This window comes from Bufo gargarizans, chromosome 6, assembly GCF_014858855.1.
Source record: "Bufo gargarizans isolate SCDJY-AF-19 chromosome 6, ASM1485885v1, whole genome shotgun sequence".
NCBI classification, from domain to species: domain Eukaryota; kingdom Metazoa; phylum Chordata; class Amphibia; order Anura; family Bufonidae; genus Bufo; species Bufo gargarizans.
In genome coordinates this window covers 266,774,943-267,035,942 of record NC_058085.1, presented here as the reverse complement: position 1 = coordinate 267,035,942, position 261,000 = coordinate 266,774,943, and the positions used below count along the sequence as shown (strand labels likewise).

General features: G+C 46.0%; 2 protein-coding genes and 1 long non-coding RNA gene across 13 annotated transcripts; all 3 read left to right on the top strand.

Annotated features, from left to right (window-relative positions):
- Positions 1–57,115: 57,115 nt before the first annotated feature.
- On the top strand, positions 57,116–114,874 carry ZNF512B (zinc finger protein 512B). Of its 4 annotated transcripts, none has more exons than XM_044296820.1 (18): positions 57,116–57,236; positions 59,469–59,570; positions 61,679–61,752; positions 65,863–65,991; positions 68,067–68,239; positions 68,570–68,721; positions 68,855–68,926; positions 70,984–71,112; positions 90,000–90,124; positions 92,697–92,789; positions 93,733–93,831; positions 93,914–94,060; positions 107,661–107,855; positions 108,070–108,171; positions 109,975–110,037; positions 110,116–110,214; positions 110,867–112,629; positions 114,029–114,874. In XM_044296820.1, the coding sequence occupies exons 1-17, from the start codon at positions 57,206–57,208 to the stop codon at positions 111,125–111,127; spliced, it is 2,046 nt and encodes a 681-aa protein (XP_044152755.1). In that variant the 5' UTR covers positions 57,116–57,205; the 3' UTR covers positions 111,128–112,629; positions 114,029–114,874. The 4 variants fall into 4 exon arrangements, with proteins under 4 accessions (XP_044152755.1, XP_044152756.1, XP_044152753.1 ...); XM_044296818.1 differs by having other exon boundaries at positions 57,124–57,236; positions 93,914–94,081; XM_044296819.1 differs by having other exon boundaries at positions 57,187–57,236; positions 59,472–59,570; positions 93,914–94,081.
- UCKL1 (uridine-cytidine kinase 1 like 1) lies at positions 112,990–182,238 on the top strand. Of its 8 annotated transcripts, none has more exons than XM_044296823.1 (15): positions 112,990–114,480; positions 155,152–155,336; positions 157,954–158,060; positions 158,435–158,605; positions 159,372–159,443; positions 159,592–159,781; positions 159,871–159,932; positions 173,917–173,936; positions 178,080–178,178; positions 178,391–178,484; positions 179,181–179,243; positions 179,522–179,644; positions 180,724–180,831; positions 180,912–181,068; positions 182,073–182,238. In XM_044296823.1, the coding sequence occupies exons 1-15, from the start codon at positions 114,227–114,229 to the stop codon at positions 182,141–182,143; spliced, it is 1,776 nt and encodes a 591-aa protein (XP_044152758.1). In that variant the 5' UTR covers positions 112,990–114,226; the 3' UTR covers positions 182,144–182,238. The 8 variants fall into 8 exon arrangements, with proteins under 8 accessions (XP_044152758.1, XP_044152757.1, XP_044152762.1 ...); XM_044296822.1 differs by having other exon boundaries at positions 155,149–155,336; XM_044296827.1 differs by lacking the exon at positions 112,990–114,480 and adding an exon at positions 146,836–147,005.
- Positions 182,239–211,200: 28,962 nt separating this feature from the next.
- On the top strand, positions 211,201–216,883 carry LOC122942412. The gene is made up of 3 exons (XR_006390548.1): positions 211,201–211,266; positions 211,517–211,618; positions 216,701–216,883. It is a non-coding gene; the product is annotated as an uncharacterized LOC122942412 (long non-coding RNA).
- The last annotated feature ends 44,117 nt before the right edge of the window (positions 216,884–261,000 follow it).

The window sequence follows — 261,000 nt, the reverse complement described above, 5'->3', positions numbered from 1 at the left end:
GGGCATCATGCTGGGGGCTATAGGATGATTAGGAGCCGCAAGCTCTCCCGGGTCCGGCCGCTCGGCAACTCCCGGATCTGACATGTTAACTTATTACGAGGTGGCCGCTGGTGACTAAAGGGGCCGGAACAATCCCCTTCCCTCCGGATACAAGTTCTTACCGGTATCGCCGGGTTCGCGCAGGCCAAATCTCGTGAGACTCCGGACGTCCTGTGTACGCGGTGACGTTGCTGACGCAGGAAAAGCAGGGCCGCGGCGGTGCGATGATGAAGAGGGGCGGGATTCTCTGTGTCTTTGAAGGGATCCGCCCACGGAGGTCCTCAGCAGCGCGGGAAACTTTACTCCAGGCGGCCGGTGGCCATCTTGATCACGATTCCCTGACAGCAAGCAGGGTGTTGCAAAGTCCAATAAATCACAGTCCACAAATACGATTTTCTCTCTGGGGGTAGCGCAACACAGTACAGCGCCTCCGATTCCTCCCAGGCACAATTGTAATCCACAGATTTGGGAATAAAGGTTACAGTCTTTGCAATACGGTGGTGGAATAGTTAAAGCACACAGTTCACACTTCTCTGCACTTCAGAAGTATGCGGATCCTGTTCGTGACGCCAAAAAGAGCGATGCAGTATCCCAGGGGTCAGTAGTGTATGCTGGGCTTTGTAGTGCAGTTTGACTCACTAACCTGGGATCCACTGTCGTCTTCAATTGGGGCAAATACTGGAACAGGCAGGTATTTAAAAGTTCGTGACGCCAGTGTCAATTAAACGGTGACACGCCGTGTATGGTATTGTAGAAGAATGAAGCAAGCATAGGATAGCCAACAAAAACTGGAACATTTACTGAATATCAGTGAATACAGCTGGTTCTTGGGAGTACAGAATGGCCGGTCTTAGCAATGTATTATACAGAGTGTTGATTACAGGAGATGCAGTACAGGCGGCTTTCACACTATTCCTGACTGGTCCTGAAACATGTGACTTTCTCTCCAAGGTCTAATGCCCTTTATCTGGCGTACCCTTGAAGCTGTCCTTATCTAGTACCTCCTCTGTTATCTTGAGTACCTCTTGCTTTATCTGATCGGCCTCTGTGGTATTCTGTGTCTTCAGGCTGATTAGCTATGCCCTTCTGACTTCTATGCATACGGACTCAGGAGGGAACCCTCTCTGCACTGAGTCTGGAAACTTCTCCCCTTCCTGAGCTAGGCCCTAGCCTATTTATACTGAACTGGGGGCTCCCTCTGCTGGCTGTGATAAGGATTGCCGGTAACCGGCCTGACTGGCTTAAAGGGAACTACACACTCAAATCTAGCAGTGTCGGGTAGCCTACCCGTATGCTGCACATTAAAATGAAGTTTTCAGCAAAGTGACTTCGGATCTAGGACCTGAAGCCCACTTTGTTCATCTCCAATAAGGGGTATTGTGAAGATTGATGGTTCACTTAGACAACGCCCTTAGGGTTTGGCCCCAAGTCAAACCGCTGCACTAGGTCCAGTGGTGATCCATCTGCCACTGTTTACCTTGCCTGTTAGTCCAGGATTATGTCTTTCGTGTTCGGTCATGTTTATTAAAGTCTCGTTTTGTCTTCTCTGATCTCTTTGCCTGTTTTTCGTAGCTGGTGATATCTCCAGGGGTTCTGTTGACCTCTAGAACATGACATAGGGGTTGTCAGCTTCTTTCTATTAGGCCACTTTAAAGGGGTTATCCAACCCCTAGAATGCCTCCGCAAGCTCCCGGGCCCCTCACACAGGTTCTACTTACCTGGCTCCCGTGTCACTTCTGACACCCGCACGGCCACTGCTGCATCGCCCCGGGTGATGCTAAGGAGGCTCGTTCCCGTTGCAGCCTGCTATTGCCTGCCCCCTTCCATAAAGCTATACATCAATCTGCTCAGCTCCTTCTGCTCTATAACATGCTTTAAGAGAAAGCAGCAGTGTCCAGCTCTCAGGTGGAGAGGTCAATTCAGCACAGATCTGGGTGGTATGCACACTCTGCAGTAATCCCAGAAACAGACATAGGATCCAGCAAATGAAATCAAAAAAATCTTTGTACATGCTTTTAATGGAAGAAAAAGATAATTTTTTTTATTTTATTTGCTGGATCCTACATCTGTTTCTATAACATGCTGCCTGCAGCTCAGACTCTATGTTCAACATGACAGGTTCCCTTTAAAGAGATTAAAGGACATAAAGCTAAATCTTTGTATAAGGCTAAATGCACACGACAGTTGTTTTTTGCATCTGCAAATTGTGCGTTCGCCAAAAAAAAAACTGATGCGGCATCCGTTTTTTTTGAGGATCCCTGTTTTTTATACAGATCCCTTGTAATTAATGCCTATCCTTGTCCGCAAATGTGAAAGAAGTAGGACATGCTCTATTTTTTTTGCTGAAGGGAAACACGGACAACGGATGCGGAACACAAACAGATAAACTATCAGCATTTTTTTGCTGACCCATTGAAATGAATGGGTCCCATCCTGTCCGCAAAAAAACAGCTTGCTGTGAAAAGTGGTGTACATGTAGATATGATATCTATGGGGTAGTGTTTATATATGGTATCTGTGGTGTGTGTGTAAATGTAGTATCATGTATGTAGGATATGTGTATATAGGGCCTATAGATATATGGGATGTGTATATATAGGAACAGTAGGTATCGAAGATATATATGTAGGATCAATAGGTACAGTATCAGTATATGTGATCAGTTGGTATATGGGGGGGGGGGGGCAGAGAACCAGTCAGTATCTGGTGGCCACCATATGTCTCACGCAGTGCAACACATCTCCGTCGCATAGAGTTGATCAGGTTGCTGATTGTGGCCTGTGGAATGTTGATCCACTCCTCTTCAATAGCTGTGCGAAGTTGCAGGAACTGGAACGCGCCGTCGTATACGCTGATCCAGAGCATCCCAAACATGCTCAATGGGTGACGTGTCTAGGTGAGTATGCTGGCCATGCAAGAACTGGGATGTTTTCAGCTTCCAGGAATTGTGTACAGATCCTTGCAATATGGGGCCGTGCATTATCATGATCATCTGCAACATGAGGTGATGGTTGTGGATGAATGGCACAACAATGGGCCTCAGGATCTCGTCACGGTATCTCTGTGCATTCAAAATGCCATTAATAAAATGCACCTGTGTTCGTTGTCAGTAACATACGCCTGCCCATACCATAACCCCACCGCCACCATGGGCCACTCGATCCACAACGTTGACATCAGCAAACCGCTCACACACACGACGTCTGCCATCTGCCCATAACAGTGAAAACCGGGACTCATCCGTGAACAGAACACCTCTCCAATGTGCCAGACGCCATTGAATGTGAGCATGTGTGCAGAAATTCTTTGGTTATGCAAACCGATTGTTGCTGCAGCTGTCCGGGTGGCTGGTCTCAGACGATCATGCAGATGAACATGCTGGATGTGGAGGTCCTGGGCTGGTGTGGTTACACGTGGTCTGTGGTTGTGAGGCCGGTTGGATGTATTGCCAAATTCTCTGAAATGCCTTTGATGACGGCTTATGGTAGAGAAATGAACATTCATTGCACGGGCAACAGCTCTGGTAGACATTCCTGCAGTCCCTCAAACGTTGTGGCATTGTGCTGTGTATTCAAACTGCACATTTCAGAGTGGCCTTTATTGTGGGAAGTCTAAGGCACACCTGTGCAATATTCATGCTGTCTAATCAGCACCTTGATATGCCACACCTGTGATGTGGGATGGATTATCTCGGCAAAGGAGAAGTTCTCACTAACACAGATTTAGACAGATTTGTGAACAATATTTGAGAGTAATGGGTCTTTTGTGTATGTAGAAAATGTTTCAGATCTTTGAGCTCAGCTCATGCAAAATGGGAGCAAAACCAAAAGTGTTGCGTTTATATATATATAATAGCAGAAGGACCTGGCTTCGCACAGGTATATTTCATCTATTTCATTTAATATTTGTTGTTGTTTGTGTGTCATTAAAAGGTATCGGCAGTATCCATTATATCAGTGATATCTACAGTACCCCGCGCCTTTAACATTGACCTCCACAGCAGCCCGCCGCTTTAACAGTGACCTCCACACCGGCTGCCCCTTTATTAGTGACCTCCACAGTACCCCGTCTCCTTAACAGTGATTTCCACAACACACTGTCCCCTTAACAGTGGCCTCTACAGCAATCTGCCCCTTAACACTGACCTCCATAGTGGACAGTCCAATTAACTGTGACCTCCACAGCAGTCTGCCCCTAGGGTGGCCAGAGGTCCAGTTTTAGGCCGGACAGTCCAGCTTTCAGACTCCCTGTCCTCCGCGCAGGGCCTGGACGGACACAGCGATGTCCTTTTGAACAGCCCACTCTCAGACAGCAGCACTGTGTGAGCTGCAGGGAGAAAGTCACCCTCCCTCCCACCCCTGCAGCTGACAGAAGTTGATTTTTACCTTCATTTTTTCAATCCCTGTTGACTGCAGAGTGGGAGGAGGCGTGGCCTAACCGGGCCTGGGGTGTGGCTTAGTGGGACCTGGGGGCAGGGTTTTTAAGTCCGTCTTTTGAGGGTGGCCTGAATGGCCACCCTACCTGCCCCCTGAACTGTGACCTCCACAGCACTCCGCTCCCTTAACAGTGTCATCCACAGTGCCCTGCCCCTTTAAAGCTGACCTGCAGCAGTGAAGAAAAATGGCTGGGTTGTTATGGAAACCTGGTGTTAAACTGTGCGTATGTGGAGACTAAGGACCTGCGAGATTCTATTGGCTGATAAGGGACATGTGACCGTGTGTATGGCAGTTGGGATATGAAGATAAAGACCTGCAGGCTTCTATTGGCTAATGTAGGTCATGTGTGCATTTTTCGGGAATATTTCCGGAACGGAACGTCCCAGAGAGCTGAGACCCGATCTAAAACCTTCCTAATGTACCTGTGTGCCAAATGTTGTTATTGTAAATACAACTGTGCGTATTCCTTTAGCGGACATGCATATACACACACACACACACACACACATACACTTACAACTACACACATATTTATATATTAGACTCATCATTTCCTTCCTGTCCAGAACAGGTTTCCTATATAGCTCTCAGCCAGGTGATGGAGCTCTGGTCATTTCTGGGCTGTAAAGCCTCATGCACACGTCCGTGTAATACCGGCCTGTATTTCTTCTGAGTGCAGGAGCGCACGGCATCATTGGTTGCTATGACGCCGTGCGCTTCCTGCTGCCGCCGCAGTACAGTAATAGGCTGGGCACTCAGAAGAAATCCGTGTTCCACAGACGTGTGCATGAGGCTTAAAGGTCTGCATGATGAGCATGTCTGGGTGGGGGACTGGTGGAACAGACTGGCTTTCACCATTACTGCTGAAGTCTGCTAAAACGTCAAAAAGGATGCTGTAAGTTTTCGTTGTGTTGTGTGGCTGGTAGTAGGCTGCCCATGTAGAAAGAGTGATCTTGTGTTTAGTTAGTGCTCAGCCGAGCAGGAATTTATTTTTGTGTTTTGCCTGAATGTAAAGGCCTTATATTTTTGTTTATGTATGAGAATAAACAGGCAAATCCCTGGATGAACTGTACCGTGGCGTCACGGACTCTGACTGCTGTGCCTACCACTACTGAGCTGACCCCCATTATATATATTACACACACATATGGGATCAGTAGGAGTATTTGTGTTTTGTATATTTAGGATCAGTAGGTACAGTACAGACCAAAAGTTTGGACACACCTTCTCATTCAAAGAGTTTTCTTTATTTTCATGACTATGAAAATTGTAGATTCACACTGAAGGCATCAAAACTATGAATTAACACATGTGGAATTATATACCTAACAAAAAAGTGTGAAACAACTGAAAATATGTCATATTCTAGGTTCTTCAAAGTAGCCACCTTTTGCTTTGATTACTGCTTTGCACACTTTGGCATTCTCTTGATGAGCTTCAAGAGGAAGTCACCTGAAATGGTCTTCCAATAGTCTTGAAGGAGTTCCCAGAGATGCTTAGCACTTGTTGGCCCTTTTGCCTTCACTCTGCGGTCCAGCTCACCCCAAACCATCTCGATTGGGTTCAGGTCCGGTGACTGTGGAGGCCAGGTCATCTGGCGCAGCACCCCATCACTCTCCCTCATGGTCAAATAGCCCTTACACAGCCTGGAGGTGTGTTTGGGGTCATTGTCCTGTTTAAAAATAAATGATGGTCCAACTAAACGCAAACCGGATGGAATAGCATGCTGCTGCAAGATGCTGTGGTAGCCATGCTGGTTCAGTATGCCTTCAATTTTGAATAAATCCCCAACAATGTCACCAGCAAAGCACCCCCACACCATCACACCTCCTCCTCCATGCTTCACGGTGGGAACCAGGCATGTAGAGTCCATCCGTTCACCTTTTCTGCGTCGCACAAAGACACGGTGGTTGGAACCAAAGATCTCAAATTTGGACTCATCAGACCAAAGCACAGATTTCCACTGGTCTAATGTCCATTCCTTGTGTTCTTTAGCCCAAACAAGTCTCTTCTGCTTGTTGCCTGTCCTTAGCAGTGGTTTCCTAGCAGATATTCTACCATGAAGGCCTGATTCACACAGTCTTCTCTTAACAGTTGTTCTAGAGATGTGTCTGCTGCTAGAATTCTGTGTGGCATTGACCTGGTCTCTAATCTGAGCTGCTGTTAACCTGCGATTTCTGAGGCTGGTGACTCGGATGAACTTATCCTCCGCAGCAGAGGTGACTCTTGGTCTTCCTTTCCTGGGGCAGTCCGCATGTGAGCCAGTTTCTTTGTAGCGCTTGATGGTTTTTGTGACTGCACTTGGGGACACTTTCAAAGTTTTCCCAATTTTTCGGACTAACTGACCTTCATTTCTTAAAGTAATGGCTGCTTTTTTCTTGCCATAATACAAATTCTAACAGTCTATTCAGTAGGACTATCAGCTGTGTATCCACCTGACTTCTCCACAAGGCAACTGATGGTCCCAACCCCATTTATAAGGCAAGAAATCCCACTTATTAAACCTGACAGGGCACACCTGTGAAGTGAAAACCATTTCAGGTGGCTACCTCTTGAAGCTCATCAAGAGAATGCCAAGAGTGTGCAAAGCAGTAATCAAAGCAAAAGGTGGCTACTTTGAAGAACCTAGAATATGACATATTTTCAGTTGTTTCACACTTTTTTGTTAGGTATATAATTCCACATGTGTTAATTCATAGTTTTGATGCCTTCAGTGTGAATCTACAATTTGCATAGTCATAAAAATAAAGAAAACTCTTTGAATGAGAAGGTGTGTCCAAACTTTTGGTCTGTACTGTATATGGGATGTATATATATGATCGGTAGGTATATGGTATGTGTATATTTAGGATCAGTAGGTATATGGGATGTGTATATAGGATCAGTAGGTATATGGGATGTGTATATAGGATCAGTAGGTATATGGGATGTGTATATATAGGATCAGTAGGTATATGGGATGTGTGTATATATATATATATATATATATATATATATGGGATCTATAGGTATATAGAATGTGTATATATAGGATCAGTAGGTATACAGGATGTGTACATATCGGATTGGTAGGTATATGGAATGTGTATATATAGGATCAGTAGGTATATAGAATGTGTATATATAGGATCAGTAGGTATTTGAGATGTGTGTGTGTGTATATATACACTCCATAACAAGTAGGTATATAAGATGTGGGTGTATAAGATCAGTAGGTATATGAGATGTGTGTGTGTGTGTATATATAGGATCAGTAGGTATATGGAATGTGTAGATATAGGATCATTTCTAGTTGTTTGGGATGTGTATATATAGGATCAGTAGGTATACGGGATGTGTATATGTTGGATCAGTAGGTATATGGAATATGTATATATAGGATAAGTAGGTATATGGACTGTGTATATATAGGATCATTAGGCATTTGGGATGTGTGTGTGTGTGTGTGTGTGTGTGTGTGTGTGTATATATATATACAGGTCCTTCTAAAAAAATTAGCATATTGTGATAAAGTTCATTATTTTCTGTAATGTACTGATAAACATTAGACTTTCATATATTTTAGATTCATTACACACCAACTGAAGTAGTTCGAGCCTTTTATTGTTTTAATATTGATGATTTTGGCATACAGCTCATGAAAACCCAAATTTCCTATCTCAAAAAATTAGCATATTTCATCCGACCAGTAAAAGACAAGTGTTTTTAATACAAAAAAGTCAACCTTCAAATAATTATGTTCAGTTATGCACTCAATACTTGGTCGGGAATCCTTTTGCAGAAATGACTGCTTCAATGCGGCGTGGCATGGAGGCAATCAGCCTGTGGCACTGCTGAGGTGTTATGGAGGCCCAGTATGCTTCGATAGCGGCCTTAAGCTCATCCAGAGTGTTGGGTCTTGCGTCTCTCAACTTTCTCTTCCCAACATCCCACAGATTCTCTATGGGGTTCAGGTCAGGAGAGTTGGCAGGCCAATTGAGCACAGTAATACCATGGTCAGTAAACCATTTACCAGTGGTTTTGGCACTGTGAGCAGGTGCCAGGTCGTTCTGAAAAATGAAATCTTCATCTCCATAAAGCTTTTCAGCAGATGGAAGCGTGAAGTGCTCCAAAATCTCCTGATAGCTAGCTGCATTGACCCTGCCCTTGATAAAACACAGTGGACCAACACCAGCAGCTGACATGGCACCCCAGGCCATCACTGACTGTGGGGACTTGACACTGGACTTCAGGCATTTTGGCATTTCCCTCTCCCCAGTCTTCCTCCAGACTCTGGCACCTTGATTTCCGAATGACATGCAACAGTCCAGTGCTGCTTCTCTGTAGCCCAGGTCAGGCGCTTCTGCCGCTGTTTCTGATTCAAAAGTGGCTTGACCTGGGGAATGCGGCACCTGTAGCCCATTTCCTGCACACGCCTGTACACGGTGGCTCTGGATGTTTCTACTCCAGACTCAGTCCACCGCTTCCGCAGGTCCCCCAAGGTCTGGAATCGGTCCTTCTCCACAATCTTCCTCAGGGTCCGGTCACCTCTTCTCGTTGTGCAGCGTTTTCTGCCACACTTTTTCCTTCCCACAGACTTCCCACTGAGGTGCCTTGATACAGCACTCTGGGAACAGCCTATTCGTTCAGAAATTTCTTTCTGTGTCTTACCCTCTTGCTTGAGGGTGTCAATGATGGCTTTCTGGACAGCAGTCAGGTCGGCAGTCTTACCCATGATTGCGGTTTTGAGTAATGAACCAGGCTGGGAGTTTTTAAAAGCCTCAGGAATCTTTTGCAGGTGTTTAGAGTTAATTAGTTGATTCAGATGATTAGGTTAATAGCTTGTTTAGAGAACCTTTTCATGATATGCTAATTTTTTGAGATAGGAATTTTGGGTTTTCATGAGCTGTATGCCAAAATCATCAATATTAAATCAATAAAAGGCTTGAATTACTTCAGTTGGTGTGTACTGAATCTAACATATATGAAAGTCTAATGTTTATCAGTACATTACAAAAAATAATGAACTTTATCACAATATGCTAATTTTTTTAGAATGACCTGTATATATATATATATATATATATATATATATATATTTGACTAAAGAATACTGGGCACTCTCAATATATAGGGACCATACAATTTATTAATACCTATAAAACACTAGTAAACAATAGATAAAAACTGAGAAGTTAATATCCTAAAATCAATGCATACATAATTCTAAACCTCATATAAAATCTACCTTGGTGCAGATTAGTAAATATAAGATACGTGATGTGGGATGGTACAATATTGTAATTCCGTTGTAGATTACACAGCAATAGTCTTGAAATATGAAACTGCGTTTCTGTTAATGTCTTATACGGGCTCTCTGTTCAGTAACAATGTTTACATATCCTCCCAATGCGGTAGTGACACAATAGCTGTGTTAAATATCAGTAATTGTTTAGCGGCGTCCATCTATACTCACTGATCAGCGGCGTCCCGCTATACTCACTGATCAGCGGCGTCCCGCTGAGATGTTTCAGTAGTTGGATTTACAATATTACTACTCAGGTTGGTATGCTGCTCGGAAACTTCTTATGTGCCTTCTCCGTATACCTCAATAGCTCTAGATGCCGCTCCAGTTTAACGAGGAGCCGGTGTCTTGCGAGCTCGAACCCTCCTTCTCCCGCGCTGGAATTTGTTTGCACGTGTTCGTTTGATTTGTGACCGTGCAGTGATTTCTATTAATAGCATGTCGGGTTTGATTCTCAGGAAGGGGTGACTTTAAACCCCGAAACGCGTTTGGTTCAAGACCCCGCCCCCCCGATGGATCGGAACATCATCTGCTGAATAACTCAATGCCAAACCAATCCTGAGAATCAAACCCGACGCGCTATTAATAGAAATCACTGCACGGTCACAAATCAAACAAACACGTGCAAACAAATACCAGCGCGGGAGAAGGAGGGTTCGAGCTCGCAAGACACCGGCTCCTCGTTAAACCGAAGCGGCATCTAGAGCTATTGAGGGAAACGGAGAAGGCACATAAGAAGTTTCCGAGCAGCATACCAACCGGAGTAGTAATATTGTAAATCCAACTACTGAAACAGCTCAGCGGGACGCCGCTGATCAGTGAGTATAGCGGGACGCCGCTAAACAATTACTGATATTTAACACATAGCTATTGTGTCACTACCGCATTGGGAGGATATGTAAACATTGTTACTGAACAGAGAGCCCGTATAAGACATTAACAGAAACGCAGTTTCATATTTTAAGACTATTGCTGTGTAATCTACAACGGAATTACAATATTGTACCATCCCACATCACGTATCTTATATTTACTAATCTGCACCAAGGTAGATTTTATATGAGGTTTAGAATTATGTATGCATTGATTTTAGGATATTAACTTCTCAGTTTTTATCTATTGTTTACTAGTGTTTTATAGGTATTAATAAATTGTATGGTCCCTATATATTGAGAGTGCCCAGTATTCTTCATTCAATTCTATTATCCGTCAAGAGGAAGGGTGATTCCTCTTTACTGTGAGCACCTCTACCTCGATTGTGTCATTCCTGTGCGCCAATTTTTTTCATTTATATATATATATATATATATATATATATACACACACACACACTCTATGACCAGTAGGTATATATGATGTGTGTGTATAAGATCAGTAGGTATATGGGATGTATACAAGATCAGTAGGTATATGAGATGTGTGTGTATATAGGATCAGTAGGTATATGGGATGTGTATATATAGGATTAGTAGGTAGACGGGATGTGTATATATAGGATCAGTAGGTATATGGAATATATATATATATATAGGATCAGTAGGTATATGGAATGTGTATATATAGGATCATTAGGTATTTGGGATGTGTGTTTGTGCATATATATATATATATATATATATATATTAGGGGTGGGCGATATGGCCTAAAATCTATATTGCGATATAATTTTAAGCATGTGCGATATGCGATATATATTGCGATATATTGTTTTCTATATTGGGGGGGGGTGTGTTTAAATTTTATTTATTTTTTACTTTTTATTTATTAACTATTGGCCTCCTTAAGGGCTAGAACCCTTGTCATATTCACCCTAATAGAGCTCTATTAGGGTGAATAGGACTTTACACTCTCCCTGCTGCCCTGTGCATAGTGCACACAACAGCAGGGAGCTGACCATGGCGGCAGCCTCTGATCTGCCCCCCGCAGCCTCTGATCTGCCCCCCGCAGCTTCTGATCTGCCCCCCCCAGCCTCTGATCTGCCCCCCCAGCCTCTGATCTGCCCCCCAGCCTCTGAACTGCCCCCCCAGCCTCTGATCTGCCCCCCCCAGCCTCTGATCTGCCCCCCCAGCCTCTGATCTGCCCCCCCCAGCCTCTGATCTGCCCCCCCCAGCCTCTGATCTGCCCCCCCAGCCTCTGATCTGCCCCCCCAGCCTCTGATCTGCCCCCCTTCCCCAGCCTCTGATCTGCCCCCCTTCCCCAGCCTCTGATCTTCTCCCCAGCCTCTGATCTTCTCCCCAGCCTCTGATCTGCCCCCCTTCCCCAGCCTCTGATCTGCCTCCCTTCCCCAACCTCTGATCTGCCCCCTCTGGTAACGCAAACCCCCCCCTCCCTCCCCAGTATTAATCATTGGTGGCAGTGGCCACAGGGTCCCCCTCCCCCCCCCATCATTGGTGGCAGTTTGCAGTTCCGATCGGAGCCCCAGCAGTGTAATGCTGGGGCTCCGATCGGTTACCATGGCAGCCAGGAGTCACGCTGCTGAAGTCCTGGCTGCCATGGTATGTTAGTGAGCAGAGAGCAGCGCATTATACTCACGTGCGCTGTGGCCGCCGGTCGCTCCTTCTTCTCATAGGTCTGTGCGGCGCATTGCTAATGCTGTAAGCATTAGCTATCCGCCGCACAGACAGAAGGAGCGACCGGCGGCCACAGCGCACGTGAGTATAATGCGCTGCTCTCTGCTCACTAGAATACCATGGCAGCCAGGACTTCAGCAGCGTGACTCCTGGCTGCCATGGTAACCGATCGGAGCCCCAGCATTACACTGCTGGGGCTCCGATCGGAACTGCAAACTGCCACCAATGATGGGGGGGGGAGGGGGACCCTGAGGGATATGGCCGGCACATTCATTGGTAGTGCAGTGGCCACAGTCCCTCCCCTCCTCCTCCTCGGTCCTCATTGGTGTTCAGCGGCAGCCGCGCACAGTGGGGAGGGAGGGACTCCCTCCTCCTCCTCCCTCCGCTGTGCCGGCCGGCTCAGAACATGGTGCGCGCGATCATATCGCGGTCCGGCGATATGGCGAAAATCCATATCGTGGCCCAAATTCATATCGCATATCGCCTATATCGCCTATACCGCCCACCCCTAATATATATATATATATATATATATATATACACACACACACTCTATGACCAGTAGGTATATAAGATGTGTGTGTATAAGATCAGTAGGTATATGGGATGTGTATATATAGGATCAGTAGATATATGGGATGTGTGTGTGTGTATATAGGATCAGTAGGTATATGGGATCAGTGTGTATATATATAGGATCAGTAGGTATATGGGATGTGTATGATCAGTGAATGCAGCTTAGCTGCATTGTGTATAGGAGGTCCTGTCTCCATATAAACTTGGTCTGCTGCTCTGTATCTCCCTCATGCTTTACACTGCAGCACTGCCTATTCAATTTTGCTGCTGTGTGTAGGAGGAAGGTCAGTACATGGAGAGGTGATTAGGTTACAGTAAGGATAGAAGATTATAAACTACAGGGAGTTAAACCCTCAGAGAGAAGAGGACTATTAGGAAGCTTCTGCATATATGGAGGGGAGGGGCATTAATAAGGGGGAATGGCCTGGGGAGGGGCTTTCATTAGCCATTGATTAGTAAACTTTTGACTCCTCCTCCTGAACAGTGCAGGACTCGCTGCGAGAGGAGAGGTTTTAGGGTAGTTGCTTTGGGTGCTTCTAAATTTTGCACCTAGTTACACCCATGGCTACAGTAAGGCCCCATAGACTACTTTGGGGGCTGTATTATGGCTGCGTACTATTTGCATATTACTCTGGTGTCAATGGGTGGCCAAAATTAAATGGACTTTACAATTTGGACAACCCCTTCATAATCACCAGTGTGGGCACAACACAAAAATACAGATCTCATATACTGCAGACCTTCTTATGAGAAGGACGAGGCCTTATCCAAGCAAGCAACGGTGGACAGGAATCTCTTCCTTACTTTTCAGAAAAGAGGTTCTGCAGCATCTGAATCTCAAATTATGTAATTTTATTTAAAGGATTAGAGTGTTTCATATAAAGATCTGACCCCCTAAATTTTGGAACTATACAGATAAAAAAATAACCAGCAACCAAATCAAACTAAAAATGTGAAGCAGAAATATACTGTAAAAGGTAAAAATCAATGTATCCTCGAAAACTGAAAATCTGCATCCATTAAAACAAACACCATCTATATATCTTAGTTCATTAACATATTAGGTGCTCTGGCTATTAAGTGGTTAAAATAATCTGGCCTTCATCCTGGCAGAGTATTGTGATGTCACCACATTTGCATAGAACTGGGCCTCACAATGATGAATTTGAGAAGGTGTGACTTCATGTTGGATGCACACAACTTCAGAAAGAAGATGAGGATTCGTAGGCGTCGGCGCCACGTTGATCGGCGGCTGCTGGTCGACTTTCTCTCATCCTGCATGTCGATTGGCTCATTCTTTCTGACCTGATTCAGGAATTAGAATAAAAAATGGAGAACTCTGATGAGGAACTCCATCTTCCTGGCCAGGAAATCAACCATCATGACACAGGCCCAGACATCCCAACCTGCAAAAACTCATTTCAGGGAGGTTTTCTTTTTTCTTTTTTTTCCCCACAAACTTTTTGTTACATTTTCCAAACATATGCAGTATCTGCACACTTTGCTCTATGGTGTGGAGGACTGGGCTCATTACCCTGCCCCAAATTCTCATATTTATGTATATGATTAAAGGGATTCTGTCACCACCTATAAGCCCTGTGAGCTAAACATATGCTCATGTCCAGGGTAGCATTCTGATTTCTAAGGTGGCCTCATAAAAGCTATTTGTGGCTTTATTCTGCGGAAAAACAGGTTTTACTAACCTGTCAATCATTAAGGTGCCCAAGCAGGGGAGGTCTGTGGATGCATGGTGCCCGGCCGCACGCATCGCCGTTCGTGCCCAGCGCCGCCTTCTACTCCTCAGTCCCCACTCTCCCTCTCCTTCCCTCCCCCTCCTCCCGCTTTGAGATCCCGCCGCGTGCGCACAGGCTCAGCCTGATGCGCTGTTGCGGACTGCTGGCATCGGTTTCTTCTTGCACTGTGCGCACGCGCTGAGAAGGGGACACTGCTACAGGTTGCCGGAAAGGTTTACTGCGAGTAAACCTTTCCGGGATATATTGTTTCACATGCGGGAGACTCCCTGAATGTCTGGGAGACTTGAGATCCCTGCAGGCCATGTGATGTTATCCCAGCATGGTTTGCCTTTTTATTCTGTGTGTCCCTCCTCTCTTCCCCTCCTGCTGTGCTCTCTGTATAGTCTCCTCCCCTCTCTCCCTTGCATTCTGGCTTCACCCCTCATCTCAGCCACATGGATCCTGTTAGCTGCTCACACCATGATTTTTTGACCTATCCATTTGTTCATCGGTGTATGATCTGCACAGTTTGGAATAAACTCCTTCATGATCTACAAGGTGTCGTTTGGGTCGAGTCACTGTCAGCCAATTCACCTAAGATTGGTGGTTACCGCTATCTCAGCACAACTGTAAGTTACAGAGATCACACTTTCAATGCTTAGACTGGAGAGGCAGAACAGTCAAAAAATCAGTGAAGGGATCTTAGAAGATCGGACGAATATCTTTCAAAGGATCCTTGCTAGCTATGCACGTGTAGTGAGATGTATATGGACACTAGACTATAGCAGCGAAGCACAGCGCAAGCCTCCATACTCCAGCCAGCAAGCAAATCTCAGCATATGATTCATCAGTTTTCAGCACAGATTGATTGCAACTGTTATGTAATCAGCTTCTTCACTGTCTGTATTGCCACATGAATTTCTACCTGCAAGTGAGTCTAAGCTCTGTATGCAAACAAAAGTAACTTTGCAGCAGCCATTACTATACTATTCCCTCTTGCTCCTCTCCCCACTGGTTGCCTAGAAAACACAATCCTCTAGCCAGAACATTGGTACATTTCTATGCAAACACATACCTTGTAATTTAACCCTCCGCTTATCATCACAATGTACCAGCAAGGCAATGTACAGTCTGAGGAACCTAATACACAGCAAGAACCTGAACTTCCTTCAGATCAGGAGTCAGATCCTATAAGCCACATAAAACAAAAACGTTTAGTAAAACCAACCTGGAAAGTTCGACAGAACTATGAGGCTGACAAAGAAGAACTGCTGCAGAACATCAGTCACTTCTGGTCTAACACTGTTGAATGCATGTCAGCTCTGTCTCAACCAACTCATTAGGTATTGCACCTAGAGGGCGCTGTTAAGCAACTGAATGCTGCTTATGAGAACTATGAAAGACTGTCTGCCAAATATGCTGATCTCTTAACCGTTTAAGGACCCATGACGTAGCTGTACGTCATGGGTCTTATCCCTAAACATGGCGCCCGCTCGCACGTGCAGCGGGCACCTTAGGCTACTTTCACACTCATGTTTTGTTCGGATCCGTCATGGACGGATCCGTTCAGATAATACAACCGTCTGCATCCATTCAGAAAGGATCCGTTTGTATTATCTTTAACATAGCCAAGACGGATCCGTCTTGAACACCATTGAAAGTCAATGGAGGACAGATCCATTTTCTATTGTGCCAGATTGTTAGTAAAAACCCATTCTGAATGGAAAAGAATCCGCTCAGCATGCATCAGTTCGGTCTCCATTCTGCTTTGTAGACGGACACCAATACGCTGCTTACAGCATTTTGGTGTCCGCCTGATTAACCGCTACAGGACCGCCGTACGCAGGATTGCGTCCTGCCGGCGGCCCTGCTCTTCTGGGTGGACGCATATACGCGTCCTCCCGCGAGAGCCGAGATTTCCTGTGAACGCGCGCACGCAGGCGCGCGCGCTCACAGGAACGGAAGGTAAGAGAGTGGATCTCCAGCCTGCCAGCGGCGATCGCTCGCTGGCAGGCTGGAGATGTGATTTCTTTTAACCCCTAACAAGTATATTAGACGCTGTTTTGATAACAGCGTCTAATATACCTGCTACCTGGTCCTCTGGTGGTCCCTTTTGTTTGGATCGACCACCAGAGGACACAGGCAGCTCAGTAAAGTAGCACCAAACACCACTACACTACACTACACTACACCCCCCCCTGTCACTTATTAACCCTTTATGAACCACTGATCACCCCATATAGACTCATTGATCACCCCCCTGTCATTGATCACCCCCCTGTAAGGATCCATTCAGAAGTCTGTATGATTTTTACGGATCCACAGATACATGGATCGAATCCGCAAAACGCATACGAACGTCGGAATGGAGCCTTACAGGGGGGTGATCAATGACAAGGGCGTGATCACCCATATAGACTTCCTGATCACTTCCCTGTCATTGATCACCTCCCTGTCATTGATCACCCGCCTGTAAGGCTCCATTCAGACGTCCGTATGATTTTTACGGATCCATGGATACATGGATCGGATCCGCAAAACACATGCGGACGTCTGAATGGAGCCTTACAGGGGGGTGATCAATGACAGAGGGGTGATCACCCATATACACTCCCTGATCACCCCCTGTCATTGATCACCCCCCTGTAAGGCTCCAGTCAGACGTCCGCATTATTTTTACGGATCCATGGATACATGGATCGGATCCGCAAAACACATGCGGACGTCTGAATGGAGCCTTACAGGGGGGTGATCAATGACAGAGGGGTGATCACCCATATACACTCCCTGATCACCCCCTGTCATTGATCACCCCCCTGTAAGGCTCCAGTCAGACGTCCGCATGATTTTTACGGATCCATGGATACATGGATCGGATCCGCAAAACACATGCGGACGTCTGAATGGAGCCTTACAGGGGGGTGATCAATGACAGAGGGGTGATCATCCATATACACTCCCTGATCACCCCCTGTCATTGATCACCCCCCTGTAAGGCTCCATTCAGGCATTTTTTTGGCCCAAGTTAGCGGAAATATATATTTATTTTTTTTGTTTGTTTTTTCTTACTTAGTCTCATATTCCACTAACTTGTGTCAAAAAATAAAATCTCACATGAACTCGCCATACCCCTCACGGAATCCAAATGCGTAAACATTTTTAGACATTTATATTCCAGACTTCTTCTCACGCTTTAGGGCCCCTAAAAAGCCAGGGCAGTATAAATACCCCACATGTGACCCCCATTTCGGAAAGAAGACACCCCAAGGTATTTGCTGAGGGGCATATTGAGTCCATGAAAGATTGACATTTTTGTCCTAAGTTAGCGGAAAGTGAGACTTTGTGAGAAAATACAAAAAAAAAAAAAAACAATTTCCGCTAAGGCTACTTTCACACTAGCGTTCGGGCGGATCCGTTCTGAACGGATCCGCTCATATTAATGCAGACGGAGGCTCCGTTCAGTACGGATCCGTCTGCATTAATAACTTTAAAAAAATTCGCAAGTGCGCAAGTAGCCTGCGCGGATCCGTTCAGACTTTCAATGTAAAGTCAATGGGGGACGGATCCGCTTGAAGATTGAGCCATATGGTGACATCTTCAAGCGGATCCGTTCCCATTGACTTACATTGTAAGTCTGAACGGATCCGCTCGCCTCCGCACGGCCAGGCGGACAGCTGAACGCTGCAAGCAGCGTTCAGCTGTCCGCCTGTCCGTGCGGAGGCGAGCGGAGCGGAGGCTGAACGCCGCCAGACTGATGCAGTCTGAGCGGATCCGCTCCATTCAGACTGCATCAGGGCTGGACGGCTGCGTTCGGGTCCGCTCGTGAGCTCCTTCAAACGGAGCTCACGAGCGGACCGACGAACGCTAGTGTGAAAGCAGCCTAACTTATGCAAAAAAAAAAATAAATTCTATGAACTCGCCAGGCCCCTCATTGAATACCTTGGGGTGTCTTCTTTCAAAAGTGGGGTCACATGTGGGGTATTTATACTGCCCTGGCTTTTTAGGGGCCCTAAAGCGTGAGAAGAAGTCTGGGATCCAAATGCCAAAAAATGCCCTCCTAAAAGGAATTTGGGCACCTTTGCGCATCTAGGCTGCAAAAAAGTGTCACACATCTGGTATCGCCGTACTCAGGAGAAGCTGGGGAATGTGTTTTGGGGTGTCATTTTACATATACCCATGCTGGGTGAGAAAAATATCTTGGTCAAATGCCAACTTTGTATAAAAAAAATGGGAAAAGTTGTCTTTTGCCAAGATATTTCTCTCACCCAGCATGGGTATATGTAAAATGACACCCCAAAACACATTCCCCAACTTCTCCTGAGTACGGCGATACCACATGTGTGACACTTTATTGCAGCCAAGGTGGGCAAAGGGGCACATATTCCAAAGAGCACCTTTCGGATTTCACAGGCCATTTTTTTTACACATTTTGATTGCAAGGTACTTCTCACACATTTGGGCCCCTAAATTGCCAGGGCAGTATAACTACGCCTCACGAGTGACCCCATTTTGGAAAGAAGACACCCCAAGGTATTCCGTGAGGGGCACGCCGAGTTCCTAGAATTTTTTATTTTTTGTCAAAAGTTAGCGGAAAATGATTTTTTATTTTTTTTATTTTTTCCTTACAAAGTCTCATATTCCACTAACTTGTGACAAAAAATAAAAAATTCTAGGAACTCGCCATGCCCCTCACGGAATACCTTGGGGTGTCTTCTTTCCAAAATGGGGTCACTTGTGGCGTAGATATACTGCCCTGGCAATTTAGGGGCCCAAATGTGTGAGAAGTAGTTTGCAATCAAAATGTGTAAAAAATGGCCTGCGAAATCCGAAAGGTGCACTTTGGAATATGTGCCCCTTTGCCCACCTTGGCTGAAAAAAAGTGTCACACATCTGGTATCGCCGTACTCAGGAGAAGTTGGGGAATGTGTTTTGGGGTGTCATTTTACATATACCCATGCTGGGTGAGAAAAATATCTTGGTCAAATGCCAACTTTGTATAAAAAAAAATTGGAAAAGTTGTCTTTTGCCAAGATATTTCTCTCACCCAGCATGGGTATATGTAAAATGACCCCCCAAAACACATTCCCCAACTTCTCCTGAGTACGGCGATAACAGATGTGTGACACTTTTTTGCAGCCAAGGTGGGCAAAGGGGCACATATTCCAAAGTGCACCTTTCGGATTTCGCAGGCCATGTTTTACACATTTTGATTGCAAACTACTTCTCACACATTTGGGCCCCTAAATTGCCAGGGCAGTATAACTACGCCACAAGTGACCCCATTTTGGAAAGAAGACACCGCAAGGTATTCCGTGAGGGGCATGGCGAGTTCCTAGAATTTTTTATTTTTTGTCGCAAGTTAGTGGAATATGAGACTTTGTAAGAAAAAAATAAAATAAAATAAAAATCATCATTTTCCGCTAACTTGTGACAAAAAAATAAAAAGTTCTATGAACTCACTATGCCCATCAGCGAATACCTTAGGGTGTCTACTTTCCAAAATGGGGTCATTTGTGGGGTTTTTCTACTGTCTGGGCATTGTAGAACCTCAGGAAACATGACAGGTGCTCAGAAAGTCAGAGCTGCTTCAAAAAGCGGAAATTCACATTTTTGTACCATAGTTTGTAAACGCTATAACTTTTACCCAAACCATTTTTTTTTTTTTTTGCCCAAAGATTTTTTATCAAAGACATGTAGAACAATAAATTTAGCAAAAAATTTATATATGGATGTCGTTTTTTTTGCAAAATTTTACAGCTAAAAGTGAAAAATGTCATTTTTTTTGCAAAAAAATCGTTAAATTTCGATTAATAACAAAAAAAGTAAAAATGTCAGCAGCAATGAAATACCACCAAATGAAAGCTCTATTAGTGAGAAGAAAAGGAGGTAAAATTCATTTGGGTGGTAAGTTGCATGACCGAGCGATAAACGATGAAAGTAGTGTAGTGCAGAAGTGTAAAAAGTGGCCTGGTCATGAAGGGGGTTTTAGCTAGCGGGGTTGAAGTGGTTAAACTGAGCCAAACGTATCAGTCCTGGCACACAATGTAAGTCAATGGGGACGGATCCGTTTGGCTCAGTTTAATCAGACGGACACCAAAACGCTGCAACTGAACTGATGCATGCTGAGCGGATTCTTTTCCATTCAGAATGCATTAGGGAAAAAACTGATCCGTTTTGTACCGCCTGTGAGATCCCTGAACGGAAACGGAAAGCCAAAACGCCATTGTGAAAGTAGACTTAGCCGCAGGGTTTTTGCTATTTTAAATAGCAGAGACCCGCGGCACATGTATGCGATCAGCCATAAGGCTGATCGCATATTTCTTACCCTTCAGATGCCGTGGTCAAATGTGACGACGGCATCTGCGCAGAACGGAACCGGAAGTCGCGCCCGTCCGGTAACAGCTTTCCCCGGCTGAGATCGGGGAATCTGTTACCTTGCGCTAATTGACCGAAGCCTCAAGCAGGCTTCAGAGTCAATTAGATGTATATATCAATACAGGCCACTAGGTGGCAGCCTTGTATTGATATAGTGCAAATGAAGTCTTCAATGATGGCTATTTAGCCATTACTAAATACTATGGGCAATCAATTGAAAAAAGTTTTTACAAATATAAAAAAAAAGTTCAAATCACCCCACTTTACTTAAAATAAAAATACTTAAGGCCTCTTTTACACGGGCGTTGCGGGAAAAAGTGCAGGTGCGCTGCGGGAACATGCGCGATTGCAAAACATTGTCATGCATTTTGTACTCGCATGAGAAAAATTGGCATGTTTGGTACCCGAACTTCTTCACAGAAGTTCGGGCTTGGGATCGGTGTTCTGTAGATTGTATTATTTTCCCTTATAACATGGTTATAAGGGAAAATAATAGCATTCTGAATACAGAATGCATAGTAAAATAGCGCTGGAGGGGTTAAAATAAATAAATAAATTGCAACTCTCCTTAATCCACTTGATCGCGCAGCCGGCATCTCTTCTGTCTTCTTTCTTTGCTGTGTGCAGGAACAGGACCTGTGGTGACGTCACTCCGGTCATCACATGGTCCATCACATGATCCATCACCATGGTAAAAGATCATGTGATGACCAGAGTGACGTCACCACAGGTCCTGTTCCTGCACACAGCAAAGAAAGAAGACAGAAGAGAAGCCGGGCTGCGCGAAGAAGTGGATTAAGGTGAGTTAAGTTATTTTTTAGTTTATTTTTAACCCCTCCAGCGCTGTTTTACTATGCATTCTGAATGCTATTCTTTTCCCTTATATCCATGTTATAAGGGAAAATAATAATGATCTGGTCTCCATCCCGATCGTCTCCTAGCAACCGTGCGTCAAAATCGCACCGCATCCGCCCTTGCTTGCGATTTTCACGCAACCCCATTCATTTCTATGGGCCTGTGCTATGTGAAAAACGCACAAAATAGAGCATGCTGCGATTTTCACGCAACGCACAAGTGAACAGCCCCATAGAAATGAATGGGTCGGGATTCAGTGCGGGTGCAATGCGTTCAACTCGCGCATCGCATCTGCGCGGAATACTCGCCCGTGTGAAAGGAGCCTTAAAAGGCTTGTACGGGTTTAGAGCTGAACCAGGATATACCCTGAGGCTAGCATCGGAGTATCTCATGCTCCGATACGCTCCCTTGCCCTGTGCTAAATCGCGCAGAGCAAGGGCTCTTTTGTTTTCAATAACACACGGCCGGGCAGAAACTTCCGCCTGGCAGTGTGTTCGGCGACGTCACCGGCTCTGATGGGCGGGCTTTAGCGCTGCCGTAGCCGTTTTACTGGCTAGGGCAGCGCTAAAGCCCGCTCATCAGTGCCGGTGATGTCACCGGGGTTCTTGGCAGCTACATGGAGAGCCCTGTTGCGTCACTGGATCTCCAACCCCCTTTAACCAATAAAAAATAATAAACATCATGGGCATTGCTGCGTGCGAAAATGCCCATACTATTAAAATATAACAATATTAATGTCATACGGCAAATGGCGTAGCCGGAAAAAAAATAAAAACAGCCAATTTGCCATTTTTTGTCACTTCAATTACCCAATAATGTTTTCTTTTATAAAAAGTGATCAAAAAGTCACACACACTTAAAATTGGTGAGCCCTCACACAGCCCTGTACACATAGCTACAAAAAAAAAGAATATGGTTATGAAAAACGATTTTTTTTTTCCCTCAAAGGTTTTAAATTAGATTTCAGTATTAAAACGCAAGAAAAATTATACAAGTGTGGTATCGTTGGAACCGTATGGAGAATGAAGATAACAAGTCAATTTTACCGCAAAGTGTACAGTGTAAAAAAAATAAAAACCTTTATCGGAATACTTTTTTTTTTTTCCCCAATTCTACCCCATTTGGAATTTTTTTCCCGCTCCCTACTACATGGTATGCAACCGTAAATGGTGCCATTAGAAAGTACAACTTGTCCCGCAAAAAATAAGCCCTCATAAATCTCTGTGAATGGAAAAATAAAAAAGTTAGGACTAGTTGTTGTTGCGATACCAAATTTTTGATTCGGTTTCGATACTATAAAAAAGTATTGCGATATTCGATACCACGTGAAAAAATAAACCAAAAAAGCCACCTGCATTCCGCATTTTAAAAAATGGAGAATCGCACAGTTTTTATTTATTTTTTCTGTTCCGGCGTTCACCACGTACATTTTTTTTATATTTTAATAGTTTGAACTTTTCTGACGTGGCGATATGTAATATGTTTATTTATTGTTTATACATTTTATATGTGAAATTGGGAAAGGGGGTGATTCATTTTTAATATTTTGGTGGGGGTTTTTAAACTTCTTTTTTTTATTACACTTTTTTTTATTTAACAACTATTTTCCCCCCTTAGGGGCCAGAACCTAGGATTTTTTTCATCTCTTGTCCTATTCACCCTGATAGAGCTCTTTTAGGGTGAATAGGATCTCACACACATCAAGGATGTTACCATGGCAGCCAGGGCTTTAGTAGCGTCCTGGCTGCCATGGTAACCGATCGGAGCCCCAGGCTTACACTGCTGGGGCTCCGATCAGAAGCTTCCACTGCCACCAATGAGGGGGAGGGGAGAGGACCCTGTGGCCACTGCCACCAATGATTTTAATGGGGTGGGGGGTTGAGCGCACTGCGCCACCAATGATAATTACCCCTTAATACAGGAGGCGGGTACTGGCAGATCAGCGGCAGTTAACCCCTCAGGTGCCGCACCTGAGGGGTTAACTACCGCTGATTGCAGCTCCCTGTAGGGGCAGGGTGCCGGCAATGCTATTCTGCTGCCGGCACCCCCCTCCTGTATTATGTGTTGTCCAGACTAAGTATTAGGCTACACAGAGTGGCGCCCAGAGATGTCCCAACACTTACCATTATTCCTGGGCGCCACTCCGTTCGCCCGCAGTGCCCCATTACTGTCTCCTCTCCTGCTTCATATGCCAATTACTATTGGAGCAATGGGGAGGAGACATTGGCTTCTCTAGTGGGCGTTCCTTCTCCCTGGCTGTAGCGCTGTCCAATCGCAGCGCAGGGAGAAGGAACTCCCACTAGAGAAGCTGATGTCTCCTCCCCATTGCTCCAATAGTAATTGGCATATGGAGCAGGAGAGGAGACAGTAATGGGGCACTGCGGGCGAACGGAGCGGCGCCCAGGAATAATAGTAAGTGCTGGGACATCTCTGGGCGCCGCTCTGTGTAAGAAAAGTCCTATCATTGGTGGCGCAGTACACCCGCCCCTCTCTCCGTTCATTGGTGGCAGCGGCAGCAACAGCACAGGGGGAGGGAGAGACTGCTTCTTTCTCCCCTGTGCTGATGAGGGAACATGAGCGCGCTGAGAGCAGCGCGCTCATGTTCTGTGATACTAGACTGCGCAGCCCAGTATCGAAAAAATGGAAATCCCGGTATCGTATTGATACCGGGACAAAAGTATCGATTGGGTTTTGAAATTTTCATACCCGCAACAACTCTAGTTAGGACTATGGGAAGGCGGGGAGTGAAAAATCTAAACGCAAAAATGGAAAATCTCAGGGTCCTTAAGGGGTTAAAGCGGTTTTCCTATCTCAGACAATGGGGGCATATCACTAGGATATGCCCCCATTGTCTGATAGGTGCGGCTCCCACCGCTGTGATGCACACCTACAATGAGAACTGAGGCGGGAAATGAACGGAGGGCCCATGCGCAGCCGCCCTTTATTAATTTCTATGGGGCCACCGAAAATAGCCGAGCACTGGCTCGGCTATTGCCGTCTGCCCCATAGAAATGAATGGGAGCATGGGCCACTCATTCACTTCTATGGGAGCAGCTTTCGGTGGTGGACGGACCCCTGGAAATCCGGGGTCCTCCAGCCACAGCGCTCCCGCTTCGTTTTCGTTGTAGGTGCTGGTCCCAGCGGTGGGACCCGCACCTATCAGACAATGGGGGCATATCCTAGAGATATGCCCCCATTGTCTGAGATGGGAATACCCCTTTTAAGCTGTATAACACAGAAGATTCCTTACAAGAATTGAATGAACTCAATCTTTCAAGAGACAATTTAGTAATACAAACAAAGACAAAAGTGGAAGTAAAAATCTCCATGAATCCAGATCCCATGTCTCCATAACGTCTAGGCGCTCCACAAGATCTTCCAAATCCTTACGATCAACATCTTCTACTCTCAGCCAACAACTCATCAAAGCCCGCGCTGATGCAGAAGCTTTTAAAATCCAGGCAGCCTTCGCCCAAAAGAAAGCAGAGATGGAAGCTGAAGCTGCACGGAAGAAAGCAGAGATGGAAGCTGCACGAATTGAAGCTGAAGCTGCACGGAAGAAAGCAGGTATGGAAACTGAAGCTGCAAGGTAGAAAGCACAGATGCAAGTTTTGGAAAAACAATGTGAGCATGCAAAAGACATGACAAGACTAAGAGTCTTAGAGCAGGCCGCAAGTGACAATGAAAGCAGTATTAGTAGCAGTCACTCTGTTGCATCTTATACAGTACAGACCAAAAGTTTGGACACACCTTCTCATTCAAAGAGTTTTCTTTATTTTCATGACTATGAAAATTGTAGATTCACACTGAAGGCATCAAAACTATGAATTAACACATGTGGAATTATATACATAAAAAAGTGTGAAACAACTGAAAATATGTCATATTCTAGGTTCTTCAAAGTAGCCACCTTTTGCTTTGATTACTGCTTTGCACACTCTTGGCATTCTCTTGATGAGCTTCAAGAGGTAGTCACCTGAAATGGTTTTCACTTCACAGGTGTGCCCTGTCAGGTTTAATAAGTGGGATTTCTTGCCTTATAAATGGGGTTGGGACCATCAGTTGCGTTGTGAAGTCAGGTGGATACACAGCTGATAGTCCTACTGAATAGACTGTTAGAATTTGTATTATAGCAAGAAAAAAGCAGCTAAGTAAAGAAAAACGAGTGGCCATCATTACTTTAAAAAATGAAGGTCAGTCAGTCCGAAAAATTCGGAAAACTTTGAAAGTGTCCCCAAGTGCAGTCACAAAATCCATCAAGCGCTACAAAGAAACTGGCTCACATGCGGACCTCCCCAGGAAAGGAAGACCAAGAGTCACCTCTGCTGCGGAGGATAAGTTCATCCGAGTCACCAGCCTCAGAAATCGCAGGTTAACAGCAGCTCAGATTAGAGACCAGGTCAATGCTACACAGAGTTCTAGCAGCAGACACATCTCTAGAACAACTGTTAAGAGGAGACTGTGTGAATCAGGCCTTCATGGTAGAATATCTGCTAGGAAACCACTGCTAAGGACAGGCAACAAGCAGAAGAGACTTGTTTGGGCTAAAGAATCGTTAATTTATAACGATAATTTGTTTTCCTTTAGTCCTAACAGTGGCACAGATGGGGTATTCTGCTCCTGTGGACTGGTTAGGACAGGTGGAAGTTTAATGAACAAATAAAAAACACTGGCATGTACACGCCCTCCCTGCCCCCAATAAAGAGGGGTGTAGCCCTCATGCAGTTGTGTAATAACAAGTAGACAAAAAATACTAATAATAATAATAATAATAATAATAAACAAGGGGGGGGAAATTTGTGTGCCACTGTTAGGACTAAGGGAAAACAAATTATCGTTAGAAATTAACGATTCCCTTACGTCCTAACCAGTGGCACAGATGGGGATTTAGCAAGTAGAAACCCCCATGGGAGGGTCCTCATGCCTGGCGGAAGATAACACTGTCCGGCCAAATGAGGAATAACCATGTATTCTAGTATCCACTCTATAGTGTGAGATAAAAGTGGAGTGAGAACTCCAAGAAGCTGACTTACAGATCACATCCAATGGGATCGAGCTTCTCTCTGCAAAAGAAGTGGCCACTGCTCGAGTAGAGTGGGCCCTTACAAATTCAGGGGGCTCCGAGCCCTGAGACATATAGGACTCCCGAATTGCCTCTTTAATCCAGCGACTGATGGAGGGCTTAGAGGCTTTCCTCCCCTTATGGGTACCGGAAAAAAGGATAAGGAGGTTTTCATCCTTCCTAAATACCTTGGAGCGTTCCAGGTAAATCCTAAGACATCTCGCAATGTCGAGGGTATGGAGCCCTCTTTCCTCAGAGGAGGGGGATGGAGCCAATGTTGGTAGGGAGATCACCTGGTTAATATTATCAAAGGAGGGAACCTTTGGGATGAAGGTAGGTAAAAATTTGAGGAGTACCCGATCCTGCAGGAACTTTGTATAAGGCTCAAAGGCAGAAAAAGCCTGGAGTTCCCCAACTCGCTTTGCAGAGGTAACAGCCAACAAGAAGGTGATCTTCCAGGTTAGAAACCTGAATCCCGCCTCCTCTAGGGGCTCAAAGGGGGGAGATGATAACCCCCTGAGCACGACCGATAAATCCCAAACCGGGATGGGTCTGATTACTGTAGGCTTTAATCTTGAGGCTCCCTTCAGGAATCTCTTGATAAGGGGGTCTTGAGAAACAGCTCTGTTGAGACAAGCAGAGATTGCTGAGATCTGCACTTTAAGGGTAGCGGGTGATAGCCCCCTGTCCAGACCGTCCTGTAGAAACTGTAGGATCATCGGGATGGAAGCTTCAGCGGATGTTTGCTGATGCCTAGCACACCAGGACGAAAAAATCTTCCAGATTCTGGAGTAGGCCTTGTTGGTCGCTTCTGATCTGGAGTGCTCCAGGGTTCTCAAGACAGACCCCGATAGCCCTTCTATCCTTGGAAGGGACTGATCAACCTCCAGGCTGTCAGGTTGAACATTTGAAGATTTGAGGAGACCTGGGTGCCCCCCGACACCAGTACTCTCTCTGGGGGAAGCCTCAGAAATTGACCCCGACTCATCTGTAGGAGTTGGGTAAACCAAGCTCTTTTCGGCCAGTATGGGATAATGGCGATAACTGACGCTTGGTCCTGCCTGATTTTCATCAAGACCCTTGGTATCAAGGAAATTGGAGGGAAGATGTAGGCCAGCCTGAACCTCCATGGGATTGACAGTGCATCTATTGCCACCGGGTTGTCCTCCCTGTAAAGGGAGCAATACCTCTCCACCTTGGTGTTGAACCTCGTTGCCATGAGATCGATCTCTGGCATGCCCCACCTGAGTGTTATCTCCTTGAAGACCTCTGGATGAAGTGACCATTCTCCGGTTGGAAGACCTCGGCTCAGGCAATCCGCAATCACATTGTGAACTCCGCGAATGTGAACGGCTGATAAGTGGGTGAGGTTCAGTTCTGCCCAATCCAAAATCACCCCTATCTCTCTCAGGAGACTTTGTGACCTCGTGCCTCCCTGCTTGTTGATATAAAACACAGCGGTCATGCTGTCTGACTGTACCTTCACTGCCTTCCCTCGGATGATGGGAGCAAAATGAAGAAGAGCTAGTCTGATTGCTCTGATCTCCAGGAGATTTGATGACAATAACCTCTCCTGAGGTGTCCAAGTTCCCTGGACTGTTTTGTCCTGAAGATGCGCACCCCAGCCTACTAGGGATGCGTCTGAAGTAAGTATGATCCAAGAGGGCTGGATCAGGGACTTGCCGTCCATGAGGTGGGACCACCACCTCAGAGAGGATCGGACTTTGTAAGGCAGGGAGAGCACGGAATTGAGTCCTACCGGACTGTGATTCCACTTGGCTAATACTTCCGACTGGAGCGGACGTAGATGCCATAATGCCCAAGGTACCGCCTCTGCGGTTGAAGACATTAGTCCCAACATCCTCATCCACGTTCGGATTGTTACCTGTTTTGGTACAGAGAGGGAACGGGCTGTCTGTTGTACGGTTTGCCTTCTTTCGGGAGTGAGATGAATCGTCATCCTGACTGAATCCACCATGAACCCCAGGAACCTTACTGAGGTGGCTGGTTGGAGTTGGGATTTGTCCCAATTGATTATCCATCCTAACAGATGTAGGAATGTAACAGCCTGTTGGATGTGTTGGGACAGGATCGCTTGGGAAGGAGCTCTGAGGAGCCAGTCGTCCAGGTATGGAACTATGCTCAAGCCTTGAAGTCTTAGTGCGGCCACCACAGAGACCACCACTTTGGTGAAAGTGTGTGGGGCTGAAGAAATCCCAAACGGGAGGGCCACAAACTGAAAATGCTTTAGGACCCCCCCGATGTTTACCGCGATCCTTAAGAATCTTCTGGACCCAGGATGGATGGGAATATGGAGATAAGCATCCTTGAGGTCCAAGGTTGCCAGGAAATCTCCCGGCATAAGAAGATTGGTCACTGACTGGATAGTTTCCATACGGAACTTCTTTTGTCTTATGAAACGGTTGAAAAACCTCAGATCTATAATCATTCTCCACCCTCCGGTACTCTTGGGTACCAGGAAAACTGGGGAGTAGATACCTGTTCCCCTCTCTTGGAGAGGAACCTCCTCTAAGGCCCCCTTCTGGAAGTATTCTAGTACGTAACTTTCTAGAATCTTCTGCTTGTTGCTGGGAAGAAGCCTTGTCTGGACAAATTTGTCCAGAGGCCGACTGCTCAAGTCTACCAGGTAGCCCTGAGAAATTACACGCAGGACCCAACTGTCCTGGATATGATCCTGCCAACAAGGTAGAAAATGTTGTAGGCGACCGCCTACGGGAATGTGGGGAGAAGGGGGCCCGAGATTTCCAGTCAGACCGGCTAAATACCAAGAGCCTCGAGGAGGCCCGCAATCAGAGCGCCGAGGACTTCTTGGGGGGTCTAGAACCCCGAGAGGATTTTCCTCCTCTACGGGAACCCCAATTCCTCTGGGGTCTGGGTTGCGGTTCCGCTCTGGAACCATACCCCCTGCCCCGACCACGAAAGGACTGCTGGGGAAGGGACTTGCCCTTCTTGTCCGACAGCCCCTCCATTATTTGGTCCAGCTCTGCACCAAAAAGCTTGCCGGGTTCGTACGCCATGGCACACAGATTGTGCTTTGAGGTCGTATCGGCCTTCCAGGGTTTCAACCACAGCGGACGCCTGCCCGCGGTTGAAAGGGCCATCGACTTAGATGCCAGCTTCAGTTGTTGTGGAGCTGCGTCGCACAAATAATCAATGGCAAGGCTGGCCGTCTTGCATGAGGCCAGAATGTCGTCCCTAGAGACCCCATGGTCCAGGTCAGACTCAATTTGGGAGAACCTTGTTTTCAGAAAATTCGCCACTTCGGACGACGCAATCGCGACTGAGGCAGAGGCGGAGGCCGAGGAATAGGCGCGCCTAAGGGCGCAGTCCGCCTTCCGGTCCATCGGATCCAACAAACTTGACCCGTCGTCTGAAGGGATCAGGGTCCTCCTGGATAATTTTGCAATTGCCATGTCCACCTTCGGGACAGGCCCCCAGGAGGATACCTGATCCTCCCTGACCGGGAACACGGCCTTGAACCTTTTGGTCAACACTGGACCCTTTTCTGGCTTTCTCCACTCTGTTTTCATCAGAGACAGGAGAGAATCATCCGCTTTAAAGGCCCTAGGCCCCCTAGAGGCAGAGGATGAGGCTTCCCCCGGGTCAACGTCCTGGTCCCCCGACCGGACGGACTTTAGTAGCCGCTGGGCCTTCTCCAGCGGGAAAAAATAGGAAAATCCATCCTCCTCGTCCGAGGAGGAGGCGGAACCTTCCCTCGCCTCCTGACCCCCCGAGACCTCCATCGCACGATGGGGGGAGGAGGGACGATGACGCTTGGCGACCAGGGTGTTCTTCAATTCCTGGATGGAGGCGTTGACCTGGGTCATGTTGGACTCCATGTATCCCTTCACCCAATCAACCATGTCGTGGACAGATGGCTCCAACTGGGGGATTGACTTGGCCCTACAGGGTGGGCAGCGGGAGAAGTCGTAAGAGTCCTCCAGGACAATCTGGCAGTCATGGCACTGCAGATGACGCCTCTTGCCCGCGGATTTCCTGCCGGGGTCTCGCTCTCCGTCACCGGTCGACGACATGGCTGAAAATTAAAGAAACATGAATTTAGCAAAATTCAAGGAAACAAAGCTTAATCGCAAGTTTCAGGATCTTTACCCAGAAGATCCTAACAAGCTTTTTTATAGAAATAACGATTTTCAGCACAGAGGTAGCAAGACTCTCTAGCACCAAACACCAAACCACACTCAAGGTTGACAGCAAGCTGCGCTCCAGGAGACTGAACTTGGAGCTTCACCAAGTTTAAATAGGTCGTTTGGCGCCAAAAAAGAAAGTCCCGCCCACAAAGGGGGCGGGGTAATCTTAAGGTTTATAACCTGGTCTACAATGACCAAAACATAACTATGAGCCCCAGAAAGGGAACCTAAACATTCAAAAGGGCCCCCCACGGCCCCTAAATAATCAAAAAGACCAATCCCGGCAGCGCAGCAGCGCTCCGGAGACAGACCCGGAAGTGACGTCACCCGACGTCACTTCCGCAAGATGGCGGCGCCCAGCAAAACATGCGGACGCCGCTACCGCCGCTCCAGCAGCTCCCGCTCCTGCCCCGGCCACACCACACGCAAAGAGGTAAGCCCAAGCGTGATAGGGCTCAGCAGGAGCGGAAACTTAGCCAAGGCCCGAGCCTCCGGCCGCATAGAAGGAGCGGCTTAGTTCCCCAAGGGAACAAAAATATCACAAAAAGGGGGAAAATAATACACTCTCCCCCCCGAGAAGGGGGGGGAGTGCACCACCCGTCCCGTCCTGTCCGCAGGACAGAAAAAAACACAACTGCATGAGGGCTACACCCCTCTTTATTGGGGGCAGGGGGGGCGTGTACATGCCAGTGTTTTTTATTTGTTCATTAAACTTCCACCTGTCCTAACCAGTCCACAGGGGCAGAATACCCCATCTGTGCCACTGGTTAGGACGTAAGGGAACACAAGGAATGGACATTAGACCAGTGGAAATCTGTGCTTTGGTCTGATGAGTCCAAATTTGAGATCTTTGGTTCCAACCACTGTGTCTTTGTGCGACGCAGAAAAGGTGAACGGATGGACTCTACATGCCTGGTTCCCACCGTGAAGCATGGAGGAGGAGGTGTTATGGTGTGGGGGTGCTTTGCTGGTGACACTGTTGGGGATTTATTCAAAATTGAAGGCATACTGAACCAGCATGGCTACCACAGCATCTTGCAGCGGCATGCTATTCCATCCGGTTTGCGTTTAGTTGGACTATCATTTATTTTCAACAGGACAATGACCCCAAACACACCTCCAGGCTGTGTAAGGGCTATTTGACCATGAAGGAGAGTGATGGGGTGCTGCGCCAGATGACTCTGGACCGCAGATGGAAGGCAAAAGGGCCAACAAGTGCTAAGCATCTCTGGGAACTCCTTCAAGACTGTTGGAAGACCATTTCAGGTGACTACCTCTTGAAGCTCATCAAAAGAATGCCAAGAGTGTGCAAAGCAGTAATCAAAGCAAAATGTGGCTACTTTGAAGAACCTACAATATGACATATTTTCAGTTGTTTCACACTTTTTTATGTATATAATTCCACATGTATTAATTCATAGTTTTGATGCCTTCAGTGTAAATCTACAATTTTCATAGTCATGAAAATAAAGAAAACTCTTTGAATGAGAAGGTGTGTCCAAACTTTTGGTCTGTACTGTACATCAGATTCATCACGGACCCCTTCAGAACTCCATCACTCTGTCATAGCAGCCAACACACCCTTGGACTGTACGCCAGATCCAGTGTTGAACGCCTTAGCACCATCCTATGTGCCCAAGTCACTCAACATCAGTGTACCAGCCACTGTAACTAACTGCCCCACCTGCAACTGTATACCCAAAGTCTGAAAACACATACATGTCACAGTTTGCTAAATACATGTATCGCAGAGAACTCGCTAGGACGGACCTCACCACATTTGATGACAAACCTGAAAATTATAGAGGCTGGAAATTCACCTTTAAGCCACAATCAGCGAGCTAGACATCACTGCTGCAGAAGCACTGGATCTACTCAAGTGGCTAGGTCCCCAGTCTACCGAACGTATCAAGTTTACACTTCCAATCCTGCTGCAGGTCTTGACACTGCTTGGGACAGACTTGAAGGTAGCTTTGGCAGCTCTCAGGCCATTGACGATGCCTTATTCAAAAGTTTGCAAGGCTTCCCAAGGATTATAGCTAAAGACAATCTAAAGCTTCAAGAACTCAGGGATCTTCTACTAGAGCTTCAACTAGCTAAGGCTGACACCCTCCTACCTGGACTTAGTTGCCTCGACACCCCTCGTGGCATCAACCCTATTTTCCCCTCACCCTGTGCGACTCGGGACCTCCCATCAGGACAGGAAACCTGAGAAGATAAAAAGGACACACCTCCACCTAACACCAGTTCAGGTTTCCTGTCCTCCGGATGGGAGATCCTGAGAAGCAGCGCAGCTCGCTGCAGAAGACATACCTCAAAATAAGCACCAGAGCTGGGGGAGGTCTGTGGCTAGAGCCGTGGGAAGACCTATCCCTGGGGAGCGGTAGTTCTGTGGCCGTGCCGGAAGCCGCTCCCCACAAGTCTGCCTGCGCCTGCACTCTCTCCGGTCCTGCGGGGAGCCGCTGTGGCCGTGTTCAGGCGGCTCCCCACGCTCTACCCAATTCCAAGATGGCGTCCATGCGCATGTGCGGGGCCGTCTTTCAGAGATGACGTCGGGGGGGCGGGGCTTCTCCCGACGCGCAGGATCTGGAAGTAGAGTGCCGGGGCGCGTCCTTTAAACTATAAATGCGGCGGCAGGTTCAGGCAGCCAACCGAGGCACATTTTTGGATGTGCTGGTGTAGTGATCCCGTTCACAAGCATGTCGGAGCCTACAGATGGACGCGCTGAACCCCAGGAACCCTTGAGGCCTGCAAGTCCGGTACTGGTCCTGAGGATGGGGAAAAAGGAAAAACTTTCATTATGGGTGAGAGCGTTCCTTTTATTTACTAATGTGGTGTTTCATATGATTGATTTTAGATCCCTAAGCCACCTAAAAAGTCGTCTTCCAAGACAAAACACAGAGTGTGTGCGGAATGTAAAACGTCCCTATCTGCATCTTTTCAGAAATCGTTATGCTCAGCGTGTATAGATAAACTGGTAGCGGAGCAATCCCAGACCCTTACTAGATCCATGAAGTCTATAATCAAGGCGTCCTTCAAGGCATTCAGTAAAAGCCGTGCCAGGTCCCCAGATAAACCAGGGAGAGACACAGAGTACGACAGTATAGAAATGGACTCATCCGACGATGACGGAGAATCCAGACAGTTATTTGCTAGTAATTCGGACTCCTCAGACGAAGATTATTCAGGGAGATCCTTCTTTTCCCCTGAGGATACGCAGCCGTTACTAAAAGCGGTCAGAGCAACTATGCAGTTGGAAGACATTAAGCAGACCAGATCAGTTGCGGACCAGGCCTTCCAGGCATTAGGCCCTAAAAAGCGTAGGGTTTTTCCTATTCATGAAAACATGCAGGCGATTATTAAAAGAGAGTAAAAAAATCCTGACAGGAAATTATTCTTACCCTCCTTGGTGAAAAGGAAATATCCTTATGAGGAAAAAGTCTCCTCCAGCTGGGATAGGGCCCCTGCGGTAGATGCTGCAGTCGCTAAGATGGCAAAGAGATCTGCCCTCCCCTTTGATGATCTGGGTTGTCTTTCGGACCCGTTAGATAAAAAAGCAGACATATATCTAAAACGGGCGTGGGAAACTTCTGCTACTTGTCTTAGACCCGCAGTTGCAGCCATTTGGGTATCCCGGTCCCTGAGACTATGGATTGAACAGCTAGAGGCACATCTTAAAGAGAAAAAGCCTAGAGAAGAAATCTTAGCTTCTCTTCCCACCTTCGCAAAAGCGGCTGATTTTTTTAACTGATGCATCTACGGATGTTATGCGCTTTGCCGCCAAATCCTCAGCCATGACAAATGCGGCAAGAAGAGACATTTGGCTTAGATCATGGAAGGGTGACCACGGGTCTAAGGCCAGACTCTGTGCCCTTCCGTGTGAGGGCGATAGGTTGTTTGGGTCCTCTCTAGATGACATCTTGGAGAAGGCATCCAACAAGAAAAGAGGATTTCCTGTCCCTCAGAAGAATCCCTTTTTTCGTAAACCCCAGCAGGGTTTTAGAAGACAGAGGGGCAGGCCATACGATAGGAAAGAGAGGGATAGGTTTCAAAGAAAAACTAGCGGCTTCCTTTTTAAATCCCAGGATAATAAACCAAAGGACAAGCAATGATGCCAATATCCAGGTTGGGGGAAGACTCTCTGCTTTTCTCCCGGCTTGGTCGAGCGTCACCCAAAACAAGTGGGTTTTGGGAGGGATAGCAGAGGGATTCAGGTTGGAGTTCCGCTCCTATCCCCAAGTTTTTTTCATCCGCACTCCAACTCCGAAAGATCCTCTAAAGTCCACAGTTTTAGAGGCAGAGGTTCAGTTATTATTGGACAAAGGAGTTGTTTGCCAAGTTCCAAAGAAGGAGGAGGGCAAGGGGTTTTACTCTCCACTCTTTTTAATAAAAAAAAAACTCAATGGGTCCTTTCGGATGATTCTGAACAAGTTCCTGAGATACAAGAAGTTCCGGATGGAAACTATAAAGACAACTATAGACCTGTTATACAAAGATTGCTGGATGGCAAGTATAGACCTAGAGGATGCCTATTATCACATCCCAATTCACTCTTCCTCCCAAAAGTATTTAAGAATGGCTGTTCAAGTAAGGGGCCAACTTCTGCACCTGCAATACAGGGCCCTCCCGTTTGGGGTCTCTCAAGCCCCGAGAATTTTCACCAAGGTTGTGGCGGAGATGGTGGCATTCCTTTGATTGTCTGGGGTAGTATTAGTACCCTATCTGGACGATTTTTTGTTCGTAGCCCAGACAAGAGAGCAGTTACAGACAGAGCTTGTCCTGGTGTGCTCTCTGTTGAAGGATCTGGGGTGGAAGATGAATCAGGAGAAGTCTTGTCTAACCCCTTCTCAAATTTGCACCTTTTTAGGAATGCAGCTAGATTCAACGGCTCAGAAGACATTCCTCCCTCAGAAGAAAGTGTTTTCAACAATAGAACATGTTTGGTTCCTTTTCCAGTCCTTCCGATGTTCCATCAGAGAGGCGATGGCAGTACTGGGGCACCTGAGGGCTACAATTCCCGCCGTACCATTTGCGCAGATCCACACAAGACCGTTACAGTCGGATATCTTAAAGAATTGGAATGGTCTCCCACAAACACTAGAGGAAAAATTTCATCTCTCCTCCAGAGCAAGGTATTCTCTCCTGTGGTGGACGTCCGAGAAGAACCTTTCGGCAGGAATGCCTTTGTCCTTCATAGAGCCCATTCTGATAACGACAGACGCCAGTCCGTGGGGTTGGGGAGCTCACTCAGATGGAAAATACTGGCAGGGAAGATGGGATTTAAGAACCCGGGCCTGCACGTCAAATTACAAGGAGTTCAAAGCAGTAGAAAGAGTCCTAAAGGTGGCAGTTCCAGATGTCTCAAACAGAAAGTTGGTCTTTTACTCGGACAATTCAACGACAGGTGGCCAATATAAATCATCAGGGCGGAACAAAGGTACCATCCCTAATCTTTCTCTGCCAGGAGATTTTCAAAATAGCAGAAAACAGAAACCTGGTCTTGTCCGCAATACATCTGAAGGGGAAAGAGAACACTGTGGCCGACTTTCTAAGCCGAGTAGAACTCAGTCAGGCAGAGTGGAGTCTGAACGAGGAGATTTTTTTTTTCCAGATTGTGACAAAGTTTGGGACCCCAACTATAGACCTCTTTGCCACTCGAAAAAACAGGAAGACAGAGAGATTCTTCTCCCTAAACTACACAGAGAATCCTACAGCGGTAGACAGTCTGGCTCAGGATTGGAGCCAGGAACTCGGCTATGCCTTCCCACCTATTTCCCTAATTCCACAGGTACTGAAGAAAGTACGGAGGGAAGGAGCCACCATAATCATGGTTGCCCCAAAGTGGCCCAAGAGAGTCTGGTACTCCACCCTCTTAAGTCTAGCCAGAAGCCCCCCCTGGGTGATCCCTCCAAGGGAGGATCTCCTTTCCCAGGGGCCCGTATGGCATCCCAATCCGGGGATTCTTCAATTGGCAGTATGGAGATTGACAGGGAGATCTGGTTGAGGAGAGGGCTTTCCAGCAAAGTTGTTTCCACCCTTCTAGGCAGTAAAAAAACTACAACAGCCAGGAAGTATAATAGGGTTTGGAATGTCTTTTCTTCCTTTCTAGGTTCTAGCCCTGATCCATTTAGTCCTCCAGAAATCCCTAAGATTTTAGACTTTTTACAAGCAGGTTTAGACAAGGGACTCAAGGCCTCCACCTTAAAAGTACAGGTGTCGGCTTTGAGCTACTTTTTTGACTTCCAATTAGCAATTCACCCGTGGGTCAAACGTTTCCTTTCTGCCGCTGCCAGAATCCGTCCTTCTGTAAGACCTCTTTCCCCCTCCTTGGGACCTGAACAAGGTATTGACGGCCCTAACCGATAAACCCTTTGAGCCCTTATTGGAGATCCCAATTGACATCTTGTCCATTAAAATGGCTTTCCTCCTGGCTATTACCTCTGCTAGGAGGATATCGGAGATCCAGGTCTTCTCTGCATATCCACCTTATACTGTCATCCAGGATAACCAAATAGTTATCAGGCCCCTGCCTTTTTTCCTTCCCAAGGTTGTCTCTGATTTTCACAGGAGCCAGGCCAGGAGAATTGTGTTACCTTCCTTTTTTCCTAACCCCCTCCAATAGGACGGAAGAAAGGTTTCATTGCCTGGATGTTGCTCATTGCCTGGAGATGCTTGTTGGTTTACCTAGATGTTACGGCTCCTTGGAGAAAAGACGAGAACCTCCTGGTCCAGTATTTAGGAGGGAATAGGGGGAAAAAAGCATCCTGCGGGGTTATTGCTAGATGGGTGAAGAAGGCCATAGCTAGGGCTTATATTTCCTTAGGTCTCCCCCCTCCTTCAGGTTTCGGGGCCCATTCTACTAGGGCAGTGTCTACTTCGTGGGCTGAAAGAGCTGATGTGTCTTTAGCTCAGATTTGCAGGGCGGCTACCTGGAGCTCCCCCCATACCTTTCTCAAACATTACAGATTGCAGCTCCATTCTGATGCCTTTTTTGGGGAAAAAGTCCTTCAGGCTGTGCCCCCCCCTAGGTTCTACTTATAGTTTAGCTCGCACAGGGTGCCGTCATGGGTGAGGGGAAAACAACATTGCCTACCGGTAATCGTTTTTCTCGATACCCATGACGGCACCCGATATTTCCCTCCCCATATAGATATATATGGCGTTTGCCAGGTCTATATGAAGTAAGGCAAGGGAGAGAGGAAAGAATACGGCGGCACTGCCTCCACTGGTATCGCCGCTCTCGGCAGGTTGCATGTGGTGTAGAAAGTCCGTATAGCGGTGCTCAGCAACAAAAAGGTAACATCAAGTTAAAGTGAATCTTTGAAGGAGAAGAAATAAGTAGCGTTGCGGCACTCACCAGGATGAAAAACGATTGCTTTTATTGTGGCTTCCTTAGCAGAAGATACATATGGGTCCAGGGGCGGATACACTGTTGCAGTTTAATCTATATTACTTCTATATGAAGTAATATAGATTAAAAAAAAAAAAAAAGAGAAGGGGGTCTTTAATCCTTTGTCACTTCTCCCCGGAGAACAATTTATTTCTTCCACTGGTGTTAGGTGGAGGTGTGTCCTTTTTATCTTCTCAGGTTTCCTGTCCTGATGGGAGGTCCTGAGTCGCACAGGGTGCCGTCATGGGTATCGAGAAAACGATTACCGGTAAGCAATGTTGTTATCCTTAAGCTTTATGGCATTCAAGAAAAATGGTTTAATCAGGGATCCACTTACAAGAAAAAATACGGCGTTGCCTTTCCTCTATGGTGACTGTAACCCTCTTAGTCCACCTCCTCCAGGACTTGCAAACACACGTATAATGCACAAAGACCACAGGGTCCAGTATCAATGAAGATAACTGATGTTTAACCTGCACCTGCTACGGTTCTTCAAAGCACTGGGCAAAACAAGAAACTTGAGAATCCAAATCGCCAATGTCCCATACATAACAAGCAACATCCACTTACGAAATGCATCGGCTTCAGAAAGAAACCTCTACAAGAATGTGAGGAACTTTTAAAGGGATTTGGAGTTTGTTTCAGATGCTGTGCCTCAACAGAACACCTTGCAAAAGACTGTAAGGCTGTAATTAAATGCATGGAATGCGGTAGTGACAACCACGTACAAGCCCTTCATCTGTACCGACACAGCTCTACTCCATCCACAGATATCCCTCCCGGGGCAAAGCATGGCAGGGAGCACACTGAACAAACAGCTGCCTCCACCCCAGTATTCTGTACATGCACTAAAGTCTGTGGGGAATGACTTTGTGAGAATTGCTGTGCAAAGATCTGCTTGGTTTGTGTATACACAAAGGGCCAGCCAGAAAGGGCCATAAGACTGTATACCATTCTTGACAATCAGAGTAACCAATCTCTTGCAAGTACAAGGTTCTTTGATCTGTTAGGCATAGCAGGAGATGCTCTACCTTATGTACTTGTGCAGGCATTACAGAAGTCTTGGGTAGAAGAGCCAGTGGCCTCGTAGTTGTGCCTCTCAATAGCAACATGGAAATACCCTTGCCTACTATCATTGAGTGTAATCCGATCCCAACTAACAAGGATGAGATCCCCACTCCTGAAGCTGTCTTGCACCATTCTCACTTGAAGGACATAGCTAACCAAATACCAGCCTTTGATGAAAATGCTGATATCCTGCTGTTACTCGGGGAGAGACATTTTAAGGGTGCACAAGGTTCGCCATCAAGTCAACTGCCCACATGATGCACCTTACTCCCAGCGTCTGGATCTAGGCTCGGTCATCATAGGCAATGTCTGGCTTAGGCTACTTTCACACTTGCGGCAGAGTGATCCGGCAAGCAGTTCCGTCGCTGGAACTGCCTGCCGGATCCGGCAAAACGCACAGTACCAGACATTTTTTCATACAACGGATCCGTTGTTCCATCGGCGGAAAATCAGGCCGGATCTGTCAAACCGTATGATAACGTAGATTGTTTTTGCCGGATCCGTCAAAATAGCGGATCCGTCTATTCCGAAAGACGGATCCGGTATTCAAATTTTCTGAGATGAAAGAGATTCAATCAGTTATGCAAATAGTACAGTGGCTATAAAAAAACAACTGAAGGACACTTCCCCCTCAGATGCTCCCTCTGAAGATTGCCAAGATGATGCCAGACCATATTCGTTTTGGATTTCAGGCTCTAATCCTGGTTTCACGCTGGGTGCATCCAATAACCTCTGCAAGAATAAGAAGGGGAGCTTTTGAAACTCCTGAATTGAGGGATTATCCAGATTTTTTTTTTAATTACTTACGGATGCCCGTAGAAAGTTTTGATGATCTCTTACAACGGGTGTCACCTCACATCCAAAGACAAGAGACCACTTTCCGCCGCTGTGTTTCCCCAGCAGAATGCCTATTGCTGACCATAAGGTAAAGAAAGTTTTTATAATTATTATATATTGCTAACTTTATTTTTAGTATAATGTTTTTATGGTTGATATTTGTGGTTTTATAGGGATTCTGTCATGACATTTGAGGCCTATGGCCAGGTCCCTACTAATAACCTGAATCCGAAACTGTCCTTATTAAATGTGCCTGTGGCTCTATTAGCACATAAAACAGGTTTTTATAACCTGTCATTCACCTACCTAAGGTGCCCAAGGGGATGTCGCTTCATACAGGGTGCCCGGCTGCAGCCATCTCCATATGGTGCCCAGTGCCGCCTTCCCACTGGAAATCGCCGCGCTCCCTTTCTATAGAGCTGCCTTCCTCACCTCAGCGCAGCCTCCCTCACCTCAGCACCGCCTTCGAAATCGTCCGCTCCCTCAGCCAGATCCTGTGCGGCTGTGAGAGGATGGCTGCAATAGGGCCGTCAAGGCAGGTTTGAGTGAAGTGCGCCGGCCGGCGCATGTGCACTTCGCTCAACGAGGCCACTGCCAGGAGTCCGCACGGGCGCATCAGGTTATACCTAGTGCGCACGCGCGGGATCTGGCTGAGGGAGCGGACGATTTCGGAGGCGGTGCTGAGGTGAGGAAGGTGGCTCTATAAAAAGGGAGGGCGGCGATTTTCTAGTGGGAAGGCGGCGCTGGGCACCAGACGGAGATGGCTGCAGCCGGGCACCCTGTATGAAGCGTCGTCCCCTTGGGCACCTTAGGTAGATGAATGACAGGTTATAAAAACCTGTTTTATGTGCTAATAGAGCCACAGGCACATTTAATAAGGACAGTTTCGGATTCAGGTTATTAGTAGGGACCTGGCCATATGTTTAGGTTATAGGCCTCAAATGTCATGACAGAATCCCTTTAAGGTGACATCATAAATCTTTGAGGACCGAAATTTCCTAATTTATTCGTGCATCACTGTACAAAGTGCAGACTTGCGCCTGCCAATGAGGCTCTGCATTATTATTGTGACTTCAACATCTTGTCTGGTAACGTTTTTACCCGTATATTGGGCATTACCGATGTTGAAAGCACTGTGAGCAATATTGTTCGCCATGGAGAGCCAGTTTTATCATTGCATTTTCAAAAAAAAAAATTGTTAGGCCGGAGAAAATTTCAACAGAACAAATGAATGGCCATAAGGTCCCAAAGAATTGCGTCCAATTGATGTACCTTGTATTGTATTGTATTTACTATAGATAGATATTTTTTTATTTTTTAGATTTCTGACAAGTGGAGAAAGTTTCATCTCACTCCATTTTCAATTTCGGCTTGGAAATTTTAACTGTCTCTATAATTGTGAAGGAGACATGCCGTGTTTTGTGGGAACAACTGCATGATGAATTTATCCCACATCCAACTTGACAACATTGGACAGAAATAGCAGAAAAATTTTGGGACGTTTGTCAGTTTCCAACTGCATCGGTGCTGTAGACGGGAAACATATTAGGATTATCAAGCCCCAAGGAACTGGATCTGAGTTTTTCAACTATAAGAAATATTTCTCTATCATCCTAATGGCCATCGCAGATGCCCTATATCGTTTTGTTGCCGTCAACGTAGGGGCCTATGGGCGCACCAACGATTCAATGGTTTTTAAAAATTCTTTTATATGGGCCATAGTCTATTTTGATTTTCCTCCGCCTCAACCACTGGCAGGCACAGATGCCCCACCCATGCCGTTTGTATTGGTTTGGTGATGAGGCCTTCCAAATGTGTGGAAATCTACTGAAACCATATTCCAGCCGCGGATTAGATTTTAAAAAAAACGCACATTCAACTACTGCTTAACCAGGGCTCGAAGGATGGTGGAATGCACATTCGGGCTTTTGGTTGCAAAATGGAGGATTTTCACTAAACCCATTCATATGAAAGTAGAAATAGTTGACGAGGTGGTAAAGTCTGCTGTTGTGTTACACAACTACCTCCTTAAAAAAGAACCACTAAATTTGGAACAGATACCGGAGGACAGCAAGATGGCCAGCATTCAAAGTTTTGGACCGCGGTCAAGTGTAGCGGTTGCAAGGATGAGAGACTCTTTTGCAGACTATTTCTGCTCTGATGCCAGAAGGGTGGACTGGCAGGACCGATTTGTATAAACAATTTGTGATTAATTTTCCACGAACCTTTAAGTTATTCTGTTTGGTTGCCTGTTTATGTTGGTGGTTACAGTGGGGTGTATTGTTGTATATTTTATTTTTTGTTTATCACCGTACATTGAATCTTGTTTCATATATTTATGTCCCCACGATTGAGGAGTGTCACATACTTGTGTCGCTCTACAGGCGCTAGGAGATTAGGTCAGGCCTGTTATAGACACTAATGTTCAATCTCCCCATGACACATACTAGCATGACCTATCTACTACAGCTCCTATGTATAAGTGCATAGGAGCTGTAGTACATAGGTCATGCTAGGAGTAGTAGTCCTGTTGCCTACTACTTCTAGCATCCACTATGTACTTGTACCACCTGTGGGCCCTAAGTACTTTTGCATAGGGACTGCAGGTGGTTCAAGTACATAGTGGATGCTAGGAGTGGTAGTCAAAAGGACTTTACGCCTTTTTGATCGCTTGGTGTTGCACTTTTTCTGCAGTAAGGGGACAAAATGGCTTTTTTTTTTTTTACAGTTTTTTTTTATTATTGTGTTTTTGTTTTTTCCTGTTTTTCATTGTAAAATAAGGGGAAAGGGGCTTTTTTTTTTTTTTTTCTTTTTTACTTTATTAATTTTGTTACTTTTTTTTAATTTTATTAACCTCCTTCCGACCGCCTAACGCAGGGATGCGTCCTGCGGGCGGTCGGTTTATTCCTCAGACGCATATACGAGTCATCTCGCAAGACGCGAGATTTCCTGTGAACCCGCGCTCACAGGAGCGCTCGTTCACAGGATCGGAAGGTAAACGAGGGGATCCTGAGACACCCCAAGGTAGTCCGTAAGGGGCATGGCAAGTTCCTAGAATATATATATATATTATTTTTTTTTACACAAGTTAGCGGAAAATGATTTTTTTTTTTTTCTCTCTTACAAAATCATTTTCCGTTAACTTGTGCCCCAAAAAAATATTCTAGGAACTCGCCATGCCGCTCGTGGAATACCTTGGGGTGTCTTCTTTCCAAAATGGGGTCACATGTGGGGTATTTATACTGCCCTGGCATTTTAGGGGCCCTAGAGCGTGAGAAGTCTAGAATCCAAATGCCTAAAAATGCCCTCCTAAAAGGTACTCATTGGAATTTGGGCCCCACAAGTGACCCCACAAATGACCCAATTTTGGAAAGAAGACACCCCAAGGTATTCTGTGAGGGGTATGGTGAGTTCATGTAAAATTTTATTTTTTGTCACAAGTAAGTGGAATATGAGACTTTGTAAGAAAAAAAAAATGAAAATCATTTTCCGCTAACTTGTGACAAAAAATTAAAACTTCCATGAACTCACTATGCCCATCAGCGAATACCTTAGGGTGTCAAATGTGGTCATTTGTGGGGTGTTTTTTACTGTCTGGGCATTGTAGAACCTCAGGAAACATGACAGGTGCTCAGAAAGTTAAAGTGCATAAATTCACATTTTTGTACCCTAGTTTGTAAACGCTATAACTTTTACCCAAACCAATAAATATACACTTATTGCATTTTTTTTTATCAAAGACATGTAGAACAATAAATTTAGAGAAAAATTTATATCGAAATGTAGTTTTATTTGAAAAAGAAAGTGAAAAATGTATTTATTTTTTTGGCCAAAATTTCGGTCAATTTTGATTAATATCAAAAAAAGTTAAAATGTCAGCAGCAATGAAGTACCACCAAATGAAAGCTCTATTATTGAGAAGAAAAGGAGGTAAAATTCATTTGGGTGGTAAGTTGTATGACCGAGCAATAAACCGTGAAAGTAGTGTAGTGCAGAATTGTAAAAAGTGGTCTGGTCATCAAGGGGGTTTAAGCTAGGGGGGCTGAGGTAGTTAAAAATTCTGTCACTGCGATGGGGCGGACTGAACGCAAGTGTGCGCACAAGATCAGGTCTGATCGGGCGAACACTGCGTTTTTTGTAGAGCCTATATAACATGTCCTATTCTTGTCCGCAATTGCGGACAAGAAAAGCCATTTTCTATATAGTTCTGGCAATGTGCGAATCCGCAAAATGCGGGAAGCACATTGCCGTTGTCCGTGTTTCGCGGATCCGCGGTGTCCGTGTTTTGCGGATCCGTAAAACCCATACGGACGTCTGAATGGAGCCTTACAGGGGGGTGATCAATGACAGGGCGGTGATCAGGGAGTCTATATGGGGTGATCACCCCCCTGTCATCGATCACCCCCCCCCCCCCCCCCGTAAGGCTCCATTCAGACGTCCGTATGTGTTTTGCGGCTCCGTGGATCCGCAAAACACATACGGACGTCTGAATGGAGCCTTACAGGGGGGTGATCAATGACAGGGGGTGATCAGGGATTCTATATGGGGTGATCAGGGGTTAATAAGTGACAAGGGGGGGGTGTAGTGTAGTGGTGTTTGGTGCTACTTTACAGGGCTGCCTGTGTTCGCTGGTGGTCGATCCAAGCAATAGGGACCACCAGAGGACCAGGTAGCCAGGTATATTAGACGCTGTTATCAAAACAGCGTCTAATATACCTTTATGGGGTTAAAAAAATCGCATCTACAGCCTGCCAGTGAATTATCGCCGCTGGCAGGCTGGAGATCCACTCGTTTACCTGCCGATCCTGTGTGCGCGCGTTCACAGGAAATCTCGCGTCTCGCGCAATGAAGCGCCGGCGCGTCCAGGAGGAATAACAGGTTGCCTAGGAGTAAAAACAGTAGGTACGGGAACCGCGCTATGTATTGGTGATTTATGTCAGTCATTCAAATGGAATCCTATAAAGATGGGGGACTGAATTCGCATCCAGCTTTCAGAAGCAAGAGTCACAGGTACGTATTTCACATACAGGGAAACAGTTATACACCTCCAGCTAGTCCTCAGATCCCGTCATGAACCACCGACCGCTGATTCCAACACCGGGTCAAAATACCTTCACAGAAGGACAGAAAAGATGGTGCAATACCCTCGATATCTAAAGGTAACAAGGTTTTATTGTACTCACAAATTCAAAGTTGTTAGCATGCACATAGAAATGCCCGACCCAGGTTTCGCAGTTAGCTTCTTCAGGGGCAGCGGTGCAAACACCGCCGTAGTCCACAAGTAAAAAAGAACTTCTACCCCGGAACCAAAACGGACTTCTGTTGTCCAGTGGCATGTCAATCAATCAGTATCAAATGCCATAAAACATATGTAAAATGTGCAATATAAACAGTTACATAAAATCTCAAGTAGCTTTTAAAAAGGCAGTTTCATATAAAAACACAATGTTATGAATTAAACTAAAATATATAGTAATATAATAATTAGCAGCATATTGCTTATATAAAAGACAATAATATCAGACAAATTACACCATACAGACTGCTTTTATATCCCATTCGATATTATGTCCTTGCGGCTGCAACATATCCATTTCAAAAATCCATTGCGCCTCTTTTTTATTAATTTGTGTAGCGGGGTTGCCTTTTCGCCAGTGACGTTTAACCAGTTCGACGCCACAGAATTTTAGGCCGGTGGGGTCCTTCTGGTGGAATCTCTTAAAATGTGCCGAGACACTGTGTGTCTCAAGCCCTTTTTTAATGTTCCTAATATGTTCCGCCACCCGAACTTTCAACTTCCTCAATGTTCTACCAATATACTGAAGCCCACAAGGGCACTCAAGCATATAGATGACTGCCATAGATTCACATGAAATATTTCCTTTTATTTTTAATGTGGAGGATTTAGAGGTGGACACAACTTCCTCTATTTTAGTTATTTTCTTATCATCCCTGGAGCGATTTTTACAACATAGACAAAAACCGCACCAAGTGAAGACATTGCGGGGTTTAGATATGGTCAGGTCATCTTTCACATAGCTGCGCACGATGCGGTTCCTAACAGTGGGGGCTCTTTTTAAAATAAATGGGGGTTTCTTAGGAATGAGATCTCCAATAACTCGATCATTTTTTTTTTAAAACATTCCAATTTTGCTGAATAATTTTCTAAATTTGGGGGCAGGTAGTGGAATAGGAAGTGGAGAAGGCAAATTGATATTTGTCCCTATTCTGTTTTATATGTTCACTGGAATCCTTCTTTTCAGTATTATAGTTTTCTCGCTTTACTTCCTCCCTCTGATTGTATAACGCTTCCTTTTCATATCCCTTTTCAATAAATCGATCTACAATAATATTGCTCTGCTTTTCATAGTCCTCCATATTGGTGCAATTCCTTTTGATGCGCTGCAACTGTCCTTTTGGTACATTACAAATCCAGGGCTCATAATGACAGCTGCTCCTCTCAATATAACCATTACGGTCAGTCGGCTTAAAATAGGTCATAGTTATAATTTTTCCCAGTTCTACCCTGATATCAAGATCTAAGAAGTGGATGGTATTTTTACTAACATCTTCAGTGAAGTTGATATTCCACGTGTTGGAATTAATGTGGGAGATAAATTCAATTAATCCTTTCTTGGTACCATACCAGACTCCAATGCAGTCGTCGATATATCGTTTGCAGAGTTGTAGACTGCCACCCTCGGTGTCTCTCTTTAGGACAGGATAGATGTTAAAATGCTCCCAATACGCCATAAAGAGATTGGCGAAACTGGGTGTGAATTTCGCACCCATCGCCACACCGGAGACTTGTAAAAAATAATAATCGTCATAACAAAAATAATTATGTCCTAAACAGTATTGTATACAGTCTAAGATGAAGGTTTTCCGTTCCTCACACATTTGTGTATCCCCATCCAAATAAAATTTAACTGCCTCCATACCGATGTTATTTGGTATCATTGTGTACAATGAAGTGTCATCAAGAAGGCATTCTCCGGGATGTTGCCGACTTCTTTTAAAACTTCTAAGATGTGCCCTGTATCCCTTAAATAGGAAGGTGTAGTGACCACATACCGCTGTAAAAAAATATCAATATACTCTGATACGCGGCTGGTAATTGAGTCAATCCCCGAGACTATCGGTCTCCCAGGGGGGCGCTCTGCATCTTTATGCACCTTAGGTAGGTAATATATAGTGGGAGTCTTCGGATGTATATTATATAAATACTGGTACTCCTTTTGATTTAGGACCTCATGAGCTAGCCCTCTATCCAGGAGGGCTTTAAGTTCTTTTTTTATATTTAATAACCGGATCGTTTTTCAATTTTCTATAAGTATTTTTATCACTAAGGATTCTCTGCATTTCCACGTTATAATCTGCGTTATTCAGAACAACTATCCCTCCCCCCTTGTCGGCCGGTTTGATCACTAATTGGTCATTCTGTTCAAGATTTTTTTAGGGCCTCTTTTTCTTTTTTACTCAAATTACTCTTTTTCATACCCCCTATATCTATGCGATCTAGTCCTTTCAAAACCCCACGCTTAAAAGCCTTGATACATTCATTTTCTTTATTATGTGGATAAAAGGTGGATTTGTTTTTAAGATTCGTATATATCTCCGTACCTTCTGTTTAGGCGGTTTTAATAGGATTTTTTATAAGGTATTTGCGGATATTTAGCTTTCTGATGAATCAATGCAAATCTAAATAAGTTTCAAATTTGTTGCCTCTGTGTGTGGGTGCAAATTTGAGACCTTTATTGAGGACCGACAGTTCTTCGGGTAATAAAACATGGGTACTTAAATTATAAAAAACCTATGGATTCCTTCTGCCCTTCTTTGTTTCGGGGCTTATTGTGTCTCTTTCCTCCCCTATTTCCCCTACCTCTCTTTTTTTCTTTCTAGGTGTCTCCTCCTTCTTTTGTGGTAGCTGGAGGTGTATAACGGTTTCCCTGTATGTGAAATACGTACCTGTGACTGTTGCTTCTGAAAGCTGGATGCGAATTCAGTCCCCCATCTTTATAGGATTCCATTTGAACGACTGACATAAATCACCAATACATAGTGCGGTTCCCGTACCTACTGTTTTTACTTTGTCATTGAGGAGACTGAACCTACTCCATTAAGGGCACTGCTGCTTTTGTCTAGGCCCCTCACACCAAAGATCATTTGTTTTTCAGGTTGCCTAGGAGACCCAGCCTGAGGCTGGATCTCCTCGGCACCCGTAGAAGGCAGGTCCCGATGCTGTGCAAGGCATTGGGCAGCCTCTGCACGGCATCGGACTGCCTTGTCACGCATCGGGTCCCCGCCACAGCAGCGCGGGGACTCGATGGGATCAATTACCCGACACAAACCACTTCTATGTTGCGGTCAACGCAGACCTCGGTAAAGAAGGGTTTAATCCGCCGGCATCGGCTTTTACAGCGATGTCGGCGTATACAGCAGGGGCCTGGCTACCACGGACTTCCGGGCCCCTGCAGTGATCGCACGCGCACCGCTCCGGTGCCCGCGCGATCACTATGACGTACTATTACGTCAAATTGCGGGAACGCAGTGGTTCCCATGACGTAGTAGTACACCATAGGTCGGGAAGAGGTTAAGAACCAAAAAGAGCCCTAAATAAGGTAAGATCCTTGTTACAGGGGTCATAAAATGTAATGTGATTTATGGCAGGAGCTTATAATAACAACAGACATGATGCCAAGTTTTGGAGACACCAGAGTGATGACACAGAATCATTTAGGATTTAGATTCTCCACGGAGATTAGCAGAGCAGTGGCCATTAGTGGTAAATCATCCAAATCACCTGATATATTGTATATAAGTATGATAAAATTCTAACTGCTTGCAGTCACCACTAGGGGGAGCTCGACTTGTATCAGGAAATCTGAGCTCCAAACCCTATAAAGATATATGGTGTATTCTGTTTATGTTAGATACAGCAGTGGGTCCCAAAACAAGAATAACAGCTATAACAGTCAATGACAATGATGAGCGTTGGTATCGCTGTTAGAAACATGGTGTCACCGCCAGACATCTGAGAAGCTCTGACAGACTTTCTTCAGAACCTCCTGCTTGAGGTTCTTTTGTTTGGTCATCTCGTTAGCCTCTCTCAGCTGTCATGTACTTGCACTGATTGCATCCCTTTAAATCCTCTCCCCATACTGCATCACTTTGCGGTTTATACAACTTCCTGGAGTGTGTGCATGCTGGATGCTACAACTGATGCTTCTACAGATAAGTCTGTTCATTTATTTGTGTTTTCCTGTTTGCTTGATCCTAGGTGACCCTGACTCCCTCCGTATTAAGAGTAGGGAGCCGGTGGTCGTGTCCCCTCACTATTATAGGGTGTTCAGGTGTCATACAGTCTAGGAACGAGGGTATGCAATTATCTACCATAGAGATTTTTGCATAGGCTGAGCAGTAAGGGAGAGAGCTAGGGCTGTTACAGGGCTTACCCTTTGGTTCCTTAGTTTTGGATCAAGTCAGTCGGATCTTCATTTGTGTCTTCTAGTTTTCTGTAACACCTTCCATGACATTATAAACCGCCAAAAACTGTCTCAAGCATGGATCCGGTTTCACTTTTGACTGAACACATGCAGGGTCTTTCATTGGAGGTAGCAGATCTCCGTAAAACTGTATCTCGGTTTCAGGTGACCAGTTCAGCTTGCGTTCATGGAGTTTGTTCTGAGCCTAAGATCTCGCTCCCGGATACGTTCTCCGGGGGTAGTGAGAATTTTGTTTGTTTTAGAGAGGGCTTGCAAACTCCATTTTCGCCTACTTTCCCATTCCTTTGGTGATGAGGAGCAGAGCGTGGGGATCATCATCTCGCTGCTCAGGGATAACGCTCAGTCTTGGGCCTTTTTGCTGCTGGTGGGGGCACGGCTCCTCCGTTCAGTGGATACATTTTTTTTAGCCCTGGGTCAGATATATGATGATCCGGATCGTATTGCTCTGGCTGAGTCTAGACTACGTCTCTTATGCCAGGGTAAACAGTCCGCAGAGATATACTGTTCAGAATTTCGGAGATGGGCAGCTGATACTGGTTGGAATGATGCTGCACTCCGAAGTCAATTTTGCCATGGTCTTTCAGAGGGATTGAAAGATGCATTTGCCTTTCATGAGAGACCTACCTCCTTGGACTCTGCCATGTCTCGGGCCGTTCGTATTGACAGGCGTCTTAGAGAGAAGGAGACGCATGGAAGACGGCCTTCAATACCCCTGAGGGCCATTTTGAGAATTTGGTTATGCCTTTTGGTTTGATGAATGCTCCAGCAGTCTTTGAGCATTTTGTGAACAGCATTTTTTATCATTTAATGGGGAAATTTGTACTAGTGTATCTAGATGACATTTTGATTTTTTTTTTTTTCCCCTGATTTCAAAACTCATAAGGACCACCTATGTCAGGTCTTGCTCATCCTTCAGGAGAATAAATTGTACGCTAAACTGGAAAAATGTGTCTTTGCGGTTCCAGAAATTCAATTTCTGGGGTTTCTTCTCTCCGCTTCTGGTTTTCGCATGGACCCCGAGAAGGTCCGCGCTGTGCTTGAGTGGGAGCTTCCTGAGAATCAGAAGGCGATGATGCGTTTTTGGGGTTTTGCCAATTATTATAGGAAGTTTATTTTGAATTATTCCTCTGTTGTTAAGCCACTCACTGATATGACTTTTCCTCCTGGTCGGTAGAGTCGCGTAAGGCATTTTCTAGTATCAAGGAGAGTTTTGCTTCCGCTCCCATCTTGGTACAACCTGATGTCTCTCTGCCCTTCATTGTTGAGGTGGACGCTTCTGAGGTGGGTGTGGGTGAGGTCTTGTCTCAGGGTCCCTCACCTGCCAAATGGCGTCCGTGTGCCTTTTTCTTGAAGAAAAACTCATCCGCAGAGAGAAATTACGATGTGGGAGATGGGGAGTTGTTGGCCATCAAGTTAGCTTTTGAGGAATGGCGCCATTGGCTAGAGGGAGCCAGACACCCTATTACCGTGTTTACCGACCATAAGAATCTGGCCTACTTGGAGTCAACCATGCGTCTGAACCCGAGACAGGCCAGATGGTCTTTGTTCTTTTCAAGGTTTAATTTTGTTGTCGCGTTCCGCCCTGGGGTTAAGAATGTGAAAGCGGATGCCCTGTCACGTTGTTTTTCGGGAGGTGGGAATTATGAAGACCCAGGTCCTATTTTGGCTGAAGGGGTGGTTGTCTCTGCTCTTTATCCTGAATTAGAGGCAGAGGTTCAGGCAGCCCAGGCAGAGGCTCCTGATCTTTGTCCTCCTGGGAGGTTGTTTGTGCCTCTCGCTTTAAGACACAAGGTTTTTAAGGAGCACCACAATACTGTCCTTGCTGGGCACCCGGGGGGTAGAGCCACAGTGGATCTCATCGCTCGGAGATTCTGGTGGCCGGCGCTTCGTAAGTCGGTTGAGGATTTTGTGGCAGCCTGCGAGACCTGCGCTCGTGCCAAAGTCCCTCATTTACGGCGATCAGGTCCTCTCCTTCCATTACCCATTCCTTCCCGTCCTTGGACACATCTGTCCATGGACTTTATTACGGACCTGCCTCGCTCCTCAGGGAAGACTGTGATTCTGGAGGTGGTGGACCGTTTTAGCAAAATGGCGCATTTCATTCCTTTTCCTGGGTTGCCCAATGCCAAGACACTGGCGCAGGCATTTATTGATCACATTGTCAAATTGCATGGTATTCCTTCAGACATAGTCTCTGATAGGGGCACGCAGTTTGTTTCCAGATTCTGAAAGGCTTTCTGTTCTCGCTTGGGGGTTCGGTTGTCATTCTCTTCTGCTTTCCACCCGCAGTCAAATGGCCAGACGGAGCGCGTCAATCAGAATCTGGAGACATATCTTCGCTGTTTTGTGGCGGAGAATCAGGAGGATTGGTGTTCTTTTTTGTCCCTTGCTGAGTTCGCTTTAAATAACCGTCGTCAGGAGTCCTCTGATAAGTCACCATTTTTTGGTGCATATGGGTTTCATCCGCAGTTTGGGACATTCTCTGGAGAGGGGTCTTCTGGTTTACCTGATGAGGAGAGATTCTCCTCGTCTTTGTCATCTATTTGGCAAAAGATTCAGGATAATCTAAAGAGCATGAGTGAGAGATATAAGCGTGTGGTGGATAAGAGACGTGTGCCTGGTCCGGATCTGAATGTTGGTGATCTGGTGTGGTTGTCTACTAAGAATATCAAATTGAAGGTTCCCTCCTGGAAGTTGGGTCCTAAGTTTATTGGGCCTTACAAAATCTTGTCCGTCATCAATCCTGTTGCCTACCGCCTTGATCTTCCTCAGACTTGGAAGATCCATAATGTTTTTCATAAGTCCCTATTAAAACCTTATGTCCAACCCATTGTACCCTCGTCTTTGCCTCCTTCTCCGATTGTGGTTGATGGTAATCTTGAATTTCAGGTCTCTAGGATTGTGGATTCTCGTGTTGTCCGCGGTTCTCTCCAGTACCTCGTTCATTGGGAGGGTTATCGTCCTGAGGAGAGGATGTGGGCCCCAGTGACGGACATTAAGGCCACTCGTCTCATTAGGGCTTTCCATAGGTCCCATCCTGAGAAGGTGGGCTCTAAGTGTCCGGAGTCCACTCGTAGAAGGGGGGGTACTGTCACCGCCAGACATCTGAGAAACTCTGACAGACGTTCTTCAGAACCTCCTGCTTGAGGTTCTTTTGTTTTGCTTTCGTTTTGTCATCTCGTTTCCCTCTCTCAGCTGTCATCTAGTTGCACTGATTGCATCCCTTTAAATCCCCTCCCATACTGCATCCCTTTGTGGTTTATACAACTTCCTGGAGTGTGTGCATGCTGAATGCTACAACTGATGCTTCTACAGATAAGTCTGTTCATTTATTTGTGTTTTCCTGTTTGCTTGATCCTAGGTGACCCTGACTCCCTCCGTATTAAGAGTAGGGAGCTGGTGGTCGTGTCCCCTCACTATTATAGGGTGTTCAGGTGTCATACAGTCTAGGAACGAGGGTATGCAATTATCTACCATAGAGATTTTTGCATAGGCTGAGCAGTAAGGGAGAGAGCTAGGGCTGTTACAGGGCTTACCCTTTGGTTCCTTAGTTTTGGATCAAGTCAGTCGGATCTTCATTTGTGTCTTCTAGTTTTCTGTAACACCTTCCGTGACACATGGGCCCAAGTTTAATACAGTTAAAGGGATTACAATGACCCACAGTGACCAAGAATAAATTGTGTGTCACATGTAATTTTTTGCAACTTCATGTTCAATCATAATTAGTTATATTTTTTGCATCTGCAGATCTCTATACCACAGCGGGGGTCTCACTGTGTCCCTGCAATGAATATGGGATACAGCTGGAGGTGATGACTCTTCCACAAGTCAAGGACATGTTGGCCACCATGTCGGATCAGAAGACCTGCGCTTCAGCAAGAGGCAGATTCCGGGCTCGGTTTCTGCACTCACCACTGGACTTTCTGCAGTCAGACGTATTCACTAAAGAAGTGAGTTTCCTGCTGCATCAAAGGGCAGATTCCAGGCTTGGTCTCTGCAATAACCACTGGACTTGACATTCACCGGACTTTCTGCAGACAGATGTGTTCACCAAAGAAGTGAGTTTCCTGCTGCATCAAAAGGCAGATTCCAGGCTTGGTATCTGCAGAAGTCGACAAACTTGATATTCACTATTGATTCAAGGGAAAATCTACTGTCCTTGTCACATGCCATCGTTTTCCTCCACTGCGTAGGGGAAGGGCAGTCCTTCAGCCATGGTTCCCTCCACTGGGGTTTTTTCCTCTCCTGGGTGCTGAAGGCCCGACTCTTCATGAGTCAAAGGCCCAACATCAACAGGGCCACAATTAAGACAAGTGCCCTGATTTCTAATAAGAACATCTACTGTGCATTTGATACCTTGCAGTTAATAAAGAAGTCAGTGTATATTAAGTAGTGGTGTGTCTGAGCCTCTTTGTTAAAGGGGTTCTGCACTTTGTTTTAACTGATCGGCGGGGGTCCGACACCCGGGACCCCCGGCGATCAGCTGTTTGAGAAGGCAGTGGCGCTCCAGTAGCGCCGTGGCCTTCTCCCTGTTTACCGCCGGCCCACTGATGTCACGACTAGTATCAACTAGTGTGGGCGGGGCTAAACTCTATTCAAGTGATCAGAGCTTAGCCCCGCCCACGCTAGTTGATCCAAGTCGTGACGTCACTGGGCCAGCGGTAAACAGTGAGAAGGCCGCGCCGCTGCCTTCGCAAACAGCTGATCGGCGGGGGTCCAGGGTGTCCTCTTGCAGAACCTCTTTAATCTTCATAGTACAGAGTGTCAGACCCCTGCTGATCAGATAGTGATGGTCTTTCTTGGGTTTACAGCTCAGCTTATTTTTTATCCCCTACCTACGGGATAGAAGATAAGTATCTGATCAGTGGGGGCTGCTGGGTCCCCCATGATCATGAGAATGGGGATCCTGTGTCCCCAAAGAAATGGAATGGTAGGTCAATTATGTTCCCTTCTGCCTCATTTGATGTCTATAGGACTTCTGGAAATAGCTGAGCATTGTGCTATCTCCAGCAGTCCCATAGAGGGTGAACAAAGTAGATATGTGCACGCTCAACCTGCCACTTCATTCATAAGGGGACACAGCATACAGTTCCTGTGATCAGTGGTGGTTCCAGATATTCTGCGTATAGGAGAAAGTTTTGTATTGACAGAAACTATCTCTAGACCACATACTCATTGAAGTCAACAGGTCCGCAAAAATGGGGATGGAACATGGACCACATGCATATTTTTGGCGGATCTGAGATTTGCAGACCGCAAAACGGATATGGTTGTGTGCATGGGGCCTTATAAAGATTCTACTAAAGGGAAAAAAAATTAAGAGGTACAGTCTATGCAGCCCCTGGAGGAAGGGAGCTCGGTCTTGGACAAAAAGCCCCGCCTCCTAATTACACTTAAAGGGGTTCTGCAGTCCTTTTAAACTGGATGATCTATCCTCAGGATAGATCATCAGCATCTAATCGGCAGGGATCCGACACCCAAGAACCCCGCCGATCAGCTGTTTGAGAAGGCAGCGGCGCAGGCAGTAGTGCCACGGCCTTCTCGCTGTTTACCGCAGGCCCAGTGACGTCACGACTAGTATCACTGGTCTGGGCGGCGCTATGCTCTGTTCACTTGAATGGAGCTTAGCCCTGCCCAGGCCAGTGATACTAATCGTGACGTCACTGGGCCTGCGGTAGACGCCGATTAGATGCTGATGTGTTTAAAAGGACTGCAGAACCCTTTTAATTCACGCTCCTGTCTTGAGTTACTGTCCGGGGCTCAGGCTCTGCTTTCCAGCTCCCTGCTTCCTCTGTCCTGTCCTCGGGGTCCCCCTTTACTCAGCACATCATCAGTGGCTAGCGTTGCACCCGCTGGAGTCCCGGCTAGCTCTCAATGTTGTCTCCCTGCTGGGCGCTGGGCTGCCCAATCAGCATTAGCAGTGCTTGCAGAGTGTGAAGCAAACCCCTTATTTCCAGTGCTGAACCCCCAGTTCTGATGTGGAGTTCTACTCTCTCAGCTCTGCAGATGAAACTGAATCTTCACCCTCTCAGTCACCGACACAGTGTAACGCTGCCATGCCCTGCTGTGTGCACTCGGGTACACTAAGTGTCTCTGTGTCAGCTTCATGCACTGATGTAGAGACACATTGTTTGTCCTGCTTTACACTGCAGCTTAGCTCCGTAAGGGCATTACTATATAGGATCGGTAGGTGTACGGAATGTGTATGTATGTGTGTGTATATAATATGATCGATAGGTATATGGGATGTATATATAGGATCAGTAAGTATATGGGATGTGTGTGTGTATATGTATGTATGTGTATGTGTGTGTGTGTGTGTATATATATATATATATATATATATATATATATATATATATAATGCTTGAGAAAGACCGCATTGAGACGGTTGAAACGTTGCACAGAGGGGAATAAAGGATCCACCTTTTACTTTCCATTGGAGTGCTGCCTCATCTTTGGTTACTCTCTCTCTATATATATATATATATATATATATATATATATATATATATATATATATATATGATCAGAAGGCGTATAGGATGTGTGGTGTATAGAATGTGTATATAGGATTAGTAAGTATATGGGCTGTATACATAGGATCGGCAGGTATATGGGATGTGTATATAGGATTAGTAAGTATATGGGATGTATACATAGGATCAGTAGGTATATGGGATGTGTATAAAGGATCGGTAGGTATATGGGATGTGTATATAGGATCGGTAGGTATATGGGATGTGTATATAAAATCGGTAGGTATATGAGATGTATACATAGGATCGGTAGGTATATGGGATGTGTATATAGGATCGGTAGGTATATGGGATGTGTATATAGGATCGGTAGGTATATGGGATGTGTATATAGGATCAGTAAGTATATGGGATGTATATATAAGAGCGGTAGGTATATAGGATGTGTATATATAGGATGTATATATAGGAGCGGTAGGTATATATGATGTGTATATATAGGATCTGTAGGTATATAGGATGTATATACAGGATCAGTAGGTATAAAGGATGTGTATATACAGGATCGGTAGGTATATAGGATGTGTATATACAGGATCGGTAGGTATATGGGATGTATACATAGGATCGGTATGTCTATAGTGTGAGGGACCCTATAGACATACATGTCAGCAGCTGAGGAGATGTCATGTGACCTGTCCCTACGCGGTCTCCTGATGCCCCGGTAACTGCAGATCTCGACGCTCCCTCCCCCGGTTCTCCCCACTGTATCCCCCATTTCAGTACCGCGAGAGTTCGGGCTCCGGGGGCGGAGTGAGCTCAGCGCATGACCGACAGCGAGCGGCGGGGCCCGGCAGGTAAGATCCCGGTACACCGGCCCCTGATCCTGTACCGGGGCTACACCCAGATAATGACCGAATCATCAGCCACCTGTTACCACCGGGCCAGACGTACCTCACTGCCTGACCCTGGTACCTCATACCTCACTGCCTGCCTGACCCTGGTACCTCATACCTCACTGCCTGCCTGACCCTGGTACCTCATACCTCACTGCCTGCCTGACCCTGGTACCTCATACCTCACTGTCTACCTGCCCCTAGTACTTCACGGCCTGTCTGGGTACCTCATACCTCACTGTCTGCCTGACCCTGGTACCTCATACCTCACTGCCTGCCTGACACTGGTACCTTATACCTCACTGCCTGCCTGCCTCGGGTACCTTATACCTCACTGCCTGCCTGACCCTAGTACCTCATACCTCAGTGTCTACCTGCCCCTATCACCTCACTGCCTGTCTGCTTGACCGGGTACCTCATACCTCACTGTCTGTCTGCCTGTCCCTAATATCTCATTGTCTGCCTGTCCATTCTGCCTCATAGCTGACAGCCTGTTCCCATACCTCACTGCCTGTTTGTCCCGGGTACCTCATAACTCATTGCCTGCCTGTCCCTAGTACCTTATACCTCACTTTCTGCCTGTCCATTCTGCCTCATAGCTGACAGCCTGTTCCTATACCTCACTGCCTGCTTGTCCAGGGTACCTCATAACTCATTGCCTGCCTGTCCCGGGAACCTCATACCTCACTGCCTGCCTGTCCCTAGTACTTTATACCTCACTGTCTGCCTGTCCCTAGTACCTTATACCTCACTGTCTGTCTGTCCCTAATACCTCATTGTCTGCCTGTCCATTCTGCCACATAGCTGACAGCCTGTTCCCATACCTCACTGCCTGCCTGACCCTGGTACCTCATACCTCACTGTCTGTCTGCCTGTCCCTCATATCTCATTGTCTGCCTGTCCATTCTGCCTCATAGCTGACAGACTGTTCCTATACCTCACTGCCTGCCTGTCCCGGGAACCTCATACCTCACTGCCTGCCTGTCCCTAGTACCTTATACATCACTGCCTGCCTGTCCCTAGTACCTTATACCTCACTGCCTGCCTGTCCCTAGTACCTTATACCTCACTGTCTGCCTGTCCCTAGTACCTTATACCTTACTGTCTGCCTGTCCATTCTGCCTCATAGCTGACAGCCTGTTCCTATACCTCACTGCCTGCTTGTCCAGGGTACCTCATAACTCATTGCCTGCCTGTCCCGGAAATCTCATACCTCACTGCCTGCCTGTCCCTAGTACTTTGTACCTCACTGTCTGCCTGTCCCTAGTACCTTATACCTCACTGTCTGTCTGTCCCTAATACCTCATTGTCTGCCTGTCCATTCTGCCTCATAGCTGACAGCCTGTTCCCATAACTCACAGCCTGCCTGTCCCTAGTACCTCATACCTTACTGTCTGCCTGTTTCGGGCACCTCATACCTCACTGCCTGCCTCACCCTGATACCTCATACCTCGCTGCTTGTCTGTTCCTGGTACCTCATACTTCACTGCCTGTCTGCACCTGGTACCTCATACCTCAGTGTCTACCTGTCCTTAGTACCTCATACCTTGGTGTCTGCTTGTCCCAGTACCTCATACCTCAGTGTCTGCTTGTCCCAGGTACCTCATACCTCACTGCCTGCCTGTCCCTAGTACCTTATACCTCAGTGTCTACCTGACCCTGGTACCTCAATGTCTGCCTGACCCTGGTACCTCATACCTCACTGTCTGCTTTTCCCTGTTACCGCATACCTCACTGCCTGTATGCACCTGGTACTTCATAATTCAGTGTCGGCCTGCCCCTAGTACCTCATACCTCACTGTCTGCTTTTCCCTGTTACCGCATACCTCACTGCCTGTATGCACCTGGTACTTCATAATTCAGTGTCGGCCTGTCCCTAGTACCTCATATGCTACTGGCTGACTTTACTTTGTGCCTCATAGCTGACCGCCTGTTTTTATACCTCACTCCCTGTCTCTAGTACCTCATACTTCTCTGCACCTGGTACATTATACCTTACTGCCTGCCTGTCTCTTGTGCCTCATACCTCACTGCCTGCTTGTGTACATAGGACATATTGCACGCCATGAAAATCCTCCAGTGAAAGAAGCTTCCACTCTAATTTCCCTGTCACCCACCCTATGGGGAGCCTTGTAGGTGGCCATTGTGATGCCCCGCCCCCTGTCTGACTCCGCCTTCTCATTCCTCCCTCAGCAGTCATGGCCGACTCTGTCACCACTCAACCCAGAAGGCAGTTTCCCAGGATCAGTAAATCCAGAGCTTCCACTCAGCTGCAGTTCCTTGCCTCAGACTCAGGTAAGTGTCTGCCTGCGCCTGCTCTGATTGGCTGAGCTGAGTGTTAGTGATACTACAACATTTACACTACTGACATTAGAGATATTGGCCATTGCCTCCTATGTCTGCCCATGGCGAGGGCTTTCTGTGCAGATGGGGGTCAGAGGTGGCTTTGACCCTGTGGTACATACGGTGCCCGGTGTGATTTACCTATTGGTTCCTAGAAACAGTATGAGATACACAGTGACCAATCCCGGTTCTCGCCAGTATACGTGATGCCAGTGATTACTGCTGTGCCCAGTGTCACCAGTGGAATGTATTGTGCCATTGCCCCATTCTTATGTGGGCGGTGGTATGTAGTACCTGATCCCTGTGATGCCGGTTTTGCAGACTGTGTTGCCACGTTTATTCCTATTCACCCTCCACTCTCCTGTAGTGTTGGCACTGTAGGCAGAGCACAGATCCCCTTGGTACATCTTCAAAGGGCTGTGACGTGAATGCCCAGGGCACAGCTCTCGCCTATGTTGTCTTGCATGCCGTCATGCTTTGAAATTGCACCCAGGAGATCCCCCTCTTCTGCCGATGGCTGCCCAGAAATAAACCCAGTGTTGGCGCACTGCAGATTTACAGACTGGTTCAGGCCAAAAACACGAGGGACTTGCAATACCAGACACCGCCGGGAGTGGCGCTGCTTCTGGGGAAAAAGCAGACCTTATTTTCTAATGTGATATATTGATGGTATATATGTAGGATATGCCGCCAGGGTCCCATCGATGGGGGGGTCCAATGACTGGCATATGAATCCAAGATGACCCTTTTCTGGCACCACAAACGGCAGGGGTCGCATTGAACAATCCTTCACTGTCATCTTGTGTTCAAGGAAGTTGTATCTTTTTGCACGTTGTGGCGTTAAGAAGTTGTCCGGCCTTAGCTGTGGCGCCCCCTGGACATAAACAGGCAGTCTCCCCTGCTCTGTCCCTGCGGTCCTGTGTCCGCTGCAGCCAGTCACAGTCTTCAGCAGCCACATTGGCTTTGAAGGTGTTTTACTGATGATCTATCCTTTGAAGAGGTCATCAGTATCTGATCGGTGGGTCCGACATCTGGGACCCCCGCCGATCAGCTGTTTGAGAAGGCAGCAGTGCTGCAGCCTTTTCGCGGCTTCCCCGCATGCCCAGTAACATGACAACTACTATCACTGGCCTTGGCACGGCTCGGCCCCATTGAAGTGATAGGAGTCATGACATCACTGGCTGCAGGAAACAGAGAGAAGGCCTCTGCGCTACTGCTAGTGCCGCTACCCTCTCAAACAGCTGATCAGCGGGGGTCCTAGGTGTCGGACCCACCCCACTAATCAGGTGCTGATGATCTACCCAAAGGATAGAACCCCTTTAACAATACGTCACAGCTGTGAGGTACCAGCCTAGCCGATGTGACCGCTGAGGCCTGTGATTGGCTGCAGCGGTCACGCAAACCAACCACTACCTGGTCTCTCAGGAACCAGACGCAGCAGCAGCAGGGTGGGCAGGTGAGTCTGCTATTTTATGTTCAGGGGCACAGCTCCCAGCAATTGGGGATGCACCCCTTTTAACCCAAAAGTACCCCATATGGAAATGGATTTGCCATCCAGCAACAAAGAGGTCTAAACACTTTGGAGATAGCCAGACCCACTTGCATTAGAAGAGTGTGGGGGGCCTGTAAAGGGACATGGATTACCATACCGGGATTACTAATCTTTATATATGAATACAAGATTCCCCTTTAAGACCCAATTTCTTGTATAAGCCAAGCAGCGGTATAGGTGTGATTGCCCTTTCCGAGTTATTTTTGGTGTGTTGCTTTGTCATTGGCACATTTGTAGCCTGCTAGGTGTGACAAGGAGTGTGATCGCTCTCTGGCAGCAAGTGATAATTCCTGGGGAGGAGGAGGAGGGGCGGTCTCTGAGCTGAGAAGTATAATCATCCCGGGAATAGACGGCGAGATGTTGGGAGTGCAGCTGCAGTCTGGTAAAGGAACTTCTGTAGGGAATAAACGTTCAGTTTTTCTTTGTTTGCTGCTGTTTCTAAAGATCTGATAGAAAATGGTGAAATGTGCGGTCTGGCTGTAAATCTGATCTCCTTGTGTGTTTCCAGGGAGCTATTACAACAGGAGAACAGTGCAGAAGAGGTATGCCAGACCCGAAAACCGTGAGCTGCGAGGAATACCGGTAAGACGCCATTTAAAGGGGATGGAAAGGTGGGAGTGCCAAAGCTGAATCCCCAACTAGGAGATTTCAGTCCTCTGAAACTGGCACACCTTGGACCGCAAAGGGGAAGATGGGGCGATTCAAAGACAACAGTCAAGCACAGCTGACTCTCCCCTGCTGGGGCCACGGGGTCCACAGGACCGCTGTTCTCCCTAAAGCTGGGGGATCCAGGATGCAGTTACTTCCTATCAGCCATATTGGCTCCCATCAGGCTACTGTCATACAGTCACTGACAGCACTTACAGGTTTGTGTCTGTGTAAGGCCTCTTTCACATGACCGTTTTTTTTCCATCCTGTATTTGCGGTCCGTATGCGGAAACCATTAATTTCAATGGCTCTGCAAAAAAAATACTTAATATACTCCGTATGCATTCTGTTTCCGTATATACGTTCCGCTAAGGCTCCATTCAGACGTCCGTAGTGCATTGCGGATCCGCAAAACACCCGGCCGGCACCCCCAAAGAAATGCCTATTCTTGTCCGCAATTGCAGATAAGAATAGGACATGTTCTATTTTCTTGCAGAGCTGCAGACCGGAAGATCGGGGCCGCACTCCTGAAATGCGGAGAGCATATAGTGTGCTCTCCGCATCTCTTCCGGGCCCATATAGAATGAATAGGTCTGCACCCGTTCCGGATAATTGCAGAACGGATGCGGACCCATTCTACAGACGTCTGAATGGAGCCTAAAAGATAGAACTTGTCCTATTATTGTCCGCAAACAACGTTCTGTCGCTCCATTCAAGTCAATGGGTCTGCAAAAAATACGGAATGCATACGGAACACATCCGTATGTCATCCATATTTTGCGGATCCATGCAGATGACCATGTGTTTACTGTTTACAAACATTACAGTAATGATTACAAATTTTATGTTTCCATTTGCGATCCACAAAAAAGTGATTGCATACGGAAACCATACAGATATGTCTTTGCGGAAATACAAAACGGAAACAAAAAAAGGAACAACTAATCCGTCAAAAACGGACCGCAAAATACAGAAAAATACATACAGTCGTGTGAAAGAGGCCTAAGTCTTCCACCCTTCCTGTGTCACTTCTCCCTGGCACCCAATCACTGTGAGGACCTTCCCAGAGATCTTCTGGACAAGTCCAAAGTCTGGGTTAGCAGAAGAAATTTTGTGCCTTGTTATGTTTACATTAGTGTTCTGCTATCAGTGGAACTACAAGTGCAAGCATGTCCAGATTGATGTGAAAGCAGAGCAGTGATGTAACTGTCCACCCATAAACACAAGGCATATAAATAATATATGTGAACATTGAGGGCACATGTTGAATCATATCTAGAAAAGCGTTGATGGCCCCCCGGTGGTCTAACTGGTGGCTGGGCAATGCGTCCGGTGATGACATCATCAGGGGGAGTGATGGCCTGCAGGGGATCTTGCCTTCTGCTATTATAGAGGGCAAGAAAGGGATTTTAAAAAAGTCACAAATTTTGGCGTCTGCATCATTTGCACAAAAGTATGTGACTCACCATTTTCTGCCACTAATGGCACTTTCCTGAAAAATGAACAGGGCTTAGGCTACTTTCACACTGGCGTTTCTGGGTCCGCTTGTGAGATCCGTTTCAGGGCTCTCACAAGCGGTTCAAAATGGATCAGTTTTGCCCTAATGCATTCTGAATAGATAAGGATCCGTTCAGAATGCATCAGTTTGCCTCCATTTTGCTCTGGAGGCAGACACCAAAGGCTACTTTCACACCTGCGTTCAGTGCGGATCCGTCTGGTATCTGCACGGACGGATCCGCACATATAATGCAAACGCTTGTATCCGTTCAGAACGGATCAGTTTGCATTATTCTTTAAAAAAAAACGGATCCGTCCTGACTTACATTGAAAGTCAATAGTGGACGGATCCCTTTTCAATTGCACCGTATTGTGTCAGTGAAAACGGATCCGTCCCCATTGACTTACATTGTAAGTCAGGACGGATCCGTTTGGCTCCGCATCGCCAGGCGTTTTGGTGTCCACATCCTGAGCGGAATGGAGGCGGAACAGAGCCAAACTGATGCATTCTGAACGGATCCTTATCCATTCAGAATGCATTGGGGCTAAACGAATCCGTTTTGAACAGTTTGTGAGATCCCTGAAACAGATCTCACAAACGGAATTCGAAACGCCAGTGTGAAAGTAGCCAAAACGATGCGGAGCCAAACTGATCCGTCCTGACTTACAATGTAAGTCCATGGGGACTGATCCGTATTCACTAACACAATATGGTGCAACTGAAAACGGATCCGTCCCCCATTGACTTTCAATGTAAGTCAAGACGGATCCATTTTGACTTAGACTTCTTTTTTGAAAGAATAATGCAAACGAATCCGTTCTGAACGGATACAAGTGTTTGCATTATCGGTGCGGATCCGTCTGTGCAGATACAAGACGGATCCGCACCGAATGCTGGTGTGAAAGTAGCCTTAGTGGGAGGGGCATGCCCCTACCATGGCCCAGTGAACTTACTATCATTTAGGCTAGACACAAGTCTGCAGTAGATTTGATTTTCTGGCTCACAAAGTGCCAGGCACTCTCTTAATAAATTAGGCACCTCTCAATCCAGTGCACAGGGGATCAAGACTTTTATTTCCTACTCCAGTCCAATCTCTTCTCTTGTTTATCTCTAGATCATTTGCTTTCTTATGTTAATGATTCCACAATGTTCTATTGGGAGTCTTAAAGAGGACCTGTAACATTGCTTGGCATGACTGGTTTAGTAACTACGTTCATTATGACTATGTTGTGCCATTCCTTTATTACTCCTGCTAGAAGTTATAAATGAATTACTAGCAGTTTGCAGTGAAGGTCCAGATGGGTGCTACCAGTTGGGGGGTGTCCCTACCCAGTGTGACACTATCCAGTCAGTCCTCCCAGTGTCAGACTGTTCAGAGACACACCCTCAACTGGTAACACCCATCTGGACCTTCACTGCAAACTGCTAGTAATTCATGTATAACTTCTAGCATGAATAATAAAGGAATGGCACAACATAGTCATAAGAATAGATGCTCCAGAATTATTGCATGAGAATGTAAGCCTGGGTTCACATCACATTTTTTTCCATCCGTTTAATGTATACAAAAAAAATTATACGGTAACGGATGCCTCAGACTGGTGCCATACAAAAAAACATATTACCCTATACATTTTTTTTACCAAACTATGCAGGATAGAAAAGCCTGGCGTGCTACGCTTTTGTATCCTTTGTTTCCCAACGTATAAGTTAGGGTGGGTTCACATTGCGTTTTATGCCTCCGTTTGATGTATACGTTAGAAAAAAAAGGATACAAAATGCAGCACGTGCGGTAAAATAAAAAGAATACTTTTTTTTCACACTGGAACTCTATGGCGAACGGATGCTACTGTATGGCATAATGTATACGTTTTTTGTATATGTTAGATGGATGGGAAAAATGTAATGTGAATCCAGTCTAAGGGTCCATTCACAGTTCCGCAATTCTGTTCCGCGTTTTGCGGAATGGAATTGCGAACCCATTTATTTCTGTGGGTCCGCACGATGTGCTGCCTGGATCCGGAAATGCGGACCCGCACTTCAGGTCCACAATTCCATTCCCGAAAAGAATTGAACATGTCCTATTCTTGTCCGCAATTGCGGACAAGATTAGGCATATTCTATTATAGTGCCGGCGATGTGCGGTCCGCAAAATGCCTTTTTTTTTTTTTTCAATGGATTCGCAAAAAAACGGAAGGTCCTCCGTATGCCTTCCATTTTTCTGTTCCGTTCAAAGATAGAACATGTCCGCATAACGGACAAGGATAGTACTGTTCTATCAGGGGCCAGCTGTTCCGCAAAAAACTGAATGCACACGGACGTCATCCGTATTTTTTGCGGATCTGTTTTTTTTTTCCAGACCACAAAATACTGAAAAAGTCATACTGTCGTGTGCAAGAGGCCTAAGGTGTAACTAAAACACGTGTTAGGAGAGGGGACAGAAACAAGTCTTGTAGAAATCTGGGGGAGAACGTGTTTATTTCCTCCCGAGCCCTTCCAGCGTCATCTTCACCTATAGAAGATTTTTTTGCCCCTTTCTGTTTCAGCCCTCCCTGATCAGCGAGTGGAAAGAAATGTTTAAGACATTGTCGCGGGTGAGATGTCCAAGCTCAGGCTGCTGGGTGGAGTTTCCCAGTGTGTACGGACTGAAACAACATTATCAGCGATGCCAAGGGGTAAGAACTCTGCGGTCGGGGGTGGGCAAAAAGCCTGAAGCGCCATTACAAGCACTAATTGCATATAGAGGGCCGAAACAGTGACATGTTTATTCAAAGGGAAAACCACATTTGTATATTAGGGAACTGCATATACAATGGTTCTCTACCATGTCGGAAGGGCTTATAGAGCAGAGAGTTTACATGAAATTCACAAAAAGGGGGGGTTTAAGTCAACATGTGACTGCTTAACCATAGACAGAGGCTAGAATAGAGGTAAATGATGTAATGGTGGTTTCCTGCAGGCGCCACTAGGAGTTCACCACATATAACAGTATACAGTTCCATTGGAACTAATAAATAAAGCAGTGTGCTGTAAGCCCCCCCTAGTGGTGGCTGGTGGCAGTAAGAATTTTATCTTTTGAAGGGAACTAAAGATGGTGTCTGATCTGTGGGCAGCATGTTATAGAGAAGGAGTAGCAGAGTAGATTAATAAATAAAAAATATATGTATATAATCTTTTTTTGTGGGGAAAGATTCAGATTTTTTTTTTCCCATTAAAATCTCAGCTCTTTTATTTATGTTTAGTGGTTCTATTCAGTGACCGACAGCGCTCACTGGACACCAAAGTATAGGAAGAGCATTTCAATTAATAAAATGCAAGTTATAATTCCTATAACTCTATACATCATTCTGCTCTATAATGTATGTACAAGATGACAGCTTCCCTTAAAGGGGTTGCCTGACCTCTAGATGTAGAACAGCCCTTTGAAACTCTATTGGGGTCATTTATTAATACCAGTAATTTAGACTCCAGTCTTAATACCCCTGTGCTGGCGGTGAATGCACCGAAGTTATGTAGAGGTATACTGATATTCTACTGAAGCATAACATCCCCTTTATTCAGCTGATCGGCAGGAGCGCTCCCACCTGCATGGACTTTGTATGTTCTCCCCGTGTTTGTGTGGGTTTCCTCCCACACTCCAAAGACATACTAATGCGGAATTTAGATTGTGAGCACTATTGGGGCAGCTTATGTCTGTAAAGCCCTGCGGAATATACACTGCCCATCCCCAAAAAATAGTCGCCACCAAAAATATTTGGTTGGACTGCCTTTAGCTTTGATCAGGCACGCAATCGCTGTGGCAGTTTCGATAAGCTTCTGTAATGTCACAAGATTTATTTCCATCCAGTGTTGCATTAATTTTTCACCAAGGTCAGGGTAAATCTGGACTCGTCAGACCACATGACCTTCTTCCATTGCTCCAGAGTCCAATCTTTATGCTCCCTAGAAAATTGAAGCCTTTTTTTCTGGTTTGCCTCACTGATTAGTGGTTTTCTTACGGCTACACAGCTGTTCAGTCCCAATCCCTTGAGTTCCCTTCGCATTGTGCGTCTGGAAATGCTCTTACTTTCACTATTAAACATAGCCCTGAGTTCTACTGTTGTTTTTCTTCAATTTGATTTCCCCAAACGTTTAAGTGATCGCCGATCACGATCATTCAGGATTTTTTCCCCTCCACATTTCTTCCTCGAATACGATGGGTCCCCACTATCCTTCCAGTTTTTAATAATGCGTTGGACAGTTTTTAACCCAATTTTAGTAGTTTCTGCAATCTCCTTAGATGTTTTCTCTGCTTGATGCATGCCAATGATTTGACTCTTCTCAAACAGACTTTTCCACGACCACGAGATGTCTTTCGACATGGTTGTTTAAGAAATGAGAAGCAACTCATTGCACCAGTTGGAGTTAAATAACTTGTTGCCAGCTGTAAGATAATCGCCCATGCAGTAATTATCCAATAGGAGGCTCAGAACTATTTGCTTAGTTAAATCCAGGTGGCGACTTTTTGGACAGGCAGTGTAGTAGCTCTATATAAGTGAGTATAATAAATATTGATAGGCTGTCCTATGAATACCCTATCAATATTGGAGTCAGTGAAAAGCCGTTTATTTTTTACTTAACGCACCAAGGTTTTGTAGGAGATGCTTCACTTTGCCAGGGATCAGAGGTGTTTTATATATGTGGCGAGAAACTGCTGATTGCTCCAGTTCATGCTTGTCTTACACCCCTCTTGCTTTCCCTTCCCATCTAGGCTCCCCTCTTATCCCGGATGGTGCTCTCCTGCCCGCACTGTGAAGCTGTCTTTGCCTCAAGGCCACAGTTGCAAAAACACCTAATGTGGAACCATTCAGAGAAGGAGGAGAGTGGTGAAAACAGGATAAGCCCACATGTGGTCTCTAATGGGGCAAAAGAGAAGTACAAGGGGTATCCCAAAATTACAGATACCTAGATATGGCAACACGTCACATTCTAGAAATTTACACCAGTGGTACTGCTATATTATTAGGGTGGGGTGGACTGAGTATGTGGGCAATTCGGGAGTGCATGGGGAATGGTATGGAAATGGCTCCTCTACACCCCAGCATGGCCAAAACTGAGGCCCATCAGTGTTGTTGGGACAATCATTGAATTGGTAGCATTCCAGCTAATGTCACTATTCTTTCTGAGATAGCCCACATGCTATGTTGACACCAGTCTTGAGCCACTCTTGGTAATAAAGTGATTGTACTTGTATTTTCTTTCTATTTCCCTCAGGGTGATGAAAAAAGGAACCACAGCAAACAAAGTTTCAAAGTCGGGTACAGTGCAGACCACAGGGGAGAGAGGAGGCCTCCCCCATGTAAAGGCCAATGGAAAAAAAGCGGATATATATCTGTCTAATGAGGACCCAGAGAGAATGAGGCACAGTAAGGGGAGGGCTGGTGGTTTATTAGTCATTGTATGGCCTTTGTATCTATATTAATTGTGTCCGGTTGCTCTTTTTCTCACACCGAAATGATTTTCATATATTTTATTTGTTTCTACTCTTTCATGAGTCAGGAAGGAAACAGAAGACTCCAAAGAAGTTCACAGGAGAGCAACCGTCTATCACCACCACCTTTGGCTTAAAAGGTAATTACAGCGGATTGTCTTAAAGGGGTAGTGCAGCGCTATGTATTGATAACCTCAGGATAGGTCATCAATATCAGATCAGCGGTGTCCGACACCTGGGACCCCCGCCGATCAGCTGTTTGAAAAGGAGGCGGCGCTCCATGCGAGAGACTTTTCCTGTTCATTACCTTGCACTTCTTCTTGGAACTGCAGTATAATGATGAGTATTTGCTCCATTGAAGTGAACTAATACTTGTAATTACACTACGCCGTCGCTCCACAGGAGATGACAGGTAGTGTAATGACCAGGAAGCGGCGCTCGCATAGAGCATCGCCTCCTCGTCAAACAGCTGAATGCCTCGGGTACCCGGTTTCAGACCCCGCCAATCAGATATTGATGACCTATCCTGAGGATAGGTCATCAGTATAAATCACTGCACAACCCCTCATATAAAGAATATTTGTGTTCTAGATTCCGTGGGATAGTCCTGTACTTCTAGTGATGTCTCTTGGAACATTGTTAGCTTTATTTGCTGCTGCCAGCAGAGGGCAGCATTACCCCTCAATAGTGGCTGCTCTTTGATCAAAGTATGGAATTCTCTAGACATTATATGGCACTATGAGTGCTGTTTGGTAATAGTTGTGCACCATATGGTACTATGTTGGTAACATCTGGGCACTATCTGACTTTATAAAGGCAATGAATAATGCTATTACATATAGTACTGTTTAATTCCATGCAGACAATGTATGACATTGTCATTACTGTCAGACCTCATGTAGGCACTATATGACATTACCCGGGCAGAGTATGGTTCTCTAGTTATTTTAGTATACACTATGGGGGGACCCGGCGGTCTGTGATATTCCCTGCACTGGGTCTAATTTATGACGAGGCACATCCTTCGGCAGTCCAGGCACCGAGATTTAAGTCTGTGCCAGCTCAGAGTTACAGTAGATTTCAGTCTTCTTTTACACCAGAAAAGTGGCTTAAAAAAAAAGGCATAAATTTGCTGTGCTTGTTGGCCCGCCTCCTTTATGCCCCTTTTTCAGAAAAGTGGCGTAGAAACACCATTTAGATTTAGAAGGAATGATAAATGTCCCCCTATGTATTTGGGTAATGTAAAATATTCCATGTACAATTTGTGCACTATATGCAGTAAGGGTACTAGCGTTATTTCTTCCGGTATTGAGTTCCGTCCTAGGGGCTCAATACCGAAAAAACGCTTCAGTTTTATCCTAAATCATTCTGAATGGAAAGCGTTCAGTTCAGTATGCATCAGGATGTTTTCAGTTCAGTCCCTCTTACTTATTCGGCCAAAGAAAATACTGCAGCATGCTGCAGTATTTTCTCCGGCCGCCAAAATTCCGGAACACTTGCCGGAATGCCGGATCTGGGATTAATTTCCATTGAAATGTATTAATGCTGGATCCGGTACCAAGTGTTCAATCAAAATGGATCGGGTATCCCAGTTTGCACATGCGCAGACCTTTAAAAATGCGGGAAAAATAAATACCGGATCCCTTTTTCCGGATGACACTGGAGAAACTGATCCGGTATTTCAAAGCATTTGTCAGACGGATCCGTCTACAAATGCTATCCGTTTGTACACGGATTTCCGGATCCGGCAGGCAGTTCCGGCAGCGGAACTGTCTGCCGGATCCTCACAACGCAAGTGTGAAAGTACCCTAAATTGGTCGAGTATGTTACCATCTGGGCACTGCATGACATTTCTGTGCTCTATATTTTTTTGGGGTCTGTGCAGCACCATTTATCCAGTGACTGTATGAGTGGCACACATTGGTGGTCCACATTCTGCAGAAACTTGAGGCTTATAAATATTGGCCTAATATTGGCGCATATGTGAGTCTGCAGTCTGCTTTTCATGGTTTTCTTCAAAAGTGATCCTCCTCTAATTTACTGTACATCTTAGTCCACTCGTGAACTTCCATTTTAATATTAGGCACCTGCATAAGTAACAACGCCGTTCCCTCTCTATATTAAAAGCAGGCAATAATGCTGCGATCACAGAGCATTGAAGTCATGAGGAAGTCCGATTCCAACTTTGTCTTTACAGGTTTAGGGAAAACAGAGGACAAGTCCAGAGGGAGACAGGGGCGGATTTTACAAGGGAGAGTTGAGGAACAAAAGAAGAAAGCTGAAAGTGTAAACCTAAGACTGGAGCACATCATGAAGCCCCCTTCAGGTAAGATGAAACATGCACCCGATCAATATTTGCACCTCTAACAGTCATTAACAATTTTTTTCTGTGAATTACTACTTATAATTAATTGAAACCAACTAAAATAAAAAAGGTGCATGAAGTATGTGTGTCCAGGGTTACGGAAAACAAACTTTTCTCGCTAGTATCATTGGGGGACACAGACCGTGGGTATAGCTGCTTGCTGCCACTAGGAGGCGACACTAGGCTAAGAAGTGATAACTCCTCCCCCGCAGGCTATACCCCCTCCAGCCTGGAGAGAGCATATCAGTTTTTAGCTTAGTGTCGTAGGAGGCAGACCTCCCTGCTTTTGCAGGGCGGCTTACTTTTATTATTTTATCTTTTTCCTCTTTTAGGTTGGGGAAACAGAGTCGCCTAGCCACTCTGTCTACCCCGGGAGCAAGGCCGGTGTCGGAATCCCTCACCGCTCGCCCTCCCCAAGAAACGAAAGTGGACCAGGGCAGCCCAGCTCCCCTGCTTCCCGCCAGCCAAGGGGGTCACCTGAATCCGGCGAGACCCTCCGCCATTCCAGTCTCCTGCCACTTCGTGTGCCAGCGGCTGAAGAGGTGACCCTGCTGGTACTCTGAGAAAGGGTGAAGAGAAGAGGATGAAGATGGGGTGAGTAGTCCGTATTGGGTAAGTACCTCGGCCCTTCCCCTCCCCCTTCTCCCTTCCCCCCCGGTCACCTCATCATAAGATGGAGGACCTTTTTCCTCAGGTGGGCCATTCATGGTGAGGGCCCCACATTACCTCAGGCCCAATGTAGGTTTGGGATTCTGTCCATACGGGGGGCCTGGGTTCTCCTCAGATTCTGGTCCAGTTGTACGGCCTGCGGGGTGAGCTCCCGCGGCCGATGTTCAGCCAGGGCACTTGCAGAGCGCCGCTCCGGTCACTCCACTCCCGGCCGGCTATTCGTTTGGCCGGCGCCAAAAATTTAGCCCCCGGCTCCTCTTCGGGCCTTCCGGGATTCAGCCCGTGCAGTTGTTTTAGCGGCACGGGATGGGTTCCCGCAGCGAGAGTGGACACTCCCCCTCCAAATCAGTGGGCAGACATCGGCGGTTGCTCTTCAGGCCCCGCTGTGGTAACCGGCCGGCAGTACCGCCCGGTCGGCTGTGCGCCGAACTTTATGTCCCGGCTTTTGCGGCCTACTAGGCCGCAACTTTCATTCCAGTTATGGAGGGGGCGGGTTCGTCCTTTTGGCGCGGATTCTCCCCGACTAGCTGTCGCTCCTCCCCCAGGTGCCCCGCTGAGCTCCGCATCTGGTCCTCTGAGCTGGGTTAACCCTTTGTGGCAAGTCGTTTGTTTGCAGCCGGCACTGCATTATCTGAGTGTCCCCTTTCTGCATGCCAATTACCTTAGATTAGGAAGTTAACCCTAACCCCTTCCTGCCGGCATGTCCACCCTGGTGGTGGGGTATGGGGCTGGGCCCATGTCCTATCTGGACAGGGCAGGATTGCTCACAGTTTCCCAATCCGCCCTCCGGGGCTGTTTAGTTGAGAATGCACACATGAAGAATTCCCAGACCACCTTCTGGGTCGTCTGGTGTATAGGCCACCACAGGTGAAATCCAGGGGAGCACATCTGAGGGATTCCCAATCCGCCATACGGGCCGTTTGGTTGATAATGCTCCACCTGCACAAATACAGGGGAGCACATCTGAAGGATTCCCAATCCGCCCGCTGAGGCCGTTTGGTTGATAATGCTCCACCTGCACAAATGCAGGGGAGCACATCTGCAGGATTCCCAATCCGCCCGTGGGCTGTTTGGTTGATATTACTCCACCTGCACACATACAGGGGAGCACATCTGGAGGATTCCCAATCCGCCCGCTGGGGCCGTTTGGTTGATAATACTCCACCTACAAAAATACAGGGGAGCGCATCTGAAGGATTCCCAATCCGCCCTACGGGGTCGTTTGGTTGATTAATGCTCCACCTGCACAAATCCAGGGGAGCACATCTGAGGATTCCCAATCCGCCCGCTGAGGCCGTTGGTTGATAATACTCCACCTGCACGGATCCGGGGGAGCACATCTGAAGGGTTCCCAATCCGCCCTACGGGGCCGTTTGGTTGATAATGCTCCACCTGCACGGATCCGGGGGGAACACAGATGCAGGATTCCCAATCCGCCCTACGGGGCCGTTTGGTTGATAATGCTCCACCTGCACAAGCCAGGGGAACACAGCTGCTGGATTCCCAATCCACCCTCTTGGGTCATTTGGTTGTTAATCCACATGCGCAATCCAATGGAGGACCTCTGGCAGTTCCCAATCCACCCTCCTGGATTGTGGGTCGATTGAGTACCGCCCACACAATCCTGTGAGCGGTCAGGTAGGGATGCCGATTCCACCTCCTGGGTGTTTTGATGGTTATATCACCGCTGTCACAGCCTGCAACTGCCATGGCTGGATGCTAAGAGGTAGAGCTGCGCACGAGCAGGACATTCCTCCTCGGTCTCCTCCGCACCTCCATCCTTCCTCATTAGGGTGATATTCAGAACCCTCCCTTCTGACAGGGGTTGGTTCTGAGGGAACAGTTCTGCGGACTCTGATATGAACCTTCTAGACTGCATCCATGCTACCGGCAGTACTGATTGTCTGCATTGCCCCTTCCTTAGGCGGCATTTGCTTTGCTACTGGATACAGTACTTACCCTTTGTATTCCCTCCTTCCACAGGTGGACTGACGGCACTTGCACTGGTCAGTGCCAGCCATTTGCGTCTCCCCTTTCGGTTGTTGATGGATTGCTGTTCCACTGGGTACAGTACTGGCGTTATGCATTAGCCTCTCTTATAGGAGGCGTTATGGCTTTATCGCGGGTGGCAATGTTTGCTGTAAGTATTACCACCTTGCTTAGGTGGAGGAATTCTCTACCCACCGGGAACGGGACTATTCGTATGCATTATCCTCTTCGATAGGGGTGTAATTCTCTGCCATAGGGGTCAATTCCTACTGGGTGCATTACCCCCTGCCATAGGTTAGGTACTGGCGCTAACCTCAGGATACAGTACTCCCTATATATTTTTCTCCCCTTCATGGGTGGAGTGGTTGCACTTCCATTGAGGGTAGTGCTTACAGTACGCGTTACCCCCTCCAGGGAGGGGGTTATTACACTACCGTTGGATGCGGTTCTGTTTATCTCCCTACCTTCCTTCCTTGACGGAGGGTTGCGCTACCACTGAATACTATTCAACAGTCGTGGTATTACCCCCTTCTACATCTAACGGGAAATCACTGAGCATCTATGCATGCTTTAATTCAACTAAGCCTCCGCACTAGATGCCGTGGCTTCCTTCACGGGTGGGCCGCGGCAACAGTCGTTGCCATTGGTGCCTGGTACTCTTCATCTAGAGGTATATGGATACTGGGACTGCTCCCATACTGTATCCTCCCGTCTCTTCTGGTACTGGTGGTTGGCGCAGATAGGTCGTTCCTTGTTCTCTTAAGGGAGTCGCTCAGCAGCTCTTCAGGTGCCCTAGATTCCCATCCCTATGGGCCTCCACCGTTCAGGTCGGTCAGAACTTGGTCCTCTACAGCGTGTGGGTGCACGCCATTATACAAATGTTGGGATTACGACCCAGCGAGCCCAAGGTTGCACTGACTCTGTATTCTGGGCCACCACTCTTCCTCATTAGGTGAGGGTGTTTTGCTGGCATTCTGCATTGACTACTACAGCGTGTTCTCTAAGTCAGGATGGCCGAGTGGTCTAATGTGCCAGACTCAAGAGTTAATCTCTTCCGTGTATGGGTGTTCGGGTCTCCAAATGGAGGCGTGGGTTCAGATCCCACTTCTGACAAAAAAAAAAAAAAAAAAAAAGCAAGGGTAGTTCTCACAAGGGCCGGAGATCGAACTCATGGCAGTGGGTCAGCCCCCTCAGATAGGGGTTCTACCCTGACACTGCTTCGGCGGTTGCTCTGGTTTTGCCCCCTTTTTAGATGGAATGCCTCAGAATGGCTCTGGTTGACTGAGTTAGCTTGGTTCCATGCTACTTCTGGGTGTCCTTAGGCCTCTCCCTCAGTTTTACGCTGGGAGGAGCAGGCGGTAGCTATTACTGTACAAAGGGTATTTGCATCTCCACTACATGCTAGGGTTTCTACTGAACATTCCTATTGCACAGTTCCTTCGTCAGACGGCGGTTTCTTCCGACTCTGGGATTGGTATCCTGTACGGTGTGGCATCCTCCTCAGCTGGAGTGTGGCCTTTGCGTTACTCTGGCAGCTTCCTTTGTATGGGCTCCTCCTCAAGGGTGTATTTCATTACTAAGAGATCTGTACAGTGCCAGTCCCTGATGGCAATGGGCTTGCCCTGACCTCTCAATGGTCTTCATTACTGTTAACTGTCCGTTGTTCTGACTACTATTGTTCTGGTGTCGTCAACTCGGGTTTTGCATTGGCGTCAGTGCCATAGCTATCAGCACCTTACTTGGGCGCGCTCGACTGGGTAGCTTAGTCCCTGTGGCACTCGTCTACCACTACGGTGATACTGTCCGTCAGATATGTTTACTTAGTCCCTGTGGCACTCGTCTACCACTACAGTGATTCCTTCCTTCAGTTATGGTTACTTCTGTGTCACATCAAGCGATGGTGGTCATTCCTTTCACTGCTCCTTCCGGGGGTGGACTACGGTCCCCCCAAGCCAGGCTGAGCGGGTGACTGTCACACCTTGTCACCACTGGTAGGGATTTCGTTCCTTGAACGGAACACCCCTATTTTTCTTTCCTGTCCTTCCTCTAGCTGGACTGCTGACCACCTTTTCCCTTCGGTCTCCTCGACCGGTGGCAATGGGTTGTATAGCTATGGAATCCGGGATCTATTTTTTTCCACGGAGAGTATTCTCTTATCTTGGTCTCTGCCCGGAAGTCAATATATGTCAATTATGGGTTTTTTTCCATTATCGGTTTCTTTTAACCAGAGGAGGATCCTGCGAACCTGGATTTTGGTTCCGCTCCCACAGTTGTGGTCTACGACCGGCTTCGCCCCGACGATCGGTAGATCGCTGGGGGCGTTTCAGGAACAAACAAGCCCCCCCCCTCTGGGACTTCTTCTTCTTCTTTTTGTACGTCCATTTGTCCTTTGTCATTTGCATCAGGCAGTGCTCCGCCAGAATTTTCTTTCTGGCGGAAGGTCACCGCTTTTCGGGTCTTCTCGGACATGGTTTTCTCGTGCATGGCATTGGGGGACACAGCACCATGGGTATATGTCCAACTACCACTAGGAGGCACTAGACACAAAAAGTGTTGGCTCCTCCCAGGTGGGCTATACCCTCTCCACAGGCACGAGGCTATTCAGTTTTAGTCTAGTGTCCGTAGGAGGCAGACCTGTCCTGCTTTTTTGCAGGTTCTGCTGTTTATTTTTATTCTTTTTTTCTCTCTTCCGCAGGTCGGTTTTTTTCCACCGTTATACCTGCTGCAGGCTGGGGCTCCATCGTGTTCCACTTTAGTTGCCCCCCCTGCGGGCGCGTACTTCGGTACCATCGCCGGTCACCCAGTCCCCACGGACTGCATCCGCAGTGGCTTGCCGGCATTCCCACGGTTCCCGTGTTGAGTCTGCCGAAGGGGTGACCGTGCTGCGCCCGAAGACATCGGATGGTGAGTATATCGGATGGTGAGTATACTCCCCTGTCCCTGTGTCCCTGCCCCAGGGTTAGGTTCCCTTCTGTGGCCAGGGGGATGGGATCCACCTTAGCTGGGGGTCCTGGGGAGCCTCTTCGTTCCTCCTAGCCAACCCCCTCCCCCTCCTGGGGGGGTTATATTCATTTTTTTTTCCTCCCTTCTTTTCCCCCTCGGTTGGTCTTTCTCTCCTCCCTGGCCACAGTCTCTCCCTGGCTTCCCCGCTACTTTAGTCCCCGGCTTCTGCCGGGACTAGGCCTCATCTTCTATGGCCTGTCCCCGGCTCCCAGGTGCTCTGTTTGCCCTGATCTGCCTATCCCCAGGTGTCGCTTCTCCCCCCCTACCCTACTTACCTATTTCTATGGTTCGGTGGGCCCTCTGTCGGCCGCGGTTCGCCCCGCCCCCCTTGCTCCATTCCCGGCCACCTCATAAATCGAGGCCCCGGCTTTTGGGCCTGCTAGGCCGCAATCTTCCCGGCCCCTCCCCCTTGCTTCCCGGGCTTTTCTGAGCCCCGCCCGGCCCTCGGGAGGAGCTATCTCCTCACCCTTTCCTGGGCTAACATGTTTTTTCTGTTGGAGGGGGTGGTTAACCCCTCGATTGCTTCATGTCCCCTGCAGCCCTACTGACCACCTTTTTTTTTTTGGGGAACAGCTGCTGCTGCACCTCTTTGGGGGAACACTGCGTCCGGGTCAGGATAGACAGCCTCTGCTGGCTGCTTTTTTAGCATCTCTTCTCCCAACAGCTCCTCGGTCGCCACGTGTTTTCACGTGCGTCCGCTGTCTACAATGGCTGCCATGTGGTCATCCTGTCCCTGCTGGTGTGCAGTACCTCTTCCCAGATCCCATTGAACAATCTTTTTGTGTAGGTTCCCCATGCATGGGTCCCTCCGTGTCAATGCCATGGGAACCTTGGCCGACTCTCCCTGGCAGTGTCGCTGGAACGCTACCAACCCAAATTGCGGCCACCTCTGCCCTCCCAGGGTCCTCCCTGCAGATGGGGCATGCTCAGTTAGGGGTACCTGCACCCGGGTTCGGCGAGGGGTAGCTCACAGTACACCCTCGGGTGGTCTCAACGGGGTCCCACCCCTCCTCGGCATCCTCGGATCCCCCCCAGGACAGGCCTGAGGCTGGTGACGAATCCTTCCTGTCACCCCATCCGTTGCCTCTGGGGACACCTCTGCACCGATTCCCTCGGAACAGAGCATCAGGCGGTCTTCCTCCATATAGAAGCCCTCTGGGAGGTCAAGACTACGTGCACGGAGGAACCTCTCCTACCTAAACAGGGTTGGTATCCCCTCTAGTGGATTTTCGGATGGTGCTCCCCTGACCGCACAGGTATTCAACCGCACAGGTAAGGCAGCCGTCCCCGTGTTTAGCATACTGAGTCACCTACCCGGTGTCTGATACGTACGCCTTCTCCTTAACAGGGGGGTTCCTGCACCACTGCCATAGGCTGTCCCTGACAAGCCTTCCTGGTTCCCCTATACCAGGGGTTATCCTCTACACATTTGAGAGTGTTTCCGTGGGGTTCCCATCCTGGTGTTGGTGTTCGCCACTCTACCTCATTACAGGGAGTTCCTGTTCTGGGCAAGCGGTTAGCTCGGCTATCGCCTCCTGTAGGTTGGTGAGTTCAGAGCAATTGTACAGCCGCCTTGCCCCTTTTCTTAGGTAGTGTACCTACAGGAGCCATTACTCCTGGCTGGCTCTATGGTGTTCCATACAGCACTATTTCTCCCTTCCGGGTGAGATATACAGGCCGCTTCAATTGCCGTTGCAATTGCACCTGTCTGTTCCCAGCCACTTTGCTCCTGTCATAGGTGGAGTACCTACACCATCTCCTGATGCTGTAGCCGATTCCCCTGGCTTGGCGCTATGGTGTTCCATGCGACACTATTTCTCCCTTCCTGGCGAGATATACAGGCTGCCTTTAATTGCCGCTGCAATTGCGCCTGTCTGTTCCCAGCCAATTTGCTTCCTTCACAGGTAGAGTACCTACGCCATCACCGGTGCTGTAGCCGATACCTCTGGCGGGCTCTGTTGTGTTCCATGCGGCAACATTTCTCCCTACGGGCGGAATATAGAGGCCACTTTCAATTGCCGTAGAATTGCCCCTGTCCGGTTCAGTTACCTGTCTGTTCCCTGCCGCCTTGATCCCTTAACAGGTGGAGTACCTGAGCCATCTCCGGATGCGGTAGCCGTTCCTCCTGTCCGGCTTTATGGTGTTCCATGTGGCATTTTCTCTCCTTACAGGACGAGATATTGAGGCCTCCTCCTATTGCCGTGGCCATTGCACCTACCTCATCATAGTGTGCACCAAACGGCCATCTTACTCCCTTCATGGGTAGAGTCCCTGAACCGTCTCCGATGCTGCAGCCGTTCAACCTGTCTGGCTTCTAGGGTGTGCTATGCGGCCCTGTTTCTGTTGCCATTGCACCTACCTGATTGTGGTGTGCACCTGTCTTGTTCTTTGTGGTACCGTGCGGCCCTACTGGGTTCCATTGTTAACGCGGTTGCTGTTGCACCTCTCTGGGTCTAGGGTGCACCATGCGGCCACATTGCTTCGATCTTAAATGTAGTTCCGCTAACACAGCCATATTTCTACTTTACAGGTTGTGTACCTGTACCCTCCGTATGCTGTCTCATTCCCAGATGCTGTGGCTATGTTTCCACTCTCCTTAGTTGGCAACATGCAGCCACTTTGCCCATATTTTAGGCGTGTGTTTGTAGTACCCCAAGCGCTGGGCCCTGTGGTGCGGTCTGTAGCTCAGACAGTTTCTGTATCACTGGGTGTTTTCTGCCCACGGGTTCTAATCTGTGCTGCGGATGTTGGTTCCATCCATTTGGTTCTTCCATACATCTGCCACTCCTTTACTGTCGCGCTCATTGGTCTCCTTCTACCTCTCAAGGCACTGTCTGCACCAGGCCCCCTTCGTTCAGCGTGTGCATGGTTTCCATGTCTGGCAGGTGTGGGCCAGCCCAACCCCCACCTTGTCGGTCTACTGCTACTTCTGGTAGCTCCAGTATATGACTGATCTGTCTGATCCGGCGGGTGGTCCTCATTCAACCACGCTCCCTACTCCGTGGCCAGGTGGTTGTTGGCCTTCGTGCTGTAGTTGCTCTTGCCTTCTCTTTACGGTACTACGGTATGCTGTGCTCCGCGTTACCCCATGTTATAGGGGAGTACTCGCGTTGTTTCCTAATTGCTGAGCGACCCATTCCTGGTGAAGTACAAGGATCTCCACTGGATCTTCTACCTTGTTTGGACACGTAGCTGGTGGCATCGGCCGCGGCTGCGGTTTTCTGTCATCGCTGGATGTCCGCCACACGGAATCCTTCTGGGTCCACGGCTTTTATCATTGCTGGACGTCCTCCCTGATGGGTCAAGGACAGGACCTCTGAGCGCCACACACACCTGTCTGAATTTTCAGCTGCTTGCTCTGGTATCGGACAGGGCCCCGTAGTTCCTTTTGGGTCCAGGTGTTTTCGGTATTCCCTTGTATTTTCTGCTTAGTTGTGCTACATGGCGGAGGGGCAGTCCTCTTGGACCTTGCCGTCGTCTGCACCTGTCTGGTGCTTTCTCCCCCCTGGAAGTTTTCTGTATGCCGGTCGCAGCTGGTTTCTACATTTCTATGTAGGCTACCCCGGTTTTTTCATGGCGACTTCTGCATTCCTTATGCATATGGATGTCTGTCGTTTTGTGGTACACCCCGAGCTGCTGTACTTGCCCTCTCTGGGACAAAGTTTAAGGTTTGCTGGTCAATATTCTTGGTACGGCTAGTTGTCCATGGCCAATGCCCCTTCCCCTATGGTGGTTTCTTTTCGCCTTTCCTGGATATTCTGGCTTGCGTTGTCTTCTGGTGGTTCAGCTTCTGGTTCCTTGTGAGCCCATACTGGGTACTCCTTTCTGGAGTCCCTGTCCCTGTTCATTTGAGGTCCTCTTGGGATTTGTGTCTCTTTTTCCAGCCTCCCACGTCAAGTACCTGGTATTGAGTGGTTTAGTGCTGCGGTTTGCAGTTCCACCGTATGGTCTCCTTCGGGAGGGACCTCCTCCTGTTGTAGGACCTTTCCTCTTTAGGTTTTTTGGAGTGCTCTCCTTCTACTCCCATGTCTCTCAGTCCAGTGTGTCCTGCCGAGGTTGCCTGGCCTGTATCTGGCTTCTTTTTTTTCCATGCTACTTCACATGCCCAGTGTTTTCCTCTGGTCTTACGCTTCACGGTGATATCTTGTTTTCGGAGGCTTGCGCCTCGTCTCCTGTTTTTGGGGACGCAGGAGCTATCGTTCTTTTCCTGTTTTTTTTACCTACAACCCCCTCCTTCTCCAGGGTTGGCGGTTTCCTCTAGCAGCCTTGGGTTTTCACCTTTACATGGGGCGCTTAGCTTCTTTCCTGGCCTTGCGGTGAGGGGAGTCCCCTCCCTTCACATGTGAGCCTTGCTATGGCTCCCCCACTCGTTTGGTTTTCAGTGCTTCCCTGTTTCTTTTCTCCCCTGGCCTTTCAGGGGATGGCCACAGGTTTTTTGGGTCTGGAACAATGTAGAGCGTTGGGTAGTTTCACCACGCGGTGCTGTCCTAATTTTTTCTCCAGCCCTTGGCTGCGCTCTGTTTCCTTTTGCCACCTTCTTGCATTTGGGATTTTCTTCCAGTCATTTGTCCTGGGGTGCTGGCAGTCTTCCCTGCTTCTTCTGAGGTTTCTTCCTTGTTATGGAACCTCTTGCCCATCTCCTGTTTTTTCCCGTTGGGTCACATGGTTCTCCTGCACCTGTATGCCCAACCGGTGGCGCGTCTCTTCTTTTCCCTCCCTCAGGGACTGCTTTGGGACGTCCCATGGTGCTGTGTCCCCCAATGCCATGCACGAGAAAATTGGATTTTTTGTACTCACCGTAAAATCCTTTTCTCGTAGTAGGCATTGGGGGACACAGATCCCTCCCTATGTTTTTTCTTCCGCTTCTCCGGGCTGGTCTCTTGATCTTTCCCGGTACGGGAGTTGTTGGTTCCTTGCTTTTCTTCTCTCTCCTACTGCTTTTGGTACAAACTGAATAGCCTCGTGCCTGTGGAGAGGGTATAGCCCACCTGGGAGGAGCCAACACTTTTTGTGTCTAGTGCCTCCTAGTGGTAGTTGGACATATACCCATGGTGCTGTGTCCCCCAATGCCTACTACGAGAAAAGGATTTTACGGTGAGTACAAAAAATCCAATTTTTCTCTTCTTTCTCCCTCGTATTTTAAGGGCGGGCTCTCCATCAGCCATCTATTTTGGCCTCGGAGATTTGCTGGTCCATATCTGGCGCGTTGGCGCGTTCCGCTGTATGGGTTTTCTGCCTGATTTTCTTGGAGGTCCTTGTCATAGCTGGCGTCTTCCAACGGGATGCTTTTTTTCCTGGGATGTCTGCCTGTCGGTTGCTTCCTAGCGGAGTGATGGCCTGGCTGTCCAGCGGTCGTCATTTCTCGGGTTCATCTACTCCAGACATCGCTTCTAGAGGGCAGCGTCTTGGTCTTCCGGCAAGTTCACCGAGTTTTTCGGGGGTCTTTTCTAGCCATCATCTGTTGCTGCTCCAGGCAGCAAGATCTTGCAGGCGGCAGCGGATGCCGCATCCTCGAGGGCGTTTTTTCTCCAGGGGCGTGTGATTTTTTTCCCTCCCCGTGGACTGCTTTAGGACGTCCCACGGTCTGTGTCCCCCAATGATACTAGCGAGAAAACGAGATTTCTCGCCCATTTTCCTTGGGGGACACAGACCTTGGGTATAGCTCAGCTCCCTAGGAGGCGTGACACTAAGTAAAACTGTTAAGCCCCTCCTCCATCAGCTATACCCTCAGCCTGGAGATAGAGGCTACCAGTTTTAGCTTAGTGTCCAAGGAGGCAAGACACTCCCTGCTACTGCAGGGCTGTTTTCTCCTTGTTATTTTTACTTTTTCTTCTAATTTTGTTATTTTATTTTTTCCTAGGGATACCAGAGACGCATTTGACCTCTCTGCTCTCCCGGGGTTGAGCTGCGCCAGTGCCAACTTATCTGCACTGCTGCCTCCCCCACAGAAGCAATAGGAGGATCTGGGCAGCAATGGCTCCCCTACATCCCGCCAGCTAGGGGGTCGCCCGCACGCCAAGCCCCTCTTCCAGCTTCCTGCCACTGCGGTGCCAGTGGCTGAAGGGGCGACCCTGCTGGAAAGGACTGAGGGTGAAGACGTCGCACGGTGAGATGGCTATTCCAGCCCATACCCCGTCCCTATCTGCAGCATCTACCCCTCTGGGTAAGGGGGGCACCCGTGGTCGCTCATTCTGAGCGCTCATCTGCAGGACAATGCAGCACAGCAGCATCCTCAGCACCCCCACGCTTTTCCCCCCCACGCTGCTATCTTTCTCCCCCCCCCCCTCCCCCTCATCGGGGCTGACTCCATTTTTCTCTTCTCTCTCTCCCCCTTCCCGCCGAGAACGGGGGGCGGGGCTTAGCGGTCCCGGCAGGGGGCGGGGCTTCCGCGCGTCATTTTGAGGGCGGAGCTACGTTCTCCTTCACAGGAGACATTTCAAGCGCTGGAGGGGGCGGAGCTTGTTCCCCGCGCTTTCTGCTGAGGTTTCCCGCGCTTCCTCACTCCTGACAGGAAGCTGGGACACGGTGGGGGACTCTAACCTCCTGTGTACATCGCTCGGCTTCTGTGGGCGCTCTCTGCTGCTCACTGCTGTTCACTGCTTCTCTGCTGCTGCTGATCTGGGCCATCTCCTGACGTTCTTCTGAGGCACTGGTAGGACAGTTAACCCTCTCCTAACCCTCCTGGTCATAGCTGCTATAACCCTTTGTGGTCTCTATATTAGAGTACAACCACACTTCAGCATGTCAGATCCCACAGGTGCCCCCAAACCCTGGTACCATGCCTGTACCGCCTGTAAGGAACTTTTTCCGCGTGGGCAATCTGAGCCGCATTGCCTTGCATGTCAGGCCCCGGTGCAGGGCCCGCTTCCCGCTGCGCCCCCCGGTGCCTCTGAACCCCCTGACTGGGCTAGGTCTCTGTCTCAGGCGGTGGAAAGCCTTACACACGTAGTGGGCCGTCTCGTGGATAGACCGCCTCTCCCGCAGGCTGCCACAATCCCTGTCGCACCCGCTGGGACTACCGTTTCTGCCGCCCCCACTGGTTCCCTGCCTCCCAGCGAATCTTCCAGGGCCCGGCATACTCAGAAACGTTCAAGGGTTGAGCGCACATCTTCTCCAGATGCTTCGCTCTCTCCGCCATGCGTGCGAGCTCAGTCAAGTCTATCCTCTCAAAGGGATACGCTTTCTGAGGGAGAACTGGCGGATTCGGACGTGGACATGGACTCAGAGCTTCCGTCCAAATTGGCGTCCGCGGTGGGGCATCTTGTCACTAGCATCCGTGATACCTTTCAGCTACACGATGACCCCCCCAGCTCTGAACAGGCCGGCGTGTCCTTTCTCCGCCCCAAACAGGCCTCCAAGGTTTTTCCCATACACGCAGATTTTTCTTCTGTGGTATCCAAGGCTTGGACTCGGCCTAACGTCCGCTTTATTACACCCAAAAAGCTGGACATTTGTTATCCCTTTCCAGCGGATTCTGTGACCACGTGGACATCCCCGCCTAAGGTTGATCCTCCCGTGGCTCGCCTGTCCAAAAGCACTACTATTCCTGTACAGGACGGATCTTCCCTCCAGTCTGTTGAGGACCGTCGTACGGAATCCCTCTCCAAGGCCATATTTACTGCCTCTGGTTCGGCCCTTAGACCGGTCTTTGCCTCCGCCTGGGTTGGCAAAGCGGTCTCTGAATGGGGTTTGCAACTGGAACGGGAGTTAGGGTCGGACGTCCCTGTTCAGGACCTCCGTTCCTTAGCCCAACTAATTGTTCAGGCCGGAAAATTCGTCTGTGAGCCCTCCCTTGATGCGGGTGCCCTCATTGCCCGTTCCTCTGCCCTGGCAGTTTCTGTCAGGAGGGAACTCTGGCTGAAGGTTTGGGCGGCGGACGCCGCTTCCAAACGCTCTTTGGCCGGCCTACCATTCACGGGTTCCCGCCTGTTCGGAACCCGTCTGGACGAACTTATATCAGAGGCCACGGGTGGGAAGAGTACTCACCTCCCCCAGTCCAGGCCAATGGGCGCCCCCCGTGGTCGCGCTGGTTCGTCCCGTTTTCGGTCCTTTCGCAAGCCCACCGGGTCTAGACCCGCGGCCAGTTCTTCTTCCTCTGGCCCAGCCCAGGATAGACGCAAGAAGCCGTTTTTTCGGACGCAACCTACCTGGCGCAAGTCCCAGCCTGCACGGGCTCCCACAGGCCAGCAGCCCTCTGCCTGAAGGTGCGCCCCCACCCACCCGGGTGGGGGGCCTCCTTCTCCTATTCAGGAACGTATGGCGGGCCCACATCTCAGACGCATGGGCGCTCGAGATTGTATCTTGCGGATACAAAATCGAATTTGCGTCCATTCCGCCAGACCGTTTCTTCCGATCCCGTCCTCCGCGAGATCCCGTACGAGTGGCCGCCTTCTTCGCGGCCATTCACTCTCTAATGGACAAGGGTGTCGTCGCCCCCGTGCCTCCGACGGAAAGGTTCAGGGGGTTCTACTCGAACCTCTTTGTGGTTCCCAAGAAGGAAGGCTCAGTGCGTCCGATCTTGGACCTAAAACGCCTGAACCGTTTTCTCCGACTGCAGAGATTCCGGATGGAGTCTCTCAGGTCCGCAGTGGCCTCCCTGGAAAGAGGGGATTTCATGGCCTCAATCGACATTCAGGATGCATACCTCCACGTTCCGGTTGCTCCATGTCATCACCGCTTCCTGCGCTTTGCGGTGGGGGACGATCACTTCCAATTCGTCGCCCTTCCCTTTGGTCTGGCGACTGCTCCTCGAGTGTTCACCAAGGTCCTGGCCCCTGTCTTGGCCCTTCTACGTTCAAGAAGTGTTTTTCTTCTCCCATACTTGGACGACATCCTGGTCAAGGCACCCTCCTTCTCTCAGACATCCCGCAGTGTGGAACTCACTCTGGAGACCCTGACGCGGTTCGGTTGGATTATCAACCACCCCAAATCTTCCCTTACCCCCTCCAGACGGCTGATCTTCCTGGGGATGCTCCTGGATACAGAGTTGGCGGAGGTCCGCCTTCCGTCGGACAAGCGTCTGGCCCTTCGCGGGTCGGTTCGCAGTCTCCTCCGTCATCACCGCCCTTCCCTCAGATCCAGCATGCGGTTGTTGGGAAAGATGGTTGCCTGTTTCGAAGCGGTGCCGTTCGCACAATTCCGATCCCGCACCTTTCAGAGGGCAATTCTGTCGGCCTGGGACAAATCACTGAGGAGTCTGGACAAGACCTTTCTTCTGCCTCCCCTGGCTCGAGCTTCCCTCGGCTGGTGGTTGCATATCCCTCTAAGGGGGAAGTCCTTCCTTCCACTGAACTGGCTGGTGATTACCACAGATGCCAGCTTACGGGGGTGGGGGGGGTTTTCCCTCCCCGGTCCGTCCAGGGCGTTTGGTCTCTATCGGAGTCCAGACTTCCAATCAATATTCTGGAACTGAGGGCGATTCTTCTGTCCCTCAGACACTGGACCCATCTGCTGAGGGCCACCCTGTTCGGATCCAATCGGACAATGCCACGGCTGTGGCATACATAAACCATCAGGGAGGCACTCGCAGCGATGCAAGAGGTGACCCTCATTCTCCTCTGGGCAGAGACGCACGTGCCGGCCTTATCTGCGATTTACATCCCGGGGGTGGACAACTGGGCGGCGGATTTCCTCAGCCGGTCCACCATCGACCCGGGAGAATGGTCCCTGCACCCAGAGGTGTTCGAAGCCCTTTGTCTTCGCTGGGGTCGCCCCGACGTGGACCTCATGGCCTCCAAATTCAACCACAAGGTCCCCCTATACCTGGCCAGGGCACGGGACCCGAAGGCATACGGCGCCGACGCGCTCGTCCTTCCGTGGCGCGAATTCTCCCTTCTGTACGTCTTTCCTCCTTTTCCCCTCCTGCCACGGGTTCTTCGGAGGATCGCGGCAGAGGGCGTCCCCGCGATTCTAATCGCCCCGGATTGGCCCCGCCGGTCTTGGTACGCCGACCTAATGTTGCTGTTGGCAGACGCACCGTGGCCACTGCCCTCCAGGGAAGACCTTCTCTCTCAGGGACCGATCTTCCACGAGCATTTAGGCTCGCTACGTTTGACGGCGTGGCTATTGAGACCGCCGTCTTAACGCGACGGGGTTTCTCCGCGGACGTAGTCCGCACCATGATCCGGGCTCAGTAAGCCCGTATCCTCTAGGATCTACTATCGGGTTTGGAGGTCCTATCTGGGGTTCTGTGAGTCCCGGAGCATCCCACCTCTCCGGTTTTCTCTTCCCACAATCCTGTCCTTCCTCCAGTCGGGTCTGGACCTGGACCTGGGGCTGTGCCTCAGTTCTCTGAAGGGTCAGATTTCGGCGCTGTCTATTCTTCTCCAGCGTCCCCTGGCCCCTCTAGGGCCAATTAAGACCTTTTTACAAGGGGTGGCTCACTCTGTTCCGCCGTACCGCCCTCCAGTTCCTTCCTGGGACCTGAATGTGGTGCTCTCGGCGCTCCAATCAGCCCCCTTCGAGCCTTTACGGGAGGTCTCCCTTCGCCTTCTGTCCTGCAAGGTCATCTTTCTTGTGGCCGTCACGTCTCTCCGACGGGTGTCGGAGTTAGCGGCTCTTTCTTGCTCCGAACCTTTCCTGATCTTCCACCAGGATAAGGTTGTGCTTCGGCCTGTCCCGACTTTCCTGCCAAAGGTGGTCTCCGCCTTTCACATCAATGAGGACATCGTCCTTCCGTCGCTCTGTCCCTCTCCTTCCCACCCCAGAGAACGGGAACTGCACCGTCTGGATGTGGTCAGGGCGTTGAGGATTTACTTGGAGGTCACCGGGTCCTTTCGGCGCACGGACTCCCTGTTTGTGGTTCCGGAGGGTTCGCGCAAAGGGTTGGCGGTCTCCAAGGTGGCTATTGCCCGTTTCATTAAACTGGCGGTGTCTGAGGCTTATCGAGCCAAGGGCAGACCTCCGCCTTTTGGCGTCACTGCTCATTCCACCAGAGCAGTCGGAGCTTCCTGGGCGCAGAGGCATCGGGCCTCGGCTGAACAGTTGTGCAAAGCAGCCACTTGGTCCTCTCTGCACACTTTCACAAAGTTCTATAGGGTGCATACGCATGCATCAGCGGATGCTGCGTTGGGCCGCCTGGTTTTGCAGGCAGCGGTTTCCTGATGCTCTGGTGGTGTTCCGCCTTGGGTTTGTGGTCCCTCCCTTCTTGGACTGCTCTTGAACGTCCCAAGGTCTGTGTCCCCCAAGGAAAATGGGCGAGAAAAGGAGATTTTTGTATAACTTACCAGTTAAATCTCTTTCTCGCTCTTCCTTGGGGGACACAGCACCCACCCTTCTGTGTTTGGTTACAGGGTTATGGTCTGGCGCCCCGTTGGGTTGCTGGCTGGTTGTTTCCGTTATTGGTTGTTATCCTTTCACTACTTGGACACGCAACTGGTAGCCTCTATCTCCAGGCTGAGGGTATAGCTGATGGAGGAGGGGCTTAACAGTTTTACTTAGTGTCACGCCTCCTAGGGAGCTGAGCTATACCCAAGGTCTGTGTCCCCCAAGGAAGAGCGAGAAAGAGATTTAACTGGTAAGTTATACAAAAATCTCCTTTTTTGTGAACTCACCTGTAAAATCTCTTTCTCGCGTAGTTCATTGGGGGACACAGCTCCCACCCAGTGTTCTGTTTGCCGCACATATTGGCGGTTGGTGGGCCAGTATGGTCCTCAGTTCTGGTGCATTCCGACTGATGTTTGTCAGTTGTGGGTTGTGTACTGTATTTTCATTATTGATTTTTTTCTCCTACTCCTATTGCTTGGGCACAAACTGATATGCTCTCTCCAGGCTGGAGGGGGTATAGCCTGCGGGGGAGGAGTTATCACTTCTTAGCCTAGTGTCGCCTCCTAGTGGCAGCAAGCAGCTATACCCACGGTCTGTGTCCCCCAATGAACTACGCGAGAAAGAGATTTTACAGGTGAGTTCACAAAAATCTCGTTTTTATGTAGACTGATCGTCCAGTCATGTGTTTCTCCAATCTCTCTACTGGTATAGCGTTCACCTCAAAGACTTCTCTCAGTAGAGGGCTTCAAGGTGTTGTCTGGGACTAGAAAGACATGGTTGCTTTCTTTCAGAAATGGCAACACACAAGTCTATTAAAGGGAAAGGGTCTGAGCTGCAATACCACACACTACCTGTGGGCAATTGTGGCTCTGCTTTTGGAAGAAAAGTGTCATGTTTTTCTAATCCTTGACATACCCAAGGCGATTTACATATGCTTTTATCATTTTTCGAAGATGTGAGCCTTTCTCTGATTTGCTGAAACAGCTCTCTGACACTCAGGGCCCATCATTTGGATATAGTGTGGCTCTTTTCTGTCCCCTGCTGGCACTTCAGAGGATCTCTCTAGCACCAGTGTAGGACACCCCACCTGTATGTCTAGCAGTTGAAGGGAATCTGTCACCAGTGTTATGCTGCCTGCACTCCAATGTCCAAACAGCTCCAGCTGAGTCCTTACATCGATGGCCTCCTGGCTCTCTCCTGCTGCTGATCAACAGCCTTTTTCCTAATGCAGTCAGCGTCAGGTAGGCAGGAAGAGTCAGGGACTCATGAATATCAGGACTCGTGGGCATGAGCTCAAGCTGTTCAGTACAAGATTTTAGCAAAATATCTTGGTAGAATAAAGAGAGTGACCCAGCGTTTTGTTAATGAAATCTGTCACTAATTTATGCTGCCCTTAATTAGGACACCATAAAACTGGTGACAGATTCCCTTTAAAGGGGTATTCCCATCTGAGACAATGGGGGCATATCATTAGGATATGTCCTCGTTGTCTGATAGGTGTGGGTCCCAGCAGGGAAAGTGGTGGCTGGAGGACCCCTGATTTCCCCAGGTCCGGCCACCACCAAGCGCTCTCCCTATAAAACTGAATCGGAGTGCACCGCACTTGTGGGGCCACCGCTCCCATTCATTTTTATGGGGCTGACAGAAATAGCCGAGCCCCAGAGAAATGAATGGAGGGCAGCCGCGCATGCACGGTGCGCCTTTCGGGACTTTGCCGGCTGCGTTTACAAGATAGGTGCTTGTCCCACCTCTCGGACCCGCACCTATCAGACCTATCCTAGCGATATCCCCCCATTGTCTGAGATGGGGATACCCCTTTAAGATAAGGCACTGAAATAGATAATGACTGCCCTGTGATTACATGTGAATATTGTGTTTTGGATGTGTACAGATTTCTCTCACATTTCTCCCCCTTGTACCAGGCAGTGTGGACGACAAGTGCCAACGTCTGAACAACAAGAAGGGTGAGGTGATCTGCCCCAACTGCTTATCTGTTACACGCAAAACCATGGCAGGGTTAAGAAAACACATGGATGTATGCGAACAGGTGAGACTAACTGAAACCTCATTTTTTTTTCTGGATTCTTAGAAAGCTGGGTGGCAACCAGTATGGCCGTCACTACGGCTTCAGCAGGTCTTGTCACTCAGCTTTTCCAGATTCCTGAATGGCAAATTTCCATTCCATAAAACCAAGTTGTACTGTAGAGCAGTGACCTCCAACCTGTGCCTCTCCAATCATTAAAAAACTGCAACATCTCGCATGCCATGACACCGTGCAGCTGTCTGAGCATAATGGGAGTTGTACCACTACAATTCCCAAAAAATCAAGACGCTGTCTTAAATGTAGATAAAACAGAATGCAATGATTTGCAAATCTCATAGACCCATCTTTCATTCACAATAGATCACAGAACACATAGTTAGGTCCATCTATATTTCAACACTGAAACAAATTTAGTTTTTATTACCTGTTTACTAAAACATATTCTAGTTATATAATGGACATGGATATAAAGTCCAGACTTTTAGCTTTCATTTGAGGGTATCCACATTAAAATTGGATGAAGGGTTTAGGCTACTTTCACACTAGCGTTTTTTGCGGATCAGTCATGGATCTGCAAAAACGCTTCCGTTACAATAATACAACCACATGCATCCGTCATGAACGGATCCGGGTGTATTATGTCTTCTATTGATGATGTGACACAGGACAGAAGCAGCCTGATGAATTCTGGGGTTTTCAGACATACTGTGTGCTCAAATCCAGCCAAACTGATTGGTCGGCGTTTCATAATACAGATGGACAGTGACCCAAAACATAAAGCCAAAACAACCAAGGAGTTTATTAAAGGAAAGACGTGGAATATTCTAGAATGGCCAAGTCAGTCACATGAACCCAATAGAGCATTTCACTTGTTAAAGACTAAACTTCAGACAGAAAGGCCCACAAACAAACAGCAACTGAAAACCGCTGCAGTAAAGGCCTGGCCGAGCATTTAAAAAGGAGGAAACACGGCGTCTGGTGATGTCCATGAGTTCAAGACTTCAGGCAGTCATTGCCAACAAAAGGTTTTCAACCAAGTATTAGAAATTAACATTTTATTTACAATTATTTTGTCCAATTACTTTTGAGCCCCTGAAATGAAGGGATTGAGTGTAAAAAATGCTGTTAGTTCCTCACATTTTTATGCAATCAATTTGTTCAACCCACTGAATTAAAGCTGAAAGTCTGAACTTCACTGCATCTGAATTGTTTTGTTCAAAATCTATTGTGGTAATGTACAGAACAAAAATTAGAAAAATGTTGTCTCTGTCCAAATATATATGGACCTAACTATCAGATGTTGAAAGTGAGACATTTTACCATTTCATGTACTCCTTTTAGAATTTGATTACAGCAACGCATCTCAAACAAGTTGGGTTACCATTGTGTAGCATCCTCTTTTTTTAAGAGTCTGTAAACATCTGGGAAGTGAGGAGACCAAGTGCTGCAGTTATGGGAGAGGAATGCTCTATTCTTGTCTGATGCAGCATTCAAGCTGCTGAACAGTCCTGGGTCTTTGCCGGATTTTTCATTTCATGATGCGCCAAATGTTTTCTATTGGTGAAAGGTCTGGACTGCGGGGAGCCAGTTCACCACCCGGACTCTTCTTCTGCGAAGCCATGCTGTTGTGATGGATGCCTTCCCTGAAAGAGATGTCTGGATGGGAACATATTTGTTCTAAATCCTCAATATACTGTTCAGCATTGATAGTGCCTTTCCAGATGTGTAAGCTGCCCAAGCGATAGGCACTAATTCAACCCCCGAGATGCAGACTTTTGGACTGTGCGCTGGATGGTCCCTCTCCCCTTGAGTCTACAAGACACGGTGTCCTTGGTTTCCAAGAAGAATTTCAAAATTTTGATTCACTTGACCCCAGAACAGTTTTCCATTTTGCCTTAGTACATTTTAAATGAGATTTGGCCCAAAGAAGTTGAAGGCGTTTCAGGATCATGTTGACATTTGGCTTCTTCTTTGTATGATATAGCTTTAGCTTTCATTTGTGGATTGCAATATTGACCATTTGCCTTGTCCCTTGTGCACATGGATTTCTCCAGGTTCTCTGAATCTTCTGATATATGTACTGTAGATGGTGGGATATTCACAATTTGACATTGAGGAACATTTTTTAGATGCATTTTTTTGCAGATTGGTGAAGCTCTGCCCTTCTTTGCTTCTGAGGGACTCTGCCTAACATGCTGTTCTTACACACACTTTTGTTGCTTGTCCCAAATTTTTTGAGATGCGTCACTGCTGTTGTAAAAGAGTAAATTTTTTCACTAAATGGTAAAATGTCTCACTTTCAACATCTGAGATGTGTTCTATGTTATACTGTGAATGAAATATGGATCTATGAGATTTGCAGATCATTGGATTCTGGTTTTATTTACATGTCTTTACATTTTACACAGCACCCAAACTTTTTTGAAATTGGGGTTGTAGTTTCCCAAAACTAGAGAGCCACAGTTTGGAGACAACTATTATAGAGGATATACCATTCCCAGTTTACTGATATCTTGAGCTTTGTGGAGTTATTCACACACTGACATTATGGACATTACCTGTCTCTTATATTTAGCTGCAAGAAGCACTGCGGTGTCAGCAATGCAGGAAGCAGTTCAAGTCCAAAGCCGGTCTCAATTATCACACTATGGCAGAACACATCAATAAGGTGAGAGAAACTCTAAACTATGCGGCTTCTAAGAGATCTGCAGAAGGAATACTCTTCATTTTACCGTTGAACAATGTTTATATGGTGCAGATATAATCTACATTTTAGCCAGTCTGTAGATGTAATACATTACTTGCAGTGTACCAAATCTGAATTAAATCCTGTATTTATACTCCAGAGCTGCACTCGCCATTCTTCTAGTGGAGTCATTGTGTACATACATTGCATTACTTATCCTGTACTGATCTTGAGTTTACACCTGGTGTTATATTCCAGAGCTGTGCTCACTACTATGCAGGTGGAGTCACTTTGCATATAAATTACATAACTTATTCTGTACTGGTTCTGAGTTACCATATATTTCGCCCTATAAGACTCACCTGCCCATAAGACGCACCTAGGTTTTAGAAGAAGAAAATAAAAATAAGATCAGACCCCCAATGTTAATCATACCACAGCTCAGAGCCCCAATCAGACTCCCAATGGTAATAAGACCCCAGTCAGACCATAGATCAGACCTCCAATGTTTATAAGATCGCCAATCAATCAGACCTTAGATCAGACCTTAGAATCAGATCAGAGAAAAAAAAAAAATTGCCTCTTCTGCTGCCAGTGCCGCCACTCCGAGATAAATCTCTTGCTTTTCCTGCTGCGCTGTGCTGTGACCCTACATCCTCACGCTGTGCGCAGGTCACAGCACAGCATGTGGCTGACGGAAGACCAAGAAGTAGTGAGTACAGAGCCCACATAGGTAGCACTGCATTCACCGCTCCCTGGTCCTCCTCATTAGTATTCGCCCCATAAAATGCAATGGTCCCGAGTTATTGGTTATTGGAACCAGAAAGTGAGAAAGCGTTTTTTACAGGCACAACCCTGACAGCTTACGTGTAGTGTGGGGCACCAAATAATTATTGTACATTTTCATAGTTTCTTCTTCCCTTAGTCTTCCAGTCCTGACAGTAACCCACTGAATGATCCCAGAGGGCGGGAACGCCTGAGAAAAATGTTGAAACAGATGGGAAAATTGCGCTGCCCTAAGCAGGTATACATTTTACCATAGAATACCGTATATTCCTGTCCATAGGTAGCAGTAACACTGTGTATGTGTGCTTCTGTTATCCCAGAATTGCTCAGCCACCTTCTCCAGCTTGATGGGTTATCAGTACCATACCCAACGTTGCGGCACTCAGCAGTGTGACCGAGAGAAGCTGCACTTTTCCTGCCCTCAGTGTAACAAGGCTTACCAGTCCAAGGCTGGGAGGGATTACCATGTGCGCTCGGAGCACTGTGCGGTATTTGACTATCACTATTCCATAGAAGATGTCATAATTGTGCATTTCTTGAGTCACCAGCTAATGCCTATGGTGTTTTAATATATGCAAATGAGCCTCTAGGAGCAACGGGGGCGTTGCTGTTACACCTAGAGGCTCCTCTCTCTCTCTAAGGCCTCTTTCAGATGGGCGTTGCGGGAAAATGTGCGCGTGCGTTGTGGGAACAAGCGCGATTTTTCCACGCAAGTGCAAAACATTGTAATGTGTTTTGCACACGCGTGAGAAAAATCACGCATGTTTGGTACCCAAACCCGAACTTCTAAACAGAAGTTCAGGCTTGGGATTGATGTTCTGTAGATTGTATTATTTTCCCTTATAACATGGTTATAAGGGAAAATAATAGCATTCTGAATACAGAATGCATAGTACAATAGGGCTGGAGGGGTTACAATTTTTAATTTTTTTTTAACTCGCCTTAATCCACTTGATCGCGCAGCCGGCATCTCTTCTGTCTGTCTTCTGTGCTGTGATCTTTTACCATGGTGATGGATCATGTGATGACCGGAGTGACGTCACCACAGGTCCTGTTCCTCCACACAGCACAGAAGACCGACAGAAGAGATGCCGGCTACGCGATAAAGTGGATTAAGGTGAGTTAATAAAAAAAAAAAAAAAACATGTTATAAGAGAAAATAATAATGATCGGGTCTCCATCCCGATCGTCTCCTAGCAACCATGCGTGAAAATCACACCGCATCCGCACTTGTTTGCGGATGCTTGCGATTTGCACGCAACCCCATTCATTTCTATGGGGCCTGCGTTACGTGAAAAAACGCACAAAATAGAGCATGCTGCGATTTTCACGCATGAAAATCACGCGTGAAAATCACCGCTCATGTGAATAGCCCCATAGAAATGAATGGGTCGGGATTCAGTGCGGGTGCAATGCGTTCACCTCACGCATCGCATCCGCGCGGAATACTCGCCCGTCTGAAAGGGGCCTAACTGCTGCGCCCTCTGCACTTTGATTGAAAGGACCAGGCAGGTGTGATGACATTTTCACTGCCTGGTCCTGTCAAAAAAACACATCATTTTTCTCAACAATGCGGGCACATATGAACATTGGACCAACACAGATGTCTTCAGCTGCCAAGCGCACATGTAACAGGTCAGCCAGTTTCATAGGTACAAATCTGCTGACAGATGCCCTTTAACCCCTTAAGGACACAGGGCGTACAGGTACGCCTTTGTGCCCTGGTACTTAAGGACACAGGGCGTACATGTACACCCTGTGTATTTTCAGCCGTGCGGCTGGCAGTGATCGGAACCCGGTGCCTGCTCAAATCATTGAGCAGGCACCTAGGCTAAATGCGCGGGGGGGGTCCCGTGACTCCCCCATGACGGCGATCGCGGCAAACCGCAGGTCAATTCAGACCTGCGGTTTGCTGCGATTTCTGCAGTTTCTGATCCCCGCGGTCCCTGATCAGAAACTTTAGTATTCGCAAAATATACATTTATCCCCCCCCCCCCCCGCACCCCTGAGTGATTTTATCCGGGTGGGAGGTGCAGGGGGAGGGGTGCGGGAGGCGGGCGGGATCGCGATCCCCCACCCGCCTCCCATTGAATAATCGTTGGTGTACTGTGGGTATACCAGCGTGCCAGCACATTGCTAGCACCCTGCTATAAACGGCTGACATCGGTGATCCGTACGGACCGCTGTATGGAAAAGGTTAACAGCTCAGGGAGCTCCCTCCCTCTCCCATCGGGGGGCTGCTGTGCCTTTGCAGCCCCCCGATGGGAGATGGAGAGAGCCCCCAGACAGCCCCCCGAGAGCCCCGTCCTTACCCTTCCCCCGTCTGCGAAGTTGTGGCTACAACTGAGCAGACGGGGAAGGTTCCCATGGCAACAGGCGTCCTGCTGTCCATGGTGCTGAACAGATCTATGCTAAAGGCATAGATCTGTTCAGTGTAAGTAAAATACAGTACAGAACCCTATATAGTGTTCTGTACTGTATTTTACAGACATCAGACCCACTGGATCTTCAAGAACCAAGTGGGTCTGGGTCAAAAAAATGTTAAAAAAAGTGAAAAAAGTTAGGATAAAAAAAAACACATTTATCACTGAATAAAAAAAAAAAATACACTACACATATTAGGTATCGCCGTGTCCGTAACGACCTGATCTATAAAATGGTCATGTTACTTTCCCCGCACGGTGAACGCCATAAAAATAAAAAAATAAAAACTATGAGAAAATTGAAATTTTGCCCACCTTACTTCCCAAAAAAGGTAATAAAAGTGATCAAAAAAGTTGCATGTACGCCAAAATTGTAACAATCAAACCGTCATCTCATCCTGCAAAAATCATACCCTACCCAAGATAATCGCCCCAAAACTGAAAAAACTATGGCTCTTAGACTATGGAAACACTAAAACATGATTTTTTTTTGTTTAAAAAATGAAATCATTGTGTAAAACTTACATAAATAAAAAAAAGTATTCATATTAGGTATCGCCGCATCCGTATCGACCGGCTCTATAAAAATATCACATGACCTAACCCCTCAGATGACCACCGTAAAAAAAATAAAAATAAAAACGGTGTAAAAAAAGCCATTTTTTGTCATCTTACGTCACAAAAAGTGTAATCGCAATCAAAAAGTCATATGCACCCCAAAATAGTGCCAATCAAACCATCATCTCATCCCGCAAAAAATGACACCCTACTTAAGATAATCGCCCAAAAACTGAAAAAACTATGGCTCTTAGACTATGGAGACACTAAAACTTTTTTCTCGCCCATTTTCCTTGGGGGACACAGACCTTGGGTATAGCTCAGCTCCCTAGGAGGCGTGACACTAAGTAAAACTGTTAAGCCCCTCCTCCATCAGCTATACCCTCAGCCTGGAGATAGAGGCTACCAGTTTTAGCTTAGTGTCCAAGGAGGCAAGACACTCCCTGCTACTGCAGGGCTGTTTTCTCCTTGTTGTAATTTTTTCTCTAATTTGTTATTTTATTTTTGTTTTTTCCTAGGGATACCAGAGACGCATTGGGCCTCTCTGCTCTCCCGGGGTGAGCTGCGCCAGTGCCAACTATCTGCACTGCTGCCTCCCCCACAGAAGCAATAGGGGATCTGGGCAGCAATGGCTCCCCTACATCCCGCCAGCTAGGGGGTCGCCCGCACGCAAAGCCCCTCTCCCAGCTTCCTGCCACTGCGGTGCCAGTAGCTGAAGGGGCGACCCTGCTGGAAGGAACTGAGGGTGAAGACAGGTAAGATGGCTTTTCCAGCCCATACCCTGTCCCTATTTGCACTGGGTTTGGGGGGGCACCCGTGGTCGTCATTTGAGCGCTCTGTAGATCTCCCCATCTGCGGCTGCTTCCGCTCCCCAATGGCTGATTCCCCACGCTGTTTATAGGGCCCGGATTACTCTCCTGACATCCTTCTCCCTCCCCGCCGCCGCCGCTCCGTGCGTGATCGGGGGGCGGGGCTTAGGCCCGACATCGGCGGTTCGGGCTCGGCGGGGGACATTGTGGCAGAGGAGGCTCGGTGAGGTCACCCACCTGCATATCGCCGCGCACTTGGGCCTGCGGGCCTTGTTCTACGGACAAAGGTTTTCGTTTCTCACGCTCCTGCATAAACCTGAGAGTCACGGCAGCAGGGGGCGTGCTCTTTTTTTCGCGCGCGCGCGCATCATTGGGGGCGGAGTTACGTTCTCCTTCACAGGAGACATTCAAACGTGTAGGGGGCGGAGCTTCTTCCCGCGCCTCTGCTGAGGTTTTTTGCCGCGCTTCCTCACTCCGTTCTGGAAGCTGAGCCACGTGGGAGACTCCTGGTGCATAGATTGCGTTTCTGGGACGCACGCTCTCTGCTGTTGCTGCCTTTCTGCAGCTGTTGATCTGGACTTCACTCCTGACGTTCTTCTGACACTGGTAGGATAGTTAACCCTCTCCTAACCCTCCTGGTCATAGCTGCTGCAACCCCTTGTGGTCTCTGTATCAGGGTACGACCACTTTTTCAACATGTCAGATCCCACGGGTGCCCCCAAACCCTGGTACCATGCCTGTACCGCCTGCAAGGAACTTTTTCCGCGTGGGCAATCTGAGCCGCATTGCCTTGCATGTCAGGCCCCGGTGCAGGGCCCGCTTTCCGCTGCGCCCCCCGGTGCCTCTGAACCCCCTGACTGGGCTAGGTCTCTGTCTCAGGCGGTGGAAAGCCTTACACACGTAGTGGGCCGTCTCGTGGATAGACCGCCTCTCCCGCAGGCTGCCACAATCCCTGTCGCACCCGCTGGGACTACCGTTTCTGCCGCCCCCACTGATTCCCTGCCTCCCAGCGAATCTTCCAGGACCCGGCATATTCAGAAACGTTCAAGGGTTGAGCGCACATCTTCTCCAGATGCTTCGCTCTCTCCGCCATGCGTGCGAGCTCAGTCAAGTCTATCCTCTCAAAGGGATACGCCTTCTGAGGGAGAACTGGCGGATTCGGACGTGGACATGGACTCAGAGCTTCCGTCCAAATTGGCGTCCGCGGTGGGGCATCTTATCACTAGCATCCGTGATACCTTTCACATACACGATGACCCCCCCAGCTCTGAACAGGCCGGCGTGTCCTTTCTTCGCCCCAGACAGGCCTCCAAGGTCTTTCCCATCCACGCTGATTTTTCTTCTGTGGTGTCCAAGGCTTGGACCCGGCCTAACGTCCGCTTTGTTACACCCAAAAAAGCTGGACATTTGTTATCCCTTTCCAGCGGATTCTGTGACCACGTGGACGTCCCCGCCTAAGGTTGATCCTCCCGTGGCTCGCCTGTCCAAAAGCACTACTATTCCTGTACAAGACGGATCTTCCCTCCAGTCTGCTGAGGACCGTCGTACGGAATCCCTCTCCAAGGCCATATTTACTGCCTCTGGTTCGGCCCTTAGACCGGTCTTTGCCTCCGCCTGGGCTGGTAAAGCGGTCTCTGAATGGGGTTTGCAACTGGAACGGGAGTTAGGGTCGGACGTCCCTCTACAGGACCTCCGTTCCTTAGCCCAACTAATTGTCCAGGCCGGAAAATTTGTCTGTGAGGCCTCTCTTGATGCGGGTGCCCTCATTGCCCGTTCCTCTGCCCTGGCAGTTTCTGTCAGGAGGGAACTCTGGCTGAAGGTTTGGGCGGCGGACGCCGCTTCCAAACGCTCTTTGGCTGGCCTACCATTCACGGGTTCCCGCTTGTTCGGAACCCGTCTGGACGAACTTATATCTGAGGCCACGGGTGGGAAGAGTACTCACCTCCCCCAGTCCAGGCCGAGGGGCGCCCCCCGTGGTCGCGCTGGTTCGTCCCGTTTTCGGTCCTTTCGCAAGCCCACCGGGTCTAGACCCGCGACCGGTTCTTCTTCCTCTGGCCCAGCCCAGGATAGACGCAAGAAGCCGTTTTTTCGGACGCAATCTACCTGGCGCAAGCCCCAGCCCACACGGGCTCCCACAGGCCAGCAGCCCTCTGCCTGAAGGTGCGCCCCCACCCACCCGGGTGGGGGGCCGCCTTCTACTGTTCAGGAACGTATGGCGGGCCCACATCTCAGACGCATGGGCGCTCGAGGTTGTATCTTGCGGATACAAGATCGAATTTGCGTCCATTCCGCCAGACCGTTTCTTCCGGTCCCGTCCTCCGCGGGATCCTGTACGAGCGGCCGCCTTCTTCACGGCCATTCGCTCTCTAACGGACAAGGGTGTCGTCGCCCCCGTGCCTCCGACGGAAAGGTTCAGGGGGTTCTACTCGAACCTCTTTGTGGTTCCCAAGAAGGAAGGCTCAGTGCGACCGATCTTGGACCTAAAGCGCCTGAACCGTTTTCTCCGACTGCAGAGATTCCGGATGGAGTCTCTCAGGTCCGCGGTGGCCTCCCTGGAAAGAGGGGATTTCATGGCCTCAATCGACGTTCAAGATGCATATCTCCACGTTCCGGTTGCTCCATGTCATCACCGCTTCCTGCGCTTCGCAGTGGGGGACGATCACTTCCAATTCGTCGCCCTTCCCTTTGGTCTGGCGACGGCTCCTCGAGTATTCACCAAGGTCCTGGCCCCTGTCTTGGCCCTTCTGCGTTCAAGAAGTGTTTTTCTTCTCCCTTACTTGGACGACATCTTGGTCAAGGCACCCTCCTTCTCTCAGGCATCCGGCAGTGTGGGACTCACTCTGGAGACCCTGACGCGGTTCGGTTGGATCATCAACCACCCCAAGTCTTCCCTTACCCCCTCCAGACGGCTGATCTTCCTGGGGATGCTCCTGGATACGGAGTTGGCGGAGGTCCGCCTCCCGTCGGACAAGCGTCTGGCCCTTTGCGGGTCTGTTCGCAGTCTCCTCCGTCATCACCGCCCTTCCCTCAGATCCAGCATGCGGTTGTTGGGGAAGATGGTTGCCTGTTTCGAAGCGGTGCCGTTCGCACAATTCCGATCCCGCACCTTTCAGAGGGCAATTCTGTCGGCCTGGGACAAATCACCGAGGAGTCTGGACAGGACCTTTCTTCTGCCTCCCCTGGCTCGGGCTTCCCTCAGCTGGTGGTTGCATATCCCTCTACGGGGGAGGTCCTTCCTCCCACTGAACTGGCTGGTGATTACCACCGATGCCAGCTTACGGGGGTGGGGGGGGGTTTTCCCTCCCCGGTCCGTCCAGGGCGTTTGGTCTCTATCGGAGTCCAGACTTCCAATCAATATTCTGGAACTGAGGGCGATTCTTCTGTCCCTCAGACACTGGACCCATCTACTGAGGGGCCACCCTGTTCGGATCCAATCGGACAATGCCACGGCTGTGGCATACATAAACCATCAGGGAGGCACTCGCAGCGCTGCTGCGATGCAAGAGGTGGCCCTCATTCTCCTCTGGGCGGAGGCGCACGTGCCGGCCTTATCCGCGATTTACATCCCGGGGGTGGACAACTGGGCGGCGGATTTCCTGAGCCGGTCCACCATCGACCCGGGAGAATGGTCCCTGCACCCAGAGGTGTTCGAAGCCCTTTGTCTTCGCTGGGGTCGCCCCGACGTGGACCTCATGGCTTCCAAATTCAACCACAAGGTCCCCCGATACCTGGCCAGGGCACGGGACCCGAAGGCGTACGGCGCCGACGCGCTCGTCCTTCCGTGGCGCGAATTCTCCCTTCTGTACGTCTTTCCTCCTTTCCCCCTCCTGCCACGGGTTCTTCGGAGGATCGCGGCAGAGGGCGTTCCCGCGATTCTGATCGCCCCGGATTGGCCCCGCCGGTCTTGGTACGCCGACCTAATGTTGCTGTTGGCAGACGCACCGTGGCCACTGCCCTCCAGGGAAGACCTTCTCTCTCAGGGACCGATCTTCCACGAGCATTTAGGCTCGCTACGTTTGACGGCGTGGCTATTGAGACCGCCGTCTTAACGCGACGGGGTTTCTCCGCGGACGTAGTCCGCACCATGATCCGTGCTCGTAAGCCCGTGTCCTCTAGGATCTACTATCGGGTTTGGAGGTCCTATCTGGGGTTCTGTGAGTCCCGGAGCATCCCACCTCTCCGGTTTTCTCTTCCCACGATCCTGTCCTTCCTCCAGTCGGGTCTGGACCTGGGGCTGAGTCTCAGTTCTCTGAAGGGACAGATTTCGGCGCTGTCTATTCTTCTCCAGCGTCCCCTGGCCCCTCTGGGGCCAATTAAGACCTTCTTACAAGGGGTGGCTCACTCTGTACCGCCGTACCGCCCTCCAGTTCCATCCTGGGACCTGAATGTGGTGCTCTCGGCGCTCCAATCAGCCCCCTTCGAGCCTTTACGGGAGGTCTCCCCTCGCCTTCTGTCCTGCAAGGTCATCTTTCTTGTGGCCATCACATCTCTCCGACGGGTGTCGGAGTTAGCGGCTCTTTCTTGCTCCGAACCTTTCCTGATCTTCCACCAGGATAAGGTTGTGCTTCGGCCTGTCCCGTCCTTCCTGCCAAAGGTGGTCTCCGCCTTTCACATCAATGAGGACATCGTCCTTCCATCGCTCTGTCCCTCTCCTTCCCACCCCAGAGAACGGGAACTGCACCGTCTGGATGTGGTCAGGGCGTTGAAGATTTACCTGGAGGTCACCGGATCCTTTCGGCGCACGGACTCCCTGTTTGTGGTTCCGGAGGGTTCGCGCAAGGGTTTGGCGGTCTCCAAGGTGGCTATTGCCCGTTTCATTAAACTGGCGGTGTCTGAGGCTTATCGAGCCAAGGGTAGAGCTCCGCTTTTCAGCGTCACTGCTCATTCCACCAGAGCAGTCGGGGCTTCCTGGGCGCAGAGGCATCGGGCCTCGGCTGAACAGTTGTGCAAAGCAGCCACTTGGTCCTCTCTGCACACTTTCACAAGGTTCTATAGAGTGCATACGCATGCATCAGCGGATGCTGCTTTGGGCCGCCTGGTTTTGCAGGCAGCGGTTTCCTGATGCTCCGGTGGTGGTCCGCCTTGGGTTTGTGGTCCCTCCCTTCTTGGACTGCTCTTGAACGTCCCAAGGTCTGTGTCCCCCAAGGAAAATGGGCGAGAAAAGGAGATTTTTGTATAACTTACCAGTTAAATCTCTTTCTCGCTCTTCCTTGGGGGACACAGCACCCACCCTTCTGTGTTTGGTTACGGGGTTATGGTCTGGCGCCCCGTTGGGTTGCTGGCTGGTTGTTTCCATTGTTGGTTATCATCCTTTCACTACTTGGACACGCAACTGGTAGCCTCTATCTCCAGGCTGAGGGTATAGCTGATGGAGGAGGGGCTTAACAGTTTTACTTAGTGTCACGCCTCCTAGGGAGCTGAGCTATACCCAAGGTCTGTGTCCCCCAAGGAAGAGCGAGAAAGAGATTTAACTGGTAAGTTATACAAAAATCTCCTTTTTGTTTTAAAAATGAATTAATTGTGTAAAACTTACATAAATAAAAAAAATTGTATACATATTAGGTATCGCCGCGTCCGTGACAACCTGCTCTATAAAATTTACTACATGATCTAACCTGTCAGATGAATGTTGTAAATAACAGGGGGAAAAAACGGTGCCGAAAAAGCTATTTCTTGTTACCTTGCCGCACAAAAAGTGTAATATAGAGCAACCAAAAATCATATGTACCCTAAACTAGTACCAACAAAACTGCCACCCTATCCCGTAGTTTCTAAAATGGGGTCACTTTTTTGGAGTTTCTACTCTAGGGGTGCATCAGGGGGGCTTCAAATGGGACATGGTATAAATAAACCAGTCCAGCAAAATCTGCCTTCCAAAAACCATATGGCATTCCTTTGCTTCTGCGCCCTGCCGTGTGCCCGTACAGCAGTTTACGACCACATATGGGGTGTTTCTGTAAACTAAAGAATCAGGACCATAAATAATGAGTTTTGTTTGGCTGTTAACCCTTGCTTTGTAACTGGAAAAAAAATATTAAAATGGAAAATCTGCCCAAAAAGTGAAATTTTGAAATTGTATCTCTATTTTCCATTAAATCTTGTGCAACACCTAAAGGGTTAACAAATTTTGTAAAATCAGTTTTGAATCCCTTGAGGGGCGTAGTTTCTTAAATGGGGTCACTTTTATGGAGTTTCTACTCTAGGGGTGCATCAGGGATGCTTCAAATGGGACATGGTGTAAAAAAAAAAACAGTCCAGCAAAACCTACCTTCCAAAAACCAAACGATGCACCTTTCACTCTACGCCCCGCTGTGTGGCCGTACAGTAGTTTACAGCCACATATGGGGTGTTTCTGTAAACGGCAGAGTCAGGGAAATAAAGATAGTCTTGTTTGGCTGTTAACCCTTGCTTTGTTAGTGAAAAAAATGGGTTAAAATGGAAAATTAGGCAAAAAAAATGAAATTCTCAAATTTCATCCCCATTTGCCAATAACTCTTGTGCAACACCTAAAGGGTTAACGAAGTTTGTGAAATCAGTCGCAAAGTGACTTCAGAGCTGTAGTGGTCCCTAAAAATTGGGTTTTTGTAAATTTCTGAAAAATTTCAAGATTTGCTTCTAAACTTCTAAGCCTTGTAACATCCCCCAAAAATAAAATATAATTCAAACATGAAGTAGACATATGGGGAATGTAAAGTCATCACAATTTTTAGGGGTATTACTATGTATTACAGAAGTAGAGAAACTGATACTTTGAAATTTGCAAATTTTTCCCAATTTTTGGTAAATTAGGGGTTTTTTTTATGCAAAAAATAATAATTTTTTGACTTCATTTTACCAGTGTCATGAAGTACAATATGTGAAGAAAAAACAATCTCAGAATGGCCTGGATAAGTCAAAGCGTTTTAAAGTTATCACCACTTAAAGTGACACTGCTCAGATTTGCAAAAAATGGCCTGGTCCTAAGGTGTAATAAGGCTGTGTCCTTAAGGGGTTAAGGACCAGGCTCATTTTCACCTTAAGGTTTTGCAAATCTGACCAGTGTCACTTTGTGTGAATAACTTTAAAAACCTTTTACTTATCCAGGCCATTCTGAGAATGTTTTTTCGTCACATATTGTACTTCATGACACTTGTAAAATGGAGAAATAAAGGAAAATTCTCCAGCATCAGTCAGTATTGGTCGTCTTTATTGTAGATCGGCATAACAGTACATGCTTCAATCTTCCCCACCCTCCACCACAGGTTAACATGTTTCAAACTTTGAAGTTCTTAATCAAAATGGAGTCAAAAATAATATTTTATATTTATAAAAAAAAATACAAAATTTACCAAAAATGTTAAAAATTTGCAAATTTCCAAGTTTGTTTCTCTACTTATATAATACATAGTAATACATCCAAAAATAGTTATTAATTTACATTCCCCATATGTCTACTTCATGTTTGGATCATTTTGGGAATGCCATTTTATTTTTTTGGGGACGTTACAGGCTTAGAAGTTTAGAAGCAAATCTTGAAATTTTTCTGAAATTTTCCAAAACCCACTTTTTAAAGACCAGTTTAGGTCTGAAGTCACTTTGTGGGGCTTACATAATAGAAACCACTCAAAAATGACCCCATTTTGGAAACTACACCCCTCAAGGTATTAAAAACTGATTTTACAAACGTTGTTAACCATTTAGGTGTTCCACAAGAATTAATGGAAAAAGGAGATGAAATTTCTGAATTTCACTTATTTGGCAGATTTTTCATTTCAATAATTTTTTTCCGCTAACAAATCAAGGATTAACAGCCAAACTAAACTCTATTTATTGCCCTGATTCTGTAGTATACAGAAACACCCCATATGTGGTTGTAAACTGCTGTATGGGCACACGGTAGGGCACAAAAGGAAAGAAACACCATATGGTTTTTGGGGGGCAGATTTCACTTGAATAAATTTAACTTGCCATGTCACATTTGAAGACCCCCTGATGCACCCCTATAGTAGAAACTCCAAAAAGTGACCCCATTTTGGAAACTATGGGATAAGGTTGGAGTTCTGTTAGTACTATTTTAGGGTACAGATAATTTTTGGTTGCTCTATATATTTTTTGAGGCAAGGTAAAAAAAAAAAAAAACTGTTTTGGCACTGTTTTTATTTTTTGTTATTTGCTACGTTCATCTGACAGGTTAGATCATGAACTATTTTTATAGAGCAGGTTGTCACGAACACGACAATACCAAATATGACTACTTTATTTTGTTGTTTGTTTCAGTTTTATATAATAAAGCATTTTTGAAAAAAAAACATTTTTTAATGTCTCCATATTCTGAAAGCCATATTTTTTTTTTTTTTTTTTTTTTTGGGCGACTGTCTTATGTAGGGGCTCATTTTTTTCGGTATGACATGACTGTTTGATTGGTACTATTTTAGGCTGCATATGACTTTTTGATCGCTTGGTATTGCACTTTTTGTGATGTAAGGTGACAAACAAAATCGCTTTTTTGACACCGTTTTATTTTTTACGGTGTTCACCTGAGGGGTTACGTAATGTGATATTTTTATAGAGAAGGTTTTTACGGACGTGGCAATACCTAATGTCTTTTTTTTTTTCATTTACACTAATATAATTTTTTAAACAACAAAAAAAAATCGTGTTTTAGTGTCTCAATAGTCTGAGAGCCATATTTTTTGGCCGATTGTCCTATGTAGCTCATTTTTGCGGGATGAGGTGACGGTTAGATTGGTACTATTTTGGGGTGCATACACCTTTTTAATCGGTTAGTGTTGCACTTTTAGTGATGTAAGGTGACAAAAATTGCTTTTTTTACACTGTTTTTATGAAGAAAAAAAAATGATGGTGTCTATCGGACGGGGTGGATCATGTGATATATTTATAGAGCCGGCCGTTAAGGACGCGGCAATATCAAATATGTGTGTTTTTTTTATTTATTCCTATTTTTTTTATTATAAAATTAGGGGAAAGGGGCATTTTTTCTTTTTTTAACTTGAAACTTTTTTAAATTTTTTTATTTTTATTTTATTTTTTTAACTTTTTTAAACTTCATTTCTGTCCCACTCTGGGACTTCAACTTTTGGGGTCTGATCCCCTCTGCAATGCATTACAATACATCTGTATTGTAATGCATTGCCTGTTAGTGTATAATACACTAACAGTGTGGATCTCCTCTGCTCCCGTAGAAGGCAGGTCCCGATGCTGTGCAAGGCATCGGGCTGCCTTCTGACACATCGAGTCCCCACCAAAGCAGCACGGGGACTCGATGTGATCACTTAACCACAAACAACTTCTAAGTTGCTGTCAGCGCAGACCGCGGCATAGAAGGGGTTAATCCGCAGCGATCACCGATACGGGGTGGGGGGGGGGTGTAACAGTACCCCCCTCGGCATTGTCACAGGGTGCCTGCTGAATGATTTCAGCAGGCACCCCGTTCCGATCACCGCCCTCCACGCGGCGGTGATCGGAAATGCACATGGCGTACCTGTACGCCCTGTGTCCTTAAGTTAAGGACTCGGACATCAGGGCGTACAGGTACGCCCAGTGTCCGCAAGAGGTTAAGGGATGATCGATGACAATCTCACTTGACCTCCCTCAAACCACACATGCTTCACTGAGCAGCTTCTTCCTCAACTTTCAGCAGGCTATATTTCCACTTTCTGTAAATGTTTAGAAACCTCCCATTACCAAAAAATTTCTCTGGTGTGAAACAGTTTATAGAAGACTGGAAGAGGGGATATGCAGCTGTAGCTTTTCACTGTCAAAAAGCACAAGAGGAGAGGGGAAAAGCAGAGGGAGACGTGTAATTGGCTCAGAGCACCCCATCCACTCGGGGAAAATGTGCAGTAATGTGTGACTAGACCACGTGTAATAAACAGGCAATCAGGCAGCATTACTTCAACGCTGTGGGTGGGTACGCTTTCTGAATGGGATGATTTTGTCCCATCAAGATATCGTTTCAGAAAAAAGGAATTAAGCAGTTTTCCAGTAGTCCGGTTTGCTTCACATAGACTTTATTATGTACATTACACGGAATCCATTTGGTGCCGCTGATAATAGACAATGCATTAGTTGGTGCAACAGTTCAGATTGTGAAAACTGTTGCTGTCGTTTAATGACAACTATGTGAACCATACGGAACTACTGGAGTGACCAGGTGACATGACTGCGGCACGTATTTATAGCTGCTTGTAAGCAGTGGGATTGATGAAGGGGACAATGGCTTGTGATTCACAAAATCATTTACAAAGCTGGAAAAAAATGACTTCCCCTCTTTCCAGGATTCTGAACAACCAGGGCCAGAGTCAAACCAGACGGAGGTGGTAGAGGATTTTGAACGGACCCCAAGTGGGAGGGTGAGGAGGCACTCAGCGCAAGTCGCAGTCTTCCATTTGCAGGAAATTGCAGAGGATGAGCTGGCGAGAGAAGAAAGCCGAAGGAGAAAGAAGGAGGATTTGGTACCTGACAGCAGGAGGGTGAGAGGCAGATTATGAGGATTTGGGGTGTCTAATGTTTACAGGTACAGTGCTTAGAGATGGAAGTCCTGCTCATAAGTATAATATGGGAAGGTAAGTGCACTGTCTACAACCATTGCCTGCCGTCATGTCACATCTGTAGAAATATATCCTGCAGCCGTCTAGTTATGTCTGAGATCTAGTTAGGATGTCTAACATGCATGTCATGTGACAGTTGAACTACCTCCGCCCTGGCCTGCCGACCTTTAACCCCCAGCTCCTGGATCGCTGGAAAGCGCTTGTGAAGGAGAACGGCTTCATTTGTTGTCCCAATAATGTGAGTGGACGTGGGTTTGTGGAGAGGGGAAAAGAGGACTAAATGAAAAAATGAAAATATGGAGTATTTCACAACCATTTTGAAAGTCTCTCCTTATAGTAGGTGAATGTGAACATACTTCTTTACATCTAGGCTGAACCTACTACTCCTCAAACTGGATACGGTTGTAGTAACCTGTCAGCTATATCGGGTCTGTACAGGTTTTCAGCCTCTGGATGTAAAAGAGTGTTCTAACTCACTGAAAGCCAGCAGGGATGTTGAAAATGGTGTAGAACTGGAGTACAAATTACAGTTTACAGGGGTTGTCCGGGTTCACAGCCGAACCCAGACATATTCCCATTTTCACCCCTCCAGCCCCTCTAACATGAGCAATGGAGCATTTCATGCTCCAATACTCTTCAGTGCAGGGCAAGGGCTTGTTTGTTTCACACTGCTAGGCAGAGGCTTCCGCCTAGCAGTGTTGCCGGTGATGTCACAGGCACTGATGGGCGGTCTTTAGCGCCTAGCTTACCCTGTGGAGAGCCCGGTACGTCACTGGATCTCCATAAAAAGCCTTTGCCCTGCGTGATTCAGCACAGGGCAAGGTAGAGCATCGCAGCATGAAATGCTCCAGTGCTCATATTAGGGGGACTGCCTGGGTGAAAATAGGGGTATGTCCAGGTTCAGCTCTGAACCCAGACAACCCCTTTAAAGGGGTAATCCAGGAATGGATAAGGATGACCTATCCTCAGAATATGCCGCCATCATCATCATATTGGCGAGTGTCCGAGTCCCAGCACCCCCACCGATCAGCTGTTTCATGGAGCCGCCTCGCTCACCAGAGCTTTGGGGAGTGCAGCCGGGTCCCAGCAGCTTTCCAATTACAGTGCCATACATTCTACACAGCTGTGCTTGGTATTGCAGCTCGGCCCCATTAACTTCAGTTGGGCTGAGCTGTAACTAGACCGATATACTGATATCACATGGCCTAGGAAGAGGCCACAGCTCTCAAGGACCACCAGCCTCTTCTAACAGCTGATCGAGGTGGGTCCCAGGTGTCGGACCCCCACCGATCTGATATTAATTACCTATCCAGAGGAAAGATCATCAATACTAATTACTGGATAACCCCTTTAATATAAAAAAAAAGGTGTAAAAAATACCAGTAAAAAAAAAGTTCCTGGTAGTCATGTTTGTAAAAATGAATTCCCTCCAATGGGATGGCAACCAATATGGTCGTCCTTTGAACTGCTAAAAGGGGCAAATATACTATCCTATGCTATCTTGCAGTTTATTTTCAGTGCAAATTTGCCATACAGGACTGACAGCCTTTTTGGAGGGTACAACAGGAGACATAGTGGTTGTCACCCAGCTTTCCCACAGACAGAACCTAGAAACCAATGAATAGAACTTTAAGGGTACCTGTACACGGGTGCAGGTTTACAAACGGAAAGTCCACACAGATTTCTGTGCTGTGCATTTCTGCACCAAAAACCACATGTTCTACTTTTTTTTTTATGGTGCGGATTTGCTGAAATCCACGCAAACAATTGACATGTTGCAAATTTCAAAATCGCCACGACAGGTCGATTTCCACACATAAAGAAAAAAGCAAGACGTGAAATGTGTCTAATCTTATAAACTTTGTTGGTACTGTATTACGCTGTGGTATTCTCTCATGAAAAATTCACGTAATCTGCAGCGTGTGCAGGTAGCCTAAAGAAGAGCAGGAGTCAGGGACCTCTATTTACTGGGGACTGTTTTAAGGGGGGAATTGACTTTTAATGCCTGCCTTTTCACTTATCCTGTACTTTGCTTTAATAGTGTTGTGAAGCAATATATTCGAGCGTCTCTGGGTTGAAGGCTCATCTAGCAAACTGTAATAAGGTAAAAAGTTACTTTACATTTCCAGATTCCCAACTTCATCTAAGAGGTGGTCTTCATCCTGCCACTTTTCCTTTATAGGGCAATCACTCTGGGGGGAAATATCGATGTCTCCTGTGCCAGAAGGAGTTCAGCTCCGAAAGCGGTGTAAAGTATCACATCCTAAAGACGCACTCACAGGTTAGGAGATGGTTCCTGAGGAATGTAGTGAGTGGTAGACTCACTGTTGAGCTAAGTAACCTGATGTTGGGGGAATAGCAGGTATATCCCCGCCCCCCTCCCCCAATGCCTTGAAAAGGGGTTATGTCAAATCAAGCATGCCCACTGCAGTGTCTCCCATAGACTATAATGGTTATGTTGCCTGCACAGCCACTTCTCCACTACGTACCAGCGCCCCTGCGTTTATAAAAATGGTGGCGGATTCTGTGGTTGAATTTCCAATGTTCATTAATATTAATTTATGGCATATTGGGCGTACTCACAGCTATTTCCTTATCGTCTATAGACTGTAATGGAAATTGATCTTGTTTGTGCTGCCAACTCGCCACTAAGTACTGGGTACCCCCTGTTTTTTAAGGACAATTGGAGACCCAGTGGCTCATTTTTATCATATCAAGTATGCCTACTACCATATATCCCATCTAATGGAGGATGAGCATGTCTGTGTATCCATCTCTCCACCTGGCATCCCTGTGGGGTGTCGTGGAAGTGAGGTTCTTAGAATGGCTGCTTGGACACTTAGGAGTCAAGGGTACTTCTAGCATGGTATGGGGTCATGGGAAAGAGATATTTTGGTTGGAATGACCTTCTATTACTTGCTTTGTGTTCCCAGAACTGGTTCCGGGTGTCCAACGTTTCATTGCCACCCAAAAGGAAAAGGAGTTCAGAAATCTCACCGGATATGTTGGAGATAAAAGCAATAGACAAGAATAAAAAGAAGAAACTCGAGGAGAAAGGCCCGAGTCCGCCTCCCACAAAAGAGACTCCAGTTGCACTAATAGCCCAGCCTAAAAAAACATCAAGTAAACTCGGGACGTGTACAGGACCCAAGGGGAAAGTGCGGAAGGGTGGCCCATCCAGAAGAGGGAAATAACACCCATCTGGTGCCTCAGTCCGGTTCAAAAGCCCACTTCAGTAGCTAACAGTAATCACACCAATCAATATACACATTCCTATGTGTGCTCACCGCTACAGCGTAACACAGGACCAAGTATACTCAATATCGTCTAGCTACTACTTGAAAGTCAGTATAGAAAATAGTGACGCTATTATTGAATATAAGTATATAAATTTATATAGAAAGGATATTCGCAGTCTAAAATTTAAGCTATATCGCCTCCAGAAAGGAAGCTACTGTAAGTGACAACTGTGCTCCTGGGGAGACACTGGTAACATTGTGTTTAGATGCAAAGTTTGCACTAAAGAATAGCGACCATACAGGACCTTGGATACTAACTGCAAACTGTGCAGCCTGCAATCTCGATGCTCCTCCTTATCTGCGCCAATGTCTGAAAAGAAGCGTTACTGAGAAATGTGACTTAAAAGGGTTTCTCAGTTTTACCAATTAAAATTAATAAGGGGTTGTAAGGGACTAGAAACTGCACCACTCTTGTGAATGGTTGTGTTTGGTATTGCAGCGCAGCTCCATTCATTTTAAAGAAGTTATCCCATCTTGCAGTTTCCACGGCGAGATGGGACTAAGCACCAGGAACAGGTGAGCAGGCTGGCGCTCCGCTGCTTATGTAACTCTTAGGCTCCGTTCAGGCGTCCGTAGTGTTTTGCGGTACGCAGCTGCGGACAAGAATAGGACATGCTCTATTTTTTTTGCAGAGCCACAAACCGGAAGTTCAGGGCTGTGGACTGGAAATGCGGATGCGGACAGCAAACTGTGTGCTGTCCGCATCTTTTTCGTCCCATTGAAAATTCATAGGTCTGCACCCGTTCCGCATAATTGCGGAACAGATCCAGACCCATTTTACGGACGTGTGAATGGACCCTAACTGTGGTGAACAGGAGCTACGCAAACAGCTATGCTGCTTCTGTAACTCTCGGAGCTACGACAACAGTGAGTGCTGGCTTGCTTGGCTGTTTCCGTACGCCTGGCCACCTGAGGCTGACGCTTAATCCCATCTCGCTCCTTTAATGTGGCTTTGCATCAATACCAGTCACAGTCATGGACAACTGTGGCACTGTTTCTGGAAAACCTGCAAATCCTTTCATACAACCCATTTAACCGTTGTATTACAAAGTTGCAACTTGCAATTTTCTTATGTTTAATTCAACACTATTTTCAGACTTTTTGCTTGCTGTCAGTGAAAGGATACATTCAGAATGTAAAAATCTTCACGATGGTATGTGACTCGCACAGTAGCAGATATTTTGTAAGCGAGCACCGTAATAATGTTTCACTGTTTCACTCCTTCCCTATTTTTTAAGAGATCTGCTTGTTTTGAATCCAGAGGGTGGAAAATGAATGCTAAAATGTGTTCCACATTTCAAAAGTCTGAAAAGGACCTTACAAGAGGCAAGGAAGTATGAAAAGCTGTGCACATGTGTCGGTTAGGCATGATTGGGGCAAGTCTCCAGCCTCTAGAGGTAAACAATATTGTCTGCATTTACTTTCATTCGAAAGTTGGAGACCTTTTGTTAATATTTACATATAACTGGAAAACCCCTCTAAAAACAACCTACATACTGTACAAACCTTACACCTGTAAGGAGGGTCAGGGCTCATTCACATGACTGCTATTGGCCCGGAAAAACACAGCCTGTGTGTCCGCCGCATCTCCCGGGCCCGACCACGGCTCCTCTGATCCTAACTGACTGCAGCATGAAGATTTATGATAGTCAGCACCTATCTGTTTGTAGGTCTAATGTACTGTACCCACATTCATCATGTGAGCATAGTACGATAGACTCACAATCCGATAGGAACTGACTACACCATAAATCTCTATGATGCAGTCAGGTCAGGGGAGCCACAGTCGGGCCAGGAGATGCGGCTGACACACAGGCTGTGTTTCTCGGGCTGATGACAGCCGTGTGAATCAGCCTTTACCTCCCTTTCAGATGTTGATTGGAATGCTTGTTGTAGCTGGAGCTAGTGCGAGTTGCGATCCAGTCTCCCTCCACCTCGGCCGCTGGGATACTCTGGTTCCTGGCAACCAAAGGTGCCCTTCAGAAGGAGATCGGAGCACATCTCAGACTAATAATACAGCTCTGGCATCAGCGGGCATTTCTGGTCGGCATCTAAAGGCAAGGTAAGGAATATCTCCTTACACATATAACATAGCATCCCTTAAACCTATAGAGCAAATAAAGTCTCATTTATCCAAGTTTGAAGTTGCATAAAAGTTGTAGTGTGCCGCACGCATGTCATATCCCAGGTCCATAGACTTGCACTACAGATTAAACTGATTGCCGGGCTTTTTATGCATCTACATACAATGTTACCATGCAGCGCTCGCCCTGCATTCAGACATTCCCTGTTGAAATCCAGAAAAACAAATGAAGACAGTGGATGATGAGAATAGAAGCAGTTGTTTATTGACTCTGGTATAAAAAAAAAAGAAAGAAGAGACATTTAATTTATATATTTAAAAAGCACTTACCGATCCTCCACTGGTTAATCTCTGTTCTCAGGAGACTGCTAGACTATAATGTCATATAGTACATGTCTGGAACCCTGCAGCTAGGAAGCCATTCATAAGACGCTTGTGGTGCACACAGCGGAGGTGACCATTTTGTTAAATACAGTAGCAACTGGACTAATGTGTGAGAATACAGCGTGCTGTGTGTGTAGCGTGCTGTGTCTATTGTATTGTCAGGAATGTTGTCTCCAACATGGATGCCTCCACTGCGTGTCCAAGTGAAGGTCTTAAAATGTAGCTCTGTTCTTGGACACGCTCAGGTTAAAGTATCATGTTGTGGCAAATGACTTGATTTTGCTCGCATTGACGTGTCTTCTAATCCAGTTCCATCTTCATTTCTCCAGGTTTCCCCAGGTCTCATAGCAGGCGCTAGTGTCTCACTGCTGCCCCCTGCTGGTTCAGTGTCGGTAGAGAGCAAGTTCTGCCGTGATGCTTTAAGGGTAGAGCTACACAGCGATTTTGTCGCACACGCCCATCTTGTGCCCAGGTATTGCAGTGTAGAGGGCTGCCATAGGAGTGAATGAAATCTCAGTGAAACTCACATGTTTACTGCGACACTTGTATCGCAAAAAAACAATGTTGTTTTTTTCTTTTTCTTTTTTTTTGCAATTCACGTGTCGCGGTTGCAGCAAATTTGCGAGATGCACTGCAACACCATTCATTCCTATGGCAGCCCTCTACAGTGCGATACTTGGGCGTTACACATGCCGCTCTCAAAATCGCTGTGTAGCCGTACCCGAATTGATGTGCAAGTCAACATGGTGCTGATAGAGAACAAGTGGATTCCAGCAGAATTGTGAGTGCAGTTTTGGATGTGATCAGATTATATGACTCGGGCAAGATGAGTATTTGCTAAAGATTATTAGAGCCGTCCAGTAACGGAGCTTCACTTTAACACTAAGCACCTACAGTACCCAGACACTTGTTGTTTCTCTATAATATATTCCACTCTTAAGTTTCCCTTGGTTGACCTTAAAGCCCATCCATAATCATCCCCCCTGCTCACGCTTTTATTTGTATCCATATAAGACCAGATATTCAGCCGCAGCTTTGTAGGTGTGTAGGGCAGGTACTGATTTGCGCACTGGAGTGCAGCTCTGAGTGTGCCAGTTCCCTGTATTCCTCTCATTTCTCCAATGTACATTATTAAGCATCCGGCTTCATGTTACAATAAAAGGACAAGATTCTGGCACCTTGCGTGGTCTGGTATGTGTCAGTGTTAGGGCCCTAGCACACGACGGTATGCCCTCCAAGACATAAGATCCTTGAGCAGGCCATATGTCCCGGAGCGTTATTGATTGTGCGCACGGGAGCACGCGGCATCAGAGATTACAATGATGCTGTGCACGTCGGGCCGCCCGCGGAGCTATTGTCCTGCACTCATAAAATCATATGAGTGCGGGGCAGTAGTCCTGCAGGCGGCTTGATATCCACAGTATCACAGTGACCTATGATGCTGTACGCTCCCCTGCACATGATCAATGCCGCTTCGGAACATATGGCCCGCATGTTTTCGAGAGCATACGGTCGCGTGCAAGGGCCGTTGTTTTACCAAAGAACTGCAACCTAAGGCCTTATTCACATATCAGTGTTCGGTCAGTAATTTCCATCAGTGATTTTGAACTAAACACAGAACAGATGCAGATCTATCCCTATATCTTATGTCTGTGGAGGCTCCAATCCTGGTTTTGGCTCACAATAACTGATGGAAAACACTGACATGTGGACAAGGCCTCATGCACACTACTGTATTTTTTGTTCCTCATCAGATCTGAATTTTTTGTGGATCAATTAATTTCAATGGGGCCACAAAAAATGTGGACAGAACAAAGTGGGGCACATTTACTAAGACCAGCTTTTGACGCCAGTCTTAGTTTTGCCCTCTGCGCTGACGCTAGATCCGTCTTATTTATGATGAGCTGTGCGCTTCATCAAAAATTAGGTACATCTGTGGCAGTCCATGCGCCTGGAGTAAAAACTATGCAGCCCCCGGCTGGCGTAGTTTTTAGCTAACATTTGCGCCTGTTTCCAGGTGCAAATGTAAGTAAATTTGCTAGGGCTGCAGTCCCAGCACGGCCCCAGACATGCCCAACTGGCATACCTAGCACAAAACCAGCCGTGCAACACAATATTGTCACACAGTTGGAAAGAGAAGGGGACTTGCGTCTAAAAGTGTTGCAAGACCCTTAGGCCCCTTGCAGACGAGCGTAAGCGGATTAAGTCCGGATGCGTTCAGTGAAAAATGCATGATTCCGCAAGCAAGTTCATTCAGTTTTGTATGCGATCGCGTTCAGTTGTTCAGTTTTTATCACGCAGGTGCAATGCGATTTAATGCGTGATAAAAAACTGAAGGTATACAAACAACATCTCTTAGCAACCATCCGTGAAAAACACATCGTATCCGTACTTGCTTGGGGATGCAATGTGATTTTCACACAGCCCCATTCACTTCTAAGGGGCAAGCGTTGTGTGAAAAACGCAGAATATAGAACATGCTGCGATTTTCATGCAACGCACAAGTGATGCGTGAAAAACAACGCTTATGTACACAGACCCATTGAAATAAATGGGTCTGGCTTCAGTGTGGATGCAATGCGTTCGCATCACGCATTGCACCCATGCAGAATACTCGCTCATCTGCAAGGAGTCTTAGTAAATGTGCCTCAGTGTGCTGTTCGCATCCGTATGTCTGTTCCGCAGTCCTGCAAAACAAAATAATATATATATATAACATATCCTATACTTGTCCATTTTGTAGACAAAGATAGGACATTTGTACAGTAGGGGAAAAAGAAAATGGCGGCATGCACACAACCAGGATCTGCTGTTTGTGAAATAAACATGGCTGCTGTATCTAACATGATCTATTATAAACATGGCTGTCATATCTAACATGACCGCTGTATCTAACATGACCTATTGTAAACATGCTGCTGTATCTAACATGACCTGATATATACATGGCTGCTGAATCTAACATGACCTATTATAAACTTGGCTGCTGTATCTAACATGACCTGATATAAACGTGGCTGCTGTATCTAACGTGACCCGATATAAACATGGCTGCTGAATCTAACATGACCTGATATATACATGGCTGTTGTATGTAACATTAGTGATGGATGAAAAATCGTCCAGGACGATTCGCGAACGCAGCACTCCACGTTTTTGTATCCTTCAGCTTCCATAAAAAAATGCATACGTTAACGTAATTTTTTTTTTCCACCATGGAACTGTATGGTGAACAGACGCCACTGTACGGCATCAGTCTGAGGCATCTGTTAACGCATACATTTTTGGTATTAAATAGGTGTCAAAAATAGGATGTGAACCCGGCCCTAACTACCTATCAATATGAAGCTGTATACCTAGGCCCTTATATCTCTATAAGGCCCTGGAATAAGGTTAGGACTAGAGACAACCCATTCCTCCCCAGATGGACGAATGGAAGTCTCTGTCTCAGGCCCAGATACAAACAGGGAATATAACAAACCCAATACAATAAGAAAAGACAAGACTTAGTTGAAAGTAGAAAACTGGCAACTCCAGAAACACCACAGAGTACAACCGACCAGCTAGTTTGAAGACAGGAAGAAAATCAATAAACCGCACCTCCAAGAGTGAGAAGCGGCTACTTATGGGGAAGATAAACTACAACAAGCAACATCTGAGGCAAGGGGTGTGGCATTCACCAAAACAGACACAATAAGATCCACAGGGAACTTGTCAATTTAATCCCCGAGTTGCCAGTCTCTCCGATCTCCTGGTACCTGCTACGGGAACGTCCATGACAGTACCCCTACTTCTACAGGTGACCTCCGGGCACCCAGGACCAACCTTATCCGGGTGAGATCTATGAAGGGCATTCACTAAACGATTGGTATAAACGTCGGATGCCGGCACCCACATCCTCTCCTCCGGTCCATAACCTCTCCAGTGGACAAGCTATTGAAGGGATCCCCGGAGAACTCGAGAGTCAACTATTTTCGCAATCTTGAATTCCAAATTACCGTCCACCATGACCGGAGCGGGTGGCAAGGAAGATGGCTGTAAAGGTTCCACATATTTTTTAAACAAAAACCTATGGAACACATTATGAATTTTCAGGGCCTGAGGAAGCTCAAGACGAAAAGCTACAGGATTAATAATGGCCAGTAAGGTACCGTCAACTTAAAGGGGTTGTCCAGGTTCAGAGCTGAACCTGGACAGCCCTCCATTTTCACCCAGGCAGCCCCCCTGACATGAGCATCGGAGCAGTTCATGCTCCGATGCTCTCCTTTGCCCTGCGCTAAATTGCACAGGGCAAAGGCATTTTTCAGAGTTTCGGTGACGTACCGGGGCTCTCTATGGGGCTGACAGGAACCTAGGTGACGTCACCGGCACTGATGGGCGGGATTTGGCTCTGCCCTAGCCAGTAAAACGGATAGGGCAGAGCTAAAGCCCGCCCCTCAGAGCCGGTGACGTCACCGAACACACTGCTGGGCGGAAGTTACCGCCCGGCAGTGTGTTATTGAAAACAAAAGAGCCCGTGCCCTGCGCGATCTAGCGCAGGGCACTGGAGCGCATCGGAGCATGAGACGCTCCGATGCTAGGCTCGGGGGAGCTGCCGGGGTGAAAATAAGGGTATGTCCGGGTTCAGCTCTGAACCCGGACAACCCCTTTAATGTTTCTTGTGGACAGCCACACAGAATCACCCACACTTAGGTCCGGACCATTCATATGTTTCCTGTCAGCCACACGTTTATATTTGTTGCCCATATTTTTCAAGTTATTTTGAATTTTTCGCCATATCGGTGACAATGATGACGAAAAACGTTCTTCCTCAGGGATACCAGAAGTAAAACGGCGACTCACCAGTGGACTCCTGACTACGATTGTTTATGGCAAACTCTGCCATAGACAAAAAGGAAGATGACTACTCCTGGTTCTCAGATACAAAACATCTGAAGTAAGCCTCCAGACTCTGATTAGTGCACTCCGCCTGTCCATTCGACTGAGGATGAACAAGCCGAAGAAAAGGACAGTTGAATTCCCAGACGAGTACAGAACGCCTTCCAGAACCTGGAAACAAACTGAGTGCCGCTATCCGAGACCACGTCAGAGGGAATGCCATGGAGTTTCACAATGTTTTCAACAATTCCCCGTGCAAGGGTTTTAGCATTAGGTAGGCCTGGTAATACAATAAAATGTATCATTTTACTAAAGCGCTCAACTACCACCAGAATAACTGTCTTTCCTGAAGAATTGGGTAGATCAGTGATAAAGTCCATGGATACATGAGTCCATGGTCTGGACGGAATGGGTAACGGAAGTAAAGATCCAGAAGGTCGAGTATGTGTCACCTTGGCATGTGTACAGGTACTACAGGCTGACACATAGTCCTTCACACACTTACGCCACCCCGGCCACCAGAATCTACGAGATTTGAGGTTAGCAGTGGACCTACTCCCAGGATGTCCTGTAAGAACCGTACAATGATGTTCCTCCCACACCTTGTGACGCAATTCTAGTGGCACAAATAGTTTCCCAAAGGGGCACGAAACCGATGCGTCTCCCTGAGCCTCTAACACCTTCACCTCAAGGTCAGGGTAAAGAGCGGATATCACCACCCCTTTAGACAGTATGGGACTCGAGTTTTCAAAATCACAGCCTCCAGGGAAACTATGTGACAAGGCGTCCGCCTTGACAGTCTTAATCCCAGGACGATAGGTGACAATGAAATTGAATCTGGTAAAAAACAGGGCCCATCTGGCTTGTCTTGGATTCAGTCGTTTCGCCGACTCCAGATAAGCCAGATTTTTGTGATCGGATGAATCGCCCCTTCCAACTAATGATGCCATTCCTCAAAAGCCAATTTAATGGCCAGCAACTCATCACATCACAATTTCTCTCAGCGGGGGATAGTTTTTTCGAGAAAAATGCACATGGTTGCCATTTACCAGGTGATGGGCCCTTTGGCAAAACTGCTCCTACCTCCACATCGGATACGTCCACTTCCACCAATATGGGAGCAGAAGAGAAGCATTCCTTAATCGCTGAAAAGGCTTGCAACGCCGAATCAGACCATACAGAGACACCCGTCCCTTTCTTGGTCATGTCTGTTAGGGTTTTACTATTGTCGAATAATTCTTTAATACATTTTCAGTAGTAGTTGGTGAATCCTAAAAAACGCATAAGAGCCTTCAGATTTTCGGGTCGATCCCAGTCCAATACAGCAAGGAATCTAACAAACACAATACAAAATTAAGCATTCACCTGACGTAAAAAGAACTATTCTTTGTTCTGGGTGGTGGCGGATATGTGTGGGATGGCATGAGGAAATTCAATTACACGTGGTCATCACAGGTGTTGAATTCCTCCGAGATCCATGCCTCATTGATTTTTTTAAAATGTGAGGTAGTCCATGTGACGAAACCAACCTCGCCACAGTGTTTTGGAGGGGGCTGGTTGCTAGCCTCTTGCCTCAGGATTATGGCCCACAGTAACTTTTAAACCCCTGAACCTATTCCAGGGAATTTTGGATAGGTTTGTCCCCCAAGTTATACGGTTTAAATTGATGTAAGTTATATGTATGGACAATGTAACCTCACAAAGTTGTAACAACTAACAACTAATAAGTGTAACTTGTCAGCTTGGGAGGAATATGCTGGGTGTGGTTCTATTGTCCCATTGTGTGTTTAAATGGTGTATCTGTCCTGTGTCGCAGTCTCCCTTCTGGTCCTCTAGGGGGCGGGAACGATTGGTTGCTGTATTTACATTGTGTGTGTTGTGAATTACTGATTGGTTGGATTTCAAAACCCTGTGGGCAGTACTATGTTTGGTTTTTATCAATAAAAGAGGCTGTACTTGAAGTACAGTCAGATCACTGCTGACCCTCAAGACAGAGCCTTGTCTCGTTATTGGGGGGATTCCCTGTATGCTGTTAGAGACTGATTGCCAGGAGTTTAAGCTGATTGGATCCTTTTCCTGTTCGTCTGCTGACAGCTATTTGTGAGGTTCCAGTTTGGAGTGCTATTTTGTATCCAGTTCGGGAGGTTGGTGTTCTGCAGTAGCTGTGCCTGTCTCTCGGAAAGGGGCATATCGCCTAAACGGATCTTAACCCCTTGTCTGCTGAAACGGTCCGTTACATTGGTGGCAAGCAGCGGGATCGTTCCTACAGCCAGAAGGACAGCTACAGGAGACACCATTTCTTTGGATTCTACAATTTAAGGGCAACGCATGTCCCAGTACAGCGACCCTAAAAGCACCAGGATGGAACCAGCAGTGTTATACGAGGAGGAGGACCCGGACTGGAGGGATGCAGACAGAAAGGAAGTCTGGTATGATGCCCTGGAAAATGCCCAGCGGCGGCGAGGTGAGAGTCTCCCCAGTTATGAGCAGCGGCTACAAAAGCGTGTGGCGATGCGGATGGGTCTCTTGGGAGAGCAGCCCCTGGATGACTGGGTAACAGAGCTCCAGAACCTGGTATGTAAGGAGCTTTGGCTAGAGGACGCTTACCAGGCCCTAAGGTGGCATGTCATTCAACATTCCCCCTGGATGGCTGAGCACGACAGACCCGAGGGTGAGGATTATAATGGACCTGGGTTACTATGGGATGCCTTGGAGGAGGACATTGATCTTGGCAGCACGGAGGAGTCTAGGTTTTGGGACATCTACGACTACCGGATGGGCATGCATGATTATGCTGACGAAAGGGAGGTGAGCAAAGACATGATCCACCTGGTAACAAGGGAGTGGGAGCTGGAGCAGACCTACCAACACCTGCTCAGCTCTGTACATCCCCAACCTACTCGACAAGTAGAGCCAGATCTGCCCTCCTACAACTGGAAAGACTTGCCGGCGATACCCCCTGCTTCCCTACCAACTCCCAAAGTAGGGAACTTCATTGACTGGTTCTGGGAAGACGTCCCGACGGCAGGTAGAGATGGGACCGAAGTCTCTCCACCGGCCCTACAGGGATGCTGGGTAGCCGGCCCAGATCCCCAACCACAGGGGGACAGCACCCCTAACTTCGATGGTGCAGATGGGACCGCGGTCTCTGCACCAGGCCTACCAGGATACTGGACGGCCGGTTCAGATCCCCCACCAACCCTGCAGGAATGCCTGGAGGAGGAGGTAAGCGATTCCTCCTCTCCACAGCCGATCTGCAACAAGGTCCTGGGGATAGGATTTCCTGATCCCATCCCAGCGGAAGAGCTGGCCTCTGGGCAGAGCGCAGTTGGCCTCTGCCCTCCCCTATCCTCTTCTCCAGAGCCGGACTTCCCACAGGCTACCCCAGCGGAAGAGCTGGCCTCTGGGCAGAGCGCAATCGGCCTCTGCCCTCCCCTATCCTCTTCTTCAGAGCCGGACTCCCCACAAGCGACCCCAGCGGAAGAGCTGGCATCTGGGCAGAGCGCAGTCGGCCTCTGCCCACCAAGTACCTACAGCTCCAAGCTGGAGAACCACAAGGCAGCAAGGAGTCACAGATGCCCACTCAACAGCTGGGGACATACGGAACAGAGCCAGGCCCCAAAATTCAACAGGTCCAGTATGGGGTTGTGGTTGGACTGCCAGACTAACTCAGGTACTGACCGTGAGGTCAGGTATCTGGTTAGTCTTCCCTGGAAGGGGGAGATGTGTGACGAAACCAACCTCGCCACAGTGTTTTGGAGGGGGCTGGTTGCTAGCCTCTTGCCTCAGGATTATGGCCCATAGTAACTTTTAAACCCCTGAACCTATTCCAGGGAATTTTGGATAGGTTTGTCCCCCAAGTTATACTGTTTAAATTGATGTAAGTTATATGTATGGACAATGTAACCTCACAAAGTTGTAACAACTAACAACTAATAAGTGTAACTTGTCAGCTTGGGAGGAATATGCTGGGTGTGGTTCTATTGTCCCATTGTGTGTTTAAATGGTGTATCTGTCCTGTGTCGCAGTCTCCCTTCTGGTCCTCTAGGGGGCGGGAACGATTGGTTGCTGTATTTACATTGTGTGTGTGTTGTGAATTACTGATTGGTTGGATTTCAAAACCCTGTGGGCAGTACTATGTTTGGTTTTTATCAATAAAAGAGGCTGTACTTGAAGTACAGTCAGATCACTGCTGACCCTCAAGACAGAGCCTTGTCTCGTTATTGGGGGGATTCCCTGTATGCTGTTAGAGACTGATTGCCAGGAGTTTAAGCTGATTGGATCCTTTTCCTGTTCGTCTGCTGACCGCTATTTGTGAGGTTCCAGTTTGGAGTGCTATTTTGTATCCAGTTCGGGAGGTTGGTGTTCTGCAGTAGCTGTGCCTGTCTCTCGGAAAGGGGCATATCGCCTAAACTGATCTTAACCCCTTGTCTGCTGAAACGGTCCGTTACAGTCCACACTGTCGTGAGCTAGGCAAGTGCGCTAATCGGTCATGATCCCCCCTGCTGCACTGAACGTCCTTTCAGACAGGACACTCGATGAGAGAGTTCCATGGCAAATTGTGCCAGCTCTGGCCACAGGTCAAGCCTGCACACCCAGTAGTCAAGGGGTTCCTCGCTTCTCAGAGCGTCCACATCGGGCGTTACCCCAATGTAGTCGGACACCTGTTGGTCTAGGCGTTTCCTGAGGCTGGAATCGGAGGGCGGCTGTCAATGGGTTGTATGCAAGAATGGTCAAACCACCCTCTTTTTGCAGGCGCAGTAAGATTGGTACCCCCACCTGTTTCACTGAATTCCTCTGTCGTGCCCGCAACAGCAGAATGCAGCATCTCTCACAGAAAGGCCTGAAAATGCTGCATTCTGCCAGCCCTCTGTGATGCTGGTAACATGTCCGCCATTTTGTGTTTGTACCGGGGGTCTAAGATTGTTGTCACCCAGTACAGGCCCTTGACCTTTATGCTTTTTATTCAGGGGTCCCTCTTCAAACACTGGAGCATGAAGGCCCCCATTTGCACTAAATTGGAAGCGGTGGAGCACCCTGGATCCTGCTCATCGCTCAGGAGAATGTCGTCCTCTGTCTCCTCCCCCATCCACGGACAACAACAGGGATCCCCGAAAAGTTTAAAGCCTGCTCTTCTTGCTCCTCCTCCCCCCAGCCACCATCCTCCTCTGACTCCTCTTCAGACTCCTGCTGACCTGTCTCAGATGGAGTAGCCCCCCCTGGAAATTCATTCAGCATTGCGACTTCCTCATCTTCCAGCTCCTGCTCCTGATGGTTTGATCAATGACACGACGCAATGCACGCTCCAGAAAGAAGACGTAAGGTACGATGTCACTGATGGCGACCTGGCTGCGACTGACCAGTTTGGTGATCCCATCAAATGGCCGAGGTGAAAAAAACCAAGCTCTCCAGAACTGGTCCTGCTGCAGAGTTTGTACAGGTAGTCATTAACGGCACGTTTCTGCTGGAGCAGCCTATCAAGCATATACAGATGTCTGACGGGCAAGTGGTGTCGACGCTGAATGTCAGCAAGGCAAACCATGGCCGTGTAAGATCTTCTAAAATGGCCAGAGATTTTCCTGGCCTGTCGCAAGACGTCCTAGAACCCGGGGTATTTGGCAACGAATCGCTGCAATACTAAGTTCAGGATGTATGCATTGCATGGCACGTTTTGCCTTGTTTCAGCGCGCTAAGCAGATTGGCAGAGCTGAAAGGAGTGCAGGACCAATGTGGCTCTTGGCTTCCAGGCACAGCAGCCGCAGCACAGCATGGTAACGTCTCACCTGCCACGTCAAATAGGTTTTGGGAAGCTTGGGGGTTGCAGCGGAAGAGGCGGTAGCAGTGGAAAAGGAGGATGGAGTAGGAGGAGGAGAAGAAGAAGAGGCAGGCCTGCATGCAATCCATGGCGGTAACACCAAATCCACACGGGTGCCACAGGTTACATGCTTGACGGCCGTCAGAAGGTTCACCCAGTGGGCAGTAAAAGTTATCTACCTTCCCTGCCCGTGTTTGCTAGACCACGTGTCTGTGATCAGATGTATCTTGGCCATATAGTTTAGGGATGCCCTAATGGGAGAAATATTTTCTTCCTGGGACCTTCCATTGTGGTGTGCCAATGGCCACAAATTTTCTAAAAGCCTCCGAGTCCACCAATTTATATGGCAGTAGTTGGTGGGCTAGCAGTTCTGACAAGCCAGCGGTCAGCTGTTGGGCAAGAGGATTATCCAGCGTCATAATTTTTTTATGCTGGAATATTTGGGCCATGCAAGCCTGCCTTTTGCCAGATGAACGCAACAACAGCACGGTGGAGGACAAATGAGATGAGAAGGAGAAGGCTGGAAGTGGAGCACCGAGAGTGTGGCTTTGTGGGTTCTGACAGCAAATGTATCTGGGCTCGGGGATGGGAGGCCAGGTGCCTTAAGGGGGCCTCCCTTGGTGAGTGTTGGGCTTACCCCGTGACTTATGCGTTGACAGCACAGACTGCAGATGGCAACACTATTGTCAGCAGCTGACATGTTAAAAAAAGCCCACACTGCGGAACCATATGCCGGCATCCTGGGAGGGCAAGATGTGATAGTGCATGGTGGATGGCTCGCTCCAGATACATTTGCAGTCTGCTTTTTGCCTCCTGTGCAATGCAAGTTCTGCCTGCTTCTCCTTCTCCCTATCTGCTGCTCCGTCTCACCCTCTGAACTCCCCTCCCTCTTCCTCTCTTGTGGGCACCCATGTGATATCCATCAACACGTCATCATCGTCACCTTAACCTCCACTGACAGAGATCTCGGAGTAGGCAGCAACAGCGGGGACCACCTTCCTTGGGCTGATCTGGGTACTGTCGTCAGACCGCTGGGTGGCGGCCGTTGCTACTTCCTCATCCGATGTCATGAATGGCTACGCATCTGTAAGGTCTGGGAATGGAAGGGAAAATAATTCCTCTGACTCGAGTGGTGGTGGTGTCTTTGAGGGTGCACACAGCAGTGAGAGTGAGGAGGTTGCAGATACAGAGGATGAGCCACTCAACCAACTCTAATGCGCCCTTTGAAGTTATCGCATGCGCCTTCTCCAACTTCCCACTTAGGCCCTGGCCTGGTGCTCCTGCCCGACCCCTACCATCCCTGCGGAACGGTCTGCCTCTTCCTCTGCCTGTCATCTTTTAAATGACCCTCTGCCTGTCTGTAGAGAAGAGCAGTATTTGTGGAAGAAGGTATATCGCATCACTCAGTCAGTATTTGGTGGAAAAAGGTATACAGCAATAGCACCCCTCAATCAGTATTTTGTGAAAATGAAAATTACTTACGGGTAATTGGATTTTCCTGAACCCATGACAGCTACGAGAGATGGATCCGCCCCCAAAGACAGGAAACCTGTGGCACAAAAAGGCAGAGACTCCTCTCTGCCCTCAGTATGACATTTCCACGGATTTGAGGAACTCTGCCGTATACATTATTTTTTTATTTATTTTTTGCGACACCCGTGAAAACACTCCACCACCTAAGATAAAGAAAGAAGGGAGGGGGGGAAAAAAGGGTGCTGTCGTGGGTTCAGGAAAATCCAATTACTCAAAATGGCTGATGTGATCCATCTTGCCAGAGTCTTCTTTGAGGCCTGATGTCCTTTGTTTTTTCCCTGAAAAAGAACAAATAGTGAGGAAGATTTCCTCCACTCCCTAGTCTGATTCAGGTACTGAATGAGACATCTTCTAACATCCAGGCAATGGAAAACTTCCTCCCTTTCTGAAGATGGATTATCATAAAAGGTTGGAAGAATAATTTCTAGTGATCTATGGAATTTAGTAGCCACTTTAGGTAAGAAAGCCGGGTCAGGTTTTGAAATTACTGTCCTGAAGGATAGTTGTATACGAGGGATTTATGGAGATCGCCTGGATTTCGGAGACTCTACATGCTGAAGTTAAGGCCACTAATAAACATAGCTTTAGAGAAAGGAATTTCATATTAATCTAATAGGCTCAAATGGAGAAGCTGTCAGGGCCTGCAGAACCAGATTTTGGTCCCAAGGGGCTATTCTCTGGGAAACACTAAGGGAAGATCTGGAAACTGCTTTAAAGAAACGCATAACCCAAGGATTTGACACTAAGCGTTCGGTAAAGAGGGCCAACAAGGCAGACACCTGGACTTTCAGAGTGCTTGGAGAGAGACTCTAGCACCTTATTTAGGGGTGAAGAGCCTGGAAGGTTTTTAAACTGAAGACCTGCGAAAAACAAAAACTTCTGCCAGGTTCTGGCATAAATAGACATAGTTATCTTTTTCCTGCTTCTTAAAAGGGTATTTTTTAAGTTGACAGAAAATCCCTTACCCCTTAACAACTGCCTCTCAAGTTCCACGCCGTCAGGTGGAGGTTGTCCACCTGCGGATGGAAAATCGGACCCTGAAAAAGAAGATCCTAAGTTGCCGGGAGCACCCAAGGATCTGAAATCGATAACTTCCTTAGCCATGTTAACCATGGCCTCTTTGGCCAAAATGGGGCGATTAGTATTGCCCTTGCCTGATCTTCCCAGATTTTTCTCAGGACTCGGGGAATCAGTGGGAAAGGAGGGAAGGCATAGGCCAGAGGAAAATCGCACCTGTGGAGGAAAACATCTAGTCCACAGGGGGATCCCTCTGGAGACAGGAAAAATAACCTTTTTGTTCTGAGCCATGGCAAGCAGGTCTATATATGGGAGACCCCAGCTTTCCGAGATCTGGATGAAGATCTTGTGGTCCAGGCACCACTCCCCCGGGAAATCTGATGGCGACTCAGAAAGTCTGCCTGGATATTTTCCTTTCCCCTGATGTGAATTGCAGAAATAGACCGGCATTTGCCCTCTACCATCTGGAGGATGTAACTTAGTGCTAGCATTAGCATTAGGTCCTGACACCTGGTCCCCCCCTGCTTGTTTATGTAGGAAACAGCTGTTGTATTTTCAGACATAATTCTTAGATCCTTGCCCATACATAGTGGAAGAGCTTCCTGAATTGCCTGTTTCACCACCATGAGCTCCTTTATGTTGGAGGAAGCCTTTATCAAGCTTCCCTCCCAACGCCCCTGAAAAGATAGCTTCTGAATGTGGGCCCCCCAGCCCCATGGACTTGCATCTGTTGTCAAACAAACAAACAATCTCGACCTTGATTTAAATTGTCTGTCTTCAACCACCACCTTAGGTTGAGTAGGGTCTGGGAAGATATTGTGAATTTCATATCTAGAGGAAGACTCCCCTTCTGCCAAGTCTCTAGAATCTCCCACTGCAGTTCTCTTATATGGAATTGTGCCCAAGTGACGGCTGGGATGCAGGAAGTTAAACTCCCCAGGATCGACATACCTTTTCTCAAGGTGATCCGGGGATGATCTATTAAATTTTGGATCTTCTGAAGAATTCCGCATCTTGAAGAAGCTGGGTTGGATTCTGTAGGAGAAGAAGTCAAGGCCAAGGCCTATTCAACGTCAGCAGTTCCTGGACCTAATCTTGGACTCCAGACACCAGAAGTGTTTGGCTATCTTCTCTTCTGTCAAAAAACACTTCTGGTGTCTGGAGTCCAAGATTAGGTCCAGGAACTGCTGACGTTGAATAGGCCTTGGCCTTGACTTCTTGTCCTACAGAATCCAACCCAGCTTCTTCAAGATGCGGAATTCTTCCAAGACTGCCAACTCACAAGCTTTCTCTGTTTCTGCCATAATCAAGAAATCATCGAGATAAGGTATAAACAATATGTCCTTTTCCCGGATGTGAGCTGACATTTCCTCTATCACTTTGGTGAAGACTCTGGGGGCCATTGCTAAACCAAATGGGAGTGCCTGGAACTGCCAGTGTTTCAATACCCCTTCCATCTGAACTGCAAATCTCAGATATTTCTGATAATCCTGATGGATCGGAACATGAAGATAGGCATCCTTCCAGTCCAGAACCGTAGGTTTATAGTTGAATTGATGGTCTCCATTCTGAACTTTTTCTCTAAGAGAAAGTGGTTCAATTTCTTTAAATTGATTATGGTTCTGTAGGAACCATCTGGCTTTTATACTAAAAAGAGAGAGGAATAAAACACCTCTCTTTCTTGATGCTTTGGGACTGCCCCTAGGACCTTCTTTTCTATTAATGACTGCACTTCTGACCTGGTCACCCCTCCATCTTTTTGCGCTGCTTCCGTAATCGCGAATCTTGAAGGAGGATTTAAACGAAATTCCAGCTTAAATTGCTCTTTTAATGTGTCCAGAATCCAAGGGCTGCTGGAAATCTGGGTCCATGGTCCATGCAGGAAGAAAGTGTTTTAACCTTCCCCCTACATGGTCCCTGGCATCATTGCTGTTCAGATTTCTTATCTCCTTTTGGTTTGTTTGTTGAAGAAAAAACCTCTTGCTCCTTCTCTCCGGGATCTTGATTTGTAAGACTTTTCTTCCTTAGTATTTTCTTTGTTATTCCGAAAGGAATGGAAGGAGCGAAAGGATCGGTTGGACCTTTCCCTGGAAAAAAAGGCGCCCTGTGTAGGAAATTTTTCTTTTTGTCAGCAGCCTTATCTAGCAGGTCATCCAGAGCTTCACAAGGCACTGCACATAGTCTTTTCTTAGACTGTAGGTCACCCTTCCAATTTTTTTGCCATAAGGCCCTGCGAGCGGAGTTAGCTAGTCCTGCTGCGCGGGCGGACAATCTAATAGCATCCGCTAAAAAAATCTACCACCTTTTTAATAGTAGCTAAAACGTCCTCTCTAGGGCTCTTGTTCTTTTTCTGTTCCTCTATATCTGACAACCACATAATAAGGGATCTGGCAGTACAGGTTGAAGCGATGGGAGGTCTGAAGGAAGACGTTGAGGCCTCCCAAGCTCCTTTCAGAAACCCCTCAGCTTTTTTTTTATCTAAGGGACCCTTTAAGGACCCCATGTCTTCGAATTGAAGAGCCGATTTCCTAGCTTCCTTAGATATGGCTACGTCAATCTTTGGCGTTTTGTTCCAGATAGCGGCTACGTCCTCTGAAAAAGGATATTTCCTCTTTCATTTTTTTTAAATAAACACTCTTTTGTTTGGTTTACACCATTCTTCATTAATTTAGGCTGATAAATTTTTATGCAAAGGGAAAGACCTAGACTGTTTTGTCTGCAAACATAATATCCTGTACCGATCTAGCCTCTTTTACGTCTTCTATTCCCATGGTTGCTTTGATTGCTTTCAAGAGTTTATCCACATCCTCCACGGGAAAGAAAGCTCTCTTAATTTCATTATTATCGGAATCTGAGGAGAGGGACGAAGCGTCAGAGTCCAAACAGAAAGACTGGACCTCTTCCCCCTCATCTGAGCCCGACTAAACCGCCTTAAACTCTTTTTCCTTTTTCTTAGATTTAGCTTCTCTGGAGCCATCAGGCTTCTTGGAGGATAAAGAAGCATTAATCTCAGCTCTTACAAAATTTTGCAGACAACTATGCATTGCTGGCATAACCTCTTGCTATAGTCAGAAGCCAGAGAACATTTGCGTAATTCACAAAGACGCCTCTTAGAAACTGCTTTTCTAAGTTTTTCCGAGGTCGGGTTGGCCGCCGGGTCCTCCATAGCCTCTTTTCTTTCTTCCTCCATGTTGCAGCTCTTGTCTCCAGACACTGTCAGCCCTCCGTGTCTTACAAACACCGGCAGCAATTTTCGGGTTCCAGTGGCTTTTTAACCACACCCCCTCCGAACGTGATGCGTCCGTGCATCCGTGCGCTTCAGGCCTCACTCTCAAACCGGAAGCGGTGGATCATGTGAGCAGAGCCAAGACTCCTCCCCCTGGCAGGATCTTCTGTCCTCTGCACCGACGGATGCTTATTGGTGCTTGCTATAACACCAAAGCATCGTGCCCCCCAGCGCTCAGGAACGCTGAGCTATCGCGCCTCTGCTCGTGCCGCACAAGAACGGCGGACCGCAGGTAACAGGGCAGCCTAGGGAGAGGAGAACGAACCACAGGCTTCCTCTCAAAGACAGGAAACCATACTGAGGGCAGAGAGGAGTCTCCGCCTTTTTGTGCTGAAGGTTTCCTGTCTTTAGGGGTTGATCCATCCTCTCTCGTGGTGCTGTCGTGGGTGAGGGGTAAAAAAGGTGTATATGGCACCCCTCAATCAGTATTTGGCGGAAACAGGTATATAGCACCCCTCAATCAGGATTTTGTGGAAGCAGGTTTATCGCAGCCCTCAATCAGTATTTGGCGATAACAGGTATATAGCAACTCTCAATCAGGATTTTGTGGAAGAAGGTATATCACACCTATACCAGTCCTTAAAAGGACTTTTGTGGCCCTATTAGCTAGCGTTTGATGTCCTTAACTGTCCCTGCTCCAAAATGCAACCTCTCCCTACACTGGCAAAACACATAATGTAAAATGGCTGCCAGATCGGGTTCTGTTAAAGGGTTGGGGGTGTGTCCATGTGCTGAAATGTCTCAATTGGCTGTCCTGTCCCACCTGATGGTCAAGGTTCGGCGCTATGCAAAAAAAATGGCATGTGTAAATATCGCCTGTAATGGATCTCCTAGCACCCCGACCGGGTACCTTGGTTGATGGATGCTCCCAGTGCTTCCTGAGGACTCCAAGCACTCCGCTCTACACCAAAACCACCACAGGAGCCAGGAACAGCTATTACAAGAGCTAGTAGTGATAGCCAGGGGAGTATAGCAAATCTTCAGCGTATAGCAATCCCCACACACATGAGACGAGGCTCTATGTTGAATGTAAAACAGCAACTCTTTAATGCGTTATTTTTCAGCCTTTTATGCAGGTCTCCTAGCAAGGGACACTCCCCCTGGGGCCCTTGTAGAAGACTGTGACAGTTTATATTTTAGCCAATCACATGCATTTACAATATTGAAACCTTCCCAGCAATTGTACAGAAAACCCCCTTCCCTCTGTCTGTAACGCAATCAACAAAATACAATGAGCATTGTCTTTGACGCAATTAACTAACACACTGGCATTGTCTGAGACGCAATTAACTAACACACTGGCATTGTCTGAGACGCAATCAACAATACAATTACCAAGCATAATGGGATAACTTAATCACTACCAGACAGAACACACACATTTTTCCCAACACACAGAAAACACCTCAAAACCCCACACATCCCCATAATGTATACATCCATGGATAGCTCTCATCTGGGTGAACAACATATCCAAAAATCACCCAGATCCGAGCAGGGGTTCCCGAATTCCATGGAAGTCACGTTTGGCCGGCCGCAAACATGGCTTTCCTGCCCAAAACAGTTCCACAGATTTAAGCTGTGCGGCCGGTCTGTCTTCTCCTTCAAAGTTAGTATGGGCCATAATCCTGGGGCAAGAGGCTGGCAACCAGGCCCCTCCAAAACCCAGTGGTGAGGTTTGTTTCATCACACATCTCCCCCTCCCAGGGAAAACTAACCAGATACCTGACCTCACGCCGGTCGGTACCTGAGTTAGTCTGGCAGTCCACCCACAACCAAATACTGGACCTGTTGAATTTTGGGGCCTGGCTCTGTTCTGTACGTCCCCAGCTGTTGAGTGGGCATCTGCTACTCTTTGCTTAATTGGTGTTCTCTAGCTTGGAGCTGTAGGTACTTGGTGGGCAGAGGCCGACTGCGGTCTGCCCAGATGCCAGCTCTTCCGCTGGGGTAGCCTGTGGGAAGTCCTTCTTTGGAGAAGAGGATAGGGGAGGGCAGAGGCCAACTGCGCTCTGACCAGATGCCAGCTCTTCTGCTGGGGTAGCCTGTGAGGAGTCGGCCTCTGCCCTCCCCCTATCCTCTTCTCCAGAGGCTGACTGCACTCTGCCCAGATGCCAGCTCCTCCGCTGGGGTAGCCTGTGGGAAGTCCGGCTCTGGAGAAGAGGATAGGGGAGGGCAGAGGCCAACTGCGCACTGACCAGATGCCAGCTCTTCTGCCGGGGTAGCCTGTGAGGAGTCAGCCTCTAGACAAGAGGAGAGGGGAGGGCAGAGGCCGACTGCGCTCTGCCTAGATGCCAGCTCTTCCGCTGGGGTAGCCTGTGGGAAGTCCAGCTCTGGAGAAGAGGATAGGGGAGGGCAGAGGCCAACTGTGCTCTGACCAGATGCCAGCTCTTCCGCTGGGATGGGGCCAGGGAATCCTGCCCCCAAGACCTTGTTGCAGATCAGCTATGGAGAGGAGGGATCGCTTACCTCCTCCTCCTGGCATTCCTGAGGGGTTGGTGGGGAATCTGTACCGGCCGTCCAGCATCCTGGTAGGCCTGGTGCAGAGACTGCGGTCCCATCTGCCCCATCAGAGTTAGGGGTGCTGTCCCCCTGTGGTTGGGGAGAGAGACCGATTGTCTCCTCTCCATCCAAGGTACACTGCCGCTGGGGAATGGAGACGATGCTCTCCTCTCCCTGCAAAACATACTGCTGCTGGGGAGCAGGACCAACTGTCCCTACTCCCTGAAACTCCGGCTGCTGTTGGGGTTCTGGGCCGACTTTCCCAACACACAGAAAACACCTCAAAACCCCACACATCCCCATAATGTATACATCCATAGATAGCTCTGATCTGGATGAACAACATATCCAAAAATCATTTTACTGCCTAAATAAAGTACGCTAAAATTGTTTTTATTAAATTAATTATTAAAATTATCTGCAACAAAGTTAGGCTTGGTAGGGTGAAAGGGGATATCTCAGACTGATGATGCTGATCCCTACAATCATCCCTACCACTAGAACTCCAAAGTATAAGGAGTCAATAGTATGTAGCATGTTCCTCTACCAGCCTGGGGCAAAATAATAACATCCATACATAGGTACCTGATTGAAACAGTGAGTAATGTGACAGGTCTCCTAAGAGAGAGACACTGCACACCACACAATGTCAGGTAACACTACTAGGATAGTCCAATCCCCAGCCGGTGATAAAACATAGGAACAAGCCACTAGGCTCCTCCAGTCAGCAAGTCAGTCTGTAGCTGTTTCAACAGAAATAATTTGCTCGACGCGTTTCTCTTGTCCAACTTGTTTGTTGGTTCATCAGGAGCAAGTTACTAAAACCACTGTTGTCACTGTATGTCACCCTCTCACACCGGGTGCATCACAGAGCAACAGGGAGTTTTAGAAAATATCTGACTACATATAAGCTACATGCAGTTGGTATCGTGCACGTGGCTCTGTTTTGAACACCAAGCTCACTGTCACCGTTTAGATATTATCCCCTTACACTGGGGATGACGGTTGACATAGAACTCAGGAGCATTTTACGTTTTCACATGAGGTATGCTGAACGCCACTGATGACGTGCGTGCAGCAGAGAGCCTTCGGCAATGTGGCCGTACCCTGCGCGTAGCGCGGACTTGTTTAAATGGAGGAAACACCTCCCATCTATGAGGCCACCTCACCAGATGCCCAATCCGGAGCAGGACACGTTACCCGACTGCGCATCATTTCTCCCGTCGCAACCGGATGACGCGCATTCCATCCTGTCATCACTAGAGGACTAAGAAAGCTATCGCTCCACCCACCCATAAACGTCATCCATAGGGGAGGGGGAGAGACCGATGTCGGATGCCTTCTCCCTTTACTGCATCCATTATTGTAGTAAGAGGGAGGAAATATATCAAATCTGTAACGATTGCTAGAATTTCACATGTTTAGAGGGCATTGCTAATAGCAAGATGCATAGCCAGCAAGATGAACACTTCCAGTATTATAGTTATTAAAGGAGGATGATCACATACCTCCCATACTAAGTTACAATGAAGTGACAATATTGATGGAAAAGAAATGTACAGGAATAAACACCAGAAATATCCAATTTAGTACATCCAGTATCTATATAGGATATGACGGATCCCAAGGAGGCCAGCATATCACTACTCCACAAATGTCATATCATAAAAATGATTTCATGGCATAATGGAGAGTGATGTCAGCAAATAGAGGTCATTCAATAAAACAGGCAAAAGAAATCGTATCATTCAGGCCATTGGGTTTCACAGTGTTAAGAGTGAATGTCCACTGTGCCTCTTTCTTAAGCAGCAGCGTGTCGATGTCACCTCCCCTGGGTGGTGGCCTAACATGTTCTATATCTTGGAATTTAAAACAGTCCAAATTGCCAGGGTGGCAAGTGGCCACATGTTGTGCCACCGGGGTATCTCCAGAATTTTTAATTTTTAGGAGATGCTCACCAACACGCCTCCTAAATTCACGTTTCGTTTTGCCTGTATATTGAATACCACAGATACAAGTGGCCAAGTACACCACTCCAACTGTTCTACAATTAATGAAGGACTTGATAGAATATTCGTGTCCTGTAATGGAGCTCTTAAATTTAGTACGCAGGCTACTCACTGAAAATTGGGACATTTTGAAAACTGATCCGGATGTTGGTCATTTGGTAGGCAGTAGCCCCATGATCACATATAGACGAGGGGGCAATATCAGGGATAAATTGGTTCACAGTGCCTTCGTTACCCCCCAGGGATGCCACGTGGCTGGGAACCAACAGACCCATTGGCACCTATCAGTGTGGTAACTGCGTTGCTTGCAGAGCTATCTTGAAAAGTACTAAATTTAAGAGCTCCATTACAGGACACGAATATTCTATCAAGTCCTTCATTAATTGTAGAACAGTTGGAGTGGTGTACTTGGCCACTTGTATCTGTGGTATTCAATATACAGGCAAAACGAAACGTGAATTTAGGAGGCGTGTTGGTGAGCATCTCCTAAAAATTAAAAATTCTGGAGATACCCCGGTGGCACAACATGTGGCCACTTGCAACCCTGGCAATTTGGACTGTTTTAAATTCCAAGATATAGAACATGTTAGGCCACCACCCAGGGGAGGTGACATCGACACGTTGCTGCTTAAGAAAGAGGCACAGTGGACATTCACTCTTAAAGGGGTTGTCCGGGTTCAGAGCTGAACCCGGACATACCCTTATTTTCACCCCGGCAGCCCTCCTGAGCCTGGCATCGGAGCATCTCATGCTCCGATGCGCTCCAGTGCCCTGCGCTAGATCGCGCAGGGCACAGGCTCTTGTGCTTACAATAACACACTGCCGGGCGGTAACTTCCGCCCAGCAGTGTGTTCGGTGACGTCACCGGCTCTGAGGGGCGGGCTTTAGCTCTGCCCTAGCCGTTTTACTGGCTAGGGCAGAGCCAAATCCCGCCCATCAGTGCCGGTGACGTCACCGGGGTTCCTGTCAGCCCCATAGAGAGCCCCGGTACGTCACCGGAACTCAGAAAAATGCCTTTGCCCTGCGCGATTTAGCGCAGGGCAAAGGAGAGCATCGGAGCATGAACTGCTCCGATGCTCATGTCAGGGGGGCTGCCGGGGTGAAAATGGAGGGATGTCCAGGTTTAGCTCTGAACCTGGACAACCCCTTTAACACTGTGAAACCCAATGGCCTGAATGATACGATTTCTTTTGCCTGTTTTATTGAATGACCTCTATTTGCTGACATCACTCTCCATTATGCCATGAAATCATTTTTATGATATGACATTTGTGGAGTAGTGATATGCTGGCCTCCTTGGGATCCGTCATATCCTATATACATACTGGATGTACTAAATTGGATATTTCTGGTGTTTATTCCTGTACATTTCTTTTCCATCAATATTGTCACTTCATTGTAACTTAGTATGGGAGGTATGTGATCATCCTCCTTTAATAACTATAATACTGGAAGTGTTCATCTTGCTGGCTATGCATCTTGCTATTAGCAATGCCCTCTAAACATGTGAAATTCTAGCAATCGTTACAGATTTGATATATTTCCTCCCTCTTACTACAATAATGGATGCAGTAAAGGGAGAAGGCATCCGACATCGGTCTCTCCCCCTCCCCTATGGATGACGTTTATGGGTGGGTGGAGCGATAGCTTTCTTAGTCCTCTAGTGATGACAGGATGGAATGCGCGTCATCCGGTTGCGACGGGAGAAATGATGCGCAGTCGGGTGACGTGTCCTGCTCCGGATTGGGCATCTGGTGAGGTGGCCTCATAGATGGGAGGTGTTTCCTCCATTTAAACAAGTCCGCGCTACGAGCGGGGTACGGCCACATTGCCGAAGGCTCTCTGCTACACGCACGTCATCAGTGGCGTTCAGCATACCTCATGTGAAAACGTAAAATGCTCCTGAGTTCTATGTCAACCGTCATCCCCAGTGTAAGGGGATAATATCTAAACGGTGACAGTGAGCTTGGTGTTCAAAACAGAGCTACGTGCACGATACCAACTGCATGTAGCTTATATGTAGTCAGATATTTTCTAAAACTCCCTGTTGCTCTGTGATGCACCCGGTGTGAGAGGGTGACATACAGTGACAACAGTGGTTTTAGTAACTTGCTCCTGATGAACCAACAAACAAGTTGGACAAGAGAAACGCGTCGAGCAAATTATTTCTGTTGAAACAGCTACAGACTGACTTGCTGACTGGAGGAGCCTAGTGGCTTGTTCCTATGTTTTATCACCGGCTGGGGATTGGACTATCCTAGTAGTGTTACCTGACATTGTGTGGTGTGCAGTGTCTCTCTCTTAGGAGACCTGTCACATTACTCACTGTTTCAATCAGGTACCTATGTATGGATGTTATTATTTTGCCCCAGGCTGGTAGAGGAACTTGCTACATACTATTGACTCCTTATACTTTGGAGTTCTAGTGGTAGGGATGATTGTAGGGATCAGCATCATCAGTCTGAGATATCCCCTCTCACCCTACCAAGCCTAACTTTGTTGCAGATAATTTTAATAATTAATTTAATAAAAACAATTTTAGCGTACTTTATTTAGGCAGTAAAAAGATACACATTGAGTTAGTACGTAAACGCTACTGTGAATAATTAGTTAATTCTATATCCAAAAATCACCCAGATCCGAGTAGGGGTTCCCGAATTCCATGGAAGTCACATTTGGCCGGCCGCAAGCATGGCTTTCCTGCCCAAAACAGTTCCACAGATTTAAGCTGTGCGGCCGGTCTGTCTTCTCCTTTAAAGTTAGTATGGGCCATAATCCTGTGGCAAGAGGCTGGCAACCAGGCCCCTCCAAAACCCAGTGGTAAGGTTGGTTTCGCCACATCGCCATATGTTCGGCGAATCGCAAACGAGCAAAGGTCGCCACAAAACGACCACCGGGCGAACTGCAAGGCAATCTCTATGTAACATAACCTAATTATATATCTCTGTCTGCTGTATCTAACATGGGCTGATATGAACATGGCTACTGTAACTAACATGACCTGATATAAACATGGCTGCTGTATCTAACATGACCTATTATAAACATGGCTGCCGTATCTAACATGACCTGATATATACATGGCTTCTGTATCTTAAATGACCTGATATAAAGATGGCTGCAGTATCTAAGGCTACTTTCACACTAGCGTTCATAGGTCCGTTCGTGAGCTCCGTTTGAAGGAGCTCACGAGCGGACCCGAACGCCTCCGTCCAGCCCTGATAGAGTCTGAATGGAGCGGATCCGCTCAGACTGCATCGGTCTGGCAGCGTTCAGCCTCCGCTCCGCTCGCCTCCGCACGGACAGGCGGACAGCTGAACGCTGCTTGCAGCGTTCAGCTGTCCGCCTGGCCGTGCGGAGGCGAGCGGATCCGTTCAGACTTACAATGTAAGTCAATGGGAATGGATCCGCTTGAAGATGTCACCATATGGCTCAATCTTCAAGCGGATCCGTCCCCCATTGACTTTACATTGAAAGTCTGAATGGATCCGCTCAGGCTACTTTCACACTTAGAATTTTTTCTAAGTTATTAATGCAGACGGATCCGTACTGAACGGAGCCTCCGTCTGCATTAATATGATCGGATCCGTTCAGAACGGATCCGATCGAACGCTAGTGTGAAAGTAGCCTAATATATGTTTATATCAGATCATGTTATATATGGCAGCCATGTTTATACCAGGTCACGTTAGATACAGCAGCCATGTATATATCAGATCATGTTAGATACAGCAGCCATGTATATATCAGATCATGTTAGATACAGCAGCCATGTATACAGGTCCTTCTCAATAAATTAGCATATTGTGATAAAGTTCATTATTTTCTGTAATGTACTGATAAACATTAGACTTTCATATATTTTAGATTCATTACACACCAACTGAAGTAGTTCAAGCCTTTTATTGTTTTAATATTGATGATTTTGGCATACAGCTCATGAAAACCCAAAATTCCTATCTCAAAAAATTAGCATATCATGAAAAGGTTCTCTAAACGAGCTATTAACCTAATCATCTGAATCAACTAATTAACTCTAAATACCTGCAAAAGATTCCTGAGGCTTTTAAAAACTCCCAGCCTGGTTCATTACTCAAAACCGCAATCATGGGTAAGACTGCCGACCTGACTGCTGTTCAGAAGGCCATCATTGACACCCTCAAGCAAGAGGGTAAGACACAGAAAGAAATTTCTGAACGAATAGGCTGTTCCCAGAGTGCTGTATCAAGGCACCTCAGTGGGAAGTCTGTGGGAAGGAAAAAGTGTGGCAGAAAACGCTGCACAACGAGAAGAGGTGACCGGACCCTGAGGAAGATTGTGGAGAAGGACCGATTCCAGACCTTGGGGGACCTGCGGAAGCAGTGGACTGAGTCTGGAGTAGAAACATCCAGAGCCACCGTGTACAGGCGTGTGCAGGAAATGGGCTACAGGTGCCGCATTCCCCAGGTCAAGCCACTTTTGAACCAGAAACAGTGGCAGAAGCGCCTGACCTGGGCTACAGAGAAGCAGCACTGGACTGTTGCTCAGTGGTCCAAAGTACTTTTTTAGGATGAAAGCAAATTTTGCATGTCATTCGGAAATCAAGGTGCCAGAGTCTGGAGGAAGACTGGGAAGAGGGAAATGCCAAAATGCCTGAAGTCCAGTGTCAAGTACCCACAGTCAGTGATGGTCTGGGGTGCCATGTCAGCTGCTGGTGTTGGTCCACTGTGTTTTATCAAGGGCAGGGTCAATGCAGCTAGCTATCAGGAGATTTTGGAGCACTTCATGCTTCCATCTGCTGAAAAGCTTTATGGAGATGAAGATTTCATTTTTCAGCACGACCTGGCACCTGCTCACAGTGCCAAAACCACTGGTAAATGGTTTACTGACCATGGTATTACTGTGCTCAATTGGCCTGCCAACTCTCCTGACCTGAACCCCATAGAGAATCTGTGGGATATTGGGAAGAGAAAGTTGAGAGACGCAAGACCCAACACTCTGGATGAGCTTAACCCCTTAAGGACCGGGCTCATTTTCATCTTAAGGACCAGGCCATTTTTTGCAAATCTGACCAGTGTCACTTTAAGTGGTGATAACTTTAAAACGCTTTGACTTATCCAGGCCATTCTGAGATTGTTTTTTCGTCACATATTGTACTTCATGATACTAGTAAAAAAAAGTCAAAAAAATTAATTTTTTTGCATAATAAAATACCTAATTTACCAAAAATTTGGAAAAATTAGCAAATTTCAAAGTTTCAGTTTCTCTACTTCTGTAATACATAGTAATACCCCAAAAAATTGTGATGACTTAACATTCCCCATATGTCTACTTCATGTTTGAATTATTTTGGGAATGATATTTTATTTTTTGGGGATGTTACAAGGCTTAGAAGTTTAGAAGCAAATCTTGAAATTTTTCAGAAATTTACAAAAACCCAATTTTTAGGGACCACTACAGCTCTGAAGTCACTTTGCGAGGCTTACATAATAGAAACCGCCCAAAAATGACCCCATTCTATAAACTACACCCCTCAAGGTATTCAAAACTGATTTTACAAACTCCGTTAACCCTTTAGGTGTTGCACAAGAGTTATTGGCAAATGGGGATGAAATTTGAGAGTTTCATTTTTTTGCCTAATTTTCCATTTTAACCCATTTTTTCCACTAACAAAGCAAGGGTTAACAGCCAAACAAGACTGTATCTTTATTGCCCTGACTCTGCTGTTTACAGAAACACCCCATATGTGGCCATAAACTACTGTACGGCCACACAGCGGGGCGTAGAGTGAAAGGTGCGCCGTATGGTTTTTGGAAGCCAGATTTTGCTGGACAGTTTTTTTGACACCATGTCCCATTTGAAGCCCCCTGATGCACCCCTAGAGTAGAAACTCCATAAAAGTGACCCCATCTAAGAAACTACACCCCTCAAGGTATTCAAAACTGATTTTACAAACTCCGTTAACCCTTTAGGTGTTGCACAAGAGTTATTGGCAAATGGGGATGAAATTTGAGAATTTCATTTTTTTGCCTAATTTTCCATTTTAACCCATTTTTTCCACTAACAAAGCAAGGGTTAACAGCCAAACAAGACTGTATCTTTATTGCCCTGACTCTACTGTTTACAGAAACACCCCATATGTGGCCATAAACTACTGTACGGCCACACAGCGGGGCGTAGAGTGAAAGGTGCGCCGTATGGTTTTTGGAAGCCAGATTGTGCTGGACAGTTTTTTTGACACCATGTCCCATTTGAAGCCCCCCTGATGCACCCCTAGAGTAGAAACTCCATAAAAGTGACCCCATCTAAGAAACTACACCCCTCAAGGTATTCAAAACTGATTTTACAAACTTTGTTAACCCTTTAGGTGTTGCACAAGATTCAATGGAAAATAGAGATACAATTTCAAAATTTCACTTTTTGGGCAGATTTTCCATTTTAATATTTTTTTTCCAGTAACAAAGCAAGGGTTAACAGCCAAACAAAACTCATTATTTATGGCCCTGATTCTGTAGTTTACAGAAACACCCCATATGTGGTCGTAAACTACTGTACGGGCACACGGCAGGGCGCAGAAGGAAAGGAATGCCATACGGTTTTTGGAAGGCAGATTTTGCTGGACTGGTTTTTTGACACCATGTCCCATTTGGAGCCCCCCTGATGCCCCCCTAGAGTAGAAACTCCATAAAAGTGACCCCATCTAAGAAACTACACCCCTCAAGGTATTCAAAACTGATTTTACAAACTTTGTTAACCCTTTAGGTGTTGCACAAGATTCAATGGAAAATAGAGATACAATTTCAAAATTTCACTTTTTTGGCAGATTTTCCATTTTAATATTTTTTTTCCTGTAACAAAGCAAGGGTTAACAGCCAAACAAAACTCATTATTTATGGCCCTGATTCTGTAGTTTACAGAAACACCCCATATGTGGTCCTAAACTACTGTACGGGCACACGGCAGGGTGCAGAAGAAAAGGAATGCCATACGGTTTTTGGAAGGCAGATTTTGCTGGACTGGTTTTTTGACACCATGTCCCATTTGAAGCCCCCCTGATGCACCCCTAGAGTAGAAACTCCAAAAAAAGTGACCCCATTTTAGAAAGTACGGAATAGGGTGGCAGTATTGTTGGTACTAGTTTAGGGTACATATGATTTTTGGTTGCTCTATATTACACTTTTTGTGCGGCAAGGTAACAAGAAATAGCTTTTTTGGCATGTTTTTTTTTTTTGTTATTTACAACATTCATCTGACAGGTTAGATCACGTGGTAATTTTATAGAGCAGGTTGTCACGGACGCGGCGATACCTAATATGTATACAATTTTTTTTATTTATGTAAGTTTTATACAATAACTTCATTTTGAAAACCAAAAAATTGTTTAGTGTCTCCATAGTCTAAGAGCCATAGTTTTTTCAGTTTTTGGGTGATTATCTTGAGTAGGGTCTAATTTTTTGCGGGGTGAGATGACAGTTTGATTGGCACTATTTTGGGGTGCATATGACTTTTTGATCGCTTGCTATTACACTTTTTGTGACGTAAGATGGCAAAAAATTGCTTTTTTTACAGTTTTTTTTTTTTTTTTTTTACGGTGGTCACCTGAGGGGTTAGGTCATGTGATATTTATATAGAGCCGGTCGATACGGACGCGGCGATACCTAATATGTATACTTTATTTTTATTTATGTACATTTTACACAATGATTTTATTTTTGAAACCAAAAAAAATCATGTTTTAGTGTTTCCATAGTCTAAGAGCCATAGTTTTTTCAGTTTTTGGGCGATTATCTTGAGTAGGGTCTCATTTTTTGCGGGATGAGATGACGGTTTGATTGGTACTATTTTGGCGTACATGCGACTTTTTTGATCACTTTTATTACCTTTTTTGGGAAGTAAGGTGGGCAAAATTTCAATTTTCTCATAGTTTTTATTTTTTTATTTTTATGGCGTTCACTGTGCGGGGAAAGTAACATGACCATTTTATAGATCAGGTCGTTACGGACGCGGCGATACCTAATATGTGTAGTGTATTTTATTTTTTTAATTTTTATTCAGTGATAAATGTTTTTTTTTTTTATCTTAACTTTTTTCACTTTTTATTTGATTTTTTTGACCCAGACCCACTTGGTTCTTGAAGATCCAGTGGGTCTGATGTCTGTAAAATACAGAACAGAACCTATATTGGTTTCTGCACTGTATTTTACTTACACTGAACAGGTCTATGCTTTCAGCACAGATCTGTTCAGCACCATGGACAGCAGGACGCCTGATCAGGCGTCCTGTTGCCATGGGAACCTTCCCCGTCTGCTCAGTTATGGTCAGAACTTCGCAGACGGGGAAGGGTAAGGACGGGGTTCTGGGGGGGCTGTCTGGGGGCTCTCTCCTTCTCCCATCGGGGGGCTGCAAAGGCACAGCAGCCCCCCGATCGGAGAGGGAGGGAGCTCCCTCTTACTGTTAACCTTTTCCATACAGCGGTCCGTACGGACCGCTGTATGGAAAGGGTTAAACGGCTGACATCGCATCAACGATGTCAGCCGTTTATACCAGGGTGCCAGCAATGTGCTGGCACCCTGGTATACCCACTGTACACCAACGATTATGCAATGGGAGGCGGGCGGGGGATCGCGATCCCGCCTGCCGCACCGCCCGCCTCCCGCAACGCCCCCACTGCATGCGACACCCCCCCTGCACCACCCGCCGCCATCAAATCGTGCAGGGGTGCAGGGGGGGGGTTAACAATATTGATTTCGGGCACTCTGAAGTTTCTGATCCCCGCGGTCAGGGACCGCGGGGATCAGAAACGGCAAAAAGCGCAGCAAACCGCAGGTCTGAATTGACCTGCGGTTTTCTGCGATCGCCGATACGGGGGGGTCAAATGACCCCCCCCTGCGTTGTTACGGGATGCCGGCTGAATGATTTCAGCCGAAATCCCGTTCCGATTAACCCCAGCGGCGCCGGAATTAAGATTTTAAGTTAGGACGTACCGGTACGCCCTTGGTCCTTAAGGACTCGGGAAATAGGGCGTACCGGTACGCCCTATGTCCTTAAGGGGTTAAGGTCGCTATCGAAGCCTCCTGGGCCTCCATAACACCTCAGCAGTGCCACAGGCTGATTGCCTCCATGCCACGCCGCATTGAAGCAGTCATTTCTGCAAAAGGATTCCCGACCAAGTATTGAGTGCATAACTGAACATAATTATTTGAAGGTTGACTTTTTTTGTATTAAAAACACTTTTCTTTTATTGGTCGGATGAAATATGCTAATTTTTTGAGATAGGAAATTTGGGTTTTCATGAGCTGTATGCCAAAATCATCAATATTAGAACAATAAAAGGCTTGAACTACTTCAGTTGGTGTGTAATGAATCTAAAATATATGAAAGTCTAATGTTTATCAGTACATTACAGAAAATAATGAACTTTATCACAATATGCTAATTTTTTGAGAAGGACCTGTATATCAGATCATGTTAGATACAGCAGCTATGTATAGAGTGGATATAAAAAGTCTACACACCCCTGTTAAAATGTCAGGTTTCTGTGATGTAAAAAAAAATGAGGCAAAGATAAATCATTTCAGAACTTTTTCCACCTTTAATGTGACCTATAAACTGTACCACTCAATTGAAAAACTGAAATCTTTTAGGTGGAGGGAAGAAAACAAAAAAACTAAAATAATGTGGTTGCATAACTTATAACTGTGGATGTAGCTGTGTTCAGAATTAAGCAATCACATTCAAAATCATGTTACATAGGAGTCAGCATACACCTGCCATCATTTACAGGGCCTCTGAAAAACCCCAAATAAAGTTCAGCTGCTCTAGTTGGTCTTTCCTGAAATTTTCTTAGGGTACTTTCACACTAGCGTTTTTCTTTTCCGGCGCTGAGTTCTGTCCTAGGGGCTCAATACCAGAAAAGAACTGATCAGTTATATCCCCATGCATTCTGAATGGAGAGCAATCCGTTCAGTTTGCATCAGGATGTCTTCAGTTCAGTAGTTTTGACTGATCAGGCAAAAGAGAAAACCGTAGCATGCTACGGTTTTATCTCCGGCGAAAAAAACTGAAGACTTGCCTGAATGCCGAACCCGGCATTTTTCCCCATAGGAATGTATTAGTGCCGGATCCGGCATTCAAAATACCGGAATGCCGGATTCGTCCTTCTGGCCTGCGCAATCGCAGACCGGTAAAAATGTGAAAATAAATAAAAGACGGATCCGTCTCACAAATGCTTTCAGTCACATACAAATCACCGGATCACACTGCCGCTAGTGTGAAAGTAGCCTTAGGCCCCTTTCACACGGGCGTTGCGGATTGGGGCTGGATGCGTTCAGGGAACATGGTGCGATTTTGACACTAAAACAAGTCAGTTTTCACTGCGATTGCGTTCCATGTTTGCGTTTTTTCCACGCGGGTGCAAAACATTGTAATGCGTTTTGCACGCGTGTGAGAAAAATCGGCATGTTTGGCACCCAGACCCAAACCCAGACTTCTTCACAGAAGTTCGGGTTTGGGATTGATGTTCTGTAGATTGTATTATTTTCCCTTATAACATGGTTATAAGGGAAAATAATAGCATTCTGAATACATGGCTGCTGTATCTAACGTGACCTGAGATTTACATGGCTGCTCTATCTAACATGACCTGATATATACATGGCTGCTGTATCTAACATGACCTGATATATACATGGCTGCTGTATCTAACATGACCTGATATATACATGGCTGCTGTATCTAATGTGACCTGAGATTTACATGGCTGCTCTATCTAACATGACCTGATATATACATGGCTGCTGTATCTATCGTGACCTGATATATACATGGCTGCTGTATCTAACGTGACCTGATATATACATGGCTGCTGTATCTAACGTGACCTGATATATACATGGCTGCTGTATCTAATGTGACCTGATATATACATGGCTGCTGTATCTAACGTGACCTGAGATTTACATGGCTGCTCTATCTAACATGACCTGATATATACATGGCTGCTGTATCTAACATGACCTGATATATACATGGCTGCTGTATCTAACATGACCTGATATATACATGGCTGCTGTATCTAATGTGACCTGAGATTTACATGGCTGCTCTATCTAACATGACCTGATATATACATGGCTGCTGTATCTATCGTGACCTGATATATACATGGCTGCTGTATCTAACGTGACCTGATATATACATGGCTTCTGTATCTAACGTGACCTGATATATACATGGCTGCTGTATCTAACATGACCTGATATATACATGGCTGCTGTATCTAATGTGACCTGATATATACATGGCTGCTGTATCTAACGTGACCTGATATATACATGGCTGCTGTATCTAACATGACCTGATATATACATGGCTGCTGTATCTAACATGACCTGATATATACATGGCTGCTGTATCTAATGTGACCTGAGATTTACATGGCTGCTCTATCTATCGTGACCTGATATATACATGGCTGCTCTATCTAACATGACCTGATATATACATGGCTGCTGTATCTAACATGACCTGATATATACATGGCTGCTGTATCTAATGTGACCTGAGATTTACATGGCTGCTCTATCTAACATGACCTGATATATACATGGCTGCTGTATCTAACGTGACCTGATATATACATGGCTGCTGTATCTAACGTGACCTGATATATACATGGCTGCTGTATCTAACGTGACCTGAGATTTACATGGCTGCTGTATCTAACGTGACCTGATATATACATGGCTGCTGTATCTAACGTGACCTGATATATACATGGCTGCTGTATCTAACGTGACCTGATATATACATGGCTGCTGTATCTAACCTAAACATGTCTGCTGCATCTAACATGACCTGTTATAAACATACAGCAGCCATGTATATATCAGGTCATGTTTAGCTATATCAGCCATGTTTGTATCAGTTCTGACATCTTATTGGTTACTGAAGTGATGTCTAATCTCCCTGTAAAGATGGCTGTCTGGGCTAACATAGAATGTGGCAAAGGACTAGGTTTGGCCGCCACTCTATTTCTGTATTGCTAATAGGGATGATCTGCTTGTATTTGGTTCCCTAGGCAACCAGACTGCTGCAGCCTCGTTTTAGCCTCTCTTACTGCGGCGGGGGCTGCCGGGATATGTAGTCCCGTCCAAAGCTTTACGTCCGATTAAGCGTTTGCTTTGAACTACAATTCCCGACAACATCCGTTGCTCCTGCTTGTGACAGTCCTCTGCGATGGCGGAGCCTGAGAGAGCCCGTTCTGGGAAGGAGGATGGGGGCAATGAAAGGTGAGAGGGGGACTGGGAGAGGGAGGAGAAAGAGTTACCATGGAGATAGGTTACATTGGTTGGGAATATTACTACAGTAACGGAGAAGTAGACGATGCGGGATGCGGGGAGCTGCTGCTGTGTCACTGTATCTCTACAGGCGGCGCTGGTGGAACTACACATCCCAGCAGGTCCTGTCAGCAAGGTGGAATGATGAGACTTGTAGTTCCACAACAAGGAGTCTCAAAGTCATTGGTACCACAGAGCCTTACTCAGTTTCTGTGCTGTGATCCTTCAGACATTTTTGCAGTGTATTTATTGCCCCCACCCATGTGTTTTTTTGTTTTTTGCACTTTCTATTACATCCTGCAGGTGGCGGTGGTCAGGGTTCATATATGGTGCCATTTTTAGATTGTGGCAGTTGACTGGTCTGGTCAGGGGTACTAGAAATGCTGTGCAATTAAGGAGGTGGTCTCGGCTCGGGGGTCTTGGGGAAAGTCAGGGGTGGAATGGAAACTCCTGGAAAAAATAAAAGTGGCCACATGTAGTAGGCGGAGCCAACACTAAGTAGGCGGGGTCAGCAGTACCACCCTGGAAGAACCAAATACCACAGTACAGCACAAAATGCCACCCCAGCAGAACCAATACCACAGTGCAGCATAGAATACTGCCCCAGCAGAACCAATACCACAGTAAAGCACAAAATGCCACCCCAGCAGAACCAATACCACAGTGCAGCATAGAATACTGCCCCAGCAGAACCAATACCACAGTACAGCACAAAATGCCACCCCAGCAGAACCAATACCACAGTGCAGCACAGAATACTGCCCCAGCAGAACCAATACCACAGTACAGCACAGAATACTGCCCCAGCAGAACCAATACCACAGTGCAGCACAGAATACTGCCCCAGCAGAACCAATACCACAGTGCAGCACAGAATACTGCCCCAGCAGAACCAATACCACAGTGCAGCATAGAATACTGCCTCAGTAGAACCACTACCACAGTGCAGCACAGAATACCGCCTCAGCAGAACCAATACCACAGTGCAGCACAGAATACTGCCTCAGCAGAACCAATACCACCGTGCAGCACAGAATACCGCCTCAGCAGATCCAATACCTCAGTGCAGCACAGAATACTGCCTCAGCAGCACCAATACCACAGTGCAGCACAGAATACCGCCTCAGCAGAACCAATACCACAGTGCAGCACAGAATACCGCCTCAGCAGAACCAGATACCACAGTGTAGCACAGAATACCGCCTCAACAGAACCAATACCACAGTGCAGCACAGAATACCGCCATAGCAGAACCAGATACCACAGTGCAATACTGCTCTAGCAGAACCAAATACCACAGTGCAGCACAGAATACTGCCTCAGCGGAACCAAATACCACAGTGCAGCACAGAATACTGCCTCAGCGGAACCAGATACCACAGTGCAGCACAAAATACTGCTCCAGCAGAACCAATACCACAGTGCAGCACAGAATACTGCCTCAGCAGAACCAATACCACAGTGCAGCACAGAATACCACCCCAACAGAACCAATACCACAGTGCAGCACAGAATACCGCCATAGCAGAACCAGATACCACAGTGCAATACTGCTCTAGCAGAACCAAATACCACAGTGCAGCACAGAATACTGCCTCAGCGGAACCAAATACCACAGTGCAGCACAGAATACTGCCTCAGCGGAACCAGATACCACAGTGCAGCACAAAATACTGCTCCAGCAGAACCAATACCACAGTGCAGCACAGAATACTGCCTCAGCAGAACCAATACCACAGTGCAGCACAGAATACCACCCCAGCAGAACCAATACCACAGTGCAGCACAGAATACTGCCTCAGCAGAACCAATACCACCGTGCAGCACAGAATACTGCCCCAGCAGATCCAATACCTCAGTGCAGCACAGAATACTGCCTCAGCAGCACCAATACCACAGTGCAGCACAGAATACCGCCTCAGCAGAACCAATACCACAGTGCAGCACAGAATACCGCCTCAGCAGAACCAGATACCACAGTGTAGCACAGAATACCGCCTCAACAGAACCAATACCACAGTGCAGCACAGAATACCGCCATAGCAGAACCAGATACCACAGTGCAGCACAAAATACTGCTCTAGCAGAACCAAATACCACAGTGCAGCACAGAATACTGCCTCAGCGGAACCAAATACCACAGTGCAGCACAGAATACTGCCTCAGCGGAACCAGATACCACAGTGCAGCACAAAATACTGCTCCAGCAGAACCAATACCACAGTGCAGCACAGAATACTGCCTCAGCAGAACCAATACCACAGTGCAGCACAGAATACTGCCCCGGCAGAACCAATACCACAGTGCAGCACAGAATACTGCCCCGGCAGAACCAATACCACAGTACAGCACAGAATACTGCCCCGGCAGAACCAATACCACAGTGCAGCACAGAATACTGCCCCAGCAGAACCAATACCACAGTGCAGCACAGAATACTGCCGCAGCAGAACCAATACCACAGTGCAGCACAGAATACTGCCTCAGCTGTCCGCATCCGTATGTTTGTTCAAAAAAGATACAGTAGAACATGTCCTATTCTTGTCTTTTTTGCATACGGAACAGGAAAATGTGCGACGCACACAGCTGTTATCCATGTTTTGGGGATCTGTGATTTGCGTGAGGCCTCAGTGTGGGCAAAACATATCCGGAAAAGAGAGGTTTGTGCTGCTGAAGTGTTTAACTGACGGGGGATTGTCTAGACTGGATACAACGGGAACAGAAGTATTGGGGGGAGATTTAGCAACACTGGTGTAAAGCAGAACTGGCTTAGTTGCCCATAGCAACCAATCAGATTCCACCTTTCATTTTTCAGAGCTCCTTTGGAAAACATAAGGTAGAATCTGATTGGTTGCTATGGGCAACTAAGGCTACTTTCACACTAGCGTTCGGCTGTCCGCTTGTGAGCTCCGTTTGAAGGGGCTCACAAGCGGACCCGAACGCTTCCGTCCAGCCCCAATGCATTCTGAGTGGACGTTGATCCGCTCAGAATGCATCAGTCTGGCGGCGTTCAGCCTCCGCTCCGCTCAGCAGGCGGACACCTGAACGCTGCTTGCAGCGTTCGGGTGTCCGCCTGGCCGTGCGGAGGCAAGCGGATCCGTCCAGACTTACAATGTAAGTCAATGGGGACGGATCCGTTTGAAGATGGCACACTATGGCTCAATCTTCAAATGGATCCGTCCACCATTGACTTTCAACGTAAAAGTCTGGACGGATCCGCTCAGGCTACTTTCACACTTAGAAAATTTTATACAATATAATGCAGACGGATCCGTTCTGAACGGAGCCACCGTCTGCATTATTTGAGCGGATCTGTTCAGAACGGATCCGCTCTGAACGCTAGTGTGAAAGTAGCCTAAGCCAGTTCTACTTTGCACCAGTGTTGCTAAATCTCCCCCATTGGGTCTGTTCTGATTTTTGGCCTCTGGAGGGGAAACAAGAATGTTCCTGTTTACAGACAGCAAGCTGAGATCTTGAAAAATGGAAAATCAGTTGATGATGTTGCCAGGGTATAGTGATGGCGGAAACCACTGCATAAAATATATCATTACTGGGGGATACTTCTGGAGAGGATGGGGGTTGTACTCCAGTGATGTCACCATGGGTTGGATTACAGCATTCTTGTCTGTAGCAGATGTCACCGGCGCTGACAGATGAGTCCTCATGCTGTGCAAGGTTTGACCTAAATTTTCTCATTCCATCACGCTGAGCGACCGCCACTTCTGAGGTGACCTCTGGACACGGAGAGTACAACCCCCTTTAAAACTAAATTTGGGGTCTACTGCTTGGGATCAGTTGGCATTGGCTCCGAGCTGTGTACTAGCTTGTCTCTGAGGGCCACAGATCATGGGAAGTAAGGGGTCCTATGAGAGTAGCGAATGTGACTGATCAGTCCCAGAAATAGCACCTCTCTTATTCATGGGCCATTTGTGGTATTGCAGCTTAGCCCCCTTCACTTTTAGGAGGTGCAGCGCCTCACACAACTCATGGACAAGTGTGCCGCCGTTTCTGGAAGAAAGCAGCCATGTTTTTTTATTCTATATAAACCCCTTTAAAAGGGATGTAAACTTTTGCTGAGACGACGCTGGTGCGGCAGCGCGTCTCTGAGAGCTCTGCTCCTGCTCAGCTATTTCTGCATCAGTGCGGAGCCATAGAAAGTATTTGGGATCCGTTGACCACGTACTGGAAAAGCTGAGCAGAGCCGATGAAACCTGGAGGTGTAGAGCTCTCTGGATTCGGTAAACTTTCAGGTCCCCTTTTAAACTTAAAGGGATATTCTGCTTCTTACCAGTTATCCCCTATCCACAGAATAGGGAATAACTATGTGATCAGAGGGGGTCCTACTGCTGGGACCCCCAATGATCACAAGAATGGGCGACAGCTCGGGCATGCGCAAAGCCGCTTCATTTATCTCTATGGGAGTTAGGGAGATAGACGAGTACAGCGCTCCGCTATTTCTCGAACACCCATACAGATGAATTGAGTTGCAGAGTATGGGGTCCCTGTTTTTATGATTGGTGGGGGTCCCAGTGGTAGGACCCTTATCAAGCTAAGGCACCATGCACACAACTGTATTTTCGGTTCACATTTGATCCATATTTTTGGTGGATTGTGCACCGGACTCATTGATTTCAATGGGACCGCCAAAATGCCAGAGTGCACCACATACCACCGTCCAGCAAAAAGCATAGAACATGTCCTATTCTTGTCCGTTGTGTTGTTTTTATCATAGGACAGGACATGCGGAAGGCGAAAATGTTGGACACACCTTGCTGGTATCCGTGTTTAACAGATCGCAAAACGGATATGGTTGTGTGCTTGAGGCCTAATAATTATCCCTATGGTAAAAAACAGAATACCCCTTTATAGTCTAACCTGACAGGTGGATTGGGGTCCCAGCAGCGAGATCGCCCCTGTTCTTTACTTGTCAGAGGTTGGTATGAGGACAAGGACTAGGACCAGGCTGTTTCTTTAGCCCAGCGAATTCCTGAAAATGCCATGGGATGCAGCATGATATTGGGCATTATGGGCGCTAATATTAGCCAACAACAATCTAATAAAAAAATAAAAAAAAGTTTACATCACAAAAACACACATCCGACAACGTAATTTTAATGGAAACCCCATTACTAGCAGCAGGTAGACCTGAGTCCGGATACCCGTGGCAGTAGGGCACATACACCGCACCACGAGGAAAGTCTCTCCAGTCATCTCCGGCACAAAACCATGTGTTCCGTCCTCAATAAACGACCTATTCCATTCAATGGCCCCGAAAAAGAGGTGGACATCCGCATCCGTATGTCTGTTTCGCAAAAGGATAGAGCTTCTCTTATTCTTGTCCATTTTGTGGACAAGGATAAGACATTTCTACAGGAGTTAAAAAAAGAAATGGCGGCATGCATGCGGCCGGTATTCGTGTTTTACAGATACGCAGTTTTTAGTTAGAAACAATCTGTTTCTTTTTGATCAGTGACGATCAGGATGATTCGTTTCTTCATTGACAGTCACCGTTACATGTCCAGCCGCCATTAGTCATGATCACACATGTTTGATGTGATTGGTTCTGTGTGTTTGCACTGCCATGTTACCCTATTTATATCCTCCGGGCTATTAATATCAGTCTGGAACAGAATCCCTACTTGAGAGGGGCACACAGGATTTTCTCAGGATGAATCTGCCCCTGTGCCCCAGTTCGGGGGTGACGGGGTCCTGGAATCTGGGGGCACACACCAGGTGAGTGCTACTTAAGTGCTGTGTGCGCACTCCTGGGTGACTCTTCCTCACCCTCTAATGCTTGGCACCTGCAGTAGTCGGCCTGTGTACTGTGGTGCCCTACCTCCCGTCACATGGCAGTGCCCGGCTGCACGCTGGTACCCTCTTCTCCGCAGCTCTTGTTTATGTTGCTGTGTGTCAAGACTGTTATGTGACTACTTTAGCCGGGGCCATGACGGACACTTTTAGAAGCTTGGAGGATCATGTGACGTCTCCACCGCCATCATCCCTTCTCTGCACTAAATAACCTGCTGTCCTGCAGAGAAGCATGTGGTAAGAAATAGGATGGAGCCGTATCGTCTGCTGGGCTCTGATTTCATACTGGATGCGGCTTCAGGGCTGCTGGGAGGGGAGGATGATGTGTAGCATGACGCGTTGGTATTAGAAGCTGGGGACAGTTCGGTTATTTTCTGTTTGAGTTTACTTCATTTACTTTAAAGCGGGGATGCTCAACCTGCGACCCTCCAACTGTTGCAAAACTACAACTCCCAGCATGCCCTAATAGCTGTAGGCTGTCCAGGCATGCTGGGAGTTGTAGTTTTGCAACAGCTGGAGGGCTGCAGATTGGGCATCCCTGCTTTAAAGGGTCTTTAACTACTCTGTGTATTGCCATTTAATCCATAAGGTCATCTCCGCCTGCGTATACTTAGGGTATGGGGCAATGATGTGGAAGTGCGGCACTGTTGTGCTGTAGATGGTTCTGATACAGTCGTATCCATTGTGACACTCGAGCAGTGTCATTAGCCACAGGTATGCCAGTATATCGTCCGTTTGGCTCACGTTTGCCCGTTATATGGTGATGTACTGTTGGTGTATTGTTTTATAAAGCTTAGAAACAAAGTTAAAGGGGTAGCGTGCCTTCTGCTTAGGGCTCATTCAGACGGCCGTATGCTGTCCGCAAAAATGTGGATCCATTTTTTTGCGGATTAGATGCTGTCCCATTCATTTCAATAGGGCCCTTTTCTTCCATTGCACGGCTCAGCAAAAAAATGAAACATGTCCTATACTTGACCGTGAAAATCAGGACATGGCCCTAAAGTCTATGGATCAGCAAAAAAATTGAATGCAGTCAGTTTTTTAGCGGACATGCTGAACTGTCCGCAAAAAAAACGGATAAGCATTTTTGCGGTCAGCCTACGGCTGTCTGAATGAACCCTTAAAATTCAGTAGAAGCCAACCCACCGCCCATAGGTGCCGTATGTGAACAGATCTCTGCGCACAAGTTGGTGGAGATGATGTGAGCGCATCCCCGACTGCGTCCATTCTGCTGCACAGGCACAGAAAGCATTTAGTGCAAATACGACAGACTCTGTGCCTGCGCAGTCGAGGACACAGCGGGGAAGGTGGTAAGTAACTGACTGGTGGTAAGGAATTGACCGCCACCATGGAAGTTGTGGATGTGCTGTTCGTTTTACATACCCATGGGCAGCAGGTTGGCTTCTACAGGCTGACTGGAGTAAGAAATGGGCTATTCTATCACTACATACTGTATGCTATAAGTCAATGTATGGCATTTCAGAAATGTATTCAGAAAGTCTGGATCCAATGGAAACGTCTGTAGACAGAGAGGTCAGGATATAGGTGGTTGTGTCTTTTCTCTGCTGTTGTACATACCTCTTGCTGTTAGTTTGGAGAAAATTGCAAAGAACCTGCAGCAAAAAACGGAAGTATTATAATAATTATCTTGTTGTACATAGGGGCAGTATTATAGGAGTTATATTACTGTACATGGGGACAGTGTTATAGGAGTTATATTCTTTTACATAGTGGGTAGTATTATAGTAGTTATATTCTTGTACATAGGGGGTAGTATTTTGTACGTAGGAGAAGTATTATAGGAGTTATGTCCTTGTGCATGCTGGCAGTATTATTGTAGCTATATTATATAGCAGCTATAGATATGTAAAACCTTTTTTCCACAGATGTACACCTATATGAGGGAGAGATAGCTATGACATTTGCCCTAATGATTCCAGGTAGTTTGCAGACTACACTATAATTACTGGTGAAAATACAAGGAAACTTGAAAGAAACCCCAATAAATCCCCCAAACGAAAGTGAGAGCATTGCCTTCGATAATGTCTGTCTACGGAAATGACGATTTACAATTCTTCCGACACAGGACCGTGAAGCAGATCTGCGCTTTAAACTGTTAGGACATTGCAGCAGTAAAGCAGTTTTTTACATTGCACAGTCCTCCCTTTCTTACAGTATGGCAGAAGGTCACCAGTTCTATGCACCTTAAAGCATGTTCAGATAGCAGAGGGTTCATGCTGTATAATTAGACATTTCTGATCATTGTCATCCTTTATGTTCTCTCCAGCAGCGTAGACTCAGGTCATAACTTACTACCGCCGGTCAGCCCTGGACGATCCAGCAGAAGGAGGACGACCAGCCAGTGTAAGTCCGAGCCCCCTCTCCTTCGAACCAGCAAGAGGACCATCTACACAGCAGGGCGACCACCGTGGTACAACGAGCATGGGACACAATCGAAGGAGGCTTTTGTGATTGGTAAGACTTTGTGGTATTGATGCAACAGCAGATTTGACTTTCTCTACCACCATGGGAGCTTTAGACAGAGCAGATGGCCACTGTAGGAGAAATGTTTAGCCCTCTAATTTAAAGTTCTATGTTTGCAATGTGTATCAGGAGCCTGATCTCTTGAAGGACAGCACGGTGGCTCACTGGTTAGCATTGCTGCCTTGCAGCGCTGGGACTCCAAGCACAAATCCGACCATGGTCAACATCTGCATAGAGTTTGTATGTTCTATGTTTGTGTGGGTTTCCTCCAGGTTCTCTACTTCCTCACACACTCCAAAAATATACTAAGCAGTGAATTGGATTTCTTTGAAATTTACCTTAGTGGGTGTTGGGAATTAGGGCCTGTATGGCAGCCACTGACCTTCCCAGGTTGCTTCTGTTTTGTAGTAGCCAGTGTCACACACAGAAATATATAGAGAAGCACTGGGTGGCACTGCTCAGCGCCGGAATGTCTATCGAAATAGGAGAAAACATGGTGGAATAATGGACCCTGATGGAGTAGTGGTGGTGCTCAGTCCCAAGGACACAGTTCACAATAATCTCCAGAATGAAGTAATGATGATGGCACTCACTATAATCGTTCAAATGGTCTTTATTTTCATCCAAAACATTATGCAATGGCAGCAGGGGTGCAGAGCACCACACAGCCACCATAGTCAGTGATGGCCGTTTTGCGTCAACATGCTTCCTCAGGCCTTCCTGAGGAAGGTTCTGCTCTAAAACATAGAAAATGTAATGGGCCATCCCCCAGTCTCAGATCCTTAGAGACGTACAGTCAGGTCCATGAATATTGGGACATCGACACAATTCTAACACTTTTGGCTCTATACACCACCACAATGGATTTGAAATAAAATGAACAAGATGTGCTTTAACTGCAGACTGTCAGCTTTACATCCAAATCAGGTGAACGGTGTAGGAATTACAACAGTTTGCATATGTGCCTCCCACTTGTTAAGGAACCAAAAGTAATGGGACAATTGGCTTCTCAGCTGTTCCATGGCCAGGTGTGTGCTATTCCCTCATTATCCCAATTATAATGAGCAGATAAAAGGTCCAGAGTTCATTTCAAGTGTGCTATTTGCATTTGGAATCTGTTGCTGTCAACTCTCAAGATGAGATCCAAAGATCTGTCACTATCAGTGAAGCAAGCCATCATTAGGCTTAAAAAACACAACAGACCCATCAGAGAGATAGCAAAAACATTAGGTGTGGCCAAAACAACTGTTTGGAACATTCTTAAAAAGAAGGAATGCATCAGTGAGCTCAGCAACACCAAAAGACCCGGAACACGACGGAAAACAACTGTAGTGGATGACCGAAGAATTCTTTCCCTGGTGAAGAAAACAGTTGGCCAGATCAAGAACACTCTCCAGGAGGTAGGTGTATGTGTGTCAAAGTCAAAAATCAAGAGAAGACTTCACCAGAGTGAATAGAGAGGGTTTACCACAAGATGTAAACCATTGGTGAGCCTCAAAAACAGGAAGGCCAGATTAGAGTTTGCCAAACGACATCTAAAAAAGCCTTCACAGTTCTGGAACAACATCCTATGGACAGATGAGACCGAGATCAATTTGTACCAGAGTAATGGGAAGAGAAGAGTATGGAGAAGGAAAGGAACTGCTCATGATCCTAAGCATGCCACCTCATCAGTGAAGCATGGTGGTGGTAGTTATGGCGTGGGCATGTATGGCTGCCAATGGAACTGGTTCTCTTGTATCTATTGATGATGTGACTGCTGACATAAAGAGCAGGATGAATTCTGAAGTTTTTCGAGCAATATTATCTGCTCATATTCAGCCAAATGCTTCAGAACTCGTTGGACGGCGCTTCACAGTGCAGATGGACAATGACCCAAAGCATACCGCAAAAGCAACCAAAGAGTTTTTTAAGGGAAAGAAGTGGAATATTATGCAATGGCCAAGTCAATCACCTGACCTGAATCTGATTGAGCATGCATTTCACTTGCTGAAAACAAAACTGAAGGGAAAATGCCCCAAGAACAAGCAGGAACTGAAGACAGTTGCAGTAGAGGCCTGGCAGAGCATCACCAGGGATGAAACCCAGCGTCTGGTGATGTCTATGCGTTCCAGACTTCAGGCTGTAATTGACTGCAAAGGATTTGCAACCAAGTATTAAAAAGTGAAAGTTTGATTTATGATTATTATTCTGTCCCATTACTTTTGGTACCTTAACAAGTGGGAGGCACATATGCAAACTGTTGGAATTTCTACACCGTTCACCTGATTTGGATGTAAATAACCTCAAATTAAAGCTGACCGTCTGCAGTTAAAGCACATCTTGTTCATTTCATTTCAAATCCATTGTGGTGGTGTATAAAGCCAAAAATGTTAGAATTGTGCCGATGTCCCAATATTTATGGACCTGAATGTATCTGTGATTTTCATATTTAGACCTAGTGTCCAGGGGACCCAGGTTGAACACTTGACTCCCATGATCACAATATCAGGGATAAGGGCCAGTTGTGGTAAATACTGGGAGCTGCTGTCTGCTTTGGACAACCATTCCTGTGACCTTCCCTAATTTTTTGGCCTTATTTTACTCTCTTGATTTTCTCATGTGCCAGGTCTGGGTGGTGGTAGTGCGTCGGGTAAAACCACAGTTGCCCGGATGATCATTGAAGCTCTGGATGTTCCTTGGGTGGTCCTCTTGTCTATGGACTCTTTCTACAAGGTAAAACCAAGTCTATCAGGATAACGGGAAAGCAAATGGTTTTAAATGTATGCCCCATTACCCATGAGCGTCCCAGTCCTGGGCCATCCATTAGGGAGGAGTGTCATGTTCACGTATAGTAATGGACATGAATCTCCCCTTTGTCTGGCTATGCAATGTTTGCTTAGAGGAAGAGCATGTTAATGTCCATCAGTGAAGCATAATAAACCACTAGCACTATCAGAATTCTCCTTGTAGATCTGACACCTAGCAAAAGTATTTAACCCCTAAAATGACATTACAAAGATTGCTCAAATTCACCTGCCCTATAATCCGTGCCTAGCCATCAGCTGTTTGCTGACTTGTAATATTATATGATCCTTGTTCTGTCTCAGGTGCTGACGGTAGAACAGCAAGCTCAGGCTGCCTGCAACGAATATAACTTTGACCACCCAGATTCATTTGACTTTGAACTGATGATCAGTACATTGAAGAAGCTGAAACAGGGAAAGAGCGTGAAAATCCCCACGTATGACTTTACCACTCACAGCCGAACCAAAGATTGGGTGAGGAGATGGGGATATTTGTTAGATCGGGGGTCCTTGAAAGATTGTGGGGGTAATTTATGATGCTGAAATACGCCTATATTAGGCGTATTACAGGCGCAGATTGTTGCGCTGCAATCTGCGACTTCTCCACGCTCACGCCAGGTCTAAACTTGTGGGCGTGGCAGGCCCGTCTCATTTACCATTTTCTACACCAGGAACTGGCTTACATTTAGAAACACCGCCGAAGTTATGTAGAGACCGGTGCCTCTTCATAATGTCGGCGGAACCACCACCAGCTTACGGGTTTATTAAGACCAGTGTTTAAAATGCCAGTCTTAATAAATTTGCCCCTTTATGTATATAACGAGAGATGAGCGAATTTCCGCTTATGAAAATCGTTCATACTTTGTTTGTTGGTAAAAGGTGAATTGCGTTATGGATTCCGTTACTACGGACCATAACGCAATCCTATGCCGGAACAATAGAAGTCTATGGGCTGCAAAACGGATCCGTCCCGTTTCCGTTATGCAGGAGAGTCCTCTCCTGCATAACGGAAACGGTACGGATCTGTTTTGCAGCCCATAGACTTCTATTATGCCTCTAAAGGCATTCCATCATAGAATTGCGTTATGGTCCGTGGTAACGGAATCCATAATGCAATTCACCTTTTACCAACAAACAAAGTATGAACGATTTTCATAAGCGGAAATTCGCTCATCTCTATATATATCATTTTCATACTTTAATCCTGTTACTCACTTTAATGTTTTTTTTTTATTATTAGAAAACCCTTTATGGAGCCAACGTGGTCATATTTGAAGGGATCATGGCGTTTGCACATGCAGAGCTTCTGAAGGTATGTACAGCCTCCTGGGTGATCAATGGTCGAGATGGTAGCGGCCACTGGGGTTCAGATGTACTGTTTTCTTTCTATACAAATATAGTAAAACTGCTGTAAACACCCTTCTTGCCCAACTACAAAGTTGTGTGTCTTTTCATTGAAGCTGCTAGACATGAAGATTTTTGTAGACACTGATTCCGATATTCGCCTTGTACGGAGACTGCGGAGGGACATATCAGAACGAGGCAGAGATATTGAGGGAGTCCTCAAGCAGTACCATGCCTTTGTGAAACCTGCTTTTGACCAGTACATACAGCCCACTATGCGCCTCGCAGATATTGTGGTGCCAAGAGGTATGATACTCTCGAGCTGGAGGTGAGGATGATCTGGGACTACCAGAAATGGCGTGACTGCCAGCTTTTCCCTTGTCCGTGTCTTTCAGGTAGTGGTAATACAGTGGCCATTGATTTGATTGTGCAGCACGTACATAGTCAGCTGGAGGAGGTGAGTGAAAGTGACGACTCTCTGCAGGAGTCATTGTTGTTACGTACATCCATTGAAATATATCCTCACAGGCCATACCTAACTTAAATCCTTAAAGGCGGTATTGCCATTAGACCACAGGATACGTCTTAAATGTTTGACACATGCGGATCTCACCTTTATGACAGGCACCTATCTCCATGAATGTCTGAGCTGGGAACACACACCTTTAAAGGGACCATATGAGACATTTGCTAAAAACATTTCTTCACTACGAAATCATATCACATATCTGTTGTAGGATCCCACTGACGAGGCACAGTCCAAGTGTGAGATTCGTTTTTCTGCAGTTTGGTACAAGAGCTGGGGAATTCAGAGCATAGTGTCAGGGTAGTAGAGACGTGATATATGACGAGGAATAGACCAGTGTGGCCATGTCCGCAGTTTGCACCCCCTCCACTGTTGCATTGCGTTTTAATGACTAACTGCTGTATTAGACATCCATGGCCAATGAGGTCACTACGCTTGAGCAGCAAACCGAAAGAGTGCCGCTATAGATGGGTATAACTGTGCAGTGCATTTGGAATGTCTACAGATCCTTTCACTTTTTAATATGCTGCGGCCTCGTGCTGAGAAAAAAAAGGTCACGTTTTCCCCATCATTCGGTGCTCAGAAAACAGAATGTTAGAAATATTTGCTAATATTAGTATTGAACAGGAAAAATAAAATCTTGCATTGACATAAGTATTCAGACCATTTAGGGTCCATTCACATGTCTGCAAATGGGTCTGAATCCGTTCCGCAATATCGGGAACGGGTGCGGACCCATTCATTCTCAATGGGGCAGAACGGTATGCGGAGAGCACACTATGTGCTCTCCACATCCGCATTTCGGGAGCGCGGCCCCGAATTTCCGTGCCACAGCTCCGCAAAAAAAAAAACAGAACATGTTCTATTCTTGTCCGCAAATGCGGACAAGAATAGGCAGTTCTATGGGGGGTGCCGGCCGGGTGTATTGCGGATGCGCATACACTACTTACGTGTGAATGGAGCCTTACTCTGGACTTAGTTGAAGCTCTGGCAGTGATTACAGCCTCCAGTCTTTTTTGGATATGAGCCATAAGGTTTACACACCTGGATTAGGGGATTATCTGCCATTCCTCTTTGTATATCCTCTCAAGCTCTGTCTGGTTGGATAGGAGCCATCTGTGGACTGCTATTTTCAAGTCTGTCCAGAGACGTTCATTAGGGTTCAAGTCAGAACTCTGGCTGGGACACTCAAGGAAATTCAGAGATTTGTCCCTAAGCCACTCCTGAGTTGTCTTGCCTGTGGGCTTAGGGCCTTTGTCTAGTTGGAAAGTGAACTTTAAGCCCAGTCTGAGATTCGGAACGCTCTGGATCAGGTTTTCATTAAGAAAATCTATTTACTTGACTCCATTCAGCTTTCCCTTAACCATGACCAGTCACCATGGAAAAGCACCCCCAAAGCAGGAGCCCCTGCCTGACTCCATGTATGACTATCTCCATATACAGAGTCACTGCTCTGGGAGTCCCATGCTTACTCTATACATATATATGGATATTTCCATATATAGAGTCATCTCTAGGGTTATTCCCAACACTGTTCAGACATTCCGACAGTATTTGGGGATACCCCTGTATATTTAAAATGTATTTTATCTAAATTGCTACCAGGTCTGGAACCTAAAACCTTCTGTATTGACGATAGCCGAGCAGAGCACATTGTGTTCAGTACAAAAATGTAATGGAGCAAAATACATTTCGATAAACACATTTTTATCCCTCACTATATTTCTCTATGTACAGAATATATGTGTAAAAATGTGTTTTCTTGTAATTTATTTTGCTCTGTGGTTTATTCACCCAGTGTCAAATAGCAGCAAAGTTTCAACTGCTTGTTGCGGTTTTTCTCAAGCTACAAAGCACTATAGCACCTAGCTTGAGAAAGACCGCAACAAGCGGTTGAAACGTTGCTGCTATTTGACACTGGGTGAATAAACCACATTTATTTTTGATCATAACGGAGTGCTGCTGGCGTTTTGTATTTTTCTCTATTGAATTGGACCTTGGTGCCGGTTTGTGTTGGCCTGATTTTGCACCCTAACTCTAGTGTGCTGCGTCCTCATTTTCCATATTTGATATATACGTATACATATATATATAATCAGTCACATTGTACATGAATACTAGTGAAGGTTTTTAATTAGAGAAAATCCTCTCACAGACCATAGGTAAGCCTATGACTCAAATGGTAAGGTTTTTGCCTCACATACAGCAGGTTCTAGGATCAAAACCCCAAAAAGTTTTTAAATACACAGGGGTGTCCTCATACGCTGTTAAAATGCTTAAAGCTCATTCCCAGCTATATGGGGGGGGGGGAATGAGTTTTATTTTAACCCCTTCCCGACCTCCCCAACCACCCTTAAACCTGGTGCCCGCTTAGAAGCTGAATGGGCACCATGGCCACACAGTACCTGCTGTTTCACACAGCAGACACCCAGAGGTATTGTCTATAATTGGCAATAATGCCGATCACAGACATATCACAGTTGCAACCACAGCATCTGAGGCATTTTTCCTCTGGAGCGCTGCACCTAACGGTTCTCCTGCAATGAATTAGTGGGGGTTATTTAATTGCTTTGGCAGCCTCAGGCATTCTGAAGGTTCCAAGTCCTGTCACAGCGCTCAAAAAATAGTATGTACCCCAAAATGATACCAATAAAACAAGTCATCTCTTAAAAATTAAGCCATCACACGCATGCAAGCATTGCTTCCCCTTCATTACACTGCCTGTCGTCTCAGAAGTGCAGTGTATTGGAGCAAGTACTTGTAATACCAATACAACACTCCTGCAAAGGAGATGATGCGTAATGTATTGAAGAGGAAGCAAAGCTTGCATGGACTTCCGCCTACTCTTCAAACAGCTGATCGGTGGGGTTGCTGAGTTTTGGACCTTTGCCGATCAGATATTGATGACCTATCCTGAGGGTGGGTCATCAATATAAACAGGCTGCACAACCCCTTTAATGAGCTAAGTATTTTCTGTTTTTCTGATCTGTTGTCCACTTAACTGATGAGTGTTTTCCATCCACTAGTGTTTTGACCTCCTGGCGTGTTTGCATTACTTACAGTTCTACTGCTTTGTCCCTGCCTACCGCTGCAATGCCTTGCTTATTAGACCTGCTTAGTAAAAAGGCTCATTGTTTGTATTGGCCCACCAGCCAGTATTATGACCATGCCTAATGGTTTGCTGATCCCACCTGCTTGGCTTGGCCACTCCTTCTTCTAGTTTGGCTCTACCCACAACATGGGTCCACTTCTTTGCTTTCCAGGGCCATGTTTAAGTTCCCAATATTCCCATGCCCTACAGCATGATACTGCCACCACCATGCTTTACTGTAGGGATGGTATTAGGCAGATCATGAGCAGTGCCTGGTCTCCTACAGTCATGAGGCTTAGAATTGAGTTCCAAAAAGTTCAGTCTTGGTTTTATCAGATCAGAGAATCTTGCTTCTCACAGTCTGAGAGTTCTTTAGTTTTTTTTCCAAACTTTCATGTGTTTTTCACTAAGAAGAAGTTTCTTTCTGGCCGCTCGGCTCTAAAGCCCAGACTGGTGGAGTGCTGCAGTGATTGTTGACCTTCTGGAAGTTTCTCCCATCTGCACACAGGATCTTTGTAGCTCAGGCAGAGTGACCTTTGGGTTCTTGGTCAACTCTCTTACCAAGGCCTTTCTCCCCTGATTGCTTTGTTTGGTGGGGCATGTTAGAATTTTGGAGGCCAGTGTCGGACTGGAGTACCTAGGGCCCACCAGTGTAACTGATTCTGGGGGCCACCTTAGGGCTCCTGCACACAAAGTTATTTTTTCTTCCGTGTCCGTACCAATTTTTTTTTTTTTTTTGTGGCCTGTATGTGAAACCATTCATTTCAATGGGGCCGCAAAACAACGGAAATGACTCCATGTGCATTCCGTGTCTTTATGTCCGCATGGCCGTTACGCAAAATTATAGAACATGTCCTATTATTGTCGGCATTACATCGGGGATAACTAAGTGATCCATGGGGGTCTAAACGCTGGAGTCCCCACTGACCCCCCGTGGTCAATCATATGCCCCGCTTCTCCATTCATTCTTTATGGGGTCGCCGAAGATGGCGGAGTACAGCGCTGGCTAATTCCAGTGGTCCCAAAGAGAAATGAATGGAGCAGCAGGGTGTATGTGTAGACTGTCACACCATAAAAAGGGGGACCCGTTCCTGGGATTCAGTGGGGATTGCAGAATCGGACCCCACTATTCATATAGTTATGCCCTATGGTGTGGAGAGGATAACTTGAAAACCTGCACAACCCCTTTAAATCCTCCACGAGTATCTCTCTTTACATGGCAGCAGTGATGCCTGTAAATACGGAATATCATCACTACCGCCATGTAACCCATACGTGTCAATACTGGAGAATATGACGCACTGTGCAGAATTTTTCAGGCATAAGTGGTGCAGGGTAATAGTGGGGATCCTGGAGCTGGGGTAACTAGAGAAGGGGCAATATTAGTGGGGCATTGGGGGGGACATATTGAGCTAGGGCACTTTTGGGGGTGCACCTAAAGCAGAGGCATTGGGGGGGACCTAGGGCAGAGTCCCCCCAATGCCACTCTGAACTCTGCAGAGAGCAGCACACATACACAGATCTGAGTCTGCTATAAACAAATCCCCTATTTCCCCCTTACAGTCTCCTACAGCTCACTACTGTCACACACCTGAGAAATCAGCCCAGCACCGCAGAGGAGTCCTTCTCTCCAGCAGCCACAGTTTCCTGACAGCAGGGAGGGCAGGAGGAAGCAGACAACTTCTCTCCTCCTTCACAGCCAGCAGCCCCAGAAGTCTAGAAGATACTGCAGGGCCTCCTGTACAATGTACACCAGTAGGAGGCTGCATCACTGTGTGATAGTGCCACCTAGTGGCTACAATAATTATCTCTCCCGAGAAAGGAGAAATAATTACTCCTCCATCTCATCTCGGGCACAGGAGACTAGGGGCACACCGAGGAATCCCCTGCCTCCGCGGTGGGCTAGTCCGAGCCTGATCGAGGCCACTGTGCCCTTGAGAACTTTCAGTGCAGCATACATTTTTTTTTACACTTCTCCAGATCTGTGCCTCCACATAATCCTGTCTAAGAGTTCTACAGGCAGTTTTTTTTTGCTCTGATATGCATTGTCAGCTGTGAGACCTTATATAGAAACGGCAGCGTTTTTCCAAATGATGCCAATCAACTCAATTTACTACAGGTTGACTCCAATCAAGGTGTAGAAACATCTCACTGATGAACAGGAGAAATGGGAGGCCCCCAGAGCTAAATTTCAAGTGTGATAGTGAATGGTCTGAAGACTTATGTCAATGTGTTTTTCCTTTTTAATAAATTTGCAAACATTTCTAAAATTCAGTTTTCTTTGTCATTATGGGGTATTGAGTGCAGATTGATGGGGAAAACTTGAATTATTTTTTATTTTAGCACAAGGCTACATAACAAAATGTGAAAAAAGTGAAAGGGTGTAAAGACTTTCCTAATGCACTGTATACAGTACTTCCATTCAGCCTATTGGAGATCTGATATGGAGGGGTGTACCAAGTTACTCTGAAATCTCCTCTGTACTGCATGCTGCCGTGAAAGAGGGGTGCCCTGCAGAGAATCATTTGGGCTCCCAGTAGTCGTTCTTTGTGTCTGTCTATCTGTGTCCTCTTTACCCTGTCTGTATGTCTGTTCTATTGCTGCAGAGGGAGATCAGTGTCAGGTAAGAGACCCACAGATGTTTGCTGGTTGCAGCTCTGTCAGTGTCGGTCAGCGCTTCCTGTGGAAAGATATCTCATTCTGAGAATCAGGCTATCAATATACCCTATACCACTTGTGATAGGGTGAGGTGTGGGAATGGAATATACCACAACTACTATAACATTTATAATGTCACTGCAGGTATTTATATATTCACTAGAATTAAAGGGCTTTTCTGACATATTTTAACTGATGACCTATCCAGAGGATAGGTCATCAGTATGTGATTGGTGGAGGTCTGACACCGGGCCCTCCGCCAAATAGCCGTTTGAGAAGGAACAGGCGCTCGCAGTAGTGCCGCTACCTTCTCAAAGCTTTGCCTAGGCCATGTGGCCTTACGTTCATCAGTCACGTGGCCTAGTCGCAGCGCAGCCCTATTGAAGTGAATGGGCTGAGCTGCTATACAGTGTACGGCACTGTGCTTGGTGAACTGAGAGAAGGCCGTGGCGCTACTGCAAGCTTCGGTGTCTTCTCAACAGCTGATTGGTGGGGGTCCCAGGTGTCAGATGATCTATCCAGAAGGTAGGTCATCAGTAGAAAAGTCTTGGAAAACCTCTTTAACCTAATACAGAAAAATATTAAATCATGGAACAAAATCAGATTTACTTTATGTAGCAACATACCGCGATAATAGCATGTATGAAAATGGAAATGTTTTCATTGGCTGCTCAGAAATATGAGGTGCTTTTTGAGGCCCATGAAAACTTTCCTAATTATCATATAAGGATAGAAAAATCTAATCAAGGAGTGAACTTTCTAACTTTATTGTTAGAAAAATCTGATTACTACTACAATATGAGATTGCTGGCAGTGCAAAGCCAATCCCGGCCCTTGTCAGTCCTGTTGCTAGGGAAACACTGCATAACAACTACATATTTTGAGGATATCCCAGCAGAGAAAGGGAGAAGTGAAACAGCATGGCAGCAGGCATGCTATACTGCCATTAGGCAGCACTTTCGTAGGAAACAGCCTGTCTCAGATTCTTCATTAGTCCTGAACTTACCAGTAATAACAATGATTAAAAGCAGGGGCATAGCTACAGGGGGTGCAGAGGTAGCGGTCGCTACCGGGCCCAGGAGACTGAGAGGGCCCAAAGACCCTTGTGTCGCGTAAGAAGACACCGGTATTATAGAAAGTGCATGCTGGTCAAGTTACACCTCTGACTGGAGGGAAGGGGGTTAGGTCAAGAATTAGGCATGGGGGGGGGCATATACATTTTTTCCTTAGGCAGCACAAAGGTTATGTGCTTCCCAGCCCCTGGCCAGAAAGCACTGAGGGAAGGGGGGCCCAAGCTGAACTCTTGCACCAGGGCCCATGAGCATTTAGCTACGCCCCTGATTAAAGGGAATGTATTGCTCCATAAATCTGCTTAATACGGCTGTAACTAATACAGAAAAGTATAGCGCGAGTCCTTCCGAGCCACCTTACTCATTCTCTGCCCTTTCAGTTTAGTGCCTATTTGGCCTCAAAGCTGGGTTTTTATTTTTGTTACTTTTTTCAATGGAAAAAGGTAACTCTTTTACTTGGAGATTTATTTTAAATAAAAGATTATTTAATTCTTTGTTTTACACTTGTTAGTCCCACAAATTAACTATGAAATTTGATCTTCTGATCGCTTCTGTAATACATTGTACTACTTATGTAGTGCAGTGTATTATAGTGTTAGGCCTCCGGCATAGCCTAATAGACATACACTGAGGGCAGGCCTAGGGGTCTTCATTAGGCCCCCGGCTGACATGTGAATTTATTGCCACCCCGTGGTTGTATTCATGGTGGTGCCGATGCCTGACAGAGGGACCCCCCCTCCCTTTGAAACAGCCGCAGTTGCTATTGACCACAGCACCTAAGGGGTTAAACAGCTGGGATCAGTGCTTTTGCCAAACCGGGCCATTAGAGCAGGAGCACGGCTGCCATACGAGAACTATGCTCCTGCTCTTTACTGCAAGGAAGACAGAATTGTGAGAAAAGCTTTAGCCCGACTGGCACTGTGCTGCCAGCAGAGAAAGGGGGACGTGAAGCAGCTTGGCAGCAGGCATACCATCCTGCCGTCTGAGCCTGTGTTACTATTTAGACCTTTCTTAACATACACTGACTGTGAAGAATGCCAAGAAACCAAAGTGTTTGTTGGGGAGATAAGCCTTTATAGGAAGTTTATACTTTTGTAGCAGTCTACACAACCACCTGGTGTGATGTGTCTTTCACATTAGCGCCTGTCCTCGCCTGCAGAATGTATGTCTCCTCTTTACCCCTCCCATGTCTCATGTGGCTTCACAGTGGTCTCAGGTGGGGGGGGGGGGGGGGTGAAGGGGTATTTTTCCACTTTTGGTCAGACTGCGTGGTGAGAGCAGGAAGCTGCCCACACTCCTTCCTCTTATCGTCCTCCCCTGCAGATAACACAGGAAGCTTCCTGTCACATCTCACTCGTGGACACTGCACCTACGGCTGCTATTTTAAGACTTTTTGATATTCAGATAAAGATCAAATCCTCTGATGAGCAGCATTGTAGATTGTACAAGCAGGTGCTTTATGAACCTACATGATGGGGAAAGTAGTGCTCTGTCTGCGATAGTATCATGATAAACCAGCTCAGCAGACGGTATCACACATGGTAGGCTTAGATACCAGGCAGTATGATACATGATAGGATTAGATGCACAGCTCAGCAGACGGTATCACACATGGTAGGCTTAGATACCAGACAGTATGATACATGATAGGATTAGATGCACAGCTCAGCAGACGGTATCACACATGGTAGGCTTAGATACCAGACAGTATGATACATGATAGGATTAGATGCACAGCTCAGCAGATGGTATCACACATGGTAGGCTTATATACCAGACAGTATGACACATGATAGGATTAGATGCACAGCTCAGCAGACGGTATCACACATGGTAGGCTTAGATACCAGGCAGTATGACACATGATAGGATTAGGTGCACAGCTCAGCAGACGGTATCACACATGGTAGGCTTAGATACCAGGCAGTATGATACATGATAGGATTAGATGCACAGCTCAGCAGACGGTATCACACATGGTAGGCTTAGATACCAGGCAGTATGATACATGATAGGATTAGATGCACAGCTCAGCAGACGGTATCACACATGGTAGGCTTAGATACCAGACAGTATGATACATGATAGGATTAGATGCACAGCTCAGCAGACGGTATCACACATGGTAGGCTTAGATACCAGACAGTATGATACATGATAGGATTAGATGCACAGCTCAGCAGACGGTATCACACATGGTAGGCTTAGATACCAGGCAGTATGATACATGATAGGATTAGATGCACAGCTCAGCAGACGGTATCACACATGGTAGGCTTAGATACCAGACAGTATGACACATGATAGGATTAGATGCACAGCTCAGCAGACGGTATCACACATGGTAGGCTTAGATACCAGGCAGTATGACACATGATAGGATTAGATGCACAGCTCAGCAGACGGTATCACACATGGTAGGCTTATATACCAGACAGTATGACACATGATAGGATTAGATGCACAGCTCAGCAGACGGTATCACACATGGTAGGCTTAGATACCAGGCAGTATGATACATGATAGGATTAGATGCACAGCTCAGCAGACGGTATCACACATGGTAGGCTTAGATACCAGGCAGTATGATACATGATAGGATTAGATGCACAGCTCAGCAGACGGTATCACACATGGTAGGCTTAGATACCAGACAGTATGATACATGATAGGATTAGATGCACAGCTCAGCAGACGGTATCACACATGGTAGGCTTAGATACCAGGCAGTATGACACATGATAGGATTAGATGCACAGCTCAGCAGACAGTATCACACATGGTAGGCTTAGATACCAGACAGTATGATACATGATAGGATTAGATGCACAGCTCAGCAGACGGTATCACACATGGTAGGCTTAGATACCAGACAGTATGACACATGATAGGATTAGATGCACAGCTCAGCAGACGGTATCACACATGGTAGGCTTAGATACCAGACAGTATGACACATGATAGGATTAGATGCACAGCTCAGCAGACGGTATCACACATGGTACGCTTAGATACTAGACAGTATGACACATGATAGGATTAGATGCACAGCTCAGCAGACGGTATCACACATGGTAGGCTTAGATACCAGGCAGTATGATACATGATAGGATTAGATGCACAGCTCAGCAGACGGTATCACACATGGTAGGCTTAGATACCAGACAGTATGACACATGATAGGATTAGATGCACAGCTCAGCAGACGGTATCACACATGGTAGGCTTAGATACCAGGCAGTATGACACATGATAGGATTAGATGCACAGCTCAGCAGACGGTATCACACATGGTAGGCTTATATACCAGACAGTATGACACATGATAGGATTAGATGCACAGCTCAGCAGACGGTATCACACATGGTAGGCTTAGATACCAGACAGTATGACACATGATAGGATTAGATGCACAGCTCAGCAGACGGTATCACACATGGTAGGCTTATATACCAGACAGTATGACACATGATAGGATTAGATGCACAGCTCAGCAGACGGTATCACACATGGTAGGCTTAGATACCAGACAGTATGATACATGATAGGATTAGATGCACAGCTCAGCAGACGGTATCACACATGGTAGGCTTAGATACCAGACAGTATGACACATGATAGGATTAGATGCACAGCTCAGCAGACGGTATCACACATGGTAGGCTTAGATACCAGGCAGTATGACACATGATAGGATTAGATGCACAGCTCAGCAGACGGTATCACACATGGTAGGCTTAGATACCAGACAGTATGACACATGATAGGATTAGATGCACAGCTCAGCAGACGGTATCACACATGGTAGGTTTAGATACCAGACAGTATGACACATGATAGGATTAGATGCACAGCTCAGCAGACGGTATCACACATGGTAGGCTTAGATACCAGACAGTATGATACATGATAGGATTAGATGCACAGCTCAGCAGACGGTATCACACATGGTAGGCTTAGATACCAGGCAGTATGATACATGATAGGATTAGATGCACAGCTCAGCAGACGGTATCACACATGGTAGGCTTAGATACCAGACAGTATGACACATGATAGGATTAGATGCACAGCTCAGCAGACGGTATCACACATTGTAGGCTTAGATACCAGGCAGTATGACACATGATAGGATTAGGTGCACAGCTCAGCAAACGGTATCACACATGGTAGGCTTAGATACCAGGCAGTATGACACATGATAGGATTAGATGCACAGCTCAGCAGACGGTATCACACATGGTAGGCTTAGATACCAGACAGTATGACACATGATAGGATTAGATGCACAGCTCAGCAGACGGTATCACACATGGTAGGCTTAGATACCAGACAGTATGATACATGATAGGATTAGATGCACAGCTCAGCAGACAGTATCACACATGGTAGGTTTATATACCAGGCAGTATGACACATGATAGGATTAGATGCACAGCTCAGCAGACGGTATCACACATGGTAGGCTTAGATACCAGACAGTATGACACATGATAGGATTAGATGCACAGCTCAGCAGACGGTATCACACATGGTAGGCTTAGATACCAGACAGTATGACACATGATAGGATTAGATGCACAGCTCAGCAGACGGTATCACACATGGTAGGCTTAGATACCAGGCAGTATGATACATGATAGGATTAGATGCACAGCTCAGCAGACGGTATCACACATGGTAGGCTTAGATACCAGACAGTATGACACATGATAGGATTAGATGCACAGCTCAGCAGACGGTATCACACATGGTAGGCTTAGATACCAGACAGTATGACACATGATAGGATTAGATGCACAGCTCAGCAGACGGTATCATACATGGTAGGCTTAGATACCAGGCAGTATGACACATGATAGGATTAGATGCACAGCTCAGCAGACGGTATCACACATGGTAGGCTTAGATACCAGGCAGTATGATACATGATAGGATTAGATGCACAGCTCAGCAGACGGTATCACACATGGTAGGCTTATTTACCAGGCAGTATGATACATGATAGGATTAGATGCACAGCTCAGCAGACGGTATCACACATGGTAGGCTTAGATACCAGGCAGTATGACACATGATAGGATTAGGTGCACAGCTCAGCAAACGGTATCACACATGGTAGGCTTAGATACCAGACAGTATGACACATGATAGGATTAGATGCACAGCTCAGCAGACGGTATCACACATGGTAGGCTTAGATACCAGACAGTATGTTACATGATAGGATTAGATGCACAGCTCAGCAGACGGTATCACACATGGTAGGCTTAGATACCAGACAGTATGACACATGATAGGATTAGATGCACAGCTCAGCAGACGGTATCACACATGGTAGGCTTAGATACCAGGCAGTATGACACATGATAGGATTAGGTGCACAGCTCAGCAAACGGTATCACACATGGTAGGCTTAGATACCAGACAGTATGACACATGATAGGATTAGATGCACAGCTCAGCAGACGGTATCACACATGGTAGGCTTAGATACCAGACAGTATGATACATGATAGGATTAGATGCACAGCTCAGCAGACGGTATCACACATGGTAGGCTTAGATACCAGGCAGTATGATACATGATAGGATTAGATGCACAGCTCAGCAGACAGTATCACACATGGTAGGTTTATATACCAGGCAGTATGACACATGATAGGATTAGATGCACAGCTCAGCAGACGGTATCACACATGGTAGGCTTAGATACCAGGCAGTATGACACATGATAGGATTAGATGCACAGCTCAGCAGACGGTATCACACATGGTAGGCTTAGATACCAGACAGTATGATACATGATAGGATTAGATGCACAGCTCAGCAGACGGTATCACACATGGTAGGCTTAGATACCAGACAGTATGACACATGATAGGATTAGATGCACAGCTCAGCAGACGGTATCACACATGGTAGGCTTAGATACCAGGCAGTATGACACATGATAGGATTAGGTGCACAGCTCAGCAAACGGTATCACACATGGTAGGATTAGATACCAGACAGTATGACACATGATAGGATTAGATGCACAGCTCAGCAGACGGTATCACACATGGTAGGCTTAGATACCAGACAGTATGATACATGATAGGATTAGATGCACAGCTCAGCAGACGGTATCACACATGGTAGGCTTAGATACCAGACAGTATGATACATGATAGGATTAGATGCACAGCTCAGCAGACGGTATCACACATGGTAGGCTTAGATACCAGACAGTATGACACATGATAGGATTAGATGCACAGCTCAGCAGACAGTATCACACATGGTAGGCTTAGATACCAGGCAGTATGATACATGATAGGATTAGATGCACAGCTCAGCAGACGGTATCACACATGGTAGGCTTAGATACCAGACAGTATGACACATGATAGGATTAGATGCACAGCTCAGCAGACGGTATCACACATGGTAGGCTTAGATACCAGACAGTATGACACATGATAGGATTAGATGCACAGCTCAGCAGACGGTATCACACATGGTAGGCTTAGATACCAGACAGTATGACACATGATAGGATTAGATGCACAGCTCAGCAGACAGTATCACACATGGTAGGCTTAGATACCAGACAGTATGATACATGATAGGATTAGATGCACAGCTCAGCAGACGGTATCACACATGGTAGGCTTAGATACCAGACAGTATGACACATGATAGGATTAGATGCACAGCTCAGCAGACGGTATCACACATGGTAGGCTTAGATACCAGACAGTATGATACTTGATAGGATTAGATGCATTAGCATACAGCCCTGGGAGATTACAGCATTGTGTAGTGAAATTCAGCTACAGTACATGATGGGGAATGTAGTGCTCTGTGGTTCTATGAGGCTGTATAACCTAACGTACATCCAACCACCATTTAGAACATTCCATTGAAGTCCAGGAAAGCTATAATGGCTTTCTACAGAAAACATTATATTAATTACTTGGTGAGTCAGTAATTATGGATTCATCCAAAACTTCATCCCTTACTGCCGATTGCTTTCCTTTTTCCCTCCTATGTGTGGCCCCCCATCTTCTCTGCTCATCCCCTCCCTCATTCCTGTGTGTATCCTGGGCAGAGGAAGCTCCGCTGGGACATGTGAGATCCGTGTTCATGCTGTGTGTGGCTACACCTCCATTAACACCTCTTGTGTGCTCATCCTGCATTGGTCTACCTGTGTGCGTTCCAGTAATCTGATCCCTGCGTAACTCACCAGCATGTCCGCCTTATGTGATTCGCTTTTACAGATGTAGTCTGTGAAGTGTAGTTTCATCTTTTAAGCATTGGTGTACATCTAGACAAAAGCTAAATAGGGTTGCGTGATTCTATAAATGTTTTGTTTTACTTTTCTTGCACTGATCTTGAGCTAGAACAAAAAAAAAACATGCTTGGCTCTGACTTCACATCTCCCAGCAGATTCAGAGTCTGTTCAGCTCATGAACTGCTGCGGTGTCGAAGGATTAGGGTCCATTCACACGTCCACAAAATGGGTCCGCATCTGTTCCGCAATTTTGCGGAATGGGTGCGGACCGATTAATTTTCAATGGGGCCGCAAAAGATGCGGACAGCACACAGTGTGCTGTCTGCATCCACACTTCCGTTCTGCGGCCCCGCAAAAAAATACAACAAGTCCTCTTCTTGTCCGCCGGCCGGTGTCCGTATTTTGCGGATCTGCAATGTGAATGGACCCTTAGTCTTCACATGAGGCACTGTATAGTCAGCAGTTTTAGAAACTATTCCACAGTGCATTGACCTAATATGTTAGGGTTGTGTCTGACCTCAGAGCAAGGACTGATCCCAAGTAGCAACCAGCTTCTGCGCAGTGAACTGCGCTCTAGATAAGAATGGCTTAATAACATGATGCTGCTCCAGATCTGAGAAGTGGCTTGCATGCCCGGAGCTACTAAGGGCTCTTTCACACATCAGTGAATCACAAACGTGTGTTGTCCTTGATCTCCACAGACCACTCACATATCCATCAGTGGGTTTCCATGGACTGTGAATCTGTGGTGACACCACGGAAGCATGCCCTATTTATGTCCGTGATTATTGATCCCTCAGGCTCATTATAGTCTATGGGTCCATAAAAACCACGGCCACAACACAGATGGCATCCGTGTTCCATCTGTGGTTTTCACGTATCATTGCTGGAATACATTTGGGAAATCGATTTTCAGCCTAGTAGTGTCCGTGGAATACAGATGACACGGAGGGAAAAAACGGACACACGGACCAAACACGTATACTTCACAGACATCTTCATGGATGAACCAATGATCATCTTGCCAAGAATGTTGACACGGACATGTGGAAGAGGCCTAACATGTCACGTTAAAGGGGTATTTATATTAGAGTCAAAGTATAGTAAGTACCTGTGCAACCCCTATAGCTAAGCCACTACGCAAGATCATATAAGATACTTAAAGCAAAGTAGTTGCAAAGTTAGATGTCAACCTGAAAACTAGGTCGAGAGGCACATAAGCTGGCCATAGACACATTATAGCTCAATGAAATGACAGCTACCAGCCCTTTGGCTCTACTGAAAGTGCTCGTCAGGGAAATAGGAATTAGTAGGTTCTGGAATTTAAAAACGTTCACATCACGGTTTGATTTTCCTTTCTTCTGATTCATCAGAAAAATATAAAAAGAAGCAGGATCTGTTTTTTTTACAGGATGTTTTTTTCTGTTCCTCCTGCCAATGGACCAATGTAGGCGTCACTTGTTGCACCCAAGCTCCACTCCATTCTGTAGCAAGCTTCTCCTTCGTTGCTTTGATTGCCGAGGCCAGACAGTAGTAACGTAATTTCTCCTGGCCTTGTACTGCTGTTCGTTTGCATATCTGCACAGTACAGCCTGTGAGTACCAAAAACGATTGAACTGCGCATGCATGGATATGCAAACAAATGGAGCATTGAGTGTAGTGTCAATCAAAGCAGCAAGGGAAGGGTTGGCTATAGAAAGGAATGAAGCTTTGATGCAACGAGAGCTGTGACGCCCTCACTGCACCAAATTCCTAATTTCCATATTTAGAAAATAGGAGCGATCTCGACAACAGAGACACAGATCAAGTGGCCTTGGATGTATAAGCAGGTTGCTGCTGACAGGCTCCCTTTAAGGGTACATTCACATGGGATGGAAAATACAGCTGTGGCTTTTGCCTTGGATCTGTAGCAACAAAATGCATGTATTACTTGAGGTTTTTTTATGGAAATAGCTGTGGATTTCACCCTCTTCATTGCAAAGGTTGAAATCCACAGGGGAGATCTGCAGCATGACAACTGACATGCACCAGATTTCAAATCTGCACCGCAGGTCAATTTACGCTGCTGATATTTTTTTTAATGCAGTGTAAAATTCTCATCTATCTTGCTGTTACTGTACATTGCAATGGATTTGCTACGCGAAAATCTGTGACGTATCTGCCACGTATAAACATGTCCTCTCGTGAAGACAACCACTTTCTAAACAGAAGCTTGTCTGGTGATCAACTTATTGCTACAGGTCCAGCTTCTCTGAAGCTGATTTTCCATGTTCAGGTTTTTGGAAGGCATTGTGGGGATTCGCTCTGGTAGGCAGGTTTGCGGACGCAGTATAGAGGCAACAACAAAATCTTTGAATAAAACAGTTCAGTGTTTATTCACACATTAAGTAAATGGCAAAACAAAAAGTCTGCTTTAAGGAAAACAGTCACCTTGTGATTCTGGTGTTCGTTCACACCATGCAAAGAAGAAGTCCATGGACAAAGCCGAATCCACCTGCTTTCACACCAACAAGGTAGCAGGTCTTAATCCAGGCCCAAAGTCCCAGGTCCAAACACAGAGACTGCCAGAGCTCCACTGTCAAAGAGGAGTAATTCACTCACAGCTGACACTGCTGGCTGGGTTTTTTATAGGCCAGTCAAGACCCGGCCTGGAACATGGGGAGAAGTCACCCACCCATCACTTTGGCTACTCCCAGTAAGAGCCGTCCCGGATCAGCTATACAGCCATACTAAAATAGCAAAGTGTCAATCAGCATTAGCTGCCGCTGACACCTGAAAATACCAGCTCTTACTTCACCGAGGCCAGGAACCTCGGTGACACATTTCAACGATGGACCCTTGCGCCTTCCTACAGCATGTAAAATTTGGGTTATGCTTCAAAAACTGCATCTAAAACCATCAACGTGGGAAACCCCGCCTTACCTTCAGTGATCAGATGCTATCAAATGAGAGAGCCACGTCTGGCTATACTTTTCCCTTGTAGCTAAAAGGTAGCATTACATGGCAGTCAATGTATGGCATAAACAAGCCAGTTTCACAAGAGCAGGATCCAGTCTTACAGACCACTTTCTGTTTTGGCTCGTTGGGTGGGGATCCAAGCAGGGCACTCCATCTATGACATACATATGTCTTAATCTGAGACAACCTTTGTAAAGAATTCCCCAGACCACTGGATTAGCACTTCCATGAGAAAATCTAATTGTGTAGAAACCACATTGCAATGTTGGTGCTCATTTCCTATCCCAGTCGCAATATGCTGGTCTCTAGTTCAGTTCTTGACATATCCAGATCCCCCGACTGCATGCAGATCCAGATGTATCATCCCCATAGTGGTTTATAGGCATCCACGTTAGATGGAAAATTGTAACATACTCTACAAAGTTGACCCTACACTTATACTGTGTGTTATATTTTGTTTGGAGCATTAACTCTATAGCTGCCTTTAGTTGCGTGTAGATGCCTACTGGCCATGTCATGGAAACTTATGCCGTGAATACCATATTGCTTCACTAAAAATCCAAACCATGGTGGGAACTCTGGTGGCATCATAGGTGCAGTGCTACTAGACATGTCATTCTGCCCTGTCATATAACCCATTCAAGTGCCATGTAAGGTGGGAAGAGCACGTAAAGGCTACAGGAACATTAATTTCTGTAAATTCTGGATCCCAGGCAAAATCCTCAACCTAATTTTTTATTGCTCTGAGAATGGAGGATACGAGAGGGCATCCAGAAGACTATATTAATACTCAAGCTGTCTGTAGACCAGTAACCGTGTAGGACTGTGAGACTACACAGGGTAGTAGTGACTTATTCTATAAAGTGGCTGTGCATGTCTTGTGGAGCGTGTTGCCTACTACTGTATTGGGAGTGGCTTGCTTGGCACTGGTGGATGGTAGGCTTGGCACTAACACACATGGCATGTACTGGTAGTCTGTCATATGTCCCTTTTCTTACTAATGTCTCTTCCTTTGACACTAGGGCGGCCTTGGCCTCTGCCCATCAGTCACAGCCACTGCCAAGGACACTTTGCGTCTTAAAGGAAACACCTCAAGTAAGCGTCATGCACACAATTATAAGGTAAGAGACACATCAGTGTCTGAAGCACAGTACTCCTGTGTACCTTCTCTTCCAGGAGGCAATTTTTGGGCGTGTTTCTGTAATGATGGAGGACTCCCATCCAGAACATACTCTCTATTAAAATACTAAGGGTAGATTAGAAAATACATGTATCTCACTAACTAGGCTGTTGCTATACAAACCCTAACATTTTAGTGTCTTACACCAATTAGGAACAAGGAGACAAGTCGGGATGAATTCATTTTCTATTCTCGCCGCCTCATGAGACTTCTGATAGAACATGCACTTTCCTTTCTTCCATTCAGGGTGAGTGAACATTGGAGAATCAGTAAAAGAAAAATTTTAAAATTAAATCACATATGACATTCAACTCTTTGTAACTGATGACATATCCTACGGATAGGTCATTAGATCTCAACGGTGGGGGTCCGACACCTGGGAACCTGCCAAACAACTGTTTGAGAAAACCCAACGCTACTGTGAGCACCACAGCATTCTTGCTGCTTACTCTAGGCCAGTTATGTCAGGACCATTGGTCACGTGGCCTAGGTGCAGTGCAGCCTCCACTTCTGGGTTCAATGACATCATCGGCGTTTGCAAACTATGGATCTGCTCTGCACGGCAAGCAGCAGCAGATCTATAGCGCAGGAGCCGATTTGGTGAGCCACACGGCAGGCGCAGAAGACAGGGCAGGACAAGATGTCTTGCCTTGTCAGTCAACTGTCAGGGGAGAGTGTTCTGAGAACCGGGTGTTACTGTAGTGGTGCTCGAAGCTGTACTGCCCACCCCTTGGTTTTCAAAATGCTAATTGACATAAGGATAAAATCCACTTATATCACTAGCGCTAACGGGTAAAGAGTAAAGAAATGTATCTTTTTAATTAGCATGATCAACCTTACCAGGTAGTATGCCTGGTTTAATAGGGGGTGATCATGCTGACAGGGCCACTTTAAATACAAGATTTTTCTCTTGTAACTTTTCTACTTGTTACCTTTTCCATAGAGCTGCACTGTGCAAACCCCACAAGGACATGACTACTATGGACGGACGTATGATGGCAAACGGGTGTGTAATGAGGCTAATCGGGGGAAACTGTAAAATGATTTGTTTCAGTACAGCCTGCCATATTATGTGTCAGCTTGGCAGTGATAAACCATTGCCGAACCAAAATTACAGGGTACCTTTCCACGTTACAAAGGAACAACATTTGCCTTTTGCTTTATGGTACATGCGGCTGTCATTCACCATTCAGATCCTTCAGACTTTGTCATATCCATATATATACAAAATCCAGCTGTGGTATACACATTATTTCTGACTGAGTTATATAATTTCTTGTCTAGATAACTGGAGTTTCTATATTGAGAGCTGGAGAGACAATGGAACCTGCACTGAGAGCTGTATGTAAGGACGTAAGGATTGGAACCATTCTCATCCAGACTAATCCTAGCACTGGGGAGCCAGAGGTGAGATTTCATGGGACCACTGGTAGAAAAAAAGAGAAAGATTTTATATTAAGATTGAACAAGATTAGGAAAAATATGGAGTTCAGAGATTATTATTTGATGCTCTCCTAAAGGACCAATCTGTTGGTTATCTATAGGTTATCTTATTTGATAGGGGCTAGTCTTCCATGACCTCCTATGCTGTTGTGCCAGCGCTGCCGTAGTCAAGATAGGAGATCTGCTAAGATATAGAAAAAGAGGGAACCAGCTGTATGAGACGATCAAGTGAGCAGAAAGAAAAAATTAAATTGGTATTTAAAATACCTATATACTACTGTCCCCTATGGATAAGAATGTAACTACTATAATGCTGCCCTGCATACACGAATATAGATAGTGTGATACTGCCCTCTATGTACAAGAATATAAATACTATAAATCTGCCCTCTATGTGCAGGAATATTATACCATTGTCCTCTATGTAAAAGCATTCAAGAACTAAGCTCCTATGGACAGTAACTGTTATAGTACTGCTCTTATGTACAAGAATATAATTTCTATAATACTACCCCTATGTACAAGAATGTAACTTATTATGCTGCTGCTATGCACAAGAACAACTATAATACTGCATCCTATGTACAAGAATATAACTACTATAATACTGTTCCCTATGTACAAGAATATAACTACTATAATGCTGCATCATTGTACAAGAATATAACTACTATAATACTGCCCCAATGTACAAGAATATGACTACTATAATACTGCCCCTTATGTACTTGAATATAACTACCATAATACTAATACTGATATGTACAAGAATATAACTACTATAATACTACTACTATGTAGAAGAATATAATTACTGTAATACTGCCCTATGTACACAAATATAACTACTATAATACTGCCCCTATATACAAGAATAAAACTACTATAATACTGCCCCTATATACAAGAATATAACTGCTATAATACTACCCTCATGAATAGAATATACCTACTATATTACTGCAGGTAGGGTAGGAGAACTGCCATGGTTGTTGATTTGATTGTGTTGTTGATTTCATCCATCTTGGACTTTTTCCTCTCAGCTGCATTATCTCAGACTCCCAAAGGATATTAGTGAGGACCACGTTATTCTGATGGATTGTACAGTGTCCACTGGGGCTGCAGCCATGATGGCAGTTCGGGTACTACTGGTAAGTAACTAGGAATGTTTAGGTGTTACCTGTTATAATCTAGTGATTTGCCATCTCAGGTCCTTTTTTCTTCCTCACAGGACCATGAGGTTCCAGAGGACAAGATCTTCCTGCTGTCTCTGCTTATGGCGGAACTGGGAGTGCACTCTGTGGCTTATGCTTTCCCCAATGTACGTATCCTAACCACAGCGGTGGACAAGAAAGTCAACAACATGTTTCGGATCATCCCTGGGATTGGTACGTCCTGCTGAGCATTTATGGGGTTTTCTGCTAATGTTGTCATCAATATCATATTTTTATATATTTTACATTCTATAATGTAGATCATGAGGTCTCTAGGGATGCCAAAAATGCCACATACCCACCAGGTGCCCAGAGCAGTTCCCTTCCCCCACACTAAGATGGAGGATGTTAATGCCGACTGCAGGCATGATAGTCGTGTAACATTAAGTTCATGACTGTGTACAGTAGACAGTCCCTTCTCTACCGGTACAGACACCCCCATTGTCAGGATCATGGGAGTCCCAAAAGATAGGGCCCTAACAAGCAAAGTATAATTTCTATCTAACGGGACGTCTCCTTAGCACAGGACCCAAATTAAAAAAAATCTTTATTTTTTTATTCTTTACTTAAGAAAATTAGAAAAGAAAGATACAATAGTCCCACCTCTCAGTCATGATGGTGGGTAACAAATATGAATGTTGAGAGGTCCCTTGAAAAAACATATACAGTACATATACAGTACATTGTATCTTTTTCAGCAAGGTATGACTAGTCTACATATGTCGAAATAAACCGCAAATAAGCAAGTGAATGCAACATGGTATTTCTTATTTGGCAGAGCATGAGAGGTCTTCACTTCACCACATAAATATACTATGGACAGGGGTGAAACATACAACAGCTGGAAACTTAGGTGGGGGACAGACTGAAAGAGTAGGGGAGGTGGGGAGGAAGGATGCAGAAAGTGTGATCAACAGAGAGAATACCTAAAAAAAAAGGGTGGAGGGGGAGGGAGTCTTCTCTAGGTCAGTAAAGCCTGATACTCTGGGGTGTCTTGGAACACAAACCACGGGGTCCAGGAAGTTAAGAAGGCCTTGTGAGTATTTTTCAAGAGAGCTGTCAGTTCCTCCATTCACCGGATGACTCAAAGATCCACAGAGGGCGGGGAGGGAGACTTCCATTTTGCTGGTATGCAGGTTCGAGCAGCATTTACCAGGGACATTTTTCTTTCTGTGCAGGTAATTTTGGCGATCGGTATTTTGGGACAGACGCCCCAGCAGACTGGAGTGATGAGGACGATCCTGTCTGATAGGTCCTAACCTTCCTTATTTACACTATTGTTCTTTATTGTGTCGCTGCGGACTAAATCCTATTTTTCAAGTAATAAAAATATTTAAAAACTTTGGTCATGTCTCTTGATTATTGAGAGAAGCTATCAGTGTGTGGTTGGCGCAGTGCAGGTTCAGTGTAAATGACACTGGAGCAGCCAGTTTGAGGTGTGTGCGTGGCAATGAAGTGGGCATTATGGTGCGTGCAGTGTAGATGACAGTGTGAAATGTGTGGATGCAGGGCCGCATCTGCCATGAGGCGAGATGAGTATCTGGGCTTGGGTAGGTTTTTCAAGTTTCCGTCACTGTTGGTACCACCAGGAACAAAGGTTGATGTGAATGATTAAATGGCAGAATATGATAATAAATAAAAAATACATGGCACCCTGGACACTGGATCACCAGAACTTTGGGGCACATATTTTGGCTGGGGCACAGACCTTGTCTCACCTTGTTTTCTTTTTCCTATAATACTGGATGCAGTTGCACTTTACTTCTTAATGAATTTCCCTAGCAGCCACTCCGTCTTCTGAGGTTTTAATATCTCGTTCCATAACTTTTTCCAGATTTAGATTTTCACAACCTATAGAAAAAACAATACTCAGGCTCTGACACACGCTGATGGAGAAGAATGAAGTGACGCATTGAAATGTATTGTGTCACATGTCGGAGCAGAATAGAATGATTCCTTCTACATGGTGGACCAGTGGTTAGCAATGGGTTGCAGTTCTCTTGCAGGATGCAGCAGGTTTTCTTAGACTCTAGAACAGTAAATCTCGCTAGTTATGCAATGATACGTCTCCTGCTCATCTAGAAGAGATCTTCAGCTAAGAGAGCTGCTGGCAACCCATATGCAAGCTGTGATAGTCACCATATTTGTCATCACCTAGCTTTTCAGAAAACATATGCTGTCAGCAGAAGAGGTATGACTGATAATTAAATGTCATGTTGCCCACCCAATCACCTCATCAATTTGATCCTCAGTCCTTGGATTGTTGGTGACACTGGAGTCTGGAGGATCTGTACTGGACAGATCCGCAAGGGGATGCAAGGGCCTATGGTAGAGAAGAAAGAGGAAAATATAATAACTGGTTTCAACTGTAGCAGGGGTGGGAAACCTCCAGCCCGCATACGCCCCCCAGGATCAATTCATGTGGCCCCCGGCATCCTGCTATAACATATTGTGAAAATGCTAATGACCTCTTCCATCATGGAAGCAGTAATTAATATGCGGGAGGCAAGGGAGGTGCGAACAGCACTGCGCTGGCTGTACTCACCTCCCCTGGTCTTCTTCCGGCCCCACTCTGTGTCCTGATATGTACAGTGTCAGGACGTAGTGCACGTAGACCCGCACTATAACCTGACGCTGTGCGCTGTCAGGTCACACAGCGCGGCAGGATGAAGACCAGGGAGGGTAAGTGAATCTGCCAAGTGGCAGCGCCACTATTTATTTATGTTTTTAGTCGTCTGATCTGAGGTCTGATTGGATGCTGGGGGTCTGATAGGGACTGACCTGAGGCTAATTGAGGGTGGGGAAGGTCTGATATGAAGCTAGAGGGTCTGATCAGACTGAAACTGGTATATAGCACCCCTAAATCAGTATTTGGCGGAAAACAGTATATAGCACCCCTCAATCAGGATTTTGTGGAAGAAGGTATATTGCAGCCCTCAAGCAGTGTTTTGGGGGGCAACAGGTATATCACACCAATTGCAATTAGTTGTTCCAATAGTGTTTGTCCCTCTGTATAGCTGCGGTATCAAAGCAGAACCGCACACAACTGCTGCACAATACAAATGCAGTATAATATACTATCTATGTTAGAAAGTATATTATAAGTATATCACACCCCTCAGTATGTCACACCTATCGATATCACACCTATACCAGTCCTTAAAAGGACTTTTGTGGCCCCTGTCCCTGCTCCAAAATGCAACCTCTCCCTACACTGGCAAAACACATAATGTAAAATGTCTTCAAACAAAGGAGAATATTCAAAACGAGCGGCACTCACCGATTGTAGAAAGGTACACTTTATTCCATGGCAGGAGGGGGGTGCATACAGTGCAAACACAGCAATGAGCAACAGCCGTTTCGCTTGTGTGTGCGCTTCTTCTAATGTAAAATGGCTGCCAGATCGGGATCTGTGATAGGGTTGGGGGTGCTTCCATGTGCTGAAACGTGTCAATTGGCTGTCCTGTCCCACCTGATGGATGTGTCATGGGTCAAAGTTCGGCGCTATGCAAAAAAATATGGCACGTGCGAATATTGCCATATGTTCGGCGAATCGCGAATGAGCAAAGTTCGCTGCGAAACGACCGCCGGCCGAACCGCAAGGCCATCTCTACTAGTAAATACAGAGCACCAACCCCGCGGCTGTATCCCTAAATTTGACCCTCACTCTTGTCCCGACATGCCATGTTTCATCCCAAAAATGGGGTTTGTTGGAGTTCAATGAAAAAAATATTTGAACACAAAAGGTATTCAGTAATAAGGACAGAATAGTAATCAAAAACACCCTAATTACTAATCCTCCCCTATTAGGTACAGAGGGGAGAGAAAGTTACCTTCATCTATTCTCTCTTGTCCCCCCTCTGGTCTACACAGCCTGTCTCAGATTATACCATCTATAGGATTAGTAATCTGGGCCATTGTTTCCAGTATAAAACAAATATTGCTAGAAATATTACAAATGCTCGTCAAAACGTATTCTTCCTCTTCATAGACATCTAAAATGATTTATATATTCTTATTATGTCAAGTGCAAAAAAAAAAAAAAAGACACAATGTGAACCTAGTCCAAATCATGTACAAAATATGAATAGTAAATATAGAAAGAAATATAGCTGAACGCCATATATAGAGTTCTTTACTAAATGACAACTGATGAACAAAAATTTTTAGAAACGACCCTCAAAGAAAAGTATAAGAGCTGCCCTGATATCAGCATCAAAAACAGGGTCGTGTCCCAACTTTGTTTACAAAAAGGGACCTAACCTGGGTGAAGGTGTCTATATACAAAAATGACAACGCCAATAATGGCCTAAAACTATCTTGACCCAGGTGTAACGTATTTACTAAAACGTCACTTTTAATTGTTCATAATAATAAAACACTCCATTGGGGTGGAAACAAAGCGTTTTAACTGTTTGTTATGGCTTACAGCCGTTTTATTATTAGGAACAATTAAAAGTTGACGTTTTAGTAAATACATTACACCTGGGTCAAGATAGGTTTAGGCCATTATTGGCGTTGTCATTTTTGTGTCCCAACTTTAAGGCCATCTGAACACGAGTGCGGAGGGACGCACTTAAAATCCCCACAAATGTCTGGGTGGATTTATGTGCATTTCTGCACAATATCCTCATCAAAATCTGCAATTTATAACAGTGGTTTTTGGGGCGGATTTGCTGCGGTTTTGCTGCAGATCTCACCCTTCATTGGAAATGGGTGAAATCTGCAGCTAAAAACGCGCACATAATTGACATGGTGCGGATTTGGAAATCCACACGACAGGTCAATAGCTGCACAGAAAAGATCCACAAAGTGGAGCTGGTACTGTACTATGCTGTGTTTTTTCCGCGCTGAAAAAATACACGTATTCCGCAAGGTGTGCAGGTGGCCTAAAAAGCTAAGGACCGCAATAAACATTCAATATCAGTTGGTCAACAGCAGCCACCTCTTCCAACTCCCTCCCCTCTCCCCATACACATACAAGCTCAATGGGGAGAGGGGAGAAAATCGCTGACGTACAGCAAAAAATATTCACTTGACTTTGCCCCATCTTTCTCTCCCCCAAATATTCACTTCTCCCCATCTTCCCCATCTGTTGGGAGAATCGGGAGCTCCCCAGACACATTAGATTGACGGAGCCTTAAGTCATGAGATCTTACTAACATCTTACTAAGCAAATTAATACCAGTGGTGATTTGTCAAGATAAAACTAGTTAATAATGGAGCATGATCTCATATTTAACCCTGATGGCACTGTGGTATCGAAACAGGAAATCCAGAGTGCTTCTCGATTTAAAAGCACTCAAATCTGGTCTCTCCCCAAACCCCCCATCCCCTGACTGATTAGCAAATTTGCTTAGGTTCCATTACCCTATAGCAGGGATGGCCAACCTGAGGCTCTCCAGCTGTTTTAAAACTACAACTCCCAGCATGCCCACACTGCCTATAGCTATCAGTCTACAGCAAAGCATGGTGGGAGTTGTAGTTTTACAACAGCTGGAGAGCGACAGGTTGGCCATCCCTGCCCTATAGGATCGAACTGATCCGTTACAGGCAGAGACAAACATAACATGTCATGCTGAATAAGGCCTCCTGCACACGACAGTTTTTTTTTTTTTTCGTTTTTTGCGTTCCGTTCATTTTAACGGTTCCGCAAAAAAAAAAGGAATGTACTCCGTATGCATTCCGTTTCCGTATTTCAGTTTTTCCGTTACGTTGAAAGATAGAACATGTCCTATTATTGCCCGCAAATCACGTTCCGTGGCTCCATTCAAGTCAATGGGTCTGCAAAAAAAAGGAACACATATGGAATGTACCCTGTATGTCTTCCGAATCCGTTCTGTTTTTGCGGAACCATCTATTGAAAATGTTATGCCCAGCCCAATTTCTTCTATGTAATTACTATATATGCCATACAGAAAAACGGAAACCAAAAAAGGAACAATGGATCCGTAAAAAAACGGACTGCAAAACACAGAAAAAGCCATATGGTCATGTGCAGGAGGCCTTAGGGTCCATTCTTACGTCTGTGTCTGCTTTGCAGACCGAAATCTGCAGATCCGTAAAGCACAGCACAGACAACAGACGAGTGTAAGCCGCATCGCTGAGCTGATCCATTGACTTCAATTGGTCTGCGTTCCGCAAGATGTGGCAAAGAATAGGACATGTCTTATCTTTTCTGCTTCGGCGGCTGCACGGATCTGGAAGGGCTTCCTTGCAAAAGATAAGACATGTCCTATTATTTGCTGCATCTTACGGATAGAGGACCCAATGACTTCGGTTTGCAGTCCACATGGATGTGGTTGTGTGAATGGACCCTAAGGCCTCTTTCACACGGGCGTCTTATTTTTTTGGCCCGGATAAGAGGCGGGTGCGTTGCGGGAAAATGCGCAATTTTTCCACGCGAGTGCAAAACATTTTAATGCGTTTTGCACTCGCGTGAGAAAAATCGCGCAGGTTTGGTACCCAAACCCGTAGTTCCCGGTCTCTTTACTTCTTGAATGATGAGCTGTGGGCTAAATGACCTGTGGTGATGTCAGATCACATGCTCCAATCACATGGTCCATCACCGTGGTGATGGAGCATGTGATCTGACGTCACCACAGGTCCTTTAGCCCACAGCTCATCATTCAAGAAGTAAAGAGACCGGGAACTACGCGATCAAGAGGAGAAGGTGAGTTAACTTTTTTTATTTATTTTTTTAACCCCTCCAGCCCTATTATACTATGCATTCTGTATTCAGAATGCTATTATTTTCCCTTATAACCATGTTATAAGGGAAAATAATACAGTGAACAGACTGTCAGCTAGCAACCATGCGTGAAAATCGCACCGCATCCGCACTTGCTTGCGGATGCGATTCGATTTTCACGCACCCCATTCACTTCTATGGGGCCTGCGTCGCGTGAAAATCGCACAATATAGAGCATGCTGCGATTTTCACTCAACGCACAAGTGATGCGTGAAAATCAACGCTCATGTGCACAGCCCCATAGAAATTAATAGGTCAGGATTCAGTGCGCGTGCAATACGTTCACCGCACGCATCGCACCCGCACAGAAAACATGCCTGTGTCAAAGGGGCCTTACAGATATTCCTTTCTTTGGCATTCCCAATGTTATTCAGGTATTAGTTCCTGGAACACCTAAATAATATTGAGAATCCTAAAGATATGACGTTTCGACTGCCAGTTATTTAGATATAAGAAATTTGAACAATTTTCTTTAAAACCCCAAACTGCTCTGTATTGTTTGTACTTGCGATTTGAGGAGTCTCTCATCGGTGTATTAGGAAATGTCGTCGCGGTCCTCTGTGTATATATGGTTTGTGTCTCTGACCACAGTACATAAAGCTGACAGTTACCGGGCAGAGGATCCATGGCTGAAGTGTCCAGGTAATGGTGTAAAGTTAGAGAAAAGTGTCTTTGTATTCTCATTTATCACCCAGAATGACCACCGTGATAAATCTGGTGTATGTCCTATCACTATAGGTTATGTTTGTACACATAGATAATGCAGCAGGTTGACCTGCAGTCCTATGTAAAACCACAGATAACACATGAGTCATGGTCATTCTTATGATAATTATGACTTTCCTACTATACAGTGTGTATCGCCCAGGACAGTATCATTGGTGAGGGGGGGGCAGGGCCCCTGCTGCTGGGTCTGTCCAGTCTGTGTGACAGGAAACCCCCCTGACCATACACAGGAAGCACAGACAAGTAGGTCGGGTAATAGCCAATTGCATTGCACCCGGTGTGTGGGGTTATTGGGTGCGGCCTATAAATTCTGTGAGCTGTGATATTGTATAGTAAGGATAGGACGTGCAGCGTACCTGCCAGGTGAGAGATCACATCTCCTAGTACATTGTAGGTAAGTGGTTAATAAACTGTATGGCAATTTACACATGGGAGCAGATCAGGGGGATGCAGCATCAGCACTTATGATGCTTGTTCAATACATTTTATATATAAAAACCGCAGGGTACTCCTTTAATCGAGACTATGCTGTCTGAATGCTATTAACAAACGTCAGTAATATGGCTAAACGGTGAGGAACCGTATCACTGACTTTCCAGCTGTTGTGAAAGTACAACTCCCAGCATGGACTGACAGCTGCATGTTACGAGTTGTAGTTCTGCACCCGTACGAGAGCAACGTTTTAAGTGGCTTGATGTATTTTAATTGATGAAGAATTAAAGGGCTCTTCCAGTTGTATACAAATATACTGTAGCTCAGTCGTATTGTGAAATATTCAGCAACTTTGTAATATACTAATTTTGTGCTTCACTTGCTCACCATTTCCATGACCTCTGCTTGCTTTCAATGAATGGGAACACTGTCAAGATATTACTGAGCTAATACTTCACACAGCAGAGGGTTTGAGTTAGTTGTATCCACTCTAGGCAGTCCTCTGTGATATATACATGTTATAAGGCTTCGTTCACATCACCGTTCTGGCTTTCCGTTCTCCTGCTCCGTCTAGGAGCAGGAGAACGGAAAGGACGGAAAAGGCACATAACTGACGCCAAACTGAGTCAAACGGAGCCCTTAGGACCCCATAGACTATAATGGGGTCCGTTATGTTTCCGCTCAGAAGATGATTTTTAAGCGGAGACAAAAGTCCTGCATGCAGGAGTTCTGTCTCCGCTTAAAAATCATCTTCTGAGCGGAAACATAACGGACCCCATTATAATCTATGGGGTCCTAAGGGCTCCGTTTGACTCAGTTTGGCGTCAGTTATGTGCCTTTTCCGTCCTTTCCGTTCTCCTGCTCCTAGACGGAGCAGGAGAACGGAAAGCCAGAACGGTGATGTGAACGAAGCCTACCTGCATTGTATCAAACTATCAGGGCAGGAAATTGATTTGGTGGTACTGATTTATTTAGAGTGATTGCCAACCCTGGAAACAATTGTAGCAAACCCTCAGTTCAGCTGTGTCCAATTCTTAGTGCTGAAGCAAAGGCTCTCAGGGAATGGCTCATGCACACGGCCGTTGGTGTTTTTGCGGTCGGCAAAACACGGATACCGGCCATATGCGTTCTGCAATTTGTGGAACGTAATGTCCTGCTTTCTATAGAACTGTCCTATTCTTGTCCGGGTGCCACAGAACTGACATAGGGATGCAGATAGCACCCAGTGTGGTGTTCGCATCTTTTGCAGCCCCATTGAAATGAGAGGTTCTGACCCTCATGCATATGACTGTAGTTTTAGTCCGCGTCTGATCCGCATTTTTTACGGATCACTTGTGGGCCTATTCATTTCTATGGGTCCACAAAAAATGCGGACTGCATACAGATGTCATCCATGTGGTGTCTGCATCTGTGTGGCTATTCCAAAGATTATGGAACATGTACTTTTCTTGCCTATTTTTAGGCATATTTCTACTGACGGGTGTGAGAATATTGTTGAATGCACACTGCCGGTTTCTGTATTTTGCAGACTGCTAAATGGATACAGTTGTGTACACGAAGCCTAAGGTTGTCCACACATGTCGTGGCTGTGTGTCTTGTGGTTCTTGCCATGAGTACCTTGGAACCTAACCCGAGTTCGGAAAAGGTTTTTTTATAGTCTAAATCAATTTCTCAAGTTATTATGCAAAGTTTTGCTAGACTTCGCAAAGTAATAACTTTGGCTCATCGGAGCTAATACATTCTTGTAAATTTTTTATTTGGTTGAAATGTAATAAAATGAACATTGTCAAAGTTGAGTTTCACTTTGACAGTTGTACAAATAACAATAAATTTGTAAAAACATCATCGTACAATATGAGTATAGAGCTAATACATTCTAATACTGTACGGAGCACTCACAAAGTTTTATGCGAATTGACTTCGGATGTTTCATCCGAAGTCCATTCGCTCATCCCTATTGACTACCCTTAGGGGACTCAGAATTGAGATAGATTAACATAAAGTATAAATGTTTTTATTTGGTCAATTGAGACTACAGCATCTAAGCGGTTATTTTCCAGGTGTGCTGCACTCCTGCCGACTGAACGGCTCCCCAACAACGAGATTGAGGGGGACACTTGGTTGCTATGGAGCAGACTCAGAGAGTCCTATCAAGCTCTGCCTGTGGCAGGACTTGATTATTTTATTATCATTTATTTGATAGGAATATAATGATTCCCTCATAGATTGCAATGGTAAATAATTGCAGTCTATGGGAAAATCAATAAGACGTGGTTAAAGTTCTCTAGGGGGACTAAAAATAAATGTAAAAAAAACAAACAACTAAAAATATAAAAATTTTAATCACCCCCATTCCCCATTCTAAAAATAAACAAAAAATAAAATAAAGCTTATTGGTATTACTGCATTCTCAAATACCAGAACTGTTAGCATATAAATGTATTCTCTTGTACAGTGAACAGGGTAATGGGAAAAAAATGTAAATGGCCAATTTGCCATTTTATTTTGTCGTTTCCCCTTAGCCAAAAAATTTAATAGTGATGAAAAAGAAATTTACACCTCAAAATGGGAGCAATAAAATGTACAGATCTCTTCACAAAAAATGAGCCCTCACACAGCTATGTAGCCATAAACTTTAACCCTAAGTTCACACCTGAGCGTTTTACAGCGCATTCCTACGCGCTGTAAAACGCTCAACAAGGAGAAACCAATGCTTCCCTATGGGAATGGTTCTCACCTGGGCTGTAAAACGCCCGACGCTCAAACAAGTTCTTGAGCTTTTTTGGGGCGTTTTGTCGCGCGTTTCCATACATAGATATTCGGGAACGCGCGACAATGTGTGTTCGCCTGTCTCTGTATGCGCGATTGTAAACGCCGGTACAATCGCGCATACAGAGCGCTCGTTTCAGAACGCTCAGGTCTGAACCCAGGGTTAAGGGAACCTGTCACCTGGATTTTAGGTATAGAGCTGAGGACATGGGTTGCTAGATGGCCGCTAGCACACCTGCAATACCCAGTCCCCATAGCTCTGTGTGCTTTTATTGTGTATAAAAACCGATTTGATACATATGCAAATTAACCTGAGATGAGTCAGAGCTTGAAAATATAACTCTTCTCTGGTCACACAAGTAAGATATTACTCTTTTATGTTAATTTGCATATGTATCAATTTTACACAATAAAAGCACACAGAGCTATGGGGACTGGGTATTGCGGATGTGCTAGCGGCCATCTAGCAACCCATGTCCTCAGCTCTATACCCAAAATCCAGGTGACAGGTTCCCTTTAAACAGTTATGGGGGTCAGAATATGGCAATGCAGAGAAAAAAAATATTTTTTTTTTAACATTTTTATAGCTTTTTCTTGTGTTTTATACTTGTACTTGTAATAATGACCCACAGAATGAATTTAACATGTCAGTATTACAGCATAGGGAACAATGTAAAAAAATAAATCCATAAAACTGTGTTATTTTTTCCAATTCTACTTTATTTGGAAAAAAAAATCCAGCTTCCCCCTACATTGTATGCACTATTAAATGGCGCCATTAGAATATACAACTTGTCCAGCAAAAAACAAGCTCTCATATGGCTACGTCATTGGAAAAAAATAAAACTTATAGCTCGGGGGTGGCAGGGAGTAAAATACAAAAATGGAAAAAAAAAGCCTGAAAATCGCAGCGACAGGAAGGAGTTAATATGTTGGGATCCTATGACCTTTTCTCTGAGATCTTTGAATACACCTTATATCAGCGCTCTATCACACTGTAAATTTGACACCCCCTTCTTTATATACAGTGGTGTTAAAAATTTATATCTAAAATTTAGATGCACATTAGCTACATTCACAAAATTAGCTCATTTAATTTTAGCACATGAATTTCTGCAGACCCAATTCAGATGAATGGGTGAATATATTGATCATACAACTGGTGGACATGAAAGGTCAGACCTAGCACAGAGCCCGTGAAACTAAGGGCTCATGCACACGAGCGTGTGTGCCCCGGGTCCATGTGCACCCCGTTTGCAGATGCGGAGGGTCTGCTATCTGCAGACGGTCCACACCACAAAAAAAATAGGACATGTTCTGTGGGATTTCGGTCCGAAGGCATGGAGCGAAATCCCACAGAAGCGTTCTATAGTGCTTCCATGGACTTCCAATCCATGCCTCCGCTCCGCAGCACTCCGTATCTTGAGGATTGCGGACCCGTTGAAGTCTATGGGTGCGCATCCGCACCACGAAGTGCACACGACTGGTGCCCATGTATTGTGAATCCACTGTTTGCATATGGGCACGAGGCACACACGCTTGTGTGCATGGACCCTAAGGCTCCATTCACACATCCGCAATTCCATTCCACATTTTGCAGAACGGAATTGCGGACCCATTCATTTTTATGGGGCCGCACAATGTGTGGCCCCAATCTGGAAATGCGTTCCCGAAAAAAATAGAACATGCGCTATTATTGTCAGCGGAAAAGAATAGGCATATTCTATTAGTGCCAGCGATGTGCGGAACACACGCTGCCGGTGTCCGTGTTTTGCGGATCCATGGATCCGCAAAACACACACAGATGTGTGAATGGACCCTTAGGCCTCCTGCACACGACCGTTTTTGTTTTTTTTCCATTTACAGGCCGTTTTTTGCTTTCTGTATACGGAACAATTCATTCTAATGGTTCCGCAAAAAAAAACTGAATGTACTCCGTATGCATTGCGTTTCCGTATTTCCATTTTTCCATTCCGTTGAAAGATAGAAAATGTCCTATTGCCCTCAAATCCCTTTCCGTCGCTCCATTCAAGTCAATAGGTCTGCAAAAAAAAAGAAACACATACGGAATGTACTCCGTATCCGTTCAGTTTTTGCGGAACCATCTATTGAAAATGTTATGCTCAGCCCAATTTTTTTCTATGTAATTACTGTATATGCCATACGGAAAAACAAAACAAAAACACAACGGAAACAAAAAACGTAACAAAGGATCCGTGAAAAACGGACCGCAAAACACTGAAAAAGCCATATGGTCGTATACACGAATATACATGAATGGATCCGGAGATGCGGTGAGGAACGGAACGGAACCTTACGAAAGCACTACGGAGTGCTTCAGTGGGTTCCATTCCGTGCCTCCACACTGCAAAAGATAGAACTTGCTCTATCTTTTCGCGGAACGGACAGATCGCGGAGCCCATTCAAGTGAATCTGCATGCGGCAGCCCCACTGCCGGTGCCTGTGCATTGCGGACTGTGATTTGCGGTCCACAGCAGGGGCACGGAGGGGCAACGGTCGTGTGAACAAGCCCTTATAGGAGAAAATATATCATGACCAGCGCTTTCTGCGCCACTCTTGATATCCTCTGCGCTACTAGAGGATACTCTTAATTTATGACAAGGTGAATGCCTTGTCATAAATTAGGCGCATCCTCTAATAGTCCGTGCTAATAACCAGAAATGTACGACAGCGGCACAGATTTCTGTCTTATTTGGTGGGTGGTATACAAAATGGGAAATACGACTATGTTTGAAAAAGTCCCAAACACATAGGGGGTCATTTATTATGGCAAGTATGCCAATTTTTGTTGTACTTTTGTCGCAGATTTGGTTGCAAAGGGGATTTGCAGCTGAATCTGCGACTTTTCCCCGATCACGCCACTTTTCCGAGGTGGCAGAAAAAGGAGGCATGGCCTGACCAGGGGAGGGCCGGCCGGGCCATCTTATTCATCATTTTCTATAACTGGTTTTGGCATAGAAAATGACTTAAATCTATGCCGACAAGGGTTCTGGCATAGATTCAAGCAAGTGGCACGGCTGCCATGAAAAAGCCTAAGGCTGGGTTCACACCTGAGCGTTTTACAGCGCGTTCCTACGCGCTGTAAAACGCTCAACAAGGAGAAACCAATGCTTCCCTATGGGAATGGTTCTCACCTGGGCGTTTTACAGTGCGTACGATCGCGCTGTAAAACACCCGACGCCCCAAGAAGTACATGAGCGTCTTTGGGGCGTCTTGTCGCGCATTCCCGTACATAGACTTTCGGGAACGCGCGACAATGGGTGTTCGCTTGTCTCTGTATGCGCGATTGCAAACGCCGGTACAATCGCGCATACAGAGCGTGAACCCAGCGTTAGTTATGTAGACACCAATGCCTCTGCATAACTTAGTCTCATCAAGTGCAAGCGGACATGGAATAAACTGGCGTCTAACTTGCCGGTCTTAGTAAATGTCCCCTATAGTTTGCAACTTTTTAACGTTACTTTTCAGGCACAAGGGAGATGATAAATCCCCTCATAGTGTTCAAAATGGTTACAGTAATATCGCACAACGATTCGGTCTATGACTGACCTTTTTCAAGTCGTATGTGGTCTAGTCCCAGAGGTATAACAGCCGATCATCATTAGTGGGATGAAGCCTCATGATAAACATGTGACAATGACAAATATGCTAAATGTGCTAAAGATAATGGGTGAAAATGAACACCATCCTGGTCCCACCTTAATTTACAGGTTTTGGTGTTAGATGTGCCTTTAAAATGTCTCAAAGGTACATTTTAGCAATACATTTGCAACTCTTCTTTCCAATACACCAGCTCATGGAAGCCATAGACTCAATTTCCTGTCAGATGAAAAGGCGCCAAATTTATTACGCACCTTTAATTAATTTTGGCCCAGCTACCTTTACAGTTGGGGTTCATTCACACGACTGGTCGCCGTGCCCGTGTTGCGGACCGCAAACAGTGGGTCTGCAATACACGGGCACCAGCTGTGTGAACTCCGTGCTGCGCATGCGGACCCATTCACTTGATTGGCTTCGCGATCCGCAAGATACAGTAAAAGATAGGACATATCCTATCTTTTGCCATGCAGAGGCACAGATAGGAAGCCCTTCCATGGCCTTTCGGGTCCGTGCTTCTGCACCTCAAAAGTTATGACATGTCCTGTCTTTTGCTGTATATTGCGGATCGCGGACCCATTCAAGTCCGTGACACGGGCACAGCGACCATACGGTCATGTGAATGAGCCCTTTGTAAATGTGGAACATAGATGTTAGGGGTATCATAGGTACTTTATGTAAACTTTTATGGTTTTCTTATTATTGTTTTAAATTTTGTCATTTTTTTTTATTATTAACTTCCAGCTATCCATTATAATATTATACATATAAGACTAAACAAAAAAAACTATACAAAAGACAATTTTTTTTTAATTCCTGAAAATTTTCAGCTTTGTTATAAACAAGTAAATAAGGGTATATCTGTACATTTATTATGCGATTTCCATCACGTTAGTGGCTTCAAAAAGAAAAATATGGTTGCGCAACAAAATTTGCCACTTTTTCCCTTTTCGCCACTTTTCTGTGCAGGGCCGTCACATTTATCTTGCTTTATGCTAGTGTCAAAACCACCCTAAATTAGGGCATTTTAGATACACTCTGGTGTTCCAGATCAATGTACCCCCCCCAGGGGTTAATATCCACGCGTGGCTGAGAGACTGGACACTGACACAGAAGTTGGTCAAAGCAATCTCTAACTTTATTACATGGACTAAGCGTTTATGAATCTTCAGAAGAGGGCAGTCCTCTCTGAGGCTAAAACATTGTTTCATTGGTCAAAAAGGAAAAAGTGATAAGAGAAACAGAGATAACACTTCAACATCTGCGCAGTGAGTACCACTTTGGAATGTGAACTAATGTAAACATCTGGTTACCATCGCCATTTTGTAATGGAGTTTATTCTAACAAGAATACTGCCTACGTCATATGTGACACTTTAAAGAGGTGCTTCTCTATAGGCAGTGAATAATATATACATATCATCAAGCCATATGATTGGCTTACGCATTCCACCTGTTCATGCATAAGGCAATGCCTGACACTCTATGGAACACATGTAAAAGATGAGAAATCAGACACTTCCCACAGCACAGCTCTTTGCCCCCCCTCTCTCTCCTTTCCAGTCTTGAAACAAAGAGGGGGGTGGGTGGGCACTTGGAAGTAGAAAAAGTTAACTCATTACAATCCTAGATTTACAAAATATAGAATAAAATTCACCCATCTTTAACACTAGCTTCCTAGTGCGAATTACGACAGAACTCTATGGCAGCTGCAGGCATCTGTTGCACGGCAAGGATGCTATGAAGGGCCCGGTCTCTGCATAAAATTGGCGCACTCTCCAGCTTTACAAGGGGAATCAAGACCAGGGAAGAAATCACCAGTCTTGATAAATGTCTTACATTATGGTTTTGCAACATTTACGGATTTTGTGGTAGTATTTTATATTCTCCATCCTTTGAGATTTATATCCAATATAATAAGCACCATTCCTCAGTGATGGAAGATTAAAGGGGTTTTATAATGTATATTTGTTATAGAAAATTAATTTGAGTTTCCAAGATTAGAAAAACATTTAAATGAAGACGGCTGAGCTGTAATACCGCACACAGCCCATGGAAAAGCATGGTGCTATGTCTGGAAATAAAAAGTGAGATTTTATGTTCACCTCCATCCCTCTTGCTTTTTTCTAGAACATACCGTATATCTTGTGTCATTGCCTTTGGTCCATTTCCTGCCTCCTGCGACCACCACCGTCACTTGAGAAATGTTCCCAGGACTGTCTGATTTGAGAATGGAGGAAAATTACGTCAATCTCAGGTCTGTCAGCCCAAGGAACATATCTTCTGAGCACCAAGAACTAAGGACTGGGGTCTTCCATCACAGCAGAAGACCTGAGGACAAGCTGCAGGATCAGATAACATTACTACCGAATTATGCGTCATCTGTGCCTAAAGATGCATTGTATTTAGAATTTACTTTTATTCATTTCTTACCTGAAAATATTCTAAATGCAATTGACAAATGTCAGAATTAGAAGAGAGCTGTTGCTTGAGGATCTACAGTGCCTTGAAAAAGTATTCATACCCCTTGACCTTTTCCACATTTTGTCACGTTACACCCACAAACTTAAATGTGAAGTGAAAAGAAAATGATAGTTTTCAAAATTTTTAATAAATAAAAATCTGGAAAGTGTGGCGTGCATTTGTTTTCAGCCCCCCTCAGTCAATACTTTGCAGCAAAAGGTGGTCCTACAATTACAGCTGCAAGTCATTTGGGGTTTGTCTCTACCAGCTTTGCACATCTAGAGGCTGAATATTTTGCCCATTCGTCTCTGTAAAATACAAAGAAAAACCCACAATGCAACAGCACTCTGCAAACCAAATAAAGTACAAAAATGCCATAGTAATAGAACATGTTCTGGTGCTGATGCTACGCTTATATTGTAAATTAGAGATTCTCGGCAAATACTGTTTTTGTACAAAATGTAACTTATTAATCACCAAACGCATAAGCAATATGGGCTGGGCATAGCATTTCTACACTATGGATCTGCAAAATACAGATGTGTTCCGTCTGCATTCTGATTTTGCAGACACATTGACTTGAATGGGGCCTCGGACCGTGATTTGCGGACAATAATAGGACATGCACTACTTTTTTGCAAAACGGCCATGCGGACAAACTGAAACGGAATGCACACGGAGTAACTTCTGTATTTTCTACAGCCACATTAAAGTGAATGGTTCCATATACGGTCCGCCCAACAACAAAAAAACGGAACGTGAGCGGAAAGAAAATACGTTTGTGTGCCCTAAAGCTGTAGCCTGCTCCCCCTGCAAGCCTTTTGGCATCAGGAGAGGTATAGAGTGGGCTCAGCATGCATGTTGGTACCTGCATCCCATAAATTTAATGGAGGCCATTTTGTCACCAAAAAATGATAAAAAGCAGAGTGGACCCAGCATGCATGTGGAACCTGCACTCCCTGAATTTTATGGTGGCCGTTATGGCACATAACAGGTAGTATTTAGTGTTAGGAACCCGTCTTGCAGAGATCGCCTTGACATGTGGCAGACGGGCCCAAATAATTTTGTACAAAATGTATTTGCCAAGAATCTCAAGTTTACAAAATAAGCTTTAGCACCAGAACATGTTCCATTACTATGGCATTATTGTAGTTTATTTGGTTTGCAGAGTGCTGTTGCATTGTGGGTTTTTTTCTCTGTGTTTCTAGCCATGGCCGTGTGCACCTGGGCATGGGATGTGCAGACTAACCCCCTGTTTCTTCTCTGTAAAATAGCCCAGGCTCAGTCAGATTGGATGGAGAACATCTGTGAATAGCAATTTTCAAGTCTTACCACAGATTATCAATGAGATTTAGGTCTGGACTTTGACTGGGCCATTCTAACACATGAATATGCTTCGATCTAAACCAGGGATGCACACCCTGCGGGCAGCATGCAGCCCCCAGAGCCAAGGTTTGCGACCCCCGTCCTCCTGGACAGAAACAGCTGATCGTGCGATCAGCTGTGTTTCTGCCCGCAGCACCGCATGATGGAGCATTATAGCTCCTGCTCCTACACTGTAGCAGGACAGGTCCCCGAGACCCGAGGAGAAGGCAGAAGCAGTGTATCAGCGCTTCTGCCTTCTCCTCACACAGTTGAGCGTCGCGCTGTGTGGGTGTCTCAGAGGCAGAGGACTGCAGAACCTCACCAGCTCTGCCCTGTACAAGGCCCCCTTCCCCAGCAGGCTGGTATTCCCTGTAACTGGGGCTCCTTTGGATGTTCCACCTACAGTGGAAATAGTGCCAAAAAAAAAGTCTGTGTCCCCGAAGGTCTTTTATGGACCTTTTGTGGACAAATTATGTGGCAAATATATATATATATATATATATATATATTATATGGTTCCTACTTTCCTGCTCGATGCTGACCTCGCTGTCTCCATCTTCTGGTCCCGGAGCACCTCTCCAGCAAATGACTGGCTTTAGCGGTGAAATGCTGCTTGTGGCCACATCACCACTGAGGCCAGTCATTGGCTGGAGAGGTACAAGTGACTATGCCCATATCCAACCGGATGTGTAACGCCCCAGAGTGGCATTACCACTTCTGCACCTCACTACAATCTTCTATGGTTAACCCAGTGTCATCCTGTGCATTTATTTCCAAGTCTTTCACAATGTGCATTTCCTATTTTGCAACTGTTATGTTATCATGTAATTTGCCTGGTTCACCAGAGGGTGGAAGCAAGCATGGCAGAGCTACACTTGTGAACCCTTCTTTCCATTCTAACCCTCTCTCTAGGGAAGGGAAGAGTCTAGCTAGTGAGGAGTCAGTTTAGCATACCCCCTTCTAGGGGAAGGGAGCAGGTGCACATCCCTGCCGGACGTGCTATGCCCAAGCCAGCTAGAGCACCTTCAGCTCTGCTGGATGTGGAGGCAGAAGCTTGGAGCCTCTGAAGCCAGGAAATATAGTTCCCTGGACTAACAGAGTCAGACTACATACTGCAGAAGCAAAGATTCTATTTAGCAGCCTCCCAGACCAGTTTTCTTCTCGTCTTTTCATCAATTTTGGAGGGACGTCCAGTTTTTGGTAATGTCACTGTTGTGCCATATTTTCTCCACTTGATGATGACTATCTTCACTGTGTTCCATGGTATATCTAATGCCTTGGAAATTCTTTTGTACCCTTCTCCTGACTGATACCTTTTAACAATGAGATCCCTCTGATGCTTTGGCAGCTCTCTGTGGACCATGGCTTTTGCTGTGGGATGCGACTAAGAAAACTTCAGGAAAGACCAACTAGAGCAGCTGAACTTTATTTGGGGTTGATCAGAGGCTCTGTAAATGATGGCAGGTGTATGCTGACTCCTATGTAACATGATTTTGAATGTGATTGCTTAATTCTGAACACCGCTACAGCCCAGTTATAAGAGGGTGTGCATACTTATGCAACCACATTATTTTTTTTGTTTGTTTTCTTCCCTCCACCTAAAAGATTTTGCTTTGTTTTTCAATTGAGTTGTACAGTTTATAGGTCACATTAAAGGTGGAAAACATTCAGAAATGATTTATCTTGTAAAAAAAAAATTGCATCACAGAAACCTGACATTTTAACAGGGGTGTGTAGACTTTCTATATCCACTGTGAGGCCTATTGCACACGACCGTATGGCTTTTTCAGTGTTTTGCGGTCCGTTTTTCATGGATCCGTTGTTCCGTTTTTTGTTTCCGTTGTGTTTCAGTTTTTCCATTCCGTTTTTCCGTATGGCATATACAGTATACAGTAATTACATAGATAAAATTGGGCTGGCCATAACATTTTCAATAGATGGTTCAGGAAAAAACGGAACGGAAACGGAAGACATACGGATGCATTTCCGTATGTGTTCCGGTTTTTTTGCGGATCCATTGACTTGAAAGGAGCCACGGACCGTGATTTGCGGGCAATAATAGGACATGTTCTATGTTAAAACGGAACAGAAAAACGGAAATACGGAAACGGAATGCATACGGACTACATTCGGTTTTTTTTGCGGAACCATTGAAATGAATGGTTCCGTATACGGAACGCAAAAAACGGCCAGTAAACGGGGGAAAAAAATGGCCGTGTGCAGGAGGCCTAAGTGCTGTGTAAGATTTTGGCTCATTTCCTACCAATACATGCTTGGTCTTTAGGCCTCATTCACACATCAGTGTTTCACGGACGTGTGCTGTACGTGTTCTCCACAGACAGCACACGTCCCTATTCATTTTAATGTGTGTATTCAGACATCAGTGTTTTAGCACAGTCCGTGAGTCAGTGTTTTTAGCACGGATGCATGCTCTATTTTGTCTGTGTTCATGGATCCATCACGTCAATTATAGTCTATAGGTCCGTGAAAACCACGGATGCAACACGGATGCCATCCGTGTTGCATCTGAGTTTGGCTACATGCACACGAATGTTGTTTGTTTCCGTGTCAGTTCCATTTTTTTTTTGCGGATAGGATGCGGCCCCATTCATTTCAATGGGTCCGGAAAAAAGCGCGGACAGCACACCGTGTGCTGTCCGTATCAGTATGCCCGTTCCTCCGCAAAAAAAATTGTGCATGTCCTATTTTTTTTTATAGTTTGTGGACAAGGATAGGCATTATTACAATTGATCCGCAAAAAAAACGGATTCTCAAAAAAAAATGGAACGTCATCCATTTTTTTTGCGGACCGCAAAACACATACGGTCGTGTGCATATAGCCTTTCACGGATCATTAAGAAGAGATTCTTTGGGGAAAAAAATTCAGCTGTTTAGTGTCAGTGAAACACGGATACAACATGGACAGCAGAAAATGGACACACAAACCCAACACAGATCCTTCACGGACAGCTTTACGGATGCATCACTGACCACCGGCTCACGGATTTGAGCACGGACATATGAATGAGGCTTACTAAGATTGATGACTTTCTCCCTGCTCATATGCGCCGAATAAATAAATCAAGCAAAACAGAAACCAGTTTGAAGCAAAATTCACATGTACAAGCTAAAAAAAAAATTGAAATTCTGTCCCTGTAGGCAGTTTTGCAGGAGTCTGCATTGCAGGGGTGCACCTAATAGAACCTTCAGAATCACAGGTGCCTATCCATAAAGCAAACATGATTGATAAAAAAAGAAAATGGCTGCACACCATTATACATACAAACATTAGAGCTAAGAAATGGGGATCATTTTAAATAAAAGTGGTATAATACCTACTATAAATGAGTAAATGGAAGCTCTTAGCGCACATATTTGATCAAATGTGTGTCGGACCCATCTACCAGGCGTCAAGGTGGCTTCCGTACTTTATGACAGTGGTAAAATTGAGTCCTTTTTAAGGACCAGTTCAGGTCTGAAGTCACTTTGTGATGCTTACATAATAGAAACCACCCAAAAATGACTCCATTTTAGAAACTACACCCCTCAAGCAGTGATGGCCAGTTCACCGGACTTAACTCACAAGTCCGGCGATGCACAGGTAAGTCCTTACCTGTGCCTGTGCGCGAGCTGGTCTGAAACAAATGCAGTCACTGGGAGCAGGCAGTACTGAGAACAGCCTGATGAAGGCCCCTGGCAGCTGTTCTCGGAACTGCCTGCTCCCGGTAACCGCATTTGTTTCAGACCTGCTCGCGCACATGGTTATAAGGGAAAATAATAGCATTCTGAATACAGAATGCATAGTACAATAGCGCTGGAGGGGTTTAAAAATTATTATTTTTTTTTAAATTAAACTCACCTTAATCCACTTGCTCGCGCAGCCGGCTTCTCTTCTGTCTTCTTTTTTGCTGTGTACAGGAAAAGGACCTGTGGTGACGTCATTCCGTCATCACATGGTCCATCACATGATCCATCACCATGGTAAAAGATCATGTGACGGACCATGTGATGACCGGAGTGACGTCACCACAGGTCCTTTTCCTGCACACAGCAAAAAAGAAGACAGAAGAGAAGCCGGGCTGCGCAAGCAAGTGGATTAAGGTGAGTTTATTTTTTTATATTTTTTTAATCCCTCCAGCGCTATTGTACGATGCATTCTGTATTCAGAATGCTATTATTTTCGGTTATAACCATGTTATAAGGGAAAATAATAATGATCGGGTCTCCATCCCGATCATCTCCTAGCAACCGTGCATGAAAATCACATCGCATCCGCACTTGCTTTCGGATGCTTGCGATTTTCACGCAGCCTCATTCACTTCTATGGGGCCTGCGTGATAAACGCACAATATAGAGCATGCTGCGATTTACACGCAACGCATAAGTGATGCGTGAAAATCACCGCTCATGTGCACAGCCCCATAGAAATGAATGGGTCCAGATTCATCTCCTGCATTGCACCCGCGCGGAATACTCGCCCGTGTGAACTCAGCCTTAGTGTCTTCATAGTCTGAAAGCCATTTTTTTCAGTTTTGGGGTGATTGTCTTAGGGTGTTATTTTTTTGCAGGATGAGGTGCACCCCAAATTAGTACAATTTAGGGTGCATATGATTTTTTTATCGCTTGCTATTACACTTTTGTAAGGTGACAAATAATGGCTTTTTTGATACAGTTTTTCTTTTTTACGGTGTTCACCTGAGGGGTTAGTTTGTGTGGTATTTTTATAGAGCAGGTTGTTACGGGTGCGGCGATACCTAATATGTATACTTTTTTTTACATACTTAAGTTTTAACAATAACAGCATTTTTTAAACCATAAAAATCATGTTTTAGTGTCTTCATAGTCTGAGAGCCATAGTTTTTTTTTTTTTTTTTTTTGTCGATTGTCTTAGTTAGAGTATAATTTTTTGCAGGATGAGGTGACAGTTAGAATGGTACTATTTTGGGGGCATATGCCTTTTTGATCGCTTTTTTTTTAGCACCGTTTTTTTTTTTTTTTTTTTGATGGTGTTCATTTGAAGGGTTAGGTCATGTGATATTTTTATAGAGCCGGTCGATACGGACATGGCGATACCTAATTTATCTACTTTTCTTTTTATCTACCTAATTTATCTACTTTTACTTTATTTTGGGAAAAGGCTGCTTCTCTTTTTTTTTTACTTGAAACTTATTTTTTTGTAAAACTTTATTTTTTTAACCTTTTTTTTTTTTTTTACACTTTATTTCTTTTCCCACTCTAGGACTTCAAGTTTTGGGGGTCTGATTCTCAGAGTCTGTTTGCCTCTGAGATCCAGGGAGTTGGATCTCACAAGCTCTCCCGAAAGGCAGCCACGATGCCTAAAGAAGGCATCGGGCTGCCTTTCCTGCCATCGGGTCACTGTCACAGCAGCACGGGGACTCGATGGCAGCTCCAATACCTGCAAGGACATTGCACGTGCCGCGGTCAGCGCTGACTGCATCACATCAAGGGTTAATGCGCCGGCATCTGTGATTTCACCGATGCCGGCGCATGCAGCAGGGGTCCGGCTATCAGTGACTGCCGGACCCCTGCCACAGATCGGGCGGGCGCATCTCCTGGACCCACCCGATCACTGCCGTACATGTACGGCGCTGGTCCTTAAGTCACGGACATCTGCGCCGTACATTTACGGCGTGGGTCCTCTACGGGTTAAACAATCTCAGCTGATAAATTTGGAATGAAACTAATTAACAGAGCTAACCACTCCTACATTCCAGCCCAATTCTTAATACTGGAGTGATGGTGTAAAAACTTTAAAAAAAAAAAAATCTAAAAAAGTTTGGGTAAGTGTCCCCAAAATTTAAAAGCCCTATTTTTTTATTTTTTTATTTTTGAAGCCAGAATTCTGGAATGCAGGGCTTGATACATTTCCACATCTTCTTTTCTAGATTTGTATTGTAGCTGACTGTTAATATGTGATGCTAATTTTCAAATAATTCAAGGGTTTGGTGGTACTGTGAGCATGCACTGGGACCACCAAATGGTGGAAATAATTTTCTTTTCCTGACAGAGATCAGACACAGCATTGAATACAGTATAAGGGTCCATTCACACGTCCGTTGTTTCTTTCCTGATCTGTTCCGTTTTTTGCGGAACAGATCCTGACCAGATCTTTACCCATTCATTTTCAATGGGTCCTGAAAAAAATCGGATAGCACAATGTCAGATTTTTTTTCAGGACCCATTGAAAATGAATGGGTAAAGATCTGGTCAGGATCTGTTCCGCAAAAAACGAAACAGATCAGGAAAGAAACAACGGATGTGTGAATGGACCCTAAGGCCCCTTTCACACGGGCGTTGCGGGAAAACGTGCAGGTGCGTTGAGGGAACACCCGCAATTTTTCTGTGTGAGTGCAAAACATTGTAATGCGTTTTGCACTCGCGTGACAAAAATCGCGCATGTTTGGTACCCTAACCCGAACGGGGATCGATGTTCTGTAGATTGTATTATTTTCCCTTATAACATGGTTATAAGGGAAAATAATAGCAATCTGAATACAGAATGCATAGTCAAATTGCGCTGGAAGAGTTAAAAAAAATTTAGAAAATAATTAACTCACCTTAATCCACTTGCTCGCATAGCCCGACATCCTCTTCTGTCTTCATCTGAGCTTTGTGCAGTACTAAGGACCTTTGGTGACGTCACAGTCATCACATGATCCATCACATGATCTTTTACCATGGTGATGGATCATGTGATGACTGTGACGTCACCAAAGGTCCTTGTTACTGCACAAAGCTCAGATGAAGACAGAAGAGGATGCCGGGCTACGCGAGCAAGTGGATTAAGGTGAGTTAAATTTTTCTTTATTTTTTTTTTAACCCTTCCAGCGCAATTTGACTATGCATTCTGTATAGTAATGATCGGGTCTCCATCCCGATCGTCTCCTAGCAACCGTGCGTGAAAATCGCACTGCATCCGCACTTGCTTGCGGATGCTTGTGATTTTCACGCAACCCCATTTATTTCTATGGGGCCTGCGTTGCGTGGATTATCGCACCGCAACGCACAAAAAGGAGCATGCTGCGATTTTCACGCAACGCATAAGTGATGCGTGAAAATCACCGCTCATGTGAACAGCCCCATAAAAAATGAATGGGTCAGTATTCAGTGTGGGTGCAATGCGTTCAACTCACGCATCGCATCTGCGCGGAATACTCGCCCGTGTGAAAGGGGCCTAACAGTGGAGAGGAGACAGCAAGGACTGTGCATTTCTCAGAAGTCTGTGTGACTCTGTGACGTAAAGGTTATGTATACCTTTGGGTGCAATTTTTGTTTTATTAGTGCATTGTACTCGTTATAGCTAAAAATCATTTTTTGCAATTGGTCTTTATTAAAGATATGGAGTACTTTTCTCTGTACAGAGCTGAGATTCTCAGAATTTTCTCTGCTCTGTCAGACAGTTGAGGGGCTCAGTATCTCTGCTCTCAGACCTTATAAACTCTTATCAAACCTCAATCCTTATCTTACTGATAAGAATGTGGCTAAAGTTAGTGTTTATGACCCCTTAGTAAATTAGAGATAAGGGTTATTAGATGACAGACACAAAGTGAAAGTAGGATGCATACAGCTAGAAAAACTGTTAACCCTTTGTGACAGAAGGGCTCAATATTTTTAATAAAGACCAATAAAAAAAATGATTTTTAGCCCCAAATGAGTAAAATTAAATTAGTTTAAAAAAGTCCCCAAAGGTGTCCATAGCCTTTAATAATAGTTCCACAGCAACTAAAAATGTCTGCTTCTTCTAGGACATATCTACACGAAGAGTATAGTAAAGCTGGAAGACACACAGCAAGAAACACAGCACGCACTACCAGAACATGTAGTAACAGGACAGCTGAAGCAATATTGGATCTTAGACGCCATATTAAACTGACTTGAGACAAAGTTTGATTCAGAGTAACTTCTCCATGTCACAGTGAGTCTGCCACTTACCTCTCATATATCAGACGCGGCGCCTAGAGATTAATAAGCGCATTTTCCCTTGGTGCTTGGAGTCTTGGTGCTGTCAGTGGCAGCTCAGCTCAGATGACAGGTGCATAAGAGACGGCTCTGGAGGGATGGTAATGACAGCTTCCTGCCAGTTTTCAGGTCCGTGCACCGACCTCACATTGTACAATGTTCTGTTTACTAGACAAGACAGTAAATCTGTGATATGTTTTACTTTGGGAAAAATCACAAGCATTGAAGGAGTCGCCTGAGAGACTGTCTTAAAGGAGTTGTTCAGTTTCCATCAACATCCTTAAAATTTTTGAAGGTTGCTGTATTTGTTTTTCCTTTTATTGCTCCTGTCTTCCGTTGTGGGCTGTGGTCACATGACCATGTCCATGCAGCTCTTTCTTATTTCCTGTGAGGTTATGTCCATGGTCGTGTAAAGGCAAAGATAGGGGAATGTCTATGTGACTAGCTGGGTGGGGGGAGCTGTAAACTAGCTGGGCGTTCTTAGCAAGTGCCGGGGCCCGCTGCGCTGCTATGAGCACTTTCATCAATACAAATGGAAGCGTTTATTGCTGGAGCGCAGGGAGTTAAGTCACATGAAAGCCTTTTTCAGCAGCATGCAGAGTCCGGCTGCCGCTGTCCCACACTGAAAAGACGGATCCGGAATTTCAATGCATTTTTAAGACGGATCAGGATCCTGATCAGTCTTAAAATGCCATCAGTTTGCATACGTTTTGACGGATACGGCAGGCAGTTCTGGCGAAGGAACTGCCTGCCAGAATCCTCTGCCGCAAGTGTGAAAGTAGCCTTACCTTACAAGTTTCAGACATGCCCCCCTACACAGGACGTGCTGCCTGAGAAGGCAAGAGACCCCAGCGGAGCAGAAGTGGGAAGAGATGCAGACAGTCTGTGAGTGAGTCTGCACTGTGACGGTTGTGAGAAGGGTTAGAGGGATGTCAGGGAACTCTTCAAGCTGCTGCTGGATGCTGTAGACCAGCAGCTTCATACTATTTAGTTGTTTTACTGCCTCATTAAGGCGTTTGCCTCCATGGCACCTGCCCCCCCCCCCCCCCATATCCTGTCCTATCTCATCCTCATGGATCCCCTTCTCTCCTTACCTCCCTCATGTATCCAGAGCTCCTGTTCCACCCTCCTATCTCCTATTGCTGCCTGCACAGACCTCCTGCCACTACTTCTTGTATGAATCCCCCTCAGAGCCCCTTCCACCTACTTGCTGTGTTCACCCCTCCTGTCCATCCAGGGCCCCGGGCCCCTGTCTCACTCCTCTGCCTCTCATTATGGTGGTGTCTAAACAGCATTCACCATAAGGACCTTCTAATGTCACAGGGTCACATGACTATGCCCCCCACCCTATACTGTGCCCCCTTATACCCTGCATTGTGCCCTCTTACCACACCCTGTACAGTGCCCCTAGTCATTCCCTGCATTATGCCCTCTCATACCATTTTATCCGGTTACTGTATGGCATTATTATTTTTTATTTTTTATTAACACAGACAGGCAGCCAGGCCCAAACGCCCGCCCAGTGTAATGGGCGGAGCTTGGGCGGTCCGCGGCTCGGGCCTGGCTGGGGGGAAGCCAAGGAAGGAGTAGGTACTGTCAGGTCAGGACTGGAGCAGGCGGGGGCCCGTGGTGCACTGCCGCACAAGCAGAAGATGAGGTAGATGGTGGAGAGGGGGCCGGAACGGGGGCGTACCTGTGGGTTGGCCACTCTGTGAGCTGGTCTGCCGTAGACTAGTGTGAAGGACCTGCGAGGATGTCACAGTCATGTGAACAATTACAAGAGGGGCGGAGTTTAGTGTGGAGGCGGAGCCCATAGGGGATACTAAAGACTGTGAGTGGAGGACCTGTGGTGATGTCATCCGGAGGCGGAGCCAGGCACCAGCGCCGCAGGGCAGGAAAGATTATTTCCTCCTACGCCTCCTCACACAGCCAGGGAAAAGATCTCGGGAGCCTCAGCCTTGAGTGAGACTTGCAGAAGGAGGGGCCAGGTCCCAGGAAAATAGCCTGATCATTGCCTCCTCCTTCTGCAGTCCTCCGTGCTCCTGACATGCCCCACGTTCTTGTGTGATCACCAGAGGGCAGTGGCGACTCTAGGAACAATATATAGGGGGGGCACAAAGATACCACAGTCAAAAATGGGGGGGCACAAACAAAATAAGTATATATCAATAAGATTACAAAATACGAGTGAATTGCGATATGCAGGGATACAGTTATAATAAAGCAATTTACTTACAAAAGAAGCTACTCAGTCGTCTGCTGTGCCGTCCTCTGCTTGCATCCACGTATTCTTTCCCCTTCTTTCTGTCTCTCGTCAGTGCACAGGCACACTGTTATGGTGGATCTGTGGAAGACACACTGTTATGGGGGCATCTGTGGATGACACATTATGCCTCTCATTAGCCCTCATTATGCCTCTCATATCAGCCCCCATATCAGCCCTTATGCCTCATTAGCTCCCATATCAGCCCTTATGCCTCATTAGCCCCCATATCAGCCCTTATGCCTCATTAGCCCCCATATCAGCCCTTATGCCTCATTAGCCCCCATTATGCCTCTTATTAGCCCCATTATGCCTCTTATTAGCCCCCATATGCCTCCAATTAGCCCCCATATGCCTCCTATTAGCCCCCATATGCCTCCAATTAGCCCCCATATGCCTCCAATTAGCCCCCATATGCCTCCTATTAGCCCCCATATGCCCCCATATGCCTCCAATTAGCCCCCATATGCCTCCAATTAGCCCCCATATGCCTCCTATTAGCCCCCATATGCCTCCTATTAGCCCCTATATGCCTCCTATTAGCCCCCATATGCCTCCTATTAGCCCCCATATGCCTCCTATTAGCCCCATATGCCCCCATATGACTCCAATTAGCCCCGATATGCCTCCAATTAGCCCCCATATGCCTCCTATTAGCCCCCATATGCCCCCTATTAGCCCCCATATGCCTCCTATTAGCCCCCATATGCCTCCTATCAGCCCCCATATGCCTCCTATTACCCCATATGCCTCCTATTAGCCCCATATGCCTCCTATTAGCCCCATATGCCTCCTATTAGCCCCATATGCCCCCATTTGCCTCCAATTAGCCCCCATATGCCTCCAATTAGCCCCCATATGCCTCCTATTAGCCCCCATATGCCTCCTATTAGCCCCCATATGCCTCCTATTACCCCATATGCCTCCTATTAGCCCCATATGCCCCCATTTGCCTCCAATTAGCCCCCATATGCCTCCAATTAGCCCCCATATGCCTCCTATTAGCCCCCATATGCCTCCTATTAGCCCCCATATGCCCCCATATGCCTCCAATTAGCCCCCATATGCCTCCAATTAGCCCCATATGCCTCCAATTAGCCCCATATGCCCCCATATGCCTCCAATTAGCCCCCATATGCCTCCAATTAGCCCCCATATGCCTCCTATTAGCCCCATAGGCCCCCATATGCCTCCAATTAGCCCCCATATGCCTCCAATTAGCCCCCATATGCCTCCTATCAGCCCCATATGCCTCCTATTAGCCCCATATGCCTCCAATTAGCCCCAAATATGCCTCCAATTAGCCCCCATATGCCTCCTATCAGCCCCATATGCCTCCTATTAGCCCCAAATATGCCTCCAATTAGCCCCAAATATGCCTCCAATTAGCCCCAAATATGCCTCCAATTAGCCCCCATATATGCCTCCAATTAGCCCCCAAATAGCCCCCATATGCCTCCTATTAGCCCCCAAATATGCCTCCAAATGCCCCATATGGCTCCAATTAGCCCTTATATGCCTCCTATTAGCCCCCATAATGCCCCCAGCAGCCACATTTTTTATAAAATAAAAAATAAAAACACTTACCTCTCCTGTTCCTGGACGGACGCCGCCTGCCATTTTCTCCTCAGTCGACTGTGCTCTAAACTGGCGCGCACAGCGTGAGGTCACAGAGCGCCCTCACGCTGTGCGCAGCCCTGCACAGCCGACAGCCGAGGACCAGGAAGTGGTGAGTACAGAGCGTTCACCACTTCCTGGTCCTTCGGTACTAATGAGCGCTTCCATAATGGAAGCGCTCATTAGTATTCACTCGGGGGAATCAGCGGGGGGGCACCCGGGGGGGCAAGGGACAACATAGGGGGGGCAATTGCCCCCCCTCGCCCCCCTCTAGCGACGCCACTACCAGAGGGTGACCACTACGTGAGGCTACTCCTGCCTTTCTACCATCACTGCAGAGTTGCTTCCTGTCCTGCCTGCTGCTGGCCTGTCTTCAAACTAGTAAGCTAGTTAAGGTCCTTTTTTTTTTTTTTTTCCTTCTTTTGTCCAGGTGAGCCTGCCCCATACACAGCAGGTGCTGTGACGATCTCGCCATCGTATAAGTGTCTGTCCATATGTATGTGTCTGTCCCTTTCCCTGTGTGTGTTTCTGTCACGTGTGTGTGTGTGTGTGTCTGTCACCTGTGTGTGTGTGTCTGTGTGTCTCTCCCTGTGTGTGTCACCATCACCATGCCCACAGTGTTCCTATGTCTTGACACAGCTGCATCAGACGTTCTTTGTGGGGCAAGAAGAAGATGGAAGAGGAGGCAGCGCCGCCAGCATGGAGTCCCATGGGAGAGGCACAGGGAGGCACATTAAGGACGTAGGTAACACTACCACACGATCTACACTAGTGTTATCTGTGGTTTTACCTAGGAATGCAGGTAACACTACCACATTATCAGTTCTAGCGTTATCTGTGGTTTTTACATAGGACTGCATGTAACACTACCACATTATCAGCTCTAGTGTTATCTGTAGTTTTACATAGGACTGCAGGTAACACTACTAAATTTTCTGTACTCAGATAGCCAGTACTGTGTTATCTGTGTTGTTACATAGGGCTGCAGGTGATATCTACATTATCTATACTCAGAGAGTTATCACTATGTAAGGGGGCCCACTGAGACTTTATCGCCCAAGGGCCCAAAAGGACGGATCAGGCATTTTTCCCCATAGGAATATATTAGTGTCGGATCTGTCCTTCCGGCCTGCGCATGCGCAGACCGGTAAAAATGTGAAAATAAATACAAGACGGATCCGTTCTTGCAATACATTTGTGAGACGGATCCGCATCTGGATCCATCTCACAAATGCTTTCAGTCACATCAAAATCAGCGGATCTGGCGGGCAGTTCCGATGACGGCACTGCCTGCCGGATCACACTGCCGCAAGTGTGAAAGTAGCCTAGGTGGCTGTTTCTTCGTCGCCAAAATGCCATTAACCATTACCACACCACACTATTAAATAATGCAGCTGCGCCTGCCAGGCTTGAGCAGGTATATGTGTGAATAGGGAAGATGCTGAGATCCGGCTGTACCTCACAGTGATCTCAGCATCTTCCCTAATCCATATTCACACATATACCTCCTGCTCAAGCCTGGCAGGCACAGCTGCATTATTTAAAGGGGGGGGGGCATAATTTTTTTTTGCTATGGGGCCCAGTCGTTTCTAGCTATTCCCCTGGGAAGAGGGGGGGGGGGGGGGTGCAAAGAGCTGTGCTGTGGGAAGGTTCTGTTTTCTCATCTTTGTACAGGTGTATAGATTGTGGAGGAATGCATAAGCCAAGCCAATCATATGACTTGATGATATGTATACACTGCCTATAGAGAAGCACCACCTTGAAGTGTCACATATGACGTATGTAGTATTATTGTTAGGATAAACGCCATTACAAAATGGCGACAATAACCAGATGTTTACATTAGTTCACATTCCAAAGTAGTGCCCAGTGCGCAGAAGCCAGGGTGTTATCTCCTCTCTCTTATCTCTTCTTCCTTTTGAGCCAATGAAATAATGCCTGGGCCTCAGAAAGTACTGCCCTTTTCTGAAGATACATATACCACTTACTTTCTGTAATAAATTAGAGATTGCTTTGACCAACTTCTGTGTCAGTGTCCAGTCTCTCAACCACGCGTGGATATTAACCCCTTGGGGGTACATTAATTTGGAGCACCAGAGTGCATCTCAAATGCTCTAATTTAGGGTTACTTTAACAAATGGCACCCCAGATGGGACCCCAAGGCGATGGGAGCATCAACAGCCGACACACAAGAGGCCCCAGGACTTGACAAACGGCAGAGAGGAGATGGTCGGCTTTAATAGAACGGTAAGAATACTCTTACCCGCCTTACTGCCATTTAGTTCGTCACTTCGTGTTGGCTTAGTCTGCTGTGAGGTGGTACCCATGTAAGTATAGTAGTCGGCTAATATGCTGAAAGCCTGGGGTCCATAGAACCATAATCTGAATTGTTAGATCACTCTGGTGTGTATATGTGTTTATCTGTGTCAGTATGGTCCGAGGAGTGAATTGAGCATGGACAGTAAGACCACAGACAAAGGGAGGGGACAGTAACCTCCTGGTTTGGAAGGGGGCGCTGTAGCGCTGGAGTGTGGGACAAAGTAAACTCCGGCTGACCTGGCCAGGAAGACGCGTGGAGCCGTATGAACCTTAGATAAGGGAAGACTGCAGAGATATTCTCCACCTGACCTGACCTCAGGAAGACGCGTGGAGCCATATGATCCTTAGAAAGGGAAGACTGCGGAGATATTCTTCACCTGACCTAACCCCCAGGAAGATGCGTGCGGAGCCCGCCTGACCCCTGGAGAGGGGAAGACGTGCGGGGAGTCCCAGCTGACTAGTCAGACGTGATAGTCAGATTTGAGCCAACCAGAGGGGAGGGTGAATCCTTTGTCTGTGGAGGAAAGGGTTAAAGGTGCCTCTTTACTCATCTGTTTTGTGTGCATCAGTCTGAAATACTGCTGTTTAAATGGGTCAGTCCATCTGTGAATGTAATTCATATTTTATGTATAAGGGTGTGGTTATGAGCTGTTTGCGAAAATGAGTACATGAAAATGTGAATGCGTATGGAGTACGATATTTGTTTTTTAAATAATATGCGCATTGAGGATTTTATTTTATTTAGAAGATTTTTTATTTTATTTTTATTGTTGATTGAGCTGTAAATTTTTATTGTTGATTGAGCTGTAAATTTTTTTTAAATTGAAGTCAATGAAAAGTTTCTTATGGGACCTTTGTGTGTTCATGTCTGTATTGTCAGATCTGTTTGTTTGAATGTTTGAAGTTACGTGTTACATGTTAAGTGTTGTGCTTCACATCAGAGCTCTGTTCTTATGGACAGCTGGCACACTACTGACGGACAAAAGGAGGACCACAGCGTCCGACTGAAAGGGGTGTACTTAGATGACTCAGAGCGGAGGGAGATGGATAGGGGTGGACGTTACAGACGACAGCCCTTGTGACCATCCCCTAGTTATAAGACACTCCCATGGAAGATGGGAAGTCCTGTTTTTCCAGTCTATTAATTCCGCAATAGGAAAAGTTGGATACTTCTGTAAGCCAAAATGCAGAGTAACATCAAGCAGCATTGGGTGGTTCAGTGGTGCCAACCATAGATAGTGTTCCTTTGGCATTTCTTCAGCCCTGATGTCAAACGCCTCATTGAAATTAGGAAAAAGTAAGTCTGCCACCCTATAATGGTCCTGGGAGATGGGCCTGCAGAGTTCCAGATCCCAGAAGAGAGAGTGTTGTGCTGTGTTTGGTACTCCTTGTCCACACCACACGAGAGGATTGTATTCTATGTTGACCATGCCCGGATCACTGTCCGTCCCCACAGACACCCATGTTTTTTGTCATAAGGAGAACACAAAGACAGGTGTGGGGGGGGGGGAGTTAGATCAAGATTAGGAAACAGGAAATCCAGTATCAGCTCTACTTTTAAACATTTTTAGCAGATTCAGTCTGGCCCAATGATATTCCTCATTCTGGGTGATAAAAGAAGTAGTCCCGTTTTTGATTGATACTGGAGCAGCCAAGACAGTTGTGCACAGCAAACATGGCCACCCCTGATTTACTCTCCAAGGACACCAGTCTTTGGGTAGAAGTGGATGGGAAAGTAGTACGCTCCCTTTCCAACAGAAACCATCCATATTAGATTTGCCCCTAACCAAGATCCCGTGGCCAGAGGTGCCCCTTTCTGCATCAGAGCTGTAGTAGTTGTACTAGCTATGCTTGATGAAAGCTCTGAGATCGTTCTGAACCATAAAGTGATGGTGATATTACATCTATCCTCATGAACGTACAATCCAAATCATTGTTTTGTTGCCCGTTATTTGAGAATGCAGTGTTCCATTTTGTTGCCTGACAATGTTGCTCTCCAAAGGTGTAATACTTTGGACCCAGCCACCCTATTGCCTCTGGATCAAGGGGGGAGGGAAGAGTTAGGGCACCGCACTTTAAACTTTGCTTCCAGATGCAAAGGAAATGGCTCCTGACTGTTTGCAGATGATGTCACAAGAGGTAGTGGGATTTGGTAAATCAGCCATTAGGTAATCTAGATCATGTGCTCTTTGTGGATGGATCGAGGTATGGCCAGGATGGCAGGTACTACACAGGTTGGGCAGTGGTGATTAAATGTGAACTACCACACATGTCTGCTCAAGAAGTGGAGCTAAAAGACTCTGAAGATGGCTTGCAGATATGCAGATGGAAAACAGCCAACATTTACACTGATTCCAGGTGTGCTTTTGGGATAGCCCATGACTATGGGCCCATATGGAAAGCCATAGACTCCTTGATCGCTTCAGGTAAACCCATTGAAAATGGGGAAGCAGTGAGGTCTCTGATGGAAGCCCTCTTGTCACTAACATGAGAGGTGATGATGGCAACGAAAGGAAAGGCCACTGTAAACAGATGCAGAGGAGGCAAAGGGGAAAGCCACGGCAGATCAGGTGGCAAAAATGGCTGCCAAATTACCTAAGCAGACCCCTGTCTTAAGTGGCCACAGTTCAGGTCCCTGAAATAACTCCTCCTGTCTCCCGAAAGTTCTTAAGACCTTACAGAACCAGATGGTGAAGGAGGAAAGGGACTGGTGGATGGAAAAGGGGGGACTACAAATAAGAAGGGAAACTTTGCCTTCCCAGGTCCCTCTACTCCATGATGCCATAGGCAACCCATGGAGTGATGCACCAGACAAAAACTGCTATGTGTGATTTAGTACGTAGCATATGGTACACCCCAGGGTTCAGCACTGTAACAGTCAGACATACTCAATGATAAATGATTTGTGCCCAGAACAACATGGGCAAGGTGGTTAAGGTACCCAAGAAACACGTCTTGCTTTTTGTATCTGTTTCAACGTTTTCAGACTACCTTCTACTACCCAAGGTGGGCATGTATGAGTATGTATTGATATGTGATGACTTGTTTTCAGGATGGCCAAAACCGTGCCAAAAGAAGTAAAGAAGATTATGGCTGAAGTTGTGTGCAGGTACTTTAGATAATTGAAAGTGACACAGGTATTCACTTCACAGGTGAAGCGATGCAGGAGATGATGAAGGTTTTGGGTGTAGGACAGGCCTTACATGCTTCGTACCATCCACAAAGCAGCAGTAGAGTAGGAAAAAGGAACTGAACGGGACGCTAAGTTAAAGATTCAAAAAGCCTTAATAGAGTGCCTGCTGGTAGCCCTCTTTTAGTAAGATATACGCCCAACCGTGAGACAGGCTTTTGTCCCTATAAGGTCCTTTTTGGGTCAGCCCCTAGGATAGGATTTTATTTCCCACAGCAGCTTCAGATGCAACATGGTTGTCTGACAGATTATGTGATCAGTTTTGTACAAGCATTTGACTAAAGTACATTTTCAAGTTTTTGCTTCACTTCCAGGTTTTGATAAAGTACCAGGAACCCACCCACTTGTGTCTGGAGATTGGGTGGTAGTAAAAGACACGCTAGGAAAGTCCTAAAACCCTGGTTTGATGGTCCATTCCGAGTGTTGTTGACCACAAGCACAGTGAAGCTCAAAGGAAAGCATAATTGGATTGATTTCAAGGAAGTGTTGAGACTGGTTTTCCCTTGTGTGACTGTTGATCATGACTCAAAAGAATATGGAAAAATTGTATGAAAACTTCGATCCAGAAAATCAGGGGCACTGATGACCTCCAGTCCCCCCATATAATGTCAACGCCAGTTAGGGAAAGATCATCTGACTTCCCCATGCTCAAATCCAGTGTCACGGGAGGCTGTTCGCTAGGAATGGCTTGTCGTGGAAGCTGGTGAAGAGGAGGCGGACCATTGGGACAGATGTTTAGGTTTAGGGAGAGAATGAAATTCAAGAGGGGACTGTTAAAGATGTGTGAATTTTATTCTATATTTTGTATCTCTAGGACTGTAATGAGTTAACTTTTTCTTCTTCAAGTGCCTCCCACCCCCCTCTTTGTTTCAAGACCGGAGAAGAGAGGGGGGGTCAAAGAGCTGTTCTGTTGGAAGGGTCTGTTTTCTCATCTTTGTACAGGTGTATAGATTGTGGAGGAATGCATAAGCCAATCATATTACTTGATGATATGTATACACTGCCTATAGAGAAGCACCTACTTGAAGTGTCACATATGACGTATGTAGTATTATTGTTAGGATAAACGCTATTACAAAATGGCGACGATAACCGGATGTTTACATTAGTTCAGATTCCAAAGTAGTGCCCAGTGCGCAGAAGCCAGGGTGTAATCTCCTCTCTCTTATCTCTTCTTCCTTTTGAGCCAATGAAATAACGCCTGGGCCTCAGAAAGTACTGTCCTTTTCTGAAGATACATATACCACTTACTTTTTGTAATAAATTAGAGATTGCTTTGACCAACTTCTGTGTCAGTGTCCAGTCTCTCAACCACGCGTGGATATTAACCCCTTGGGGGTACATTGATTTGGAGCACCAGAGTGCATCTCAAATGCTCTAATTTAGGGCTACTTTAACAGTTTTACCCAGTTACTGTACGGTGGCTTTATCTGGTCACTGTATGGAAGTATCCAGTCACTGCATGGAGGTGTTATTCAATAACTGTATGGCCATAACTGTATCCCTTTCCCTGCCCACGTGGCCTTTTTTAGACCTGGCATGTGCGGGGAAAAGTTGCAGATTGCTGACCACCAGGACCAGGCTGTGTGCTCTGTCAGTACATGGCGGTCTCCCCTCTCTGCTTTGTACTATTGCTTAGGCTACATGCACACGAAAGTTGTTTGTTTCCGTGTCTGTTCCGTTTTTTTTTGCGGATAGGATGCGGACCCATTCATTTCAATGGATAGGCAAATAATGCAGACAGCACACCGAATGCTGTTCGCATCAGTATGTCCGTTTCGTAGCTCCGTAAAAAAAATAGAACATGTCCTATTCTTTTCCGTTTTAGGCATTGTTACAGTGGATCTACAAATAAAAAAAAACGGATGGCATATGGATGTAATCCGTTTTGTTTAGATTTTTTGCGGACCGCAAATCACATAGTCATGTGCATGTAGCCTTAGGCTACATGCACACAAACATTGTTTGTTTATGCGTCCGTTTCATTTTTTATTTATTTTTTGCGGATAGGATGAGTATCCATTCATTTCTATGGAGCTGTTGAAAATGCGGTGTAGTCAACCGTTTGATTTCCGCGTCCACTGTCCGTGGTTCCCTTCCACAAAAAAAGCAGATAACCAACGGAAGCAATCCGCATGTCATCTGCATCTGCATTTTTTTTGCAGATGGTTGCTATGAAACCCCTGTCCAAGGCCTTTGAACTTCTAGAGGAAGGAGAAACTGGTTTTGTCCAGACAGCTTGGACATACTATCCTGCTGAAGTGTTCGGCAAGTGCTGCTTCAAAAATGCCCCACTGGGATGTACAAACCGGATTCCCAAAAAGTTGGGACACTATACAAATCGTGAAAAAAATCTGAATGCAATGATGTGGAGGTGCCAACTTCTAATATTTTATTCAGAATAGAACATAAATCACGGAACAAAAGTTTAAACTGAGAAAATGTACCATTTTAAGGGAAAAATATGTTGAATCAGAATTTCATGGTGTCAACAAATCCCCAAAAAGTTGGGACAAGGCCATTTTCACCACTGTGTGGCATCTCCCCTTCTTCTTACAACACTCAACAGACGTCTGGGGACCGAGGAGACCAGTTTCTCAAGTTTAGAAATAGGAATGCTCTCCCACTCTTGTTTAATACAGGCCTCTAACTGTTCAATCGTCTTGGGCCTTCTTTGTTGCACCTTCCTCTTTATGATGCACCAAATGTTCTCTATAGGTGAAAGATCTGGACTGCAGACTGGCCATTTCAGTACCCGGATCCTTCTTCTACGCAGCCATGATGTTGTGATTGATGCAGAATGTGGTCTGGCATTATCTTGTTGAAAAATGCAGGGTCTTCCCTGAAAGAGATGACATATGTTGTTCTAGAACCTGAATATATTTTTCTGCATTGGTGGTGCCTTGTCCTCTTTGGTCCGGATGACATGGCGTCCCAGATTTCCAAAAAGAACTTCGAATCGTGACTCGTCTGACCACAGAACAGTCTTCCATTTTGCCACACTCCATTTTAAATGATCCCTGGCCCAGTGAAAATGCCTGAGCTTGTGGATCTTGCTTAGAAATGGCTTCTTCTTTGCACTGTAGAGTTTCAGCTGGCAACGGCGGATGGCACGGTGGATTGTGTTCACTGACAATGGTTTCTGGAAGTATTCCTGAGCCCATTCTGTGATTTCCTTTACAGTAGCATTCCTGTTTGTGGTGCAGTGTCGTTTAAGGGCCCGGAGATCACGGGCATCCAGTATGGTTTTACAGCCTTGAGCCTTACGCACAGAGATTGTTCCAGATTCTCTGAATCTTCGGATGATGTTATGCACAGTTGATGATGATAGATGCAAAGTCTTTGCAGATTTTAGCTGGGTAACACCTTTCTGATATTGCTCCACTATCTTTCTGCGCAACATTGTGGGAATTGGTGATCCTCTACCCATCTTGGCTTCTGAGAGACACTGCCACTCTGAGAAGCTCTTTTTATACCCAATCATGTTGCCAATTGACCTAATTAGTGTTAATTGGTCTTCCAGCTCTTCGTTATGCTCAAATTTACTTTTTCCAGCCTCTTATTGCTACTTGTCCCAACTTTTTGGGGATTTGTTGACACAGTGAAAATTTTAATCAACGTATTTTTCCTTTAAAATTATACATTTACTTGGATTAAACGTTTGATCTGTCATCTACGTTCTATTACAAATAAAATATTGACATTTGCCATCTCCACATCATTGCATTCAGTTTGTATTCACAATTTGTTTAGTGTCCCAACTTTTTGGGAATCCGGTTTGTAGAAAAACTCATAACCCTTGTCCAGGGACGCCCAGAGCTCGGGGACACCAGGACCAATGTCTATCATGATAAAATCGAAAAAAGATGGGTCCTGGGAGAAAGTTGCAAGAAGGATGAAGACTGCCTGGAGAATGGGACTGAGCAGACAGCAGAGATCGTGCTGATTTAGGTTCGTGGAAGCTATGTGGTTTTGTGTCTATGCCCTTGTGTCCCGCCCCTGTGTTCTCCATAATTATTTTGGAATTAGTCACATGAGGTAATGTTCTTGTCCTTTTTGTGGACATACTTCTGTTTTTCCCTGTGCCTGTTTGTCATTCATTATGTGTGGATAAGGCTACTTTCACACTAGCGTTCGGGTTTCCGTTCGTGAGCTCCGTTTGAAGGAGCTCACGAGCGGACCCGAACGCAGCCGTCCAGCCCTGATGCAGTCTGAATGGAGGCGGATCCGCTCAGACTGCATCAGTCTGGCGGCGTTCAGCCTCCGCTCCGCTCGCCTCCGCACGGACAGGCGGACAGCTGAACACTGCTTGCAGCGTTCGGGTGTCCGCCTGGCCGTTCGGAGGCGTGCGGATCCGTGCGGATCCGTCCAGACTTTCAATGTAAGTCAATGGGGACGGATCCGTTTGAAGATGCCACAATGTGGCTCAATCTTCAAGCGGATCCGTCCCCCATTGACTTTACATTGAAAGTCTGAACGGATCCGCGCAGGCTACTTTCGCACTTGCGCACTTGCGAATTTTTTTAAAGTTATTAATGCAGACGGATCCGTACTGAACGGAGCCTCCGTCTGCATTAATATGAGCGGATCCGTTCAGAACGGATCCGCCCGAACGCTAGTGTGAAAGTAGCCTAAGGTGAGTTTACGCGAGATTACGGCGCTCTGGCTTAGGCTACATGCACACAAACGTTGTTTGTTTCCGTGTCCATTCCATTTTTTTGGCGGATAGGATGCGGGCACATTCATTTCAATGGGTCCGCAAAATATGCGGACAGCACACCATGTGTTGTCCGCATCAGTATGTCCGTTCCGTAGCCCCACAAAAAAATAGAACATGTCCTATTCTTGTCCATTTTAGGCATTGTTACAATGGATCCGCAAAAAAAAACAGATGGCATACGGATGTCATCTGTTTTTTTTTTTTGTTTTTTTTTGCGGACTGAAAAACACATTTGTTCATGTGCATGTAGCCTAAGACTGGGTTCACTTCACATTTTTGCTATCTGTTTATTGTATACCAAAAACGTATACATTAACAGATGCCTCAGACTAATGCTATACAGTGGCGTCCGTTCATCCTACAGTCCCATAGTAAAAAAAAACATATATGTTAATGTTTTTGGGGGGACACTGGGGGGTCATTATTCTGAATTGGGGGGCGCGACTGGGGGGTCATTATTCTGAATAGAGGACCACTGTGGGGTCATTATACTGTTTGGGGGGCCCACTGAGATTTATCCCCTAAGGGCCCACATGAACCTGGAGCCGGCCCTGGTTCTTAGGGTTAGTGCTGGGGTAGAGAGAGGAGAAGTGTCTCATGGGTTTGGTTGGCTCCAGCAACTAGAAGTGCTAAATAAGAATGGAAACCAACCACAGTGATAGTGAAAATGTTAGGATCCCGGAATTTAATATGGAGGGATCCTCATGGGATTTTGATCATTCCAGGTCAGTATGTGAGGGTTTTGGCGGGAGATTTTCCTGCCAAAAGTGGTGGTCAGGGTGGCTAAATTCAGCCAGTGTTGCTGGGTGGAGGTCAAGGGTCTGGGATTGGTTAGTTAGGGCAGCTATGAGGGGTGGTTGCTGGGCAGATTAATTGTTGATGCCCAGCAACAGTTAGGGCATTGGGTGTTGAATTGTGGGGAGGGGGATTGTTTGTACATATATTGCAGTGGCTGACGATGACTTAGCTGTCAGCCAAGCCGCAAGTGTGGAGCTGCACTCTGTCCGTCTCTCCTTGGAGTCTCGCCTGCTTCTTGTGTTCCGGCTGGTCTTACCTGATGGAGGATTTCATTGCTGAAGAAAACCACAGAAACTAGATAATAATGCACTTATTAAAGCAGATGCAAGCACTATATATGGACTAAGTCCTCACCCTGATATGATAATGTCTGAGACACTTAGTCGATATATTTTGATCAAAACACATCTAAGCCCGCCACCAAGCGTCAAGGTGGTCTCAGGTCAGGCGGGTCCTACGCTAAACCTACCTAAGCCATTGGGCTTCTATGTTCAGGAGCGCAGACCCCGCACATATGGTGTGCTGCTCCTAGTAACCTCCATGTGCATCAAGCAGCCAATGGGAGGAGGAGCAAGCACAGCCATATGTACCACCTAATTAAGGCGCTCATTGGATAGAGGAGGGGGGCAAAAGTGCAGAGGAATGCTACTCCCAAGATACTAGGTGCGCATTCACACTTGAGGTCATGGAGGTTACTAGGAGCAGCACACCATATGTGCGGGGTCTGCGCTCCTGAACATAGAAGCCCAATGGCTTAGGTAGGTTTAGCGTAGGACCCGCCTGACCTAAGACCACCTTGACGCTTGGTGGCGGGCTTAGATGTGTTTTGATCAAAATATATCGACTAAGTGTCTCAGACATTATCATATCAGGGTGAGGACTTAGTCCATATATAGTGCTTGCATCTGCTTTAATAAGTGCATTATTATCTAGTTTCTGTGGTTTTCTTCAATAATATGGCCAGGGACATCCGCAAATTTGTATCATATCGTGCAGGATGTTTTTATCTTAGTTTTTTCTGTGATTTTTTTGTTTATGTAGTGTTTGCTTGAGGGAGTGGCACCTTCAAGTGTGAATGCGCACCTAGTATCTTGGGAGTAGCATTCCTCTGCACTTTTGCCCCCCTCCTCTATCCAATGAGCGCCTTAATTAGGTGGTACATATGGCTGTGCTTGCTCCTCCTCCCATTGGTTGCTTGATGCACATGGAGGTTACTAGGAGCAGCACACCATATGTGCGGGGTCTGCGCTCCTGAACATAGAAGCCCAACGGCTTAGGTAGGTTTAGCGTAGGACCCGCCTGACCTGAGACCACCTTGACGCTTGGTGGCGGGCTTAGATGTGTTTTGATCAAAATATATCGACTAAGTGTCTCAGACATTATCATATCAGGGTGAGGACTTAGTCCATATATAGTGCTTGCATCTGCTTTAATAAGTGCATTATTATCTAGTTTCTGGGATTTCATTGCTGCCCTGCGGAGCTGTGCGGAGGAAGGAGCGTCTGCGTGGTTTGAGGCTTGCTTGTCGTATCTGTCGCCTTCCATTCCGGTGTTGCCAGGAGCTGTCGGCGCCTATTTCGGTGATGGGACGGAGCCTGTGAACCCTGCTGCTGCCTTGCCTGCGCTGCACACCCGGTTTTCACCTTCTCCCTCTAGGTCCTCTGCAGAGCAGCGGCATCCAGATAAGCGGCAGGCACCGGAGTCCAGACCCGGAAGTAGCGGCGCCGGTGTGACATCACTTCCTGTAGTATGGCAGCTTTCTGTGTCCCCCGGGAATTTGGATGCTGCTGATGGTTGCGGAGGTCCTTTGATTCCTGTGTGCCCTCTGGTGGACGGTCAAGGGAATTCTTATTTTCGCCACAGAAATGGGAAGAGGTCCAGGACTCGCGGACAGCAAGAACAGCGTCGAGCTGCGGGCGGACGCGTGCCAGGAGGATACCTCTTTGCCACCGGAAGTGTCATCGCTTTCCCCTCCTCGCAGGACTGAGGCATCGTCTGATGGTGAATGCCTGTCACAACTGAGGTTCCTCAGCCGTGCGATGTTACACGTATGTGGAAGCTGCTTGGCCAGGACAACAGAATTAGGGAGCAGGTCACCTCCTACAGCGTCCCTAACTCTGACTCCTAACTGTATGAGCCGACCCAGATGGTAGGAGGGGAACAGGAGGAACAGGAGTCTAAACTGGCCAAACTGCAAGGAAGGGGAAACATAAACAGCCTATGGATATGGCAGGTGAGTGGAACCACCTCCACACCTACCTGCCACAGACACACTGACTGGATTTCGTGCTCACATGCTGAATGTCCATACCAAACATAAAAGGACACAGCACACACACAAACACACAGGAAATCAGATCCATAGCTGCAGTAGGATAAGACATCACAAGAACATAAAATAAACATCACACATAACTTTTATGACCACAAGGGTGGCCCTCACTGGCAGATGGTAAAAGAGACCAGGAGGATGACTCCAGCTTACGACAAGGGTGGAGTACCCCTCAGCCTCAGGTCTCAGCAGAAGCTAAATAGCCAGTAGCCACACCCACACAGACACACACTGGAAAGGGAATTAACCCTTCCAACTCCAGACTGGGTAGTGAAGCCACTTAAAGGGGAAGTGCACACACACACACAAACCCTGTGCACACAAAACAGGGAAAGTGCACACATACCTAGACAGGTTGCCAGTCGCAACCGCATGCACTTGACAGCAAGCTGCCTAGCAAAAGCACAGGCTGCTATACTGCCAATACTATCATGTTGCCAGCGGCAACCACACGTGAGGCAAGATACTAACAGCCCTCACCTGAGGTTGACAAACCTAACCACTGGCAACTGCATGCGGCTCAAAGAGGCACGACCATGACCATGGTCGTGACAGTGCCATGGTCGTGACAGTGGCTTGGCACCGGTCCTTGCATCTTTGTCCTCTGTCCTCTCCTCTCTACAAACTATGATTCCTCCTGTCCCTCCATCTGCTATGCCATCTGCCTTGGCGGATGATGTCACGTCTGCGTGGCGGTCGGTTGTGCAGAGGGATGAGCAGAATTCAGACAGTAAAGGTTCCCTCCCTCTTCCGTTATTTTGTAAGCGGAAGGGGGTGGCGGAGACTTGTTATAAGGAGGCTGTCCCTTGCGAGATGTCCCCCATAGGTTTTCATTTGTCTGAATCTGTTAAAGAAAAGATTTGGCGTAATTAATTTGTTGATATTTTATCTCTTCTGCCTGCGTCTAAGGACTTTGTAAATAAATTAGATAAGCATGAAGAGAAAAATTAGGAGGATCAGCGACGTCCGATTCCTCGTTCGTTCAATAATTGGTTGCAGGCGTATTGTATTTTTTGTAGCATTATAGGAGAGAAATTTCCTCAGAAGTGTTCTGGGTTATTTCAGCACTTAGACAATGTTTTGGAAGCCTATAAGATTTTTGGAGGGGTGGGATGGTTTTCTTATGACGAAGGCGTTAGGCAAAAATTGTCTGTATACCCTGGTATGCGTTGGGGGGCAAAGGATGTGGGTTTGTGGCTCAATTTGTTGGTGCCGCATCGCATGTCCTTTTCCGCTCCTAGGCAGCAGCCGTCCTCAGCAGTTTCTCAGCCGTCTGCTTTGAGGAAAGGCATTTGCTTTGCGTTCAATGAGTCGCAGTGTCGATGGCCTTCCTCATGCAAATATCGGCATGAGTGTACATTTTGCGGAGGCAGCCACCCCATGGTGCGTTGCTTTAAGAAAGCCAATCTACCCTCTCAGTCATCCGCAAAGGAATATGTTTCAAAGAGCCTGGACTCCAGTAAGGGTAGCGAGCATGGGTCCATGGCTAGAGCAATATCCAAATCGCAAGATGGCGGGATTACTTCTTGAAGGTTTTTCCGTGGGTTTTCATTTGCCTTCTTTTTCAGGTTCCAGTTGCGAATGGGTTAATAACCTTTCGTCAGTTAATCAATTCCTGTCTGTGGTGCAGTCAAAATTGATGAAGGAACTGGAGGCAGATAGGATTTCGGGTCCTTTCTCTTCCCCTCCGTTTGTCAATTTCCGTCTCTCACCATTGGGCTAACACAGTATCAGTTTCGTAGGGTGTTGTGTAAATGTCTTGGTGAATTGGGTTAGGAGGATTTTCGGTTTACTTCACATTCCTTTAAGATCGGGGCCGCATCTACAGCAGCTCAATTTGGTTTGGATGCATCATTGATTAAGAGGATTGGGAGCTGGTCCTCCAATTGCTTTACGATGTATGTTCATCCGTTTCCTGATGCCCTCTAATATTGTTTGTTTCCTCAGGTTTCCAAGGCATCACCGTATGGATCGTCGGCCATTCTTTCGTTCATTGGGCCCATCGAAGAGCATCAGGAAGATCGTACGGTGATAACCTGTCATGGTCTACAGATGATGTCAGAGTCCATTGGAATGGGGTCAGAGGGCTGCGTTGGGATGGTGTTACTGATGTTATTTTGGAGATGTGTTCGCTGTATCCGGACCCTGATATTATTATTCTTCATGCTGGCGGCAATGACGTCAGCATGAAGCGTGCTTTGGTTCGGAGGTGGCAATTGTTTCCAGTATCACGATTTGTCTTTTCAGAAATGGTTCTGTGTCTATTGTGGCTGAAATATCTGGATAAGATTAGGATTCGCATAAACAGAGTCATGGCGAAATTTATGCCCTTGGTTTGGGGGTTCTCATATCGACACGTGGACTTGGAGGGAGGTTTGCACGGCCTGTATTTCTCTGATCGTATTCACCTGTCGGCCATTGGACTTGATATTTTTAATTTGGGCTTTCAGGCTATGATCGAAGCAGCTATGGGTAGGGTGTTTAGTCGGCATGGTCCGGTGGGGTAAAGTCGCTCACTGAAATGGTGAGCGGACGAGTTATTCTGGTATTTAGGCCGAGCTTATGGCTGGTCTAATCTGTGGTATTAAGCTAGATAGTCCGAGCTTATGGCTGGGCCATTATGTGGTTATTAAGTTATATTGGTACATGGTTTTAATGTTTATTTGGTTTAAGCTGCTCTTTAATAAAGCTGGTCGTGGGGGGAATGATCACGGTGGTTGGTGTATGTTATGTGTGTATGCCAAAATTGGTTGCTGATCAACTTAAATGGATTTGGATATGGATGAATGTGGATATAGATGTTTGGAGGAGATACTTTATGGATATATAGGTGGTGGGAGGATAGGAGTTGGGTGATAGTTTGCTAGTGAGTATTGCGGTGCCGACACCCCAGGGGAGGAGATGAAGGGAGATTGATATAAATGTGTCCTGCTTTTGTAGAGTTTGGGGCGGAGGTAGGGATAAGGGGGTTACTTGTTAATGGGAGGTTCTATTGACTACCTTAAAGATGTCTATTCTGTATGTCTTTATGCTTAGATGTATGTCTTGACTATGTAGCCATATGCTTTGTACTATATTTATTGTATAGGTCTGACAATGGATATTCTTTTGGTCAATGAAGCATGAAGAGATATCTGATTAAAATAAATAAAGCTGGTCGTGGCCAAAATCTTCCACCATATAAAGTGTCCACGTGTCTTATTTATTTATGTTTTCGGTTTGGGCTATTGGTGAGGGGATTTGCTGTATGCAGGGTGGTGTATGATCTATAATCCCATGTTAGGATCCCGAAATTTAATATGGGGGAATCCTCATGGGATTTTGATCATTCCGGGTCAGTATGTGAGGGTTTTGGCGGGAGATTTTCCTGCCAAAAGTGGTGGTCAGGGTGGCTAAATTTAGCCAGTGTTGCTGGGTGGAGGTCAAGGGTCTGGGATTGGTTAGTTAGGGCAGCTATGAGGGGTGGTTGCTGGGCAGATTAATTGTTGATGCCCAGCAACAGTTAGGGCATTGGGTGTTGAATTGTGGGGAGGGGGATTGTTTGTACATATATATTGCGGTGGCTGACGGTGATTTAGCTGTCAGCCAAGCCGCAAGTGTGGAGCTGCACCCGCCCGCCCATTTTTACGGTATTGTCACGACTGCTTTATTAGAAGGAGGGGTAAAGTCGCTCACTGAAATGGTGAGCGGACAAGTTATTCTGGTATTGAGGCCGAGCTTATGGCTGGTCTAATCTGTGGTATTAAGCTAGATGGTCCGAGCTTATGGCTGGGCCATTATGTGGTTATAAAGCTATATTGGTCCATGGTTTTAATGTTTATTTGGTTTAAGATGCTCTTTAATAAAGCTGGTCGTGGCCAAAATTTTCCACTATATAAAGTGTCCACATGTCTTATTTATTTATGTTTTCGGTTTGGGCTATTGGTGAGGGGATTTGCTGTATGCAAGGTGGTGTATGATCTATAATCCCATGGGTCAGAGTCGTCCAAATTAAAAAATAAAGTATGGGGAAGATGTACATAAGGTAAGCACTTAAATTAGCATATGTGTACCAGTAATCCTGGAAAACCCCTTTAAGACCAATGTTTTTTTGCCAAATATTTAAATCTGTTCCAGGGGCCACAATCATCACATGTCTATGATAATACAGGGGTCCTTTTGTATGGCAGACTAGTGGTTTGGCCTCTGAGGGACTAGGCCCCAGGATATAACTTCATAAATGAAAAAGTCCCATAAAGTGAAGAAAGTTCATGTGGCTAATAGCCGACTATGACTTCACTGTAGGAGGAGTGTCCAGTATAACATAGTAACATAGTACATAAGGCCGAAAAAAGACATTTGTCCATCCAGTTCGGCCTGTTATCCCGCAAGTTGATCCAGAGGAAGACCCCTCTCTAGTAGCTATAGCCTGTAATATTATTAAGCTCCAGAAATACGTCCAGGCCCCTCTTGAATTCCTTTATTGTACTCACCATCACCACCTCCTCAGGCAGAGAGTTCCAGAGTCTCACTGCTCTTACCGTAAAGAATCCTTTTCTATGTTTGTGTACAAACCTTCTTTCCTCTAGACGCAGAGGATGTCCCCTCGTCACAGTCACAGTCCTGGGGATAAATAGCTGATGGGATAGATCTCTGTACTGACCCTTGATATATTTATACATATTAATTAGATCTCCCCTCAGTCGTCTTTTTTCTAAAGTGAATAACTTTAGTTGCCCTCCTCTGGACCTTCTCCAGCTCTGCTATGTCTGCCTTGTTTACAGGAGCCCAGAACTGTACACAGTACTCCATGTGTGGTCTGACTAGCGATTTGTAAAGTGGTAGGACTATGTTTTTATCACGGGAATCTATGCCCCTTCTGATGCAACCCATTATCTTGTTGGCCTTGGCAGCAGCTGCCTGACACTGGTTTTTGCAGCTTAGTTTGCTGTTTATTAAAATTCCTAGATCCTTTTCCATGTCAGTGTTACCGAGTGTTTTACCATTTAGTATGTACGGTTGACTTGCATTTTTCCTTCCCATGTGCATAACTTTACATTTATCAGTGTTAAACCTCATCTGCCACTTATCTGCCCAAGCCTCCAGTCTATCCAGATCCCTCTGTAGTAGTATACTGTCCTCATCAGTGTAAATTACTTTACACAGTTTAGTGTCATCTGCGAAAATTGATACTTTACTATGCAAGCCTTCTACAAGATCATTAATAAATATATTGAAGAGAATAGGGCCCAATACTGACCCCTGAGGTACCCCACTAGTGACAGTGACCCAATCTGAGTGTGTACCGTTAATAACCACCCTCTGTTTTCTATCACTGAGCCAGTTACTTACCCACATACAGACGTTTTCTCCCAGTCCGAGCATTCTCATTTTATATACTAACCTTTTATGTGGTACAGTGTCAAATGCTTTGGAGAAGTCCAGATATACGACATCCATTGATTCGCCGCTGTCAAGTCTAGAACTTACCTCCTCATAGAAACTGATTAAATTAGTCTGACATGACCGATCCCTCACGAAGCCATGCTGATATGGCGTTATTTGCTTATTTCTGTTGAGATGCTCTAATATAGCATCTCTCAGAAAACCTTCAAACAGTTTACCCACAACAGATGTTAAACTTACCGGCCTATAGTTTCCAGGGTCTGTTTTTGGCCCCTTTTTGAATATTGGCACCACATATGCCATGCGCCAATCCTGTGGGACATTCCCTGTCAGTATAGAGTCTGCAAATATCAGAAATAAGGGTCTGGCTATGACATTACTTAATTCCTTTAGGATACGAGGGTGTATGTCATCCGGTCCTGGCGATTTGTCTATTTTAATCTTTTTAAGTCGCTGATGTACTTCTTCCTGGGTCAGACAGGACACTTTTAATGGGGAATTTATTTTTGCATTCTGCATGTCATCTGACAATTTATTTTCCTCAGTGAATACATTGGAGAAAAAAATATTTAACAGCTTTGCTTTCTCCTCATCACTCTCTGCGACTTCCCCCTCATTACTCTTTAAAGGGCCGACACCTTCAGATTTATACTTTTTAACATTTATATAATTGAAGAATATTTTAGGGTTAGTTTTACTCTCTTTGGCAATTAATCTCTTGGTCTCTAGTTTGGCCGCTTTTATTTGTTTTTTACATGTTCTATTTTTTTCCTTATAGTTTTTCAGTGCTTCCGTGCTCCCCTCCTGTTTCAGTGAATGATATGCTTTCTTTTTGTCATGTATTGCTTTCGTTACAGTTCTATTTATCCACATTGGTTTCTTTTTATTCCTTAACCTTTTATTACCATACGGTATGTACCTCTCACAATGAGATTTTAGGATGTTTTTAAAGATATCCCATTTTGTGGCTGTATTTTTATTTTTGAGGACTTTGTCCCAGTTAGTTTGGCCTATGGCCTCTCTTAGTTGGAGTATAGACACAAATGCAATAGCAACATTTCGGGGAACACATTCTCGAGTATTTGTAATCCATTCTATAGCCCAGTGAAATAGATGTGTATGAAACACTCTACTTATCAACCGCTTGTTAAAAACAATGACTAATACATAGCACCCTATCAAAACTATGCACTGTAATACACTTGAAGACACTTGTTAGCAGACATCAGTCAATTAATTCAAATGACTTATGCTTTTTTGCATTTGCATTATGTATATTGGAGGCTTTTATTAACAAAGAATCCCATACATATATGTATAGTTACAGTTGTGGTTTAGTGCCTTGGGAATCCTATATACCTCTCTGGGGAGGCGCTTTGTAATCTGTTCCAAATCTGACCCTTCTATGTGCTCCAACACTGTTCATTTTAATTCAGATACGTTACATTTCATGTCAAAAAAATGTTTGTCTTGGGTTGTTTTTCCAAATATTCTCTTCACTTGTTTCTTGTCTCTGTTTCCACTCTGTTCATTCTTTTGGGTCTCTCTGCATAGGCGCAAATCGCAGAGCGTTGCTCCTTAGAGCGGTTGTTCAGGTGTATAAAACTGATGACCTCCGGTTAGCGTCGCTATCTCCTCACAGCTTACCAAGCACAGCACTGTCTATTGGATGGGACTGAGATGTGCCTAGGCCACTTGACCAATAAAAGCAACTTCACTGGCCTAGGAAGGAGCCACGGCGCTCATGCAGCACCAGTCTCTTCAAACAGCTGATTGGCAAGGATAACAAGAGTCAGACCCCACTGATCAGTAGTGACAGGGGCAGTCTTTGTTTACATGGTGCCCTGTTTGAGATGTCTTTTTCTGGGGGCTGCCCAAGCTGAGCACTGACTCAGCTATTTTATGAAGTCCCATAGCAGTAAATGGAGAGGATGTTGCGCATGCACAGTGTGCTATTTAAGCTACAGTAGGAGTGGTCCCGTACCAAGCTCATTACAAAAACATAGAACCAAAACTACGCATGGTACATATATACAGCACCAGAACCAAGTTCATTGCATAACAGAATCAGAACCAAGCATGGTACATACATACCGCACCACAATCAAGCTCATTATATATATAGCATCAGAACCAAGCTCATTGCATAAATACAGCAGCAGAACCAAGCTCATTACATACATACAGATCCAGAACCAAGCACATTACATAAATACAGCAGCAGAACCAAGCACATTACATAAATGCAGCAGCAGAACCAAGCACATTACTTATATACAGCTCCAGAATGTCACAAACAAGTGAGTGTGAACCCACTGTGCCATGTGTCCTACCTCCTCTAAGGACGTTGTCTAAGTGAACCCCTTGATCTTCACAGTACCACTGATAGTGGGGATAGGCTTTTCCGAGGGGAACACCAGGTCGCTACCTCTTGAGGAGGATTGGCACACAAGACAGCTGGTCCAAGCAGATCAGGAGCTACCTGAGCAATATACCAAAGGTACAGGCGTTGTCAGCAGGCTGAGTCGTAACCAGGAGCAACAGTACAGTACCGAAGGATGAGGCAGAGGCGTAGTCAAACAGGCAATAGGTCAGGGCCGGCGGCACAGGTACAGGTCAGGCAATCCAGATCGGTAACAGGAGAGTCAAGGCAAGCAGGCAGGGATCAAACAGGTAGCAGAGTCCCGGAATACAAGTACGAGTCAGGAACACAAGCAGATATCAGGACCCTTAGCAGGACGCAAGGATCTTGACACTAAGGCATCTGGGAAGGGGGCTGAACCACTTATATATGTGCAGGAGGGCTAGGATTGGTCAGCGAGGTCACATGATCCATCCTATAAAGCACAAAAAGTGACACGCGCCTGCCATTAAGGAAATGCTGCAGGAAACAAGCAGCAAGCATGCTGTGGCAAGGACTGAAAGGAAATACTGCCAGCAGATCACCGCTGAACACGGCGCCCAGGACTGTGACGGTAAGCAGTGGAACAGCGGCGCACAGCAGCCACTGTTACAGTACACCCCCTTACGCCCCCTCTTCTTGAATCCACGACAAGACAGAAACCTTTTTACCAAGTTTGGAGCATGAATGTTCTCCTCTGGTTCCCAATACCACTCCTCAGGACCAAAGCACTTCCAGTCCACAAGATAGTAGGTCTTCTTGCCACGCTTCTTGATGTCCAGGATGTCTTTGACCTCAAATATCTCGTCAGTTGGAGTAGAAGGCGCCGCCGATTAATAACTACAGGTTTTAGTAAGGACACGTGGAAGGCATTAGGAATACTCACAGAGGCAGATGTAACTTATATGTCACTTCGTTGATCCTCCTCAATATTTCAAAGGGTCCCAGGAGCCTAGGCGCAAACTTGAAACTGGGAACCCTTAGGGCTTGCTCACACAAATGTATTTTGCGTTCCGTATACGGGCCGCATACCGTCTGACAGTATAAAATTAGTAATTGTGGTATAAAATCATATATAAAAATCCATTATAGGATACATGGATTGTATTTATATATACTCAAATGAATAACCAGCGGTCTCAATTAAATGGCACACTCCCAAAGCATATAATATATCACACCAAGAAAGGAGTGCATAACACACCAAGTATGAGTAATAAAATATCAAGTTTATTAATATCCTTTAAAAATGAACATTGTTTCACAGTACATATATGTGAATCAGCGGGGACTAACCACAGATGCTCATCACCCTGCTGATATCCCCAAGACAATAGTAATAAGCAGTGGTGTAAAAAATGACCAAATAGATGTTGTAAGTGGGTCCCAGGATGGGTACAACAGGTCATAGGTTTTATAACAGGTCATAGATTTTAAGTATGAGTGCCAAAATACATATGCCCAAAGGACAAAAAATGGTCAAAGCAACACAACCATAGCCAAGATTAGCCAAGTCTATTAACCATGCGGTGCAAGTAACATGTAAGGCAACATACCGAAAAAAGCTGGGGCTAACAGCTGGGTGATGGCGCTCCTCGACGTGCGTTTCGCGTGTGTTCGCTTCCTCAGGAGGAGTCAACTTGGTGTATATCAACAAATCTCAGTGTATCACCTTTATGAGCATAAAATAGGCACTGGCAAAGGACTTACTTTACCGAGGAGGGAAGTATAGGATAAGCACATAACACCTATACTTGTACCTCCCGCGCCGAGATCGCCTTGTGACTTCTACGTCCCCCAAAGGATGACACCAGGGCTCCAAGTTCCAAAGTAGAGGTCTTTAATACATAAAAAGCTCTACGCGTTTCGGGACAGTACCCCTTTATCAAGAGCATAAGTAAAATACATACATGACAGGGTATATATAGGGATAGAAAGGCACATGACTTATTGTCAGCTGATCTAGGGGGCTTGACATGTGCTGACATCACTTCCTGGTGATAACTTTAAAAAGACAAAGGATTATATAATCCAATACGGTGAAAATCAATAATCATATATAATATGAGTAGCACGGTGCCTTGCAGCGCTGGGGTCCTAGGTTCGAGTCCGACCAAGGGCAACATCTGCATGCATGGAGTCTGTATGTTCTCCCCGTGTTTGTGTGGGTTTCCTCCGGGCACTCCGGTTTCCTCCCACACTCCAAAGACATACTGATAGGGACCTTAGATTGTGAGCCCCATTGGGGACAGTGTGATGCAAATGTCTGTAAAGCGCTGCGGAATATAGTAGCGCTACATAAGTGCATAAAATAAACAAATATGTCATAAAGAGCAGTTAGTAGATAATAGGTATGTGGATTGATCACTAAATATAGGAGAAGAACACTATACCGTATATCTTGCTTAAGCTTGTGAAGACCTGAGGTGGGAGTGTCTATTTATGCATTTCAAAATTGAAAGCATGGGACTGTTTTATATGATTATGGAATCACATGGGTCCAGATCTATATATAACATGCTTCCCATTCACAATAGGGTGAAGAATATTCTTAATATAAAATATATATGGGTTGCTTCACATGAAAAACAGCATATGCGTTCCACTATGGAAAGCACCGGCGCCCGTATAGGCGGGGGAGAAGGAAATACGGCTGGTCAGCTGCTGCGTGCGCCCTACAGTGGATCGCATCAGCATCAACGCAAACATAAGGAAGGAGATCGGCTAGTGCGCTATTCTGCCGTATGTGCTCCACTGTGGGACGCATCGGCAACCACGTGATCGGAGGAGGAGGAGGAGAAAAAATAAATAAAATAAAAACTCTGATGGTGTGCTCGAAAGGTGGCGACTGGTGGTGACTACATTATCTTGTCAGGAATATATTTGTGGGCAAGGAGAAAGAATCCTATAATTTACAACTTCTAGTATATGGGGTAAGATTCCATATGGAATATGTATACAGGGAGTGCAGAATTATTAGGCAAGTTGTATTTTTGAGGATTAATTTTATTATTGAACAACAACCATGTTCTCAATGAACCCAAAAAACTCATTAATATCAAAGCTGAATATTTTTGGAAGTAGTTTTTAGTTTGTTTTTAGTTTTAGCTATTTTAGGGGGATATCTGTGTGTGCAGGTGACTATTACTGTACATAATTATTAGGCAACTTAACAAAAAACAAATATATACCCATTTCAATTATTTATTTTTACCAGTGAAACCAATATAACATCTCAACATTCACAAATATACATTTCTGACATTCAAAAACAAAACAAAAACAAATCAGTGACCAATATAGCCACCTTTCTTTGCAAGGACACTCAAAAGCCTGCCATCCATGGATTCTGTCAGTGTTTTGATCTGTTCACCATCAACATTGCGTGCAGCAGCAACCACAGCCTCCCAGACACTGTTCAGAGAGGTGTACTGTTTTCCCTCCTTGTAAATCTCACATTTGATGATGGACCACAGGTTCTCAATGGGGTTCAGATCAGGTGAACAAGTAGGCCATGTCATTAGATTTTCTTCTTTTATACCCTTTCTTGCCAGGCACGTTGTGGAGTACTTGGACGCGTGTGATGGAGCATTGTCCTGCATGAAAATCATGTTTTTCTTACCTTGCAGACTTCTTCCTGTACCACTGCTTGAAGAAGGTGTCTTCCAAAAACTGGCAGTAGGACTAGGAGTTGAGCTTGACTCCATCCTCAACCCAAAAAGGCCCCACAAGCTCATTTTTGATGATACCAGCCCAAACCAGTACTCCACCTCCACCTTGCTGGCGTCTGAGTCGGACTGGAGCTCTCTGCCCTTTACCAATCCAGCCATCTGGCCCATCAAGACTCACTCTCATTTCATCAGTCCATAAAACCTTAGAAAAATCAGTCTTGAGATATTTCTTGGCCCAGTCTTGACGTTTCAGCTTGTGTGTCTTGTTCAGTGGTGGTCGTCTTTCAGCCTTTCTTACCTTGGCCATGTCTCTGAGTATTGCACACCTTGTGCTTTTGGGCACTCCAGTGATGTTGCAGCTCTGAAATATGGCCAAACTGGTGGCAAGTGGCATCTTGGCAGCTGCACGCTTGACTTTTCTCAGTTCATGGGCAGTTATTTTGCGCCTTGGTTTTTCCACACGCTTCTTGCGACCCTGTTGACTATTTTGAATGAAACGCTTGATTGTTCGATGATCACGCTTCAGAAGCTTTGCAATTTTAAGAGTGCTGCATCCCTCTGCAAGATATCTCACTATTTTTGACTTTTCTGAGCCTGTCAAGTCCTTCTTTTGACCCATTTTGCAAAAGGAAAGGAAGTTGCCTAATAATTATGCACACCTGATATAGGGTGTTGATGTCATTAGACCACACCCCTTCTCATTACAGAGATGCACATCACCTAATATGCTTAATTGGTAGTAGGCTTTCGAGCCTATACAGCTTGGAGTAAGACAACATGCATAAAGAGGATGATGTGGTCAAAATACTCATTTGCCTAATAATTCTGCACGTAGTGTATATGGTGTAAACTTATCATAAGAGAAATTTTTGGGCAGTTTAATTAATAAAATAATGGATTGGACTAATCTATTATTAAAATCAGAACATATATAAAACGGGGATAGAGATATAATGTTAAAAGTAGCAAAATTATTAAAAATTTAATAAATAGTGTCAACAGGTTTTGTCTAGATGAATAAATAGGTAATTGAATGAATAGATGGATCAAGATGATAAGTATCATCAAAAATAAAAGAAAACACAAAAAAAAAACACATGGAATAATTATATGAAGTCCAATAAATAAATAGGTCCAAGGTTTAATAGTTACTGTATTCCAGTGTTTCGTTGAGGCCAAAGGGAATTAGTGAGTTAAAATGGAAAATCCGGGGGGCGCATGCGCGCGGCTCACGAGGAGGTCATGCTTCAGTGAGCTCCGCTCCGCACTTCGAGATTGCCCTGCTTTTAGCGCCTATTAACAGGCTCCATCACGCCTAACATCTGATGCAGGGGTCCCCGAAGATGACCCGCACGAAGGGGAAAGCAAGAATCCCGGGCACCCCGGTCCCGTCGCAGACCTTGCCGGAGATTTTCCGACAGACCAGGCAGACTGTCATGGCGGACGTGCCAGCGACTCCCGCCAGCCCAGCTTCCTCAGATGGCGGGGATCCGCCCCAAGAAACCACAGATTCTCGGGTGGGTTCGGACGACTTATACAAGAACATTGCAGCACTTTTTAAAACCGAGTTGTCCCAAGCAGTCTCGGACTTTACGCGCCAAATACAGGACCTCGGTAACAGAGTCTCGGACTTAGAGACAAGAACAGACGACCTGTCTGACGCCCTGGGCCGCGATCGAGAGGACATTGACTCCCACGATAATCAACTGGCAGAGTTGGAGCTTAAAATCGAGGATCTCGAGAACAGGTCCCGGAGGGGAAACCTGAGAGTTAGAGGTCTGCCAGAATCATTTACCGATTTATCATCCACTCTGTCGGCCCTGTTCACGGCCCTGCTTCCTCAAGCAGAACCACATTTTCTTAAGATGGACCGTGTCCACCGGTCTTTGGGGAAACCCAGGACCCCAGATATCCCCAGAGATGTCATTCTGAAATTCCACCATCCCGATACTAGGGACAAAGTTCTTGCTGCAGCAAGGGACAACCCGGACCTACCTGGACTCCCGCAATCAGTCCACCTCTACGCTGACCTAGCGCCCTCCACGCTCCGTAGGCGCAGAGAATTGAGGCCGGTCACACAGGCCTTGCAGAAGGCCAACGTTAGATACAGGTGGGGATTTCCCTTCAACCTATCGTTCCAGCTGAATTCGCGCCCCTATACTATCCGGTCTGTGGCAGAAGGCCTGGAGGCACTGAAGAGGGCTGGGATCCAGTTTGACCATCAGGACTTACCGTCTGCATCACCGAAGCCACAGAGGCCGGCAAGAGTCTGGACAACTGTCCCGTCAGCCTCCGGAGGTCCGTCCAGGCTGAGAAACACCTGACTTTTCATCTTTCCTCGACTTGAGAGTGGTAACAGTACTGTTTGTTTACACGGGCCTACTTCGGGGCCTCTAGTTTTATCCCCGTAACCGATGTGTCGGGCCAGTTCTCTTAATATAGGGCCTCGAAAATGCGGACTTTCATGTTGTCCCAGACATGGGATGTTGTGAGAGGGAGCTGTTGGCCGTTACCGGGCTAAGCTCTCTTTCCTATTTCCCGCCACTCTTTTTTCATATGTTGGGGCTATGTAGTCCCACTCTATGTTGCCTGTTTATTCAGGCTGTTATTATGTTCCGTTGTATTGATGTTGTGCTCTTGGGGAATGCTGTTAGACTAATCAATGTATGTCTGGAGGTGAGGGGGGGGCCGGGGTGGGGGTGCTTTGGGATGCAGGCGACGGCGGCTGGCACTACTATACGGAATTTGTCATATACCGCCATGATGTGTAAGCTATTGACCCACAATGTGCGGGGTTTCAATTCCCCTAGAAAAAGAAAGACCGCCTTTGCAATTTATCTTAAACACACTCCTGACGTCATTTGTCTTCAGGAGACGCATTTTACGCCGTCGTCGCACCCGAAGTACTTTCACCCACAATACTCCAGCTTCCACTCCTCCACTTTTGCATCTAAGTGTAGGGGGGTTGTGACGTTATTAAGAAATTCATTTTCTTATACTGTAACTCAGTCATGTATAGACCCTAACGGGAGATATGTGATACTAGTTGGAACCCACCAAGAAGAAACTCTCTGTATTGTCAACTCGTATGCACCCACAGAGAATCCCACCAGTTTTTTTGAAGCGGTCAGTAAAATAATTGGGAAGCTCACGTTTCAGAAACTGATATGGTGCGGGGATTTTAACTTTACAGTCCATCCAGTTCTGGATCGCTCTGTCCCTCCCACAACATCACGCCCGGCAACTCAAACTAAACTGATCGCTCAGGTTATGCAATCATTGGCGATTGCCGACACATGGAGGGAACACAATGGCCCCCAGAGGGGCTATACATACTACTCGCCAGCCCACCAGATCTACACACGCATTGATATGATTTTGGCTTCCACTTCTCTTTTGCCGTATATGTCCTACTCCAGACATGTGATGTCATCATGGTCGGACCATGATTTGGTTGTTGCGGAATTTATGGCTCCGCAGCGGGGCGCTACACCCTACCATTGGAGGTTAAATGAATCTCTTCTGACTAACCCATCCATCATTTCACAGTTGCAGGAAGACCTTTCTAACTTCTTCTCTGATAATGATAATTCTGAGGTTAACCCTATGACTGACCCACAAGGCCTTTATGAGGGGTAGGTTGATAGGAATTGCTTCCAAGAGGAAAAGGGAAAGGACTCAGGCCCAGTCAGGATTAGAGGCCAAACTGAACAGACTGGTCTGGGCACACCAAAGGGCCCCCTCCTTGTATCTTCTTAGGGCAATAAAGGAAGTGAAGCAGCAATTGAATATAATCCTTTCAAACAATACGGAGAAAGCGCTTAGGTGGACTAACTCCTTTTATTATAGGTATGCTAACAAACCTGACAAGTTGCTGGCTAGCCAGCTCAGATCCAAACAAAGGACCAATCAGGTTTTCCAAATACGTACAAGGACGGGACAGACCACCTCAAATCCAGACGCCATATATGCGACCTTCCAAAGATTCTATAAATCCCTCTATTCTGCCCCTGTAGGTGACCCTAGCACCAAAATCGATAGTTTCCTGGCTTCCATAAGACTTCCTACATTGACTCCTGAAGCTCAATCGGAGCTTAGTAATCCTATCACCAAGGAAGAAGCGACATTTGCCATTAATTCCCTGAAATTAGGTAAGGCCCCAGGCCCAGACGGGTACTCTGCATTGTATTATAAAAAATTTAGCACTGCCATTATTCCCCACATAACAAACTACTGTAACTTTTTAATGCAAGGGACTGCTCCTCCAGAGGAGTTCCTGAGAGCGTCCATCACGGTTATTCCCAAGCCCAATAGAGACCCATTGCTTCCGTCCAATTACCGGCCAATCTCCCTACTAAACCTCGATAATAAAATTTTCACCTCCATATTGGCGAATAGGCTCAAAAATTATCTCCCGTCACTGGTCCACAAAGATCAAGTCGGGTTTATACCAAATAGGGAAGCCCCTGATAATATTAGGAAAATTTTAAATATTATACAATCCTCTAACAAATTGAAGACCCCGTTAGCACTTCTGGCCTTGGACATTGAAAAGGCCTTCGACACTGTCACTTGGTCTTATCTTTATAAGGTTCTCTCTAAGATGGGTATTAATGGCCCTTTCCTAGCAGCTATCCAAACCCTCTACTCTGGACCAGAGGCTTCCCTCAAGCTCCCCACTACGAAACCCCTCCCCATTGCCATTGAAAGGGGTACTAGGCAAGGTTGCCCCCTTTCCCCGGCTTTGTTTGCCCTAGCTATGGAACCACTGGCTACTCATATCAGGGCCCACCCTGACATCACGGGATATACCATGGGGGGTACGGAATGCAAGTTGAGCCTATTTGCAGACGATCTGTTATTAACCATCACTAACCCCGTTGTTTCTTTTCCCTCCCTTCTGAAGCTCCTGGACGCTTTCACCAAAGCCTCGGGCCTGGCGATCAACCAATCCAAATCTGAGCTACTCCTATGCAATACACCTGCCTCTACTACATCAACATTGTTGGACAGTTTCCCCTTCCAGCACAGACCTCAGCACATCTCTTATTTAGGGGTCCAGATGCCGAACAGCCTAGACTCTGTCTACAAATTGAATTTCTTACCTATTTACCGTAAGATCCGTCAGGATTTAACGTCATGGCAGACTTTACAGGCGTCTTGGATAGGCAGAATAAACATTATTAAAATGGTGGTTCTCCCTCGGCTTCTATACCTATTTAGGACCCTGCCGATACCGGTCCCTATGGGGGATCTGAGATCCTTACAGAGGGATGTGCTGAGGTTTATTTGGGCAAACAAACGTCACCGCATAGCTAGGGTAACTATGTGTAGACACAGGTCGCAGGGGGGCTTATCCGTACCTGATTTTGTCAAATACTATAGGGCAGCGAGATTGGCCCAGATGTTTTTGACACATCTTGACCCGAACACGCATCCTCTTTGGGTCGGGATGGAGCTGAACAGTTTTAAACCCTTCACTTGGAAGGCACTGATATGGTCTACCTCTCCCACCCCTCAGACTTTACGCAACGACTCCATATTGTCATATTACTCAATACTGCTGTGGAGGTCGGTCAGGTTTAAGTCCGCTCTGCAGAGTAAGCCCTCACCACTAGAATACCTTGTGGGTAACCCTGCTTTCCTGCCGGGCATTCAGTCCTGCAATATGGACTGGTGGGTGAGGAATAATTTGTGCTCACTGTTTAAGTTCATGTCTAAAGGCAAACTGATTCCCATTGCGGATTTTAAGGAACGGTTCTCCCCTCCCATTAGAGAATACCTCACCATGAACCAGATTTTTTCCTTTTTTAGGGCGGTTCTTCCTCCTGACCGGCCTGTAGAGCTTACGGCGTTTGAACGTACAATAAACTTTTCGCTATATAAACAGGGGTTGTTATCCAGGATATATGGGGCGCTCAACTCGGTCCCCCCTGATCGCAAACTACCCTACATGAGAGCTTGGGAGGCGGATATGAGTCGGGAACTTACACCCTCCAAATGGTCAGATTGCTCAATTGTTCTCACGAAGGGTTCATGGCAAATCACATTAGCCGAGACTTCTATAAAAGTGCTTCATAGGACTTACCTGGTTCCTGCACGCCTACACGATATATATCCGGAGGTCTCTCCACTTTGTTTTAGAGGCTGCGGCGAGGTGGGTACTATGATTCACACATGGTGGTCATGCCATGTAGTTAAGAGATTCTGGGATAGGGTAATCCATTTGATTTCCTCAGTCTTAGACTGTAATTGCCCCAAGACGGTGCCCTTCTGTTTGTTAGGTGACAAGCCGCATAGGATTCCCTATGCCAAGTTCAAGCTTGCCCAATTTATTCTTCTGGCGGCGAGGATTCACATTGCCTTTAAATGGCGCTCTGACTCGTTATCCTTCCCGGCTGTCGTAGATAGGGTCAATAAAATATTGATATTCGAAAAGCTGTCGGCTATTCGCACCGATGTGTATGCTGCCTTTGAGAGGGTGTGGGAACCCTGGCTTGCTTCTCCTCACTCTCCAGACATCAGATACAGTATTTCCCTATAAACTAAGCTTCTGTATGTCAGATTGATATATTCTTGCATGATCTGCCATAACATGCATTGCTTATTGTACCATGCTTTATGTGCAAACCCAAGAGACGTACTTGTATTATGTCACCTATTAGGTGAAATCTTTTCATGTAATTGCATTCCTTTTTCACTATGTAATAAACCCAAATAAATGGTTTTTGAAACTAAAACGGAAAATCCAATACATCTCCTTCCTGCATAACTGCAGGAAGGATTTGGGGACCCATTCTATTGGGGTTAGATGTAAGAGAGATGCATCTCCTGCATGTATCTCCGCAAAATGTCTGGAGACACTATGTTTGGTATATTTTTTGTAAATATTAGAGCGATGTGAGTTAAGCCGATCCCTAATGCTCTGAGTGGTACGTCCAATAAATTGTAACCCACGGGGCACTCGAGCATATTACACCACATTTGTGGTGCCACAGTCCATATAGTTGAGAAGAGAAATCTTCTCGCCGGAGTAATTGATAGTTGCCTCTTGGATGTTGTTTTATATCGTTAGGCAACATTTGCAACGCTTTCGTCCATATTTATGGAGTCCCTTAGATATACATTTGTTCCCGGTCATCTCTAAATTACTGATTGATGACATGGCTAGCTTGTCGAGTTTGGGGCAGGATGGTGCTAATATCTGTTTTAAAGTCTTTGCCTCCGAAACGTCATGTGAGATGTTTTGGGGACAAGATCACTCAAAATGGGATCTTTGAGAAGTAGAGACCAATGTTGTTGTAGTATTTTTTTGATCTTGTTATGAGAAGAGGTGTAACGGGTGATAAAGTTATAAATATGTCTATTGCCGTCATGTGTTTGTGATTTATTTTTCGCAATCTGATGTGATGGGAAGTGAGCAATTCGTTTGAGTTTCTTTTTCTCTGGATTGAGTCTAGAATTAGGCCTTTGGGATATCCCTTTTCCAGAAATCTGGTATTCAGGATTCCTATTTGGTCCTTCATTACCGCATCATTCGAACACTTTTTCCGAATCCTTCTCATTTGACCATAAGGTATATTTTGCTTCCATTTATGAAAGTGACAGCTCTTATAGTCTAAGTAACTGCTAACTGTTAGCATCAACTCCTTTTTGTTTTATTATATCTTTCATATAACACCCGACTCCTTTTTGTTTTATTATATCTTTCATATCACCCGACTCCTTTTTGTTTTATTAGATCTTGACTACCAGTATGACAGATGCAGCACGCCAGACCTGCAGGGTATTACGAAGTTAGGTCGCGGTTATGGGCAATCGAGGGTTACTCACTGTTTGTAGGAGAACCCTGGGCAGGCATGCGGCAGTGAAGGAGAGGCTGACACAAAGTTCCTCTGGGGCACACTCTGTATGTAGGGACCAGGCCTGATGGTGGATGAGGTGCCCTGGATGTTGCAGGTGTTTCAAGTGCCTGGGGCAAGGTTCCTTTAAGGATCGTGACGCCAGTGCCTGTAACGGTGGCACACCGATTTATAGTTGCAGTAATTTGAGGAACACGGTTGTATGGTAAACCAAACTTTGCTTTACTGGAACAACAGTTCAACTTTGTACAGTTGGGTTTTCAGTTCCACATTTAAGTCACAACAATCAGCAGGCACTTTATAGATGGCAGGCAAAAGTCCTTTGCAAGATACTCAGAGGGTGACAATTAACACTTCCCAGACCAGGCTGCACTACTCCTTAATTATTCTGGCTAGCTATATTCCAAGGCCCGTATGCCCAAATACTGGCTTTTATCCTTGGCAAATAATCTTCCTCCCGTATTTATCCTTGCTCTATATTTATGACTCCTCTGCCCTTCAGCTTACTTGTCTTAGCTGGATACTGGCTCTGCTTTGCTTGTGGAAACTGCAGGTTTCTCCCAGGAGGAAAACTCTTCTCATGGGGTGACTCTTCTGAGCTAGCATAGACTCAGGAACTTCAGGCTGGCTAGACTTCACTACTAGCCACCTGGACTGAACTGACCTTCCCTGTCTGGGCCTAGCTATATATACTAAGGGCTTACTAGCTCCCTCTCGTGTATAGGAGGCTAAACTACACCACAACAGGCCTGATACCCAGATAACACAGGGGAACGAACATAACACATCACATTAATGCAATAGACATATTAACCCTTGTGTAGTGCCCACCTTTACCCAGTGGGACACCACACAGACCCCAGAGGTAGGTGAGTTCATACACAGGAATACCTAACGTCCTATCCAACTCTAAAAAGGACCCTGGTACTAGTGACAGGAATGAGACATCCTGTTCCTCCAAAAGGAAGGATGAACGGGAATCTCCCTAAAGCCTAATACAAAACAACAAAGAAATGCAAAACAGAGAAAAGCCAAAATACAAAGGGAAAGGTAACACTTAACTTCCAAGAAGCTATGGCAGCACCAGGAACTCAGCCGAGATCCAAACACCAGATATTCACAGGTCCAACTGAAGCTATAAGCCACAAAGCATTGTGGGAGAATCAACTATAAATAGGGAAAGTTAAATGATCACAATAGCAACACCTGGAGGTCAAGGGTGTGGCCAGTACCAGAAACAACACAGACACCTATTGATCCACAAGGTAAACATGTCAAATTAAACCACGTGTTGACAGTCTCAAAGATCTCCTGCCACTCACTGTCGCGGGGACGTCCGTATGTCTCCGTACGTCCGTAACAGCACCAGAACCAAGCTCATTACATAAATACAGCAGCAGAAACAAGCTCATTACATAAATACAGAACCAGAACCAAGCTCATTACATAAATACAGAACCAGAACCAAACTCATTACATAAATACAGCAGCAGAACCAAGCTCATTACATAAATACAGAACCAGAACCAAGCTCATTACATAAATACAGAACCAGAACCAAGCTCATTACATAAATACAGAACCAGAACCAAGCTCATTACATAAATACAGCACCAGAACCAAGCTCATTACATAAATACAGAACCAGAACCAAGCTCATTACATAAATACAGCAGCAGAAACAAGCTCATTACATAAATACAGAACCAGAACCAAGCTCATTACATAAATACAGAACCAGAACCAAACTCATTACATAAATACAGCAGCAGAACCAAGATCATTACATAAATACAGCACTAGAACCAAACTCATTACATAAATACAGCAGCAGAACCAAGCTCATTACATAAATACAGAACCAGAACCAAGCTCATACCATAAATACAGCACCAGAACCAAGCTCATTACATAAATACAACACCAGAACCAAGCTCATTACATAAATACAGAACCAGAACCAAGCTCATTACATAAAAACAGCACCAGAACCAAGCTCATACAGTACAGATACCATTTGCATAGTCAGGTTAGCTGTTGCCATATAAGTTTCTACAGTGTGAAACCACAGCTCCCAGAATGCTAGGAGTTGTGGACGCGGGGACATCCGTATGTCTCCGTACGTCCGTAACTGCACCAGAACCAAGCTCATTACATAAATACAGCAGCAGAAACAAGCTCATTACATAAATACAGAACCAGAACCAAACTCATTACATAAATACAGCAGCAGAACCAAGATCATTACATAAATACAGAACCAGAACCAATCTCATTACATGTATACAGCACCAGAACCAATCTCATTACATGTATACAGCACCAGAACCAAGCTCATTACATGTATACAGCACCAGAACCAAGCTCATTACATAAATACAGAACCAGAACCAAGCTCATTACATAAATACAGCACCAGAACCAAGCTCATATAAGTTTCTACAGTGTGAAACCACAGCTCCCAGAATGCTAGGAGTTGTTTCGCAAAGGAGAATAAATGTTACCACCCATCATCACGCTCTAGACTAGATTATACAAGAGACTACAGCACTGATCAGACACAGTCAGTGGCAAAATCGAAATTTAAATTTAGTGACTTACAGGTGTTGGGGCAAAACCCCCATCTCTGTGATTGTCGGGATTCCAATTGAAGTTTTGTTTATGAGCGCTCAGAGAGCTGACACAGACACACTGCTGAATCAAATCCTCTCTCAATCCTTTATTCCATAAAAACATAAATTTTTAGAACACTATAGATAACAGACAAATCTGGCACACCACCAAGGGGTGGATCTGATGGCCATATATATATTTATTTAACAGAAAAAATGGCCATCGGATCTCCCTACCCCCACACTGCGCAAGCGCGGAGATCGGATGGATGTCCTGTAGTTAGCTGCGCTTGCGCACTGGGCCGTAATCTTTCTCTACCCTAAGGCTGGTGAGGCTCTTCGGCGCATGCACACTGTCCCGGTGTCCAGCTGAACTCCGCTGTGAGATTTCCCTAAACCGCCGTTTTGCGCATGCTCAGATGGGTACGCTTCCTCACGTCATTTCCGGTGCAACCGGAAGTTACAAGGTAGGGAAATCTCACGAAGTAGGGTAATGTAACGTTACACCCCCATACTGTGCCTCATGCTCTGTGGCCTAATACTGTGTCTTCTGCTCTATGTCCACATACTGTGCTTCTTGCTTTGTGCCCCCATACTGTACCTTTTCCTTCTGTGCCCCCATACTGTACCTTTTCCTTCTGTGCCCCCATACTGTCCCTTATGCTCTGTGTCCTCATCACAACAAAGAGCAGAAAGGTGGGGCAGGGAACCAGCAGTGTTGTGCCCCCTTCAGAAGTTAAGGGTAGTGTGCCCTGTGAGGCCACACAGGTCGCACACCCCTAAGGCTGTCCGTGAGGATGGGTCATCAGTATTAAACACTTAGACAATCCCTTTAAGCATAACTCTGATAAATCATCCTAAATACACTTTGCCACAAGAGCATTTCAGTATGTGAGTTTGCGACTCCTTATACACCACTTGCACCTTTGCCACTTTCCCCCCAAAAAGGGGTGGTGATGGCGGGGAGGAGGTGGTACCACCAGCCCTGCCATATTTATCTTCTTTTATGTCAGTTTTCTGGCGTAGAAGAAGATTGAATTCTATGCCAGTCAGGGGTTGGCATAGTTGCATGGGGCCATCATAGACTGGCGTAAAGTGCCAGGGTATGATAACTCAAGTCCCATGTGTGAAAAATACTTTGATGACAATCTGAGCACCTTTAGTGGGATTGTAGGCAACCCCTCCCTTCATGATTGTAGAAAACCTTACACCGGATAAACAGGTATGTCCCTTTCTTTAGGATATTCAAAAATGTCTGTTTAGGCACTTTCTAGTTTTAATGATTGCATTTATTGTTTTAGGATCTAGAACTATTTTCTAATTTATATCTATTTAAAATTTTGCTCGCAGACCTTTATTATATCAATGCACTTACCTCTCTCTAAAGGAAAAAAAAAGGTACAGTCCATTTTAGTCCTGTAAAATTCATTTGTAGGATAGCTGGATAGAAGCAAACATGGTGGCAGTCGTGTGAGTCGTCATGTGACCTGGTGTTCAGTTAACTGCCCAAAGATCTAAGGCTTCTTTCATACGTGCGTTTAACTTTTCCGGTATTGAGATCCTATGCCCAGATGTGCCCCTTCATAGTAGTTATGCCCAGATATGCCCCCTTCACTGTAGTTATGCCCAGATGTGCCCACTTCATAGTAGCTATGCCCAGATGTGCCCCCCCTAATAGTAGCTTTGCCCACATGTGCCCCCCTAATAGTAGCTTTGCCCACATGTGCCCCCCTAATAGTAGCTTTGCCCACATGTGCCCCTTCACAGAAAGTAAAATAAAAATAAAAATAGTAAATAGTCACCTAGTTCCTCCGATGATCACAGCTCAGCTGCTGGCGCTCCCCAGCAGGCAGTATACTGTTACACACTGTGCTTGCAGGGCTGTGTAGAAGGAGAAGTCCACAGGCCTACACAGACCAGCAGTGTGGAGCGCCAACAGCCGAGAGAGCGGATATACCTCAGTCGTTCTGGGACTGCAGGACAGCCACCGAAATCCGGGACTGTCCCACTGGATCTGGGACGGTTGGGAGGTATGGAATAGTAGTGTATTGAGGAGAAGAACATGTACAATATATACAGTATTACCACCTGCAGCAGCATCTCATGTCTGCCAGTGTAGAAGCAGATGTGTGTGCTTTTTTATGTTACACTAAACTTTATTAACAACATCGCTTATCAGCAGGCAGACTTTTTTTAAAAAATAACTACGGACAGGCATATAATGTTGTAGTTACTGTAATCACCACAATAAAAACCATGATTCCGCCACTTGTCTTATTTACTTATGACACTGCTTACTGAATGTCAGGATGTAAAGAGTGTCACATGACTGATGCCATATTTCAGTTAGTACAGTAGTGAGCCAAGTAAGGGGACTGGTGGGTAGAGATACCCTTCAGATCTCGCCTATTTGGAATATACCCTTTTGAGCGCCAATAGTGGTTGATTGTTACTGATTGGTATTTGGGCTTTGTGTTGGTATGAGGAGCAAGTTTTTTTGGATGTAGGGGTGTGTATATATGTCTCGAGCTGTGAGATAAAAGCACATATATGTTTATGCATATATAAACGCGTATAAAAACCTGCAAAAAAGGTCAAAAGATTGTATCTATATAAAAGTCTAAAACATTTTCACATGGGTAGGATTACTGCAAACTGTCTCAGGTGCCTAAGAGACTGTGCTCTGCAGCATCGTGCGCTGTATGGTATGGTACGGTACGTAAATCAATGGGTTAAAAATCTGTGTCCAAGGATACCATTATACATATATTTAAAATAACATATATATAATATAAAAATAAAAAATAATATTTAAAAAAAAAACAAAAAAAAAAACATTTTAAAAAATATTTTTCAAAATAATGTAGTAACGTGGGTTCAGTTACTCACTTCACGAGGGGGGCGGTTTACCAGGATAAGCATAAAACACCTGTAAACCAAGTACCCCCCCAGCCTGGATCGCTTCTAGAGTATTAACGGATGAAGGCAGCAAATCACACGGGTGCTTCTCTTCAAAGGTCTTTATTTGCATATGTAAGTAAATCCGGCTCAACGCGTTTCGGGACAGGCACGTCCCTTCATCAGGAGCAATATTGTCCATGTCTATATTCCTGGGTATATATACCCTCAATGTCTTGTTTAATTGTTTGTTAAAATGGCCCCTAATTGGCAAAAGGGCGCCAAAAGACGAAAAGTGGCACCAAAATATCTTTGGGGGACCGCCCATGTGTGGGAGAAGGCATTTTTCAGCCTATCCGTGCGATCGGCCGAAAGTAAGGGTAACCGGCTGCGCTTTTGCGCATGACCGGAAGTGGGTGCGTTCCACGCTGGAGCGCATCGTAACGTCCGGTCTAGTCAGTGGTTTTATTCTTCTTCTATTTCGTGCGCTGCGCATGTCCGGAAGTTCGGCCTTGCGTTCCAAGCTGGAACGCATGTTCTGCTTCCGGTATTTGCGATCCTTCTGGTCTCAAGTCTTTTGCTGTTAAGGCTACATGGGAGCGTTTGTTTTTAAGAGGATACCTGTGATGATTTGGTGTATTTGGTGGGGTGGGCTTATACCTGGGGTGAATCGGTTGGACTTTTGGGTTAAAATTCGTGTGGGGGTTGAATTAAAAAAGGAGAAGAGAGGTCTTTTCTAATGGCAAAGAGTGGTGTGCCAAGTGTAAAAGTCCTATAAAATCTGTCTTCCTTAGTTCTGGCTCTTTTTATGGGGTTCAGGGTGGAAGCATTGTATGGTGAGTGTCAGTGGTACTGAAGATGGGAAGGGGGGGGTTAATATTTATTAGGGTGTATAATAATTTATAGATATGTAAGGCAGGTTCTATTCAGATGGGGGTAAGTGGGATTAGATGTTATTATCTCAAATAAATAGTAAAAAATATGTAAAATACATAACATATATTATATGAAAATAATAATGCATAATAGATAATAAACCGTTAAAAATATGTAAGATGAGGAAAAAATATATAAGATGTATAAGATGAGGAAAGGGTGTTGTATCACTTGAAGATGGTACTGATGGTGGGATTATATCTCTTGGGGTAAGGGGGGGGTGGGTTCGGGTTAGGCGGTCAAAGACATATGTATTAAAATGTGGTAATACAATAAATACAATAAATAAATGTGGAATTAGTTTGTTCTATTTGTGTCGTTGTTTCCTTGATTCTTGTGTGTGCATGTGCATATACATATACACACGTGCACATATATACACATACACATATATATACACATACACGCGCATGGACACGCACGCATCCTCTCCATGTATAATTTGCTTTCATCGTTCTTGGTTAAAACCGTTTTTTTGAAAAACTTCTTATGTGTTTTGTGTTTATATATTCTTTTTCAGGTTTTTTCTTAGGGAAAGTGCTTGGATGTTTTGGTTTTGGTCTTTCTAGTGGTTTAAAAGGTTGAATGTGCATGTTAATTGAGTAGTGACGGGTGGTTGTATTGGGTGCGGTAGTTGATGATTAGTGGTACCTGATGATTTAATAGTGGTACTTGCTGATTTAATAGTTGGCGTGTTCAAGTGCTTCGTTGAGTCCAAATGGGGTAAGGGTATTGAGTTTAAAAATCCAGAACATTTCTTTTCTACAGAGTTGTTGATAGGAAGTGGTTTGTTCTAGGGGGATAACTTTTAGATCGAGGGGGTTGATCGAGGGGGTTGCCTTTGTGTACTAGTGTAAAGTGGTGTGAAACGCTGTGTGTTACTACATTATTTTGAAAAATATTTTTTAATTTTTTTTTTTTTTTTTTATATTTTATATTATTTTTTATTTTTATATTATATATATGTTATTTTAAATATATGTATAATAGTATCCTTGGACACAGATTTTTAACCCATTGATTTACGTACCGTACTATACCATACAGCGCACGATGCTGCAGAGCACAGTCTCTTAGGCACCTGAGACAGTTTGCAGTAATCCTACCCATGTGAAAATGTTTTAGACTTTTATATAGATACAATCTTTTGACCTTTTTTGCAGGTTTTTATACGCGTTTATATATGCATAAACATATATGTGCTTTTATCTCACAGCTCGAGACATATATACACACCCCTACATCCAAAAAAACTTGCTCCTCATACCAACACAAAGCCCAAATACCAATCAGTAACAATCAACCACTATTGGCGCTCAAAAGGGTATATTCCAAATAGGCGAGATCTGAAGGGTATCTCTACCCACCAGTCCCCTTACTTGGCTCACTACTGTATTCTCTACAGGCAGACATCTTGTCGACCTGACTATACCCGGAGCAGCCTTTAGTATTCAACACCCAACCTTCTCTCCATTTCCGCTCCTATAAACCCGAGGCGCCTCAAGTCTTTCAGATCTAGTGGAACCCCTTTCCAACAGATCGGTCTGACCCTCACACTTTCTCTCTCTCTCTCTCTTATATTTCAGTTAGGCCATGGATGCATTACAGAGGACTGATACATGGGCTATACCATTCTTAAGCATAGAGGGGTCAACTGCCTGATATAAAAAGATATGTATGCAGCGTTTAAATATGTGTATATTAGAGAAAAGTATCATTTCCTATTATATAAACAAATAAATGAAAAAAATAAAAACAGAATATCCACTCAGAAATCCGCTCACATTAATTTGTTTCTTGTAGACAAATCTGGGGGATTCTCTGAACAGTGAGAAAAATTTAGCATCCTGTTTAAAAATGCCCTAGTATTTGCTGATAGACTTAGGCTCCATTCACACGTCCGCAACGTGTTTTGCGGATCCACGGAACCACAAAACACAGAAAGCAGCAATGTGCGTTCTGTATTTTGCGGACCGCACATTGTCGGCACTAACAGAATATGCCCCTATTGTCTGTGATGGGAAAAACCCTTTAAGTTCCAGAGACCTGCTGTCTCAAACTGTTAGGAAAAAAAAAAAAAACTTCTAACCCAGAGTCCTCTTGAGATAAGGAGAACAAACATCTTGAGAAGGTTGAGGATCATCAAGGCGGTGCCAGTAAGGGCGGGTTCACATCGGCATTATGAATTTCGTTATAATAGGGGTGCCCCTGATGGTAGATCTTTGGTTCTGTACAAGGCAGGGGTGTGGATGCAAGGCTGGCAGATGACGGAGGCAATAAAATAAAGTCTCTTTACTAAGTCGATGATGAGGTTAATTGTAAAGATAACAGCAAAATAATGGTTCAGGGATATTTTTCCGAGCAGCATGGTTATAACCGAAAGTTACGGAATTCATAAGACTGAATTCAAGACGGAAACCTTTATAGGCATTCCGTTTTGATCCGTCATAATAACGGTCTGAGGACAAGCATAACGGATCCGTCTGGTTTCTGTTATCCAGGACGGAAAATAAAGTTAAGTCAACAGGACTTTTTCGTCCTGGGTAACAGAAACCAGACGGATCTGTTATGCTTGCCCTCAGACCTCAATTATGACAGATCAAAACGGAATGCCTTATAAAGGTTTCCATCTTGAATTCCATTATTTTCTGTTGCTGCTCGGAAAAATATCCCTGGACCATTACTTTGCTGTTATCTTTATGATTAACCTTGTCGTCAACTTAGTAAAGAGACTTTATTTTATTGCCTCCGTCATCTGCCAGCCTTGCATCCACATCTCTGCTTTGTACCCAACCAAAGATCTACCATCAGGGGCACCCTAATTATCCCCAGGCAGGAACCCCAATATCATGGTGTGCCCGAGGTAAGAAATGGTGCACCCTCCTACCCACTGTATGGCCCCAGGGAGCACCATACTGGTATATTTTGATATGTCCCATAGAAATTAAAGCGAACCTTTCACCAGGATTTCACTTAATAAACTATTACCAGTACCTTATAGATTATCCTCATTGTGTTTCAATGCATTCTTGTGCCGCTTTCCTGGGATGGATATTCATTAAAAAAACGACTTATAAAGTCCTCGTCTCCAGCTCCTGAAGTCACGCTAGAAGTCAAGGGGGTAGCCCTACCCTCACTCCGGGCTGTAACTCCCCTGCCCTAACCCCGCCTCTAAGTAGTGTAACTGACACCCGGCTCAGTCGCCGGGACCGCGCTTGTACAGGCGGCGCATGCGCCGTCAGACTCGAGGGCGATCCTGTAACTGAATCGCGCATGCGCCGTCCCCGATGCCTGCCTGTCTTCTCTTCCTCACGCGCGATTCAGTTACAGGATCGCGCTTGAGTCAGACGGCGCATGCACTACTTAGAGGGGGGGGGGGGTTAGGGCAGGGGAGTTACAGCCCGGAGTGAGGGAAGGGCTACCCCCTTGACTTCTAGCGTGACTTCAGGAGCTGGAGACGAGGACTTTATAAGTCGTTTTTTTCATGAATATCCATCCCAGGAAAGCGGCACAAGAATGCATTGAAACACAATGAGGATAATCTATAAGGTACTGGTAATAGTTTATTAAGTGAAATCCTGGTGAAAGGTTCGCTTTAATGGGGGCCGCACACCGCACAGGCACAGTCTTGGCTTCTTTCATCTCTATGGGACTGCTGGAAATCACTGCACGAGCTCGCCTTTTTTTCGTACTCCCACAGCAGCAGACACAGAGTGGCCACGCCTGTGTGTTGTGCCCTTCTTCAATTCAGGGGGTCTGTTCTGTAGATAGGTATCTGACTTTGATGGCATATCTTAGTGATATACCATCCAAGTCTCAGATGTGACAACCCTGGCTTTAATGCAATCTATTAAACTGTCAGCAGCCATGTCAACCTCTGGTCTGGTCTGATGGAGGCTGGAGCATTATACGTGGCCAGTATAAATAGTGGAGGTGCTGGGCTCTGACTCAGTCGCCGCCTCTCACTCCTCTCTGGTCTGACTGTTGCTTGACCAGAGTGTTAAGTACCGTTATCCTTTCTACCCTGCTAACAGTGCACACAGAGAGTCTAGAAGTAGTTAACATGGCCAAATTAGGAAAAAATAAAATGATTTCCTGACAACCATTCACTCATTTGCATATAATTGTCTAATAGCTTTTTGACAAGGAATAAAACAATAATTCATGGAAGTGTCTCTGTAATATGTCTATGTAATATGATAAAAATCTAAGGAGACGGGGGAGAAAGAGAGGAGTCTATGGCTGCCTTTAGATGACCATAACAACGCTCCTTATGGGAAGTGCTGCACTAATCAGTTGGCCACAGTGGCAGCCAGTCAGAGCGCTTGCTCAGGAATGTATGCAAATGAGCTGGTGGCAAAAGGATCGCAAGCATTAAGCAAATTCTTCTAAATATTGGCTTTAAAGAGGACAATGTGAACTAAGTATGCTGACATGTAGAGCGGCGCCCGGGGATCTCGCTGCACTTAATATTAGCCCCGGGCGCCGCTCCGTTCTCCCGTTATGCCATCAGGTATGTTCACTCTAAGTTATAGTAGGCGGGTCTTCCCTTGTCCTGTGGGCGTCTCCTTCTCATAGGCTGCAGCGCTGGCCAATTGCAGCACAGAGCTCACAGCCTGGGAGAGAAAAACCTCCCAGGCTGTGAGCTCTGTGCTGCGATTGGCCAGCGCTGCAGCCTAGGAGAAGGAGACGCCCACAGGACAAGGGAAGACCCGCCTACTATAACTTAAGGAGCAAAGGTACCGGAGCCTATAACGGGAGAACGGAGCGGCGCCCGGGGATAATAGTGAGTGCAGTGAGATCCCCGGGCGCCGCTCTACATGTCAGCATACTTAGTTCACATTGTTTTTCCAGGTGAAAGGTCCTCTTTAATTGGAGTTTTTTATAGCAGTAGGGTTCTCAGAGGCGGCCGGCTCACTTTATTTAAAAGGTTGAGGATCATCAAGACGTTTGCTGGTAAGTTACAGACTATTTTTGGCATGGGACCTTACTGCTGTGGAAGGCATACATTGCTCAAGCACTTACCACACTTTCATATGGATTGGCCAGCCACAGCTAAATTTCTTCACCCCTCAGTCCGGGAGCTGGAGATGTTAATAAGGACCTAACTGCATGCCTTGTGTCTAGCGAGATGAAGGCTGGAATTACTACTACAACTATTATTGTTGCTGCCTACACACAGCCATTGGGCAAGTTGCTGCTCTGTAAAATACCCCCCAAGCTATGACTTTTCTGCTACCTGTACGACTACTCTCATCATCAGCTTAGTAAAGTGACTTTGTTTATTGCAACCAATGGCCTAATCACTGTCTCTGTCATCTGCCGGCCCTGTATAAACACTAACTTGCACCAGGCAGGAGACCCAATACCAGGGTGTGCTCTGGGGAAGGAAGAGGTGTGCCCTCTTAACACTCCGCGGTCCCAGGGAGCACCAGGCTCAGCTATTTTCTAAAATGTAGTGCTCTAGAGCAAGGGTACTTTGGACCATATGGATGTTAGTGGACATTTGTCCTTTCTTAAGGCAGTTGTCATTTCAAGCATCATTTTGATCAGTGTAGGGCTGACCATAAAATTTTTACCTTGTACCATACCTGGCAATATAGCACTCTGCCTGAATTCGATCAGTACATAGCCTTTTACGCAGCTTTCAGCTTTTAATGTAGGATACAGTCTTACTAGGAGTCAGTTGCTTGCAGCATAACCCACAAGGGAAATATTAACATTTGCCGAAGCTCTGAAGTGGCTGGATCTCCTCAGATGGTGGCCAGGGTGTTCCTCTAGTCACCACCAGCTGTCTTGATCCATGATGACTTGATTGGCTGGCGCCAGACAGTATCCTTTTCATGACACCAAATTGCAATGGCTGGGTTTGGGGTGGCCCCAATATTATGCTGTGTCCTTCGGACATCGTCGAGATGTCACCACATGTTGCTGATTACGGAAGGGATGGTAAGGCGTTTTGCATCCCAATGGGAAATAAGTGCAGAGGGTCAGGGTTTGCAGTAAACCAGGGTGCTTCTTTACTGGAGGAACTCAAGTGCGAAACAATTCAGACAAGGCACTGAGCTGGTTTATTTAGTTTCTTCTTTGGTACCAGAAGGTTCCATGCTGAGGAAAAGCCTGTGCTACCTGTCCCTCTCTCTCTTAGAAGGCTGGTACCCAGGACAAAGGTCTGGTGGTCCAAGGTCTATGGCTAGGTTGTCGTCTGGCCCTCTGGTCAAATGTCCACTGTTGCAGAGTATCTCCATCTCAGTATTTTTTTTGTGGTAGAGTTCTATAAAAAAAAAAAAAAAAGGGTTTCTTCCTCTTCCTAGGCCATGTGACGTTTCCTGCATTGGTCAAATGGCCTTGATGCAGCTCCACCAACACCAAGCAGAGCCACTATCCAATGGACTGTGTTCTGCTTGGTAAGTTCTGAAGAGGCCGAAGTGCTCACCAGAGCTCCAGTGAGCACTGCATCTTGCTGAGATGATCGGTGGGGACCCTGCCAATCTCATACTGATGACCTATCCTGCAGACAAGCCATGAATATAAAAATCTCAGAAAACCAGTTTAAGTACATGGTCGTTACATAGTAGACTGAGATCCTGGTATATGGAGAAATGTTTCTGTAAAATTCTATTTATTGTTCAGTAACTTACGACAATGATGAGGGTGAACATGTTGGCGCTCCCCTCTGGCGTCAGCACCACAGCATTCCTGTCATACACCAGACGCCTGTCACCTGCTTCAGCACCCTGGACAGCTCATGTATAGTCAGCTGTCTGCTCCCATCGGATGCTGCTGCTCCTGATCCCTTGAGTCGCTCGGCTTCTTTATATAAACCTGCAGCGAGGGGCTGATTAGAAGCGACTGCGGAGTGAGGCCTGAGGCAGGTGAGATATCAACATGAAGGGGAGGGGGCACATACATACTAGACATGTTACCGGTAAGTGTTTTCCTAGAAGACAAATGGCATAGCATATCGTGAACCCCCACTTTTGTAACGACAATGAGGAAAATATTAAACAATTACTCAACTAGTAGCTCCCTGCAAAAACCAGATTAAAACATTTTATTTTCTATAAAATACAGTCATGTTTAACATTAGCGTTATATATCTTATAGTTGTACATTTACATTGTATATACATTATATCAGTCACTGTGTACATACCTGGCATCACTAATCCTGTATATAACCCTTAGAGGTCTGGACTGTATTGGATAACACTGACCGTGTTATCCAATACATTCCAGAACGGTAAGGGTTACATAGCATCATAAATCAATATAATGCTATGCAACCCCAGCAGTGCTGGAAGTTCAGGACGGGAGCTGCACTGCGAGTCCGGAGTGTGACACTCGCTTGTGTTAAACCAGCCTTATACTCCAGAGCTTCACTGACTATTCTCTACTGATCTTGGTCTTTCTTTGGAGAAGTTCCTGTGTGCATAGTTTACTTACCCTGTACATTCTGTATAATAGTCCACAGCTGCACTCACTATTCTGCTGCTGGGGCATTACTAATCCTGTAATGATCTTGAGTTACTTCCTGCATTATACTCCAGAGCTGCACTCACTATTCTGCTGGTGGAGTCACTGTGTACATACATTACTTATCATTTAATGATCTTGAATTAAATTCTGTATTATACTCCAGAGCTGCCCTCACTATTCTACAACTAATTACCCCTACATGTGTGACTGTGACATAATTCACTTTTTTTTCACCATCTACAGAGGAGTGCCATGGACTTTTTTTTGTCTAATTACCACTACATATAGAAGCTTGGCTAAGCAATGTTGACATGCTTGCTGACTGTTTCTAATGCGTACAGTGGGGCAGACTAAACAAAGCTGCATGGAGTAGAATTATTCAAATATTGCACATTACAATGCCAAAGTACATCATCTGCAGTTTAAAGTTAAAGGGATAATCCCATCACATACAATGGGGGCATATCACTAGGATATGCCCCCATTGTCTGATACAACGAGAACAGAGCAGGGAGAGCTGTGGCTGGAGGACCCCGGATTTCCTGGGGTCCGTTCACCACCAAGCGCTGCTCCCATAGAAGTGAAAAAGAGCGCACGTGCGGCCCCTGCTCCCATTCATTTCTACGGGGCAGACAGAAATAGCCGACCCAGCACCAGACATTGGGGCATATCCTAGCGATATGCCCCCATTGTCTGAGATGGTAAAACCCCTTGAAACCTCATGCACATGATCGTGCTCGATCCAGGAGACAAAGCCCATGCATCGGCCACATATCCCTGACCCGAACTCACTGTATCATGGCAATTTAGGATGCAGTGAGTTCTTCTGAGAGCAGGTCTGTTGCACTGTACTCACGTGCTTAGGAAAGTGGCAAAGAGCTCTTTCTGCAGAGTGCATATAGGCAAAACTAGATTGTTTACCATTGAATGTATTGATGTAAGTGGTCAGAAGTAAAGTCCCCCTTCAATTTTCTTTTGTGACTGTTTCTTGCAGCCTGTCCTGTAATTGAAATGCCAGCTTTGCTTGCAGCAACACTGCTGTTACCCGCCATTCATGTGGCACTCACCTGTCCTCTACCTACCAGAGCACATTACTGGGGCCTTATTCGTCATTCAAAGGGGTGTCTGGATAGAATACACCCACAGGCAGCCCCCGCTCTGGAATCACCCCCTGAGGTCACTCAGATAACCACTTCAAAACGCAGGTGTGAACCCACAGAACCAGGCGTGACCTGCATGCCTACCTCCTATCGGAGACGGGAGGTGGATCCACCAAATCAGGAAACGCACTCATCCAAAAGACATGACTGGAAACCCAATTCTCTGGACCTCACCTTCCATCTGCTCAGGGAGGTAATGGAGTTGTCCAGAGCGGAGCAGCTTGTGCAAAAGGTTCTGAGCAACAGGAACATCCTGGAGGCTGTAGGGAAGTAGAAAGATTTACCGTGCTGCCTACTTACTGTAATGTGAAGATATGGGAAGTGTTGTGTGTTCTCAAAATGTATGTCTTCCTATATACACCATGCTACATTTTACATTCGGCAGTCACTTTAAGCATATTGAACATGCCATTACTTATCCCGAGTTATACTGCAGAGCTGCACTCCTTATTCTGATGGTGGTGTCACTGTGTACATATACAGTAGTACATTAGACTATCTATTACTGTTCCTGACATATACTCCAGAGCTGCACTCACCATCCTGCAGGTAGCGTTACTTATATACTGTATCCTACTCCAGCTGTGCACTCACTATACTGCAACTGTGGCTATACATTACATATCTTGTACTGATCCTGCATTATACTCCACTTCACTACTCTGCTAGTGGAGTCAATGTGTACAAAAATGCATGTTACTTATCCTGTACAGATCATGAGTTACATCCTATATTATACTCCAGAACTGGACTCACTATTCTGCTGGTTTAGTCACTGTGTATATACACTACTTATATAGGATGAATACAGGATTATACTCCAGAACTGCACTCACAATTCTGCTGGAGTCACAGTGTGCATACATTTCTTATCCTGTACCGATCCTGTATTGTACTCCAGAGCAGAAATGTCCCACTCATTTCCATGACGCGCGTTCAGCTCATAAAATTGCCACCTCCAGTATATGAAAGCTCCCTCTCTACAGGCTTGATTTATTCCAGCAAAGATGGATGAATGTCTTGAAATACTTTCAATCTGAAGAAGGATCGCATCCCATTTGTTTCACACTTGTAGCATCTGTTGCTGAAAATGTTTATTAAATATTCACCGCGGCCGTGCCAAAAACGCCTACAAATCAACTGCTCCGAAGACAGGGAAATGTTAGAAGAATCTCGTCCCTAGCGGACTGGAGCAGATGTCTGCTGCATCAAGAAGCCTTCTGCATCCTAGCATCCTGCGGGTCTAAACTTCTGTCACCTCTTGTATCACCATTTGTAAATGAGTATTAGTAGTTGCTACATTCACTATTGTGCATTAACTTGTAAGAAAACCTTATTTCTTTGATTTGAGGGGAGACACCAAGTGATACGATATCGGCACTATTACCGGCTGGCTTATGCTTTTATACTACAGCTTTATATATAGCTATAAAATGCTTAAAGGGAACCTGTCACCAGTTTTATGGTGTCCTAACTAAGGGCAACATAAATAAGTGACTGATTCTCTTAGCAAAATGCTGGGTCACTGTCTTTAATTGACCCAGTCAATCTGCCAACGTCTTGTATTGAAAAGCTCCAGCTGATAATGATGAGTCCTGAATATTCATGAGCTCCTGACTCTCCCCGCCTACCTGCTGCTGAATGACAGTTTTTTTCCACATGAATCAGCAGCAGGTGGGCAGGGGAGTGGCTATAGCTCTGAATTAAATATACGCTGGACTCGATGACATCACGCTGGACTCAAATCAGCTCATTAGCACGCGGCATCTTTGTGTGTATATTATGAGGTAACCATCTGTCACACCAGTAACTGAATACATCTAAGGTACTTTTTAGTAGTTAATGATTGTATACAATTAGTTAGATTATAATCAAATATCCACATGACAGGTTCCCTTTAAGCATCCGTGACTGTCATCCAGGCTGTAACATACTGTATAACCAATAAAACTGTGTTTTTAATACTCCTTGGTGCTGGATTCGTTGTATTCCAATGTTTTATATGCCACACAAACAAGACAGGCATCCTATCTACAAGGGAGGAATAAGCTTTGACCTGGTAGTCAGACTGACATCACGTGACAGAGCTGGCCAAAATGTACAGATGTAGCTGAGCTAGAATGAACACATTATTCTGCTAAAATAGTTTGCACCAGATATACAGTACTGCAGCTTTAAAGGCTATGTACACCTCCAGAAGTGATTTGTTTTTATGAATGCATTTTACTCAATTTGGGTTTAAAATAATTTTTTCAATTGGCCTTTATTAAAAGTATTTAAAGTATAACCCTTGTCTCTAAATTAATAGCGCAAAAACACATTCTTATCAGCAAGATAAGAATTGAGCTATAATGTGTTTTT

What these genes read in the sequence shown, in the direction of transcription:
- ZNF512B (XM_044296818.1), top strand. Translation starts at nt 57,206, where the DNA reads ATGACCGACAGCGAGCGGCGGGGCCCGGCAG. An exon ending in CATCATGAAGCCCCCTTCAG is followed by an intron (nt 71,113 to 89,999) that starts GTAAGATGAAAC and finishes CCCTTGTACCAG; the next exon opens with GCAGTGTGGACGACAAGTGC. An exon ending in AATTGCGCTGCCCTAAGCAG is followed by an intron (nt 93,832 to 93,913) that starts GTATACATTTTA and finishes CTGTTATCCCAG; the next exon opens with AATTGCTCAGCCACCTTCTC.
- UCKL1 (XM_044296822.1), top strand. Translation starts at nt 114,227, where the DNA reads ATGTTTACTGCGACACTTGTATCGCAAAAAAACAATGTTGTTTTTTTC. An exon ending in TTTCCTTTCTTCCATTCAGG is followed by an intron (nt 178,485 to 179,180) that starts GTGAGTGAACAT and finishes CCTTTTCCATAG; the next exon opens with AGCTGCACTGTGCAAACCCC. An exon ending in TGGCAGTTCGGGTACTACTG is followed by an intron (nt 180,832 to 180,911) that starts GTAAGTAACTAG and finishes TCTTCCTCACAG; the next exon opens with GACCATGAGGTTCCAGAGGA.